The sequence below is a fragment of the Engystomops pustulosus genome, chromosome 3, assembly GCF_040894005.1.
Source record: "Engystomops pustulosus chromosome 3, aEngPut4.maternal, whole genome shotgun sequence".
NCBI classification, from domain to species: domain Eukaryota; kingdom Metazoa; phylum Chordata; class Amphibia; order Anura; family Leptodactylidae; genus Engystomops; species Engystomops pustulosus.
Window position 1 is genome coordinate 171,741,166 of NC_092413.1, and position 286,216 is coordinate 172,027,381.

The 286,216-nt window shown below is 40.2% G+C and overlaps 2 protein-coding genes across 18 annotated transcripts; one reads left to right on the plus strand and one right to left on the minus strand.

Moving 5' to 3' along the window:
• Positions 1-8,262: 8,262 nt before the first annotated feature.
• Positions 8,263-142,936, minus strand: MBNL1 (muscleblind like splicing regulator 1). Of its 15 annotated transcripts, XM_072143013.1 has the most exons (13): positions 142,728-142,934; positions 114,799-114,908; positions 112,836-113,765; positions 39,964-40,134; positions 33,100-33,300; positions 28,081-28,365; positions 25,015-25,272; positions 20,861-20,914; positions 19,658-19,811; positions 17,358-17,393; positions 15,563-15,657; positions 12,927-13,001; positions 8,263-11,208 (listed from the first exon to the last, which is right to left on the minus strand). In XM_072143013.1, the coding sequence occupies exons 3-12, from the start codon at positions 113,007-113,009 to the stop codon at positions 12,945-12,947; spliced, it is 1,485 nt and encodes a 494-aa protein (XP_071999114.1). In that variant the 5' UTR covers positions 113,010-113,765; positions 114,799-114,908; positions 142,728-142,934; the 3' UTR covers positions 8,263-11,208; positions 12,927-12,944. The 15 variants fall into 15 exon arrangements, with proteins under 15 accessions (XP_071999114.1, XP_071999112.1, XP_071999113.1 ...); XM_072143011.1 differs by lacking the exon at positions 114,799-114,908; XM_072143012.1 differs by lacking the exons at positions 114,799-114,908; positions 142,728-142,934 and adding an exon at positions 113,901-114,360.
• A 69,155-nt stretch (positions 142,937-212,091) lies between these two features.
• LOC140122297 (uncharacterized) lies at positions 212,092-220,864 on the plus strand. Of its 3 annotated transcripts, none has more exons than XM_072143008.1 (2): positions 212,092-212,748; positions 214,351-220,864. In XM_072143008.1, exon 2 carries the CDS (start codon positions 217,326-217,328, stop codon positions 219,708-219,710), a length of 2,385 nt encoding a protein of 794 aa, XP_071999109.1. In that variant the 5' UTR covers positions 212,092-212,748; positions 214,351-217,325; the 3' UTR covers positions 219,711-220,864. The 3 variants fall into 3 exon arrangements, with proteins under 3 accessions (XP_071999109.1, XP_071999111.1, XP_071999110.1); XM_072143010.1 differs by having other exon boundaries at positions 212,092-212,298; XM_072143009.1 differs by lacking the exon at positions 212,092-212,748 and having other exon boundaries at positions 214,252-214,442; positions 216,054-220,864.
• The last annotated feature ends 65,352 nt before the right edge of the window (positions 220,865-286,216 follow it).

Consider the following 286,216-nt stretch of genomic DNA (forward strand, 5'->3'; position numbering starts at 1 on the left):
TTGTGGACATACGGGCTCTTTGCTTCATACACCATGGTCATGTAATCGGATCTCACAACTTTGGCAAGCAACCGCTCAAATAATCAACAAACTCACAGGGTCTTCGAATATACTACAACCAAAACTAGCTTTGCTTTTTATTGGTCTGTGTGACTTCCCCCTATCCCACAGATGGATAGTGGCACACCTGTTGATGGCAACGAAACTTGCAATTACCCGTTATTGGAAATCCCACTCCTGCCCTAACATTGAGGAAGTTCTAGAGATTGTCAACTCTACCTGCGCATTTAAGAAAATGTTTGCATATCAATCTCACACATATACATCCTTTAAATAACATTGGTGCACCTGGACGGGCAGCCAATTCTACCGCCCATAAAGGAGGAGGTAGTTAAGGGTCCAACCCTATCCTTTGTTCAAAACTGTCCAATTGTGCCACCTTACCCCTCTCATAAACGACATTTCTAGTCCTCGTGATCTCTTACAGAACAAATAGATATATTGTATTGCTTATGGAAACACTTCACTCTTTGGGCTCATTTACACGGCCGTCGGCGAGGACGTACATGCGGCCGCATGTAAGTCCCCATAGACGGCAATGGCCGCCCGGCAGCGGTACGGATCAGCACCGCACACCAGGAAAAGATAGAACCTCCTCCTCCTCTCCAGCACGGCGGGCATACTGCGTGTGAATGAAGCCTTTGTTAGAACCCAGCTGCGTCCGGGGAATTGTTGTATGTGAATAGAACGTGAAACTCCTACAAATGTTTAACCTGTATTTCTCTTTATATTACAACCCATGTATTATCTTTGTTAAAATTTTATAAAATTCCATGATTTAAAAAAATAAAATAAAGACATTTATTGATTTAATGATTATCGTGGAGGAATGTGTATGTAGCTGGACTTACCTTTTTTAGCCTGTTTGAGCTAAATAGAGAGAGTGAATAGAGAGAGTACAGGGCAGTTACATTACAACTTACCCATTTTTATCTCCTCTATACACATTAGATGATCGGACAAACCTGCAGCATATGTAGAGGGGACACAAGACAATCAATGGCACTACATGTTTAACCCCTTGCCGCACATTCTGTATTCTTTGTGTTATGTCCAGAGGTGCCAAGAAAGATATAAATTAGACTTTGCAATTCTTTTAATTTCTTCATTTCCATAATGATATCAATATTTTTGTAATTTTTGTCCATACAATTAACTGTGCATAAAAATATTTGCCTTATTAAATATTTATTTATGACATTTTTATTTATGCTTTTAAATAATTAGCAGCGGTGCTGGGAATTTCATGTCATTTTCATCTTTCCAGTAACTGATATTCTCTTAGGTCATGATCAATTTTCTGGGCCCAGGTTTCAGTAGGCGCTGGTCGACAGAGCATCAATGGGCCCCTTTGCAGTGAACTCACCTGGCGGCATCTAAAATTCAGAAACTAAAACAGTCTTCTGTTTTCTAAAATATTCCCTAGTTTGTCATCCCAAACAGCCCCCTCATGGTTATTTTATGTACAGCCGCCTTATAGTTATTTTATCTAAAGCCCTCCGCTCCCTATGGATTAATTACACACAACCCCCCTCACTCCATGGATTCCTTATGTACAGTCTTATATGGGCACCCCACCATGATTTGCCTAGGTATGCCTAGGGCTGGTGCGAAGCCCTGTCAATTATGATAGCTTTAAAATGACCTGAGAATCTTAAAATGAAGCCTCACAGGATGCTAACATGAGGATTTTGGTCAATGTGCAGGACCGGAACCTGTAGATTTTTTAGAATGTACAAGAATCTCCTTGCTATAATAATCCCTAATATTAACCATCATTTGTTACAGACAAGACAGCAACTGTTTATTCCACACAATGCTATCCATACAAACTGTGGAAATCATAACAGATTAAGGAAAACGGATAGAACATAATAAAAAATGGATATAAGAATACTGTATTTCTCAGACTATAAGGCGCACGGGATTATAAGGTTTACCATCAATAAATGCCTGCTAAAACATCTAGGTTCATACATAAGGCGCACCGGATTATAAGGCGCACCTGATTATAAGGATGAATGACCAGCAGGTGGCAGACCTGTGCACAGCTCAAGGCAGCTGCAGTTCCAGGCAAACGCATCTCCTGTGCACAGAGCTCGGATCTCAGAGGTATGGGCTGTTAGGGGTTAATGTTGCAAGGGTGATGCTGCAGGGGTTATGCTGTCTCCCTCTGCCCCTTCTCTTTCTCTCCTCAGGCAGGGTGTTAGTCATCTGGGGTTCCCTGTGGAACCCAGTGTGGGGTATTGTGGCCGGGGTACAGTGTGGGCTGGTGCTGGATATTGCTGGTGCGGAGCTCTTAAACACTCTTAAACGTTATACAGTACGTGTTGTCTGTAAGTACGGGTCATATATAAGGCACTGGACTATAAGGCGCACCTTTGATTTCTGAGAAAATCAAAGGATTTTTTGTGCGCCTTATAGTCCGAAAAATATGGTTAGCCCTAACCCATAGCAAAATCTGGTATAGATAAAACACACATCCCCATGTAAGTACATGTACTTCCATACAAATGCACATATGTAGTCCATACTCACACCAAAATGTCACCATATGCTGTATCTATATAGACAAGTGCAAATATATATATATAATATTTGAATATCTATAAATTATCTATCATTATCTACACGAGCTTTTCTTATAAATAAATGCTACAGACACAAAAAAACTCCATAAAGATAAGTTTTATTAGGGCAATTTCACTTTATTTTCAGACAACATGATCAACTATTAGCAGTAAGAATAAAATAAGCATGAAAAAAAAACTGCAGCCGAAGACAGAGTACATAGGTTTCAGCAACTACAAGCATAAAAGTAAGTTTGTGGTTATACAACTGCAAAATCAAGCGCATCTGTCCTTCTAGCAGATGAAGAGTCGAAAGATTTCATTTAAGTGCAACTTAGCTATTTGCCAGTGTGACTTTGGGGTAATAAAATGGTCCAATAATATTAACAATAATAATAATATCAATAATTAAATTTAGCTTTGGTTTACATCAATATACTGTTTGGTGAGTGCAATTTATTAAGTACTTATATACAAATCATCTGCTAAAAGAACAAATTAAAGCAAACTGGAAATAAAATCCCACTACTACTACTACGGCGAATGTGCGCTCTTTGTTTTGTCTGCTAATGAATATAAAGTGGACATGTCATTAAAACACAGTGGAGGCCTCTATTTTCTGCAATGGGCCAATATCTCTAAAAATACAGATCTTAGGGTGAGTTAATCTACACAGTTGCCAGTTTTCTAGCATATAATGGTCATTAAACCTGACAATTTGCACAATTTTATGCAACTTCTACCTCTCTTAGACACTTTTCAATTCTCCTAACTTGTGCCATATTTATTAAGAGAATCCAGTTGTATACATCTAAGTTGGAATATATGGGACAATTTAAACATTTGCAAAGTTTGGCACAAAACAATTTTAGTGCCCTCCTGGCATGGCATAGGAAACAGTTTAGAAGAGGCAACCTAATGATAAATGACCCCCTTAGTGTGCTACTGTGGTAACTTTGTGAAGACAATGGCTATCAATATTCCATACTGTGAAATATAAAAACCATGGAGGTTTAAAGTGCCCTTCTTGGGAACCTTCTACAAAAGCCAAAGCGAAAAAGTAGGCCTGATCATAGATAATTGGTTTATTCTTATGGGAAAACCCTCTAAAAATATGGGGGAATTTATCAAGATGATATACCCTGGTGTAGATATGCACTACAATGTGCACCAGGTTATGAAAGGAGGCATAATGGGGAGAAAACTTGGAATTCCTGACCGGGTGCTACGTAATTGTAGATAATGATCTACATAATAATCAATTCTGATGGTTTTGAATTAAATTATCTTCTATTAAATTGCTTCAATATTTTTTATGCGTAGATATTGGCACAACCCCCCGCGCCCCCCCCCCCCCCAGATCACGGTGACTTTACTAGTCTCTGGCCAGTAGCCCATTGTGGTTTAGATAACTGAAGTATATAGCGCATCATATCTCTGACACTTTTATTAACTATTCTACTAAATATTTTCTCTGTCCACAAAATAGCTTCCTCCACTGTGTTTGGGTGACAGGTGCACTCGAAGGTTTGTGAAACTCAGTAATTTTTTTCCTCTTGTGAACGATAGACTACAAAACTGTCAGAAGTTGAATTGAATAGTTATATACCCTTAATATAGTTCATTGTCTGTGATACTAAACATGCAGTTGTTTGTTGAGTTTGTTGAGTGAGTAATGTAAGGATTACTTGATCCATGACTACCTTTCAATAGCTGGAGTATCAGCACGGCTTGTGTAATGTTGGGCAGACGTGGACCATTGGGTCTGTATCTTTAAGTCATATGATCTCCGAATAATGGGACTGTATATCTGCCCAGCTAAAAAATCCTGGCAAACTACAAGCTGATCACATAAAGCAAAGCAACCTTTTTATGGGGTATGGAGTGCTAACTCTGTGCCACTTTGCAAGCAATTTTGTTCAGCCTGTCATTTTATAAGTCTTAACAAAACTCCTTGTAATTATAGACATTTTTATTCAAAATAAGATCTTACTATAATACACGATTCTCTCTTTATTTTGACTATATACAGAAGTGCAAAAAGTCAACTTCTCCCTATCCTTTCCGACATGCAAAATTGCAGCATAATCAACCTTCAAGAGTTTGCACACTCTTACTCGCTACGTAAACTTTGAATATTTGGATTATCAACAAAAAAAAAAAAAACAAGTCCCTTGATTTATTGATTATGCAGCTTATTTATAACAAGGCCTGATATTCAGGGATTTCCAAAAAATATTAAAACAATATCTTAACATTTGAAATGGATACAGTAGAAAATAAACTTTTACTCTAATATCTAGGAACTATTTTTTTTTTCAGAACTAATTACAAACATAATAACTCATCAAAATATTACTTAATTGTCCGCCAGGATTGTTACCGTAGCAACAACGTAACACCTTACTTTTTATGATTACATAATATATCCATACAAAAGATCTTTGTTCTCTTAGTGAAAACTAACAATGACTGATATTCTTACATTGTAATATTAAGTCAGTAAAATAGAAATCATTTTGTTAACAATAATACAAATACTTATATGACAATACATGTAAAGTCCGAACTGAGTATGGTATGAAGAAAATAAAACAACTTTTTATTCTTTTTTTTTTTTCTCTTTTTGTATTTTGAAAAAGTTTTCAGTAAAACCTATGTCAACGAAAAAACCTACAACCTAAACAGTTTTTAACTTGCGATAAAAATGAAAACATTCTAATAAATCTATGAAATTAAAAATAAACATTTGAGAAAAAAAAGAGAAAAAGTACTATTCAATGATGTAAGTAATTATGATAAAATGCAAAGTCACTTAAACTTTCTGAACACAACTGAAATTACATTGGTTTGGGTTAGAACCCGTAATGTAATCTAAGGCTTTGATAGATGCACAGTACAATCATTAATCTTATCTTCAGTCCTATACCAAAAACTGATTGTTATATCATGATCCCAATCATAAGCATCATAAACATCTGCGTGTCCTACAGCCAGTTCTGTTTCTAAAGATTTTCCCAGCGCACGTTCTCAGCAGTTGGGTGAAATGGATGAACATTTAATAAAATACTTTTCTTCTAAATAGAATTTTGATAACAAAAAAATTATAACAAAATTGTTAACATTATGGCTTTTTGAAATTAGGAAATGCAATGCATTGGCTGGATGATGAAGAAGGAATGCATACTTAGAATTCATGAATGTGTTGACTGTTCATTCAGGCAATAGAAGAGTGAAGAAATCAGGCAATACCTTTTTGAGGTTATTTGATGGGGAGCTTTCGATTATAGTAGTTCTCTTCATCAGATATGACATTATGTTATGACTACGGGAACTAGTATTCTTGAATGCTCACCATCAAATATACTCAGTTAGCCTCAAAAAGGTATTGCCTGATTTCTTCACTCTTACTCTGCTCTCTATGGCTAACACGGTACAAATCAACACTACATTAAGGTAATAAGGCAGTTTCCAAGGTCCAATGGCCAAGTAGAGAACACTGCCCTTGAGTCAAGTTTGGACTTTAAGTCTTCCTTTAATTTAATGGCTGATTGTGGGGCCTTTTTAGAAATGACCATCTCAATTTCTGTGTAAGTTACACATTTATTACGGTTTACATTCACACGAACGTATAGGGGACGTATATACGGCCGGTGTATATACTGCATATATACGCCACCCATACACTTCTATGGCCTCATGGTGCCGTACGGAAGCAGTAACATGTCCTGTCTTTCTATGGTATACAGCATCGTGCGCTGTGTATTCCTAAGGAAAGGGACGGGGGTAAGCAGTGCTCATCCCCTGCTCCTCTCCCCGGCGCCAATTTATGCCCGCCATTCTATGGTACGGCGGGCATACATCATGTGAATGTGGCCTAAAGATGAATGCATCATCCAATATTCACTTTGTAAAAGCTTTGCTGAACTTTTCAAAATAATCTGTTTGGGTCTGAATCTCTTTGATAGAAAGTGAACTTGTTCCAATTACTCAAATTAATCTATTCCTCTAAAACACAGATAATTTTGATAAATAACACTCTCTCGTTTAGTTTACTTGTAACAAACTCTTTAATTTCCCCTCGCCCCTCGTCTCTCACCCTTTCTCTAAGCCCTGTCCAATGCAAATTTGAAAATTAGATTCAGATTGGATTTGATTACTTATAATTGCCATGCTGAAGTTACAAACCAAAAGATAGGTGTATACAAAAATACCAAAGTGTGTATATGCAAAATATATATATATATACAAACTATATTTTATCAACATAGTAAATACACCAGACAATGAATATACAACATTAAAACCACTAAAAATGTACCAAAGTACATATAACCCAAGATCCATGTATGGGACCCTGATAAGCCCATATATTGCACACTTCCCAGCAAGATTTCCAATACCTGTATGTCACAACACTTGTCAAAATTTAAAAAATGGATAAACAATATCATATCACAAAAATGTTGTATAATTGCACATGAGTAAGTAAGATGGCACAGCCAAAGGGAAAATATACTTGGTAACTCCCTTCCTGATTGACATAGTTATGCGTTGCGTCACTTAGTCGCGTGGGGAATGCGTGGGGCTTAACCTCACACTGCCCACAACACCCTGCCTATGGCACTAAAAGCTTACCTTTGGTAACTATGTCAATCAGGAAGGGAGATACCAAGTATATTATCCCTTGTGCCATCTTACTTACTCATGTGCAATTGTACAACATTTTTGTGATATGATATTGCTTATCCATTTTCTGAATTTTGGATCTTGACAAGTGTTGTTATATCTAGGTTACATACAGGTATTAGAAATCTTGCTTGGGCAGTGTGCAATATATGGGCATACATGGATCTTGGGTTATATGTACTTTGGTACATTTTTAGTGGTTTTAATGTTGTATATTCATTGTGTGGTGTATTTACTGTGATGATAAAATAAAGTTTGTATAAATATATTTTTTTCCTATACACACTTTTTTTGGTCTTTATGTATATACTCATTATCTCTTAGTGTGTTTGCTATAATTTACATTAATGCTATATTGTATAGCTGTGCAGGTTCCTCCGGTGTAGATTTGTAAACCAACATATAGGTTCACTCATTTCTAATTTTTATATTAAGTGATTTTTTGATTATCATTTGATTCTAGTGCATCAGAAATGGCTACATGGCCAGTGTCAGGTAAGTATTGATTGGCAGTGAAAAGAAATCTTATTCCAGCTCACCTCCAGCCTCCATGTACTTCGGAAATGGCACGGGCTTCACCTCGTTTGCTGAGGTCACAATAGCTTACAGAAAAAACTCTCGACAGTCCAGCCAATTTCCGGAAAAAACTTTTGAGACTTTTATTTGGTCAGAATACAAACATCCACAGCATTGTTTCTCGATATTCCCTTGCTCTATCCAACGCGTTTCAAACGGATTAACCGTTCTTAATCATGGTGTATCTGATCAGATCAGATACACCATGATTAAGAACGGTTAATCCGTTTGAAACGCGTTGGATAGAGCAAGGGAATATCGAGAAACAATGCTGTGGATGTTTGTATTCTGACCAAATAAAAGTCTCAAAAGTTTTTTCCGGAAATTGGCTGGACTGTCGAGAGTTTTTTCTGTAAGTATTGATTGGCTTCTGATCTTTACAGCATCATTTGAGTTTGTCCCATCTAATTTCTGTACTACGGCCCCTAAAATTATGCAATAGATTGTTTTCCAAGGAAAATCATTAAGTTGGAATACAGTGGTAGTAACACCTCGGGTTCACCATACAGAATATATACTGAACGAGTAGATAAACACAAGGACACAAATCACAGCATCTGCCATAAATCATTCATCATGTCATTATTTTCCTGAAGGAAATTAATAATTTAGTTGCTATATCATGACAATTATTAAGGGTCATTTCACCAGCCAATGCATTGAACATGTATCCAAAAGCAAAATACCATGTTCATTCACGTACAAGCAATGTTATCCATCCAATGTGTAATATGCTGAGAATTGTAGCTTTTCTAATGGGTAAAATCATAGCAATGAGTTCACCAAACCTTTATAAAAATTGGTATCTACCAATCCACTCACAGAATACAGTTTCTACAATAGTTTTCATTCTGACATCACAGAAATAGCTCCTTATCAAATGTACATGTGACCAGTCTTCTAGGTTATATTATATATTTAAAAGACACATATATTTTTGCATATATATGATATATTTGACTATATATTTACACACAATCATAAAAATTCTAAATGTTTCTTTATATTTTAGGTTAGTGCATACTGTATGTCAAGTACATACTACGGGGGAAAAAACTAGTAATCTCCTGTGTTGAATGTGTTTAGATATGGTAGATATATACAGCACTGTCCTAAAAGAATTGGCGTACAAAATGTTGAAGAGTATGAGGGTAGCAGCATTTTATAAGTGCATTATGTGTTGGGAAAACTTTGAATAAATTCCATATTCATTTTGTAAATTAAAGAGTTATTTTCATTTGATAAAGTGTCAGAATTTCACTAGGGCATTCCATCACTTGAGGACATCACCAGTCCTGAGATGCCGTTCTTTGTTTTGTCCCAGCACAGTGCTCCTCAGTGTCCAGTTGTCTAAGTCAATGGGGCTAGCTGTAGTTTGCCAGTGTCTCCAGGAGCACCGTAGTACAGGGAATGAATCACAGAGCTGAATTAGCACTGCAGATCAGTGTGATAGCGTATCCTAGGAGCCTAACCCTTACAATATTCCTGATTTTCTTTTTGGATGTTCATACTATTTCCATTTATCATGATTTTACAATGATAAACTCTAAAGGATAAAATCTGTAATAAATTGTTGCGGTAGAGATCCTTTCCATTGTTCTAGTATGTCTGCTAAGGCAATAAAAAGTGCAAATGGTGACGATTGGGCATAAGAATTGTATTACATAGGACATTAATAGAAAATGTTACTAATCATAGAAATTCCCTTAAAGTGTTCATTCACTTTATAGGAACTCAAATTATAACATTATCAGTAATTTGCTTTTACAATGGTGGTTGTTCATCATTTTTCTATTTGGGTTTCTTGTATTCCCTTACTGTGCCAAACAAAAGTCTTCATGTTCCTCCTAGAATTACTAGGATTTCTCTCCACCATTTCAATCATAGTCCTCTATGTCCCAATGTAGCTCAAGGCAGGGGAATGCAAGTGAGTAGTAAACCTACCGATTTAGGATCAGTCTATAACTGATTAGGGGGCAAATACAGAGATGGGTAAGAGTTAGAATGGAAGAAACCCGTATGTGTTTCTGGCTAGGTCATTGTAAAATACCATTGAAGCCAAAGTATACAAACTTGACTATAACATCCCTTGTGATACAGATAAGGTGTAGGCTCAAATAAGGCAAAACTATGTCTAAACAGACTCATATGCAGCATTTTGGCTTTATAACATTTTGTATGACTCAAAGTTTAGCCTAACAAGCATCAATAGGATCTCTTAAAAAGCTCGGAATATTTTTTTCCATTACGTGCCATATGCCACATTTCCAAGGAAACATACCTGTATAATCAATTGTGAGTCACACAATACATGTGCCATCTTGTCTTTTCTCTGGCTCCTTGTATAACACCACATAAAAGGATGGTATTTCTATGATGTCAACTCTACATGTTTGGTTCAGGTAAACTCATATCTGTAAGAACTTTGGTTGAAAACGCTAACAGTGCCTATGACTGATCCTTTGTAACATAGAAAATGTGTTTTTTTCTGCATACAAAAAATAACACTGTTGAAGTAATACTCTATAATGATGTACAGTCAATGGCACTTCATGGGCACATACAATAAGACCGTACTTAAAGCCTTAATGTGCTTTAAAAACGTACACAGCTGTGGTTTGCTTGGCACATTCATCTGTGTCAGACCTCTTGCCACCTCTTACAATCTAGAACAGGAATTCTCATCCTTATAAAACTAGTTTGCATGCATACTTTCAGCTGCAATGGCAATTGAAAAGACAAGGTGCATCTTTTGTTATTTGTAAACCTCAAAAGAAAAAAAAAAATGAAAAAGAATAATCTTGGTCTAAAGACGTACCAACACGTTGTAGATTACCAAGTACAACATAATCTGAATTTTTTTTTACTTAGAAAGCAAACATACATCAGAAGTCCAAGTCATTAGAACTAAAAGACAGGGCATTGCACCAGGGTGGGTGTCAAGGAGCCAATTTACCGTGTCCTAGGATATTTAGATATAGGGCTAGGGGGTAGTAAATTGAGTCTTTGTCCAAGGTCTAGCTACACCACTACTAAGAGATGTATGAGTGCAAACCTCTGTAAGAAAAAACAGGATATGTTGTATCATGTTTGAATAGGAATTTCACTTTAGCACAAATATCAAGAAAATATACAAATCATAGACTGTAATATATGTAATGGGATCCATATTGATCTTGGCATTGTACAGCATGCAAGATGAAAGTGTGTCACGGTGGACAATGCTGTGTGTCTTGTTTGTACTGTATGCATACTATGGCTAATGGCCTTGGCCTGTACTTTCTTCAAGTTCCTTGTCTCCTGAGCATATGATCTGTAAGGGAAAAAGGCATAACTGGTTAATTTATAGAATGTAATCTTTGAAATCATTCTTATTTTTTGGTTACCAGGTTGCCACAATTCTCTTTATCCATCTGTTACGTAAAGTTGTCTAGTGTAGACACTGAAATATTGTGTTATAGACAATGAGTCACTTGTCAGCACAAAGGTTGCAGCTATGAGGTGTCTGCCTTCAGTTTACTTTGGAACTGAATAAGTACAGGGTGCACCAGGAACTATGACATTTATCCAGGAACTATGACATTTATCCCCAGAGCACACACTGCATACACTCTGTTTTATAGGGATTTAGACTTACTGTATACTCCTGTGTATACTGTTGCCATTATGCCTACTGCATATGTATGTATAATGTCCCTTCTGTCTGATTTATCTGTCAAAGGAGACATTTTGGTGGTTACAATCTGGTCTGTATCCATAGGAATGAAGGATAATTTATCCTAAACCCCATCCACTATGCTGCATTATGATTACACAGTGGCTAACCCATAACCCTGTGTGTTTCCAGCCATAAAGAGGACCTGTCACCCAAAATTTCGGCACTGGGAGCTGCTTACTAAAGTGATAGCATTATCGGAAACTTCTGGTAACACTAACTAACACTGCGGTGGGGGACAATGTAATTGCTAGCTGTCCGACGTATTCATGAGGGGGCGGGGGCGTGGTTAGGAGCGGTGATTGCCAGATGCTGCGCAGCAGTCACCGCCACCCTATGGAGCAAGCGGGGCGGTCCGGGGAAGAGGCAGCACCTCATGAATACATCGGACTGCTCGCAAAGCGATGCACACATTTTACACCGCCGCGTTGTTAGATAGGGTTACCGGAGGTTTCCGGTAACGCTATCACTCTAACACTGCAGCGTTTGTTCAAGCACTAAAGTAAGCAGCGCCTAGTGACGAAATTTTGGGTGACAGGTCCTATTTAAATGGGTTGGTCAGGAATTACTATTATTAGCTGACTCTCCAGATAGGCCCTAATACCAATCACCTATTCAGCACTGTGTAAACACAGCATATGGGGCAGGAAGCAGTGGGCTCCATGTCCATGCAGAAGCCGAGCTCAGTCACTGCAGTTGAGGCTCCCATTGAAACTAAAGCCACAACTGTAGTAAAAGTTGCATTAGTAATCATATAGACTTTTCTATGGAAAATGAACACCAGTAAAATACTATGCAAAATAGCAGACACAAACACACAAATGCAATGAAAAACACTTGAAGCAACAAGCATGTGTGTGAAGGAAGCCTTAAAGGGGAAGACCACTTTTAATTAATCTGCCTGTATGTGTACATATACCTTTGCCTCCTTTGAGACCTGCAGCCTTTCCCTGTTCTCACCGTGCTGCCTGCTGCATATATACACAACTTCCTGTTTCTTATTCCTTCACTCCGTCCTAATGGCTTTACCCACTGTGCCTCTTTCTCTCATTTACAGACACAAGGAGAGGGGAGGAGGAGAGCAAGAGAAGGCATAATCTCCTGTTTCAGCCCCTCCTATTCATTAGTGCTCAGACATGTAAACAAAGATCGATGGAGTATTAAAGTAAGTATCAGGAATGCTGAATCACTTGATGAACATTCAGGAATTATTATTAAGGCAGTAAAGGCACATATGCAACATATGTAAAATTGTGGCCAACCCCCTTAAGTACATATTAATAGCAATGTATAACGGTAGAGATTGTAAAACTTACTGCATCAGGAAATGACCTCTAGAGCTGTGTAACATACTTGTGACTACTCAGATGATCTGCAGATATTATGGGTATCTGTAGATAAAACAGGTTAACAATGTATTGAAAACATTTGCAGCCAACTACCAGCCATTTGTAAAAAAAAAAAATAACACAAAAAAGCCATTGTCTTCTATATACAGAATAATAAGTAAAATATTGTGAAACTAAATGCTACAGTAGCAAATCGATGTTAAGAAATTGCTCAGCAACTCTAAATAAGTGTCAGCAGCTCCACGGGGTGACAAGGGAGCAGAATGTTACAGAAAACGTGTGGTGCAGACCCTTTCTAGTTGGCATACACGAAGCCTTTTATCGAATTTCTCCCAAGTTTGGGTAACCAAATGAAGTGTAACAAGTTATGGAAAACTGGACGGCAAAAATTATTATTATTGGGGTTAGTTCTGTACTTTTCAGTGTTCCGTGTTTTGGTGTTACAGTAACCAGCATAGAATAATTGTCAGCTGGAAATATTTGATCATAAAAATTTTTCCTGTAGTAAAGATCTTGACAAAAGCCTCTTGTATAACGCACCAGTTTGGTGTTTTTAGGCTATGTGCTATCCATTGACTGAATAGGCCCATAAACAGCTGCAGTTTCCACAGGCTCTTGTATAAGTCGACTGGTCAAGTTGCAAATTATAGAGCAGGTCCTATTCCTGTCTGTGTTTGTAGCTCAGAAAGTCTTTTTCTATTGTCATTGGCAATAAGGAACAATACATGTAACCTGAACCATAAATGGGTTTGTATTTCTTCTCTCTGGATAAGTCAAGACAGTCTTCTGCACTATCCTATAAAGTAGAAACATTGACAAGCCAACTCCTACCAAGCAGATAGAGGCCAAAAGAAGACTATTTTGGCCTTCCACAGGTGAACAAGGGCCTTTGGACCCATTATCATCATGCACTTAGTCTAAGGTCCTCTGCTTCAAAGTGACAATATACTCATATAAGAAGACTTTTGAAAACTGTTTTTGTTGCACATAGAAACCAATAACAGGGCAGGTTTAGTTGTTTTAAAATAAAAGAAGAAATTTCAATAAAGCAGTTTTTACCCTAAAATGGGTCCTAAAAATCTCATTATGCCAATCTCATTCCCTAACCTCCTTCAAACCTCCTTTAAACCACCCACCACAGTTTACTCCTTCCTGGTATGTAATCTCTCAGCACTTGGTATCAGCATACAGATTAATCTGCTCTTTAGTTTTGTGATGCCTCATCAAGTATTATTTATCTACAGCAATAGTTCCTGTGTCACCAATTCCTTCTCATATATTGTGACCTCTTATGAGCCCACTGTGAAGAGAGTCCTTTCAGTCTCTGAGAAACAATGACCCCAGAAATCTGCCCTAACCCCAATTCATTAAAAAAGAGGGAGGGGGGGGTCACTTTTTTCCATAGCAGTCAATCTAAGTGGGGAAAAAATGAAATTGGATCGTGGGTATTGTTGACAACAAAGGCATGTTATTCTATGTAAAATGTCTCCTGCCGATTCAGCAAATATGAAGTTAGGATTAATCATTATTGTTCCTGAAAATATCTTTTTAAAGTGTAATTACTGAATTAGCCAATTTGTAGTCATACAGGTTCTGGGCATTTAAAAGGAACCTGTTTTCAACTTTTCACCATTAAACCTAATGACTGGTTCCCATTTAGTTTTTATTACTCACATCTCACATCTTTATTATATCAATTTCTTTCTTTGTTTAAAGTATCTGGCATGAAAGTAACCAATGGCAGATTTTCTCTTCTGTCTCCCTCAGTTGTTTCAATTGCCCTCCCTTAAGAATTCCTCTTCAGTAAGTGACTGTGTGACTCAGCCCATGTCTCCCTCATTCCCCCTCCCTCAGGAATGATTTCTCTTCAGTGAGTGACTGTGTGACTCGGCCCATGTCTCCCTCATTCCCCCTCCCTCAGGAATGATTTCTCTTCAGTGAGTGACTGTGTGACTCGGCCCATGTCTCCCTCATTCCCCCTCCCTCAGGAATGATTTCTCTTCAGTGAGTGACTGTGTGACTCGGCCCATGTCTCCCTCATTCCCCCTCCCTCAGGAATGATTTCTCTTCAGTGAGTCATTGTGTGACTCAGCCCATGTCTCCTTCATCCCCCCTCCCTCAGGAATGATTTCTCTTCAGCCAGTCACTGTGTGACTCAGCCAAGTCTCCCTCAACTCCCTCATTCCTGAGGAAAGGAGGAATGAGAGAGCGGAAGGAGACATTGGAGAAGGTTCCCTTTAAGGCCTTTATCAGAGGTATACATGGGGAATATATGTCTGGATATATTCAGTATCTCATGGCTCTTACAACTGCATACAACTACAGTGGTTTTTATTGACAAAATCACTTCTACTTCCTCTATTCCTGATTCCGTGTACATGGGGAGAATGTGGAGTTTTTATTATCTTCTTATACTCCGCACATATATTATTACATAAAGTTATATTGTACTTCCTATTCTTTGTGATTTCATTAAAAATTGTCATCAGCTGCAAAAGCTGAGAAATAATATGTATGCCAACATGAGGGTCGGTGATCATAGAGAGGAGATAAAGCACTTATTTAGAGTTGTTCTTAAGAATGGAAGCTGTAAATTAGCAAACCTGGTTGGCTGTGGCTGTTGCAGCGAAGGGAACACTTGTGGCAGATGTTGCTGCTGCAGACACAGTAGCCGGCGCTGTACCGTGCACCATGGGAACTTTCGGAGGGAAATCATATAAGCAAACATACAGAAGAGTGTGGCAGAGGGGGAACCATAGCAGCAGGTGGCATGGTATTTATTGCAGCGTGAAGCCACGTGGTGTAACATCATCACCAGCGAGTGGCATGCAATCAAAGTGCAAAAGCAGGTCAGCATTCCGGGGGAAAAGGAGGAAAAAGGTGGGATGAAAGAGAAAAAAAAGGGAAAATGTTTGTTACCATCAAAACAATGTACTCATTACACACAAAGCTTCATTTCTATGACTTAGTTACTATTAATGATAATACTTTTAGGATGTGCACACAGAGGAGGAATACAACATGTGGTCTACCTAACCCTGAAGTAACAAAAATATTATCTTTGTCAGCAGCTGTATATTGGATAACCCCATCAAAGTATTAAAGCATTGGCTTGAGTATTTTCCTTTTCGAAAAATGGCTCATTTGCTGGGCTGCTCCTAGCTTGGCAGTTGTAGATAGTGCTTATTTATCCCCCTCCTAGACCATCGTCTATAGTGTGGGAGCCAGTTTAGCATACTAAGCAGGCTCCTGCACTGGGGATGGTAGCCTATGCAGCAATCTAAAGAAGACCCTTGAACGTATATTTTTTATTGCAAATGATACAGCGCCCAAAATACAGTTTAATCAGCAACTTATTTCTCTGTGCTCTGCCACAGCTTTCAATCATATTGGCCTCCTGAGGACAGCAATACCATTGACAGAAGGAGGGGAAATTCCAATTATCATTGTAGCCTCCACCAAGGATCCCCTTTAACAGGAAGAATCACAGAACTTCTAATGATAATCCAGCCCTGTCCGGATATTCTTGCTCCTCCTGCAATCCCAGGAAGTGTTGCTTTAAAATAACGGTGAATACAGCACATGCAGATCTTTCCAAGGTCGCAAGAGCATAACTTGAGTGACTCAATGGGGCACGTTTACGAAGGGTCCGCAGAGCGCATTTTCATCGGATTTAAGAGGGGTTTTTGGCACACGCGATCGGATTTTGGCGCCAAATTGCATGCGACAGAAATCGGGGGCGTGGCTGACAGACAACCCGACTGATTCGGACTAAGCGCGGGATTTACAATTCAAATTGTGTCGCAAGACATGCACTCACATACACCGGGAAGAAGAAGGTGAACTCCGGCGGACCTGAGCGGGGAAGCAACAGATGCAGGAAAATGGACGCACGATCTTAAAGAATCGTGCCTGACTTCATCCTCGTCGGAGAACGCACATCAGGGATCGCGACAGGACAGGGTAAGTAAATCTGCCCCAATCTGTTTGGCGAGCTCTGTGCTGGGGTGACAGCTCAGTGCCCACAGAGATGGCTCTGTGTGCCACCTCTAAGACCCATGCCATAGGTTCACCACCCCTGATCTAATGTATAAAGTCAACCAATAAGTTAGTTATACCACAAAATGTATACCTCTGCTGTGTGCAGTTGCATTTACATTGTTTTCTATGAAAAAACTTCTCATTAATTTAATTCATTAAATAGCAATAAAATATTAGGATCATTTTTAATTTAAGAAATAAGTACAATCAAAATCCACAGTTTACAAAGTAAATGTAGTAATGCTATAACATTTTCTATCTAGATAAGTAGTACCAGACATGGATTTTGAGTGCAAGATTAAAGGCTTATTATAAGGTATGTAAAAAAAAAAATTAAGAAACAAAGCTGGCACCTACCAACACTTGCAGCGGGTGTCATGCACAAAATTGAGCCTGCTCATCATGCATTGCAACAGGAAGGTGGATTGAGAGGGGAAAGAATTAAAAAAAAAAAACCCATCACACATGTTATTATTAGGAAAAATTATTTGTACAAGAGAGAAATGTGTTATTATGGCAACAGTGGCATACATGGTGAGCATACCAAAATCACAGAGGAGCGTAGTGGGTGATTAGGATATTTGTGGAGCAGAGAAGGTACAAAGGGTAAACTGTGTTACTGATCACCACGATAGTTAGTGTCACAATCACTAAGACAAAATGTACTTAATAATGATGACATTTACACTTCGCACTATGTATGCACCATGTGACAGCTGCAAGTGCTGGCAATACAGTAGCTCTAGTCTTATGTTACAGGTATGACAGGTAATCTCTGCCATTCCTGACCATAACCATTGACATGGATGATCGGTGACCTAGTTTCCTTTCACAATGTCACACAGTTAATAAGTAACATGTATATCATACTGGCCTGCTGGAATTCTATTTTTGGAACTATCGGTAACCAATCTTTTCCATCATCCATTATTTTTTGAAAAATAAATAGATAAAAATTATATATATATATATATATATATATATATATATACATATATATATATATATATATATATATATATATATATAATTTGTTTTTATATATAATAAAGAATACCTTTAAATGCATCATAGTTACAAAGTAACATAACTACTTTATGTAACTAATTATAGGGGTAAATATGCCTCAAAAGGGTTGATAGGATTTTAGAGCAAATACTGTTAACTGGGTTACAGTAAAAAGATCAGGCTCTTTAACAGCATCATGGCTCTCAGACGCCCGGGTCACACAGCGACCTCTGCACCTACATCTGTTGCTGTACAGTAATCTAGCAATGCAAGATTGACCCTCTATTTGCTGCAAAAAGTATACCATGCTCTCATTTAATGCAACAGAAGACATATGAATCTGATTTAATACAGCAAAAGCAATACTAGTACACACATCATCAAAGACTAGATGGATGCACATATCAAAGAGGACCCATCGGTGCTCCTGTCATGTCCATCCTACTAAATACAAGTGCCTTCATGACGTTGCAATTTTAAAGCACCTTTTTTAAAGTGTTGTATTTTGCTATTCCTCTGTTATTCCTAACTGAGTGTTAGGGGAGATGTCTCTTCACCCTCTGATACTATACATTAAGCACCACAGCATGTAGTACCCTGTTATCAATATATGTAATTCCTATTGGAATAACAGATGAACAGCTGACAATAGTTGTTCCAAAATTGATACTTCGTGAATAATACACATATTTAGTTAAGCTAACATGGCAGGAGCGGTGACAAGTCTTCTTTAAATGTTCCTAAGCAAGCAGAAGCAAATGCAAACATCAAAGATCAAGACTAGAGATTAAAGCTGTTGTCATGCTGAATACCATTAACTGTGGGAGTGGGAAAGACAAATCCAATAGTATTTTAGTAATGGGGGGGATCATTAGATCCTTATATTATGTTAAAGAGTAACTAAACCATCAAAGTTAATTTCAGAAATGAATTGAGCAGGTGATAATGGTAAACTTTACTGAAAGCAGATTCACAGTGCTTTTTATGCTTCTTTCTCCTTTACTGAGTAGTGTATCTTAAAGCCTTCTGAGGTCCATCTACTTCAGACAAATAAGGAGACATTATTCAGTTCTGCAAGGATATTAGACTATCAAATGAAAATCTGTAAAGACTCTTTATCTCTCCGCTGTCAGTGGATACAGAACAGAAAGCTGATTTATACAAACTGCTTAAAATAAGGAAGAAAGGCAGAGGAAAAAGAAGGACACAAGCACAGATTTCTATCATCATCTGCACTATTCATTTACACAATTTTGTCAAAAGTTTAGTTATGCTTTAACTGTAAGACTACTGCATGTTTCCACTTTCAGATTTTTAAGAAACTATTAAACTGTATGGATCCTAGTGCAGATTTTATGGCACTTGCTTAGAATAATATACTTCAGTTTTGCCTCTAGCAAATCCTGAACATGTGAACTTGCATCCCATTGACATCTCATCTCTTGTGTGTCTCTCTTTGCTACACTTGTGTATTTTTCGCACCATGCAGTACTTGTCTGCCCTCCGCTACCTTTACTGCAGACATCATACTGTATATCCAATTGTAAAAATACACTTATTTGTTACATTTTTGTATACATATTACATATACTATGACGTACTATTCAAGCTAACATTGTATTCTTCCAACTTGAAGACATGGAACTTACCTGGTGGGAAAAAGGCTGCCTGGTGCTGGAGCTGCATGTTGGCAAGAGCCTGTTGGTACTGGAAAAAACCCGTATTAAACATTCCGGTGGCACCATTGGTTTTTTCAAGTGCAGGCCTCTTTGGTAATGGGGGAAGTACAGTTTGAGGAATTCCCTTCATTCGGAAAGGAGTGTGAAGAGATCATAAAAGAAATTAGGAAAATGAATACAGACAATAAATACAATCAGAAGATGAGATTGTCATTATAAAATCTCTCCGAGCTGGAAAAGGCTGCAGATGAGCACAAGCGCATTCACTGCAGACTTCTCCAGGTCTACAGGCAATGAGTTATAATAAGCAGATAAAGCAGCACGCTAGTCTACTACACTAATGTACCTATAAACCCTACCCCGGGGGCATCATTGACCCCTGACTTAGGGTTGATTGCACCTCTTCATACACGCAGGCGACAGACATTATAGGTGAATAATATCTGTAGCTTCCGGGGACAGAGGGGACTGTACAAGAGTATCACGTTTAAGGATTACATTGATTTTGGAGCTGTATGGCAGGTACAATGTTGTATGGTAATGTGAAGCACTGGCATCATCTGCACTGCTAGCTCCATGAAGGTCAACAATTAAAGCAACAGTTACTCTACAGAATGACTGAAGAAGGTAGGATCATGTTGGAATATACCCAAACCTCCCCAAACCTATCTACATGTAGTCATGCAAACTGTCCCAGTACATGCAAGTATGTTAACACTGACTTACAAATGTTAAAACTACACGTACATAAGAGTAGCAATAGAGCCATGCCAACCACAAACATATAGTACAAACATTTACATACAGTTTGACTGTGGTCTATATTATGGATATACTAGTTCTGCTGTGGCAGCACTGAATGTGGTTATTGTGGCAAATTATATGCATAAGTATAGGGTGATATCCATACTGATATAGCAGAGGCTAAAGGGTGGTCATTTCGTTTTTGGAAGGGGGAAAACTTTTAGTTAATGTTAAGCCTACTATCAAACCACAAACATACCGGTCTGCTCCATCCGTATGTATATACTGTACATGCACATGGTAACCACACTCAGTTTTATACCTCAATAACAGAAAATGTCTATAAAACTAGATAACAATTTGTAAGCTTAACACTGGTTTCTACAGTAAAAGCTACATGCCAAGCTAAAAGGTGAAAGGTCATAGTACCAGGTCAAAGGTTGCCTCGAGGGATCGCTTCAGTGATTTGACAGCCGACTGAGTCTTAATTAGCAGGCAGCGAGCACATGATGGCAATGGGCCAATGGGGTTCAAGCGCATTAACATAAACAGCAAGCAGAGGTGCATCATGGGGGCAGCAGTGCATATTTTGGTAGGTGAGAAAAAAAAAACAAAAAAAACAAATCATCCGAATGCCGTATAATAACAAATAACAAGACTAAGCATGCACAATAAAGGCTCTGGTTTTGTTACTGTCATACTACTATTTTTAATCGAGAATTAGCAAACATTATTAAGGCAATGGCTCATCTAGTATTTGCTGGTGTTTTCACAGGACAAAGAGAAATTTTAAATTTCAACATTTTCGCCAAAATTTCTAGAAAGCAAACCCAGCAAATGACTTAAACTGTCTTTACATATGGAGTAAAGAGTTGCATGCTTCTTTTTGGATTGTTTTGAACCCATGCACTGTTTGAGGGGATTATATATATACACATTTATATATATGTAATATCGGTATATATGGCTAAGCCATCACAATGCCTCTGAGGATAATAGCCCATTTAAAGGTGTGCACTTTATTTCTGCCCTTTAGTGCTGTAGTTTTTTTTATGGAAAGACTTAAGTATAAAGAATTAATAGGCAGCGCTGTGCAAAAGCGAAAATTCGGAAGTACTCGATAGGACCTGCTCTATCACCATCCAAAGTCTTTCTTAAAGGAGTATATAACTCATCTAAAGAGATGGCAAGACACCCGGGATGAAGTGATGCCGCAGTTCACGGCACAGTTAGGGGACAGAGTGTGTCGAGACGAATGTGGGGCTATAACTCTATTTTCCACAACATGTTTCCCTCTTTCTATATCGCAACAGTTTGGAGGAACTGTATGGTGTGAGAAAGCAGGCCTTTTGGAGCTGTTAATAACAGCAGGGCCGAGAAAAAAATGCATTTATATTCCAGGATTGTAGCTAGACATAGAGCATACGGGAGTCTCCTCAAATTTGTATGTAGTGAGATCTCAGCATAACACTGTTATGTCTTCTGTTATATCTAACCAGAGTCCTTGTACTCCTCTTAGAGCAAAAGGGGCTACAAAATAGATCTTCTGGATAGGAACCACTGAAAACTTTTCTCCCACTTTTGTGAGTTGCTCTAACCTTAGATGCCTAAATTTACTGCTTTAGTGGGTTGTACCATTAATATTAATGGAATGGCCAGTGACAGCATGTGCAGTATCTCTATTTATTCTCTACAAAACACTTGTATATCTCCAGCAGTACTATAGAAGTAAAGAGGCTATATATATAAATAGGTGCAAAAGATTTCAAGACTGAGGTACAGTGGGGGGAAACCTGCTCCAATCATTAAATTATCCCTATGTTGTCACTCAGTGGTGGGTGTTTATCAAATCTGGTGTTTTTTACATCCCTTCTTTCCTGCTGAATATTTGACAATGTCCAGCCTTGGCATAAAGTAGATGCACAGCTTAGTACAACTGACTCCATTAGGGGACTGAAGCCAATAGTTGTCAGCTTTCACAGTAGGAACATAGCAAAACCCATGGGAGGAGCCTACCGGCATCGCCTTGTTCCCGCCCTCAACACACCCCTTTTTGGGAACTGGTGAGGATTCAATGAAAATTCAATTTGCACAAAATATTTTGTGCATTTGAAGTAAAAAAAAAAAAGACTACACAATCCATTTAACTATTTTGCAAACTTTCAGCTTGGAAGTCAAGGTAGGAAGGGGGGAGACCGAAAACACTGGATGTGGCCACAGTGGAGGAACCTATTGGAGACTTTGGAGGGGTAACTACTTGGATAATACGAAAGCCTTTCTGCTTTTGCCCAGCGTTGCACTGTAATAGGGTAGAGACCTGTATGTGAGTGCAGGTGTAGACATCAAAGCAACCTTTTTTCCTGGGGTTTTATATGAAGACTGAAGTGTTTGGTAAGCTCCATGCCCAACCAGCCACATAGAGGAGCAGATAATATCTCAGAGTAGGAAAAGATCTTTTGCGCTCTATAATCTACTCATGCTAAAAAGTTATATAAAGGACACTGACAGCTATAAAATGAAGCCACCAAAATTCACAACAGCCATTTTCAGAGTTTATCTAAATTCTGATGACCCGTGTGGAAGTGTTATGGAAGGCAAGAAAGACTGGGATATAATCCATTAGTATTATACAGCATAGGCGCACCGTCTCCTCCTGCAGTGTTATATGGCCCAATAGGTTATCATAATAAAGCTGACAAAGCAAGCTCTCCTATTGTCTTGTGTTATGGCTTTTGCTGCTGAAAATGTTACTAAAAAAGTATAGTGTATAGCACAAAGGACGAAATAAGATATTACCCACATGAGACACGGCCCTATTCACTTTCAATATTACTGCAATGTTATATATTCATATAGATTCGTACTGCAAAACCTTATTACAGGCAGTGAGGTAGATGCTTATATGGGATCTATTCTGCTGGATAGCACTAGGGTCTAATAAGAATACACAGTATATACATTACAGATGTAGCAGAGATGCATTTTCCTCTCTATAATCTGAATTTGTATATATTTCTTTTGAATTAACGAGGCCCCATCACTTCTCCTGAAACTGATTCTAACAAATAGCTCCCAAATTTTTATATAACTTTATTGCCATTTTCTTGGTTATTTTTCCTAGAAAGTCAACATTTGGATGGTGCATATCACTACATAGTCTGACTACGTATGAATACACCCACACAAATGTCTAGTAATTCAAGTATTTACTAGAATAAATGTATAAGGGACGATGACAGGATATCCTTAAAGGATATCTACTATTTGTTTTTATGTATTGTGAACCAAACATACCTTGAAAATGATGTAGCCACACTGATCCAGAAACATATCTTGTTTGATCCCTGAGCTGAGCTTAATAATGAGGCACTGGCCCTCCTGTGGCTGCCCCAGCGTTTCTACTCTTACCTTAATTATGCACTGCTCCAGAGAACATTCTATACACTGAGCTGCGATCCCTGACGAGAATGCACAGCTGCCTCGATTCACTTACAGCGTGCGCCCGATATCCTGCATGTGTCGCTTCCCTGATCAGGTCCGCCGGAGTTCACCATCTTCTTCCCGGTGCATGTGACACAATTTTAAAGTTAAATCCCGCGGTTTGTCCGAATCCGTCGGATCGTCCGACGGCCCGCCCCCATTTTTGTGTTGCGTGAAAGCCAGCGAGATTGAGACATAATCCGATCACGTGCAACAAAAACCCCTGTTAAATGCGGCGCAAAACGGAAATCGTTGGGAAACCCGACGGAAATGCCATCCGCGGACCCTTAGTAAATGTGCCCCACTGTGTTGTCCCTGTCAGGCAGAAGTAATCAATCACTGCACCATCCCTCAGCTGCTGTGTATGAGTCATCCAACTCAGGTTGATTAGTTACGTCTGGACAGTTAAGTAAGCTCGGTGAAATACAGCAGCCAAGCAGCACCCAGCTTTTAATCCTTTCAAGGATTAAACAAGATATGTTTCTGCATTAGTGTAGCTACAACATTCTCAAGGTTCACAATGCATAAAAACATATGTTTTATTTCCTTTAAGATCGCTTAAAGGGGTTGTTTATTCTCAGCAAATAATTGATGCTGTTTGCGTAATGAAAAGCTATACATTTTCCCAATATATTTTCTATATCACATCCTCACTGTTTTCTAGATCTCTGCTTGCTGTTCTTCTATAGGAAGCTTCATTTTTTTACATTGTGTGGATAAAAAATCATGTCACATGCCATGTGATGTCACACAGCTCCATGGAGAGTAATCAGAGCTGTGTATCTGTGTGACATCACATGACCGAGGTTAACAATGGAGCTTCTTATAGAATGACAGCAAGCAGAGATCTAGAAAACCACCAGGAAGTAAAACAGAAAGTATTTTTGAAAATTGTATAGCGGAACAATGTTAATTGTTGATAAAAGTGGACAACCCTTTTTAATAATGTAGAGTTACTTATGCAAAACCACAAATGACCCAATATGACAAATTCAATTTTTCTAAATCCTGCTAATTTAGTGCTGCTATATCTGTATTTTCACTACCTTGCATATATTATTTTACTGTTCTGTACTGGCAAGTAGTGGACAGCGTAAACTTACCATGGCTGCTGCGGTTGCTGCTGCCTGAGCAGCTGCAGCTTGGTTGACCTGGTATTGTGCAGCCTTTATCTTGGCTTGCAAATGTGCAGGCGGGTGGAAGTATTTGCACTTTTCCCGTGAACATCTTCCTTTGATATAATCCATACACACAGTGACGGTGTTATCGTTGGTGTCGATCATTGCACTCTCGGACGGGTGTGCAAACCTGCATTCATTTTCTCCTCTGTTACAGTTGCCGCGTTGATACTCTCGACATACCTAGAGACACAGCAGAAGAGGGCATTACATGGAGGCACACAACTTCTCAAAAGCAGTGGCGTAACTTTAGGGGGTGCAGAGGTGGCGATCGCACCTGGGCCCAAGAGGTTTACGGGGCCCTTATGGTGTCACTTTCCCACATGAGAAGACTATTACTATAAACAATACATAACAAAAAGGGTCCTGGCACAGACTTTGCACTGGGGCCCATCAGCTTCTAGTTACGCCACTGCTCAAAACCAAATTCAAGGACCCGCTGCTCTTAGATTCTCTATCCAATAATGTGAATGTGAGATTTCTACAATGAAATGAAAAAAACACCATCTACTCTCTAAAGTTTAATGTTATAGCCTGCACCTGTATTCTAATCTAAAGATCCCTTAGAAGAGACAACGCAGAAGAGAGATCTACTTTTCAGTTAGCAGGACTGATGTAGAAAAGCTGCAGGTTGTATGGGATACCACTAGAGGGCGCTCATACACTGCAGTAAAAGATTTGGTATGAGAAAAAATAGACCAAAGAAAACCAATAGACAAGTATGAATACAGAATTAAGTTGCGTTTTCTTTAAATTTATTAAGCTTTCCAAAGGCAACCCAACGATTTTTAGATAACTAACAAATGCTGTTGTTGTTTATTTGTACCAAACTCTTAAAGGGGCCGTCCAGTTCCAGTAAATAAATGTTACTGTAAAAACGTATACAGTTTTTTCATGGCTTGTGAAAATCTCTTAATACAAAAAAAAAAATTATAGTATTTCATCATACACAATTACCATTTCTTTCATTTTCTGCAGCTAGATGACCACTTTAAGATTTAATTTCATGTGTTTTAGAAATTCCTGTGACTGCCCCAATTTTTTGTATATGGGTCTCATAGAAATCAAAGGGGCCCATTTATCCAGGGGTGGAGTAAGAGTGCCAAGGTGCCATGGTTTGATTAAATATTATAGCACCTATAAGCCTTCCTACTTATGGTACTGGGATCAAGCTTCTTGGAGAATGGACGGTGCATGCTGCCTGCTTTCAGTCTGCGGTGTCAGGAACTTTGAGGACCTTCTAAGGTCCTGAAATGGCTCTTGTGTAAATGTGTATTGAGAGCAGGAACAGATGTACAAGGATTTCGTGGGTGAAGTATAAAATGTGGCGGTTGGTTTTGGTGGCCATGTGCCCCCTAGAAAGCTTGGGCCCCAGACTACTGCCCAAAACGCCTATTTGTAATCCACTACTTCATTTATCATATTCTTGTCGCAAAGTGCCCCTGCACCCCAGCTCCAGCCTCCTGATAAATGTGCTGAACAGCAGCAGTGTGACGCACCCGGGGGCCACTTTTTACATCAAGTCTAACCTGGTGTTGAATTGCAACATCGCCTACATAGGTAGTGCACAGGCACGGGGCAGGAATCTAAAATAATTTTCTATTATATCTAAAAAATCAGGCCTGCCCTCATTGCACTTCCACAGGATTATTTCTATATTTTCTTCACGCTTCTACATAAATGTTCGTTCGCAGTACTGTTATTGGTTTGGTTTCATCTGGGTCCCAATAGACTTCCTTAACGTTGGTTATATACAATCCTCTTTTCTTCATAGATAAGTGGTGTCATGGTGTTTGTCTGCCTACTGAAAATAAGCTGCTTATGCCTGAGGAAATCTCTTTGACTCAGCATTGACTAAAGTGTCTTGCTGCTATTGTTTAATATTGTCATCCCAATGGATCTTATCAGTAAACATTGAAGTCTCTATATGTTCTATACAGAGATTAATAAAACATCAAAAGAAATGTCAAGGAGAAAGTCGAAAGGAGACATTAAAGGTTTCATTAAGTGACCTTCAAGGACATTTCTAGGGGGTTGCACAATATGGAATAAGGCTAAACTGCAATAATATTCAGAGGCCACAGAGAAGAGTGGAGCTGTTCCTGAAAGAAATTTACCCTGGGTGTCTTTAATTTTGGACAATTGGTTTGTGTGTGTGTTAAACTAGTTGTTCTGCCCTCTATGGGATCCTTTAAAGTTAAAGACTTAGGCTGCATCCACATATTAAGGTTTTCAAATATATATGGGAAGATCGATTGTGAGACAAGTATAGTGACTTTATGTTCTCCAAATATTTCTTTAAAGGGACAATTGTCTATTAACCTTGGTACCACGATATAGTGTACATAATCCCATGCTTTCCTGCGGAAAATCAAATTACGAAAGCATATTTTATATAATTGCAATATGATTGAAGACAAGGAAGTAACACGTTCAGATTGCCATCCGTGTTATAGTTAAGGAAAAAATATATAGTATAATGTAAAGGGAAGCAAGTGAATTTATATTGTTGGGTTTAAGACCAACAGATACAGAGAGCAGAACATCCCCTGGAGAAATAATGGCAGCACTTTACATCGTCAGATAGATATATTGTTATAGGAACAGTCTAAACCATCGGGAGAACAATAACATACAATATAGATAAGGATTAGTACTTTGTATCGCAATAAAGACATTATACAAAAAAATACTTTAATAAATTGCAATATGGAATGTAGAACGTAAAGGAAGAGAAGGATGGAGCAGAGTTGTTAACCATGAGAAATAAGGAAATGACAGTATTGGAAGGGAGGTTTGGTTATGGAAGCATCGGAGAAGAGAAATAATGGGATCAACTGGAATGGAAAGGTGAGTAGAAAGAAGCAGAATGAATACATTGAGTGTTAGAGGAGTCCATGTGGTCACGATGATTGACAAGGACTGAGAGTTTGTACAGAAGGCAGAAAGATAGAAATAGTATGTGTACTAGACATGGTGAGGAACACTCGCCTTTCTCTTCTGAGACCGAGGGTCAAGTCCAGCTTGATGTCCTAAGTGAAATGAGTTTGCAGGTCGCAGCTCACTTCCCAGAGGGCAGGAGTCCACATCACAAAACCACCACACATAATTTGGCACAACTGGCAGTCTCTGCTCTGGAGAGGCCCAGGATTGAGCTGGCATGGAGACTGAACTACCTCTCACCCACAAAGAGGGTGCTCCCTCCAGATCAGGGTTGAGTTCATTGGTTGGGCAACGTGGGGAAGCTCGTAGTGCAGCTGCCTGATTGTAGCTGGCCTGTGAATAAAAAGAGGACTTCAGTTTCCATTCCAGCCAGTCCGTCTACCATTAACATAGTGTAAGTGAGGTCACTACCTAACCTGTGGCCGCAAATGCAGACGCATGTCATGGTGGAAAAAAAGGCAGACAATGACAATAAAGCAAGCAAAGCACAACATTGCAATATAATCCTCTATAATGTTATTATTCAATGTATTCAATAAAGTACAATGCTTCATAAGGGTCTCTGTGACCTTTCACTCATAATCTATCCTTATGACCGGCCGTCATTATATGACTGGTGGGGACATTCACCAACCTCCTGGCGCTGCTTGGGATATATTGGAAGCCACTGCAGCTCCAATATTGAATGAGGGGATCCCCACAGATCACACATTGACAGATAAGGATAGCTCCTCAATTAAAAGGGGCAGGTAAAATATCTCATTGTAGAAGACATTTTAACCTAGATGAAAAGTAAAAGAAAAGCGGTCGCCATGAAAATGCAATGTGTACTGCTCTACAACATGCACAATATGTACAATCTGTTCAGAACCTCCTGCTCTATAACATTCTATAAGCGCATAGGGCACTATGTACAATCTGCTCAGCTCCTCCTGCTCTATAACATACTACCAGCGCATAGGACACTATGTGCAATCTCCTCAGATCCTCCTGCTCTATATCGTACTTCCTGCGTATAGGGCACTATGTACAACCTGTTCAGATCCTCCTACTCTTTAACTTACCTCCAGCACATAGGGCACTATGTACAATCTGCTCAGCTCCTCCTGCTCTATAACATACTTCCAGTGCATAAGGCATTATGTACAATCTGTTCAGCGCCTTCTATTCTATAACATTCTGTCAGCGCATAGGGCACTATGTACAATCTGCACAGATCTTCCTGCTCTATAACATGCTGCCCTCAAATAGACCCCTATATACAAGTTGCTCAGTTCGTCTTGCTTTATTACAACAGATTCTCTTAGTTCCGCCTACTCTATAGCATGCTGCCTGCAGATAGGACTTTACATGCAATCTGCTCAGCTGCTCCTGCTATATAACATACTGTCTGCACAGTACAAGATCCAAGATACAAAAAATTCAGCCTGCAGAGAAGAATGTAAAGGAGTAGCTCTTCAATTCGCTGTCAATGTCATGTAATCTTTTCATCATGGAGGACATCCAAACTTTCTTAGAATAATGTATCCTGTCTTAGGATGTTAAACTTTTTTTTGCAGAAAGAACATTTTCTGCTGCTTTTGGGCTGGTTTCTGTCTAGGGGAGCCACGATCTGGAACATAACTCAATTTGCCTACTGTTACACTGTGGATGATGAAGCTGAATCTGCAAATGTCAGCTGAAAATGTCCTAAATGTCACATACATGCCTGATATGTCTATCATAAGAAGAGAAAACTGGAAGCAGTGAAATGGGGATTGGATGAATAGTTAAGCATTGCTACAATGGAAAGCAGAGAGGATGGTGAGGAAGCATGAAGGTGATCCACACATGTAAGATTGAGCGGCATGAACTACTATGAAAAGAGAAAGCAAAGAGCATATGATAATATTACAAGCCGCTCATGTTATCCCATATAGCGTAACATTATAATAATCAATCTCACAGTATATATCACAGGAAACAAGACATTGAGCAGAAAAAACATTGGATCTGCTTGAAATGATATAAAATTCCATGTATCTGTGGGATCAGTGGAATAAAGAAGTAGAGAGAAGTCACAGATTAGACTTAGGGAACATGTGAACAAATTGTTTTTATATATCGTAGGAGATATCATAACAATTAGGTACATCACATACAGCAAATGTTGATTTGGAAATGATAGACATTATGGTGCAGATTTACTTACCTGGTCCTGTCGCGATCCCGCGGTGCATTGTCCGACGTGGATTCAGGTCTGCCGCTATTCACCAAGATTGTGCGCCCGAGTTTCTGCATCCGTCGCTTCTGCACCGAGGTCTGCTGGAGTTCACCTTTTCCTTTCCAGGGCTTATGAGTGCCAAAATACCGGGGCAATTCACCCCAAAACGGAAATCGAGGAGGAACCCGACAAAAATGCGCTCCGCGGTCCCTTAATAAATGAGCCCCATTGTGTCAGGTGAGCAGAATTGAACTTGTCATATGGCACATGTTCTAGGACAAGCGACTGTCTCCGTAGGAGTTACATCGTTTCGCTCCTAGTTTTAAGTAAAGCTCAGCCTATTATCCAGCAACATTGATCCAGAGAACAAATCAACAGACAAACTAGATGGTTATTGGAAAACTTCCCATTAGCTAAAACTACACATACGTAAGACTTTCTTGAACTATTCTCTCTTTTGGATTTAATTCCTTTAAAAATCTGTCAAGAAAATCCCAATAATGTTTTGGACATTACAGTAGAAGTTGAACGTTTGAAGTTTGGACATCATTGTTTTCTGTTGTTGTACACATCACTGCCTTTTTTTTTCTATCCCCTCTGCTACAATGGAACAGAACTTAAGAAGCCCCAAAAGGAGACCTGAATATACTCTAAGCGTCATGTTGCACAAATTTGTCAGTTTACTTTAAAGCACAAAAATGAATATTGAAGATTATAATAGACTTTGTAATATTCTTTATTTCTGTGAACAGAAATTGACGTAATAAACTACTACCAGTATGTTGTGGAGGATATTAACATCTTCTAGATCATTTTTATTTCATGGCCCTGTGTGGTGGCATCATCCAGAAAATAAACTTTGAAGTGAGATGTAAAATGGTTGCATGAAGTCATAGAGGTGGTGCATTTAGTGCTGAGCTCAGAACACCACTGTCATCACTGTGATTGATGTTATCCCTAGGCTTCTCGAGAGCTGGTTACTGATATCCCTGTACATATGGCTTTTAATTACACTAAAGGTGGCATTATTAGGCCATATTCACACAACAGTTCAGGGGATGTAAATCTTCCCTATAGATGGCTATGGCGCTTTGCTTGGTACGGTGAGCATAATGTGTGCTGTACCTGCAAAAGGATAGTGCATGCTCTATCTTTATTTGTAAGAATGGCCGTGCGGCATTATTTCCTATTCAGAGGGGCTATGGCCTGGCGAGCTTGCATGTGTGTGAATGCAACCTTAGGCAGGGAGAACTTGACTTCAATGTTAAACTCCCTGCCTCCTTGACTATACACAACAAATTAACATCGCACAACAAAGTTGATTTTTCCGAAAGAGACCAACATGCTGGGCCATGAACTAGAAGGTGTTAAGTTGCTTGTCAACATTTTGCTGGTTTAATAGGTCAATTATTACTTATTACTACCTACAGGTACTAAAATGTTCCTGTGCCCTTCTTTTTCCTTCGCCTTTCTTCTATATTTAAGCAGTTTGTGTATATTAGCTTTCTGTCCTGTATCCACTGACAACTGAGAGATAAAGGAACCTGATAAAGTGTCTAATGACTTATCTCTTTATACATAGTCCCTGGATAGTAATATCTCCTGACAGAGATGAATCATCAAGGGAGATATTCTCTACTCATTCATTAGCCTTCGCTTCTTAAAGGGGTATTCTCGTCTGGGCATTCACATTCAGTTTGATTAATCTGCCATAGATAAACATTTCTTCAATTGGATGTTATGAAAAAAAATGTTCCTGTGTGAAGATAATTTCTTATAAATGTAGTCATATGGTCCCTTAGAAATGACTAATGACTAGATGGATTGCACAAAGAAACAAAAAGTTTTTGTATATGAAAAGTCTGGGAGTTACTACATGTCCCAAAGCCGTCCTGTGGCAATAATCACTGAATCCAGGAGGTCAGGCAGGACTCTATAGCGCAAGTCTGGTCACCGTTGCCAGAGTGTGAGGTGGTCGTAACTGAGGAAGCCATCTAGTTTCTAAGGGACAACATGGCTACATTTATGGGAAATTATCTTCACACAGGAACATTTTTTTCAATATATCCAATTGAAGAAATGTTTATATATGGAAGATTAGTGAAACTAAATGTGAGTGCCCAGACGAGAATACCCCTTTAACTCTGTACCATGTACATTGACTTGAGATACAATGCTCACTACATGAGAAAGAAGGAGCAGAAAACAGGCACAGAGAAGCTGCTTTACTTTATGAAGTAAATTACAAAGTTTGCTATTATCATCTGTTTTTTTACTACTGTAATAAAATAATTGGTGTAAAAGTTACACTTTTATGCTAGACAGAGGTGTTTTGTCCTGTCTGAAAAAACAGTTGGAGCTTTAAAATAAAATAAAATAATAATAAATAGTTGAACAGTGAAACAACAAGTTCAGGTCTGCTACATCTGTAACGAAACTGCATATTCAAGACATTTCTGATGAATACACCTTGGTTACTATCCCTTGGCAACCAAGGTAATCTGTTGTCTTCACAGCATGGAATGTATGAGTGCAACTTCAAGCAATTAAAATGTGGCTCAAGCCAGCGTACAAGATAGTAACAGGGTAGAGAATTGGGTCACGGCCACATCAAATCTTCATTCAACTTAATGGCACATGAGGGGTTAATAATCATCAAGATGTCGCAGGTTATGGCTTCTGATGATTCACACGATTCACTGTAAGGAGTATTTGTGGTTATTATATTGCAGGTCAGTTCATTAGTGGCAACATAAGCATTTCATTCATGGAGAGTTCAGAATTTCCACGTTTTAGTCCTAAAAGGCACCCAGCGCTGTGACGTTATTACATATGTGATGTACAGTATGTTACATAATCCATACCTCCAGTCTGTCGGTTCTCATTAGCTTCTGTGCGGCAGCTGCGGCAGCTGATGGCATCGTGACTCCCGGGTTTCCAGCAACAAGTACCGGTGCAGTAGGAAGAATTTCAGCTGGTACGAGGCCCGGAGATACCGGCCCCAGGTATGGATTAAAGGCTGCTGTTGCATTGGTGGCTAGGCTTGGTGCGACTGAGAACATTGGCTGTAAAAGATAAAATACCACAAGGGTAATATTGTCATTTGTTATTTGTGTCCCTTTCATAAACCCTCATGAATCCAGAATGATAGATTCGGAGCGCCAGGATTAGACCTTCTTATGGGAATACATAGAGCACTGCATGATGAATGTAAAGCAACCAGGACCACACAAGCATTAGAAGTCACCAACATGAATGATGGGGCTTAGCAGGAGACAAGAGAGGAAACTATATACAGGTAGTTACAGATAGACGTCTCGGCCCACTGTGACCTCTGGATGCTGGATCTACTGAACCTTAGCTCTGGGCTGCAATAATCACCTGTAAGCATTATCAAAGGTGTCTGCAATGAAGCTTTATTGTGAATCAGTATTCCTACAACCCAAAATTTTGACAATCCAGTTGTCACAGGGACAAGAAGAATGTTTTTGGAGTTACACCTAGAAAATATACCAGTTCCATCATACATACAAATTCAACTTAAAGGGAACCTGTCACCAGGGATCTCATTTTCACTAAAGTCAGATTGTAAAAGCCCATGACATCTGCAGTCCAAAAATGCCTCTCTGCCTTTTCTAAGCATTTGCATTACAATATAATTGTGTGTTATAACTTACCCTTGCACCCTGACAAAATCCTGGGGTAGTCACAGGGGCTAGACTTTGGTTTGGATACATTTCAAAAAACAACATGTGACTTGGCTGAGCTGCAGGCTGTCTCCATGTTTGTGCTCCTGTACAGCTTGTCCCTCCCCCACTGATGTCAGGCTGACCAGGATGTGAATTCTGAGAAGAAACAGGAGGTGGAGCTGTACAGGAGCACAAAGGTGGGGGCTAAGATCTGAGGAGTGAGTAACACAGACAAGCCACATGTTGTTTTTTGAAATGCATCCAAACCAAAGTCCAGCCCCTGGGACTACCCCAGGATTTTGTTAGGATGCCAGAGAAAGTTATGACACACAATTATTTTGTAATGCAAATGCTTAGAAAAGGCAGAGAGGCAGATTTGCACTGCAGGTGTCATGGGCTTTTACAGTCTGTCTTTAGTGAAAATTATGTCCCTGGTGAAAGGTTCCCTTTAAGAACAAACCCAGTAAGCCTATCTTGTCTGCAACCCTGGGACTGCCTGGAGGCATCTAGTTGTCAGTTGACATCTCCCTGTCACAGTTTGTCAGTCTACAAATGTTTGCAAATGATAGATTTTTACAGTGATATGGTCCTTAAAGGAAATCTACCACATTATTTAACCTCTACAAACAACCACCAGTGATCTGTAGGGGTTAAACATCTTAACGCCAGCATACCCTTACATAAGATAGTCACCAGCTTATTGCTCATAAAAATTCCTTGTTTAGATTAGCCTGAAGGTCTTTGTAGTACGTTACCCCCTGCAGCACTTTTAACTCGCCTCCTCATTCGGCACCCTCCACCTGCTGCCTGCTTCAGGAGTCGGCTGATGTTGAGTTAGAAGCGCTGCAGGGTGGTGAGTAGACTCTGCTAAGTCCCCTCAAAGCCCTTCAGGCTAATTTACTTAAGGATTAAAGTCTCTTTTCTTACAAGTAATCTTTTATAAAGGTGATCTGCGTTCAGATTTGTAACCACCAGAGCTTTGTTAAATGATGTGGTAGATTTCCTTTAAAGAAAGCCTACCATCCCAAATCTACCTGATAGGGTTCCTCTAACATATGACAGCCTTAGCCCCTTTTCAGCTAATAATTTAGTGCCCCAGAACATTAGCAATGTTTTTTATGATCAATAGATGTGGAGCGGGAGATACGGCTACTCTACGCCCCAGTAGCCTCTTTGAATCCCTCCTACCCTCCTGTCTTCAGAACCTGCCTGGGTGTAGCTGCACGTACTCGTCTTCGAATCCGGTCCTTGTAGAGCACATGCTTGCAGCTGCAAGGACTCGGCTCCGAAGCGTGACCTACTGTGCATGAACAGAACTTCGGCATTGCAGACTAGTGTGGGCTGATACAATGAGCTGCACGTTGAAACCAGGAGGGTGGGAGGGATTTAAAGAGGGAACTGGGGCACAGAGTAGCCATAGCTCCCGCTCCACAGCGTGGCTACTCCCCACCCCTGAAGCCTCTTAAAAGAATTTGCATATTGATCAGATAAAATATTTCTGATATTCTGGGGCACTAAATTTTTTGCTGGAAAGGGTCTATGGCTGCAATAGGTTAGAGCAGCGATGGCGAACCTATGGCACGCGTGCCACATGCGGCACGCAGAGCTGTTCCTGTGGGCACGCGGGAGCGCTGAATGTTATTGTGGTTCCCATAGAAACCACTGCCGGGAGAAGAGAGCAGCATGATACAGCTGCTCCCACATAATAAAATTGGGCAGGGGCATAAGGATCTGGCCCTTAGATACAGGGGTCCAGCGGCTGCACTGTTCAATGTGCTCTTTTGGGACCCCTGAGCACAGTAATATCGGCAGGAAGGCAGTCATTGCTCTGCCTTCCCCCCTGCTAAAGCCGGGACTCACACAGAGGGCTGGTCACCTGACCCGACCAGCCAATAGGAGAGGAGAGGAGAGGAGGGAAGAGGAATCACCAGAGCCCGGGCTGCATGTAGCTGCAGTATAGAAAGGTAATAAATGACATACAGTGTAGCATCAGCTCATTCTCCCCTTCTCCCCTGCTATCCTGTAAATATAAACTACATCATGCAGCTATTCATATCTTTCCAGCACCCTCATATCTATCTCTCTGTCTCTCTCATATCTATCTATCTGTCTATCTATCTATCTGTCTATCTATCTATCTATTATGTATCATCTATCTATCTATCTATCTATCTATCTATCTATCTATCTATGTATCTATCTATCTATCTATGTATGTATCTATCTATGTATGTATGTATCTATCTATCTATCTATTATGTATCATCTATCTATCTATGTATCTATGTATCTATCTATCTATCTATCTATCTATCTATCTATCTATCTATCTATTATGTATCATCTATGTATCTATGTATCTATGTATCTATGTATCTATCTATCTATCTATCTATCTATCTATCTATCTATGTATCTATCTATCTATTATGTATCATCTATCTATCTATCTATGTATCCATGTATCTATCTATCTATCTATCTATCTATCTATGTATCTATCTATCTATCTATCTATCTATCTATCTATCTCCTATCTATGTATCTATCTATCTATCTATGTATCTATCTATCTATTATGTATCATCTATCTATCTATCTATGTATCTATCTATGTATGTATCTATCTATGTATGTATCTATCTATCTATCTATTATGTATCATCTATCTATCTATGTATCTATCTATCTATGTATCTATCTATCTATCTATGTATCTATCTATGTATCTATGTATCTATCTATCTATCTATCTATCATCTATCTATCTATCTATCTATCTATCTATCTATCTATCTATCTCCTATCTATCTATCTATGTATCTATCTATCTATCTATCTCCTATCTATCTATCTATCTATCTCCTATCTATCTATCTATCTATCTATCTCATATCTATCTATCTATCTCATATCTATCTATCTATCTATCTATCTATCTATCTCCTATCTATCTATCTATCTATCTATCTATCTATCTATCTCATATCTATCTATCTCTCTCTCTCATATCTATCTATCTCCTATCTATCTATCTCATATCTATCTATCTATCTCATATCTATCTATCTCTCTCTCTCATATCTATCTCTCTGTCTCTCTCATATCTATGTATCTAGAAAAATGATCTATTTATCTATCTATCAGGGCCCACTGGTGTCTTGTTACACCACTGGGATTGGGGTCATGTATAAAGGTCAGCAGACCCCTACATGTGACATATGACATAGCTATAAATAAAATACATCAATATTAAAATGGGGCAATTCTCTCTATAATGCTGGTTATCAGCTGCAGGTGTACCTGAGCTCTGCCCCAATCCTTCCCCTTGAACAGTATACAACAGTTTTAGGCGAGCAGCGGACAACAGTACACTGCCAGGATTTTTTTACGTTTATTACAGAAGTCCCTATATTAAACACCTATGTGTTTTTTTTTTTTAATTTTTGTCTTGGCACTTTGCTATAAGTAAGTTGGGTTTGAGTTGCATTTTGGGCACTCGGCCTCTAAAAGGTTCGCCATCACTGGGTTAGAGGAACCGGCCAACGGATCTACCCTATTAACAAGATCTGTGATGAAAGGCTTCCTTGACATTTTTTGACATCTTGCGTGACATCTTATCTATACTATCATATTAAAGTGTTTGTATAGTAAACAGATGTAATTTGCTATTTTTAAAGTAGCTGGATAAACTCTTCAGGAGTAAGCCCATGAAAACCCTCTGTCCCCTTCCCATTAGTCAATAAAGTATACTTTGTTTCTCAACTGAAGAATGGGGCCTTTATGTCTACCTAAACTCCAAGTAATGTTTTACAGTCCAGCCCTATTTCTTGTAGGGGAATTGCTGACATTATTTAAACCCATCCAAAGAAATAGTAACATTTTCAGTAAGGACAGGAAGATGTTCTAGAAGAAGGTGCCTTAGAATATTCCATATTAATAGTGATCATTCAAGAAACTCATCATGAAATGATCTGGCTGTATCCGACACATCACATTCTAGCCTCTCGAATCTGGAACTCCCTGTTCTCTTGGAGCGTCAAGTAGAAATCAGAGATTGTCTTCAGTGCCAGGCAGTGATCCAAGCACTTCCACAGAAGTTTATACTGTCTGTACACAGATAAATAGACTTTCTTGTTTAAAAGTCATCCATATGCAATAAAGTAATCTCCAATTTAACCTCATGTATGAAGTACCAAAGGAATGAAGGAATATTTAACATTCTAGCTGTCAAATGGCAAATATATATATCCAAATAGTGAAAATCTATAAGAATTCCGCTGCGAAACATCAAACTAACTTTTGTATTATTTCCCTTTCTATGTACCTATACACAAATACAAATACATAATTACATTCCAGCATATAACCGGGAATACTCCAAATTGTTTTTGTACAGGAAAACATCACGGTATATAGCTTTTACGTGATCTCATTGTACTATTCAGCATACAGTAAAGTCCACCTCTCCCTGACAGTAATGGTCCACATACATTGTTTGTGTTATGTTACTTTCCGCCTCCGGAGCTGAATTCCTGGTTAGTGCGGTTGTGATCTTTTATAAATTCCATAGTGACACGTTGTGAGTAAACAGAAATACATCGCCTTGCCGTGACCTTTAAGATGCTGCCTGATATAATGCTGGCTCAGATTTAACTCAGAAAAAAAAGCCTACAAAAAATATCCAGTTGCTGTTAAATTCAAAAGAACATTTAACACTTTGCTCCCTCCAGAGGCAGTTACTGGAATTCTAATAGTTTGCCAAAAATAGAGCCTTACCTAGCCATGGGGTGTATCTGGTCTTTCAGGGGAGCTCTTTTAACGTGAAAAGCTACTTTTCATTATCACACATAACCCCTTACAGATAAAGTATTTATTTCCCCGTGCAAACCCCCAAAATGGGCTTTGTGATTAGAGGCGTTTATCCCTACAGAATAATGGATAATGTCTGATCACAGGAGGTTCAACAGCGGAGACCCCCACAATCAGTAGAATAGGGGACTTCATGTTGCCCAATTAGCCTATACAGGCAGTCCTCTACTTAAGGACACCTGACTTACAGACGACTCCTAGTTAAAGACGGGCCCTTCTGCCCACTGTGACCTCTGATGAAGTTCTTGTACGTGACCCGGGACTTCCAGGATGGGATTATCCTGTAAGGGTGTAGGGACATCATGTGCATAATATATATATATATATATATGTCTATTGTATGAAGTCTGAATCTATTCAAACCAAACTGCTTTAATTCTCCTGGAAATTGACATATAACCTCTTCTAGAACTCTAAAACACTTGTTTTTAAAGTATAAATAGGTCTTTTCTTGTTTCGTTAATTAAAAAAAAAGTTTAATTTCAGTGTTCATTGCAATGATAGTAAAGGATTAGACAGAATGCAAGCCTTTCCTTATTATTGTATGTATACACAAGATATATGAAAGTGAATCAACAAATATTCAGATTCTGTGCCTGACAATTTGTAACTAATCTACAAATTGATGAATAGAGTTGTTCATCTATTGTGCCTGTAAAGGGGTTTTAGTAATAGAGGAAGCAGGAGTTTCGAGAGTCTTGTTCCACACAAAGGGGGTTATTTATCTTTATTTTTCTTCCTGTTTTTTTTTTTCTGTCTGCTTTTGAGGTTTTTTTTGGTGCATTGCAATTTTTGCGCCTTTTTGGGGACATTTTGAAATGAAAGACAAATTTATCTTTTATTTCAGATGTGCTTAATGTCACAATTGGCATTTATCATTTCAAATTGCTTAAGATCTGAAAAATGGAAAAAAGTTATTTGAGACATTTGTGCAACATTTTTGAGACATTTGTAACAAATGTCTCAAAAAGAGATCTAAAAAAAAAAAACTATTTAACACATGTGAAAAGTGAGATTGAATTACCAAAGAAGCAGATAAAAAACGACAAAAACAAGCCAAAACAAACATGGATAAGATAAATGACCCTCAAAGAGTCACTGTCACACTGAACGGATAGGGACTTATTGCATTTCCATTTACAAGGTAGATCCAATGATATGACTTACCACAGGTTGGAGCTGAGTACCAGGAATGATTGCATTGGCTAGCTGCATCTGCTGGGCCAGCATCGCCATGTTCTTTTGCTGAATCAGGTTATTCCGTCCATTTATTTCTAGCTGTGTTTTTAAGTGTGGTGGTGGATGAAGGTATTTACAATTCTCTCGTGAACAGCGACCCTAAGAGAAAATAAGACGGAAAAAGATTAATATTCATTTTCTGTCAAAGATAACATACAGCTTAATTATGGAATATTAATAATTTACATTAAAGTTGCCTAAATATGAGGACATATAGATGATATATAGTATAGTACTGTATACGTGTGTATGTGCTGTATGTATATATGGTGTGTATATACCGCATATATGTTTATGCTGTATTTGTGTATGTGGTGTCTATATGCTGTGTGAGGATGCAAATATGTATATTTTTTTAAGGCAGAAGGGGGTCCCATTCAGAAGTCTGCTGTGGGGCCCTGTTTCTCCAAGTTATACCCCTGCCTGGCATACAAGCTCTGAAATAGGTGCAGTTCCCAGTGCGCAGCAAAGAATTAAAGGTATTTGCCTCTATTCCACCTCCACACAAAGTGCATAGCCTGAAACCGTTTCTAGTGCAGGCTAAGGCGCTTTTTTACGCAAGGTCAGAGCTGTTGCAGTAATGGCGGTGGCACAGCCCCAGACTGATTTATCAGGAGACTGGAGCCTTCTGATAAATCCAGCGGATTCTGGAGTTGGGGGGGGGGGAGGTAACTGCATCTTACGCTAATGCACCATGCACCAGCATATGTTAAGTTTTAAATTTTTGCGCAATTTCCAGTGCAGTTGCCATAAATTGTGATTTTTACCATGTATACCAGGTGGGAATGGAGGGGGCGGTATTGCCCCCTGTGTCTGTGCCCAGCCTATGGGCTGCATCTGGTGTAGAAGAGCTCTGGCGGTGCAGCGCATGTGCAGCCGTATTTGTCAGGACAGCGAAGCCTCTTAATAGATCCGGCAAACACCAGGGGCTGCGGCCAGTGTCTTACTCTGGCACAAGTAGTTCCAGTGTATGATAAATATGTTCTGAAGTATATGTAGGGTGCACGCTTTCAGAAGGCTGTGCCAGCCATACCATACAAAACCAGCAATAATGCAGCATTCCACATCCAAGATGAGTTTTAAAGTGCATTACTCTAACTTCAAAATGAAAGAAAAGTTTTCCCGCATATTACCCCTGTGTAGCATGTGCCTATTTTAAAGGACACCTGTCATCAAGTCGCTGCAGCTAATACTGTCACCCCTACATGTTGGAGCAGCTCACAAGGATCCATCCCAGCCTTTATCTAGCCAATTCATACATTAATCATTGTAAAATCATCTTTACTTTATTATGTAAATGAGGCTGGTCACATTATCAGAGGCTGGTTACCCCCCCTCCTCTCCTCCCCCTGCACATGTCTGTGTGTAATGTATAGTAAAGCATTGCTGATGTATGTGCTTTATCTGCTGACATGATCTCCCTCCTAATACACATGTGTGAGACACAGACATCAGCTACACAAGTACCTGACTTGTTCTACTATAACAGCTGTTGTATCTCTCCTATACACACAGGCTGCAGGGGCCGTGACTGCCAACATCAGGAAGCACATAGAGGAGCCATTACACCATTATACCTCACACCTCACACACTGTGCCTCCCACTCATGAATAGGCTGGACAGCTTGAATATGATAATGACTCATTGGACATCTCACAGGTCACAGGATAGAGGCAATGCTTTCTAATGGCAGTTTATGAAAATAGATTTAGTTTAGGGGGTTATGTTTCCCGACGGGTTCTCTTTAAGATGAGTCCCAAACCTGTTAAATGTTAAGCTCCCTACCATTGTCCCTATCCAAGTCTTTCTGACATTAAAGTTATTAAATACAGCAGAGGCAATTGGCTCCTCCACATCTTTACCACGGCGCAAAGAAAGAGGAAATCATAAAACACTCCATCTGCACAAAACAAAAGCAGTGATAAAAAAAAAAATTCAATGCCAAATTGGCATTCATAAATGGTTCTCATAGAGCTAAAGGTGAGTTAGACAAGTCAAGTCACTTTATGTTGTCATCTTGTTGCTTTCATGGAACAATTGGCTATTCATAAGATATAGTGTATCCATTCATAACATTTGGATAAGTAAACATACCATAAATTTTTTGGACTTCTAAATTGTTTAGGGGGAGGGATTATAGGTAGATATGTAGTAGTAAAGAAGGCAGCTCTCCAAAATAAATCCAACCAAGGCGAGGTTCATTAAAGTGGCGACAATTTGATGTGTGCCACACCTTTGTCTAGATAGATAGATATTGTAGATAGATACAATAGATAGATAAATAGACAGAGGGGAATCTCATTGACAGTTTTTATGTCATTGTCACTTTATGATGTACCGGGATTGATTAAGAATAAAAAAACCTGTAAATAATAATAATCGCTTTTAATAATTCTCAGCTTTACTGTCAGCACCTTAATCTCTTCACTACCTGTGCAATGATTCCTGTTTTTTACTATTTAGCCAGGTCCTAGGGATATTACATGGATCCTGATCACCACCCACATAACTCTCTACATTGTCCCTGGAATAGTGTCAGGTGTCCATTGATGTATTTACACCTTAATGTGAACGATTATCCTACACAATGTTCCTGTTATTCCCCTAATAGCAATGGTTTCCAGGCAATTTGTTCTAATATTTTCATATTTCCTTCAGATTTGAAAAGAAAAAGACAACTCTATGCAGGAAGATATTTTCTCTGTCATTTACTGCAATGTTGTTCATATTTTAATACATTCATGCTCCAATCTGCCATTATATTGTCAAAGCCATTAAGTGGTCTGTAAATGGTTTCTTAAAAAGTTCTGAACCTTTATAAGATTTGACAGATAATTCCTTCTCTGCTTCCTTGTGCATATAGAAGGAGCTTCATTATGTACACGAGACAAGTGATTCACATGACAGATACATCAGCCTCAAATGACTAATAAGCTTGTACAAGTGAAGCAACAAACCAAACATTACTGATGAATTGCCATACTCGGAATACGATAAGTAGGCTAATGCATACATCTGTAAGAACTAATTCACACATATGCAAGAGGATGTGCAGTGGTATACAGAGTATCACCTGGTTATATTGTCCTGGGTACAATGGGGCATATTTATTATGTTATTTGCGCCGGATTTTTAGAGTGGGCTGCCATTTTTTTTCTGGTGTTCCTCCTGTGACCTATTTAATATGCGTCGGAGAGCACACATATTCCTTCTTTTTCCGCGGCTCACGACTTTAATTAGTCTCTCAATTCGGGCACAGTTTTCTTATTCTCCCCAATACTTTTCCTGCACTTTAAGTTTACCTACACATTTTTCTGATGCGATTTGTTTCGCACACATAGACCCACAAAAGGAAACTCTACCAAGCAGGGCCGGTGCCAGCACTGGACATACCCGGGCAAGTGCCAGGGCCCAGAGCTCCTGGGGGTCCCACATAAGGCTGTGCATAAGGAAACCATGGGGTTAAGGGGTGCTGTATAAAATGAAACCATAGTGTGTGAGGGGGCTTTATATAAAATAAACATGAGGGGCTGTTTGGGAGCCTACTGAGGATCTGTCACCGAGGGGCCTACTGAGGCTCTGTCACCCAGGGGCCTACTGAGACTCTGTCACTCAGGGGCCTACTGAGGCTCTGTCACCCAGGGGCCTACTGAGACTCTGTCACCCAGGGGCCTACTGAGACTCTGTCACCCAGGGGCCTACTGAGGCTCTGTCACCCAGGGGCCTACTGAGGCTCTGTCACCCAGGGGCCTACTGAGACTCTGTCACCCAGGGGCCTACTGAGGCTCTGTCACCCAGGGGCCTACTGAAACCTGGAGCCGACCCTGCTACCAAGTTCTAGAACACCTCCATGAATACGGAGAGTCATTGCACACACTTTCTGCCATGCGCCAAATTATTAAGCCCTTGCAGCACAATCTAAAATCATAGTTTAAAAAAAACACCAAAAAATGGACCTTGAAACACAAATAATAATAATTGTCGCCTTAATAAGCACAATTCTGCCGTATAAAATAAAAGGCACATGCACAGGGTAAGGTACATTACAAGGTGGGTGCCCTATTACCCTACTCTGAGAATACAAATACAGTCTAACATTTGCATATTCTATCCTAACCAATACCATTTCTAAGGGAATAAAAAGAGAAAAGGCGAGCTTCTTATTTCTGTCATTGATGCCCCCTGGCATCTGTCATCCATTTCCAGAGTAGAGATGTAGTTGTATAATAAATATGATTATGTCCAGAGGTACAGTACTACGTGATGTCATATCTGATAAAAGGAAACGCAGAGACATTTCAATCCAGCTGCCCCCACACTGCGGTCAGGCCCCGGTGGGGGGACATTATGTATTTATGTATGTATTTAGAAAAAGATACCATTGACCCAGTTTTGACCAGACTTTCCCATGACAAACCTATGGAGGTGTCAGATGAGACAACCGATAGCAAGAAGCTTTCAGAATACTTAGAATCATTTTAAGGGAACCTGTCTTCAGAAAAATGGAAACTAGTCTGCCAATATTGTGAAGGAAAGAATCAATATAATGTGTAAATGGTTTGATTAAAGCTCTGCATATGTTGCATTTAGAAGACCAGTGGGTGGTGCTAATGAGTGATTGACAGCTTATATCAGCATTAAAACAGAGAAAGCTGCCAATAACTGCCCATTTGACACTTTAGGGGTTATTTATCAATATTTTATTCATTTTTTTCTGTCTCTTTTAAGATTATTTTGGCGCATTGCATTTTTGCGACTTTTTGGGGACTTTTTTAAAAGTGCTCTGAAGTCTGACAGACATTTGGTTTTTCGTCATTAAGACGCCTTCTAGAATTTGTAAATGTCACGGGTTACATTTATCTTAACATTCTTTGGTGCAAAAAACTTCAGAAGAAACCATACTTAAGGAACACTTATAAAATGGACACTGTTCATTTGTCTTCTAGGTCCAAAGGTCTCAGAATCTCTGTTGGCCTTTTTTCACTGTTGTATAAACAATAAAAATTCAAAAAAAAAAAAAAAAAAAAAATGGGAAGAAGAGACTTGAGACATTTGAGCAACATTTTTGACACATATGTAACACAAGGAAAAAGTGAGATTTATAAATTGCCAAAGAAGCAGATGAAAAAAAAAGACAAAAACAAGACAAAACAAACAGAGATTAGATAAAAGACCCCCCTTTGCAAAGTTCAACAGAAATGTGTTGCATGCCCCATGTTAAAGGTGCATCAAACAAAATTGGTGCACTCTGTTGGGGCAATGCAGGGAGCGCCAGATTCATGATGAGCAGGCGCCAGAAATCCTGAGTCTGGTGCCTTCTGCAGTATACACAGGCAAACTGCACATAGTTTGCACTGCTCTTAGTAAATGTGCCCCATTATCAGGGGTGTAACTTGAGGGGGTGCAGAGGGTGCGGTTGCAACCGGGCCCATAAGGTATAAATTTCCCATATGAGAAGACTAGCACTATATACCATACATTAGATTTTGCACTGGGGCCCATCAGCTTCAAGTTATGCAACTGCCCATTGTGTACAAGCTGCTCAGCTCCTCCTGCTCTATGACATGCTGCCAGCAGACAGGGAACTATCTGATCAGCTTCTCATGCTGAAATACATGCTGCCTGCAGATAGGAAACTATGTGCAATCTGCTGAGCTCCCCCTGCTCTATAACATTCTTCCTGTGCAAATTCTTGAAAAGTAAAGGAATTTTCCAAAACTACAGTAGGTATACGCTAAATATAAAAAAATGCAATTGATAAAAATAACTGTAATTCGCACATTTTGCTCAGGCCCTTATGCTCTACTATGTGCATATAGGACTCCATGTTATTGCTGCTCAACTCCTCCTGTTCTATAACATGCTGCCTGCAGAAAGGACACCATGTACATTCCGCTCAGCTCCTTCTGCTCCATAACATGCAGCCAGCAGATTGGACACTATATACATTCTACAGGCAGTCCCCGGGTTACGTACAAGATAGGGTCTGGAGGTTTGTTCTTAAGTTGAATTTGTATGTAAGTCGAAACTGTATATTTTATCATTGTAGATCCAGACAAAAAACATTTGGCCCCAGTGACAATTGGAGTTTAAACAATTTTTGCTGCAATGGGACCAAGAATTATCAATAAAGCTTCATTACAGGCTGATTATTTCAATCTGGGACTATAGTAAAGCATTCAGAAAGCTTCACCAGAAGTCAGAGGGGTCTGTCTGTAACTATGGGTTGTCTGTAAGTCGGGTGTCCTTAAGTAGGGGACCGCCTGTACTTAGCATCTTCTGCTCTGTAATATGCAGCCTGCAGATAGGACACTGTACATTCTGCTCAGCTCCTTCTTATCTATAGTAGTACATGCAGACTGCAGATAGGACACTATTAGGCATGTAACTTGAGGGGGTGCAGAGGATGCGGTTGCGACCGGGCCAAAGAGGCTTTGGGGACCCATAAGGTCTCACTTCCCCATATGAGAAGACTAGTACTATGAACCATACATTATAGTTGGGGGGGGGGGGGGTTGGCACAGACTTTGCACTGGGGCCCATCAGCGTCAAGTTACGCCACTGGACACTCTGTACAGTCTGCTCCGCAGCTCCTGCTATATAACATGCTGCCTAGCATGTCAGGTTCTCTTTTAAAGGTTCTTTTAGTTGTAATTCTATAATAAGGCTTGAGATACTTACTGAAACTCTCCTAGGAAGCATTTGTTGGCACCTGGGGAGCCACATAACCTTGATACCTCCTCTCATTTATTGAAAAACACTGCCAGGAAATGGGTCATTTTACATGTACAAGTTGTGTATATGGCTTTTGTAATATGTACTACACTTTTGATTAAATCTGTGCTTATCAGTGCCAATTTATAGTTTCTGCATTGATAGACACAGGGATGTTTTTATTTACTATTTTGTGTGTGAAGGGAGTAGATGTATTACCTAATTTATCCTAATTTCCAGTCGAGGATATTGGCAGTTTTCACATTAGCCATTACTCTATGGAGGCATCACATCAAGGCTTTTATTTATGCAGTCATTTGTTTTATTGTTTTTTGTTTGCAATTTGCAAAAAATGCAAACAAATGAATTCCAGGGATGTGCTTATTCACTTCATTCCTGCAGCTGAGCGCTCTATATTTAAAGTGTACGCGCTGCGTGGAGAAGACATTAATGCTTTGTCATGCTGTAGTTGAATCTAGCCAAAAAAGCAATAATTGTGACAAAAAATCCATAACCACCCCCAGAGCAGTAATGTCTTAAACCTGAAAGCAGATCTACATTAACAAAGTGCACATCTATCACACAGCGCAGGAGGTTAACAATGATGAATTGTTATTACTTGCACAGGTTCAGAGATAAAACCATTGAAAATTCCAAAAACAGTTTATAGATTTCATCTCTAGAATGTATTCAGCAAAGATATATACAGATACATACAGCACAGATACACAGTATACTGTACTGATGATATACGACCAGTTACAGGTAGCAGTGGCACATCTTCTCTAGAGAATTTTTAACTGGTTTCTGAACCATTTTTTAAATAAATTCAGCATAAATAAATAAATTCTATAGTAAACATTGCAATACTGCTCTAAGGAAATCAGCCCCTCTGTGACTTTTTATTCTTCCTATGTTATTATGTTGCTTAAAGGAAACCTACCACTTGAAGTGGCAGGTTTCCGATGGCAATACCGAGCACCAGCTCAGGGTGAGCTGGTGCCGGAGCTTATTTTAGTTAGTGTTTTAAACCGCGGTATCGCGGTTTAAAACACTTTTTAAACTTTATAGCCGGCGCAGGCAGGTACGCGCTCGGCGCTTACCATGCACGCGGCTCTCATTCACTTCCTATGTAGCCGCGCGCACGGTAAGCGCCGAGCGCGTACCTGCCTGCGCCGGCTATAAAGTTTAAAAAGTGTTTTAAACCGCGATACCGCGGTTTAAAACACTAACTAAAATAAGCTCCGGCACCAGCTCACCCTGAGCTGGTGCTCGGTATTGCCATCGGAAACCTGCCACTTCAAGTGGTAGGTTTCCTTTAAAGTTTAGTTATGGTTTTAATGGGTGGATGGGGCCTGATAACATAGAAAGAATGGATACCCCCCCCCCCTCAAAAAATTAAGTGCTTAAAGGGTTGAATATTTTCAATGTCTTCCATTAGAAATGTATATGTACCTGTGACTTTGCCTCCTTTGATAGCGTCAGCCTTTCCCTGTTCTCAAATGCTACTGCATATTTACACAACTTCCTCTCTCTCACTGTTCTGGGCCATTTTTATGGCATTGGCCACTCTGCCTCTCTTTTCACTGGTGGGGAGGGGGTGCAGGATGAGTCATAACTCTGCTGCTGCAGCTCCTACTAGTCATCAGTGCTCAAACGTGTAAACAAAGAATCATGTCTGCACACATACCACAAAAATAAGGAGAAGGAGTGCTGAATAACTTGATGAACATTAAAGGATTATTATTAAGGAAGCAAAGTCACATTGGCAACTTATCTAAAAGCATGATACAGAGAAATGGGGCATATGATAAAATCTCCAAATGTAAACTAAGACTTTAAACAAACTTTCACCCAGGCATGAGAATCTGTTGGTTGATGCCTGAAACCATAGGACACTTTATGAGTCCAATAAATTGGCCCAGATATATCAAAACTAGTGCAATCTGCTTTTGTGCAGTATGCCTCACTCAAGTGAATAATCCAATAGTGGTGCACGCTCGTAGTAAATCTGGTCTGTTGTGAGGATGTCTTTTTAGGTCGTGACACCGTTGACCATTTTGGGGCACTTTGGTTTATGCTGTTGTGACAGAATTGTGGTTCAGCGCAGTAATAAATGTGACACAAACTACGACTAAGCACTACCCCAACCTTAAAGGTGCACAGTTTGTGCAACCGCGACACAACTGTGGCGCAAACACATAATAAATACATGTGCAAGCTCCACCTATTTTTTAGTGTAAAGAACTGCCACAGACACAAGGATATATCTGAACTATTGTCTACAGACGCCACATAGTAACCGCAGTAGCAATCATGAAAGGCCTTCCAGTCCATCTTCTAGCAATAGATTTTCTATTGATCCAGTATACAAGTGCGAAGGAAAGATTTCCTACATTTTGTTTCATAATTAAAAAATCTATGTGATTACATCCCTGCCAATTACTTCTCCTGGACAAGTTTAGGTCAAATCAAGTAGAGAAAGAGATGGAAACTCAATACAAGCGCTTGATTATTCGGCATCCTTCACCTTCTCATACTTGGCATACGTGGTACAAGGAGGGTGAGAGAGAAGATCTGCCAGTTTATAGGAGCTCCGAAACTTAATCAGCAGGAATATGAAAGTAAGAGGGAAAGCACAGACGGCTATCATATGATGTTTTTCTTTTCCTATCACATCAACAACATTTAGGCTGAAAGCCCAGGCTCCGCTAAACAAGCAGCCTGTGTGTAATTAAATTACAGCCGCATTATGTGCGCAGCTTTTTAGAGCTTGGCCTTGGCTACTACAAGAAAAGCCACACTTATCTCAAAAGAGCATGTTCACTGCAGCTGGGGCTTGTACACTAGAAGTCCCAAATCTGTCTGTCAAGTGTGCACATATGTTGTGCTGGTAAACAATACGGTCTCAGTTTCATACCTCCCATACGCAGCATAAACATATACATCAAGCGGATAATATCAGACATCACATGCTGTGTAATCTACTTTACCATATGTGTGAAAAGTAAAGAAAATTTCTAAGATTAGAAAACTTTAAAATGATTTTTAGTCCCCAGAGCTGGTGCCTGGTGATATTTGGAGACGCACTCTGACCTGCTACATCACAAGCTGCAGGGCATGATGGGCCTTGTGTTTTTTTTTAAAGGAAACCTACCATCAGGAATCTACCTATTAAGGTAAATCTGACAGTAAGTTGCCATTAATATTGTAAACCCTAAATTATCCTTCCCTAACCCTAGAACAATTTATAACCTAATCTAGTATATCTATCTAATATGCTAATTTTCCGGAGAGACTACTGGGGCGGGGACTCTTCGTTGAGCCTACTCCGGAGTAGTTGGACTATAGCACTGGGGAAGTCTCCTATCACTGCTGTGTTTTTTATATGCATTCAAACTGCTCCTCAGCTCGTTCTTACTGCTGTAATATTCAATCAGAAGCCTGCTACTGCTCTTACTCAGATGAGATCTCACACAGCAGTGCACCAGAGTACTTCAAGTCCAGCTTGTCCAATCCTGAAATATAAATGCATTTTTCACAATCCTGCTGCTACTAACAACAAACACAAAGCTATGGTCACAAAGCTACAGGTCTCTGGGGACAATATCTAACACAGTCTGCAGCTGTAGAGCTAGTAAAAGCACTGTGTCATAGCCCAAAACAGCTGACACTCTTATGGGCTCCCCCCTGCTCCCATCTACCTTGGCTGCCAAAATGTTTTACATGGAATTTCAGCACTGGCTCTTGTGACCTGCAATACAAGATGCCACCTACAATCTTAAATAATAATGTAAAATGGTAGAAAGAACAACTTTTTTTTCTTAAAGTGAATAATGGAAAATGCAAGAAAAAACAACTTTTGTTTTCTTAAAGTGAATAATTAGTATAATCAGCCATCTGTATAGTCAATGTAAATCAGAATCATTGGCTTCTTTTCACATGACAGGCACAAATTTTTATTAGACTCATAGGTTGTAAACCAGCAATCTGCTAAATCCAAGGACCATTAAAAACCAATATAGAGACTCACAGAGGCACATTTACATGTAGATGATATTGTATCCATGTGTATGTGTACGATATAAAAAGTGAATGTATTCAAATATATATATACTGCATATATGAACCTACGAATCTGTCTGCAGTAATAGAAGATCACCTTGTTATAAGCATATACAGTACTGTGAACAGCTGATAATTTGCTCTATGTAAAGGTTAAGTATCTTTATACAGTACATCAAGTAACGGGGCAAAAAGGCCACTCAGCCTTAAGCCTATACAGTCACATACTGAATTCTTAAGCAAGAGCTTCCTTTGTGCGTTGTGCTTCATTGAAGGTTCAAGTAAAGTCAGCGGATGCCCGGCATAGCCATGACAAGTGTGTACTGAGTGCAAGGCTTTCTACTCCCGGAAGTGTGCACTTATTAAATGTGGCTTTCTTTTCTCCTTGGCAGTTAGCTCCATATAGTGTAGAGTCAATAGGTAAAATAAATGTTCATGTGTAATGCAGCAGAGCTGGGATTGTTACTTAGCCTTTAATGGGGCACTGGATGTTGATGTGGTAACTAGTGATGAACAGACTCATTCAGGTTTGGGTCCCCTGAGTTCAGTCTTGAACAAAAGTTCAGGTACCCGAACAACCACCTGCACAATAGCGGGTGATAACCCTTTGATTGCAGGTGATGCGTCTATTTTCCCTGTGATAACATTGGTGGCATTCAAAGGGTTAACACACACCATGAATGGATGTCTGGGTTCACAGTGCTCCCGACCTTAGTGGTAACTAATAAACAGGGTGCTAAGGACCTTGTACCCACCTGAGAATACAAATTTTGTAAAACTTATCCGTTTATGCCAACCCCTTATATCCCTATTACTGGTGTTATTTGTATTAGGACAGATTCATAGTCAAGCTTACACTCTCCAACTCCAACTCCAAAAGTCGCTTTTTCATGAGCATTTAGGTGCTTTTTGCTTCCTCTGTTTAATGCATTAATATGTAGGTGCGTTTTCTACTGCGCTATTTCCTGCCTAACATTACACCTCCAGCACCTTTCAAAGATTCCATTTATAGGTTTTCTTGTGGGCTTGAACACTCTATTCCTGAAATTACTAAATGAACAATATTGCTCTTATATGTAAGCTCTATATGAGTTTCACCAAAGTATACATTTTCATAAAATAGACCAATTTTACATATAAAATGACAGTATGAGTCATTGCCTGCTAACACGATCAGAATATTGCAAGCGCTGCTGCTATTGATGGCTACAGAAAAAGATTGTGCAGGCCAGTCCCTTTAATACATGTTCTGGCTGGCATACATTAGTACTGGTGCCACCACATCTAGGCTGGGTACTCTAATAATAATAATAATTTCTTTATTTATATAGAGCACACAGATTACACAGCGCTGCACAGAGCTTGCTGAATCAGTTTCTGTCCCCAATGGGGCTCACAATCTAATCAACCTAATCATCTAATCTAATCAGTGTGTTTTGAAGTGTGGGAGGAAAGCGGAGGACCCAGAGGAAAGCAATGCAAACACGGAGAGAACATATAAACTATTTCAAATGTTGACCCTGGGAGTTGAACCCAGGTCCCTAGCGCTGCAAGGCTGTAAGGCTGCAACCCTGTAAGAATATATCATGCTGGTGTCTGGTGCATTTCATTGCACTGCCGTCAGTCTTTATACCATATCTAAACACGCGCCTTAGTGCAGGTACAGTACATAGAAACTAGACTTGGTTCTGATGTTGTATCTATATGCTAGGCTTGCTTCTAGTATCTTATCTGTGTACTTGGCTCAGGGAACCTTATCTTCACATTAGTCTTAGTCCTCATGTAATATTTACGTATTTGGATTTCATATAGTAGAAAGATACATACAACACTTGGTTCTTAAAACCATTTTTATTTGAGCCTAAATAGCTATTTACCCATGGTAGCGGAAATGCATGTTAAATACACATATATTTTTATACAATTTACACATATTTTCCCATTGCTATTGAGTCTTTTAATTTATTTATAGATGAGGCATGGCCATGGGGCTATATCCATGAGTAAGGTCATTAAGCCGGCAAATGTGATTTTCCAAACCAAACCTACAACCACTGAACTGAACTCTGCATATCAGCTCAGTTCAGTAGTTCTAAGTTTAGCCTACACATGCACGGACAAGTTTGTCAGAACAAACCCAAAAGGACCCTAAGGCCCCATGCACACGAACAACGTTTATTCGGCTGATAGACGTACCCTTAGACGTCTATGGCACCCAGCCACGGTACGGGGACCACATACATGTCTTATTCGTACTGTCGCTGGGAAAAGGATAGAGAAAGCTTTCCCCGTACATATGGCCAGCGCTCATTCCTCCGCCTCTACAATCGAACATGTGCACAAAGCCTTTGTTTTTGTACCATTTCTACACATTAGGGCTTGTTCTTTCCCATATCTGTCCAGAAGACTTGGTTTGGTATCATATTTCTACTCTGGACCTTAGTTATATCATAGTATGATATCTACACATTGTCCTATACCATATGTGGGTGTAGCCTTGGTTGCGATACAGTATTTATACGCCCATATCTATGCTCTAAGCTTGCTTCTAATACAGTATCTTCCACTTTCACCCAGTGCACACCCTAAATGAATGAGCTGCACCCGCCTAAAGAAGAAATAAAGAGATAACACATAATTCCACGAAATCTCAAACCGCTATGTAGATTTTCCTTATTAAACTCCTAGCACAATAAAGCTTCATAGATATTCAGATTATTATTTAGACAGACTAATGTTTCCCGTTCTATAATATTACAGAGAAAAGAAATTGTGATATTTTATCATCTGAAAGATTAATTGTTTCATAGGAGTTCTCTAACAAAAGAGGAAATATATTGTTCTCACTCTCACTGTAACATTTTAATTGCTATGATCACATTAGGCCAGCAAGTAATTATATTATCTCTACTGAAATCCTAGTTTAATAGCTCAGGGCCAGATTATTACTCCTAGCACTGCTCCACTTCTGGTATAAGGTATAAGGTGCACTCCTCAATGTAATGTTTCATATTGCAATGGATACACCTGCTAAAGTTTCTTAGAGACTGTATTTTACAAGTGACATTTGGTTCTGGCTGTGAAGAGATAAAATAGATAGAATAGTTTATCATTTTTCTTAAATACATAATTGAATTCTGAACACATCATACTCCGGAGACCTTGACTGCCACTGTCTCATGTGATCTGAGCAAAAGACAGGAGGGAAGCAAGATAGAACATCAATATAGATCCATTAACCCCATTAAATAGACAATGAAAAGCAAACACTTTTGACATACTTTAGCTTTTCCTTCAGAGAATTCTCTATTCCTTGGATACATATTATTTATACTGTACGGTAGGATAGCCTGTAAAGGCAAGGTAGATTAGAAAGCCACCAAATACTTTGCTGCTCTCTTCGGCCCTATTTCTTGCAATTCAAATATTGTTTTAACAAAATAATTGGATTGTAGAGGATTTACCTTCTAATAGGTAAAGGCATTAGTAACAACAAGTAAAGATCTGATGTTGGCCTGACCATACAGAGAGACAAACTGACTATATAACATGTATAGGGTCGACCCTATTAGTGGCATTGATCTCATCGGTTCTTAGAATAGAAAAACTGCAGCTAAAGGTTTTTAGCAACAACACTCCTTGAATTTGCTGGGCATGATAGTTATAGTGAAATTTGGGATCAGATGAACAAAAAATATATGTAACCCCACTTAAAACAGTCAATTAGGTATTTTCTGGGCAGACATGGTGGCCAATGTATCATGGCACATGCACCAATTTTTTTTGGCATACAAAGCATGAAAAATGTGCAATTCCTGAGCCAACTCCACTAGTTGTATGTCTCATGCCTACCACAGTCCCGAGGAAGGATATATGATACAAGCAGTCTCTTCTTCCCCACAATACAACAGCACAGACACTTATATCACAAATTTATAGTTCTAAACTCTCCTCTGTAGTTGGTCTGTGAAATCTGTTTTTTTGTGGACCAACTACGTTCACATGCGGCTGACTTTAGAGTAGAGTGGTCCATTTATGCCAATTTTGACCATTGATCTAATCTATAATATATGGGTGATTCATGCACTTCAAAACCGAGTTATTGTGAAAAAAAAAAACCTGTTGGCCTTTTTCGGCTTCAACCTTGAAAGGTGATGAGGGTTGTATGGGGGCTTAATAATTTGCCACCCAATAACAATATGTACATAGAGAGGGGATAAAATGGTGCATGGTGTACCGGCTCTTGATGTAACCGTTGCCACAACCGATATATCTTGATGTCCTGGAGGCTCCTGCTGGCACATTCTTTGGCCAGGAATGGCTTCTTTTATGCCCTAAAGGCCGATATAGTCACAATTCAGGCCATGCATCTTTTTGAAAAATCCCTTCCATAGTCTGCATGTTCTCCGGATATTTGTGTGGCTAATTTAGGACCCTGTGGACTAAATAGGTTGTGACAATCTCTATACGAGAACAGAAATTCCTGTGGGACTATTTATGTGGCAGTGTAGACCGTGGATAGGATACTATATAATATTATACAATATACCTGTACTTTTATTTAGTGACGTATATTTAGATTCTATTTTCAGAGATGAATGTGGTCTGAGAAGATGATAACTTGAGACATTGTGGTTTATTTAGGTAGCGAAGGAGCATGACATACATTTCTTAAAGGTGATTGTGTTGGCACCCAGTCGTTGTATAAGGAGAGTAATATAGTATGTTTATGGGTAAAGTAGTGTCTCTTCTGTAAGGTGTCATTTTGGTGAAAGTGTGGCTTTTGTTAGTCATGCCGCATTATAATGGTTTATGAAATTGTACATCTTTGTACCAACATGTCAATTTCCCTATAGAATTCATGACATGTTTGCAGGACTTAGAGAAAGTGCGGGCTGCTAGCACAAAACCACTTTCCTCACACCTCAGACTTAGGCTGTTGCCATAGCAACAAAGTATTATATGTGCTACTGCATCAAATCAGTATTTTACATTTTGCATAAAATATTAACACCTTCATTGTCCATGTAACAATGAGGACGTGGCAGGCATCTTAGTGCCACTCAGTTAGCATCACCTACTGTAAAACCCCTTAAATAACAGCAATGTTTGTGTTGACGCACCGCGCTTCCTTGCACATGACCGACATCTTGATTATGGCTCTCACAAATTATAGCTTGCTTCAGCCAATATGTGTCCCAAAGCAGCAACTCCTGGTAAAAAAATACAACTTCTGACAGAAAAAGCAGTGCGGGCAGCACACTCCCACAGCTGAAGAGGACAACAAAAGCAAAACAAACAAACTCCCCATTTCTTAGCCAAAATTATATCTTATGTCTCCTGGTAGATGTAGTAAACTAAGACAATAGCGCAGCCTAAAACAACCATCTAGTATGGAATTGTGGGACAAGTTCTATGCTCAGAACCACCAGTTGTGACAGTTGGCTTCATTTTCCAAGGTGGCAGCTGGAATCTCATTGGTTATTATGGTCCAGCAACTTTTCTGTCACTCGTCTTCAATAAAAGCTTTGTTCTTGCCAATTTCCAAACTACAAGTGAACATTTCGTTTTTATCTTCAGATGTGAGATATTTTTCAAGACAAATTATTACTTAGATGGCTAGGCTGGTTTAGGAATATTAGACTTTTTAATTTATTTGGTCAGAGAAAACTTCCCCTCTTGAAGTGTTAGGCCCCCACAAGTGTGAGCAGGACCTAAGAGAGACAGAAGTCCTGCTGCAGCTCACAGTACGTGTTCCTTTTTTGTCGCTCTTTTATTCACAGACTTATATGAACTATAGTCTTCCCCAACTGATTACATAATATAGCAGTGAACTGAGAAATTTTGTGAAAAAGGGTAGAAAAGTATTAAAAACTGAGATGTGAAGAAAGAAACCAGCGGGCACTATAAATAAAATAAACATTCATACTTATTTAGGTTTGGACACATTGGGGGTCGTTTACAAAGGGCCCGATTCGCTTTTTCTTGACGTGTTACCCGAATATTTCCGATTTGCGCCGATTTCCACTGAATTGCCCCGGGATTTTGGCGCACGCTATCGGATTGTGGCGCATCGTCGCTGGCTTGCACACAACGGAAATCGGGGGCGTGGCCGAACGAAAACCCGACGGATTCGGAAGAACCGCCGCATTTTTTTAAAAAAATGTTGCGGAGCTTGCACTTACCTTCACTAGGAATAGGCCGGTGAACTTGAGTGCATTCCGATGCTCTTCAGCGCAGCAGCGCCACCTGGTGGACGTTGGAGGAACTGCCTTAATGAATCCCAGCCGGACCCGAATCCATGGCAGAGAACGCGCCGCTGGATCGCGAATGGACCGCGTAAGTAAATCTGCCCCATTGTATGAACTATATCACTGGTGCTCCCGGTATTTGTGTGATGCTTCAATGATCCCAGTGTAGTACATGCACAGGATCTGTAGCACAGGCACAGTGAAGCTAGGATATCATCCTCTACGCCTAGAGGTGAGCTGGTTCTACCATCACCATAGACGGGGCATGCTCTATGCCTGGAAGAGAGCCGGTTCTAACATTGCCATAGACTTGGGGGCATTTTCTATGCTTAGAAGGGAGCCGGTTCGCCATAGACAGGGATTCCTTACTGTAAGAGCAATGAGAGCCAACTGTCAGACATGGTGATTCTGAGCATAGAACCTGTCCCACAATTCCATACTGGATGGTTGTTCTAGGCTGCGCTTTCGTCTTAGTTTACTACCTCTACCAGAACTGATGATTAAAATTCAGGAGACGTAAGATATAATTTTGGATAAGAAATGGGGAGTTTGTTTGTTTTGCTTTTGTTGTCCTCTTCAGCTATGGGAGTGTGCTGCCCGCACTGCTTTTTCTGTCAGAAGTTGTATTTTTTTGGCAGATGACTGCGCAAGATGGTTGAATAATCAGAGAGCCCTAGCTGCATGGAGAGAAAAATATATCACATCTTATGGGAAAAAAACATTTTTCTAATCTTAAAGGTTGGACTTGATGGACCTACATCTTTTTCCAACCTTATCTACTATGATTATTATGATAACCGGCGGTCCATAAGCATCTGTGGGAAGTTTACTGTATATACAATTTTATACATACTTTGCTGTCACTTATAATATAGCTATAAGGGCTTGTATATATTTCTCCTATTCACAATGCCAGTTCTAGATTTTATCGATAGCCGATCATTCCAACCTAAACTATGTAGCGCACCGCATCCATCTCTTCTTTTGTATGTCCAATACTACTCCATTTTATTAACACCTGCATTGTCTATCAAAACCCATCCACCAAATTCTATGTATATATCAGACATTGCAGCCATGCAACTATGTGGCAACTCTATAAATGATCAGTCATTATCAGAAATTATGCTTAACATTAAAGTACCAGACCAGTTTCAATCACAAAGTTATTATTATGTTACATTAATGTATGGACTAATGTGTTCCTATGAACCTGTACAATGTAGGGGAACTGTACAGACAAGCTATCTGACTCAATTTTAATGACCTTGGCTATAATTTTCTGCATAAATTCCGTTCTTGGTGAGTCAGCTAGTGTGCTTGTGACTGTGTAACCAGGCATCCATCCAAGAGCAACACCCTTTTGGCTCCAGAGTTATAAGATTAAGGCATTTTTGTAGAGAAGCTTAATGTCTTGGTTGGTCCCCTTCAGTAGCATCACGTGTTGCTCATGTGAAAGCTACATGTCACAAGTTTATGTAGCTGATAGCATACTGATGATATACGGACTGCAAAAACGGACCATGGATCGAGTGCCAGTAATGTGCCATTAATGTATTGAAATAATCAGCTAATCTCTGATCGCTTCAGGCTGTTAAAAATGATACAGGAGGCAAATGATAACAGCCCAAATAGGGTTAAAACTACTGTTAAATATAGAAATATTTAGTGACCAGAAATGCCCATGGCCACCCAAACCCCCCGCCATATTTATGATTTATAAGGGCCTTTGCCTATGAAACTATGATACATCTGTGCACATGTACAGATCAATACACATGTACACAAGAGAAATTTCAGGACCTTTAAAGGTCCACTAAAGATCCTGACACCGCAATTTGAAAGCAGGCAGGAAGGACGCATCCTCCATTGCCATAGTTTCCTAGGTCGAATGTGAATTCCAGACTTGTAGAGGCTATAGTATTCATCCGCCCCGGCAAACAGTACATTTCTCTGAAGTTTCTGTCTGTACCTTGGTGAGACTGACAATTTTTATTCCATTACAGTTATAGAAATGACAGACTGACATCTATTCTACGATATTCATTTCTATTTCCGCTTGAGTCAAATGCAAAACTTAAAATTTAGCAACCGTCCCATGATGCATCTGTCTGCCATTAGCAACCCAAGCCCTTGTTTACCCTGTTTTTCCTGGCCTTATGGTATAATACTCTCATATTTTGGTCCTTGCCTAAAAATAAAACTTTTATTGTGTTATGTTCCCAAAACGATTCAGTCTGCTTGAAATCTTAGCTGCCGACAGAATTTTCTGAATCTATTTATCCTGACTTGGGACAGGAGAGATATAGCATTACATAGAAAATAATGAGATGAAAAATGTCCTGCTCTATGCGCCCAGTAAATATAGAATGGTGATTTTCCTTCACCTATAATAGCATCAGTATGATAATCATGTCTGGCAAGGATTTATCACACACTCTGCTGTCCGGTATGTGGACTTCATGTTGTCTGCATCCAAATCCCAGTCTTTGTGGCCTCAGATTTTACACTTCACTGTCAGATACTACCTAAATGCTTGAAATTATGTGGGGATTCATGTATAAGCCTAGTTTGCTTTTGTCTGACCCTGTCTGGAGCATTCTCCATCAGCACATGTCAGGTCTATGATGACAGATGGGATGTGACTGCATTTTAACACTTTACACACCCATCAGGGCCTTGGTTGGGAAACTCTTTTAACTCCTATGTCATCCAGTGTGAGAGTATAGTGTAAGTCTATAGATCTGTATATAAGAGCATATTGTAAGTCTATAGATCTGCATATAAGAGCATATTGTAAGTCTATAGATCTGCATATAAGAGTATATTGTAAGTCTATAGATCTGTATATAAGAGAATATTGTAAGTCTATAGACCTGTATATAAGAGCATATTGTAAGTCTATAGATCTGTATATAAGAGCATATTGTAAGTCTATAGATCTGCATATAAGAGCATATTGTAAGTCTATAGATCTGTATATAAGAGTATATTGTAAGTCTATAGATCTGTATATAAGAGCATACTGTAAGTCTATAGATCTGTATATGAGAGCATATTGTACGTCTATAAATTTGTATATAAGGGCATATTGTAAGTCTATAGATCTGTATATGAGAGCATATTGTAAGTCTATAGATCTGTATATAAGAGTATATTGTAAGTCTATAGATCTGTATATAAGAGCATATTGTAAGTCTATAGATCTTTATATAAGAGCATATTGTAAGTCTATAGATCTGTATATGAGAGCATATTGTAAGTCTATAGATCTGTATATAAGAGCATATTGTAAGTCTATAGATCTGTATATAAGAGCATATTGTAAGTCTATAGATCTGTATATGAGAGCATATTGTAACTCTATAGATCTGTATATGAGAGCATATTGTAAGTCTATAGATCTGTATATGAGAGCATATTGTAAGTCTATAGATCTGTATATGAGTATATTGTACGTCTATAAATCTGTATATAAGAGCATATTGTACGTCTATAAATCTGTATATGAGAGCATATTGTGCTACACAACCAGCAATAGTTGGTAAAACAAGTCTGACACATTCTTAACAGGATCATATACAAAAAAATTAGCTGAAGGAAGCATTAGGCTATTAACAATATTATTATCTAATAATATTATATCAATATTATTTCTTATTAATATTATTTTCCACCAGCAATTTCCCATAGGTATGTACTCAGTTACACTATACTTACCACAAACAATTTACACTACATTAATGTGACAAAATTGTCACAGCAATTGGCCTAATACATTCCTACCAGAATAATGGCAAGCAGTGTAAAATCTTCTATGTTTTTTTTTTGTGTGGCCCAGTGTCATGACATCCTCCAGAAAATCTACTTTGAAGTGAGCTGTAAAATGATTGTATAAAGTCAAGGAGGCGGAGAGTGTAACACTGAAGTCAAGGTGGAGAACTCTGCACGCCTCTTCTTCTGTGATTGACATCATTTATCAGACTTCAGGAGATCTGGTCAATGATGGATACAGGACCATCAAATACAGTGAAGGGGCTTTCTGAGGAAGAGAGAGCTTGACTTCAGAGTTAAAATCTCCGCCTCCTTGACTTTATACAATTTAAATCTCACTCTCAATCTCATTCAGTTGATTTTCTGGATGATGCCACCATACTTGGTCATGAAAGAAACATGATCTGGAAAGTGCTCAGCTGCTTGATAACATACTTGTGGTGGTTTATTAAGTGAATTTCTGCTGGCAGGTTCCCTTTAAGTTTTCTCCTCTCCTGCTGACTTACATTGAACACTACACTATACTACTGGAATCAGTCTTCATAGCACTGGTCTACAGGTGGCAACATCTAAGTTATACATGCTGCAGAAAATGAGGGCACTATATGAATTAGGATTTCATCTTCATATTATTTATTACTATTATTGTTGTTATTATCATCATACAAACTAGATCAATGTTTAGTCCAATCTGTGTTTTTGGCAGAAATGGATGACCATCTATTGCTATTCTGTTGCAAGGCTTTCATTTAATCGTGGGGAAAATGCATTTTCGCCGGGTTCCCGACGATTTTCGTTTTGCGCCAAATTGCTCCAGGATTTTGCCGCATCGGTGCCGGCTTGCACGTGACACAAATCGGGGGCGGGTCGCCGGACAACCCGATGGATTTGGACAAAACGCAAAATTTAAGATTTAGAATTGTGTCACAGGACACACACTTACAAGCACTGGGAAGAAGAAGGTGAACTCCGGCGGACCTCGGCGCAGAAGCGATGGATTCAGGAACTCGGGCGCACAATCTTGGTGAATCGGGGCAGAATCCTTGCGGAAAGTAAATCTGCCCCTATATGTATCTAAATACATGCATGTATATTGTTGGCTTCCACAGTGACAAAAAGCACCTAGGCACATGTCTGCTTAACTCACCCTGCCTGCAAAACAGGTACAAAACATGTCGGCACATTTACCCGGGTGACCATGTTCCTGTGCTACAATCACAGTAGGTAGGTAAGATCAATGATATATTTTCCTGCAGGCTTCCAATGTGGTGTACCTTATTATGTGTGAACAGTGTCCAATTACAGGCTTTCTGGTTAATTTAACAATAGGAAATGAATACTTGTAAATATGTCAAATTTTGGCAATGAAAGACTTTTTCGACTTCTTTACATGAACAGAATTTATTTATTTTTCAGCAAAAACAGGTTGTATCGGGCTGGAAAATGACTTCCCTCAGATATGACAGTGCCGGGCCTCTCTTCAGTATCCTCAACAAATTAAGAGGTCTGCTGTCACTGACTTAAGCAAGCTTAATCTTTGCCCTAACAGCTGAATGCTATTCATAGATAACAGTTACATCCCTTCCCTGCCGAAAGCACATAATACTTCTATATGTATACAAGTATTGAAGTAAATATGGACATAACTTGGAGCTTGTGAAGACTGAAATATTACGTCTCTGGTTGAGCTTAAAGTAAAGCAAGCTTAGGATTATGACACTTATAGAAATATACAAGGCTATGCTATAACTCGACTACACATGGCAAGGGTGGATTATTCTCTATATTACATATAAAATTATAATATTATTATACTTTAAGTGCAGAACATTCCCATAGTAGTACTCTTCATGGTGGCACATAGCCTGCCAATGGGGGCTACAAAGAAGTGACGGATTGTTCCTTCAATTCCATTGAAGGGATTGCATGGGTTTAAAAAATTTGGGGCCAGCAGCAGGGGGCTGGATTTCCTTCTACCCTCCAGGCCAGCATGGCAGCTCCCATTAATTTCAGCCTCTAGACATAAATAGTAAAGCATGTGCCCCTTGAAGGCTATAACTGGCCTCCATGGTGTTAAAGGGAACCTGTCATCAGGAAGGTCATTATTTATATGATGAGAAGTTCCAATAGCCTCTGCAATGTTGATTGCTTGGCTCCTTGCCAGCAGTGTGTTTGATGAGTCCCGGGGCATGAGTCAACAGAAATGGCATGAGTCAACACTCATCGCCCTCCCCTTTCCCCTGCTACCGACTCCCACTTATATTTGCTCAAACAATTCTCATTTGAAATGCCCCCCAGGGCCTCACCCAACACTGAAAACAATTAAAAAGCATTGGAATTATTCAAATAAATGGCATTTTTAAAATCAACCTTCTGGATTTGAACTTGTCCTCATGTAGAAATTACTTTCCTTTAATGTGGTGTTTTAATGCAACAATCCGCAGAAATCAGTCGCTTTCCATTTCAGATATTTTCCATTTCCTTGAATCAAGAATGTCTGCGCATACCCTACCATTCCTCAATGTAGCTGGACCACTGGAAGGCGGTCAGTAACCCTCATTGTCAGGATTCATGTCTCCGCAGTGGGACCTACACCTGTGAAATATTCTGTGGATGTCTCATGAATACTACACTTGAGAATACCTGTCCAAGCTAACACCATTATTAGGCTGCAGTTTTCACATGCCATCAAGGTGGTGTCGCTTCTGCAGCCTCTCTATACAAAAGGGGGGCTACCAACAATGCACTATGCATTTAATATTAACATTATTATTATTATTATTATTATTATTACAAGTTAAAAGTAAAAAAATACCTAACCTAGCAATAGAGATGAAAAATTATTCATTCCGTTTAAATCCATTTCCCTTTTAAGATATTTATTTTACAATCTTTCATCTCAAAAATGTCCTCCTAAGCCCAAAATAGACAGTAAATCTCTAATCAAAACATCATTTTAGCTGCCATAATTAGTCCACATGAACAAAGACGTAGTGTATGTGTACAGTGCCTGAGGGACTTTTTCCTTGTTTATTGTGCATTGATTTTCTCCACCCTCATGAGCACCTGCCTATGTTTTAATTATTATGTTGTGACCGGCTCCATTTTCAGTCCAACTTATTTTCAAGACTGATTGTGAGTGAGAAGATGACCACCACATGATGCTTGCAGAAAGACCGAGAATATTGTGATCATTTTCAGTAGTTTACTTCTGCTTTGTGAAAATGGTCAGGCCATGTACAAAAACCTTACAGAGCACTCAACATAATCCCTGCTGTAATGTTGAATGTTTTCTTCTCTACAGATTCTGTAAAGGAAGAAAACATCTATATCCCTCTGTATTTGGGTTCTTTCATACTGCTATGGATGGTCTGTGAACTCCGGACCGTGCAATGTCCCGTTTCGCAGACCAACTATAGTGCAGAGTATGGGAATCTGTGCATCATATATAAGCCCCATCTTCTGCACTGAGGTCAGTTAGTGAAATGGGACACTGTACGGACGTTAAATCACTGATAAACGGTAGTTTGTGGAGGCACCTTATGTATATCTGTGATAGAGTTCTACTGGTATGAAACCATGTTATAATCCTGTGTATTTCTCTTAGTCCAATGTTAACTGTTGTTCTAGTACTACTGTTCTTATATTCCACAAATCCATCAGGACAAACATGGGAAAGTATAGAGGCATAGCCAGATCTAGCTAGCATTCAACCATACAGCAAAATATATATTTTTTTTTACAAGACAAACGATTTTCCGCTTGAAAAATTGGTCTCATGATGAGATGATATACCTTTGCATTGACCCACATGAAATTTTCTTAGATAATAGTGAAGTAAATGCTATGATCATAGGTATACACATATATCAAGGTTTAAAGTGGGCAGTACAAAAAACATTAAGGTAGTTGAAAACCACAGGATCTGCCTAATGGTAGAGAGCAAATAGTGTTTTTCAATATTAAGCTTACAGCTTGTCTGTATTTCACTATGATGGTAAGATAACGAAAAAATCCATGTAGACATTCCTTCTTTTGATGCTTAGTTTGGCCCCATAAGGCTCGGAACACATGGCAATTCATAGTAAATAAGCTTGGTCCATTAAGTCCCCTCAAGCCATGTTTTCTCCAATAAATTGATGTACCAAATGTATAAATAGTTGAATTGTTACTTTTTTACAAAGCAAAAACATAAGTCATAGTAATAATCATAGAAATGATTAAAATCCATACATATTGTTGAATCTATTTTATATATTAAAATGGTTTTCTCATGTTCGACTTTTAACACCTATCCACCATTGGATTCCCACCACTTACTAAAATAAGGGTATAGAGCATTCTCCATGAATCCTTCATCTTCAGGATACCGACCATAGTAGTAACTGGTGGGACCTTTTATGACCCATCTTGTTCATAGTAATAAATCCTTTTAATTCTTGGCTTCTAGACTAAAAACTAGTTTCTGGAGAACAACAGAAAACTGCATATGTATCAGGGCACTAAAATACTATTATTCTGAAAATAACTTTATTTGTCACACTAATCATTAAATATTAATTAAAAATGGTTAAAGTGTAGCAAAACTGAGAATGTAGAAATAAGTACAATTATGTCAACAATCTAACAAGTAATAATCTCCGTAAATAGTCTTATTCTCACGAAGGCTCAGCGTGTTTTGGCAGTGCCTTTGGGTGGGTGTGGGTGGGAAAAACACAATGGGGTTTAAAGAATGCTACTAGGAAGGAAAGCGAATTTATGTTCATCATGCTCATACCAAGATAAAGGTCTACTCTATTGACAATGTCATGTGCATTTGTTAAATAAATATTGCGATACAATTCACAGCTGAAAAATTAAGAATTGTGGCAACATGTTAGAAAACATGTAAATAAACTCTTAGCTTTTTAAGTTTTTAATTTTTTTTGAGTTACAAAATTTAGCTTTTATAAATATAGCATTTAAATATAGCGTTTTGAAGAGCATGAGAAATATTACGAGATTCCAGCAGGAAGACTAGATCCCTCGCTGCTTGCCCACCTGGCTCCTCTTACAAATAACCTGGTATCGGCAGAAATGAGTGCGGTGAGGTGTAGTCACCCACCAGCTACACCTTATGTCACTAAGTGCCCGCCATATCAAATTTGGATAACAGATTAGTAAATATCATAGAAAACAATACTCAGGGCGTTGTTTCCCTTTAAAAGTACCCAAAGAGAGAAACATGAGTTGTCTTTATAATGTCTACTGGTCAAGAGTCTATTTTTACCATAAATAAATCATAGTCTGCCTTTCCGCTGAACAAGTAAATCTGGCTAGAGCTATGTGAAGGATGACTAAGCGAGGTTATTTACAAGTCCATGGCCATATCAATGATTATTACAGAGCATAAAACTTATTGTGAGCTGTGCAATACATAGGATGGAATACCAGACTCTAATTGCTTCCAGAAGATAACGTACAATAAATACACTACCTATAACATATGATATAAGCACAAGACAGAAGAAGTTACTTGTTTTTAGATTCTAATCTTAAAGTTGGTACTTTAAGGTACTCAAATTTCTTAATGGTAGGGGATGAGAAGCGTAGAACATCCAATTCACAGAATGCTTAAAACAGACCCATTGGGGTACATGTATCTTAAAGGAAATATAGCACATGGGTGCGGTGCTTCTTAACCCAGCACATGTACAAGCTAGGGTATGCCTCCTGAAACAGGATCCAGTCTTCTTTTTACTTATAATAGTTTTTGAAAAATACATCTTTTAAAATTATGAAAATGAGCCTCAGGGAGGAAGGAGGTGGGCAGAACACTCAATGGAGGTGTAAATAATTAGCAGCCATAAGGCGTTTCCGTGATGATGCCACTAGTTCCTGAAGCTCATTTGCATAATTTTACATTTATATTTTTCTCAAAAACTGAGCTATGAGAAGCAAAAAGAAGAATGGATCCTGTTTCAGGAAGTAGACGCCAGCATGTAAGTGAGCTTGATTTAGAAGCACTGAATCCTGTAAGTCTGGCTGTGTGCGCCTGCATTATTTCTGCTTTTCTGATGATCAGATGTTAGTGTTTTTTCCTTTTTAAAGGATATCTACCACCAGATGGGGGGACTGTGTTTTACATGTATTTTGGCTTCTTTATTGCCGAAATAATAACTCTGCAATAGTGCCAGAGGCACTAAGGCTGTTGGCTCCCGAGTGCCTCTTGGATTCCAAGGCTCCTTCTCCCCCCAAAATCAGAGCCAGGGAGCTTGGATCTGGCCAGTTTCATCAGAGCCGGGGCGTGGAGACAGCGGGTGTGTGATCTCTCCTAGGAGCAGGAGGAGGCTTGCAATGGAAATACGTGAATATATTACATTGTGTGGAAACCGAGAGGCGCTCGGGCGCTGTCACCCTGAGCGCCTCCGGCACTTTTACAATGTTATTATTTTTGCAATATAGAAACCAAAATACATGTAAAACATGGTCCCCACATATTTGCATATTTGTAATGCAGATTTCTGGACTTCTGTAACCTGTCTTTAGTGAAAATGAGGTCACTGGTGACAGGTTCCCTTTAAACACATCTTACAGTTTACAACATAAAGATATGGTAAATAGGCTGCTCATTTGGTCCGACTAAAAAACAAATATCAACACCTCTATCTTTGATTCTGAGATTATCTTTAATATGTAAAATAAGCCTGTTTCTAGTCACTATATAACTGTAGATAGGGGAGTCTGAAGTGACATTGACCTACAGTAAGAGCGGCAAAAGGTTTTCCCTCATTCTAAGCAATTATTGAATCGTCATCATAAGAGCTTTGTACTACATTGTGTATTCTGAGATAAGTTTGAGTAAACCATTTCACACACATTTCTGCCCCGACATGCCATGTGCTGTTAATGATGAAATACCCAAACACAAGGATACCCACGCCCTGCTCACGTTTATAGGGCTTATAAGGAATACGCCCTAATAATGCTAAACCGGCTGGAGAGGTTTTCTAGAAAACAACATAGAGTCTAGTTATTAGTGTAACCCATAGGGAAAGAGAAGGCATCAATAGGATGTACCTAGAAATGATGAAGGCGCTTTGTGGATGTGATGTGTCTGGCTAAAGAGTTTTCCACTTCAACAATAATTACAGATAGTGAGATGCAGATAGGAGATAAAAAGATAAAAGACCTGCTCATGGATGATACAAGTGGAATGATCCTTCTAGCATTAGTACATTGCTTTCAAATACTGTACACGTATATAGACCCCAAGTAAAGAGCAGAAAAGCCGACTAATACTTTCTGCGTCTATTCTTAGCACTCACATACCTTTGTTTCTGTTTAGCTGTAACAAGGGATATGACACTCCTTAAACACATTAATCTCTCTTCCACACTGCTGACGAGGTGTCCATTCACTGCTGCTTAAACAGAATTTAGTTTTCCACATATGACTAGTTATTCTTCCAGCTTGGAAAAAGTTATTTATATGTGAATATGTTAAATAATCTTCATATAGGGCCCATACCCAGGCCCTAGATGAGGAATACCAGGTTAAAAAAAAAAACTCTATACTCACCTCCGGATTCTTCTCTCTGCGGCTCTGCCTTCTCCCCTTTCGGCCAATGTGCATACACTATGAAGTGGCAGGGCCCCATCCACGTTACATAATTGTGTTTTGCGAGGAGAAGATGGAGCCATTTTTTTTCCCAAGGGGGCTCAATGTGGACATTTCTGTAAAGGGAAGGGCCCTGCTGTGACCATTTCAATAAAGGGGGGCCTTCTCTTGTGGCCATTTCATCAAAGGGGTCTCTGCTGCGGATATTTCTGGAGAGGGGGGTTCTGCTGTAGATATTTCATTAAAGAGGGGGGCTCTGCTGTGGACATTTTTGTAAAATGGGGCTCCACTGTGGAATCCGTCACTGATGTTGTATGTTGAATATCAGTGGACTGAGCACAGGCAAAATACAAGATTTACCTTTATCCTGCATAAAATCACTACTAACATTGAAATGAAACAAGGGTAATAAAACCCCATATTAATATATTTGTATGGTATATAACAAAATAGGCATTATAACATATAATAGGATGTCACATGTTGAATATATTACTGCTAGTGATAATGATTTGGTTGGTGAAGTGTGCTGCTATTGACCAGCATGAGTGTTTCTCCACTGAAGGGAAACCACCATTATGGTAATACATTAACATATTAGAGTAGTGAGGGCCCTATTACTACATATTCATTAAGTAGGAATTGTAGTCATGCAGAAGGTATGGCACAGACCATGAACTACCCCTTTATGTGGAATGACAGTGGATTTAGGCAATTTCATAATTTGTACATTGGATTTTACAATCTACTTTTCAAGTACCAACTATCTACACATGGGCGGAACAAGACTGCAATGGACCTTGAGCTTTAAAAAAATTGAGGACCACTAACAAAACATACAACTTTAGATTGTGAGCCCCATTGGGGACAGGGACTGATTGGTAAGCTCCGTGCAGCGCTGCGTAATATGTGTGCGCTATATAAATAAAGGAATTATTTTTATCATAACAAGTCTATTTTTTTCTTTTTTTTGTTGACACCGACTTTCTACATACGGTATCAAAAACAAGTTTCTTGGAAAATTAGGAGGGTCTCTTTTATTATTATTTATAGAGCACCATTAAGTCCATGGCACTGTACAAGGGGTTCACATATATTACAATAAGTAAGGGGCTTCAAAGATTCTGCATTACACAACCTACTTTGATGGCTACAAGAAGTTCATGAATCATTTTACCTGGTGGACTCAAGAAACCCTATTCTGCTACTACGTGTGTGCTGAGAGCCAACTGGAGGACCCTCTCTTTATTGCCATGATGGGTTATTTGGGTGGTCAAGGGTCCTCTAGGAGCCTTGGGCCCTAGCAAGCCACCCAAACTACTTATATACAGTAATAATCCACTACTAAATCTGTTTTTCATGAACCCTTTTTTCATCCACCCTTTCCATGGGTCTGACTCATTTCAAGTATTGGGTAAAGTAAGGCATGCTAAGGCTGTTAGGAAAAACAGAAATGAAAATGGTCCGAATGACTTTCAGGGTTCTATTCACACTAAGACACTTGGATAAGAACGTCACATATGTGACTAAAGATGGTTTCAGACAAGCTGGACTAAATATTCTCCCAGAATCATAGTTGAAAGTGTGGTTACAGTCTAGGATCATAGTCCTTTGGTGAGGCACAGTATGACAGATGACTATGATGCAGTGAAAATGGATCCTTGCACAGTCATCAGTCTGAGAAATATTGGCAACATTTGGTCCAAAACAAACGATATCATTGTAATAACATTGTACAAATCATAAATATGGACAATTTATATTCTGCGAGGGGAGAAAAATAGACTATACTATCAGCTCCCAGGAGGGGAAGGAGACTAATAATAACCAGAACCTATCTGCAGCAGACTAGATTTGCAGCATCACCATGTGGGACACAAAATCTGAATTTTGAAACACTACAATTAAAAATTGTTTTTAACAGTCATAGTGGCAATACTTTTAGTATAAAATGACTCATAGGATAACCCCTTTAAGGTGTTTTTTCATTCTGCATAGACCTAATAAAGTCCCTGCCTAATATTCTCTTTCTCTCTTTGACTAACACCGCATATCATGAGTGAAAGCACCATATTACAATGCTAATAGCATACATATAATTCAAGGCTGTTGTAGATTTCTGTCTTAAGATGCCACTATCAAATTCCATCTGGTTGTAGTCACTCATGTCCCGATGCCAGCGCTATTCCATAGCTTTAAATTAGATACATGTAACTGAATCCGTGATCTGGCCTTTGAAGTCACTGTGATTATTTTATAGAAATCATTTTGCCAAGCGACTTTTACTTTTAGATCTAACGCAAGATGCATCCTGCTTCCAAAAACGGAAAACACCCAGTTATCGCAATACAATATGTTACTCTATTTTTTGCCACACCTGGAACCACAGACTGATATCAGATACTGAGTGCCAGCACAGCTGTCAGTGCTAGCCAGGCACAGTTATAAGCCATTCATTACTCTACTCATATTTAGTTCATCTCATATTTCCATGATTATCTCCAAACAATCTCTAAAATATCACTGACAAGTGCTTTACACAATGTTTTAGTCAGTCATACTATGATGGGTTTATTGTGTATTTTTTATATTTTGACCAAAAGAAACACAAATTGAATCATAGACATATGTTAAAGGAAGGAACCACAAGTTAATGTACTCTGTTCATAGTTTTTCATGTTTTTTCCCTGTTTTTTTCTATTTTTTACATAAAAAATGGGTTAGGAAATCTCAAAGTGATGTTGTGCTATGTGCAGTGTGCCTCACAAATGCATTGGGTGCGCCAGAACATTGAGTAGCGGTGCACAATATTCACATATGTGACACACCCTGCACTGATCGGGAAGTGTGCCCCATATTTTTTTAGGTGTATCTTTAATATAGAGCATTCAACACAATTCTGTCGAGTACATGTATCATAGTTTTTCAGCTGCCACTTTTTCAAGTTTCTGAAAGTTGGCCTACTTAATGATTGCAATGTTAAGTTTTTTCCCTTTGTGAAACATGTGATGAGTTGCCTGTTTAGTCTCACTTTTATGACATTTTGTCGTTTGTGACGTTTTAGTCTCAAATACTAATAATAATAATAATTCTGTAGCGTTTTACAAATCAATAATAGCTGCAAAAGTAAGTCTGGGTCTAGCATAATCTGTTTTGCGACTTATTAGGTGCAAGAATGGGACTATTTCAGAGCCCAAAAGTCACACAAGTTGAATAAACATCTGGGCTACAAAGATAAATAAGGCAACTGCATAAAAGACATCTACCACCAGGATGAAGGATTGTAAACCAGGCACACTGACAAATTGGCTTGTGCTCCCTCTGGCAGGATCTTCTCTTCTTTTAGCTTCAAAGGATTTTTTTTTATGAAAAAAAAAATGTTTTAAAATGTATGCAAATTAGCCTGAGGGATTCGGGGCGCCAGAGACATCAATGGAGTCTGAAGCCCCTCAGGTTCATTTTCATAACTTTTAAAACATATGACATAAGAAGCTAAAAGAAGTCCAGATCCTGCCAGAGGGTGCACACACCAGTATGTCACTTTACTTGGTTTACAATTCTTCATCCTGGCGGTAGATGTGCGTTAAATCCTTGAAGCAGCTGACTTTGATAGGCTGCTTGATTCTGCACCTAAAAAGTCACAAACTGTGAAAAGTCGCACAAAAAAAAGAATAGAAAAAAATGCAATAGGAGTGATACATGTCCCCCAATGTGTTGAAAACTCTGAATAAGCACTAATATGCCCCTCTACATGTACATTTTTTTCTGTCTGGGCAGACACAGTGCAGCTGCAACACAAAACTGGCACAAAAACTTCTTAAATACATAAGCTAGCTCCAAATATGTTATTTTCAGTGCAAAGTCAGTGCAAAATTTAATAAATCTGGGCCATTCTATTCACCAGGGAGTGTATCATTCATTGATGGACAGCTCTCCACGGAAAATTGTATCTATTGAAAAAATTGTCCATGTGCCTGCCCTCTACCTCCAGACTTAGTAATCATTCAAATCAATATAAATACACAGAATTTGTTCCTGCAATCTGTATATTGATTTGCTCAGCTTCTCCTGCTCTATATCATGTTTACTGCAGATGAAACTGTATGTTTAATGTGACAGATCAGCTTTTATGCTAAGCATTATGGGCAATCATATAATCAGCAATTCAGCAAAGATCCTACAGAGGAAGCCTTTGGTGGTTATTGTTGTTAGAAGTAGAGGGTGACAACACATTGATCCTTCTGCATGTAATACATGGTTGCACAACAGAACTCCAGAGCTCAAGCCACTGTATGGCAAAAATTGAATCTGTGCCATCTGTAATGTCCAATGGCTGTGCAAGTTTCAAATTCTAAAGGTATTTAAACTTTTAACAAAGTTGCATATATGAATAGTGCATTCAGTTCTTCTTTATCCCTGCCTTTCTTCCTTATTTAAGCAGTTTGTGTAAATCAGCTGTCCCCATACACCACTGACAAAAGCTGACCAATGGCCTAACACGTAACTGTAAAGATTTCTCTTTCCACAAATCATGAGATGTGAAATAACTTTACCTATTATCTATCTTACCTAAATCCAGTACTTTCTTTGCCATATACCTTACAGACTATGTAGGAGCTGCTTCCTCTGCATGTGCTGAAAAGCCCTGGAGTCTGTATTATGAACAACAAACTCTTCGGACTCCTGGGAGGGGAGGGGCTGCTGCTCCCTGCTTACAAAGGAGCAGGTCATGTGACAGAGCTCTCTCTGTTTATGAAGCAGAGCCAGATGTGTTCAAGACTGTAGCTACAAATGTATGCTACATTAGTGAGGTACAAGATCTCCTCTGTTCCCTATCAGTCCCTCCATCCCAGTCTGTGATTCTACAGAACTTTTTCTGTAGCCCTTTCCCCACATTGTACTTTGTCCCCACATTGTACTGTGCATATAAGCTATTAACACTTAGTGCTCACACAGCACAAGCTATACACTTAATCTAGCTGGTTTACCTTTTTTTCTGGTTTAATTTTTTTTTCTACCACTTCTTACATGTTCTCTGCTCCTCCATGTGATGGAAGCTGCCAGGCTGTCACCATATACATTCTGTATGTGCTCTGTGCAGTATTCACTAGATTTACTTGTGGGAAACTAAATGGATTTAATGCTAAATCACTTTAAGAGAGAACACAAGGCATCATGGGATCTGTGGGCATGCTTACTGGCCTCAGCCTGAGGGCATAGACTGACAGACATTAGTCTCTGCCCACTTAACCTCTGGTGAGAAAGATTTATGTCAAATACTTTCAGAACAGAAAATGCCATAACTTTGGAAAGAAAAGGACGAGCAGCACAAAGTAGGCATCGTTCTGTTTGTTTTTACAGGGGAAATCACATATAATAATTTGGTAAAATCATTATAACTTGACAGTTATGCTTTAACTTTTTACAGAAAAGACAGTGGATATTTTCATGCCCTTACAGAGGTGAATCATTAAGTAAAATATTCTCTAGGTAAATATTTAGTCTCCTTTCCTTATCACTATTCTGTGTAAGGGACTTCAGATACACTGCTCACTACAGGAGAAAGAAGCAGTTAAAAGTGCAATAAGGCCCTACTTTAGTTTTTAATTGCTCAGTCATTTGGCTGTATGCTGTTGTAGCACTGTAGACCCAGGGCATATCAGGGATTGTCTTTTAAACAGGATTTAACACCTTGCATGCTATTGAGTTGCATTGCAATAGCTTTATCTTTTTTTCATAGCTTTTTAAAATGTTCTGTTACATCAGGATGTACGCCATTAATTTATAGACATGCATTGCTTTCTATTAGTATTCCGGTGGCAGGATTTTATATCCTGATGAATTATTAAAATGTATTTTATTATGTCAGATACAAAACAGCAGTCTGATGAAGCAAATGCTCCTGCATGTACTTGTGCTGAATGTGCTGTGGTTTGGCTGTCATTACAGAATGCAGAAGTTTTTTTTTAGGAAACCCTAAATTCAATTTGTAATTTGCAATGACAAGGACCCCATTAACTATTATGTGGTACACAGGGCATCAAGCATTTTGAACATTATTTTATACACCAACCTACAATACAATTTTTCACAGAACCCACGCCTTATGGTTCCACTAGAACTTGTGATGTACATCTGCATTTAGCAGGGTATTTTAGTAATTTCAAAAATTAAAATGTACTTATCACAGGATAAGAGCAGCATAAGATAAAGGAAGAGATGTCCGGCAATGTCATATATGTATAATATAACTTTATTAGATATGGAGCAGCTTATATGAGTAAATCATGATTGGATTCTTGGAAAACAGAGCCCCCTGTTTATACCATCACCTTTGATTGACCATCTTCTGTGTACATACACTAATATAGAGAGAAATATCAATCACTGTGTGTGTTGGTGGGATAATCAGGACTCTTCTTGTCAATCGCTGTGTGTGGGAGTAGGGTAACCATGACTCTCACTGTCAATCACTCTGTGTGGGTGGGATAACCATGACTCTCACTGTCAATCACTGTGTGTGGACAAGTAATCCCGATTCTCACTGGCAATCACTGTATGTAGACGGGACAATCAGGACTCTCACTGTCTCTCCAGTTAGAAATGTGCCCCAAATCCCATAAACCTATTTATTGCATAGCTTAGTTCTCTGTATGGCATGGTATCATTTCTTTATTATGTAGAAAACATGTAACGTATAGCATATGCCCTGTCCTAATCTTGGACGCCACCATCTTGATACTCTAGATACTCTTTTACTGTATATTTTCCCAATATACTCAATGCATATTATTTAAACTGTTTGTTTCAAGCTTGTCAGGGAAGCACAAGGATTAATTTACTAATCTATTAACCTCATGATTGAAATTTAATAAAGATTTATATAACGCCAGTAATACCTCCAATGACATTCTAGATTGCTTACGGCTAGAAAGTGATAAAGGTATCATTCAGTACTGTCACCATTAGTCATAGGCTGGGACGTGTCCCATCAAACACTGTGGGCAGCAAACACGGAGAACTACAAGAAGTCATGTGCTGAACGTTAACCTTTATGTTTGTAAGTTTTCACAAGATGCATCTTGCATTGAAACGGTTACCCACTTCCTCCTATAACTGAAAGGAGGATGTGGAATTTCATGATGAAGCTTCCGCTTGATATGTTCTTCTCTAGAACAAGGGCTGTAGTATGTTGCTCTAAAAATATAGGTCATTGTAGTAGCAAGATCAGGTATAAAGCTGGCTGATAGTAGCATTGATAGAGCACAGCCTATGTAAGTCTGCACCACACTCACTACATGACAGAGACCCAACACATTTCGCTTTGTTAAGGCAACAGATGTAAGTGTCAGTTGTCCATGAATGAATCAATTACAGGAAGATATCACTGCATTATCACAAGGGTTACGGTATTATTACTAATTGTCAGCTGAGTACAAGGGCCAACAGAGTGTACCGTACTGTAACCCAAATCCCCAAGCAAGTAAAAAAAACATTTACTACTAATTGACTTAGTTATAAGATTAAGGCTTTGTTAACATGGCTATAATGTAGAAGAACTTCTTTGGGCATGACGCATGTTGTTGTATTGAGAAGCTAGAACGTGTCTATGCTTTTCAAAAAGAAGAGAAGGGCACAGCATCCAATAATGAAAAAGGTGATAGACCTTTATTCACATGGGCATGAAAAAACTGCAACATTTCGATTCACCTTGAATCTTTGTCAAGCATGGTGAATCGAAACGTTGCCGTTTTTTCATGGCCGTGTGAATAAAGGTCTATCACCTTTTTCATTATTGGATGCTGTGGCCTTCTCTTCTCTCTGTTTGGACTTTTGGATCCTGCACACCAGGACCTTGGGCTGCGTCCATCAAACAAAATCAGCGTTTGGTAATTATATAGGTTGCTGTCTTTTTTCTCTTTTTTTGGTGTCTATGCTTTTCAATACTAAGGGATCCCCCAGATATTAATAATTCTCTTTTATTTAATATCTAAGCAATTAACTAAGACTACTCATTGTATACAGCTGGATAGCATGAAGTTCGCATTTGCTGCATATGTCAGGCAGGGCCAGATTAAAGGAGGGGCTCCTGGGGCTCAAGCCCTGGGGCCCCCACCACTTTCACTTTTTATGGGGCCCCCACCACTATCCGACAGTCAGCGACTCAGCACAGCTAAGTCGCTGACTGTCTCTGTGTGTGATGCACAGCGTCCCATGGCTTGAAAGGATTAAGGATGTAATTGAACACATATTTACTCTTAGTATACTTAGGTATACTTAGTGAGTATACCTATATGGTTTGTTTTTTGATAACTAGAGTGGTAGTTTTCCTTAAAGGGGTTGTAAACTTTCAGCAAATACTTGATATTGTGTACTACATTTTCCAACATACTTTTTGTATCAATTCCTCACCGTTTCCTAGATCTCTGCTTGCTGTCTTTCTATAGGAAGCTTCATTGGCTGCTTCCTGTTAAAAATCGATCCCTGGTCATGTGATGTCACACAGGTGCACACAGCTCTGATTACTCTTTGCGATATAACAAACTGTGCACCTGTGTGACATCACATGACCATGGATAGATTTCTATTGAAAAGAAGTAAACAGTAAAGCTTCCAATAGAATGATCTATAAAACAGAGGAATTGATATAGAAAGTATATTAGAAAATTGTATAATTTATTACATTAAATGACTGCACAAACAATATCAGTTATTTGCTGAAAGTAGACAATCCCTTTAATTGTTTTATCTTTGGAGCCAGAACCACCCTACACACCTCCTTATCTCAAACATAGGGGGACATGTATCTTAGTTTTTTTTTTCTTTAGTGTATAATTGAGACATTTGGAAGGTCTTTTTTGTACCTCATGTCTTTTTTCTTGTGATACATGTTCAGTTTTTCTTATGCTGGCAGGCCCAAATTTTGGCTTTTTTTTTTTAGAAAAAAATCATGTCTCAAATCGAGATGGACACAAGAAATGTGAGGGGGTTACATACAGGAGTGAACAGTACTGTAAATTTTGGATTTGAGACCGTGGCCTGCAATTATAAGCACTGTAGTCATACCCCACGGAGGTGCAGACCAAGGTACTTGAAAAACTACAGCAAAAGTCGCAGGGAAAAGTCGCAAAAATGAGACAAATAAACTAGCAGAAATAAAGATACATGTCCCCCATAGAGTAGAGTCATATGTCCGGAGCCTATGGTTCCGTCATATGGATCAGTGGTACTGAATGTCACCATATGGACATATGGACCAGGATTCTACAGCATCATATTAATTATATTTGTGCTATGTTTATGGCATATAATGGTATCCATTTACATGATTTCTCCCATGTATGGCTCATGAGATAAGCAGAACAAATGACATGACATGTAAAATTCATGAGTATTTATTGCTCTCTGTGAATGTTTACATCTTATTAACACATTTTGTTGTGTACCTATAACTCAAGCTGGCACGGATTTATTTCTGGCATGTGAATATGACTTATTATCTAGCTATATATGTTGAAAACAAGCTGATGATGCTGGTTTCATGCCTATGAAAATATATTTGTCTTCAGAGGGTTCATTGACATGGAACTATTTTTCCGAGCAGCAATGATCGATCAATCAATTGAAAAATCATTAATGAGGATCTAATGGATAATATTCACTGTAACTATCCTTATAGTCCTCTGAGGAGTAACCCTGCTGCCTAGCAACATCTCTTTGAGGGCCATGTACTAGAAAGGGATAGGAAGTAGAAAACCTAATAAAACATTTATGTTAAAAATTCTGATTTGATGCCTGAAAAATGCCAGATTCTTACCAAGGAATCGTTTTGCTCATCTCTAAGCAGCGTAGAGGAAAATGCATGCATGGTATGAAGTTATTCTGCATGTTAGTTCAGCATTGTAAAAGCTTCATACACATGAGCTTTGTCTGTGTTACAGTTTCCCTTTAAATAATGGGCACATGGTATGAGCAGGCACACAGAATACTGCCGATCAATAGGCCCATTGTCAATACAAAGCCGTGTAAAGCAGCCATGTAAAGTTCCTTGGTTTTCCACACTCCATCCAGGCAATGCTCCATAAGGCGGTATAGTCGCAGCTGTACACGCTACATTTGTAAAATATTTATATACAGCACAAGTGGTGGTTTTGTGCCAAATATCTCCCTGATGGAACCTGCCTTGTTTCTTGTGCGGCTTGTATTCCCACAGTAATGGCTGATTTACTTTCCCTGAGTTGAGATTTTTTTTTCTCTAAAATAAAAATATTGACTTGTACGTATAATCTGAGGGTGACCTGTCTAATGCGATGCCTTCCAACTATGGCAGATGCTTCTTCCCTGGGTTACAGGATGAGCTCAGTTGTTGACTGGAAGTTGGCACTTAGTTTATCTTGGAATGAATACCCATTCTCCAATAGCTCACATATTTCTGTACTTATATAGTATGTAAAAGAATTTTAGATATTACATTGTCAATACCAATTTCACTAGTTTGCAAGTAACAGAAGGAGAATCTGTAAGAAAATGAAGTAGGTTTTTACAATGTTAGGCTGCATTCACACTACCGTATGGGGGACGTATGTACAACCGCAAGCTTGTGCGAGTACATACCCCCCCCCCCATAAACAACAATGGCCGCACAGAGCGATATGGTGTAGCACACATGTGGCAATGTACCGCTCTGTACACAGGGAAAAGATAGGACATGTCCTATCTTTCCCAGTGTTACGGGGCGTACGCCCTGCATTTCTATGGAGTAGGGATGGGTCACCCCTCTACATGGCACCGGAGAGGATGCCCACTCGGCATACTTTCATGTAACTCCAGCCTAATATTCCAATAAGTTTTAGAAAAAATCTGACCCTTTTAGTATGCAGAATAAATACTTCTAAATTAACTAAAGCATTTTTTAAAATGCCTAATTTTTTGGTATTAAAATAAAAAAATTGTATTAATCCTTTAAGAGTCTTCTTACATATTCCATAACAGTGGGTCTATGTTTAAATGTGGTCCTACAACATTGCTTTCAGTTTAGTATTGGTCCCCTCCTCCATTCATTTCTTTGGGGACGATGAAGACAGCTGAATGCAGCGCTCTGTCAACCCCATAAAGATTGATGGGGCCGTAGTTATGCCATAATAAGGAACTCAGGGACCCCGCTCATGATCAGTGGGGGTCTTGTTACTTGGTAGAATGCCTGTGTCCAGGGAATAGGTGCTGTCAGTAGGAAGCTCTTCATTTATAAGCAGTAACGGTACTGTATATTTAGATATATAAGATAATAGTACAGAGGAAAAGCTTAGTCAGTGATATCATTCTTCTTATTAGTCATATTTGTAATCCAAACCATGTAGTAACACCCATGGTCTCTCCACTAGTTTCCCATTGCATTTACAAGCCTTCTCCAATGTATCCTTCATAATCTGAAACCCTCTACCAAACAAAAGTGTCCCAGAGCTTTCGAAACTTCAAACATAGTTTAGCATTACAGAGGGATTTGTGGAAGCTTGAGAAGGGGGCAGAGAAATGGTTGATGAGGTTTAATGTAGATAAATGTAAAGTTATGCACTTGGGCCATGGAAACAAAAAGTATAATTATGTTCTAAACGGTCAATTACTTAGTAAAACTGGAACTGAAAAGGACTTGGGGGTATTGGTGGATGGTAAACTTAATTTTAGTGACCAGAGCCAGGCGGCTGCTGCTAAAGCAAATAAAATTATGGGATGTATCAAGAGAGGAATAGATTCTCATGATAAAGACATAGTTTTGCCCTTATACAAATCGCTGGTCAGACCACACATGGAATATTGTGTACAGTTTTGGGCACCAGTGTATAAAAAGGATATAGTAGAGCTGGAACGGGTGCAGAGGAGAGCAACCAGGATTATTAGGGGAATGGGGGAACTAGAATACACTGACAGATTAAAAAATTTGGGATTATTCAGTTTAGAAAAAAGACGGCTGAGGGGAGACCTCATTACAATGTACAAATACCTGAACGGACAGTACAAGGATCTCTCCAAAGATCTTTTTATACCTAGGCCTGTGACCAGGACAAGGGGGCATCCTCTACGCCTAGAGGAGAGACAATTCTACCATCAACATAGACAAAGGTTCTTTACTGTAAGAGCAGTGAGACTGTGGAACTCTCTGCCGCAGGAGGTTGTTATGGCGGACTCTATGTACATGTTCAAGAGAGGCCTGGATGCCTTTCTGGAGAGAAAAAATATCACGGGTTATGGGGATAAAACATTTATTTAATTCTTAAAGGTTGGACTTGATGGACTTGCGTCTTTTTCCATCCTTATAAACTATGATAACCCAAAATCCCATATCTAATATTAGCTGAAACACACATTAACTGCACCGCTAAATTCCCTCACCTCGTGTCTCCATCCACCCACCCATATTGATTGTGAGCCCTGACTATATATGGGCTGGCTACTTAAATGTTATTTGTTATCTTTCTGTTGTGTCATGGAATAGGTTAAATCCTCAAGTATCTTTTTAATCAAATCTCCGAGATTAGTAGATTTTTTTATTCACACCCGCTTCTTTTGTTCTATTTTTTTCCTTCTGAACAAGCAGAAGCAGTGTGTAGAAGGCAGCTTTGTTTTTAACGCCCACACATAGTGTCCTTGTTAGAGGCTTTACAGTTCATCAGAACATAGCATTATCTTGTGCACAAAATATAAATACAGTAGGCTTCCCCTTTGGAAATATGAGACATGGCCCCCCTTAATGCAGTCTTATTATAACCCTGGTTGAAGAAAAGCTACTACTCCTCGAAATAAGACAAAAAACAGCAGATGGTATAAAGTGTGCTGAAAGATCTTGACAATTAGCCAACATATAATAATCTAATGTTTGCAAATAGAATACAAAACTTGAGTCTTTCTTTAAGATGCAGGTGCGGCGGCGGCAACGTGTCAGCATCGGAATACAGTATATAAAATGATTGTATCTAAAACATAAGGAACAGTTGGATATTTCTCAGTGGGAGAATGAACACATTCACACTTTACTAATAGTTCGGCTACGGCAGGCGGCTGTAACATTCTCCAGGCATATGTTCTGAAAGGTATGAAGGTTCAACAAGCAATGAGTATGCTGACAGGCTTCCAATAATCCTATTATATGTGTTTATGGAATATCCGGGATCTGTCCTCTATTCTAGTCTTGTTCAAACATAGACAAGCTAAACTTTAAAGCAGTGTGTTCCCGGATAAGTAAGTCTCGGTAAACCAAACCTGTTGCTCAACTGCAAAACTAAAATTTCTAGCATATCAGGTTGTCATGAAACAGCTGGAAAGCCACAGACTGGAGGCCATCACTTTACATTCTTATGTACCATAACAAGTGCCCCTGTCACCCTGCATGTGTGGGGGCATATATCCGGCCACAAGTTTGCAGACGGATATATGTCTTCAGCTATGGCCTCCGGCAGCGGTACGGTGGATACCCATCTTAGACTGACATCTGTCTAGAGAATAGAGGTTCCCTGACCCTACCTGGCTGTGACTCGGGAGGTGTTGACACATACATGACTATCTATTTCTGTGGTAAATCACCCCCAGCATTGGTCCCTCTAGAAGGAGGTTACCCTTCTTAGTCTTAGTCCAAGACCTAAGATGAGAATAGAGGTCCCCTACCTGGCTGAACCTGAATAGATGTCTACACATACATGGCTATCTTCATCTATTTCTATGATAGAGCACAGTGATCAGTGATCAGTGATCAGTCTAGAAGGAGGATACACATCTTAGATAACACCTGTCTTATGGTTAGAGGTCTCCTGGCTCCTGTACTGCTATGATTGGTGAGGTATCTACCCATGTGGTATTTTACTGCTAAGAGACTTCCAGCCCTACATGCCCCCATGGAAGGGAATGAAAAAAGCCTTCATTGTTAGTGCCTGCAATATAGAGGCTTGAGGGACCTCCTTTTCTTGTTGACATATATGTATGACATATACTGTGGAATACAAGTGTTTAGAAGATTAGAAGGTTTATTTTATAAAAGGCAAATCCCATGTCTGAAAAGCACACAAGAAAGTCAAGGGATAAAATGACAGTAAGATTCCTAAAATCAGATGCTGGGATATAACATATTGGGGCTTATTTACTAAGGGTCCGCGCTCGCACTTTCGTCGGACTGTTCATGTGTTTTGGGGATTGTGCAGCTTTGACAGGGTTTTTTTTACTGGGATTGTGTCACCTGTGTTCGGATTTTGGCGCAGCTGCGCTGGCTTTCATGCAACAGAAATCGGGGGGCGTGCTGTTCGAAGATTTGACTGATTCAGACTAAGCGCGGGATTTAACTTTCAAATTGTGTTGCAAAACAATGCACTTACAGGCACCAGGAAGAAAAGGTGAACTCCATCGGACCTGAGCGGGGAAGCGACACAAGCAGGATATCCGGCGCGCGATCTTAGTGAATCGCGGAAGAGTGCATGATTGTTGGACAATGCACTTTTGTGGAACTCAGTGGACCGGGTAAGTAAATGTGCCTCAATGTTTATACAAAGTTCTTATTCTGTAGGTTTAGAGACATTCCAAAAAGGAGTAGAGAGACTGTTACTATCCCTTTTTTATTATAGAATTATTATGATTTCTTTTAAGCTTTTCCTAAAGAAGAAAGAGATGATGCCTCATTTTGCAGCTTTATACTAGAAAGGGCCAGCATTTTAATATATCAGATGCCAGATTTAGGGAATTTTGCAGCTATAAGTAATGTGACAACCTATGAACTCAAGTTTGCATGTTGCAATGTACTAGATAGATGAATTTATTATACTGAACAAACAATCCTTTGTTTGCTCTGAGTTTCGGTTTATTTGCGGAGCCGTAGTATTGTAAGAAGGGAGTTGAGGTGGATCTGACCTGCTTTTTATTCTGTACAGCCCATTCTTAAATATTTTAGTATTAAGTGCTATTTGCCATCAATGAATGAACAGCATCGGCGCAGCAATATCCGCACGTGGGAAGCGGAAGCCGCCACAGATTATAGTTGTTTTTTTTGTATCTGCTATTAAAAACTATGTTACCTTTAAGTGGTTATAGGTAAAGGCGGGATGAATATTAAGATCTCACCATGGGAGTCGGTTAGTCTCGAAACTGTCTTCCAGAAGGTGCCATTATCTGATCACTACAGAGTAATAACCTATTAATGGTTGTGGGTAAATTGATATTCTCAATCATAAGTAATACAAAAGGAAAGTTAGGAAAACTCCACAGGAAGTTGCTGGCAGATTGATGCAGCCTGACAAGAAAAAAATAACTTAAGGGAAAAACTGAGAGCATAGAATAACAGGAAGATTAGTCATTTCTGTATGAAAAAGAAACAAAGAGCGAAGTGTGTGAAGGCAGGCTGCAACAATGAAAGGGAACAAAATGTTTGACAGATACATACAACACTGCAAAGCGGTAATATCCACGGCCCAACCTTATGTATGTCAGAAAGAGACAATCACAGCAAACTCTCTTCATTCCCTTTGTCTCCATTATGAAATAGACATTAGATATGTGAAGAATTGTACTTTTCATATTGCTCTATAACTTTGATCTCATGACCTAGAGTTGCAAATATATAATATTCAATGTGGGCAATTTATGTTATTAGACATACTGGCCAATTGTTAAAGGGATATTTCCGCCTTGGAAATGTATCCATAACCACAGGATATGCTGCGAATGTCTGATAGATGTGGGTCCCACCACTCAGATGTATCTTCAGAACAAAGATGTGTCCGCTCGAAACTTAGCACTTTTTACAGTTCAATGGGATAATGTGACCTGCTAATGAATTTACAAAACAAATAACAGGTGTTGACACATGTGGAAGAATATATTAAAAACTGCGGCAATGTGGCAAAGCTCTGGATGTTTCCTGAGCCGCACATATTGCACAGTATACACTATGAGATTCCAGTCTCTACGTACTTTATATGTGTACATACAGATAAGGTTACATTCACACTAACTACGTGCTACTTTAAGGCAGGCACACGTCGGAGAAACATGGGGCACTGCGCTGTGTTCCGGGGAAAGATAGGACATGTCTTGTCTTTTCACAGGGTACGGAACACTTGCGCTGCACCGTAACGCTCCCATACAGCGCCGTGTGCCCATTACCGTCTATGGCGGACGCATATCCGACGTATATCCGCTGTCCCCCATGCGGCTGTGTGAATGCAGCCTAATTCTACACCAGGTTTTGTCTGAGCTATAACCTGCGCCAGGAAGCTATATCCTGCTCCGTGCCCCTTCACACCCATTTAGTGTGGAGGTGGCGATGGTGTGAAAAACTTTATGTGCGCATCCGTGTTATCAGACATGTGCTATGAGCATGTGGATAGGGAAGGGGTGAACGGATGAGAGTCCATGCCGCAAAACAGGCAGGGATAGGATTTGTTCTATCTTTTTCAGTGCGACTGTCTGGATCAGATGTGCACAATCTATGGCGACAGTGAGCTAGCTGCCATTTTTGAGGGTAGCTCACAGTCGCCATTTGCAGACGTGTGCATGATGCCCAAGTCATAATGCCTGGCCATATGCCAGAACATTGGATAACAGATATGTAAACTGATCCTAAAACAGGACACATATGTAAGTGCTGTCCATAGAAGTGAGACCTATAGGAGTATACACTGTCCTATAAAAGCACAGAAGCGTATGCATCCCACACCGCATATAATATCATGTCATTATCATACTAAATTAGAAAACAATGGGTTAAACTGACACAGACAATAACTTGATATTAGTCAATAGTAAACTGAACTGATCCAACCAGTGCCAGTCAGCTGCTGCCAAAGCAAACAAGATCATAGGATATATCATGTGAGGCATAGGTGCACATGATGAGAGCGCTGCAGCTCTCTATAAATTACTATCTGGAGCAGACATGTAAGAGTGTAGCTAACACCTTTGTAGCTAAAATTCATTAGCCACAAAGTGCCTCCTGTAAGGACATACTGTATATATTAGGGAATTGTCTCACTACATTGCTGAAAGGAATAGAGGAGATTAGATTTAAGGAGCTGCAGTACCAGACACAGACATTTAAGAAAAGAAAGACCAGAAATTGAACCAGGAAGACATTTAAGGAAATCTACCACCCGAATCAAGCCTGATAAACCAGGGGCACTTAGTTATAGATGTATTATCATATTATAGGTATTATTAATGACCTTCTTCCTTCTAAAATCAACTTTTAAAGTGCTTAGGGAGAAGGGAGTAGGGTGAGACAGTGTAGGGGCAGGGTAGGGGTGCAGGGCACGGTAGGCCTTGGGGTCATTAGCATAATTTTAAAGTTGATTTTAGAAAGAAGAGGCATTACATTACAAATATAAGAAGATTAGCACAGCCACAGTTCCTGGATCTACAAGTATGTGCCTCTGGTTTACCATGATGGATTTTCATGGTACATTTCCTTTAAGGTATATTTTTACAGAAAGCTCAGGATCACACTTTGGGTTCCTGCCATCGTTTTCCTGCTGTTTCTGCAAAGTTGCACAATGTTTATAGCTTGAAGATCCCAGAACGATGGGGCCTGAAGTCTTTTTTTTTCATTCCTTATTTTTTAATTAACTTTATGTCATGTTCTGGGGCAATTTATAGAGTAACTTGTATTAATAGCTATTCTGGCATTAGTTATCAACAGTCTACACCCTTGATAAACCATTGCTTTCCAAGCTGTAAACAGAATTATCTATAAATGTAAGTGACTCTGTCAATGTTATGTGATCTAATATCACATCTATGCTCATTTTAAAGGGAATGTGCCCATCAATGACCAAGCTCATTTTTATGAGATAATTTTACAAGTGTTTCTTAGAATTATTATCCCGGATAATTTTATTTCTATATAATTTATGTTATTGAATGGACAGGGAATTTATTTTTTTATGTGGCAAGATTCCTTAACCCTCAGTTGTGGCATAATGAAATTATAACATACATACCAGTAACTAACCTAAAGAGTCTGTACACTGTTAGAGCCATACTCACCACTGAATCAATTTATTCAATGACCAATATTGTCTAAGGCCTCTTAAACATATGATTTTTTTTAGTCATGTATTTCAGTGCCGTATTTGGCCGTATATATACATGTGTTATTTTACCGGTATGTGCACGTGTGTCACTGTATCTGTTCCATATCTGGCAAGTAAAATGAAGGATTGGTGAGTTTTTAACTGCAATTTTAACATGTAATCATAGTTTATAAATGTGTAGGTCTTTTTTTAATGTATTTATTCATTGTACATGTGAGAGTAATATTTGTGTCATTGTTATGCAGATGTCAAGTAATTTCCCCTATGGGGATAATAAAGTATTCTTATCTATTCTATATCTGTATATAATACGGTGCGTTTGCAAATGATGTCATTAGCTTGTTCAACCCCAAAATCTCTGGATACTACATGTATATACGGCAGCATACAGCACACAACCAAATGTCCATACTGTCCCGTTTCCGATAGCTTTATCATACACAGTACATTAGGGTTTGCATGGATGTGCTCATAGTTTTACTGAAATTGGTGCTTCAATGCTTCTGCTTTCCGAAGTTAATGCAAATGTCTAAAACAATGCTCTCATGTAATTTACTCTCCCCGATTCTTTTCAGCTGTTCCATATGCATTAGATGAGAAGCGGCATTGGCAAAATACAAGTCGTAGTTGGCCGGTTTAGGTTCGTTTTCTGAGATATGCTACAAACATCATATTCTCTAGAGTAAAGATGAGCAAATTGGTAAAGATTTGCTTTGTTAATGTTTTGTCAGGTATTTTGTAAGATTCATTTTGGATCCAAGTCTATTTGGTGAAACAATGTAATCGCCTCTAGTCCTATTTTGTTTCATTAATAATATACACATTTTTATTTTTCAGTTTTTAATAAAATGATAAAAATGGAAGCACAACGGATGTGGTGTAAAGGGACAAAATGGAAACCATCAATAGTCCATTGAAATCAATATTATTGTCTATACAATACTAGTCTGAAGCTAATTAGAAAGCATTGGGATTGGATATGGTGACTGAATATTAGCTTATCAATACATGAATGGGGGTCATTTATCTTAGGCTTTTCTTTTTTTCTCTAAAATTTGCAACCTTTTTTGGCGCATTTGCATATTTGTGCTAAAATTTGTGACTTTATCTGTACTGTAAAATGGCACAATTTTGGCGAAAATAAACTCCAGTTCCGAGCAGGCGTAGGCAAAACTTTCGAAGGATTGCAGAAGAATTTGCAACTTTGCAAAAAACAATAGAGTCACATGTCTGATATATCACCCTCGAACAGGGTCGACTACAGGTTTTACTAGGCCCCTGGGAGACAGAGCCACAGTAGGCCCCTTTGCAGTAAACTTACGTGGCGGCATTAAAAATTCAGAAACCAAAATAGTCTCCTATTCCATAAAATATTCCCCATGGATTCCTAATGTACAGCCTTATGTGCCCCAACCCCCAAAAAGCCCAGGGCCCAGGAACTTGCCCAGTGCTGGTGCTGGCCCTGCCCTCTAAGATAATTGAAACAAGTCCAAAACCCAGGATGTGCTGACTGAAGAAAAATGACCCCCAATGAAGTCTAATGTCTGCTGTAGAGTAACTGTAGGAATTTACAGAAACATATTGTATATATTGTATAGGAAAGGGGCAGGGTTTGTTAAGTCTGGCTTTGTTTTATGTTATATATTTTATGATTATTGTTATGGTTTTTTATTTTAATTTTAATAAAAGATCTACAGGTACAGTGCCATGGGCTTTTATTACTGTTAGCTACACCATTGTTTATTTTTATGTTATGGTGGGTAATGTGATCCAGCATATCCATCAGCGGCCTTGTACAGTATTAGTCAATGAAGACAACCTAAAGACAACCCCTGTTACTACAGTATGCACTATTAGACCATACTGATGACATTGAGGAGTCCCCCACTAAGGGAATATCTCTTGTTCAGAAGGATTTGCACCAACAACATATTATATGGTCAGCCATTTATCTGAAGGTCAAACTACAATTTCGCTATGTTGGCGGCTAAAGTGAAAGACCTGGCTGGGTGCATTAACCAGGGCAAACGGATGATCGTGCCAGCTCCTGCATGCTGACAACCTTATTGGACAACCCCTTTAACAAAGAATTACATAACCAAGAAACGGCTACCCAGTCCTTTTTCTTTTTGTGCAAATCAAATAGGTTTTAGGTTGGTATTTTTGATCCAAATACTTTGTACTGATAAAATAACAAAATGTGCCCAAATTTGACAAAGCAATTTACTTATTTACAAGTTAAGAAAATGAAGTGCTGGCAGCTTTTTATCTCTGACATATGAATAGCAATGGAAGTCAGTGCTCCAAGGAAAGAGAACAGCTGGCAGGGAACAGCATACTCTATACACTGGCCATACATTGCTTTGTATTGACAAGTATTGAGCACACACAGCAACATGGAGAGATTCCTATCGGTGACACAACTGATCAAGTGTAATTGAACAGGGCACATCAAATCTACCAGACAAACATGGCGATTAGATTTAGTTAAAAACAACAAGTCAATTTGCCTGCATTCGCTACATCAGTGATCATTCGCCAAAATCCTAAGTACATCCAGATGTCTTATAATTTGGCTTTGGCACTACCATAGGTTTCATTGTAGTCTATAACTTGCTGAAGATGCCAAGGATTATTCAGAAGGGGCTTTTTACTGATATGTACTCTCTGGAACGTCACTGGAAAGAAATAATATTATACCTGTGGTTATAATACTTAATAATCCATTATTCCACAGATGTAGTTCAACTGGAACCTGAACCGCTCAGGACTGAAGAGCTTCTTAAAAAGATGGTTTAGTACTTCCAAAAATGAAAGCCAGCTGCAATGCTAGTGCTCTAAGCCCTGACCAGCCAGTTATTCATGAACCATAAAGCTTATCATTAGGACTAATGACATTGACATACAATACAAAGACATGTTAAATGAAACCTGTCACTATGAAAATCATGTAATACTGAAGAGCTGAGTAGATTTGATCATAGGGTCCTATCTGCAAGAAGCAAGTTATAGGTCAGGATGTGCAGATGGGACATTGATTTATATCTGTATGTTATGGATCAGGAGGATCAGAGGAGATTGTGTCCTATCTGAAGAAAGCATGTTACAAAGCAGGTTGAGCTGAACAGACTGTACATAATGTCCTATCTGCAGACAGCATTTTGAAGAGCAGTGGGATATTAGCAGATTGTACATAGTGTCTTTTCTAAAGAAAGCATGTTATAGAGCAAGATGAGCTGATCAGACTGTACATAATGTCCTATCTGCAGGCAGCATGTGATAGAGTTGTGGAATATTAGCAGATTGTACATAGTGTCCTATCTGAAGAAAGCTATAAAGAAAATATAGAGCAGGTGGAGCTGATCAGATTGTACAGTGTCCTAACTGCAGGCAGCAAGTTATAAAGCAGAGGTGGAGCTGAGCAGATTGCACTTAATGTCCCAAATTTATTTACTTTTATTTACTGGCTAGCACCAGTTTTCTTACACAAGTACATGTGCATTGCACATTTATTTATGATGCGTTTCCATCAGTATTGTGTCACAGGTATGCAATACCATGCACATAAGTGGGCGTCCCGGCGCTCACTTGCACAGTGCACCCCATTTAGTTGGCAGGTCCAAGAGAAATGTGGCGCACGCCCCTTGAACTGAGTGCACCATAAAAAAAAAAAAGACTGCGCTCCGGTCTTCATGAATCCGTCCCGCACTGCACATCAGTGAAGTAGCCTGCACCTAGTGTAGTTTGCCTCACGAAAAGTAAATGTGGACCAATGTCCTTTATGGTGACAGGTCCTCTTTAGGGGAATTCACTGTGAAATTGGGAAAATCAAATAACATTTCATGATACTTTTTATGATATTGATACATATTTGTGATACATACAGAAATTTTGTATTGCTTTATGTTCATTAAGAGGTATTGGAGACTGAACTTCTGTCTATTCACCTTCCTCTATCGAAATAAACATAAATGCTCAGCCAGGAGTGCATTGTGTGAGGGGGAGTGGGGAAGATATCTACAGGTACACAAAGCTTTTGGCTATTACCCTCACAATGTACTCACTTCAGTGTCATTTATTTTTCATATAAAGAATTGATGGTTAATATGACTAATCTCGTGACATATTCACATAATAAATCTAAATGTAGGTCCCTTTTGTTCCATCCTGGCATGATGTGCTCTCTCCACAAGACCTGGATTGTGTTGCCAGTCACGGTAAACATGACTTCATACAATTTCCATGTCAATTGAGCCGTGTGCAGTCTGCTGCCTGTATGAAAACAATTTCAATAAGGACATTCAGACCTTCTCTTTCCATGTAGCTCTCCATTCTCTGCACTACAACATAGTACACTCTATGCCGCTATAATGAAGCTATTTCACAGCTTGATCTTACTGTAATGTGCAGCCATATCTACTGTATACATCGAAATCTGACTTCCATCTAAATATTTCTATATGGTAGACAAGCCTGTGAATCCTAGTGCCATGGCCGGATGTCATAAAAATAGATAGATTTTTATATCTACTGTATGTGAAGAGGAACGTCATTTACAGCATGAGGAAGTAACAGAAGATAACAGAGGATGAAACTGATTGATTCACATGATTTATTTAATATTTGTTGAGAATTGAAGGAATAAAAGAAGGAACACAATCCAGTTATACAACCAATGATTTACCTAGTTATAATAATGTTGCCTTTACTACCATTTAAAGTGTCTTTCAGCTTATTCCTCTGTTTAGTAGTTAGACCAGGTTACTACAGATCAGAATCCATTAATATCAATGGGACCTGTCATTACCCATTGTGGTCACTTTACCGATGACTGCACCATGATTCCTGTTCAGTCACAACGGCCTCTGTCTGTATACAGAGACTCATTGAGGACATCACATCAACAGATGCGCACAGACTACACCCTGCAACTGCTGCTGTAGCAAGAGTGATAGCTGCTGCGGCGGCCCTGAGCCTCTGTATACAAATGGAAGCCGGCAATGATTAAAAACACACAGAGCTGAATTGAGCACAACCATTTAAAGGTTTAACAGACGATCACAAGTGTTTGAAGACTGCTCAACAGCCCATCAACTCAGCAGCCCATCAACCAGCTTTTACCAAGTTGAGCCAGAATGCAGAACCCGAACTTGTGGCTGAAGTAGCTGTTCAGGGACCCAAAAAGTCTGACGGAGAAGTACTGGACCCCTCTATAGAGATACAAAATCATTCTAAAAAAATAAACACAAGTCCCTCCACCTGGATTCAACAATCCAAAGCAATAAAACATGCCTTAACTGTCTTAACTTAGAAAAATGTCTTAAGTCTTTCTAGGTTGGGCATCATGACTTCATGACAACCCTAGTAATTGCTTTACAGGCTGAGTAAACATTTTGTAGAGTAGCAGTAAGACTTCATATATATTGCATTGTATTTTCTGTCGACAAATACTATGTCACTCCACAACTAATAAGGTTTTATCTAAGATCAATAAAGTCATTAGAATGCTGCACACTATACAATACTGCACCGATTACACACAGGCCACCTACACAATGAATTGCTACATCAACTCTAATAGCTCTGCTAAATAGAAATTCTGTTTGTATCTTGAATCCCGAGGAACACACACAATGTTTTTTCTTTCCTGTCAATAGTTACACCAACTATTTTTGAACACAGTTGATATAGTTAAGATAAGATCTTCAAATTCTATATGGAATCCTTGTATCATAAGCCAATGGCTTGATGTGTCACACATTCTGATGGACAATATAATGATAATAATTCAAAGGCCGAACATGCATTTTAACTATTGCAAGTCTACATAGAGTAAAAATTGGCAAAACATTTTTTTAGTTCTATAGGTTTGTTCTTAAATTGAATTTGTATGCAAGTTAGAATTGGCATATTTAATACTTGTAACTTGAGACAAATTATTTAATCCCTTTGACAATTGGATTTTAAAAATTTGGTTTGACAATGAACAGGGATTGACAATGAAGCTGTATTGCAGACACTTTACAGCTGATCTTTGCGGCCTGGGATTAAATTAAAGCACCCAGAGAGTTTCACCAGAGGTCACAGTGGGCAGACAATGTAGGGATCCGTCTGTAACTAGGGGACTGTTTGCATATATAATCTGGCAGTGGATAACACATATTCACATGTAATATCTTACAACCTGATATTAAGTTTATGGTAAAAACCTAGATATGTCAAAAATGTATGGCACAATAAAAAGAATATACAAAAACACTTGTCAAGTGTGACAACCTTCTTCTTTACGACATGCAGTATGACAGACACCAGTAAGATGGACTGACTTCTTATGAAAATGATGATTTAAGGAAAGTCAATGTATAGGCCACATCTGTTTCATTATACTGCTAGCTAAATGAACAGTGACTCTATTCATGGCCATAGGCTTATGGTGCACGGCACAGCGACTGCTCCTCTATGAATGAAGTCCATTGTAAGGCATTTATAAGTCTTTACTTAACCAAACTGTTTTTCTCGCGGTAACTTTTTTGGTTAAATATTTGACGTCTTTTTATAATTTTCATGGGCATCCAAATATGTACATAATCTAACAAAGTCATGTTTTAAGAAGCATCATGTCTCATGTCTCAAGTATCATGGAATTTCAAATCATATATTAATATATGTTTTGGTTACTTTGAAATCTGGCATGACATCTCTAAATTAAAGTTATTAAAGTAGAAAAAAAGGCAATACAAAAGTATTGGTATGCAATTCTGTCAGATAATACTCGTTTTCTTCCAGAAAATGATTTCAATTACAAATTATTTGGTACTAATATCTTCATTTATTTTGCTAGGTCTCCAAAACTCCAAAAATGGGCCAGACAAAAGTATTTTCACCCTCAGCCTAATACTTGGTAGCACAACCTTAAGACAAAATAACTGCGAACAACTGTTTTCAGTAACCATCAATGAGTTTCTTACAATGCTCTGCTGGAGTTTTAGACCATTCTTCTTTTTTGGCAAACTGCTCCAAGTCCCTGAGATTTGAAGGCGCCTTCTCCAAGCTGCCATTGTGAGATCTCTCCAAGGTGTCCTATGGGATTCTAGTCTGGACTCATTGCTGGCCACTTTACATGTCTCCAGTGCTTTCTTTCACCCATGACCTTTGAGGGAGACCCAGCTTTCTCACACTGGGCCCTACATTATGCTTCAAAATTTGTTGGTAGTCTTCAGACTTAATGCCATGCACAAGGTCAAGCAGTCCAGTCCAGCATAGCAACCCCAAAACCTCGGGGAACCTCCGCCATGTTTGACTGTATGGACCATGTTCTTTTCTTTAAAGGCTTCTTTTTTTTTCTGTAAACTCTATGTTGATGCTTTTTCCCAAAAAGCTCTACTTTTGTCTCATCTGACCAGAGAACATTCTCCCAAAACAATTTAGGCTTTCTCAGGGAAGATTTGGCAAATTCCAACCTGGCTTTTTTATGTTTCTGTGGTAGACACTGGATCATTCAGGTCTTTGGAGATGGACTTGTAGCCTTAAGATTGTTCATGCTTCCTCACAATTTTGATTCTCAAGTCCTCAGACAGTTATTTGGTCTTCTTTCTTTTCTCCATGTTCAATGTGGTGCACACAAGGACACAGGACAGAGGTTGAGTCAACTTTAATCCATTCTTTTTGTGGTTTTCCATTGAATACAAATTAAATGAAGATAATACCAAAGAATTTCTCATGAGAGAGAGAGAGAGAGAGAGAGAGAGAAGAGAGAGAGAAGAGAGAGAGAAGAGAGAGAGAAGAGAGAGAGAAGAGAGAGAGAAGAGAGAGAGAGAGAGAGAGAGAGAGAGAGAGATATTCAACATCTCTTATGGCAGTTTCTCTTCACTGAGACAATAGGGTTCGTGTGAGTTAACCTGTATACATACTGTAGGCTGTAGTGTGTGTATATATCACACACTGGAATTTTTTTAAAACTCCAGTTCTTAACCTTGCTCAAAAATATGACCATTAAAATTTTTAGTTTTTACCATTTTTTTCCATTTCCGGTATGATATCAATCTCATGAAGCCTCAGCATAATTTCACATCTCCAGTTGAGACAAAGCTGCTACTGTTCTGTGTTCATCGGTACCTTCTATATCCTCCTAAATAAGCTGAGATACCATAAGTATACAGTCGTGGAGGCTGAGACATGAATTTATTTATAACTGTGTTACAAGAATCTGTCTTATTATTGTAACTTTTACATGGGTTTCAGTCCCCCTGTGGAAGATCTTCACATACCTTTCATTAGACTCAAAAAGTGGGGATATTTATCATCAATCTCTTAAAGCAGAACTGTTCTAGTTGCCCATGGCAACCAATTAGAACTCAGCTTTCATTTTTCCACAACTATGTATACAATTAAAGCTGAGCTCTGATTGGTTTCCATGGGCAATGAATACATCTCCCCAAAATATTCAAAACTTATAACTAGAGACACTCCTGATTTACATTGCTCCTAAGCAACCATTTCCATGTGATACATATATACATAAAAACTTATAGGAAGAGCCATTAAGAGACTCATGGATGGAATACAATTAAGGAGGACATTGGTAAAGTGGCTATATACATGTGTTACGCCATTGAAAATGTGTGAGGCATTGCTACAGTTCAGGTTGAGATGTTTGGAAGTCTCTACGTAGGCCACAGTCCCATTCCCAGGTTCCATGTATGACGTTCCATCCTCAGATTTGCACTTCAGTGCGATGTAAATAGAGAAGATCTATCATTTCTCAAAGTGCGAATGATGTATTTGTATTTTTAGACTTTCTCACTCTTCCCATGAAATTCTACATTTGTTATGGAGAAGAATTTAATAAACTCTCAAGAGTCATCTTATTTCCTGCAGTTACGATGGTTCTCCGATGCGGCCTCATCTACGAGAGGAGGGCAGGTCTGCTCACATCACCGTGAGCTTGTAGCTTTGGGGTTAATTATAAAATGATCATGGAAATGAGACACGTAATTTAGAGGATTTTGTTCTCATTTACATATAAAAGTTACATCCTAAAGAGATTTACTGTTGATCAGTGTAACAACAGCAGAACAGTATGCAAATGTAAGCTATGTATCTCTCCCTGATGACACAACAATCTCACTCTTTCAGAGGTCACTATGACAATCTGCCTAACATTGAGACATCTGTTACTTATTTTTTCTTAAAGTGCCAGTCCAGAAAACTTTTTAAATCCTGTTCTACTCAGTAATATGCATAGGAAACCTAATAATACTGTGTGGTGTGAGCATCTTAGTGTTGACTATTCATGTCTTTGAGAATCACTCATGGACCTTAAAGAGAACCCGTCATGCAAAATAACCCCCCTAAACTAAATATATTTTCATAAACTGCCATTAGAGAGCATTGCCTCTATCCCTTCATTGTCCCTCTACATGCCTGTAAACCTAAGCAATGAGGTCCTAAAGCTGTATGCAAATGACCTGTGAAATGTCCAATGAAGCATTAGCATATTCAAGCTGTCCACTCTATTCATGAGTGGGAGGCACAGCCACACCCCCAGTGCATGACTGACAGCCTGTATAATGATGTGAGGCTGTATAATGATGTGCTTCCTGGTGCTGGTGGCCACGCCCCCCTGCAGCCTGTGTGTGTGTGTATAGGAGAGATACAGCAGCTCCATGCAGCCATGTCACAGCAGAACATGTCAGATTCATGTGTAGCTGATGTCTGTGTCTCTGTGTATTAGGAGGATGCAGCATGTCAACAGGTACAGCACTCACACTAGCCATGCTTTACTATACATTACACACAGACATGAGCAGGGGGAGGAGAGGGGAGGGGTAACAGGGGTGACATCACTGCCTCTGACCATGTGACCAGCCTCATTTACATGATAAAGAATAGATGATTTTACAATGATTAATGTATGAAATAACTAGATAAAGGCTGGGATGGGATCCTTGTGAGCTGCTCCAACAGGTAGTAGTGACAGGACTAGTGACACAGACCTGATGACAGGTGTCCTTTAATGCTTTTCAGCTGATCAAAAATGTTCAGAATCAGACCTGGCGGGACTGAGAAGGAAAGCTTTCCCGTCTCTAGGGATTCTGGGTAAAGAATATGCAATTCATTACAGCCGCCCCCTACTTAAAAACACCCGACTCACAGACGACCCCTAGTTAAAGACAGACCCCTCTGCCCCCTATGACCTCTGGTGAAGCTCTCTGGATGCTTTACTATGGCCCCAGGCTACAATGATCAGCTGTAAGGTGTCTGTAATGAAGCTTTATTGATAATCCTTGGTCCCATTACAGCAAAAAAATGTGAAACTCCAATTTTAACTGGGGCAAAAAAAACATTTGTCTAGAACTACAATTATAAAATATACAGTTTCGACTTACATACAAGTCTATCGGTCCCGACCAAGCCATGACTATCCCGACCAAGGCCATGCTCCTACTACAGCCTGAAGTATAAGATGTTTATTATTTTTACAGTCCTGCCTCTAGCCATATTTCATTTTATTTCTGTTCCTGGACAACCCCTTTAAGGTGGCACTGGAAGAAGTGATGGGAATTACGGCTCTTCTTAGTGAGCTGGCTCAATAGGCTACGCTCACTAAGAAGAGCCGGCTCTTCTGGCTCCTGAACGGTTCCCTATTAAATATATAATAGGGAGCCGCAGGCCAGTCAATCACCCCACGCCACTCCACTTTTAACCCGATTGTATGCCATTGCCATTGGCTCACTTAACCCCACTAACAAAAGCCGGCTATTCGAGCTGGTTCGTTCACGAACGACACATCACTAACTGGAACAATAGATTTCAAATTACTTGACCTTGACATATGTAATATAATAAAACAAGCTTATGTGTTCTATTTGGGACTGGTCTTAGAAGATATTCTGAAAATGACAGCAACGCATGACAAATACAACAAATTCAGCATACGATAGCATTATAGACCCCACTTTTCATGGACTAGATCTCTACCATGCATGTTAGGTAGAATCATTTAAAAAGCCAGGAAAAGTAATAATACCAATGCTCAAAATATCATATTACAACATGAAACAATAATAATAAAAAATTCAATATAAACTCATATATCTAAGCTTGCAGTTCAGTACAGCATCAGTGGAGTCACTTAGGACGGGAAACCACAAGATAATCATTAGCAGTAGTTTCACCAGCGCTGTTATAATTGCTAAATGCTATTTTATACTCATATCCATGAAATACATTTCAGATGGGGATTATTTTGCCTCGATTGTTCTAGTTTAGCAGAGTATTTTTTCTGGTACTGGAGAGATGTACATTCATTAGGCATTATACTCCATGCTTCACAGGGAGCCTGTAATCCCTGTACAATTATATTTATACATATATATGTCAGACAGTTTAGTATATTGAGGTCATAGGTTCTTTTGGAATTTGAACCTTAAATACTTATAAAGGGATTATCAACTTGCTGAGCTACAGCTGTTGGTGGTGTGTGAGAAGATTTGCATTGCAGCGTAAGCCAGGAGGGTTGTAGGTACTAACAATGAAGCTGAGCTTCTCAATAAACTATTCTACTGTAATTTATACAGGGGTACGGCTTAGACCCCAAAGAGGATAAACCTGGACTATTATAAGCAGCTTAGCTATGATATACTTTTCAGTATTTGATTTTCAGTAGCATACACCCGCCATATACAGTATATGTAGGGGGCGTAAAATGATGGTTTTGCATGCAATGTTTATCTACATTATATCTGTATGATCTATTATATCTATAAGAAAAAGAGCCATATTAAGTAGTGCCATAAAAATGATTGGTGCGGAAGGACAGACAATGCTGTATTCAATTGTGAGTGCACCAGATTCCTGTCTTTATGATATGTAGAGGCTCCAAATGTGGGACTTCCTGTGCTCAGACGCTTATGACCTATCCTTTGTATAATGGAAAAATGTTAAAAACATTTTAAATTACTGTTAGTATATGTGCGTCTTATGTTCCCATCATCCACAGCTAAGATGTCTACATAGGGGTAGATTGGACATAGAAGATAAAAATCTGTAAATTCTCATGATCTATAGCTCTGACAGCACTGTAAAATGTAGAATAAATGCAGTTGTTGGGTCAGTACCCTAAAGAACCAAATGAAGAATAAATGCACAATGAACCATTAACAGTAATGCTGGTCTGTAATAACATCTTTATCTGAATGGTACATATGCAACACAATGATATTGTACATTTTCTATAAATCATATAATATGTAATGTAATAGCCTAATATATTCATAAACTGCCTGAAATGACTTCCCCAAAGTGATCAGAGTCAGAAAACAGAAGTGGGAATAAAAAAATCCAAGATGAGATGAGCAGAAAAAGTGGAAAGGTAAAATAGAAAAATGGAAAAGAGGAGTGGAAGCAAAGCAACATAACAAGAGTGGAGATGGGGCAGAAAAGCAGGGTGCTAGAGAAGTAAAAAAGGGGGGAAGAGAAGAAAAGAGAAGAGGTATGAATTAAGAGCAAAGGACAGTTGGCAAAGAGGACAGGAGGACAGACAGAAAAGAGTGAAAGAGGAAAGGAAGAAAGAAGAGCAGAGGAGAGGCATGAACAGATGAAAAAATGCACTTCCTGGTACTGAGTATGATCATATGATTTCTCTCAACCAATCACAAAATCTAAAAAAGATCATGTGACCAACACAGCACAGTTCCTAAAAAGAAGATAGCATGATAAATGTAATAACCATATAATGCTGGAGACCAAATAAAGAAATATATGTGCAAGACAAAGGCAAAAACCTTAATTTTTAAACAATATGATAAACAATACTTCATAAAACATGTTAAACAGACTTACACAAATATTAAATTCCTCTTCTTTTACAAAAATTTTATATACATATATATATATATATATATATATATATATATATATATATATATATATATTCCTTATATGTATACAACACAAGTTTTGAGGTAATTAAAGATAGAAATATACGCTTACAATCTAGAATGGAGTAATTAGCTGAGAATGACCTTTATATTACTAAAATAGGTCAGAAGGCAAGTCAAGGATTTATCGTATCTCATCCATTTGAATCTGAAATTATACTGAAACATTAAAGGGAACCTGTCAGCTCATCCCCATAAGTATTAAACAGTGATGTGCATGTGTCCATTTGCTGCTCTACAAGTCAACTTTGCTGAAGAAATGACATTTATTCTCCCCTATATGCTTAGTTATGCAGTCAAGCTACTCCTCTCCTCCTGGCCGCTCAGACCATTGCTCCTGCTATCCTCCGCAATGACAGCTCATGCACGGTGCATGTTAAGTGTTACCCTGTGTGACCCCAGACGGTTTCACAGACACATGCGCCACTACTATGTTCATCGCGAGGCAGAGTTTGAGCTAGCCAGCTGTACCAGCGAAGCCAGCCAGGGACACACAGGGCGCCAGTGAACTGACAGGCGCATCATGGTGGTCTGAGGCTGAGCCACCTGCAGAAGGAGGGGTAGCTTGACTGGATATCTGAGCTCCCCTACCTCCTTGACTCAATTTTTGCTTCCAAGAGGAATAAAAGTAATTTTTTCAGTAAAGTTGACACATGGAGCACTCAGCCTAGTAACAATTGGACACATGTACCTCAATGAATAAGGGACTGTTTAAGGTTTATGGAGCTTTACAGAGGGGACAGGTTCCCTTTAACAAAGAAACTCACATTTTCTTTGTATTTCTTGTACATGCTGCATGTTATAGGCTTATACAAGTCGATAACTGTTCTGTTGCACAAAGGGAAAAGAACAGAAATAATACAAAGGGACTTGTTCTATTGTCTGATAAAAGGTTATTGCTTTACTGCCATAAAAAAAATTATCAAAAAGAACACTAAGGGCTTCGATGTAATAAAATCATTATCCAATAAAAAGAACTGTGATGCCGAACTCACACTCAAGACAAAAAATGTGAAGTCAACATCAAGAATGCCATTTTTTATATATCATAATACAAGTGACATAATAAAGCCCCATGGGCCGTGCAGTAACTTCATGTGCCATACAGTGTGCCTATAGGTGTTCATATGCAATAAATTACTTCTCTCCTCTGATGGCAGATGTCAGAGCAAAGAAGGATTGGGCAATGGTAATTCAGCAGGGTCTGGCAATGGCTTACATCCCAATTCCCACTGAAAAGATGTAAGCTGAGACAAGTACTCTATCAAGGTTTATGCCCCCGGGACTAGAGTTCAACAGATTGGGGACAAATTTGCTGATTTTCAGGTGTCTAATTCAATTCAGATATTTTCGGATTTGCTTCATGTATATACTATAATAATGTAAAACTAACGGATCTGTTAAATTGTCTATTGGATTAAAGGGGCTTTTGGTGGTTTCCGTTATTGTCCATTTGCACAACATCCTTTAGATTTTCGGTATTGTTGAAGAGAAAACTTAAAATTCTAAGTTTGGTGAAAACTTAGAAAACAGGATAGGACCAAGGTTATACACTAATTTTCAGGACAGTTAAACCAACATTGGTGTAGACCCTTATTTAATAGTACAAACATTTTGGCAAAGCGTCAGAAATGCAAATCTCCGATGATTCGCTTATCTCTACCCTGACATTTGTCCCAATAGACTGTTATTTTCTAAAACACCATGTATATGCCATAAAACACCACTCCAGTTGGAAACATTCATACTAGTAAATCACTAAAAGCTGGTCAAAATAAACTAAGCATTGTACTGGGCACAGCATGTACAGTGCCACAGCATGACCAAGAGATGGGCGCACTGTAAAGAATGAACATTTCAGGTTAGGAATGTGCTGAACAGCCACTTCTCTGGTTTGAGTTTGCTGCCAAAATATAGTTATTATTGACATTTTAATGCAGGGAACATCAGGCACCATGCTTGGTAGGTGGCATGGGTCACCAGAGGAGCTGCAATAAATAGAGCAGATGAATGTGCACTGGAGCGACTTTTTAGTGTGCACGGGAGTGTTAAAACATCTCCAGCAAATAGTAAGGTGGATTTTAAGCGTCCCAGATTCAGAGTTAAGGGCTTAACAACAGGTTATAGTCATGGCACCATGTGTAATGTTACACAGTACAGATAGACTAAATTCCATGAGGGAAATACTTGAGTTCAGATTGACACCAACCTGCTAGTCTAAAAGTAACATCTCCTTAACAAATACTTCAGGCACTGCCTTGTAAATCAAATACCCAAACTGAAACCATGAGATGTAACTGCAATGTCTGAGCTGATGAAAATGATATCCATCTTCTGGTCATGTCATGTGGACAGTCATGAGAACGTTCATCATCTTCCAAAATGAGAATTGTGTGATCATTCTATCTTTTGAAATAAAGATCACGAGAACTAAAATGAAAAACAAGTATGTCAATATATCCATATACTAACATGTCAGCAGATGACAACACTATGCCTTATCACTGAAGTGACCTACAATTCTATTCCAAACACCCCTTACACTGGAGACAATTCCCTCTTTCCCAGCAGATAGAGACTGCCACGGGCCCTGGGCTGTATGAATATTATGGCCCCTAAAAGTCTGGAATCACTTCCTACATCTGGAACTAGGATCGGCTTCTTTTGAGGACCTTCAAAGGACTTTCACAGCTAACTAAAACGGCTTTTGTGTACATGTGTATTGAGAGCAGGAACAGATGTAAAAGTTTCATGGGTGAAGGTCCTTCTGCATATAAAAATTTGGTTGGTGGTTTGTGTGGCCATCTGCCTCCTAAAAAGCTTTGGCCCAAGTCTACAACCCAAACCGCGTATATAATAAGCCACTACTGTGCCCCAGAACATGACTCTTGGGTCACAGAAGGAAGACTCCATCATAGACGACTTGATCAAAGAAGACATTAAAGAGCAAGTACACAGTTTTGGTCATCACTAGACACTGTTGATATCTCCACTATCCAAGTATCTTTGAGCTGCTGGGAGTTATGAACTTGTATAATCGACTTGGGTCTAGCTTACTGCTATGGTACCCTTGCTCGATTTAATAAGCAATGGATCTCCTGGCTCCAAAACCTTCGTAGATTTACCTTATATATTTGTCTGTGAGCCAGATGCAGCCATCAAAAGAGCCACATCTGGCTCCCAAGCCATAGTTTCCCTACCCCTGCTCTATTGCTTTGTTTTTTTCTGTATCACTTTGTAGGCGTATTTTTAGTTTTGTACATGGTTTGATGGCTCCCCTTTACCTGGTGCCATTGACAACTTTTGCCTTTTAGATATAACATTAGATATAACATTTTTGCACTCTGGCCCTTTATTTTAAATGGTAACTCGTTGTCACTAGGAGCACTATGGATTACACTGGAGTCACTGAAGTTAGCACCTCAGTTGGAACTCCTGAGTCGGCTCCATAGGACCTAAGCAATTTGTTACGGCACATCCACATGTCTACTAGAGGCTGTGATTTGCCATTGTTTGCTGAAGTCCTATTAAAATTTTTGGGGAGCCTTGGATTGCGATGATGTAATCGCAGTTTAGATTATGTAAATGTAGAAACAATAATCCTCCAATAAAACTGTAAATATATCGATTTTGAAGTTTAGAAACATTTCAAAGACAATGCAATGTAATGAAGGTATAATAAATATAATATATACATAATGGACCAATACGAAGCCTAGGGCATTACCTTTTAATTATAGCAAATGATCACTTCAATTAGCATTTAGTGTATAAGCTAATAAACAATTTAGACCCTATACAACATTGATGTGTGGTGCTGTAATATTCCATATGCAGTAATGTTACAGCGCACATTTATGGGGAGCACGATTACTCTGTGAATAATCCTGGCTTTCTATTACACTCATTGCGCTGTAATTCCCCTATCTGACTCACTCACGCACATAAAAGTGGCTATTACCGCATCACACTTACACAACATGCTACAACAGCATTAAAAATCTCCACGGAAAATAAATCTCTTTCAGATTTCCGTCTATCTGCCCACTGCAGTGACAACAGATAAGCTAAATATAGTTGATTGTATTGATTTATTTATGACCTATATTTTGTGCCTTCTATCCAGTCAGCAAAGAAGAAGGAGATATATCCAGTGACTGCCGAGAGTTCAAAGAGCTGCAGCATCATGACGAAGGTAAAATTCACAATGTCACCATCAATGCGGACGTTAGGATCAGGCTACAATCTGCAATGGTGAAATCGCTGAGGGTTTCTACGGAACAGAGACTTTATGGGTTAAAAGAAATGTAACCCAAGTACAATGCAGAATTGGTGATGCTCATATCTTACTGTGGCCTAATTTACTAGGAATACTGCGTGCTATCACCACTCTTATTCTAATTTCCCCAATGGATTAAGTAATTGATGTTACAAAGTCACTTCTATATGAGTGATGGAAAGATCATTAGGTTTTTCCACTTCCTTTTTGAGATTTGTCCTTTTCATTTCTTACTTATGACATTAAGCATTCCACTCAGTTTGTAACCATAACTAGCCAACAATGTAATAAGAATTCCTTTTTTTTATCTTAGTGGTTATTAGTATTTTATTTCACTTATTCTATCTACAATATTCTACTCCATCTCTAGGCAGGTTCGTAACTTCAGTGGGTCTAGAAGGTATGGCTGCAGACGAGCCTAGGAGCCTCAGGTTTCTCTTCGGCTTACGAATACCCGCATTCACATAGTATCAACATTACTAGTGTTGGACTGCGGTAACATGGGCCCATCTGAGGTTGTGATCTTGAGATCCTCCTTCCATCCATACAATCACCATGAAGGATGCATCATCAAAAAGATCTAATAACCCATATTATATGTGAATCATCCTATAAGAAACATTAGTCATCTTCAAAGGGTTTTTTTCTTCTGTTGGATCCTGGGGCCTATTATAAAGTGTTTTATCTTCGGCCCACCGGAGGATTATCGGATTCTCTGGTGGGCCAGTCCGACCTTGTGTATGGGCTCCTCTTTCTCAAGGCAAAGAAGGATCATTAAATCAGCACATTGAATTTCAACACCCAATCTTCTGTTCTCAAGAGGTGACTTGCCATGATTTAGTTTATTCTTGCCATTGAAAACACTTATACTCTTGAGAGAATTTAGCATGAATGTGTTTGGGGGAGTCAGAAGGAAAAGATGTCAACATAATTAAGGTTCAGCTAACTATTAAGGCCATTAAGGGGAAATCATACAACCAAAATTACAACCCATCCGCAAGCACGAGGAGAGGGTGTACCGGTTACCAACCAACCATAACGCATATACATACAACCAAAATTGTCAGGCCATTGTAGTTTTTTGAAGACCAGGCATCCCGATAATATTATTAAAAGCTGGGTGGTTGGTATGCTTTTAAATGGCAAAGGTAAGCCTTAGATCACTGCCTCAAGCCAACTCCTATCTCCAAGCATTAAGTGTCCTGTATTTGTGCGTGTTCACATTTATTACAGGTTATTTGAACAAGAGGGGTACTGCATACTTTTACCTATAATGCACACTGTTGTGGATCCTGCTAAGAAAGCTGACCCCTGTTCATAAGTATGAAAATCACATGTGAATGAGGACCTTATTCTGGTAAGGTTTTCTGGAGCTATTTCACTTTTTTTTCCATCGCACATTTACAGGGCACGCTTTGCAAGCTGACTCCAGCGTCACAGTCCAAAGCCATGAATCGACCTTCAGTACGCTGAAAAAGCCTTAAAGGGAGAAACAAGTGTCTGTTGATGATTCACAAGCAATTCATATCCAAGCCAGGACTCAACAGTTCAAAAACAGCGATAGAAAATGCCGAACACAGAAGTAAACACTCGTGACAAGTAAAGCCATGGCATGCCTCACAGGGGATATACAGAGAGAATACTAGTGTCTGTTTATCTATCAAGCTTTTTATGCAAAATGATCCAACAATTACAACTTGAAATTAATTTTATTAAATCTATAGCCTACATTTGGAAGTCACATATGTTTAGAGAGTTAAGCAGTGCAAAATAGAGTCGGAAAGGAAAAATTTCTGTGTATAGCCATTTTTGTGTTAATGGATATATGCATTTTCCTATAGTGGTTATAGAGTATCATTTCAGTTTGGTTATAACCCTTCTGATTAATGGTGTTAAGTAAACATGACCCCAGTTACCTTTATAGGTAGTTGTCCCTAGAGCATTGGGACATACAAGCATAGGGAAATCTAGCTACTTGCATGGCAGTTTTTATATAGAGGTCAGTAGCAACAGTGAACACAGTCAATATATCTTCCATATGTCTTACCATGATAGGTGTTAAAAGTAGGAGGCAGGATCTTTCCTACACAGCAACACAAAGACTGTAAGACCCTTTTCCCCTGGAAATAAGACCTACCCTGACAGTAAGACCTAGCATGGTTTTCCAACCTTTTTTAGACAAATATAAGACCTACTCTGAAAAAAGCTTAAAACTTCTACATCTTCTGATTTGTGACACAGTTTTGGTATCATTTTAAAGCAGAGAAATGCTCCTTAAATTACACAAAGATTGTGTTTCAAAGTGCCACTGAAACAGAGATCTACAGTTTAAAGTGGATAGTGGAAGTGAAAGTGTCTGTGGCACCTTGAAACACAATCCTTGAGAAATATTTAAAATGAACTGTGTTTCACCGTGTCAGGGTACAGAATTAGTTTGAAATGTGTTCCCTTTAGCTTGTAGACAGCATGGGAAATGAGGGAAGCAGGAGCTGCAGGAAAGAGGGAGCTGACAGATGCAATGGCTACACGCTGCTACTTGTACATGTAGAGCTATGAGGAAAGTGCCATTGAGAAATTGGAACCAATGAGGCAATACAGGCAATACAGCCCCAAGAAATTCACAATGGAATTCAGCGTTTGGAAGTCATGATTATGTTCCAGAAGAATAAATGTGGATATCTGTTCATGGTAAAAATAAGACATTCCTTATCCCAAATTTTTGACCAAACAATAATATTCCTGTACTATGAAGGATTGTCAATTACAGCTCTACAAGAGAGAGACATAATCACTATTTGTAAGGGTGACTTTAATGGGCAAAAATCATGAGAAATAATTGCAAGTTGTAGATTTACACAATATACATTGTGTAAGAATCTAAAAGTCTCCTGTGTAATGCGTTTCTGCTCATAAGAAACATCAAGGGTAAAATTAATTTGCCAGGTTATGAAGTTCCAACCATTCAAAATGCTTCACATTTTGGAGAGTAGAATAGAACATTGTAAGCACATCACACTATGGTGTGGCATGTGTGGTGTATGTATGTAGCACCAACCAACTGAGTGACATTATGGTGATGTAATGTTATTTCAGGATAACTAAGGGCTTACCATTATATGAAATCAGAGAACATGTGTAAAAGTAGCCTACAGATACGGGAATTGTATTGGTGCTTTATCTAACACTCTAATTTCTAGATAATTCTCAACTAGCTTACATCGTAACATCTAGGAATAATCTACATGGCCACGATTTTTGTTCCATGTTGCTGAGAGGCACAGACAGGTCTCCAGTATAATATTCTGAGTAGGGTTTCCCAAGATGAATATAAGGCTTTAAACTGTTGTCCAAACTTTGACACTTATCTATAAGATAGAAAATGTCTGATTACAGTTGGGACTCTGACCGATGCCTAAAATGTCCTGAGCCTTCCACTTTTCCAGAAGATCATTGACGGAGAGAGGTGAATATGCTATATCTGTGTCTGGATGAATTTCCTCCTATACTCCAAACACATACAGTACTGATAGGTTTACCGTCTTCCCAATAACCATACCCTAATTTTTGTGAATGTCCCCTATTGGTAAAATAAGGCTGCAGATAGGGTTGATGTGAATATTGTACCAAAAAAACGTTAAGAGCTACGGTATACAGAATACAAGACATTAAGGCTATACAGGCAGTCCCTGGGTTACGTACAAGATAGATTCTGTAGGTTTGTTCTGAAATTGAATTTGTATGTAAGTTGGAACTGTATACCTTATTATTGTAACCTCAGTCAAAAAATTTTTGGTCAATTGGATAATTGGATTTTAATGTTGGGTTGGGCTGTCATAAGAACCTGGATTAATAATAAGGCTTAATGGCAGAAACCTTTGATAACTGTTATAGCTGTTTAATGTAGCCTAGGGTTAAAGTACAGTAAATTACCAACCTCCAGTTTGTGACTAGGGGTCGTCTGTAAGTCAGGTGTCCTTAAGTAGGAGACCGCCTGTATAAGCCCAGGAAATAACAGGCAATAACAGACAATATTATAGAAGTACAGCATTTATCGTTCCCTCCAGACTGGAGCTGTCTAAACTGTATAAAAAAAGGCCTGTGATTTGATAGATGTGCGTAGATTGTACTCATAAATACTGTACTGACTATTTTGAATGGTTGCCCTTTACCGTCATCCAGCAGTAGAAACTCTGCACTACTTCGTTTAAGACTCCTGGGACTTTAGCCAAAAACTGAAATGCACAGCTGAAGGGTAATGCCATTCTATGGGGTCTCCTTTGACTATAATGCGGAGGCCATCCTTCTCTTCTAAATATAGAATGGAACCCCCCCTAACGTCCAAAAATCGAGACCAGGCGCAAGCATTAGCCTTCGCTGAACCTGTAGAGACCTCATATACATCATGACTACACCAGTATCTCGATTGTTCTCAGCCTTTAATGTAAAATGGAACAGATCATTCCACAAGTAATTTTCTGAGTAAAAAAGTCAGTATGAAAGTGAAGCTCTTTATACTCCAAAGAACAAGACACAAAAACGATTATAATGAACCATTATGATAAATGTGAAGACATCTTCTTTTAACATAATAGGAAATGTCTTTCCACGTGCAGTGCATAACTATGGGAGGCACATTTTCATCACTGTGTATAGTGTACGCTCTTAAGGATTGTGCTTTTCACTGCGCTGAATAGCTTTTGCCATAATTGCCAATACTAACCGAACTTACCGAAGATCCCTATTTCAGACGGCAAATGCTGGCAAGTATTGGCCCGACTCTACTCACTTTGGACATTTTTCCACTGCAAACCAGTAGTGGAAAGTACCTTCAAGTAGGTACTTTTTAAAGTACCTCCTAGACTAGATCCTAAGTGAGCTAAAGCACTACTAGAATATCGCATTATCACTAAGTGTTATAACAAGAAGCCACATACTGAAATTTCTGCAGTGAAAACAAAAACTGAATCAAGGTTTGAGTTGAGTTCAATCTAGATACATTTAGCCAAACCTGCTTGGAAAAGTAACTATTCAGGTGGTAAGTTATCTCCCCTAAATACAAAATGATTCTTCATGTTAGGCTCAGTTCACACCTGTGTTCCAGGTTCCATTCCCCCTTCTGTTATCAAATAGCAAAAAAATGTATTATAACAGAATTATAACGCAACCTTCCATACATTGAAGACAATGGGATAGACTTTCTGTTGACCTTCCATTCTTGGTTTCTGTTAAGCTCTGCTAAAATATGGAGCATAACGGAATACCCCTGCTGCAGGTGTGAACTGAACCTTAACGCCTAACTGTCTGGCCCCCAACAAATAAGATGGTCAGCTGACCTTAGAAAATATATAGGTTTGGCAAACATAAAAGATAATAATATCGTTTAAAAGTTCTGAAAACTTTGGGGCAAATTAATGCAAAAAATACATTTGGATCATATTTATAGATTTGCCAAGGGGGCGTGGTAATAGCTCACAATAACTATGCAATTTATTATACATTTGATGTGAACTAAACCAATGGAAAGGAGTTGTGAATAATAATAATTCTTTATTTATATAGCGCCTACAGATTACACAGCGCTGCACAAAGCTTGGCACATTGGTCCCTATCCCCATGGGGCTCACAATCTAAACAACCTACCAGTATGTTTCGAAGCATGGGGGGAAACCAGAGTACCTGGAGGAAACCCACGCAAACACGGAGAGAACATACAAACTCTTTGCAGATGAACCGCTGAGCCACCATGCTTCACTATTTCTCAAAAATAGCCAGATTTATTACGTTTATGACACTTTTATTAATTCTGCCACAGGAACTAGCTTTGGGCTCCCCCATTACTGCAGAAAAAGCATCAGGTTGTAGATTCCCACTAGAAATATTGCGCACCTGTTGATGTGGCCATCCCTGTTGTGATATTTGTTCCTAGATCCTGTACTCTATGTGCAGACAAAAGTACATGTAGTACCATAGCAAAGAACCAAACACTGATAACTGAGCTAAAATAATTCTGCTGGTTCAGTGTCTGCATAGTGGTGCAGTTGTGTTTATATACAATCCTGCCCTGTACTTTAATATAGATCCCACTACATGCAATGCAGGAGAAAGCTGATGTCTCAAAATACATGAGCAGCTGGGTCACTGGAGATGAATTCCAGGCGGCTATTGCAGAATTGTGGAAGCAGCTTTGGTTGTGAGAGGAGAAGAGCTCATAAAGAAGTAACCAGCAATGTATTTCCATGTTTAGGAAAATAGAACCTTACCAATTCTCTAATGAAGGAAGGGTTTTTTATTATTTAGACATTGTTGCTTGTTTTATTGCGGTGGGGCGGCTTTCAGTTTTGAATTTAAGCCAGAAAATAATCATGACTAAAGATGGCCATACACACAAGATAAATGTCAGCGGGTACAGTCAACATGTCAGTATTGGTAAATCTCCCCATCCTCGCCAGGTCAGAGTCTTCTCTGCTCCAAAACCTCTAGAGCGCATGGGGTGCTGGCTGAAGCGTGAATACCCCGGCCGGTCTCTTTTTCTGCCAGGTCAGATCTGGTCTAAATGGGGCAACCTGGCACAGAGTACGTCCAAATCTACTAACTCTGAGTGGATCCCGGCAGTGGAGCGCAGCTGGGGTAATTTTAATAATTCTTAATAAGTCCACCCAATATGTATAGCACTCTGCAAGTCTTTACCCTGGCGATAACAATGATCAGACATATTGAATTCACCAGCCTACCCATTCTGTTCCTAGAAGAGATAATCCACCAAAAGAGGTGTCTGGAAGCATCTTCCTCTTCTCTTCCCATTATAAGCACTTGGCTGCAGGCGTATGGGATAGGAGGGATAGATGTCAGTAAAAGGATCCTGTGACCAAGAAAGAATATGGCCACAAGAATGGTGATACCCAGTAATGCCCAAATGCTACATGTACCTTCATTAATATCTTATTATAGAAAGCATGAAAACATAGCACCCAAGGTGCCTTAAAAGATAGTTGAAATTATATCTGTTGATGTTCCAAGAAAACCTTCTAGATGGACCAAAAAATTCAAAAGTGTTATCTTGTGATATAGCCAAGGTAGCTTCAAGATTGAATGGCTTACTGAACAGATACAATCATCACCTATATAAATGCTACACATATGGGGGTCATTACCAATAGAAAATTCACATAACTTGGAAATATGAACTTTGTGAGTGATAGGAAGTGAGAGGTCGGACAGTAGAAAAATAGTCAGTAGAAAAATAGCGCACAGGCAATGAGAGCAAACCATGCAAGTGATTAAAGGAAGACAGATGCCAGCATACAATATCCCTTGAGGTCATTTTTGGAATATGACCAGCTCTGTGGTTTACCTAAGCCTAGGTCACAACTGAAGATATCATATACTGCGCAAAGATCTGTTATCCTTTAGTTTGAGTTAAGTAGTTATCAATCCTCCTACCATATCTCTTTATATGAGAGACTATCTACATATATCTATCTACAATATCTATCTATCCATCTATCTATCCATCTATATAAATAAAGTAAAAAGCGGGCAGCACTCTGTGGTTCAAATTTCAAAATAAAAGGTGAACCTTTTGGGGGCGCTGCACCCCTCCTTATTAGGAGTCTACAAGATTGTGCTGACTTTACTTCATCTATACATCCATCTATCTATCTATCTACAGTATCTATCATCTATTTATCCATATACTATCTATAATTGACATAAATTATACTCTCTTCTATAATCTCATGCTCTCTCTTCACAGCCGTTTCTAGATCATGATAATTATCACATCATTCAGTAAATTACTGACATAAGGGACCCTATAATAACACATTTATCAGTAATTTATAACGACAGACATGCCCCTACTCATTCTGTTTCATTCTCTGTCATGTCACTATCAATGTCCTACCAAGAATATGTCAACAAGAAACTTTGATCCTTCAGATATAGCATTGCCCTTGAGGGCAAGATCCTTACACTCTAATAGAAGGTGTCAGAGACAAAGCTTGACATTTTAATTTATACTTGATTTGTACTAGATTTCTTATTACCACACGACTACTGTAATACATGAACAAAATGATAGAATACAGTTGCAGTCCCTAAAACAAAGTCACTTTCATGCATCAGAAAAGTAAGTAGGATAGACCAAGGCCACCATTCTTTGAAGTTTACTTGCTGATGTATCAGCCACTTAGACCACACAAGCAAGTTTTATGAGATCCAATAAATGCAGGATGGACATGGCCTTAATTTTAAAATGCAAACTCTACAAATTTTTTTGGTCATCGTGTCATTTTACACAAGGCCCATAAACCATGAGTGATAAACCACAAAATATATCAGTTGTTATTCAGCCTAATGCCTTTAAAGGATGCAGATACTTTTTCATTACTGAAATCAAAGCAATAAATAATGTAGGCAAATACTGAATACTGGTCTCTAGTGACACAATATACAGTACATAGCAGAGGTAAAAGCACAATCCTGCGATAAAACAGTTATGGAAATTGATGCAAATCATTGGAACACAGTGATATCCAATATGAACAGAATCAATAAAGAACATCTATGGTAACAAATATGGTGAATATTTATTGCATCTCTCACTCTTTTTCTCTATGTATATATTTATATACTCTGAATATACTATGTATGCAGTAATAGATAAACACATAAACACAAATATATATCTACTTGTCCACAAATATATACAACATATTGACAGATTCTGGAATCTACAGTAAATTCTGATTAACATATATATATATATATATATATATATATATATATATATATATACAGTAATAGATAAATAGTAAACACAGAAAACACATAAACACAAATATCTATCTATGTATCTGTCCACAAAAATTTGCAGCATATTGACACATTCTGGGATCTACAGTACATTCTGATTAACGACATATATACCATTGATATTTTGTTTCATTGTACTGATTATCACAGTATATCACAGTGCAGTAATGAAATAGTTAAATGTCGGAATTCAGCTCTGCTATACGTATCTTTGTGCCTTATTCCACTCTTGCAGATAATACAAGCAGTAATAGAATGAGTATCTGTTTACCCTTAAAATAGAAAGTTATGTTTACTCACTTTCAATGAATCAAAGCAGGCGATTACTCGACCATTTTCGACTTGGCAGCTTTTTGATGGGTGTGCAAATTTACATTCTGTGTCTGGACGTGAGCAAGTCCCTCGCTGGAACTCCCGACACACTTCCAACGTTAGCCATTTAGTGTCCCGAATGGGTGCCACGCTAACAGCCATATTTAAAACTTATAGGTAGTTATAAAAAGAGAAAAAAATAATAAAAAATAAAAAAATGTCTCCGAAGTAGAGAAATTAAGCCAAACTCCTGTCGTCCTCTTTTTTTTCCGTGTGGTTTTTAATTTGTAAACCTGGGCTGTATGTATCTGCATACAGATGTCCCACTCTCGCTCTTCACAGACAAGCTTAGAAATAAGAGGGAATACGTGACTTGTAACGTTAGAATCATTCGAGTGCGGAGGCCTTCTGGAACTTCTCTGTACTCTCAGTTACCCATTTCGGAGTTCCGATATTCAGCCCAAAATGCAAGCATGAAAACGTGGCAGCCCCTGCGCTTGGCATAAATTTTCCAAATTGTTCCGAAAGTTTTCTGAAAGGTAATCTCCACCCAGCTGCACGGGCAATTCGCTTGGGTTCTGCGGTGTGATTGGTATCGATTAGCTTGGCATATATAGATGCAGCACTGTAGGATAATAATAGAGGTTTTGGCTCCCCCTTTCTCCCCCTGGCTCTATCCCCTGTGTCTGTCTGTCCTGGATTTCGTCTTACAGAAGCAGATACCTACTATATAAGACACTGCCTTATGCACAAGGACTTTTCTTGATTAGGAGCAGAATTAGGGGGTTGTCTAGATGAGGCGGGTGTCTGGGCTCTCGTTGCAGTGTAGCTGGCAGCAAGCAAGGCAAAAAGCAGAAACTGCTCTACAAGCGGGTCCAAGCAGCAGAGACGTCAGGAAAGGCACTTCTTAGTACCAACCTGTAGAAAAAACAAACACGTTATCATTGTAACCGAGCAGCACTTTACTTTCTCTCGCACACTTTCATCCCCCTTCCCTTGTGGCTCCAGCGTGGAGTCTAAGCTCGCTTGTTTCTCCCCATGCACAATACTTACAGAGCAGCATATTGCAGCCAGCCATCGTAGATTTATTAAAAAAAGGGGCAGCTTCCCTTGTGAAGCAATGCATGATAGGAAGATAACCAATCACAGATAATGTTGCAGCAATATTCTGGGCAGGAAGCCAATAATGTGGGCTGTCTTATGAAAGGTCGCGCCTGTCAGAAGCTCATTACTATGCAATAAGCAGAGAAAATATCCATCAGATGTAAATAATTCTTCTGCATCAGCTTTTTGCATGGAGGTTTTTTCAATCTGTACAACATGCAGCATGCAGTTAGTGGGCTGGACTAGGTTATTTTCCAATAAAATAAGCCCCCCCTTTGTGAAAAGGAGGGGTAAGGGGGCGAAAAGAGAAGCAGAAGCGCTTTGGAAAATCACTAGATGCAAAGCCCTAGAACTGCAGACGACTTCCAGGCTGAGTCGTCTCTCCTGCGCAGCCTGCTCTGCCTTGTTCACTCTGCTACATCTCGCACACGAGTATAAAAGGAAAGCAGGGGTGTTTATAAATGGTACATTCTTCCAACCTATCACATTCACTTCCTTCTAAACTATAAGCACTTCTTGCCTATGCAGAAGCTTGTACTGTAAAGCTACGCTGCTCACCAAACTGGAGAAGATACGAACAAAAGCTCTCTATATACCGCACTAAGTATTACAAAAACTTTCTACCGAGAAGAAGTAAAAAAAGACGAGTCCTTCTCTTTACCTCCAGGGATCGCTGCAGCTAAATCGTAAATAGTTTATTTGATTCCAGAAATACAATAAACTGTAACACGCTGTTCCCCTGCCAAAAAGTAGCTGTATAAGCCTATAACATGCTGAAGCTGGCCCCGTCATATGCAAACCAGTCTCGCTACACCTCTGGGCTTCTGCTTTTAAAATGGCATCTTACTTTTAGCATTTTCCATTGCTTCACCACAAAATGGTGACATGTTGCCAGAAGTAGAACCACGTGGGAGCATCCGCCCTAATTCGATGACACTTTATATGTTTTTTTCAATTCTAGGAGATGGATTAGACAAAAGAAGAGTTGAGGAAATAAGACTAGACCCAAAAACGGCTGCAACGCCTTATTTGTACAAGGAATGACACGTTATAATAAATGGAAGAGTAAGACAACATGAATAGAAATAACAGTACATATCTCTGCTAGTATTATGGCACAAATGAGTCCGAAATTGCTCTAAAAATGACAAGTTGCTAGATGTAAATGCAGATAGTCCACAGATGGCTAGAGCTAGATAAATGACTGCTACTCCTGGCCGCTTATCTGTCGCTATCAGGAAGAAAATGTCTCTACTACACACTAACATGAGAATATAAATATGACTTAGGGGTTCTCATATGAAGATCTATCACCCATGACTAAATGTATACCTTGGGCCACTTTTTTATGCCTAAGTGTAGTAGTTGCACTTAAATTCTGGTGTTTTTTTTGCCAGAATTATCACGAGCTACAACCATCACTTTACTTTAACACAGTTTAGGCACAATTTTGGTGCAGTTAAGGCGCAGTGTTAGATTCGGGCACTTACATATAATCCTGCTACAAGCTCATCTCTGCTTCTCCCACAGCCCAGAATGAAGATAACACTCACAGCAGCACCCAGGTGTGTGACACCCTGCACCCAGTGACCTCCTCGGCAGGGGCTTCTCCTGGAGGGGATCCCCCAATGCTGGTCTCCTGCTGCACCCCTGTAATTCTGCACAGTATCCCCCTCAGACACACTGATGTCTGAGGGGGATACTGTTCAGAATTACACGGGGGACACTTGTCTGTACTATCTGCAACATTCTGCAAAGTTCTCAGCTATTGCACTGAGCTGAATATTTTGCAGAATGTTTAGTAAATAGAATGTGATGACCTGTAAATGGAGGCTGCAGCTCCTGTCTGTAGTGTATGTAATGTCTGTACTGGGTGTCTGCAGTGTCTGCTGAGCTCTGCTGCTGGGAATGAGCTGCTCTGCAAAGGGGCTCAGTGTTACTTCTCAGTTTACACCACCTTCGGGCTGGAGTGTTTTTGCGCCCGTTTTTGCGTCTAAATAAAAAGTCGGAAGTGATGAATATCATTAGGCGCAACAAAACATCTGGATTTGTAGGCTAGGTGAGGGAAACCTGGTTATTTTTGCTGCACGGCTAGTTTGGCGTTTAATCGCAAAAATTGTGCGCTAGTGTGAAAAGGCGCAAAAACAACAGAAAAAACGAGTGATACATATGGCCCCAAGTTTTTAGTTTTAGACAGATTTTATAATATTTTTCTGAAATTATCAAATGCTTTAGCTCATAGGATCATAATTTAAGTATAGATAGTTAAAAATGGACAATATTTTCAATGTCATCTGTCATTACAAAGATATTGGTCCACTTGATGATAAACAATGGATTAACATTATGAACAATATGGAAACTATATCAGCGTCTGAAACTTTTAAGATAATTCAATTCAAGATAATATATAGATTGTACTTCTCTCCCCAAATGGTTAGTAATTTTACGAAATCTTAAAGATGACCAGTCACCTGAATAAACCCTCTAGGAGCACTTACTAAAGTAAGCAGCTCCCTAGCCCTACACTAGTAATAGCAGTGTTAAACTGCTAGCTTTATCAGAACATACCGATAAAGCTGGTGAACCCTACAGTACATAAACCTCAGAACGCTCGAGCAAGCTTACAGTGGTCCGACGTATTCATAAGGAGGTGGTCCGAGGAGGCGATGACTGCTGCTTGAAACCTGGCAGTCACCGCCAGCATATGGTGTGGAAGCTCTGTGGGAGAAGCAGAGGAGAAGGGAGCGCCTCGGACCGCCCCGTCATAACATGCAGTGTAGTGTTCACTAGCTTTATCGGTATGCTCCGATAATGCTAGCAATTTAATACTGCTGTAACTGGGCTATGGAGCTGCTTACTTTAGTAAGTGCTCCTAGAGGGTTTATTTGGGGTGACATGTCCTCTTTAAATGTAATGAAATAAATTTTGATTTTCTGCACATGATATGGAGTTGTAGGACAATATCAAAATATTGGGAACAGATCCATGTAGAAATTTGTAAAGGAATATAGTTGGATTTTATTCCATCTCCAGATGTCATGTTACTGGGTAATCCTCCTTGTATAAGAAGTACTATAAATCAAAAGAATTGGATAATCAGGGCATTGTTTATCACTAGATATATCATTATTTGAAAATGGAAATCTACTTTTCAACCTAATGTGAAAGAATGGGAAGACCAAATGGAGAGGGTGAAAAATTATGAAAAAAATAAATATATGGACCTAGGTAAAGAAATTAAATGGAAGAAAAGACGGTTGCTCCAGCAAGTAAGAAGAGATGGTAGGTTACTAAACACTGGCCGAGATGGGTGGGGGTGGGAGACCTTGTGAGGGGATACTATTATCTGTGATATATAATATAATGTATATTTAATGAAGAACAAATGATTTAAAAAAAGGAAGTCATCTGGTGGAGAGTTATAACATTTACTTATATAGTATGGCACCACCTGGTGTTTAAAATGCATGACAATATGTAACTCCTCCCCCTGAGCACTACTGATCAGCCAATGTAAACTGTTTTCTGTCCTTCTTGTCAGGAAAGGAGCAGAGTCTCTGCAGTAACATGGTAGTATAGCTGTGACAAATCCTTCAACAAACAGTGCAAACAGGGACAAGGGAAAGGGACAAAGATCATAACCTGCCGCCAGCTGCACAGATTAACGGCAGCAGAAATGATGAAACAGGCGTCATTCACACTGCAAACACAGCCTTGTAAACTGTTATGAAAATGCAGTGTAATCTACAGGCAGCACATTATAGAGCAGGATGAGTGGTGCTCACTGTACATAGTCTCTTACCTGAGGCAGATTTTTATAGAGCATGAGGAACTCTACAGTTTGTATGTATTGTCCTATCTACAAGAATCATGTTATACAGTGGCAGAAGCTGGGCAGATTGCATATGGTGTACATAATGTATGCAGCATGTTATTGAGCAGGATGAGCTGTTTGAGATTTTGCATAGAGTCCTATTAGCATTCTTTGCATATTAGATCAAGAGGACCTGAGTAGATAAATGTACACTTTCTACTATATTATACCACACTACAACTTGTCATCAATTCACATATAAATCTGTTTATGGGGGTAGGTCCAATGTATTATTGTGTAATAGTCACTGATTGGACCCCTCCCCTCCATTTCCTTCTCAACATATAAAGAACAAAGCTATAAATTAATAAATTACAAGTTATACTGCAACTTACCCAAAGCAATATACATTCTGCTCTGGTCCTTCTGCACTATAACAATCTATATTTTATCAGCCACGCCTGCTCTATAACATGCTGCCTGCAGATAGGATACTACTATACTATATAATATTTTATCAGCTCCTCCTGCTCTATAACATGCTGCCTAGACTCAGCTGTTCCTGCTCTATAACATACGACTTAGTGATGGGAAGTCCGGCTCTTCTTAGTGAGTTGGATCATTAGGATCCGCTCACTAAGAAGAGTCGGCATTTCTGGCTCCTGAATGGCTCCCTATTAAATATATAATAGGGAGCCTCAGTCCAGTCAGTCACCCCCTCTACTCCACTTTTAACCCAATTTCATTTCATATTTTAGAGCTATCTGCTCACTAAAGGGTTTTTTGTCTTTGTGCTGGCTTGTTCGCAACAACCCATCACTAATACCACTGCAGATAGGATACCATGCACAATCTGCTCAGCTCTGCCTCCTCTATAACATGCTGCTTGCAGATTTGACTGCATACATGGTACATGCACATGATCAGCTTTCATGCAGTCTTTCACGTCTATGAACCACCTGCCACCAAGTGCTTAGGGTCTCTGCAGCGCCACCACAGGACAAATAAAGGATTACACTGTGATTAAAAATAGCATAGCCAATGATCAACGGCCAATCTGGCAACCCAGGCCAATCACAGCCATGGCTTGTTTCCAGGGGCGTAAATTTTCCGGATTGGCTACTCACCCGCCAACCCAGCAATATGTCCAGGTCATGCTGATCATTAAAATCAGTGGACACAGATATGATAGGTCCTGATAAGTGAGAAGAATATTATTTGCAATATCTCTTGCTCAGTACCGATACAGTCTGCTATATACTGAAGTTAACCTTGAAGGTGTTGAAAATATCATATATTCAGAGAGTGATAGTAGCTTATGATATCATACCATGCGGCTATATAACATTATAACTCATACCATCAAGATTATTCTCCACAGTGCATTGTTCTCTATACTCTAGACTGAGCATATAATTGATCCAATTACCCAATAGTCTTTGCTGTCTTATCATTTAGAGATCATTTTAGTAACTGCATACTGGAAAAATAATGCAAAATCATTCTCTGAGATGTGCTCTGATGCACAAGACTGGGACAGCGATGGCAGTCCTGAAAGCTGATATGTGTCATTAACTTTCTAAGTACTGTTTGTGTAAAACCATACTGTTCAGAAAGTCACAAAAACCTCTGCAGTGTTCCCAGCACAAGACCACTACTGTGTAGCACCCTGCAATTAGCTATTTACTAAGCTGCGGCGGTCACATCTGACCCCATGTATGCTTAACCTAGGGATTTTAGTTAATGACACCCAGATGTGCAAAATGCACCCATTCTATACAAGCATATTCCTCTCTATTTCTAGACTTTCAGTAGACATAATTTTGACAGCAGCCATGCATATGATTGATGGTCGGAGCACGCTGGATGGAAAGGATGTAGTCATGGAGGTGTGAAATTAAAATAAACAAATGACCCATAGAAATGTTTTATCACCTCTTGAAGTTGTCCCTCAGCACCCTTGCACTGTTGCCTAATTCACCTGTGCTGAAGAAGTTAAATGGTAAAGATCAGAGTTGTCTCTCATCTCCCTCTCTAGAGAAGGTGAAATTCTCTGTTCACATCAATAGGGGATTAGCAAAGGTGATCTCCACAAGGAGAATTAATCCTTTCCTGACCAATGTCCACGGCCTCTAACCTAGCTATACCATTTCCCTATACTGTGCTGATGAGATATAATAACAGTGTTTACTACAGTTGTGTGTCTATTTCTTTTGGAAGAGATTAACTGGTTTGGCTTACTATCCTACATCTTGTCACTAGGCTTCTTGAAAATCGGAAATTGATGTAGAGGGATCTGCCTTATTTAGAGAGAACCCACCTTCTATCATTAAGCCCCTATAAAACCACCCACAGTGGCTTATTGGAGCCTTTGTAAGTCATCCTGAATGCTTTTATCGCTTACCAGAGTATGGTTTAAAAAAGTACTTTTATTTCTGGCTAAAGAAGCAGTCAAGGATGTGGGGCAGCTTGGCCACACAGTCCAGCTACCCCACCTCCTAACTGCTGTGTGCTCTGCCCACTCCACCTCCTGCCGGCAACTGGCACTTTCCAGCACATGCAAGGTGTGACAGTTTACCCTTTAAAGGACACCAGCAGGATGAAAGATTGTAAACCAAGTACACTGACAGACAAGTGTGTGCCCCCTCTAACAGGATCTGCTGTTCTTATTCCCTGGTTTTTAAGAAAAAAAAAGCTTTAAAAATTATGCAAATGAGTGGTAGGCTCATGTAGCTCTACAGGCATTGTTTTTCTTTGCTCACCCTGGAAAATGTATATTGTTATATACACTCACCGGCCACTTTATTAGGTACCCCTGTCCAACTGCTCGTTAACACTTAATTTCTAATCAGCCAATCACATGGCGGCAACTTAGTGCATTTAGGTATGTAGACATGGTCAAGACAATCTCCTGCAGTTTAAACAGAGCATCAGTATGGGGAAGAAAGGTGATTTGAGTGCCTTTGAACGTGGCATGGTTGTTGGTGCCAGAAGGGCTGGTCTGAGTATTTCAGAAACTGCTGATCTACTGGGATTTTCACGCACAACCATCTCTAGGGTTTACAGAGAATGGTCCGAAAAAGAAAAAACATCTAGTGAGCAGCAGTTCTGTGGGCGGAAATGCCTTATTGATGCCAGAGGTCAGAGGAGAATGGGCAGACTGGTTCGAGCTGATAGAAAGGCAACAGTGACTCAAATCGCCACCCGTTACAACCAAGGTAGGCAGAAGAGCATCTCTGAACGCACAGTACGTCGAACTTTGAGGCAGATGGGCTACAGCAGCAGAAGACCAGACCGGGTGCCACTCCTTTCAGCTAAGAACAGGAAACTGAGGCTACAATTTGCACAAGCTCATCGAAATTGGACAGTAGAAGATTGGAAAAACGTTGCCTGGTCTGATGAGTCTCGATTTCTGCTGCGACATTCGGATGGTAGGGTCAGAATTTGGCGTCAACAACATGAAAGCATAGATCCATCCTTCCTTGTATCAATGGTTCAGGCTGGTGGTGGTGGTGTCATGGTGTGGGGAATATTTTCTTGGCACTCTTTGGGCCCCTTGGTACCAATTGAGCATCGTTGCAACGCCACAGCCTACCTGAGTATTGTTGCTGACCATGTCCATCCCTTTATGACCACAATGTACCCAACATCTGATGGCTACTTTCAGCAGGATAATGCGCCATGTCATAAAGCTGGAATCATCTCAGACTGGTTTCTTGAACATGACAATGAGTTCACTGTACTCAAATGGCCCCCACAGTCACCAGATCTCAATCCAATAGAGCATCTTTGGGATGTGGTGGAACGGGAGATTCTCATCATGGATGTGCAGCCGACAAATCTGCGGCAACTGTGTGATGCCATCATGTCAATATGGACCAAAATCTCTGAGGAATGCTTCCAGCACCTTGTTGAATCTATGCCACGAAGAATTGAGGCAGTCCTAAAGGCAAAAGGGGGTCCAACCCGTTACTAGCATGGTGTACCTAATAAAGTGGCCGGTGAGTGTATATTATTGCTTACCCAGAATCCCCAGCACAAATATTTGGAGTTTGTATGCATAAAGATGAGGAGAATTAATTCTTTCCTGACCCAAGATTGGTAGACAAACTCTTGGTCATGATTGTGTGGACACAACTGCAATGTTATGGTGATGTGCTATCTAAGAGGAATGATGTATTAATAAAAAAAAGGTTACTTGTTATTTTGGTTCTTTAGGCTAAAGGACACACATGGTGAAAACACTGCTAGATTTCCATGTGAAGAACTTAGCAGCTTGTTTCCCTTAAAGCCAATGCATCAAAAACACCACAATCATCTCTGTTGGCTTTCCACAGCTTCCAGCATTGGAAAACCTACAGTGTGCATGTGCATGTGCTGTGCCAGTAGTGTACATGAAAGCGGGTTAGCCACAAGCTAGTTCATAACAGCTAACCCCCACCAGATTGTCCCATATGCCCCAGCCTTCCAAAGTTTTAGGTAGCTCTGCTACAAGCAGATTTCTATAAATAACCTTATTTGTAGTACAGTTTTCCAGAAATACAGCAAATGTTGATAAATCTAAAAAAAAGGGAATATTTATTAACTTATAACGCTCCAATTAAGAAAAATTGAGTTCTCAAGCTGTGAGAAAAATTAAAAAATACAACACAAAGCTATAACATAATGGCAGAGGGAAAATCGGCTTTCGACTACAAATTAAAAATTGTAATTAATATTTAATTTAAAAGCCTACATTTTGTCTTTGAGCTCTGTAATTACTTGATTAGAATATCATGAATATCAATCCGACATTTGCCGCTTTACTCATAGAACAATGGCGCATTCCAAACTTCTATTTATGAGATGGGTGATTTGTGATCATTGTTAGATATTAGCATCAGACAGTGGATTCCATTTATTTAGGACTCTGATGTGAATTAGTAACTGTTAGTCACATGTACTATTAGCGCTATTCCTCTCTCCTATTTATTATGTACTCTATCAATTTACAATAATTGTATAACCCCTTCCATTCCAGTCACTTTTATTTATTTCAGACTCTTCTTCCTACACAAGCAGATGGATATAATGGAAAAGGCTCAATGCACAGATTAATATTCTATAGGGAAAGAACAGGAGATAAGTAGCTGTCAAATATTGGAGCCTCTTATATAAGAAGATTGGATAGGATAAATCCAATCAGCCGATGCCCTGATAAAGGCCATTGCTTCAGAGTGTAGTAACCTAAATAGACAATACACTGGGGGGTTATCTATATAGTACAGGAGGCATATAAATAAGATGAGGGGTTAGTTTATTGGCAACTAGTTGCTATTAAATATGTATGTGCTGCTTTTGATACATTCACATCACTATATATATATATATATATATATATATATATATATATATATATACACAGTGTATAAGTTAGGAAGCTCCCAGCGTATATGCTGACTTATACTGGTAGACGGAGGCACAGTATACTGTGGAAAACAGAGGTCGGAAAGATGCAACAAGTTATATCTTTCCATCCTGCTCCCTCTTGCTGAGAGATGTACTTTAACGCTCAGCAGAGGCCTTGGAAGCAATGGGAATGGATGCAAAGTATTGCATCCATCCTTGGCCTCCACTGAGCGTACTCTCTATATAAGGACAGTGACACCAATAGGGGAAACATGGTGTACATAGGTAGAAGCCAATCAGTGGCTGCAGTCGATGTTCACTACTTCATTTGCTTTCAGGGGATATGTTTTGGCTTACTGTGGTAAGGGTAGTCAGGGATTCCCCCTGATGTATTGTTACAACAAAGGGCTGGGATATAAACCCAGCATGAGACATATCTATGTGATAAAATAGGTTGAAAGGTTCTGTTCACAGTCATCCAGTTACAAGATCCAAGTATCCATATTATTCTAGTAGTCAGATGCAGCATTCATACACAGTTCTTTTCTAACTTTTATGACCATTAAAGTTCCCAACAAGGACAAAGATTTTGGTAATCTACCAAGCGGTGCAGAAATAAAATGGCAAGGAAAGTATTATGTAACCAGGCAGATTTATCCTTCCAGGAGTCGTGGGAAAACACAGACAACAACATGTAGAGGTGCTATAATAGCCGCCACTTCCTGCTGTTACTTATGGATAAGGTAGAAAATATGCAGCAACCCTCAGATGGATAAATTATAGATACTGTCAGTCATCCCTAACCTTGTGGAGGGGGGTTGGCCAAGGGAAAATTTAAAAAAATTCTAGGACAATCAGTGCAACATTGGTTCCGACCCAAGTTTGGATCCAAACCAAAGAAATATAGACCTATAGTTAGTAAGCGTTATTAAAAAAAAGTTAAATTAGAATTAAGTATTAATATCTGGTGTTGGGTGGGAATAGAGTTTGGATTCCCCACTTGTCAGTAGTCGTTTTGGACAGCCGCTTTTTCCTCTGTCACAATGAATAGGAGTGTGTTATATAAGAGTGACTGCATTTCACATAATATAGTGGCATTTGCAATATGATTTCCTTCATTTCATAACAAGAATGTGGGGAAATGGGCAATGATTACATATATAAGGCTAAACAGCAGGTGTCTGGTAATATATTAGGGGAAGTTGGCTATTTGACATAACAATATATTGGGGCAGATTTACTTACCCGGTCCATTTGCGATCCAGCGGCGCGTTCTCTGCGCTGGATTCGGGTCCGACCGGGATTTATTAAGGCAGTTCCTCCAGTTCCACCAGGTGGCGCTGCTGCGCTGAAAAGCATCGGAACGCGCTGGAGTTCACCGGCTCGGGCTGAGTGAAGGTAAGTGCAAGTTCCGCGACCGATTTTTTGTTTTAAATGCGGCGGTTTTTCCGAATCCACCGTGTTTTCGTTCGGCCACGCCCACTCCACAGTCCGATCGCGTGCGCCAAAATCCCGGGGCAATTCAGGGGAAATCAGCGCAAATCAGAAATATTTGGGTAACACGTCGGGAAAATTGGGCCCTTAGTAAATGACCCCCATTGTGTTTTAGGTAAGTAAGGTGTTCATTTAGGATATTTCCTGAACTATGGAAATATTAAATGCAATCTACCTTCAAAATCAAACATGATAAACCATGGTTCAAGTATGTCTTCTTCTCCCCTCATGATCCATCAAAACTTCCCCCCTCCCTCTATATGCACAACAGCAGGGAAAGTTTCAGCAGCGCTCCTGCTTTGTGTAATAGCTGGAAGGGGCTACATCCAGAAGCTACAGCATATAGGGGTTCTGGTAACACCCCCTAGAGCCCTTTAGACTCATTAGCATACTTTCAAAAGTTGATTTAAGTTCCTTGATTTAAGAAGGAAGGAGGCCATTGATAACAAATATAACAAGATTATATCTATGGTGCTTGCTTTATGGTATAACCTATCATAGATCGGTCTGGCTAAGGCATCCCTGCCCTCCTCCGCTATATTCCCAGTTTTACTCTCAGTGGTAAGGTGCAAAAAGCAAAAAAAAGTTTTCCATGCTGTTTACCAGAAAATTCAGCTGGCATGCAACACATGATATATATCAGCTCACATTTTCCCTCTTCTAAATATTCATAATCCTGGTGTTTTCCAACGGCATAAAAAATTGGTGGCAGGGAGCGGGCTGGTTAAAAAAAATAAACATTTACTTACCTCCGTGGTCCCTCCTGACATCCTGTGTTGCCATCTCTCCGGTCAGTAGCCCCTGTAATCAAACAGAGGTGTGGAAGCCGTACTGCGTTTAGCTTACGTCCGGCAGCTTACGCCCAACTGTACCTGTTCCTAGCATTGCATCAGGTGGGACAGATGGGCGTGGCCGTCCACCCTGGCTGGCCGAAGGCTGAACACAGCGTGGCTTCCGTGCCCCTGTTTGTTTACATGGGGCACAGACTGGAGAGATTACAGATGGAAGGTAAGTAAATGTTTATTTTTTTTACCAGCCCCCTCCTGGATAACCCCTTTAAAGAAGTTAAGAAGTAAACCAGGTAATAAATAAAATGCAAAAGTTCTATAAACTAACAAAACGAAAACAAGCATTGCACAGATCCTGTGTCTTCATGATTCAGTACCGCTGCCCCCCTGTGTCCTTCCAGTCTCAGCATATAGACAGGAACATGTGACCCCTACAGCCAATAAGTGGGTTCAAATGTATTACTGGAATCACAAGTGATGGGAACCAATGATGCCAGATGTTGTGTGAGCAGTGTGGCCACTTATTCAGTGCAATGGCCACACTGATACAGCGCGAGCACCAGTCATGGATGCAGAAGAGAAATAAAAAGATTATTGATTTTTTCTGTCCATTATTTTTAACCTGAAAGACCATTTTAACTTTTTAGCTAATGTTGTTAAGGTTAGGGATTAGGGAATCCCTATTAAATTAATAGAGGCAGTCAGCATAGACAAATCCCTTTCTTTCTAAAGCATTATAAGGAGACTTGGATGTTCTCTTCTACCCCATGGTCCTTGTATACGACCTTGGTGCACATCTTACTGTAATTAATTTAATAAGAACAAAATAAGGTCACAAAATTAAAGGGGGTTGATCAGTTACAACAAGTAATAATCTATCAACTTGCTGATCGTTGGGGTCCCATAGGTGAGGTTACACCCCAAATATGTGGAGTTGCAGGTTGGACAGTCATGCAGTCACTGTCTATCGAACTGATGGAGATATCTGAGTCATGTGCTTGGTTACCTCCATCCACGCCATAGAGATGAATAAAAGAGTAGGGCACATGTGCCACCAGCCTCTCTCTTTATTTTGGGAACAACGGATCCCTACCGATCAGCAAAATTTTCTTTTTTATTTGAGCCGCTGGACAACCCCTATAAATATGACTTCAGGATTATATCTGTTGTGGAATGGAGTTCCCCGCCATCCACAACTGTATTTCTTCATAATTATGTTCCATTTCCTCCCATAATATCATTTTTATTTAAGTTTGTCCTAAAATGGCTCAGATTTATGTCTGCTAATATTCACCTATAATGTAATATCCTGGAATATCTGTCCAGATGAAGAAAACTAATTTTATTTAACCTTATGGTAGAGATTGAACTGTCTGGCTGAGTAGGTGCTTCATTAACTAATCTGCTCTTTAGATCCGAAATTAAATTAAGTCAGAGGACAAGTCCCGCTATCACACTACGCCTGAGTGGCTCTCGAGACTAGACCATTCCTTGCCTTCCATTTTCACCATTAATTTTTGGATGTGAAGGTCACCCATAAGTTTGAAGAAGAAATTGATGCTTCAAAGCAATCAATTACATGCTAAAAATGAAATGTTACTGCTCAGTGACCAATTTTTTACCAAATAAATTTAGAACTTAAACATTTTTATGTGAGTAAGTTCCACTAAAGTATCAGATATGATATCAGATATTCCTAAAGTTATCTTACAGAAGAAAGGGTGTCATAATTTTGGAAGCATTTTTCATTAATCTGGACTGTGGTAATTACCAGGTGAATCTCCTCCAAAAAAATAAATACTCCCCCATTTAAATATTCACAATTTTTAACTTGCGACGTTCTGAGTAATTTCTTATTATCTAATTTTCTTAATTTTATTGTCAATAGAGTGCATTTTATTCAGTTTACCGTACTTTAAATATTATTATTAATATTCCAAAATATTTATTAATTGTTAACCCCTTGACACCACAGCCCTTTTCTATTTTTGTTTTTCCATTTTTTTTATCTCCCTTGTTATCTGCAGGACAACGTTTCAGTATGATTTTCCCTGCAATTTACTGGGAAGCTGAAAAGAATTCCAAATGCAATCCAACTGACAAAAAAACACAGTTGTCTCATTTTTTATGGGCGTTGTTTTTTAGGTTTTTTACTATGCAGACTGAATGATTCATCATATTCTTTGGGTCACTATTATAATGACTGGTCAGTCTTTTGATTCTTTTTTATTCAAATATTTTTGAGCAGAAAAATGGCGATAACAAATTTATTTGGGACATTCAGCCTTTTTTTCATTACAGGTTCACCACATGGGATAATCATTTTTATATTTTGATAGATTGGACAATTTGGGACCCATGGATAACATGTGTATCATTAATGTTTATTTATTGACATATGAACTTTGCTTCTAGTGATTTTTTTTTACCTTTTTATTAATTTTTTTTACTATTTTGTCAGGCTCCTCGGGTGCTTGAACCCTAGGAGGTCTAATTGCTGATATTGTATTTGACTTGTATCTGTTAGGGTCTATTTTGGGTCTGAAATGCTCCCATCTAACATGACAATAGATTCATAGATGACAAGCATAATGGTGCTGCATCATACTATCACTGTATGCATCATTAAAGGGGTATTCCCATCTGAGAATTCAGATTTAATCCACTATAACTATTAATTGCATGTTATTAAACTTATTGTACTTAAGGGAAGGTAATTTCCTATAAATGTAGCCATGTTGTCCTTCGGAAACAAGATTGCTGCCCTTGGCTACGACCACCAACACACTCTTCCAGCAGTGGCAAGACATGCACTATTGAGCTATGCCCAACCACCACGATTCAGTGTTCATTTCCACAGGACAACTGCAGGGCATCCAGTAAATCCTGGACACGTCATATGCAAAAACAATTTGTTTCTATGTGCAATTTCTCCAGCAGTGGACAACTGGGAGTACATGGTTACTTTTGAGAGAAATTATCTTCACACAGATGCATATTTTTTTGATAACATCCAATTGAAGAAATGTATGTATATGGCAGAATAATTAAATGTCAAATCCCAGATGAGAATGCCCATTTAAGTTTTTATAAAGCTGAGTCATTAATCAGTTACATATTATATTTGTGTCTTATAATACGAATGCATTTAAAGAAGAGAAGGGTTTTCTAGTAAAACAAAGAATATGAAGTGATGAGCTGACCCTTTAAGATTTAAACTTTGATGAATTTTATAAGCCTGTTCAGTACCCGGGACCCCAACCTGGCACTGACAGTGGGAGTTAATGGTAAATTACTGTGGCACTGATTCAGGAAGCAAACATCCTCCACAAAATGGTGCACATGCGCACTGCGATCCTAAAGCCATCCTAAAGCTACTATTCACGTGTATGTGTATAGTAGAACATGTTAGGTAGTGGTGTAGCTGATGTCTGTGTCTCACACATGTTATAGCGGAACATGTCAGGTACTTGTGTATGCAGCATGTCAGACACTAGCAATGCTTTACTATACATTACACACAGACAGACAGGATGGGGAACAGGGGTGACATCACTTTCTCTCTCCATGTGACCATCCTCATTTACATAATAAAGAAAATATAATTTTACAATGATTAATATATGAATTGACTAGATAAAGGCTGGGATGGATCCCTGTGAGCTGCTCCAACAAGTAGTGGTGATAGGATTAGTTACAGTGATTTGATATTAATGAGCAATACCAAGGATAGGTAATCAATATCTGTAGCCAAGAAAACCCTTTTAACCTGCAGTATTAGCCGCTTACCACCACCCCTCTCCATAGAGAAATGTGGGGCACGGCGCTGTATTCCGGGGAAAGGTAGGATGTGCGCCCATTGCCAGCCTATGGAGGACAGATATCTGACGTATATACGTCGGCCGTATATACATCCCCCAATGGCTGTGTGAATGAGGCCCTATATAGTATAACTGCTGGAGTTGGATTTTCTTGAACCTATCTTCTTTTGGAATATTTTCTGTAAGCTATATGCATTATAAGAATCATTCTGTTACTTTCCAATTTTGCAATGCAGATCATGTACCATGTAAAAGCCCTTCCCTGTACAGTCTTTAATTTATTAATGCCCTTCAGGAGACGTGATCTGAACTGATCTGCACAGACTAGCAACGTGAATCCTTAGCAGTGATCTATACAGCGATGTCCCCACCTCTTCTTCAGTTGAAAGGATACCACCAGGAGGTATTGCAACAATCCCACGTTACAACACTCTGCACTTAGGAAAATAAACCAACAGCAAAAGGGTTCTGTCCTTGCCCTGCCTGCAAGCCTTTCAGGATGATAAAATATTGGAGATGATAAAACATGTCTAGAACAGTTACAAGCTCAAAGAACATTCTGTGAATCAGATTTAATGGGCAGCGCTTTTTAATGTACATATTTGCATTGCTGGCAGAGGTTTCAAGCTGCAGACATTAAAGTGGAAGTAAACATCTTTTAAGGCTAATACCTGGAGTGTGTGTGGCTATAGGTGTACAGGCAGCCCCTATGTTACGTACAAGATAGGTTCTATAGATTTGCTTTTAAGTTGAATTTGTATGTAAGTTGGAATTGGTATATTTTGTATATGTATTCCAGACCAATTATTTTATTTGGTCCCTGTAACAATTGGATTTAAAAAATTTTGGTTTGACTAGGGAACAAGGATTAACTATAAAGCTCCATTGCAGACGCCTTACAGTTGATAATTGCAGCCTGGGACTAACGTTTAGTAAATCACCATCATCCAGAGACCTTTACCATAAGCCACAGTGGACAGAGGCCTGTTTGTAACTAGGGGTCATCTGTAAGGCGGGTGTTCTTAAGTCGGGGACTGTCTGTATTGTGTCCTATTTTAATTCCAGTGGGGGGTAAGAAGGATTGATTTGTGAAAGTCTATATACCAAATTATATAGCAAGGTTTCTGCTGATTAGTGGGAGGGTGGCTGTCAGACCCCTTCAGATGTGAAACTGTCCTTCTATGGATAGGTAGTGAATCAAAAAAAATCGCAGAATTCCACTTAAACTACAAATATCCACATTCCCCATTTTAATTGTAAAAAAAATACTCTTTTAGATGTGTTATTTAGATTATTTAGATGCACTAAAAAGAAAACCTTGCTTTGTTCAATTTGGTAAAAAAAGACAATCTGAACTCCTCTCATTGTTCACATGTGCAAAGGACTTATATTGCAGATTACGTATAGTATATTGAAAAATTATATAATGTTTAATGATACAAAAAATAATATTTATGTACTGAAAGGGCAACACCCCTTTTAAACCTGGAATCATATAAACAGTCACAATAGGTCTATTGGAGTATTCTGCTACATTATATAGGAGTTGGACACTTTTGGAAGTAAAAAGTCCATCCATTGATTGAAAGGGTTTTCCCCCAAAAATTGTGGAATTGGTGACTGTCCATAACCTTAGAATATATAATATAAAGATGTGCCAGACTTCACAGCCAGTAAAATCCACTGTGATAAATGTGATACATTCAAGGCTGTCTGGTCTAAGTTTACACTGTCTATACAATACAGAGTGAATATGTGTTAATGGAGCTCAAGATTCTTTTATTGCTTAAAGCCTACGTCCATCTCCACTCACCTCTGGTGTTTAGTTCAGTTTCATCCACAGGAATAGTTTGCGACTTCTAGATCCAGGTGCACAAACAGTAGGGCCTACCCCTAATCACCAATCTGTCATGTGTCACTGATTATAGATGTTATTAAAATGAAGAAGTATTTTGTAGAAAACGTCTATTAAAACATTGCTGTCTTCAGTTGGGAATCTGTTCCTTACGGAATAGATATACTGGTTTGGTTTGTAAGCCTGCATTGTGCTATTAGGCAGGGGCGTAACAACATGGGTAGCAGCCATAGCAGCTGCTATGGGGTCCACGGTGTCAGGGGGCCCTGCCACCTGACCGACCCTAATAAAGAATGGAGGAAGTGCACTATTTCATACAGTTTGTTTATACTGTATTAGTGTGTTAATACTGTATATATGTGTATATATGGTATGTATATGCTGTATGTGCAATAATATGATGTACATTTACTTTATTTGTTTATTTGATGTGTATACTGTATATTGTATGTATAAGTGTATACATGTATATATTGGTGCATACATGTGTGTGCATGAGTGTATAAAGGTGTATTAATGCATATGATTGCAAAAACATGTGTGGATGAACAGATACCTATATTTTTTAAGGGATAAGGGGGCCCCATTCAGAAGTCTGCTTAGGGTCCCAGCCTATTAGGCTTCCTGTAACTCATGTTTGATGTTAAGGGGGCTGCATTACAAGGTAGCTAAGAGCCAATGTTTTACTAATCCCATCCTGGTGGGAGCATCAATAGCTCTAAGTCTCCACACGCCTACAATGCAGCCCTAAATGGCAAGTCACCGGAAGAAGAGCTCTAATTTGCTGACCCTTAATGTCTATTAAGGATTTGCCGTAGGTCATTGCCCAGCAATGCCCATTTATAGTATTACTGTTCTCTTAAGGGGAGAGGGATTTTGAGTACATGGGGTCTAATTACATATGCAACCTATGTAAACATTATTGGTAAACACTATGGGGCTTATTTACTAAGGGTCCCGCAGATTGCACTTTTGTCGGCTTTTAGAAATTTTCAGGATTTGGGCCACTGTGACAGCTATTTAGAAGGGGAGTGTTTTGCACGCCATCGGATTTTGGCGCAATTCTGCCAACTTTCAGTCCAATGGATTCGGACTGAGTGCGGGATTTAACTTTAAAATTGTGTCGCAAGACAATGTACTTACATACACCAGGAACAAGAAGGTGAAATCCAGTGAACCTGAGCAGGAAACCGGGCGCATGATCTATGTGAATCGCGCCAAAGTTCATTCTCGTTGGACAACGCAGAGTGGGGATTGCGCAGGACCGGGTAAGTAAATGAACCCCTAAGTACAAAAATGAACCTGGAGGGACATTCTGTGGGACTGACAGCTGTCAACTGCTGCAGACCAAAGAATGGGAAATCCACCAATGTCAATAACACAAATGAGTCATCCATCTTAGATTCCATAATATGTACAGCACTGCAGACCACTAAGGGTTAAAGACCCTGCCATTGTTGGGGTTTCCTGAATTTAGCTCTTAATTAATAGCTGTTAATTTGCTGAATAAGTTCATTGGGGGTTATTTATTATACGCCAGTGCTGCAGCTGTCCCCTTGCCAGCCCACTGCTCCAGCTTCCAGGCCAGCCACACCCTGCAGTGAACCTAGATGGCCACTATACTCAGGGTGGCGCTGTCTGCTTCTAGCTCCTTCCATTGTCTTTAATCCGCTGTAGCATCCCCTCAATCACCTGGTAATGACTGATCATATGGATACATAAATAATAAAGTATATAAAACCCTTTCACTATACAAGAAACTACCCAGTAAGGACTTATTTTGCATGAAAATGTAAATAGAATAAAGTACAAAAGGGAATGAACTATAATCTTTGACTACAGCGAAGCAAAATAGAAATACTTGTCCATGCGTCCCTCCCATGTATTACATCAATAAGTAAACACAGGGTCCATTCTGGTGTCAGAAGTCTGCAGATTTCTGTGGAAACAATTCATACTTGTAGCTGAAGGTCACATCTCATTGTACATCTTGTTCCCCGCATAGTGCACATGGGAATGCATGGGCCATTTAAGCTTACCAAAATAGATTTTATTATATTATGCAAGTAAAATTATGAAGAGAAAATGGACTGCATTATAATCAGCATCACAGAGGTCAGGAGAAACAATACACGTTTAGGAGGGGGTCTCACCTTTACAAGTGTAAATGAAGGCGGAAGGTAATAACGCTGCACATAATGCATGATATTATTTATAATGATAACGCTGGGACATCAGATATATAGTATTACCAGAATGAACACGGTAGAATTCATTCTATGGTCTTAATGAAAATCTAACATCAAAATCCATCACTTACTTATAGATATATGTTATCCATGGCCTCCTTCTTTCTAAAATCAATTTTTCAAATTATGTTAATGAGCCAGCGAGGCTCTGGTGGGTGTTTCCAGAGCCTGCCAGTGATGTCTTTTCACTGGTTGTTACAATGAGCAGAGCAGGTCTCTCCTCCCCCTGCACTTCCAGCTAAAGCTAGATTACACAGACAGAGGGGATATTTGTTCTGCTCATTGTAACAGCCTGTGAATATACAGCACTGAGGGGAACATCCACCACAGCCCCTCAGACTTTACTTTAGAAGGAGGGAGGCCATGAATAACAAATATAAGATTACCACAGTCACGGTGCCTGGATCTATAAGTAAGTGTCACTGGTTTATCAGGATGGATATTGACGGTAGTTTTCTTTTAAAGGACACCTGTCATCAGGTCTCTGCCACTAGTCCTGTCACTACTACCTGTTGGAGCAGCTCACAAGGATCCCATCCCAGCCTTTATCTAGTTATTTCATACATTAATCATTGTAAAATCATCTTTTCTTTATTATGTAAATTAGGCTGGTCACATGGTCAGAGGCAGTGATGTCACCCCTGTTACCCTCCCCTCTCCTCCCCCTGCTCATGTCTGTGTGTAATGTATAGTAAAGCATGACTAGTGTGTGTGCCGCATCTGCTGACATGCTGCATCCTCCTAATATACAGAGACACAGACATCAGCTACACATGTACCTGACATGTTCTGCTGTAACATGGCTGCATGGAGCTGCTGTATCTCTCCTAAACACACACACACATGCACACACAGGCTGCAGGGGGCGTGGCCACCAGCACCAGGAAGCACATCATTATACAGCCTCACATCATTATACAGGCTGTCAGTCATGCACTGGGGGTGTGGCTGTGCCTCCCACTCATGAATAAGCTGGACAGCTTGAATATGCTAATGCTTCATTGGACATTTCACAGGTCATTTGCATACAGCTTTAGGATCTCATTGCTTTGGTTTACAGGCATGTAGAGGGACAATGAAGGGATAGAGGCAATGCTCTCTAATGGCAGTTTATGAAAATATATTTAGTTTAGGGGGGTTATTTTGCATGACGGGTTCTCTTTAAGTAGAACTTACTATTAGATCATGGCACTGTGACTGTGGTAATTTTCTTATATTTGTTATCCATGGCCTCCTGCCTTCTAAAATCACCTTTTGCATTTATGCTGCTATGAGGTTACATCAGTCAGAGGGAGGGAGTTAGTGCTGTGGGAGCACAGGAGGAGGGTAAGGCAGTGTGATATCCTGTGAAAGTGCAGCACAAAGGAGTTCTGGCAACATCCCCAGGTGCCCTCTAGGCTCATAAACATAATTTTAAAAGTTGATTTTTGGAAGGACCCGTGGATAAAAATGTAAGAAGATTACCACGGTCACAGTGTCTGGATCTATGAGTAAGTGTCCTTGGGTTATATTGCTTGATTTTGGTGGTAGATTTGTTTAAAATTCATCAGCATAATACACATGCGCTATTAACCCAGTGAATAACAATAGGCAGAAGGGGGAATAGGCAGCAAGCATGGTTAAAGAGCTCCGGGGAGCCTGGCTCTGGTAACGCTGCCCCAAACTCTTCAGCCTAATTTACGTAAACGTAAAAGTGTTTTTTAATTGGTTTAGTAGTTTTTCGTTTTTAGTAGTAGTGCATGGAGAGGGCTCACGGGCTGAGCCCTCTCCATAGCCGGTAAGTCTTTGCTGCATATTTCGTTTTAACCCCATCATTACAATGTGCTGATAGCACATTGTAATGAATGAGGAAGAAAATCCCCATATACTGCCATACTGTAGTATGGCAGTATATGATAGGATAGATCAGACAACCTAGGGTTAAAGTACCCTAGGGAGTCTGAAAAATAGTATAAATAAAAATAAAAAAAAGTTAAAAAAAAAAAAATTATAATAAAAAACCCTAAAATTTCAAATCACCCCCCTTTCCCTAGAACTGACATAAATATAAATAAACAGTAAAAATCATAAACACATCAGGTATCGACGCGTCTGAAAATGCCCGATCTATCAAAATATGATAACGGTTTTTCAATGCGTTTAACCCCGTAACGGAAAATAGCGCCCAAAGTCGAAAATGGCACTTTTTTGCCATTTTGAAAAATCTAAAAAAATCTATAAAAAGTGATCAAAAGGTCGTACAGTCCTAAAAATGATATCATTGAACATATTATCAAATTTCGCAAAAAATGACATCACCCACAGCTCCGTACACCAAAGTATAAAAAAGTTATTAGCGCCAGAAGTTGGCAAAATCAAAAAAATTATTTTTGTACAGGAGGTTTTAATTTTTGTAAATGTATGAAAACATTATAAAACCTATACAAATTTGGTATCCCCTTAATCGTACCGACCCAAAGAATAAAGTAGACATGTCATTTGAGGCGCTCAGTGAAAGACGTAATATCCAAGCCCACAAGAAAATGGCGCAAATGCGTTTTTTCACCATTTTCTTTGCATTTGGAATTTTTTTCCCGCTTCCGAGTACATGGCATGGAATATTTAATACCATCACTATGAAGTGCAATTTGTTACGCAGAAACAAGCTGTCATACAGCTCTTTACGTGTAAAAATAAAAAAGTTATAGATTTTTGAAGGTGGGGAGTGAAAAATGGACATGAAATAACAGGAAAGGGCCCGGTCCTTAACCGTTTAAGACTGTCTGGTCCAACTTTGCACTTGTTCCATTTGCATAATTTTGGTACAATTTAAGCCACATACCTTTAAGTGTCTACAGACAATGAAAACCGTGTTGCAAGTGAATTAGGACAAGCACTGCATTAGGCCAGAGAGAGAAGGGTAGGTCTGCAGCAAGCTACAAATTGTCTGCGGCCAACCCGCAGTGGTTTATTCTAGCAGCAGAGTGGACAGGCATTCATACATGCATTCATCCATATGTTTCAGAAAGAAAGTATAGCAGAAATATATTTACACTGCTATTTTCTAATCTGCAGAATATTTTTACTGCTGCAGATTCAGGAAAGGTAAATGTAGTTTCTGGATATTTCACCGATTGTGAAATATGCCCCTTTGTATGTACAAAGTGTCGGACTGGCCCACCAAGGTACCAGAGAATCCTCCGGTGAGGTTCTAACTCAATTTAAGAACAAAAATGTGCAACAGGAGGCAACCCTATTTTAGACATCTAAAGTCCTTTTCCTTGGGATCGATGGAGGATTGGCCCCCAGAATAATATTATCTGATGGCCCCAAGAAGCCCCTGTCCTGCACTGACTGTACAATATACGATATATATGTGCGTGTGTAGAGGGCCCTGAAGGCATTCCAGGTTTGCTATTAGCCTTAATGATGATTTGCTCCAGTGCTGACCCTAACCCTTCTTATCTTATTAGTATTGTGTTTTATGAATAATAGTAAAGAAGAAGTGAATGTAGCCTCCCCCTCCCCGATGTGTATGTGAACACTTGTACCATACAGGGGGGTTTCCAGCTGCATCTCTACAGTTTCCTGTTAAAACGTCCTTCAGTTGAGGTAAAAATATCTACATGTGAATGGTAAGAAAGTAGATTCTTCTCACTTGTAATTAGTGTTAAAAAAACAGGCTGCAGGCTACTCGGCCCGGTGCGAGGTTCACGTAGATATTTCTTAACAATGCAGTGACATTAGATAGAGACATGAGCAGCCTCAATCCATACGCTTCTCTGTGGTAATGACTTATGACAGTAAACTAGTATATAGACAGACCGTCAACTAGCAAGAGCAATAGGAGGCTAGAACATAAAATGAAAATATAGATTTTCCAGGTTCAGTTGAGTTTGGTTTATTGGCTTGAACATGCTACCCTGTAACTTTTATGTTTTATTTTTTTGTTCTTTTGTGGGTTTCTTCTGTGATTGCTCACAGTGGATAAATGTCATCTTGCTGAGATACTTATTGCTGTCTTGGGATACAACACAGGCCTGCTGTGCAGTTGTGTCTGAAGAAGACCATTGTGTCATAACCCAGTACAAGAACAAAGAAAAAAGGAAGCAAACAAAGCAATATACAAGTAAAAGTCGCAGGATGATTCTAACATAACACCAACTCAATTTAAATGTGGGGACGTTCTTTAGGTTAAACTGTTATCAGTTATGACAACAATAAACTGTAGACAGTACAGGTAGAGTCCCTGGAGAGGTGTGTAACCATACCTTTGTATGTGTAGTAAGTAGCAGCAGGACTGTGAAATATGAACTTTAATCCAGGTTTGCAGCTCAGTGTTCTGGGCAGGTCTTTCAATCTGAAGAGCTTTTGCTCTTAGCAATGAACTCTTTCAGAAACCCTTCCATCTGCTCTGCCTGACTGATTTAGTATACATCAAAATCCTGATACAGCTGCCACTCCTAGCAGAGGGGCTGTGGAGCCGGGCAGTGCCAAGAGAAAAAAAGCTCTTCAGGCTAAAAGACTCACCCAGAGCTCTTGCAAGAGCTGCAGCACTGGATTATGGCTTCACTTTTCAGAGTCTTGCTGTTACTAACATTATACACAAAGGTATGGTTACACAGATCTCCAGTCTGCTAGCTTTTTATATGGGCTGCCTGATCTCCCATATACTTACCTCCCTCCTGTTCAGCGCAGTGAAGGCTGTCGGTGCCAGCAACGGTTAAGGCTCAGTGGTGAGATCACACAGGCACATAACAGAGGCCACACCATAAATTGTGCCTTTTCTCATGATTACAGTGTCAGTTCTGCTGTTCAACACATCAAATATCACTGTGATACACAAAGTCCCATCATCTGCACTGTGGTCAGTCTGGTCAGTGCGCAATCCGTTTTTCAGACCAGTTATAGCCCTAGAGTATTCTTTCATCTCTTGCCATAGTGGTGAAATAGGATATCACTTTTTGTTGCCACTCTACACCAGAACCTGCAGTGTAAAACACTGGCAGGTCCATGAATTTGCCTTAAAGGGAACCTGTCACCAGGGATCTCATTTTCATTAAAGACAGGTCGCAGAAGCCCATCACACCTGCAGTGCAAAAAATGCCTCTCTGCCTTTTATAAGCATTTGCATTACAATATAATTGTGTGTTATAATTTACTCTTGCACCCTGACAAAATCCTGGGGTAGTCACAGAGGCTGGGCTTTGGTTTGGATGCATTTCAAAAAATAACATGTTCCTTGTCTGGGTTACTCACTCCTTAGGTCTTAGCCCCCACCTTTGTGCTCCTGTACAGCTCCACCTCCAGCTCCTTCTCAGAGGTCACAGCCTGGTGAGATGACATCAGTGGGAGAGGGAAAATGAGGTCCCTGGTGACAGGTTCCCTTTAATTTGCATTAATACCACCTGCACAGGCTTTATAATATAGTTGGCCATCACTGAGCATTATTAAGCACTTTAGCCTCACAATCCATCATGCATATTGACTGTGACTTCTAGCGGTGTTTAATAATACAAGTGCCAGAGACAAGGCAAAATTGCTTGTATTCCCCAGCACCAGAAAGGGGAAAGCTACTAAATAATTTTTTCAATAATGTGCCATGGGGACTTCATGTTTTCCTGCTTGAGCTCTTTTTCAATTAGCATTCATCACAGTTTAAGCAGAATAAGATAGGAGAAAATACTTGTTAGACGATGGATACCATTGTGTGTTCTAAGCTGAGCAATGAGGGCCAAGTAATATATAAAGTAGCAAGGGAAATCTGCAGATCTGAGAGGCCAGATGGTCCCTGTGCTGCCACCAGCTAGTGTTTTCAGTGTTAAGAATTTTGGGCATGACATCATTTACCGCTCTGACAGCTCAACTTTCCCAAGTAGTGTTCATGAGCTATTTTGGAGAAGTGTTAAAACAATCACACAAAATTGTAGGTCTGGATACGTTTCACCAAACCCTTTTTTTTTTCTAAGTCTCCTTAAATAAACATTCAGAATAACTCAGGAGCTGTTGTTTTAGTCTAGCACATTATACATTGCATAAATGGGCTGTCGGGTCACTTTAAGGTTTTCTCCCAGACATAAAAGACAAAATATTAAACCAAAATTATCTAAAGAAATGTTTGTGCAATATGCTGTGAATGCAATATTCACCAGAACATCAAAGGTTGAAGACTAAAGATATCCTCCAGCTGGCCCAGCATACAAGATCAAGAATTATGGCCATTTTGGGCAACTATCCGCAATATTTGCATCGGCTGATAGCAGGCTATGTGACAACAAAGTGATGTTTGTATGTGATCTGTAAACATGGAAATGGTCGGAGATAACCCCTTTAATAATATTGGGTATGGTTAAAAACACAAAAACCATCAGAGCTACCATAATTTATTTTGGGTAGTTTCTTAAAAGTCCTTTTTTACTAATCCCAAACAAATAGGTCGGCAAGAATAAATATGAAGGATACATTTGAACGTGGCAAAAGAAGTAAAATGGCATTTTGGGGAAAAAAAAATCCAAAATTTGATTTGCTTGATTTGTTTACATAAAATAATCATTAAAGTGAACCTGTAAGGGAGAGATTTGGGACACTAAACCAACTTCAAGTCCTTATTGACAGGGGGTTTAGTGTCCCAAATCACCCTGTTACATGTTGTTCCATTGCCGCAGTAATAAAAAAAACTCTTTATATTTTCCTAGATATAAGTTTGATAAGGTGCTTTGGACTCTTGATGCTTGTACGTAGCTTTAATGAAGCCCACATAGTACACCCCAGCTTCATGGTGTATAGACCATCCCAATGTCACATGCACCGTGAAGGCGAGAGCTCCAGCCTGAGGTAAGTGTACATTTTTTTTCTTGTTGTGGGCATAGAAAAAAACAATATAGGTCGCTCTGTGACACTAAACTTCCAATCCATAAAGAGGTATTGGTGGTTTAGTGTCCAATATCAGCCTGACAGGTTCCCTTTAAATGATGACTACCATCAATTTTACTGATGATAGATGTGTCCTACTAAAACGTATCTGAGAAAGGATGCACCTCAAGACTTCTTTTACTATAACTCTATATACGCCAAGATTGCGGCAACATAGAGTTATAACAATTATGCTAATTAGACTGGGGTGCCAGACCCAAGAGCACCTTGTTATAGTTTATTCACCTGGTACCCGATGTCACCTGTTCTATGCACTATGGATGGGACCAGGTGGGACTTGTCTTGTAGGGACATAAATTGTCTTGTAGGGACATGAATAAATTATAAGACAAGCCGCTCTGAGGTGCTCCGGGTGACGGAGCGCTCCAGTCTAATAAGCATAATTGTTATAATCTATTTTGCTGCAATTGCAGTGTATAGACTTATAATAAAAGAAACATACTTCCTCTAGGAACTATTTAGTAGGACACGTCTACCATCAGTAAGGCTGATGGAAGATTCCTTTAAGCAGACACTTGAGCTGCTGGCAGTGAATATTCTATATTGGACTGTTGCACAACGTCAGGATTGGGAATCAGTTGTGATTGGTTACTGGCACAGTGCTATATGTTTACATCCACAGACTTGCCATGTGGACATACTGTACAGTTTTATGTATGCCTCTCGATTCATTTGTGTAGTCTCTGCCCCTAGGACCGCAATGAATTTTCTAATGTCCTGGAGACAAGTGCAGTCTCATAACATATGCTGAGGGAGATGCAGGTAAGATTATTGATTACATAACTAACTCCATGTAAGCCATACTTAAGCCATACACACCTATCAGTCTTTAATATGGTCCTAGATTAATTGTCATATTTTACATTAAGTCTCTATTTCAATAAATACCTATTTTTTGTACCCAGTTAGATGTGAAGAAGAGGGGGTATATAATGACTATTATGGTTCTCCTGATGTAAACATGATTTTCTTGCTTAGATCCTTCTGCATTATCCTGCATCTACTTCTCTTTGAAAGCAATCTCCTAATAGACAAGCCAGAGAAGGATCTGTCATTTCATCTACATCAGGCCGCCTGCAAGGGACAGCATCAAAGTTACAAAGTCTCAGGCCCAGATCTGCAGTCCATAATTACACAGGGTATTGATGGTGACATGAAAACCTCGCGTTCTTTGATGCTGTATGACATATGCTTTTTATTGCTGCTTGGCAGATGTAAACAAGCAGGGTGAGATGAATTTTTTTTTCATACAAAGTGCTCAGTGACAACTTTAAAGTCATCTTTGTAGAAGTTGAGGTGTGACCACGATAACACCCATTATCTGGTAACATTGACATATGGGACCCTCAAACTGTCACAATTGTCCCTCCACGTGTCTACAGTTACATGAAGTTGTATCTCCCAAACCCAATTTAACCCTACAGAGATTATAGTGAAAAGGAGCAGCTTAATCCTCATTATAAAGGCCATCAAACAGATCATCATATAGAAGAGCTAGGTTCTTAATACAGTAAAACCTCTCTGAGAAGACCACTACTTTATCAAAACCACTCTTCTTGAAAAAGATGTTTAATTCCTTCAAATCCTAATTGAATGGTTAAAATCCTTCAAGTGGACCATTTTTTAATTGCAATTTTGGGTGGTCATCTCATAGGAGTCTGACTGTTACTAAATCCTTTATTTCATTTGCCCTTTAAATATTGCGACATCACAAAACAGTAAAAGAGGTCATAACATCATCACAAACTTCTAACTCACTAAATATCACCCGAAAAAAACCAACAATGACAGTAAAAATGCATTTCCATGAAAGGTAAAATATTCTCAAAATATAATATCTGTCTAGAGGGACCAGCTGTTTCCTTATCTGCTGACATATGTTATACAGAATAACAATGGTCACAGTCGCTTGCTATTTGTTGTCATTGCGACACCCAGTACAACATTACAGTCCTCACGTGGGGCGTTTCTACCTTTAAAACTTGGCAAGAAGCACCCTCCACTAAAATATATTGCGAGCCATATAAGGAGACCCAGTTCCACATGTCATGCATAATTTATAGGCAGTAGCAGTCCATTTAACCTTTTCTAGAGGAGATTTGAACCTTAGATAGAAGAAACACATTCTGCAACATACAGTCAACACAGTGGGCTTTAAACGCCCTTCCCCTTTAAAAAGACAGAGCATGTTCCTATATATCATTTAACCCCTCCTGTGCGCCTGCACCTGCTTCTCTCCATGCTAAGGTTTTCTAGTATTATACAGAGGTTGAAGTGTTATACAGCTGCAGGAAAGCTGGTACTTTTTTCGGTAGCAGATGTGGAGGTGATCAATCTGCGTCCATATCAGAGCCCTCGGTGGCGGTATTATATATGTCCATACTGGGCACGCCACTCTGCTACAATGTTACAATCTATCATACAGTTGTGTAAATACAAAGATGCAACTTACCTCTCACATTTTTCAGAGACTTGCAGACTGTGAATAGACCACCCAAGGCATTGTGTCAATGATTTATTAGATGCAGAATAAAAGGGCGTATAGATCCGTAAGTCAGTGCAGCATGATAGTGGACACTGATCAGTCAGCTACTGAGAGGAACAGTCTGTTGAACATACTGTAGCAGTACAGCCTCTTATCTGTAATGTCTAGCTCGCCTTGCTTAATGCACTGCCCCTCCCCCTCAGTCAGAAAACCTACCAGGAAGCATTGGGCGTTCATGTCTGGGGCCTGAGGAATGCGAGAGAAGAAAAAATATCTTTCACTGCCCTTACAGTGTATAATGTGTTCCAAGTAGCATTATGACAGATGAATTTCACAGCCCGATGAATGTTCTGCTGCAGTTTTATCCTGCAACCGCAGACGTACAGTAAGAAAATGTCATTTTGTAGCAAACCCCCTGTAATGCCTACTAATGGTATGTCCCATTTTATATGCATAACATCATAACCTCAGAGCAGTATTACATTGCAAATGTCGTACAAAGTCACAAGCGTTCTATTAAGGATTCACAGAGGCGGCTTGTCAGAAGAAAACGCACACTGCAAGTCTATTCAGCAAGGAGGTCACACGAAAAGTCTTCCCGGAGAAGCTTCAATGTGAATAGCACTGGGTGATCCGTCAAAAGTGGATGAAAAAGTCACAACAACATACGGTGTTAACCGGCCATACACAATGCTGATATTTTGACCCGAAATATTAACACAAATAACAAACTTTACACTAACGTTCTACTGTGTTCATCTATTTCCCAAAATTAGAAATAAGCAAATCATTCAACATTCATTTCTCTAAAGCTTAACTGAATATGATTCGTGTCCGAAACAATGTCGCTTTTATTATCCTGGAAATTGGTATATAACCCCCTCTAGTCCTCTAAAAATCAGGGGAAAAAATGTAAAAAGAAAAAATGTCCTATCTTGTTTTGATAATTTATTACAAATATTTTTCATTTTCAGTTTTCACTAAAACAATAATAACAGAAGCCTAATGAAAGTGATGCAAAGGGACACTAAGGGAAACCATCCAAAGTCCATGGAGATAAATTTCCATTTTTACAGATCCATTAGACTTCTTTATAATCATATAAAAGATACATCCAAAGCTAATCTGAAAATATTCACATTCGACTCAGTGCCTGAAAATATCCAGATTTGTACTGAATCAGTAAAGCAAATTTTTTATTGTTAAGACAATAAACTAGAATGTTTCTATAAAGTAGAACAATATTACAAGATGTAAACACACCAGAAGAAAATCATTTAAAAAAAGAATATTAGTCAAATAAACTACTGTAACAAAATACAGAATAAAAGACTTAAAGAGAACCAGTCACCACATTTTCATTTAAACAGCTAATGACAGGTTCCTATAGAGCCCCATTAACTAACTGACACCCTTCCTTTAGCTAAAAATAGTTTTCTTCAAATCCCCATGTACAGTATCTATTTTATCTTATATTACCAGGAATCAGAGGGGGCGTGTCTTGTGTGGCAGGCCCCTCCCATCTTTTCCTCTCTTTGCCTTACTCCTCTTTACTACTCTGCAGTTCATGTCATGTGACCAGGGTGAATGTATGTATGTAAGTATGTACCTTATGACATGATATAACAGCAGCCTCCAAGGATTTCTTCACTTCTCCATGCACCATGTGATCACATACATCAGATACATACAGTATAGTACAGTGCAGAAACAGTTTGCTAATGTTAGGAGGCTAAAGGACCTCAGATGATGTCACTCTGGTCACATGACGTTAATGTAACGGAAAGTAGAGCTGTCAAAATAAGGGGGGCGTGATTCACTGGCAGCCCAGGAGAGAGAAGAGTCAAAGCCTGAGGACATAAGTCAGAAAAGCTCATTTGCATACCAGAAAATGCCTGTTAAGGTACAGTGCCCCACTGCTAGCTAATTATAGGTGTTATGGGGAGGACTTGTAACCCTTTATCAGAAGGCATTGTTAGTCAGGGTGGTAAAATCCTGGTTACAGGTCTTCTTTAAAGGTAAGAAGGAAAGATATTTTTGGACGGTCATGTAATAAAGTTTTAATGGATTATGGGATTAATAGCAAAGCTGAGAGGAAGAAAAAGCAGGGGAAGTCTAACCATAAATATGGAGTATGGAAGAATAGGAATGAGGGTTCTGTCCACAAGAGCTTACAATCTATGAGGAGGAAGAGGTGACAGATGAGGTAAAAGTGCTTGTATAATGGTCCTAAAATTCTTTATAAGGTTTTGTGGGTTGTTAACTCGCAGACTAGAAAGTAGCCCATTTGTGAATTAGACTTTAAAGAAGACTTCACGGGCTACTAATAATGAACACTTCCTGGGATACTGAAAGAACCACTTCTCTATTTCGTCAGTCAGCTATAGAAAGTTTCCCTCCATTTTACTTTACAATGTGCTGACCTGGGCTCCATTATTCATTCACAAAAACAAGAGATTCCAGAAAATTGTTCACCTCCATTTGTTGGTTTATGACACCTGTAATGTGACTTGAGTATTGAGGCAGATACATTATAAAGATGAATATTTCTGTCTATCCTGTACCTACCTTACATTCTCTGCTGATTACCATCTCACTGTAACACCCAGACTCCAAATACTTGTCATTAAAGGTCACCGACAATTTAGTGTCAGTGGCATAGGCCGGGAGAACAGAGATGAGTAATTTGTCATCTGTGGATCTCAATGGGGAGAGAAATGACTGCTGCTCCACTTATCTCATTATCAGAAGGACTTGTCAACATTACTACACTCTGTAACTCGAAATGTTGGGAAAGCAAATGGTTAATTGTTATCAGTCCTGACAAAGAACTTCCTTACCTGAAGGCTTAAAGAGATAGCTCTCAGTAATGATTTCAGCTTTCACTTCCCTTTTACAACCAGTGCAGCTTGTTGGCAGATAAGGGCTGTACATGTGCATCAGCTATTGTAATTGTTCTCCTATGCTCTACAAGTAGCCTTAAAGGGGTATCCCCATCGCAGCTATGTTCAGAATGCCCATCCGTCTGAGGCCCCATTTGTAGTCCATAATATGGGAATATCCAAGGAGGCTGTTATTCACTGTTTCCATAGCTCCATAATTATGTAGGGTACTATTTCTTTAAGAACCACACACCTCTATGGGATTTGTGGAACTACATAAAACAACCTACTACTGTACTATATTTTTGGACGCCTGTGCAGTGTTGGCTTCCACAGACAGATAGCCATGAAAGGATGGAAGAATACCATGATCAGTCACCTCTACTGACATGTCTTTATAGTTTTACCAATAAAAATTCTTGAAATTTATATCTGAGGGGATACAGTATATCTATACACATTTTTACTATTAGTCTTCCAATACTGAGGGTCTCAGAAAGCTTAAAAAAGGCTATTTTTTTTAAAAAAAGCTGTAATTTATTTATACAGTATATGCAGACAACACATTTCGGGAATGTTACATTCCCTTCTTTGGTTCTACAGATGGAATGTTACATTCCCAAAATGCATTTTTCTGAGACAAGCACAACTTTCTGAGGCCCCCAGTTCCGGGACACTAATTGTACTTTCACTTTGCCCAAAGTGGAATCTGAAAAAGGTGAGGAATCCTACAGCAACCTGATAGAGGACGAGATATCCAACACACAAGTTCATTTGTTATAACAGCATCAGGCGAGAGCATCACACTCTTGCCCTCAGTAATAACAACTCAGTCCAATCCCTTTGAAAAGGGAAATGGTAAAACTTAGTAGAGGAATAGAAGAAGAACCTTTCACCAACTCCATCAACTGCAACTTTTGATAACTTTTAAAAGATGCCACCCTCTGGGCCACTTTGCATTTTCTCCACAGCACCTTTGGTTCCCAATTAATCATTCTAAATATTTTTGAATCTCCACTGTCAGAGTTGAAAGGACAGTATGGGGCACATTTACTCGCGCCAGTTTTCCATCAGACTATGCAGGTTCTTTCTGCCTGCCTAAGTATTTAAGAAGTTCCTGCGCCACATTTGTATTGCATGTGACCGTTTGGTGGCGCAGCTGCACCAGTCACTGCAACACAAATTACACTGCTCCAGTGCGCCCGATTTATCATGTAAAGTCCGACAAAATTGTGTTGCACGCCCTATGTTAAAGGTGCACTGTCCGGTCAGTGCAAGGGGAACCAGATTCATGCAGGATGGTGCCCTCTGCACACTATACAGGGAAAACTGCATTAAGTGTAATTTGTAAATGTCTGAGAACTATCCATCTGTTAATTATCATATAGGCTACTGAAACAATGTTATTCAGGCTCTATAGTCTATACTGTTGGATGGGTGGTCCAGGACTGAACCAGAGAGAACCTAGCTTTGCCCATCTAGAGAGCTAAAAATTATTGAATGGATTACTTGGATTGGAAAGAAATTTCCAACTATACCAGAATAAGCATCACAATGACTATAACACCCTTTACATATGACCATAATTGAGACCAGATCACGTCTCCCATAAAGGTCTATGACACACAGTTTATTATCATCACATTGGGGCTCATTTACAATGGGTTGCGAATCGCACTTACGTTGGACTGTTCACCGTTTCGGGGATTACATGGCTTGGACAGGTATTTAACAGGTGTCTGTGCTGGGATTGTGTCACATGCGATCAGTTTTTGGTGCAGCTGCACTGGTTTCCATGCAACGCAAATCGAGAGGTGGGTCGTCGGTCAATCGGGCTGATTTGAACTGATTTGGGGGTTTAACATTCAAAGTGTGTCACAAGACAATGCACTTACATGCACCATGATGAAGAAGGTGAACTCCATCGGACCTGAGCGGGGAAGTGACACATCCAGGAAGTGCCACAGTGCATTATCGTAGGACAATGCACTTTCTGTGAACTCAGTCAGACATGTAAGTAAATGTGCCCCATTGTGTGAGCCAGGTGGCTGCTTTGCAGTAAATAAAGCAGGTCCTATCTTTGGACTGAAGTTTCCTATGGAGAGGGGAGGGGCGATCACCTCCCTTTTTCACCTGGCCATGTGCTTTGCCTTAAATACGACCCAGGTAAGCACATGTGAACAGTTGGGTTTGGTGATGAAGGTGAAAGGTCCTTTTGAATAGCATCCAGTCAAAATAGCAACTACTGTGATTAATCACAAAAAAGACGCAGTAGTTTTCATGATTAAGTGGAATTTATAACAATAGGACTCATGTAAATCTCTGTGTATTAGACAAAACTTGTACAAAATCATTGCCAGTATACATCAAAATAAGCTAGCCAAGACTTATATATTGTATTTTTTGTGCCTCTTTGTGACACGTAAGAATATTTTTCCTGACAGTCAAATGTAGGTAACTTACATACAGTAGCTGGAGTGTCTATGAATACAAATCTATAGGCATGGCCGAATAATAAAGAGTGGTTTGTACTATTTTACTTAAAGGGAACCTACCAACACAAATCTACCTATAAAGGTAGATTGGGTGGTAGGTGGATCAATGGGATGTGAGGATAGCCCTTTTAAGGGCTAATCCTCTCGTCCCCGCACTTTTTTAGTAACTTTTATCAAACTTTTATGCTAATTTTATTATGCGGCTACTGGGGCGTGGAGTAGCCGCATCTGATTTTACACGAGGTGGCTACTCCATGCCCCGGTAGCCTCTTTTCTCCTCCTACTCACCATCTTCGGCGTGCAGCTGCTCGTAGCTGCGCGCCCTCGTCCGACGATCCTGCAGTCTGCGCATGCGCAGAACAGCAGGCCCGCGCAGAACAGCAGGCCCGCGCCTGTGCAGCCCCGGCTTCGGAGCAGTGACCGCGCAGGCGTCGGACGAGGGCGCGCAGCTACGAGCAGCTGCGCGCCGAAGATGGTGAGTAGGGGGATAAAAGAGGCTACAGGGGCGTGGAGTAGCCTCCTCGTGTAACCTCAGATGCGGCAACTCCACGACCCAGTAGCCGCATAATAAAATTAGCATAAAAGTTTGATAAAAGTTACTAAAAAAGGTGCGGCCTACCGCCTACCACCCGATCTACCTTTATAGGTAGATTTGTGGTGGTAGGTTTCCTTTAAGACATTATTATTTTGTGAGATTTTACATAAAGGGCTCAGGTTTATAAAACCATTGCTGAAAACATAGCTTATTTCTGAAATGATGGCTAAATGGTGTCGGGCACTGTCCCTGACACTGTATATAACTTGTACATTGTGCCCTCTAAACAAAGTCCTCTCCTATATAATAAGGGAGTAAAACTGTTAGTTGTTGTCTGTAAGTAGCAGTTCCACTTTTCACTGTTGTCAGATATAAATATATTATGCAAACTGTTGGCCGTTTTCTGCTTCTGTAATTACTTCAGTTACACATATTTACATAACAGGAAATTATGTCTGATTATATCTGAGAAAACCCTATGCTGTCTGCAGACGTGAAATATTATTATATATCACAACCTTTACATGAATATTACACACTGCACACTGCTACCTATGTGTGATTATAACATATACATATATTTATAAGATCCAAATGTGTTTGGGTAGACACAGCTATAATAACATCCAGATCATCCTAAGGCCTCATGCCACAAACACCGGTCTCATAGTGTCACCGGAGCAAGAGGTCCGCTCATGTGCAAATGGCAGTAGAAAGACTTCCAAGAGAGCGGATCACACTTAGAGTAGTGGAATCCACTACTCTGAGTGGGATCTGCCGATGACACCATGGGACCGGTGTTTGTGTGATATGATTCACGTGTATGAGGCCTGTACTAGGAGTCCAAAATGCCTTCTCAACCAATAAAAGTTTAATGTATAGTCTAGGCCTTGCACTAAAAACGAAATCATCATTGTCATTTAATCTGCACTTATGCCGCATGATGAGGGGAAATAGAATTGTGAAAAGTTACTAAGAAAGAAAATCCAAATTTCCCAAAGACATAAGTATTCAGGTTATTAGCTGAGCACAGAGACACAAGATATATTGCTCTGGGGGCCTCCTGTTTCTTGTGTTCACTGTTGAGAAGTTTCTACACAATGATTGGATTCTGTAAATTTAGTTTATTGAGCACAGTTCTGTAATGTCCTAAAGTTTGACCTTAAGAAATTAAGGAGCTAGTTGCGCTGATCAACCCATTAGGCTTCAGCTCAAGGTAAAACAAGTTATTTAAGGGCCTCATACGCACTCTGGATCCTTTTGTTTGCGTACTTCTTCCTCAGGTTAAGATTTATTCTCGCAGTTAAGGGTGTCTACACAGACCAAACCTATAAATATAGAGTCTGTCTAAAGTTCTTGATCATACTTCTGAGACTTCCTTAGTCTTACGACTTGGTCTTTGTGATTTTTGTGTCTCTACTACAGAGACTGCTGTCATGCTGCTGATGCCGCAAAGCCCACTTGGCTCCTTAGGAGATTCTCCCCAGCAAAGCTAACCTAATGTAATCGCTGACATTCCTGCAAGCCAATGGCACTCAATATCACTATACAGCCAGCCAGTGTGCAGCCCGACTAGCCTCCAGGTGGCTTTTTTTTTATATAACATTCTAGTTGCCAAGGTGGCTGCTGCTATAGAACATGCTTGTTGCCTAGGGGCTACTGCTATCATAGTCACATGTAAGTGTTCTTGTTTTTGGCTTGGGAGACATTTTGATCCTAATTTTCACCCTAATGTTCTGGGCAAACTGCTTAGACCTCAGGCAAAGTTGCATAGGAATAATAGTTATTACATTTATAGAAGCTTATATTCCATTCATATCTATCATTAAATGTCAAAAATTCTGACTTATAGGCCTCCATTGATACTGAAAAGCACCATTCCCTGGCTGGACATCTGACAGGCATTATACGCTAGCAATGAGGACTACACTCAATGGTTTTTCTTAAACTGACAAGATGACAGCTACAGAAGATGATCAGTAAGTAGATCAGATCCCCCATATAATCCCCCGAGTGCCCAGACTGTGGTAATGCAATCCTCTATGAACTTGGCTATGGGGAAATTTAGTGTGGATATTAAACAGCATCATTTATATGATTCGTCACATATTGTATCTGGATGGAGGAATTTTCATTTTCTATCCTCATATATATTCATGCACCTTGAGCCATTCAGAGCATTGTAATTATACATAGAGTATAATGATCATATTACAGGTGTCAGAGAGTACAGTATCTTATTAAATTCCTATACTTATCCTACTCATCAAGTAACAGAGCACCTACCCATTAAATACAGCTTTAAAGGAAACCTACCACCAGATCTACCTATTAAGGTAGATCCGGTGGTAGTTGCATCTAATGAATGTAAGGATAGCACTTTTTAGGGCTAATCCTTTAGTCCCCACAATCTTTTAATGGCTTGATATGCTAATTTTCTAAAGAGGCTATTGGAGCATGGAGTAGCCGGAGCTGAGGCTATGCGGCGCAGCTACTCCATGCCTCAGTAGCAACTTTGATCCTTCTACCAGGTATCCTTAGCACGCAGCTACAAGGAGCTGCATGCACTCGTCCCCGAAGCCGGAGTTCTGCGCATGCGCTGTACCTCCGGCTTTGGAGCTGAGATCACGCAGCCGTTGGCCTGTGTTCTGCTTGTTGTGAAATTGTGGTGACAGGTTCCCTGTCAAATGCATTTATCATGTGCCAGTGTTTGATAAAACCCATCCCCTCAAGTGTGTTGATATATAAGGAGCCACCAGTCTTCAGATATCTCAGTCAGCTGCATTTATGTAGAATTGCACTATGAGCTGTGCCGGAAAGGGAGCTGGCTATAGCAAGTGCGCATACATAGCCACCTTTATGCCCCTTCTACGCCTTCATGGCATGTAGGTGGATTGAGGGGAAAAATAAACTACATTTTTGGTGGTTTACATGGAATTGTGATTATTTCAGGGCTTGTATGCCAAAAAACTGCTGTACAAGGCCTGGTAAATCTCCCCATAGAGTCTCATAAGCTATACATAGACTACAGTATATGAGCCCCATTGCCTTGTTAGCCTCTTTTCACACTACATCTGCAATGTCAGTTTATTGGGTGTGCATTGAAAACTCCTACTGCATCACCCATAAGGACCCATGTTAATACAGATGCATGTGCCGTATGATATCCAGTTTAATGCTGTTTGTTTCTGTAAAAGTGACGTCTGCTGCTCTGCATTTGCAAAAATTAAATCCCCATTGTATACCGGAAACCAAAAATAGCTCCTTTGTCTTTTGTTGTTATAAAACGGCCCATAGGTCTATGTGCTTATTATTACAGGAACAAAAAAAATAGGCAAAACCTCTCATCAGGGTTACAGGAAAGCTGGGTGATGCCTCAGTACAAACAAGATTAGTTACAGTTTTTACAAAAAAAGGCGTACATATAACTGATGCAAATGGATAATGTACATTCGGAGCCGACACTTGAGCTGAAAACATCCTGATGTGTAGATTACAGAATTAGTAAGCAGAAGTAAGAGACTGCACACACTTCAGCGCTTCTCTGAAGAGGAAGGAAATGGTGAAGACACCATCTGTGGATAGTGTCCCTATATTAACCATTTCATATGTTGTATATAAGAGTAATCATTGTCTTACTGAGTGGTAAAGTATAGAGTGAGTTCCCCTCATCTGTAGTAGTGTTGTCTATAAGGATAAAAACTTAAAGTGGTTGGGCACTTATACAAAACTTTACCAGGGTAAATATAAGTCATGCATTTCATATAAGCCACCCATTTCATACTTGCCCCGTAAAGTTTGTAGTGACCCCTGGGATCTGCAGGCCATGGGACTCTCGGGCAGCAGGACTCAGTACTTCCTGTGACATCATGTGTCATGCTGGCTTCCGTTGGATGAAGTGGGCTGTTCAGTCATTATAACCGCTCACATGGCAGTGGTTGGAGGGGTTTGGCACACCCCTCGAAGCACTGTTGTGGGTGTGGTGATCACAGATGGGGCATACTGTAATCAGGGTACAGCTCCCTTAATTTACTGGAAGCCAGCAGGACACAAGATGTCACAGGTCTGAGTCCTGCTGCCGGGTTTCATATGATTTGATTTATGGCTTCTGGCAGCCACCGAGAAACTTTACCTTGGTAAGTATGATATGATACCCTTTAGGGTCCAGTTAAAGTGGCCAACCTCTTAAACAATTATAAAAACTCTAAACACTTCACTTCATTTGCAAATAATTGAATGCATTATCTCTACTAGAACTGCTACTAGAACTGCTTATCATCATGAGGAACTCCATTAATAGCTTTGGGCAAGACTGTATTTAGTTGAAACTATGAACAGGGTATGTCCATTCAAGCACAGTGGGGTTCTTAATAAGAATCACTGGGTGCACAATGCTGAGAATTGTAGTTGGGGTAGTATTCAGTCTTGGTGGCATATGAGGGCTTGTTTTTTACAGAAAGATTTGGATTTTCCAATGGGTTAATATTTATGGTAAAAGTAGCATGAGGATTCCAATTTATTAACTCTTTCCTGCAGCGGAACAGGATAAAACAGCAATTTTGCCACTTAGTTTGATTAAAACTTTTACACAGTTCGGTACAGTATAATAAACAGAATATAGTTATTCTATAGGTTAGTGCAATGTACATGTTTTCTTATGTTTTACTACTTTAGCAAATAAAACACTTTTTTAAGGAAACCGCATTTGCCTATGTGTCGCCATGTTAACAGTTAGATTGGTTTTATTATAGGATACATCAGACTTTTTGATTGCTTTCTATTACATTTTTCTGGGAGGTAGGAAGCACTAAAATAGCAATTTTTAATGAGTTTTTAATTTTTATTTTGTATACCTTTCACAATATGGGTATAATATTATATCTGCTTGGCCAAAGTCGCTACAGACGCGGCAGTACCATTTTTCTAGGGTGGGTTTTATTTTTATATATATATATATATATTTTGCAAGGACCCTAAAGCCTAAATGGCTCCAGGATCCTTTAACACCTATGAAGCCCAGAGCCCGTCAGGCTCATTTGCATAATTTAAAAGCCTTTTTTGTAAAAACATGGACATAAGAAGCTAAAAGTAGAGGGGGCACACACCAGTATGTCAGTGTGCTTGATATACAATCCTTCATCCTGGTGGTAGATGTCCTTTTTGGGATCATTTGTACTGTAACTTCACTATATGGGAATAATAAGCACAAGTGATATCAACCACTTCAGTACCGAACCCATAACTTTTTTTTATTATTTATAGAGCCATAGAGGCATCATTTAACATTCTGTGCAATGTCTGATTCCTCCAGCATCTGTAGTCACGGGAGAGTTGACATCTAATGTGTATGACCAGCTTAGATGGGATCTAGTATAGAAAGCTTAAAATACATAAATCCATCTGAACAGCTTGAAACCAATCCAAAGCATTGTGTATTTTTTTACCAACTTCCCATAATTACATTCCCTGTTACTGAGTGCTGCAGGGAGGCTGCCTTTCTGGAACAGTGTAGGAAAAACTGTAAAATAAAAATCATTACGGTAGTTAAAACATGTGGAAGCCTCATTTCTCTGTAGTTTTCATTTAAGAATAGTATATATCATGTCTGCCCGGAGCCACAGCAACAGATCGCGTTGCGTATTGCGCACAGACATTTCTTTCCTTCATTTGAAGGACAAGGCCACAGCAAAAGAGGAAGCCATGAAAAACCAAAGTAATTATGATATTGAAAACCCTTTAGCTCTAAAAATATACTATTCATTGAAACTTACATGAGGTTCCATGGCAACAGGCTGTAACCATGCATATAACTATAAGTACAGTGCATACAGTATATGTGATCACAGCAATATTGCTCTTTGGAAATCACACTTTTATGTTTTATTCATGCAGGATTTATTTTATATAATTACATTTCTTAAAAGTTCAGAAACTTCCTTTTCCCATCTGTTTGGAGAAATATTAGTTAAAGGGGTTTGCCCATGAAAGAAAGTCCTCAAATCTTAATCCAGTAGTGATGGTGACATGATAAAGATAATTTATAATCTGTTACTTTGCAATTTAACTCACTTTACTGCTTTCGCTCCTACCGCTGTATAAGCTCCTTAATGTAAAATTAATCCTTCCTGGTTCCTCGTGCTATGCTCATGTACAGGGTCAGTGCCACCACTGGGCATACCTGGGCAAGTGCTGGGGCCTAGAGCTGCTGGGGGGTCCCACATAAGGCTGAAGATAAGAAATCCATGGGGGTGAGGGGACTTTATATAAAATAACCATGAGGGCGCTGTTTGGTATGATCAATTAGGGAATATTTTAGGGAAAACAAGAATGTTTTAGTTTCTGAATTTTTAATGCTGCCACAAAAGTTCACTGCAAAGGGACCCTATGAGGATCTATCACCGAGGGGCCTACTGAAACCTGAAGCCAACCCTGCTCATGTACATCCTTCTATTCTATTGTCTGCAGTGTGTGGACAATGGAAGAAATGTATCAATCCGTCTCACAAAAAAGGGGCATGTCCTTGGAAAAAGGGGGTGTGTCTGCACCAGAAATAAGCCGTGCACCAGAAAATTTAAAACTGTTGTGCAATAAACTAGACCAACTAAATGGAGGTGCAAAGTATGACTCACCAATCTTATATGGCACCAGATTAATCATCCAGCATCAGACACAGGGATCAATCTGGTGCACCAGAGAACTGTTCAGTCTTACTCCACACTGGTCTAGAGACTGACACATTAATAAATCTCCCCCGATGTGCTTAGTTTATCATAGTGCTTAGATTATCATTTAACATCTAATGATTCTACTAATATCTGACATATAGAAAAAGAGGGATGAGACAGATCATGATGGAGTCACATAGAGTCATGAGATGGATGTAAGATCCCTAATAACAAACTCCACTCTGCTGCCTCACCTAATCAATCAAACACGCACTCAGCACCGCTATGTCTTGCTTGTAGAGCAGCTCCCCTCTTCATGTTGCTAGCCAGGAATTGCCTCTAGCTCTAATGATCTCTGCCTCCTCCTCCCCCTGCTCCTGCAGTACAGTGGTCATGTCAGAGGAATCTGATCAGACAGGAAGACCTGCCCGACCATAGTCAGGACTGAATTTATGGTCGTATCCCATGCCAACCAAAACATGCAATAGCAGCACTGATAGAAAAAAAGGCTAGAATTATATCTGTGAAATTCTGTATTTTTGTTAATAACATTGAATGAGAGAAGAAAAATGTATTTTGTCATCCTGAGTACTGTTAAGATTGTTTTCTTCCTTTAACCCCTTAACGCTCTGCGCCGTAGCTCTACGGCACAGAGGTATAAGGGATGTATGAAGAGGGCTCACGGGCTGAGTCCTCTTCATACAGAGGTGGGGGTTTTTGCATAATGCATAAAACCCCCACCGCTAATAACCGCGGTCGGTGCTAGCACCGATCGCGGCTATTAACCCCCCCGTTGCCGCCGGCAAAGTCGCCGGCGGCATTAAAAAGACGGCGGCGCATGGGCGCCGCCATCTTTTTTTCGATCGCCACGCCCCCGAACGTCATCGGGGGGCGGCGATCGGTTGGCATGGTAGCCTCGTGTCTTCTTTTGACACGAGGCTATCTTGCAGCTGCAGATTCGTTACAATGAGCCAGTGGCTCATTGTAATGAATGTGCTGCAAAAATGCCATATATTGCAATACAGAAGTATTGCAGTATATGGTAGGAACGATCTGACCATCTAGGGTTAATGTACCCTAGATGGTCTAAAAGATAGTGAAAAAAAAAAGAAAAAAAAAAGTTTAAAAAATAAAAAAAATTAATAAAATATTAAAAATTCAAATCACCCCCCTTTCCCTAGAACTGATATAAAACATAATAAACAGTACAAATCACAAACATATTAGGTATCGCCGCGTCCCAAAATGCCCGATCTATCAAAATATAAAAACGGTTACGGCCGGCGGTGACCTCCGAGGCGGGAAATGGCGCCCAAATGTCCGAAATGCGACTTTTACACCTTTTTATATAACATAAAAAATAAAATAAAAAATGATCAAAATGTCGCACAGACCTCAAAATGGTAGCAATGAAAACGTCGCTTCATTTTGCAAAAAATGACCCCTAACACATTTCCGTGCGCCAAAGTATGAAAAAGTTATTAGCGTCAGAAGATGGCAAAAAAATGTTTTTCTTTTTTGTACACATTCGTTTAATTTTTGAAAATGTATTAAAACACAATAAAACCTATATAAATTTGGTATCACCGGGATCATACCGAACCAAAGAATAAAGTAGGCATGTTATTTGGAGCGAAGAGTGAAAGTCGTAAAAACTGAGCCCACAAGAACGTGACGCACGTGCGTTTTTTTTTCAATTTTTCCACATTTGGAATTTTTTTTCAGCTTCGCAGTACACAGCATGTTAAAATAAATAACATTACGGGAAAGTAAAATTTGTTACGCACAAAATAAGCCCTCACACAAGTCTGTACACGGAAAAATGAAAAAGTTATGGATTTTTGAAGTTGGAGAGCGAGAAATGAGCCGAAAAACCCTCCGTCCTTAAGGGGTTAATAGAACAGAAGAGGGTGAGGCAGTTGCAGCTTTTCCATGTGGGTGTCTGTGATACTAAAGGCTGAACGCAGAGAGAAAGAAGCATGGAGACATCTGATTGGCTCAGAGTGATAGTGTAGTTATGGTATGAGATCAGAAATAGGAAAAGAAAATAGAGAAAAAGTGTATTTACAGTGAAAAGCTACATATCCCTGTATATTGTACATTTTCAATATGTACCGTTCCTAAAGTCCATATTACAAAATATCTTCTAGCCTTCTATTACTACCAATCACTTAAATGGAGTCTACAACCTTCTCCACCACTTGCTAATATAATCAATCACATGTTTTAACACTATTACATTTAAAATATTAACCACACAGGCTGTAGCTAATATGCTGGTGCAGTTTGCCCCGGGCCCAGTTAGGGCCACTCTGTGCCCCTCCCCGCCCCAGTCTGACCAACTCCATGACCCTCCCCACCCCCGTCTGGCCCACTCCACCCCTTCCCCGTCCCAGCCTGGTCCACTCTGTGCCCCTCCCCACCCCAGTCTGGCCCACTCCATGCCCCTTTAACTTTCAGTACAGTTGGGTGAACCAAGATCACTGCTCCCAGCCTGGATGAATAAATGTAGGACTTTAGACTGTCTCTTGAGTCTCCCTGAGCTATGCTTCCAGATCTGTCAGCAATGGTGGTTTCCAGGTGACAGGGTCAGTTACACCCTCTATCTTTTTTTCTATGGAAATTGATCAATAAAAAAACGCATTTGCATTAAACTTGCATGTGTCTCAGAGTGCAATGCGTTTTTGATGCACCATCCATTGTATGGTGCGTTTTATATGCACATGACTTGCATGCAAGTAGAGTATGCTGGGATTTTCATGCATGTAAAAAAAAAAAAAACATGCATGTGTGTGTGTGTGTGAAAAAAGTCTGACAAAACCCACTGAATACAATGGGGCACATTTACTTACCCAGTCCAGTAGCGATCCAGCGGCGGGTTCTCCGGCAAGGATTCGGGTCTATCGGGATTCACTGAGGTCCGTGCGCCCGATATCCACCAGGTGTCACTGCTGCGCCGAGGACTACCGGAGTTCACCTGCTTCTTCCTGGTGCATGTGAGTGCTGATCTTGTGACACAAATAATTTTTTAAATTTCGCGGTTTTCCCGAATCTGTCGGGTTGTCCAGCGGCCACACTCCCGATTTCTGTCGCGTGAAAGCCAGTGCCGATGCACCAAAATCCGATTGCATGCATCAAAATCCTGGGGCAGTTCAGGGCAAATCGGAAATCGACGGGAAACCCGATAAAAGTTCGCCATTCGGACCCTTAGTAAATGAGCCCCAATGGGTCAGAGTGTGATGCTAGTTGTCCATGTCAAAAACATGCACAGAGATGTGCAAAACGTAAGTGCGAAAAGGGGCTTATGTCTGTGTTTTGTTTTTGTTTGTTTTTTATCCAGAAGCAAATCCAGCTAAGGTTACATTCAGCTGGCCCATTACCTGAACATATACAGGTACACTTGTGACACATTTCTTTTGAGTCTAGTTTTTCAACACATTTTTGGGCCCAACTTTTGACTCACACATAGAGCTACAAAAAGCTTGTCTAGGGAGTTCTATTTCACCTTCCTGAATGTGGAGACAGTTCTAACCCTTTTTGGCCCTGTGCCACTTCATTAACCCCTTGTGCCACAATGTTACATCCCAGAGAAAAATATAGCACGAATAGTGCGCCAGAAACATGGCCCCTGCGCCAAAATTGATAAATGCCCCACTACATCTTTTTTTTTTTTTTAAACTTGGCTTTTGAAGACCTGTACAATGTGGCTGCAGGATTCTGACACCCTTATATTTGTCTTTTTTCTATGGCCATGTCAACATTTCTGGTCAAAATCCTGAAAGTTTACCATGGATGTGATTGAATTCAGTCTTCAAAGTCACTGGTGCCAATTCAAGCAAATGTATTTATTTTTATGAACAGTAAATATACATAATATTGAATATGAAAATTCCTTCTGAATGTTACAAGGGTTGGTCCAGGAATAATATTTGCAAAAATCTGTTGCAAAAACAAAAAGAATAAAACAGCTTAATAACTAATAGGATCAAACACATTAGTCATATAAATAGAGAAGAAAGTAACATGTCAGTGAATAAGTGTTCCTGGAATCTGGGTAGTGGTTTCTGTCCTCAGGTCTACTGCTTCCTTCCTTACCCTGAGCTGCTGCCTGTTAGATTGTGATAACAACTTGCAAAACTGAGAAATGCTGCTCAATATCAGCTATGTTTTGCTCAACTTCTGCTATTAGAGTGTCACTGCAGGTGCAATGCCTTGTGCTAGACTTGTTAAGACTACAGGCAGGTAGCATGCTGGGAAAAGACTGCGTACAAAAGTTTTCATTACTTGGGTAAAACATTGGTGACAAACAGCTACACAAAACGGCATGACCTGGAGTATACCGTACTTACGCTCCCTTCTTGTCTCTATCTCTCCTACACAGGCCTGTTTGCAATATTGCCTGCTCTGCCCCTGTATGATCTGTATGTTCATAACTAAAGGATTGCAACCTTAAGCTGAGTAACCTTAACCTGCTTCAAGGAAATTTGTCAGCTTAATTGACCTAATAAACCACTACCGGTATGTTGTTAAACAGATAACACCTTCTAGTTCATGTCGATTTTACAGTCTAACATGTCTTACAGTCAAAATTAAAGAGAGATGTAAATTGGTTTTAAAAAGCTACAAAGTGGAGAGCTCAACACTGAAGTCCAGCTCTCCCTCCAACTGGTTGCCCCCTTTACTGTAACGGAAGTCCTGCATCCAAGGACATGAGTAACTGACTTTTCTGAAGTCTGGTGAATGATGTTTATCACAGCAGATGGGGGTGGTATGAGACCATGGGGGTCATTTATCTTATCTATATTTGTTTTGGCTTTTTTCCTCTCCTTCTTTGGTAATTTATCTAAATTTTTTCCTCTGTTAAATGTTTTTATTTAGATTTCTTTTTGAGACATTTGTTTCTATTTTCTAAGTTTTCCTTAAGTATGGTTTTGTCTGGAGTTTTTTTGCTCCAAAAATGTATGTATGTTTGTATGCATGTTTTAGACAATTTGACATTTAGCACATCTGGAATAGAAGATAAATGTGTCTTACTGGTGATAAACAAATGGCCGGTGGACATTTCAAAATGTCCCTAAAAAGACACAAAAATTACAATGCACCAATAAATGTCTCAAAACAGAGAGAAAAAACAGTAAGAAAAATAAAGATATATGACCCCTCATGACGTCAGTGCTAAACTCTCCCTCTCTGTGACTTTATACAAGTAGTTTACATTTCACTTCAAAGTAGTAGAATGAAGCCATCTTGCTGGACCATGGAAGAAACATGATGTGAAAGGTGTGTAACTGTTTTACAACTTTCTGGTAGTGGAAAAATACTAGAAAATAGTAATGCTAGCTTAAAAATAAAAAAAGATATACCGGTATATATATTTTTTTAAATTGGGGAGCGTAAAATGAAAAAGGGCATTGGCGGAAAGGGGTTAATATAACCTCATGTGTTTCTATGTTTCAAAGAACCGGAGATATCCCCTGTTAAAGTTGCAATTAAAAATCTGATTTATGTTTACCGCTCACCATTTCCTACTGTAAATTCTACGGTAAATATCTGCAATTCTGTGAAACCTAGAAATATAATCCTGATATTATTTTAAAGGGGAGATTCTCTTGTGCCATGGGTCAGAAGATATAGACATTTACAGTCTGCCCCCTTCTCCCCCCACAGAATGGAGGAGGACCTGCAGGAAAGATTTTGGTAAATTCAGTATTACAACATTTTAAATAAAATTCTGGGAAAAATGACAATTACAATTTATTCACATTTGTAGTCATTTATCTACTAACTCTATAAAGAAAAAAACATTTAACAATAAAACTTTCCTATCAAGTTAACTCCTTGACCTTTGTGGCCTTCACCTTTGTGACCAGGCCATTTTTTAGAATCTGACATATGTCACAATAATTGGTTATAACTGAGGCTGTGGGTTACTTTATTTACTGGGGTGGTGGGGACATTACTGTGGGAAGATTACTGAGGGGCTATAATGATATTAAGGGGGGGGTTTAGGGGGCTGTGGGGACATTAATGGGGCTATGAGGACATTACAGGGGGGCTGGGGATGGCATTACAGGGGGACTGAGGGGACATTACTGGGGCTGTGATGTCATGCAGTAACTTATTGAGGGATAGATAGAAAGCCTCGAATTGTAACAAAAATATACACTCATCAGCCACTTTATTAGGTACTCCGGTCCAACTGCTCGTTAACACTTAATTTCTAATCAGCCAATCACATGGCGGCAACTTGGTGCATTTAGGCATGTAGACATGGTCAAGACAATCTCCTGCAGTTCAAACCGAGCATCAGTATGGGGAAGAAAGGTGATTTGAGTGCCTTTGAACGTGGCATGGTTGTTGGTGCCAGAAGGGCTGGTCTGAGTATTTCAGAAACTGTTGATCTACTGGGATTTTCACGCACAACCATCTCTAGGGTTTACAGAGAATGGTCCGAAAAAGAAAAAACATCCAGTGAGCGGCAGTTCTGTGGGCGGAAATGCCTTGTTGATGCCAGAGGTCAGAGGAGAATGGGCAGACTGGTTCGAGCTGATAGAAAGGCAACAGTGACTCAAATCGCCACCCGTTACAACCAAGGTAGGCAGAAGAGCATCTCTGAATGCACAGTATGTCGAACTTTGAGGCAGATGGGCTAAAGCAGCAGAAGACCACACCGGGTGCCACTCCTTTCAGCTAAGAACAGGAAACTGAGGCTACAATTTGCACAAGCTCATCGAAATTGGACAGTAGAAGATTGGAAAAACGTTGCCTGGTCTGATGAGTCTCGATTTCTGCTGCGACATTCGGATGGTAGGGTCAGAATTTGGCGTCAACAACATGAAAGCATGGATCCATCCTGCCTTGTATCAACGGTTCAGGCTGGTGGTGGTGGTGTCATGGTGTGGGGAATATTTTCTTGGCACTCTTTGGGCCCCTTGGTACCAATTGAGCATCGTTGCAACGCCACAGCCTACCTGAGTATTGTTGCTGACCATGTCCATCCCTTTATGACCACAATGTACCCAACATCTGATGGCTACTTTCAGCAGGATAATGCGCCATGTCATAAAGCTGGAATCATCTCAGACTGGTTTCTTGAACATGACAATGAGTTCACTGTACTCAAATGGCCTCCACAGTCACCAGATCTCAATCCAATAGAGCATCTTTGGGATGTGGTGGAACGGTAGATTCGCATCATGGATGTGCAGCCGACAAATCTGCGGCAACTGTGTGATGCCATGTCAATATGGACCAAAATCTCTGAGGAATGCTTCCAGCACCTTGTTGAATCTATGCCACAAAGAATTGAGGCAGTTCTGAAGGCAAAAGGGGGTCCAATCCGTTACTAGCTTGGTGTACCTAATAAAGTGGCCGGTGAGTGTACTTTCTAATGGCACAAGAGATATTGAGATCAAAATCTGTATATAATGTAGCCAATGGAATAGCTATGACAAAGAGAAGGCGACATCACACATGTAAAGGATAAAAAAAGGGTTTTACCTAATGCATAGAGGAGCTCCATTCCCCCTTGCACTGACACACTTATTGTGTACTGCTTTTTCAGGAGGCTTCCGGATTCAAAAGTTTCATAAATGTTTTATTGCCTATATTTTTATTAACCCTATTATTTTTTTTATGTTTTTCATACCCATGAATACCAAGGACTCAGCTAAGGGGTGGACTTCCCCAACATTATATGTGCCAGCTTATGATAGCCCCGCCACCCATAAGGTGCAGGCGGATAAATTAAGAGACTCCAGCCTCTTGACGTATCTGATAGGACCCTGTACAGCATTTATTTTTTACGCCAGGTAGGGCCTGGCATAGAAATAAGCGCAGCCGGCGACTCTACAGGCAGTGCGTCGGTGTGGGGACAAGAACACCCTGCACCACCCCACTGCCTGGCTGGCCACGCTCTTTCACAGCCAGCTGCGCCCTCTTTCACACCCATTTACGCCCCCCTGGCATTGAGGTATTGCAAAGGGAAAAATAAGCCTGAAAAATTCGATTTCATGTGTCAATCCACACCAATGCTTTCCTTACAGATACTTTATGGGGTGCTTATAGCATAAAATACATTCATTTTCATATTTCCTCTGTATATGTAGAAAAAAATAACTATCCCTCATGATACATATTTCCCATGTATAGATTAAAAATGCCGAGACCAGACAGTCTGAAGATGCAGCTGGTTTTTATCCAGCTTCAGCCACCAGAATAAATTGGACGCATTCTCAGACTGTCTAAGTTTATACTGTCTATTGTGAGACATTCAGGCACATTTACTAAGAACTGTGCAGTTTATACTATGTGTAGTTTGCCAGTGCAGTATGCAGGGGGAGCCAGATTCAGGATTTTTTGGCGCACGGTCTTCATGAATCTGATGCTCCTTGCACTGCTCATAATTTTTTGGTGCACCTTTAACATAGGGCATGCAACACACTTCTGTCGGACTTTGCATGATAAAACTGGCGCACGGTCCGACTAAGCACCAGAACACCCAAGAAGATTGCGTGAAGAATAGAGCAGCCGTGACACAAAAGGGTCAAGTGCAACACATTTGTGGTGCAGACACTTAAAAACCTGTGCAAGCTGTTTGTACTGAAAAGAACATGCAGAGTCCACAGAAAACTAAGATTCTTCTCACTTCTTCTCTACTCTCCTGTTCCATTAATGGTGGTCACTGCAGCCTGTTATTAGTCTCAGTCCTCAGACCAGTGATGTTCTGCAGCAGTCACATGCCATGTGACATCACCACTGCAGTAACAGTATTGGTAGAGGGAAGATAGGAGGCAAGTGTCAGGCTCCAGGGGTAGTGAACCCACTGGACCACCGCAGACGATGACGTAAGGCGGCACCTGGGAGCGAAATCTTAGTAGTACCCTTAGGAGTCCGCTGCAAAGCGGGGTGGACTTGTTGTGGTGTGGTGTCCAGGTCGTTCCACAGTTTTGACTTGTCCACAGTGGTAACCAAGGCGAGATACAAAAATGGAAGGCAGATTTGTTGTGGGGGACAGGCACATGGTCAGGGCAGGTGGCACGGAATCAACATCAGAGGCAGAGCACAAGGCCAGGGCTGGCAGCGGAGCAGGGTAAACAGGAACAGGTCCAGGGTCACAAAGGGAAATCAATAAACAATACAAGGTTTCTCAGAGGCATATAGCATAAAGATCTGGCAGGGTGTGCAGGGAGGTGCCATGACTAAGGGTGTACGTTAAATCCGAAACGTGTAGGCCTGTATACCACAAAAAATACAAGGTATTGCTATATAGCAGTGGTGGCGAACCTATGGCACGGGTGCCAGAGGTGGCACTCAGCCATTTCTGTGGGCACTCAGAATATCGCCCCAGGGCAGAATTCACAAAATAGGACCAAATCCACCAAAACTTCCTGCAGTCCCAGGAACTTAAGAGATGCTGCTCTCAGCACTATTTTAAAGCGACACTTCATTGGCTGTTTGGAACGGCAGGAAAAGTGAGCAGGTGCTGACAGAAGTGCAATGTCTTCTCATTCTGGACCCACCATTCTTCACCTACATAGAGACCCTCGAGGGAAGCTATTATGATAGTCTGAATGTGACCTTCTTTCAACTCTATTGGTTGCCTCAGGGGGTCGATCCGATTTAAAGATGCCGAAGAACAGGTAGCAATAAGTTACTGTTTCAAATGCCATGTTGACACTTCACGGCAAATAAGTGGATTTTGGTTGTAGTTTGGGCACTCTCTCACCAAAAGGTTCACCATCACTGCTATATAGGATGCTTTTACCATGTAACATTGAAATTTGGATTAAATAAAGAAATGTAAATTTGGATATTCTTCGGTGCTGGAGTGAACTCCTTTTTTCCTGCATATGTGCAATTGTCTGGGTCCGGACGCACTCCTGGAGCACGAATTGGGACAAAGGTGAGCCGTTGACCATTTTTTCTTCTGTGTGTAGGGAGAGGCAGGCTTAAATGGTATTCTGGGAAATGGCTAGTGCCAATTAACAGCGTGCTGTCCCTTTAAATCTTTTGAAGCCGGCACGTGCGCCCTAATAGTCGGGAATGCACGGTCGATGGAGCGGAGATAGGAAAGGGGACAGGTAAGGGGACGCCACGGGGCGCTAGGGCACACGGAGGACCAAGGGTGGGACCACGAACCGAGACATGGGTCACAGGAGCACCCGTGACAGCAAGCTTTACATCAATGCTTATCTAACAACTGCCTCTACCATTGGCCACACATCATTTTCAATGGACAAACCCATTAATGTAAGGAGAACTGTAACTATAACAGAAAATTAACCCTAATTGAACTGATCCTTTTTCTTTTTTGCTTACTGTTTTTTCCCAATATTCTTTAGGACTTCATATTTATGGCTTTCACTGCATGGTTCAAATGACACATCCCTTTTATCCAATCATGTAAATGCAAATTTTATATAGTTTTTGTTATGTTTTAATATCTTTACAAAAATGATTACTCTTTTGAATATTTTTTTTTTTTGCTGTGTCAGCATATTCTAACTTTTCCATACTTCTTTGTATAGAGCTGTGTAAGGTATCATTTTCTGTGGGACAAGCTGATGTTCAACCTTTTTAGTGGCCCTATGACCTTTTGATCAGTTTTTATTAAAATTTTTATCTGGGGTGAAATGGCGATTCAGACATTTTTTCTGTAATGGGGTTATCTGCACAGGATAAGTACTTTCGGCATACCCACATCCCAAAATTGGATACCAAACAAGTTTATGATAATGTTTATTTTCATTTAATTAATGAAAAACTTTACTTACGACCATGTAATATTTTAGTTTTTCTTGTTTAATAAATTAGCAAAAATATCTACAATTTTTTCTGTCCATATCGGCTGCGGAGTGTACATTAATGAGCAAAAAAAAAGACATTTTTTGATCTTACCATTTGGCTGAAATGAAACAAAGAGGACAAAATGTAAAGGGATCTGAATACTTTCTGTTCCCAATGTAGATCCCATGTGAGAGGAGCTGCCCAGCTGTCATGTTGGATTGCTGAATAAGGCAGGTTTGTAAACTTCTGTGCCCAATACAAACTGTATGGAGGTGACTTGCACTTTTCACTAATTAGAGCCATGGCAAATATTTACCCTTAGCTGATAGAGTGACATGAAAGGCATATGCTGTAAACTTTCGATTGCCATTCATTCATTATGAACACACAATGCTCTTTGCCCCCAGGGTTATTTCCGAACCACTACAGCATTGCAGAAGAGAAGTGGCAGGACAATGGTATGTACCATGTGTTGAAAGCTGTCTATCTAGAGGAATTATAGAAACATCAACACGGGAGGAAGTGAACAATTGTAAGACATCAATAGAATATAAAGCCCTCTCACAATGATAAATGATGGTAATATGAGCAGCCATGCACTCCCAGCCAGTCATTCCTATCTCCTGACCATTAGTTAACAATCCTGCTATCACACAGGGAACATTCCACTTCAGCAGACTGTGGCTGGGGTCAAGCAGCTCATTTACTACACCAGGGTTTATAAGAAGCAATGAAACCACTGATCTCCTTCTCTTATTAGCTGAGCAAACATAACAGGTGCACAAGTGTGAGATCATAAGGGCTTTATAACGCTGCAACCACTTCTAAGCTGCAAGTAATACATGGCAGCTCTGTCTGTCCCTTACTAAGGGCTCTTTTACATTACAGTCTGGAAGCTGCAACCAGGCCTTGCCGGATTTACTAATGAGAGTTTCCCTTATAGCTTTGTGTGATTCAAAGTCCTGTGTGAGAAACTATGGGGGGATTTATTAACGCACTTGTGCTACAATTCTGGTGGTTTAGCCAAAATGCATCAAAAATGCCTTGCACCACAGTTATGAAGGCTTTTAGACCTTTTTTGGCAGTTTCCCTGGCTTGGCCGATTAAGGGGTGTGGCCTTATGATAAAGGGGCGTGGCATGTGGAAAATCGTCCATGCGCCCAAAATTCTGCCGCACAGTTTAGACCAACTAAAAGTAGGTGTAAAGTAGCAGCCGACAGTCTTATACTGCACCAGAATTCATCATCACAGTGATAAATCTGTATCAGCAAAAGACAAGTGTTTTCCTCCTAGAGACTGGCGGAACCTGAGACACATTGTTACCCCCCCCCCCTTTCCTATGTGTCACTAAAAATACCACATTTGCTTACAGTGCAGCATAAACTGGATAACAACACTGTGCTCCTAAATAATATACACCCCCTACAACACACCAGAACACTCAGTGCAATTAAATATACCACAGTCACCTGGATAACAGTTTAATGTCACCTGGATAACACTGTGTTCCTAAATAATATATATATACCTTTTACAACCACACTGTGAAACTAAAAATACCACAGTCACTTACAGTTAAATGTCACCTGGATAACAGCTATGTCACTATACTGTATATACACACACTGATACATTGTGCCTCCTACATATATAAGGCAGGCAGCACTCAAATTTTCAGTGTCAAAGGTGAGGTTTATTCAAGTCAGCAACGTTTTGGTGTTTTAATTTACATATATAAACAATTTAAATTAAAAAAAAAAATCTCAATTTTATATAGCTTGTGTAACATGTGCCAATGTATTCATACATATAAGTGCATTAATTGCGTAAATATTATTAAAAAAAAAAGGGCTATACTTATGCTGACTATTTTTTCACTCCTGCTGAGCTTACTTTAGTAAGGTTCTGGTGGGAAACTGACGTTACCCGTATTTTACTCCCATGGGTAAGATAGTACTGTGCATATCTGTTATCATATTAATTAGGCTAATAATGCTGGGGTGCGCTGGGTTCCTAATTGAATAAGCTGTTACCATCATATATGGTTTAGTGGACCGAATAGTGTAACCCAATAGGGGGTATAGTGGTTACTGTTTGCCATAATCTTCTATCTATTTTCTAGCCCCCACAAAGCAAAGCACATGTCTGACATGATGCCATTCAGGTTACACACCCAGACGTGGGAGATATATGTACACTACCTCCTCCGTTATATATGACCGGACTAAGGAGGACACATGTAACCTTCTGTTATTCCACCGGTCTCGGTCAGCTATCTATATTTATAATAATTACCGTGTTTCCCCGAAAGTAAGACAGTGTCTTACATTCTTTTTACCCTCAAAAGTCCCACTATATCTTACTTTCGGGCTATGTCTTATATTGGAAAAAATGTCGATTTTTGTTTTAACCATAAAAACCATAGTATCCCACACATCTCCCATAGGGTTACAGCCCCATACAGTATCCCACACATCTCCCATAGGGTTACAGCCCCATACAGTATCCCACACATCTCCCATAGGGTTACAGTACCTGGAACCGTCATGCACATGCACGCTGCACGTGCCGGCATCAAGCTCCCGCCGACCCTTTGGCTGGCTCCAACCCGCCCCTCACATACAGTACCGTACCTCCGTTTCCACCCCTCTGCTCCCGGAACCTGCATCGCGCTCCCGCCCCCGCCAGCCGATATCAGACTGCCCCCAGCATCCACCAATACCCCCTCCGCTCCCGGAACCTGCATAATGCTCCCGCCCCCGCCGACACGTTCACTACCACCATCATCATCCACATAAGACTGTAATCTTCCGATGGAGCTGCTGCGGGGAGAGGTGCATCTGCTGGTCTGGGTTACTGCAGGTACCTCTATGTCTAACTTTCGGGGTACGTCTTACATTTGACGTTCCCCCTTGCACCCCCGCTACGTCCTACTTTCGGGGGTGTCTTATAATCGGGGAAACACGGTAGTACTTTTGGTTAAATTTAGGGAAATATATCTATTGACTATAATATATTTAGTTTTCCAGTAAAGGTGCTGCTGTCATCTCTTCATGTAGCATTTGCTTTATTGTGTACTGCCGGAAAGTGCAAGGTTTTCCCTTTGGTTTGCCCATAGCAGATAGCAGATTTGGGCTTCCACTGCTCGTGTTTCAACTTTGGAGTAGGCATACTGGAGTCAGCAGCATACTAAGCCCTTGCTCATGGTTGAAAGCTGTAATGTCTGCCTATTTCTCTATAGGGAGGTACCGTATAGTATAAGCTGGCCCGAATATAAGCCGAGGCACATAATTTTAACAACCAAAACTGGAAAAACCTATTGAATCAAGTATAAGCTGGGTAATGCATTGGTTACAGCCTCCCAGTATATAGCCAACAAGCTCCCTGTAGTATATAGCCTGCCAGCCCCCAGTAGTATATCACCAGCCAGCCCCCAGTAGTATATAGCCAGCCCTCCAGCCTCCCGTAATATATATTGCCAGCTCCCAATAGTATATAGCTAGCGTCCTGTAGTATTAAGTCAACCCCCTGAACTATATAGCCAGTCCCCTGTAGTATATACTGTAGCTAGCCCCCTGTAGTATATAGCCAGCCATTCCCCTGTAGTATATAGCTAGCCCCCTGTAGTATATAGCCAGCCAGCCCCCTGTAGTATATAGCTAGCCCCCTGTTGCATATAGCAAGCCAGCCCCTTGTATTATATAGCCAGCCCCCTGTAGTATATAGCCAGCCAGCCCCCTGGAGAATATAGCCTGCCAGCCCCCAGTATGGCCAGCACATTAAAAACATAAACTAAGTACTCACCATTGTGACCAGGTAGCTCCTCTTCTTTCTTCATTTGCACTGGCTCCTGCTCCAGGTCAACGGCAGGTTCGTGAGCACAGCCTGGCCGGAAGAGGTGAGGACTCATTTTTTTTTTATATACCCAAGTTATGGTGTTTTTTATGCTCATGGGGGCAGTTACAACATATGTATCAATGGGACATGTTCACACCTGAGGGCATAGATGCTTTTTACTTGTTCATCTGCAATTTTCATTAATGTTTACGCAATCAATGCACTTTATATGTATGAATTCACTGGCACATGATACAAAAAAATGAGATCTTATTATTCAAATTGTTTATATATGCAAATTGATTATTATGCACGTTCAGTATGTATGCAAATATGCTACGATATATGTCCTATAAAAACCTAATAGGGTTCACTTGTAAATTGTTTTACAAAGGTCAAATCTCACCTTTGATGCTGAAAAGTGAGGTACTGCCTTTCTAGATATCATTTATATCATTTAGCAGGGAAAAGTTGCAAAAAACCTTAATGCAACTTTTTTGAGACTTTTTGTCTGCTGAGAAAGCCCAGCAAAACCAATGATAAACAACCCCCTAAGGCAGTGGTGGTGAACCTATGGCACTGGTGCCAGAGGTGGCACTCAGAGCCCTTTCTGTGGGCACCCGGGCCATCGCCCCAGCACACCAGACAAGACTCAAAGAATCTTCCTGCAGTTCCAAGCAACTTAAAAGATGCTGCTGTCAGTGATATTTTGATACTTGGGACTGTAGGAAGAGGGAGAATGAATAGACAGGGCAGAATTATCTTTGCAGGACCTCCTGCTGGCCCCTACAGGTCTACAGAGGGACACTGGAAAGAAGCTAAAATGATGCAAATTTTCCACCTTTCTACTGTGTTGCTGTCCTCAGGAGGCCAATATGATTGTTGAAGAACAGAGAGCAGTAAGGTACTGCTTCAATTTGTGGTTGGCACCTCGCGATAAATAAGTGGGGGTTTGGGTGTCTTTTTGGGCACTCGGCCGCTAAAAGGTTCGCCATCACTGCCCTAAGGCATTGAAAACTGACCCTGCTGCGATATATGTGGACCGCTTACCTTAGATTGATGTAGAACGCTGTCTATTTCACTGAAGTCTTCAGTCTTGTAAGATTATAAATATTCCATTACTTTATAACAGTGACTGGAACACCATCGATTTTTAATCCATCCTGCTGCAGCACTAATTGACAATATAAGCTCACACCATGAATTGTTCATTACACAGAATGGATTGCATGAACTGGGCATTCATTCACATTAGGCAGTACTGTAGTTTAACATCAAGCGCTTATTCTGATCCATTTTGATTATCCTGCGGCGTTGACTGAAAGCTTAATTTGTACTAACGTGCCATACTGATTGGAAGACAAGCAGCTCATTTGTGTTACCAGTGTATTAGGAAAATGGACATTATGTGCAAAGCACACGAACCACTGCAGGGGCTGATACATTATATCCCTTTAATTTACAATATTTTTACATGTATATCCTTACATGTTCTCTTATTGTGTTTTATAGTTATATAATGTTAGTATAGATAAGAAAGTCAATATATGATAATAAACATTCTGTAATTGTATGTGTCTTGTTCGGTCTTCTTCTGGTGTTACCCTTAAACTGGAATTAATGTAATTTTATGTCATACTAGCTACTAGTAATATACAGGCAGTCCCCTGCTTATAGGGAACCTACCACCACAAATCTACCTAGAAAGGTAGATCGGGTGGTAGATGGATCAACAGGACGTGAGGATAGCCCTTTTAAGGGCTAATTCTCACGTCCCCGCACTGTTTTGATAACTTTTATTATCTTCATATGTAAAGATACACGTCGCGGCTACTCCACGCCCCAGTAGCCTCTTTACCCTTCCTGTCCACAATCTTCGGCGTGCAGCTCCTCGTAGCTGCGCGCATTTGTCCAACGAACCTGCCGCCTGTGCATGCGCAGAACAGCAGGCCCGTGTCTGTGCAGTTCTGGCGAAGCTGTGACCACATGGTCATGCACAGATGGCAGGTTCGTCGGACGAGGGACAAGCTACAAGGAGCTGCACGCCAAAGATTGTGGGTAGGAGGGGTAAAGAGGCTTCTGGGGTGTTGGAGTAGTCGCGCCGTGTAGCCTAAGCTGCGGCCACTCCACGCCCCAGTAGCCGCATAACAAAATTTACATATAAAGATAATAAAAGTTATTGAAACAGTGCGGGGACATGAGGATTAGCCCTTAAAAAGGCTATCCTCACATCCTATTGATCGACCTACCACTCGATCTACTTTTATAGGTAGATTCGTGGTGGTAGGTTCCCTTTAAGAACACCCAACTTACAGACGACCCCTAGTTACAAACAAACCCCTATATGTTAAAAATTTACTCTATTTAAGCTCCAGGCTACAATGCTCAACTGCAAAAGTTGTCTGCAATTAAGCTTTAGTGTTAATCCTGGTTCTGATGACAATCCCACATTATTAAAATACAATTGTCACAGCGACCAAAAAAAATTTGGCTAGGGTTATAATTATAAAATATACAGTTCTGACTTGCATAAAAATTCAACTTCAGAACAAACCTATGGAGTCTATCTTGTACGTAACTCAGGTCTTTACATGGCCTGGGACAGTATATTACTGTTCTTAGCTATAACAAAATAGAATGGGTTAACATTGGGTTAATATTTAATATTTATCTATGTATATATGTATCTATCTCTATATCCAATATCTATATGTCTCATTGTTTGTCTCTTCATCTCTGTCTCTTTCCTCTCAGAGCTCCTATTAATCATCTGTTGCAAAATAGAAACTGAGCTGTGATTGGTTGCTGACTGCCACAGCAGCAGACAATGGCCCAGGCATATGGTGGTCAATAACTGTATTTTGGAAAGCACGGGGTGAAAATTTCAGCTCCAAACCTAGTCTATGACCCGGGCATAACTAGGAGAGACAGGGCTCCATAGCAGGCTTCTGCATGTGGCCTAATTCCCAATTAAAAATATACATATTTGAATACTTACACATACAAGTTACAATCACAGATTTATACACTTACGTGCACGCATACAGAGCATATATACACACATACAGCACACATACAGTATATATACAAAGGGTCGACTCCAGGTTTCAGTAGGCCCCTGGCTGAAAGAGCCTCAGTAGACCCCTTTGCAGTGAACTCACATTGCAGCATTAAAAATTTTTAAACTACAAACTACCTGTTCCCCAAAATATTCCCTAGTTTATCATCCAAAACAGCCCCCTCATGGGTATTTTATATAAAGCCCCGTCATACCCTATAGATTCAATAGATACAGCTCCCCCTGAGCTCCATAGATTCCTTATGTACAGCCTTATGTGGGCCACCCAGCACCTCTGGCCCACGCACTTGCCCGGGCATGCCCAGAGCTGGCGCCAGCCCTGTATATACACACCATACACTGTATACACATACAGCATATATACATCCCAGATACAGCATAGACACATTACACAAGCTGCAGCTGCCTTCCCTGGGACTCACCACACACTGCTGGCAGGGATCCAGGTAATGTAAATTAAAATGATACAAACTACTGAAAACATTCAGAATTACGACAAGGGCATTTTTAAAATCCACATAGCATAGGCTATTGGAACCTGTCACCAGCTATAAATCACATTCCTGGTGACAGGTTCCTGTTAAGAGACTTTCACTTCTGATCTTTTTCCTGGTGTAGTCATCATGTGGCTCATGTGATGACCCTCAGTATTTTAACACTGCAATAAAAAATACATTTTGGAAAATCTGTATTTGTAAATATTTACAATAATGACATTAGGTAAAAAAGCTAGATTGAGTATCAGGTATCTGCTGCATATATTGCCACATGTCACCTCATCATGCTAATAGCAACATTTCTCCTCTGTTTACTCCACTGGACAGAGCACAGCCCACCTTGGCCAGCGGGCTTCTGGTTAAATATTACAGAAGAGGGGAGGGGCTGCAGTTCCTTGATCTCGCTTTGAATGCAAAAATCAAAGAACACATCACAGAGGCACCCCAAGTGCTCTAGGTTCAGCTACAATCCTAGAATATAAATGCAGTTTTCACAGTCCTGATGTTGCTAACAACACACAGAAGGGTATGGTTACATAGATCTTTGATATATATCTTTGTATGGTCAAAACGACTGATACAATTAATTTAAATGAATTCCTTTTTTTCACAGAAACATACATCCAGATTGTGTATTCTTACATATGAAATGGGTTTCCACTGTACCTTTTATAGATAGTTACAGGAGTACATGACTCAACAAAAGCTTCATTCCAGATTGTAGGTATTTTACATCCAATAAATCATAGAGAAATCAGGAAATAACTGAGCAGAGTAGGAAAGGTCAGAATATAGATATTCCTGTGGCCACTTAATTATCTCACAGCTGCAAGCAACAGACAGCGGTCCCCACCCTGCACACAAGTGCATGGATGTTCCAGGCAGGTGAAGCTGCAAAGAAAATGGTGATATTTATCTGCCATAAATAACAAAATAATTTATCCGCCAAACAAATTAAAATTACTCATTTCTGTTGCATAAAAATTATGATTTAAAAGTCATCAGTAAAACCTTAGATCTCTCATCTACTTGGTTAGTTTGCACACAGGGTCAGACTGCAATCACCACAGGCCCTGGACTGTGTAATAATTGTTGTAATTTGTTTTAATGATATGACATTTACTTCCTACATACAGTATCAGAACCAAATTTCTTTGGAAAGGATGATGGGTCACTGGCGGTGGGCTTTCAGTTCAGCAGTTTAAGGACCATTGGAGGCAAAGGCGTAGCTAGGGGTTCAGCATAGGTAGGGGTGCCAAAACTCACCCAAGTGGGCCCCCAGCACAGGTGTCCCAATATTTTACCATCCCTGGGGTTACCAAAAAGGGGGAAAAGGGCTGTGTTATCTTTTCAAACCCGACCTTAGGCAGAAGAATAGTGACAAACATGGAGACTTTCCATGCTTGTAGCCAACTATACTGCTATGTCCCCAAAGTTTTGGGTCCTGCAAACACTACATCAGGGTTACAAGATAGAATTTCTTCATATTGCCACACAAAAATTTCTCATTTCCTGTCAGCCAACCTATTCACTAATTATCCAGCTCTGGACCAACATCCAACAAATGCTTCAGATGGATGTGATTAATCCAGTAATTGAGAGAACAAAAAAACGGATATTATTCACCTTTTATTTTAGTTAGAAAAACCCAAGAGGTCTTTTCGTTTGATTATAAAAGTGAAAAAACTGAACCATAAAACCAGCCACCCACCTGATAGGGCAAAATTATGTTATTTGCACATTAGACCTGAAGGATGCATATTACCATTCACCATTCACATAGAAAATATCTCAGGTTTGCAGTAGAATCCCCGGGAGGAAACACCCTTGTTCCCAATACAAAGCCCTCCCTTTCAGGATTTCTTCAGCCCCACATATTTTCACGATAATTATGGCAGAAGAAGTAGCTCATCTAAGACTCAAGAATATCACCATAGTTCCCTAGCTGGATGATCTGCTCCTGGTAGCCTTGGCAAAATTGGAGCTCCAGACCCATCAACTTTTCCTTCAGAGGTTAGGCTGGATTATGAACCAGGAAACAGAAACAGAGAGACAGAAAAATTATTTGTTGGGATCTTACTAAATTCAAGGAAACAGAGCAACTTTCTACCCCCAGACAAATTATAAAAGGTAACAAAATTTATAAGTTTATATCAGAGTAATAGCTCTTGCAGTATCCGGTCAGCCACAAGCCTCCTGGGACTTCTCATGTCTTGTATCCAGTGCGTGGCCTGGGCCCAAAACCAACCACCCAAGGACCTTCCAGATCCGGGCAGTCTCAAACTGGGCCAAAAATGTGCTGCATCTGGATCTCAAGGTAAAAAATTCCACATAACATCAAACTGTCTCTCAATTGGTGGAGGAACACAAAACACATAAGGAAAGGAGTTTGGTGGAATCCAAATTCTGTCCTTACTATAGAGATAGATCCTATTATAATCGGTTAGGACGCTGTTCTCTTGGGTCATCACATTCAGGGCACATGAGACAGACACATCCAGTCAAAATCCTCGAATTTCAGGGAATTGAGAGCAGTTTTGGAGGCCTGTCAGACTGCTCAATCTCTTCAGAAGAGTCATCATCTAAAAATATTGTCCAACACTACAACTAAGGTTGCATACCTATGTAGACAAGGTGGGAACAGATCTGAAGACCTGGTAACCCTATCTAAAAAAATATTCAAGTGGATGGAATTAAACCTACTGTCTCTGACAGCCACTTACTTGAGGGGGGTAGAGAATGAACAGGGAGGGCAGACTGTCAAGCAGAGTCAGAGTCTGCCCTGCGGTCAGAGTCTGCAGCTATGCACAGCACAGTTAATAATACCCCAACTGCTGCAGCTGCTACAATGATTGTGCCTCCAACCCTCTCCTCATGCAAACCATCTTTGTGGTAGTCAGGATGTGCCGTGAGTAGTGTTATTTTATCGCAACATGTGCTAGTTGCCTTCAATGCTGATTTGAAAGATGCCGCCCCGCCTTGTTCTGCAGGGGGCGCTGCCAAAGGTGAGAATCTTAACTTGCCTCATGGCAGATGCACCTCTGGGGCACAGCTAGTCCCTGCATTCAACTCTGTGTACTACGGACTAAGACAGAGCTGAAGGCTCTTCAGTGGGCCCCTGAATGTCCCTGAATCCCACATCCAAAAAAAGACGAGTGGTAATTGTGGTAGCCACTTTTCACTGTAGCTAATGGGTGGAAAAATAAAACAGACATTTCCCATAGAATTGGGTATTTGAAACTTACAATCAAAGGTGATAAAATCTGTAATATAAAGTTAGAAGATATCACAGATCCCTCATTGACAAATAGTGATGGGAACAGTTCATCACTTAAATGACCACCTTTAGGTAACATCTAAACGATGGTCAGCTGGAAAACATCATATCCTATTTGACCCAATGGTTGACATTTTTACCCCTCCCCGTCCCCCTTTGCTGGTTAAATTATTATGACCTGATTTTGACTCATTGCTTCTTCGGGTAGGAGGTAGAACAGACTGACAATGACATGTGTTGAGAAACTGGATCAGACTACTCCCAGTTTACATATCTTTGGCGAGTTTTCAAACCAAGGATATGTTATCCAATTTCAACCAAGATAAATTGTGTAGTTTTGAAGAGCATAACTTCTACAACATAAATCCACAAGTAGCAGTTATCTTGTCTACCTTATGTGGAAATAACCAAGGAACTTCTTAACCCATTAAGAGCATGCACATTACAGAGGAGAGTCATGAGTAGAAAAAATAGATGTGTGCCTCTAAAAGACTCCAGGACACTACCATGTGTAGGATTTTCTTGAAAGAGCTGTGATGTTAAATGTGAAGGAAGGTATATGAATACCAGGGATGAAGAACAACTTGGAGGAGAAGCACAACTTTGAAGAGATGGGGGGCGGACCAGTTATAACTAGCAATGTTCCAATCACTTTTCCTGATATTCCTGATATTTTCCTGAAGCAGCTTTCCCTGAAAAGGATGTTCAGTAGGTGTCAGCTATACACAGTACTAATGCCTCCTTTTTATAGAAGTACAGTTATAGGAGGAGGATAATCCATTTTCCATACCCCCATTCTCAGACTCACCAGAAGTGGGAAAGGTCTGTAATCCAGGACATGTGTAATCCATTATGATCACCAATTTCTAAGAAATTATAATATTTGATGATTGTTAACAAAGAAATATAATACTTTTTCTTTTAACTATCATGATCCCATAGTTCCCTATCACCCCAAGACCACTTTGCAAACCGGTGCCTGATTCGACTGCATCCTTGGAAGCCCTGCAACCTACTTTCCCCGTCGGCCGTAAGCTCAACTACCGCTTCCACTTCTCTCCTTCAGAGCCCCTGATGTGAAGGCTCTCACACAGCCTTCCTGACTAAAAGGTCCCTTTAGATAGGGGTAAACAATAAGACTTGTCACCACCCCTTTAACTGTGAATAGGGTTTGGCCAGAAATTTGAGAAAAAAAGATTAGAGAGGAGGTTGTCCGCCACCTGCTTGTCTCATGGAAAAAAGTAAAGGTACCCATGGACAAATGAGTCATACAGTTCTTTCCTACAAAATTACATATAAATCTGTTAAGCTCCTCCTGCCTGCCGGTTACACTGTATTCTCATTATCACAGTTTTCCTTTTCATGACTTCATTTATTGTCCCATGGACCCAGTAGTCTCATACAACCAATAACTGGAAAGGTAAATGAATATTCAATTGAGTTTAAAAATAGTTGAAGTTATTCTGAGCAGTTTTTGCAAACAGTACAAGGGAGGGGTTAAAAGAATAACATGGCAGATGATAGGTTTGTGATATTTGGGCATACAGAGGGTATTAGGAAACATACAAAAATAACCTCAATGAGACATCCAAGTCAATGAAATTCAGAAGCTCAAACATTTCTCCTATTGGTTAACAATTTTGCTTTTCCCTTTTAAGGGCTGCTTGAAAAGGGAATTCAGCACAGCCATATTTTAGGTATTTTCTTCTTTCATAAACAGATCATGAAAATTCCATCCAAGATTCCACAGGACATCAGAAAAAAAAAGACAGATGCATCTATTTCTGTTTAATACACAGCGAAACATTGTACAGCTCAGCCCATGTACAGAAGTGCCAGCAAAAACAAACAGAGGAGCATTTGGTTATTCACTCGGTAGCGAGCCTAAAAATCTCCACAGTATTAGGCTTGTTTCAGCAAGTTGCAAGCCGAGTGCACGTTGCAAACTGTAACATATACCTCTCTTAGTGATTTATTGATACATTAATGTTTTATTGCACAAGAAAAGTAGTTTTCTGATGATGAAACTGAATCATTTATCAGCAGCAGTCGTTGCTCGGGATAATGCGCACACTGTTGTATCACAACCTATGCAATCTCTCCAAAGTAAGAAAAGCTGCCAAATGACTCATAGCAATTGTGTGAAAGCTATACAATGTGGGAAACAAAATAACGCTCATGTAACATGATGGAAACAGCCATTACATTTAGGTAATGCGTCTCCAGTTAACACTGCTCCCCGTACGTTACACAATGGCAGCAGAGGGGCTAACAATCTCATAATTTGCCATACTTTTCAGCAATCCCACTCTTCTTCAATTTTCACAGCACGGAAAAAACTATTTAATGGCTTTTTATGCAGCTGTTTGGAAATTGCCTATTGTTTAACAGACATGAAAAATATTATTGTGCATCCATTCTTCCGTGTTTCTAGGTAAAAGAGCCCTCCCAGGAGCAGGGTAGCAAAAAAGCTCTTGAAAACAATTTAGTAAGCGCCGCAATGAAAGGCGCAGTAAAATCATCAGCTGTTCTAAATAACTCACATCCACGGTAAATAGAGATTGTTTTATTTGATCCAAAATCAATGGCGTTCCCAGGAACCTGAAGATTTTAAAGGTCAACACTGAAATGAGTCTCAAGGTGCCAAATAATGAGCAAGCCATTATACACATATTATTGTACTGGAAATGTCACTTATTCACTTTAAAACCAGTTAATCCACCCTCTGTTTACTTTGGAAGTTACATCTTAATAGCTTAACGTTGTGTTTGTTTCTCTACCTGAAGGGATGCCAATAAAAGCTTCTATCATGATATAAACATAATAACCAACCAGTTCTTACTGCATTGTAAGGAGCCATGGAAAATCAGGAACTGAAGGAGAAGAAAACCAATTGCTGATGATCATTTAGTATTTGGTAGCATAATGTTTGGTTTCCAACTCCTTTGCTCCAGCGCACAGGACACATTTTTATGGCAACAAAACTGGTGATCACGAGACACTGGAAATCAATAGAAGCCCCACATATTAATGAGGTTATAACGCAGATTAACACCACCTGTGCCTACGAGAAAATCCTGGCCTACCAGCTCTCAACTACATAAAAATTTACCAAAAACTGGGACACCTGGATGACTAGTACTTTCTACCACCAATAGCTTTATCATCAGCCATAGCCAACTATGAGTCCAATTATAACACCCAACAAAATCAGATCCAACAAGATAACTATCTGTTGCCAGAACAACCCCCCCCCCCCCAACTTTTGTGCAGGCTCCATCCCCTAAGTTGTTAGTTTTCTCTCTTATTATTATTACTGTATCTATGTTCTGTTTGATTAAAGTTAATGGAAAAAGTGGATCCATTTCTAACTACGCATTAGAGACTCTGACAAAGAAGGATAACTGGATGGACCCATTCCAGATAACCCAAATTTAGCGGAACATTAATAAAGATTTACCTAATGGACGACTAAGTGATCAACTCATTTGTAATGTTCAAAATATATGTCCATTGATCACTATGCAATCAAGTATGTTGTTAGGTTGCAACACAAATTACTGTATGTAACTTTATTGTTTTGTTAAAATAAATAAAAAAATACTTAAAAAAAATGCTTGGTTTCCTATATTATGAAAAGACTCAAAGTATTCTCTGCAGCAGCAATGTTCTGCAGCATCAAGATAAAAGCAAACGTATGTTACTTGCTTATCTTTGAAAAATGCTTGTTGTTGGAGATTAAAACTGTTTTTATATAAACCAAAATGCCTGATGGTCCTATATGATCCTGGTAAGAGAAATCGAGTTATGGAACAGGATTTCCTCTAGTCTGTATGTGCAGTATATGGGAGACAATACAGCGGCTGGTCTCCCCAGTTCAGGGAAAACTGAAAAATAAAGACTTATGAGAAACTAAGAGAAATCAAGTCATGGAACAGGGTTTCCTCTTGTGTTTATGTGCAGTTTGGTCCCTCCAGCACAGGCTGTAATTTCTTCAAATGTCTGTTCATATATTTATTTGTGTTTCAACAAAACTATGAGTTTTTTTTAAATATCAATTGTGGAATTCTGGCTTTTTCTTAAAGGAAATCTACCACCAGGATCTATGAAGGATTGTAAACTAAGCACACCGACATACTGGTGTGCATCCCCTCTGCCAGGATCTGCTGTTCTTTTAGCGTATTATCTTGTTTTTTTAAAAAAATAAGGCTTTTACAACTAGGCAAATGAGCCTGAGGTGCTCCATAGATGTTAATGGTGCCTGGAGCCCCTCAAGGTCATTTGCATAATTCTCAAAGCCTTTTTTTCTTAAAAACAATGGCATAGGAATCTAGATCCTGCCAGAGGGGGCATACTCCAGTATGTCAGTGTGCTTGGTTTACAATCCTTCATCCTGGTGGTAGATGTCCTTTAAATAGGTTTTTTATGTCAATTAATGCCAGCAATGTAAAACAGTCTCATACAGAGGATCACTGAGATGTTACTCAATCTCCTCTAATATATAAATGTTCTACTATTGTCATCTGTATGTGCAGTGCATGGTGGACAATACAGCAGCTGGTCTCCCCACACTAGTTCAGGAAAAACTGAAAAATAAAGACATAACAGCAGGCAGTCTAATATGTCCACTGCCACGCCCCTGTTTGTTTGGCCACTCCAACAACGTCGCCCACCTGAGTGTGAGAGAGGTAAGTGTAGGTTTATTTTTTTCCACGGTTCCCTGGTCCACCAGTGAAGTTATTTAAAATAATGTCAGACAACCCCATGTGTCATTAGACTTCCTTAAAGTCATGCTTGACGTAAAGGCGGCTGCTTTACAACATAGGGAAGAGGAAATATTTTCCTTATCCCATCCTGGGAAACATATTTGCATATCCCCCATTCCGTTGTATGTTGGTAGTAGTAGCAGATCGTGAAATATACATTTATATTCAAAAATTATAGCCCCTTTAGGTGTGCCCTCAAAATGCTCTCTGAACTCAACACAGTGCCTTCCCTCTGCTCTGAATTGTAGGCTTCTGGTTGAATAATGCTGAGCTGTCACTCATGTTACCCCTTATCTCAGTACGGTTTTCCATGTTAATGTCCAGGCCATTTTTCATCAATTCCTTCTACAACCTATAACTTTTATAATTTTTGCAAGCAGTATGGGGTCTTGTTTTTTGGGGAAACAAAACATAGTTTTTAATAGCACAATTTTGGGTTTCATATGCCCTACTGGTGAACTTTTATTAACTCTTTTTGTGTAGTATAGGTAAAAAAGAACTCAAATCTGATTCAGTGTTTTTTTAAGGGAAACCTACCATTAGGAATATACCATCAGAAGTAGATCTGATGGTAGGTTCCTCCTGCCTGCCTGTGCCCTAATCGGTAATTGAATAATCCTGGAACCTAATCTAACTTGTCAAAAACGTTAGTAATATGTAAATGAACTGCAGAGGCTACTGGGGTGTGTACTAGCCTTAGCTCCCAGTGCCCGGCCAGGCTAGTACACGCCCCAGTAGCCTCTGCAGTTAATTTACATATTACTAAAATAAAGTTTTTGACAAGTTAGGTTAGTTTTCAGGAATATTCAATTACAGATTAGGGCAGAGGCAGGCAGGAGGAATATACTATCAGGTCTACTTCCAATAGATAAATTCCTCATGGTAGGTTTACTTTAAGGTGTTAAAGGAAACCTACCACTTGTAGTGGCAGGTTTCTGATGGAAATACCGGCCACCAGCTCAGGCTGAGCTGGTGCCGGTGCGTAGGTTTCCTTTAAATGGAAAGGGTTATAAAGCAGCTCAATGCAGAAAGCACAGCAGGACATCCCCACACTGTGGTTGAAGGAGTTGTATATAATAGAATTAAATAAGTTATGTGGTTTTATAATACTAGACACACATGGATAACAATTTAAAACACTAAACTCCCTTGTATCCAGTACATACACATCTAGCGCATATACTTTGCAGTTTATATTGGTGCTCATTCCTGTAGATAGACATTACAATGTCAAGAAGATATCCGCCACACTTAGTAGCTGATTTCCCATACTGAATACATCCTGAAGTTTAAGCCTTTTTTTTCTACAATTTATTTCCCATTACAGATATAAAGCTCACATAATGCATTTTAAATAATAAATAAATGCAAAGATTAATCTGGCTAATGGAAACTAATGGGATTGCCACAATTCTTATTTTTTAGGGATAAGAAGCATTAGTTTCATGTCATAGCCTGTGCTAAGGATTAGGATTTCTTGAGCTCATTTAATATGACAACATCAAGTAGTTCTGGTTCCCAGGAACTCCCACTGACACCCATTACTGAGGCTGGCATCCAAAGCAGTTTTAACCCTGTTATAGCTAGTTGTCTGCTATGGGTGCTGGAGGTATAACCGTCCTTGCAGCCTGCTTGTCTTACACTATATATAATGTACAGTATACCGCAGACTTGATGAAAATTGACCATGCTTTGGAAAAATCCTCGCTGTCTCTTGTATAGCTTTGTATGAAGATGTGAAATCCGCAGATTTATTTTGCATTTAACTCTTGAAGGTTGCTATAGGTTGAGGCTTCTGCATGACATCACTTGCCTTGCTTGTTGCATACTACGAGAATCAAAGTCCACGTCTAATGGGATCTTTCCATTATAACTTCTTCTACAGGTACAGTAGGCCCATTGTTTATAGGTTTATAATGTAGCAGGTGTCAAGGACCGGAAACAGAGTGTTAAATAATCGAAGAAGATATTTATGGCATAAAACTTTGTCATAGAACTGGAATAGAGAGTAGGTTCCTCACATCATTAATAGAGGGCACAAAATTTAGCAACATCCCTACAGACAACTCCTAGTTACTAAGGGACTTCCCTGCTCACCTCTCTTACCTCTGATGAAGCTCTCTGCATGGTGGTAATATACTGTATATACTTTAGCCCCAGTAGGCAATATAAGAGTTATCAAATTTGTCTGCAATGAAGCTTTTCTGTTAATCCTTGTTCCCATCACAACCCAACATAATGAAAATCCTATTGTCACAGGCACAAAAAAATTATATTTTGTCTGCAATTATACTTACATACAAATTCAACTTAACCCCTTAAGGACGCAGCCATTTTACAGCTTAAGGCTCAGCCCGATTTTTTGGATTCTGACTTGCTTCGCTTTATATGGTTATAACTTTTGAACACTGTTACTTATCAAAACGATTCTGAGATTGTTTTTTCCCCACATGTTGTACTTCATTTTAGTGGTAAATTTTGGCAGATAAGTTTTGCGTTTATTTACAAAAAAAAGAAAATATGATAAATTTTTTGAAAAATTTGCCATTTTCGAAATTCTAAATCATTGCGTTTTCAGGCAGATAGATGTACCACCTAAATAAGTTGCTGAATAACATTTCCCATTTGTCTACTTTACATTTTCATAATTTCTGAAATGTCTGGATAATTTATTTTGACGTCACGCGGCTTACAAATAGAATATCGCTTTTCCGGATTTTCAGAATTGACTATTTTGGGGATAAATACAGTTTTGAATGAAATTTTACATATTTAGCATCAAAACCCCCTATATAATCTACCCATTTTCAAATCTGCACCCCTCAAGCTATCAGAAACAGCTTTTACGAAGATTGTTAACCCCTTGAGATCTTCATAGTAATTGAATCAAAATGGAGGTGAAATTTAGAATGGTCATACTGTTCCCTTATACGTTCATTTAGCACTAAAATTTACACATTTCCAAAATATAAAAAGAGAAAACCCACCATACAATTTGTTCTGCAATTTCTCCTGAGTACAAAGACCCCCCACATGTGGCTGTGACTTGTTTTATGGGCGCACAGCGAGACGCAGAAGGGAAGGAGCGCCCTGCAGCTGCCAGGATTTTAGTTTCCTCATTGGCCCCTTTTGAAGGCTATAAAATTTTCGCTTTTCCGTTATTGGGGCCATGTGACGGCATTTTTTTTGCGGGATGAGATGCTTTTTCCATTGTTACCATTTTGGGGTTGGTATCACCTATTGTTGAAAATTTAGGAACTTTTTTTGAGGGCAGGAGTAGAAAAGCATCAATTCTGTACTGGATTTTTGACTTTTTTTTTTTTTGGTGTTCACCGTATAGACTAATAATCCTGTTATCTTTATTCTATGGGTTGATACGATTACGGGGATACCAGACATGAATATATTTTCTTACGTTTTACTAAATTTGTCAAACAAAACCCTAATGTGGGGAAAAATCTATAATTTTTGTATTGCCATCTTCCAAGTGGCATAACTTTGTTACGTTTTTGGCTACGGAGCTGGTTGATGGCTTGTTTTTTGCGGGACATGTTGTACTTTGCACCAGTATCATGTCTAAGTACATATGGTTTTTTGGTCGCATTTTATAGCATTTTTTGTGGGATTGAAAAGGTAAAAATCATAATTTTTGGAGGGTTTATAACAGTTTTTTTTTACGGCGTTTATCGTGGGGGTTCAATAATGATTTACTTTTATTCTACGGGTTGTTACGGACGCGGTGATACTATATATGTGGGGTTTGTGTTATGATTTAGACTTTTTTTTTGAGTTATATGTCTCTTTATATGTTTTGGGGGTTTTGGGCATTTTTAGTGATTTATGACTTTATTTTTTTATTGAATAACTTTTTTTTTTACTTTTTTACTTTTATACCATGGGATATGAACAAGCAATCTTCTGATTGCTTCTTCATGATAATATTCTGCAATACTGATGTATTGCAGAGTATTATCAGTGTCAGCCTATGCACTTGCATAGGCTGGCACTTTGCCAGTAAGATGACGTCACAGACGCCATCTTACTGGCAATTCTTGCTAGTAACTCTGGGGTCCAGATCGGACCCCAGAGTTACTATAGCAACGATCGGCGCCCCCCGAAAACGGTTCGGGGGGGCCGATCGTGGGGGAAAGACACCCCAGATGCTTGTTAGATGCCGCGGTCTCCGATCGCGGGTGTTACACTGGGGTGCCGGCTATTAGTTACAGCCGGCACCCCGTGTTTCCCGATGCCGGTTCGGCTCTGATCCAGAGCCGAGCCGGCATAGGCGCCGTGGCGGATATATCCGCCACTGAGCGCTAAGTCACTGCGCTCCGTGGCGGATATATCCGCCGCGGAGCGTGAAGGGGTTAAAGAAGACCTGTCACCAAATGTTTGCACCCTAACTAACAATGCCTGCTGATAAAGGGTTACAAGTAGAGATGAGCGAGCACTAAAATGCTCGAGTGCTCGTTATTCGAGACGAACTTTTCCAGATGCTCGAGTGCTCGTCTCGAATAACGAGCCCCATTGAAGTCAATGGGAGACTCGAGCATTTTTCAAAGGGACCATGGTTCGGGAATAAAATGTGTTATTTAATTGAAAAAGAATGTCTTCTGATAAGTTAGCAGATGTATGCAAACATCTGCAATCTATTCTTCACTGTTCCGCGCGTATATTATCTCCCGACAAGTTAGCAGATGTGAAGAACAGTGAAGAATAGGATCATTTAAGTGAAAAACACAGTGAAGAATAGATTGCAGATGTTCGGCACATCTGCTTACTTGTCGGGAGATACGCTGTCTCCGTGCCCCGCTGTCTCCGTGCCCCGCTGTCTCTGTGCCCCGCTGTCTCCGTGCCCCGCTGTCTCCGTGCCCCGCTGTCTCTGTGCCCCGCTGTCTCCGTGCCCCGCTGTCTCCGTGCCCCGCTGTCTCCGTGCCCCGCTGTCTCCGTGCCCCGCTGTCTCCGTGCCCCGATGTCTCCGTGCCCAGCTGTCTCCGTGCCCCGCTGTCTCCGTGCCCCGATGTCTCCGTGCCCCGATGTCTCCGTGCCCCGCTGTCTCTGTGCCCCGCTGTCTCCGTGCCCAGCTGTCTCCGTGCCCCGCTCTCTCCGTGCCCCGCTCTCTCCGTGCCCCGCTCTCTCCGTGCCCCGCTCTCTCCGTGCCCCGCTCTCTCCGTGCCCCGATGTCTCCGTGCCCCGCTGTCTCCGTGCCCCGATGTCTCCGTGCCGCTGCCTGATGTCTCCGTGCCACTCCGTGCCGCTGCCTGATGTCTCCGTGCTGCTGCCCCATGTCTTCGTGCTGCTCCCCGGTGTCTCTGTGCTGCTCCCCGGTGTCTCTGTGCTGCTCCTCGTTGTCTCTGTCCTGCTCACCGTGTTCTGCAATGTGTTCTTCACACATATATATTGTTCTTCACATACTATTTTGTTCGCACCGTTCCGCGCGTATCTTCCGACAAGTAAGCAGATGTGCCGAACATCTGTAATCTATTCTTCACTGTGTTCTTTACTGTGTTTTTCACTTAAATGATCCTGTGTTCACTGTTTTTATTCTATTCTTCATTGTTCTTCACTGTGTTTTTTTAATTAAATGCTCGATCTCGAGCAGGGGAAATACTCGTCCGAGCAACGAGCCGTCTCGAGTACCTTAATGCTCGAACGAGCATCAAGCTCGGACGAGCATGTTCGCTCATCTCTAGTTACAAGTCCTTTCTATATCACCTAAAATTAGCTGCCAATACCTTAATTATAGCCATTTTTCTGATATGCAAATTAGCTTTCCTGACTCATGTCTCCTGGCTCTGACTCTTCTCCTCTCCCAGGTTGGCAGTGAACCACACACACCCCATTAATATGACTAACTGCTCGGTGTCTCTTCAAATCCCTGTTCTGCCTCCTTGTACATTGTCTGCCAATAGTCAACTATAGAGATATAAATCGCTCTACTTAGTTATAGGAAATATTGTGTACATGTTTATGCCTTGTGTTACATTCATGTCATGTGACCAGTCTCAGGTCCTTTAGCCTCTTCACATTAGCAAACTGTACCCGTACTGTACTTTATGTATGTGATTACATGAAATCACAGCGGCCTCCATCGAGGATGGAGAGGAGTAGAAGTTCATGGAGGCTGCTGTGACTTTATGTGGTCAGATACATACATGGGGTACAGTTTGTTATTTTTAAGAGGCTAAATGACCTGGTCACATGACATGGACTGATGAAAAGTAAGGAGGCATAAGGCATGGAGAGGAGTAGATGGATGGGGCCTGTCAGGCAAGACACGCCCCCTTTGATGCCAGGTAATATAAGATAAAAGGTGATTAATGGGGATGTAAGCAAAACAATTTTTAGCTAAAATAAGGGTGTTAGTTAGTTAATAAGGCTCTACAGGAACCGTCACTGGCTATATATGTGCAAATATGTTGACAGATGAATACAAGATTTTAAAATATACTTAGGATAACAAAAAACACATTCTCTAATTCACTGTTACTAACAAAAATACAGCATTTCATAGATATAATTCCAAGCTGTCACTATCAGTCTTGGTGTTTACATACGGTTGTCGCTGGATATGAATGGATATCTTATGAATAGCTTCTCTTGTCTTCACACTGCAGAGCTCTCTGCCTCCTGCCCTCCTGCATGAACAAAATGCACCAAAAAAATGGTGCAGAATTCCCGAGCAGTGCGGGGGGCACCAGATTAATGAAGTCTGTGCACTAGCTTTGAGTAATCTGTTGCTCTCTGCACACTCCAAAGGCACTAGTGGCACATTGTCATTTCTGGGGTTTTTTTTTGGATTCTGTCTCTCACAGATGAAGTGACCTACAATAAAAATTACAGACCTTCCAATTTCATGCAGTTGGGAAAACTTGCAAAATCTGCAGTGTATGAAATATTTATTTTCCTCACTATGTATACTACACCTCATTTAAGCCAAAAAGACACAAAGATTCTTTACTAGTTCTGATTCTATGGCAAATTAAAGTGATAAAAGAATATAGAGGTAGGTGACAAGTTCACTGTAAATGGGTTGTGCCGATGATAAAAAGAATGTGAGAGCTTTCGTTTTCATCTGCTATTCCAGTCATTATCTCAGTTCACTGTAAGAAATGGACAACTATATGATACATTCATCAGGGCAGGGACTTCACAGAGGGGAATCCACAGCAATTTTCTCTCATAGGGTATTATTATAACAAGAGATATTAACATAAGATAACTTGCAACTTCGATGAAAGAATCAAAAACTCAACTCAAAAACTCCACATTTTTCTATGTTTATTACATGGACAAATTCTTTCATTATCCTGTAAGGCCAAATTTAGAAACTCAAATCACATGATATTTCAAGTCTTTGTTTGTTCTAGAATTTACATTAGTTCTACACAATTTGCTGAAGACAAAGTAGTGGATGTTGCAGATAATGTGGAATCCCCTAAACAAAATGAACGGTCTTGTGTGCAGAGGCTGTCCCACCTTCACCCCTAGTAGACAGAGCATCAGGCTCAGGCACAACTACAGCTACACCAAAAATAAAGAGAAGATTTCTCATTTGTCCTTCTTCCTTTTTTTGCAACTTTGTTGCCTAAACTTTTTTGCTATATTTTTGCGCCTTATTTGTGATTTTGCGGCAAACTTGTTGTGCATAAGATTTCCCCATTTGCCTACAATGTATCCTTTTCCCACAGATGTTTCCCTGCATCTAGAGGTGATTCAACGACTGTGTCTTGGGTTTTTGTCGTAATTTGTACCGTGAAAGCTGAAGTCTGCATTTTTGGACTCCATAGATGCCTGAATGCTGGCAGCAGCTTGCGGGACTACGTGTCTCTACATGTCCCGGGAAGAGGGAGGTGCAGATGGATCTTTGGGTGTGTGTGTCCTGAGCCCAGAGGGGCTCTGTTTATGCCCTGGGAGCCACTTGTGCTTTACCTAAATAAATATAAAAGTTAATTTTATGAGTAAACTACTGAAATAAATATGCAAATACGATTTCCAGGATGTGGCCTCCACACACCTGCAAAACAGTGTTAATTGGCAAAGTCTCTGTAAGGAGAGCTCTTACTTCCTGATCCTAGTCAAAAGTCTCTTGTTCAGCCAAACCAGTTCCCTACAGTGTAACCACGAGATATACTGGTTTGGTTTAAATCCCACATCATGTCATTAGGCTTCCTGAAAGTCATGCTTGATGTTGAGGGGATGACCTTACAAGGTAGCTAAAAAGGCAATGTTTCCCATCCTAGAAAATATATTTGCATATTTCCCAGAATCCCCTAGTGGAGCATCAATGGTTGTAAGTCTCCACACGCCTTCAAGGTGGCCTTAAAATCTTCATAAAGAGAACTCTTACTCCCCGAACCTGGTCTAATAAACTTATCCTGGGACTACCATTAGATAAATGTAAACAGTGTGTGTGCTTTTTAGTCACATCTAGAAACTGGAAGGTCTAGTTCTTATCAGTAGAAACCTTATTAGGATAGAATGTTCCTCCATTAAAATTTCTAACAAAATAATACTTGTTGAAATGGAGAATTCTCTGGTACAAACCATATACTGTAGAGATCGGTCACATACAACATGTATCCCCAAGGCATGACATAATGTGTATGTAATAATGTCAGGTGATTTACAGAAGAGCGACTGTAGCTGTTGTTATCTTGTATTAGACTTTATTTCCCATATTAAGATTTCCCTTTGTTGTGCCAGCAGCAGATAATGTTCTGCTCTCCTTTTATGGCTGTTTGCTAAATTCTGTTGTACGCTAAGCAGACTAGGTAATATGTTAATAATACGAATATAAGCAAACGCTAAACTGATTATGTATTACTAACTGCACTCAGCTAAACAAAGTATTTATCACTTAATCCCATCAGCAACAGTATTAATGGGAAAGGAGCAGCTTTTTTCAATTTACAAAAACATACCGTACCTCTATTTACTGTAAGCGAAACGTCAATTAATGTGTTATAATATGAAATCCTACATGGGCTTGGAGAGATTTCAGAAAACTTTGTCATGCAGAACGCATTAGGGATTTTTCAGACCCTTTTTGTCCTAATTAGTTTGAAGAATCAAACGCTGTCCACTTGTATCTGCCAAAACAACTGAGATCTTGGCAGATTTAAAGCAACACTAAAATATGAATAAAGCACGTGTGTAAAATAAATTAAACTACAGGAACATACTGTAGAGATGCATCACATAGAAACAATACTAAAAGCATATATATATATATATATATATATATATATATATATATATATATATATATAAAATTATTTTCTCTCTTTCACAGTTGTTTTGTCAAAGCTCTTATGAAGAATACCAAGCTCTTATGCACAAGGCTGTATAATGGCTTTTTACAAGTTCTACGGAGCCTATGAATCATACAACTGCCACTCCCCTAGGCACAAAGCCTGATTCTGCCCCCATTCATTTGCTCATATGTGAATAATCAGAATGATATTTGGTCAATGACTCTAAATCCAGCAAACTTCTGCTGAATAAATAAAAGCAAATTAAAAAATACTATGGATATTGTAAAGTTACTTCCACACTGTAGAAGAATGTAACAGCATAGCGTTCCTATATACTTTAACCCAGCCTACCGTTTAACATAGATTATTACCATCTTTATACCACTACCACATACCCCTATTCTCCATTCTCCATTGCACTCCATGCCTATAAACTACTAATTTTGTATCCTTTCTCTTGTGTATAAACCCAAATGCATCCACTCCTACAGATGTAGTAAAGCTTAAAACTATACCTTTGAATTAGAAATGCAGGTGATAACTGCAAAATTTGTAATATATATATCTTCTCTGTCTCTTTTTTGCTGCTTTTTTTCTCTTTTAGTGAGCAGTGTATGCCCTTATCGACATGGCCATGTGTCATTATAAGTGGTTATAACTTTGGGACACTTTAACATATCCAGATGATTTTGAGATTTTTTTCTCGTGACACACTGTACTTCATATTAGATGAAAAGTTTTGGTAATGAGTTTTGCATTTCTGTAAAAAAAATGGTAATTTAGCTAAAATTTATTAAGTTTGTTACTCAACTTGTCCATGTGTGTGAACCCCATATGAGGTATAACTTCTGTGTTTTTAAATGAATAGCTTCTCTTGTCTGCACACTGCAGTGCTCTCTGCCTCCTACCCCTCCCCCTGCATTACAAGAACAAATCAGACACAGGCACTTCCTGCCAACAAGCAGCAGTGTGCAGAGACTTACTCTACATGCTACAGGTAAGATATGGTCTTTATCCAGGAAGGAGGGATATAGCAGTGCTGTCTGTGTGTGTGCTGATCTGTCTCTATTTCTTTTTGTGTCAGATACTAGTAGAATGTTCAAAATCTAAATAAAATATAAACCTGTACCTTGATCTAAGCACATTGTCAGCACACAGCATCTCATAGCACAGAAGTTTGTTACCCAATTTGTCCTGTGTGTGCCAGAACCCCATATGAGGTATGACTTCTGTGTTTTTCAATTGACAGAGTTAAGGACTTATTTGTTGTTCTATTCCGTTGTATGATTATGGGCTAGATAACTTTTTGATCCTTTTTTAGAACATTTTTTGTGAAGAGACGTTTTTCGTGGTTTTTCTTACGATTTTCTTTGTGTGGGTCCAATTATAGTTTATATTTACTGTTACAGACGCGGTGATATAAATATGTGTTTTTGCATTTTTGTTTTTTTTATTCTTTATTACATATGTATATGGAAGGGAAGTGTTTAGGAACTTAATATTTATTTTTCACAGTTTTTTTAACTTTTTAATATTTTCAAAAATTTGGACTTGAACAACCGATGTTCTGATCACTTGTTCAATTCCAAATCACTACGCTGAAATAGTAATGTATTGATAAGTTTCAGTCGGGTCCTTCCATGTGAAAGGGTCTGACGTACACATATATCAGGCAGCCCTGGGGCACTCTTGGACCCCAGGACTGCCACAGCATGGATCAGATCCCCCTGGTAAGCGGCACAGTGGGTTCCGACCCTGATGGGAATCCGCTTACACAATGCATCATGTGTAAGGGGTTAACACCTGTGATCCAAGTAATCTCCAACCCTTACAGTCTATTACAGCTGAAAGCTGCTGCTTCTGGTACGGGCTTCGCTTATGAGATGGTGCCAGAGGTATGACATAATGCTACGGTGCGAGTCTGTAAGTTCCTGCCGCCCGTGAAGTACTATTACTTCATGCACTGGGAAGGGTTTAAAGCCTTTTGAGATCATCCAAAGTGGCTAAAGATTAACTCTTTTTATACCTAGAGCACATTTCCCTTCATGATTGAAGTCTATGAGGAGATTAGACTATCAGGGACTGTCTGTAAAGAGTTAATTCATTAGAGACTATCAGATTCCTGACATCTGTCAGCTGTCAGTGTATACAGGACAGAAACCTGATTTACATAAACTGCTACAATAAGGAAAAAAGGCATAGGAAAAAGAAGTGATTAATCTGCCCCATTGTCTTTGCCTAATCTAACAAGCAAATGTAAAATTAATTCAACAACAGGATGAGAAAAAAATTCTGGGGAACCCATGTAAGTGATGGGACCTCCAGTATAGGGATATAAGGTATTCCCAATATAGTATTTAGGTCTATATATATATCCACAATATCTATTGTGGAAATGAAAGTAATGATTGTTCATAAATTTCACAGAACCAGGACATTCCATGGGGGTATTTATCAGGGCTTCTACGCCATGCAAAGCTTATTGCTAGCACTTGCGATTATTTCCCCCTTATGGCCTAGCGCGTTGCTGTCCCTGCATCTGTGCACTGTGCACTAATATGGGAAAATTTGCCGGCTGCATTTATTTCTACACAAAACAGAGCCTGGCATAGAGATAAATGCTGCCGCATACACCACGAGGGCAGGCGTATGATAAATAACCCCTCCATACGTGTGAGTATTTTCAAGGCTACTAATAACTATTTCCAGTGCTTGAGCTAATACATGTGTTGGTTCAGTGTCGGACTGTAAGATGCTCTGGTGCTCTGGTGGACCAGTCTGACACTGTTTTTCACTAATAAAGGTAGAAGTCTTGAAGCAGATAAAATATGGTTTCATATTCACAATTAAACTAAACTACACCTATTGTCCCTTTCATCTTGATCCCGATGTTCATCTTCTTTTATCTTAACCTTCCCGATCGTCTGAAAATAAGACTTAAAAATTAAACCCAGGGCACCTGGATGCAATGTCCGGAGCTTCGGGCTGCTAATTATTCATGTCTCTCAACAGCTCCCTCCCCCATGCTAATGAGGGAGGTGACATCATGTGGGACATAAATAATTAGCAGCCCGGAGCACTTTTTTTCAGGTGGTCAGGTGTAATTGCACTAATTTTTTGGTGCTAAATTAGCCCAGTTACGAGCATACTACTTTTTAGGCCCGAAAACAAACACAACAAGCCTGTCAAAGTTGTTATAAATCCATCCTTATCTTCAAATTGATGCATCCCTTTTAAATGTCAGAAATTCAGTAAACTTGGGATGTTGTACAAGTGATGCAACACAGGGTAGACTGGCTGTCCACTTTGCCCGGGTTTCATCAAAGCCTAAATTGTTCCTTGAAAAAGAATAAGGTCGCCTTGTTCATGAGACAGGATAAACTAAAATGTGGATTTGTAAGAATTCCTCCCAAGACCAAGTTGTGTGTGTCCTCTCATTACCAGTCCTTGTATCGCCTCCTCCCTAGGGATAAATACAATATTCCTTGCTCTACATGGAGACATTCTGAGTGCTCGTACAGTATGTTTTTCACTGCACTAATCCAAACATGAAAAGTGTATTGTGGTTCAGAATAAATATTTACATAGTGTTTCAGCTTAATACTGAGGGCTCTCAACTTAAGACCTTGTTTTGACTGGACCTGCTCTTAGTCAAGTCCGCAGTACAGTAGGTTAAATGTACTTCACTTTGATTTCAACAGCGAGAAAAAAAGATAAACTTTCGAGATGCTGTTGATTTCCCCAATTCTTTTGATCTAAACAGAAAAAAAATCATACCTTATGGCAATAGACATTATAAAAATATGAGCAGAGCTATAAAGGCGATATCTGTTCTCCGTTGATGGTGAGCTGTGTATTACTAAAACATTATAGTCTAAAGCTATGAACAATGGAAAGATGTTGAATCTGATAAATACTTAAAGGGGTTGTCCACTTTCAGCAAATAATTGATGTTGTTTGTGTAATGAAAAGTTGTACAATTTTCCAATATACTTTCTGAATCAATTCTTCACTGTTCTTTAGATCTCTGCTTGCTGTCCCTCTATAGAAAGCTTCTATGTTTACTTTTGTAGACATAAATCTGCCCATGGTTATGTGATGGACACACAGGTCCACGAGCCGTTATTATCATACAGATTAATCAGAGCCATGTGATACTAACGGCTCGTGCATCAAAGATCATGGACAGATTCGTATCTACTGGAAGTAAACTTTCTATAGCAGGAAAGCAATCAGAGATCTTGATAATGGCAAGAAATTGATACAGACAGTATTTCGGAAAACTCTATAACTTTTCATTACACAAATAATATCAATTAAATGCTCAAAGTAGAAAACCCCTCTAACTGCAACAAAGTACAGCATTCCAGAAAACTGACTTTCAGGCAGCTTTATAATTACACAGAGATCTATTCCAGTTTTTTATTTTTTTTTTGGGGGGGGGGCTCTTTTGGTGTCTTTTGCTTATCAGATTTATTATGCTTGCTAAGACATGTTAATGATTGTGCTAAAATAAGGTGTTTATGCCTGGAGTGTGTTTGTGACTTTTTTTTTACTAAAGCCCATTGCCCGTGAGCTAGTTTAGTCTGACAAACTTGCACCGTGTGCTAGCGGGATTAACCGGATGGAACCAAGAACCACTTAACTGAAGAGACATGCTGAGCTCACTTCAATGATTCTGGTATATACTGCATCCAGTATATCCTGATGCACATGGAGCACATATGTTGTGGGCAACAGGCTTTAAAGATAGCAAGAAAATTGCAAACTTTATTTAGGTTTTATTATGAAACTGGGGCATGAAGTGGATTTGTGCCTAAATTGTGCCCTTATAATTATATCAATAAAATTATCAAGTTGAAACGTTAAACTTAAAACATTGCATCTATACAGTGCCCTTGTGGAGAAAAATTGTACTTTATTTTCCTGTTGGATTCGGCATACATAAAGGGGTTGTCCAGGTTGATTACACAATTGGCCCAAGGTGGTGTAAGATGAATAAAGAAAATTAAACAATTAAACATACCTTAGTCCTTACCTCCATTTCACTCTGTTACACTTTAGCCCCAATTTTAATTACAGGGGCTCAGTGGTGACCTTATGTTCATAGCAGGCACCCACTCCAGCCTAATACAAGGCACAGGCTGTAACAGAAACGCTCTGTCGATATCAGTGCTGCCAGAAGCTTAATATTTTAACACCCTCTCGGCCATTAGTAAAGAAACTCATGTACCCCAAAAACTCCTTTAAGGAAACCTACCATTTGGTTTGATGCATTATGAAGCGAACATACCATGAGAATGCTGTAGCTACACTGATGCAGGATCATATCTTGGTTAATTCCTGAGATGAGTGGTTATTTAAAAAAAAAGACAATTATAATATTCAGGACCTTGGGAAAGCTGGGACAGCATGGCTGTCTAGATAAACACATTACACGTGGGAGCTTAGAATTACAAATGGCTGCTAAGTAAAGCATGACTAAGCATGACTAGTCAAGCACTTATCAACCTGAGCTGGATCACTCATATACACAGCAGCTGGGGGTTGGTGCATCAATTGATTATTCTGTCTGGCAGAGAGAAAACTGATTGCATCATCTTCTCCTGCAGAGAGAAATTCTCCTGCTATGAGAAGCGGGAAAGCAAGCTCTGGAGCACCCATAGAAGCGACAGAACTTCATTATCATACTGTTATATCTGTTTTATTAGCAAAACCACTCAGCTCAGGGAATATCCAAGATATGCAGGATCCATTAGTGTAGCTACAGCATTTTTAAGGATATTTGCTTCATAATGCATCAAATCAAATGGTAGGTTTCCTTTAAATGTCCGAAAACTGTAGTATGTTCTTTTTACATCACATTGCATTGGTGGTCTACTCTGGTGGTATACCTCCATGATACAACACAATGGGGCTTATTTACTTAGGGTCCACGGATCACACTTTTGTCAAATTTTCAAAGTTTTCGGGATTTGCGCCACCATGACTGGTATTTAACTGGGGATTGAGTCACACAATATTGGATTGTGGCGCAGCTTTGCTGGCTTTCATGCAGCAGAAATCGGGGGGCGGGCAATCTGACGATCCAACTGATTTGGACTGAGCGCGGGATTTAAGATTCAAATTGTGTCGCAAGACTATGCACTTACATACACCGGGAAGAAGAAGGTGAACTCCAGCGGACCTGAGTGGGGAAGTGACACATGCAGAAAATCGGGCGCACGATCTTAGTGAATCGCGCCTGAGTGTATTATCTTCGGACACTCTGTACTTTGTGAACTCCTCCGGACGGGTAAGTAAATGTGCCCCACTGTGTCTTAAACACCTCAACAACAATACACTCTACAGTATAAATAAATACAGTTTCTTGTTGTAGCTGGAAATAAAGGGAATAATAAAAAGTGGATTTTTTTGTATTAAATGTATTTTATTTTTAATATTTTTCTTATTTTGCAATACATGTAAGCTCTTGTGAGCAGGGCCCTCACTCCTATTGTTCTATATGACTGTTTATTCTGTGTAATGTAATATTATATTTGTATATGTCCCCTATAATTTGTAAAGCGCTACGGAATATGATGGCCTTATATAAATAACGATTATCATTATTATTACTAATGATGCTATTTTTATACACTATTTTTATATATCTTAACATTTATATTAATAATATTGGCTATAATTGTAGAATTAAATACTAAAACTTTTCCTTTGCTGAATGAATACAAGTAAGGAGAAGGGTACGACAGACAGAGGCCATTGTCCATCATGCTACAGAACAGTTAAGTCCACACCTGTTTCCTAAGCTTTATTGACTATGTCTGTCTTAAGACTAGTGACATTCTCTATTAAGTAAACACCCCTATAAAATCTGGGTCTGCACCTATCAGCACATTACTTGTTGGAGCCTGACTACATAAAGACGTAGCAATTATATTACTCATTTCTTTATTATGATCTGAGTCACTGTTTCAATTTGTTGCTTGTAGATGATATTTCATTAATACTAACACTAGCATTATTAATAGCTTATACAGAAACGTATATGGAAATGCTGCAATAATGCAGAAACTTTTTAAGGAACACAACCAGATTTTGTATAAGTTGAATTTTCCCTGGACCTACCCTGCTGTGCTATTCACCAAGTGGATACTATTTAACTATCGTTCATGGAAATTGGCAGATATATACAATATACCGGATCTATATACAGTATAATCTCTATGGAGCAACCAGGGTAATGGCCCTAAATTTACAGAATACCTATAATTCCTGTTCCACTGAAGTGCACCGTCTCTTGCTAGGTGACACAACCATTTACTTAAGATGCAATAACTTGTAGATGCAGAACATGTCTCAGAATATAGACAACAACTCTAACTAGAAACAAAAACAATTCCAACTAGGAAAATCCAGCATATGGCGAAATTGGGATAAAACATACACTTTATTATTGTTTTTTAGTGAAAAATAGATTTCTTACGTGTTTAGAACCATTATGGTTCTTAATCATAACATGACATGTCATCATTAAGAACTACAAATGGTTAGAAATGCATAAGGAAATATTTTACACTGAAATTCTTTTTTAATTATGTGTGTTTTATATCAATTTTACCACATGCAGAATTTTCCTCATTGGAATATTTTTTGTATTAATACCTGACCATTTTTTGTTCTGCAAACCATTGAGGTACAACAATGTTTATCTATGATAGTATGTTAAACCAATACATATACCAACAACAACAAAGGGCTTGAGGTAATTATAAAACATACTCATAAAAACGTACATAGAATATGTGAAAAGACAATCACTGTAAAAAACAAACTACTATGGATACCAGAAAACCTGTATACAGAGCAAGAGTAAAGTGCATTTCATTTAAACTCTTGACTGGAATCACAGTATCCGGGCTTTACCCGTAAAAGCCAGTGTGCTCCACACCGGCTTCGGTAGACGCAACACACAGGTGCTGAGGGCTCTGGAAATTTTTCTTTCTTGTCGGGTACACCGGACTGTATAAAGAAGGTACCTCTAGACTAGGTGCTGACATTATTAGATGCAAAAGGGTTAAACGTTTGGGTACTGTTGCACTTTAATAGGGTTGGTGATCTGTGCCTATAGGAGGTGAGCTGCTTTGACTTTAAGATTTTGTCTAACTCTTCCTTGAAACAGGAGGAACACTGGTATTAGGGAAAAGTTTTGGAAATGCACATGACCTTGTGTAAACAGGGGAAATTGATCACTGCTCACCCCACCCATGTCCTCAGGAAATGAGTGACCACAGCACAAATTGGGGCAGGAACAAGACTTGTTCTATCATTTGCAGCATGTCTGCTTGGCTTGCATACAGTGTGCTGAGGCCCAGGGCATGCACCATGTACTGTGACCATGCCCAATAGACCTCAATGGGGGCTGGGAACTAGCTGCTGTTTTTACAGTTAGCTCACAGCCCCCAAAAAAGGTGTGCATGAGGCCTTACTTTAAGTACCCAAGAAGACCTCACCATTTGCAATTCACAGATTAGGAGATTCTTTTTATTTTCCCAGGCAGATGTAGTTCGTGTCCCCCATTTCACAGTGGTTGAGTCTAGCCTGCTGCTGTAACAGCATTCATTCTGTCCTTATGTCGGCACACATGGTAAGAACCAAACTCCCCTAAGTTTCTTTTACTGAACTAAACTCCCAGAGGTCTTTATGAATCGGTGGTTTATTGTCCCAAATCGTCCTTTACCAGGTCTCTCTGTGGCCCCTATAAATAAAACCCTTATACGTACCTACAGATGCGTCTGTAAAGTGGGGGTGTATGCATCTGTGCAGGTCTAGGGAGGAGTGGAATAAGGTAAGTATAAACATTTTTTATTTTAATTCCTGGCACAAAGAAAATTGCTAAAGGGCAATTTGAAACAATAAACCACTGGTAGATAGGGACAGGCCCTCTTTAAATGTTTCTCACAACGGCGCAAAGCTCAACATAGCAACAATTAGTGACTTAAAGGGGTATTCCGGGAATATGAACATCTGACACATAAACCCATGATGATATAAATAAATGAATACAACAATACTCAATGTCATTAGTCACAAAACGGAGCTTAAATAGTTTAATTTTATGATTTACAAAATTTATGGCCTCTCTAAAGTAGGTGGAGTTATCACTAAGATGGCCACCATCGGAAACTACAAGTTCCATGATTCTTTAGTTCTCAGTAACTCCTCCTCCCTCTTATGCTCTGCTCCCAGTGATGATGTAACAGACTTTCTTGTAACTGCCATCACCAAAACACTGGCCATACTGGATGCAATGCAACCAACCCACTACAGCCAAACATAGCAGTGATCACATGACCTGCCAGGCAGGTGCGGGACATGTGATGTAGACATGTGACCAGCGGCCATCTTCTGTCCTGTGTCTTCTCCACAACGGACCGCGTGGAGGAAATTAACGGATTGATTAAAGGGCCAGTAGCATTTTATTCCCCATCACAGTCTTTGTCACCAGCATTTTCTGCTAAGGGGAGCAAAATTTTAAATAATAACTAATTACACATTAGCTTATATTTTGAGTACCCATTTGTTTATGAATTATGCTTATTCCTGGAATACCATTTTAATGTTGACCATGTGGGAGGCCCATCCTGGCCATGTGATGGAACTGGGATACTCCTTCTTAGAAGTGGAAGCCATGAAACACTGCAGGTTTTGGCAGAGGTTTGTAGCAGCCCATTGAACACAATTTGCATTGGTGTTGCATTACTTTCATTCATTTTCCTTACTTTTTTAAAATCTGGTTTTGGTCATAACACTTCAGTAAAAAGTGAGTACCTTCAAAGTTAGTTGCAAATGTTTTTTTTTTCTTTTGATTAAACTTTCTTAATGACACTGCAACAGGTTTTTTCATAATTCTCACCTGAAATCTTCCAGACATAATAGGGTTCCTAATAAGCTCGTTTACGTGTTTTTGTGATTCAAAATGGAGGACATGGCCACAGCTAAGAAAAATATAGTAGATTGTAGAAGGTTTAAGAAAATCCATTTGTTCTCCATATTTTAAGTGACTGATGAACATCAAAGGCTGTAGTCAATCTAAAGTTAGAGAAAAACATGGGTCAGAGAAAAGTCAAATAATATTTAGTTACTAAAGTTTTTATTTCGGCACAAGGCTTCAAAACACCTTCTTCCACACATAATAAAATGATCTTCATTAATCAGGTACAATAACATGACTAATTGTACTGAGCCACATCCTAATTTACATCGGAATCCTTGGTGGAAAGTAAAGTGGTAGAAAAAAAAACATATTTTATGGTTTAATTTCTTGCATTGCCTTATTTCTTAATAAAACTTGCAAAACGTATTTGCTATACAGCAGAGACTCCATCGTTCTCATAAACGTGCGTCTATTGCATCTTAAATCTTACATTTCATTTCTGGAAGGTGCAGGTTGCTGTTAAATTCTTTGTACCTCTAGAGATTAAAATAAAGATTAGATTTAAAATCCTTATCACGTATAAATGCAGCAGCAGGTTGCTGCAGGAAGAAAGAGAATAGTTACATGTGAGGAGAAGTAAGGCTTCCATCTGTCCAGCTGACGGCAAACAACAATACGCTCTTATGACGCAACTTATGCAATTCAAAAATTCAAAACAAGTCAAAAACTTACTTTCATCTGGAAAGTGTAGCCCTGTCATAAGATGTAACATGTAATGACCACTTTTTATCAAAAAGCAGCTGCAGTAATGTGTAGGTCTATTGAATATAATTGTGGGAGATTTATGTACACCCACCCCTCCCATTGCGCTGGATATAGCTAAATGCTCCGGCCTCCTGATATAGCCTCCGGATGTGCGGCCAGTCAATTCTATGCCGAGTCCTGTCTTTTAGATGGATTCAAGAAGGTCTGGCATAAGTGAGTCCCAAACTTCTAAGAACTCACAGCACGCTTCTGACAGGGAGAAAGGTAATGTGAAGTAACGTAGTGGCAGTAATAAGAATGTTAACAAACACATTTTTAAAATCTGCGTAGCATATGCTTTTGGAACCTGTCACCAACTTAAAATTACATTACTGTGATTGAGAAAAGAGCACCCTTTATTTTGGTGTAGCATTAATAATAATAATAATTCTTTATTTTATATAGCACCTACAGATTACGCAGCTCTGCACAAAGCATAACAAATTGGTCCCTGTCCCCATGGGGCTCACAATCTAAACAACCTACTAGTATGTTTTGGAGTGTGGGAGGAAACCCACGCAAACACGGAGAGAGCCCATCTTCTGTAGAGAATACTCCCTTGTTATTGTTATCGTCCTGATTGTGGGAGACATCTCCGAATTGACCTTTCTATTTGTTATCTGCCTCTATACACACTGAGCATTTACTGTAATTTGTAATAGATCTTGTTATGTTTTTGTTGCTCTTTTCCAAATCTGTCATAACATTATTCACCTTTGCATTACACAATGTATTGTAAAACCCATGGTCCTGTTGTTGGCTTACAAATGAGGATGAGCAGATCTATTTAGGTTCGGGTTTGGTACCAAACCTAAAGCCAAATTCTCACCCCTGCAGGTAAAATATGGTAAGTGATGAGCAAACTATTCAGGTCCATATTGAATATGGCAGGTTTGGCACCCACAAACCCATGGAACAAAGAAGCACTGCTGTTTGAGATTTGGGTCTGAATTAGGGAAAAAGCAACAAGGTGGTTGATTGACTGCTGAAGAAGCCAATCAAGCAGCTTACAGCTCCTTAGCAACCACAGACTCTGTGGGTATGCCTATAATTGGCCATGATGGACATGTGATTCTGCAGTACAAGAGCAAGTTTGCATGTCAAGATGCCATTAAACATAGCAGAAAAAGCTTACTGCTCATCATAGGGTCTGTCAGCAGGGACTTCCGAAAAACAGCATTTTTTTCAGGGCCCATAGGTGTATAGAAGATGTATAGTAGTCAGCACCAAAAAAAATCATACCTTCATTGTAAAGTTACTCCTGTGAGTGATTATCGTGCATTAATAAGTGGATGAAAAAAGTGCTCATTATAGGGATTAGTGTGCATTAATACATGGATAGTAGAACTACTCATCATAGTGATTAGCGTGCCTTAATACATGGATAATAGGGTTGCTCATCATTGTGATTAGCACGCATTAATACATGGATAACAGAAGTGCTCATCATAGTGTTTTGTGCTCATTAATAAGTTAATAATAGATGTGCTCATCATGGTAATTAGAGTGCATTAATACGTGAATAATAGGCATGCTCATCTTAGTGTTTAGCATGGATATTTGCTGTGCAAGCATTAATATCTGGATAACAGAAGTGCATACAATAATAATTCCTTTATTTATATAGTGTACACAGATTATGCAGCTTGGCAAGTCAGTCCCTGTCCCCAATGAGGCTCTAATCAACCTACCAGTAGCTACCAGTAGCTGCAAGGCTATAATGCTAACCACTAAACCACCATGCTTCCCTTAGATAAACGCGCATCAATACGTGGATAATAGTAGTGCTCATCCTATTAGTGCACATTAATACATGGAAAATATGTATGATTAAAAGTCCTCAACGAAGTAAATAGTACACATTAATGTGGATGACAGAAGTCCTCATCATAGTAATTAGCCTGTGCAAATCAGTAGATCATAGAAGTCCTAATCATACTTAGTGCATTAGTGCACATTAATACATGGATATTAGAAGTGCTCATCATAGTGATTAGCGTATATTAATAAATGGATAATAGAAGTGCTCATCATTAAGATTAGCTCACATTAATACATGGATAATAAGAGAGCTCATCATAATGAATAGTGCGCTTTAATATGTGGATAATAGAAGTGCTCATCTTGGTGATTAGCGCATATTAATACATGGATAATAGAAGTGCTCATCATAGGGATTATCGCACATAAATATGTGGATCATAGAAGTATTTATCATAGTGATTGGTATGCATTAATATGTAGAAAATAGAAGTGCTCATCAAAGAGATTAGTATGCATTAATAAATGGATAATAGAAGTGCTCATCACAGTGAATAATGCACATTAATATGTAGGTAATAGAAGTGCTCATCATAGTGAATAATGCACATTAATATGTGGATAATAGAACTGCTCATCTTAGTGATTAGCACATAATGCATGGAATAATATGGGGATCATAGAAGTACTCATCAAAGAAATGAGCATGCATTTATACATGAATAATAAAAGGGCTCATCATAATTATTATCACACATTATTAAATGGATAAAAAAAGTGCTCATCATAGTAATTATTGGGGATTAATATGTTCTATTGTCCTTGAACAACACACACTTATATGTAGATCATAAAAGTTCTGTTGTCCGTGAATAACATGCACTGATACCTTGATCATAAAAGTTCTGTTGACCTCGAATAGAGTGCACTGATACATCGATCATAAAAGTTCTGTTGCCTGTGAATAACGCACACTGATTAGCATGCAGTAATACCTAGGTCAAATGTTTTCATGCCACTTCCTGGACTGGAAATTTATTCATTGGTGACCAATAATATTAATTCAGTTCTGCAGTAAGTTTATCATACAGATGTTTTTTTCTTACTGTATGGCCAAACAATGCAGCTGCATCCACAATACAGAAACACAGAAGTGTTATATACTGATTCCTCTCAGGTACTCCACTGTGGGTTAATAAGATGGTGATGAGGACAAACATAAATTTCTTGGTTACAGTATTCAAAGGTTTCCAAAGAAATGGATAAAGCTCCTCATTCTCTTTCATAATTTCCAAGGCCTGCAACAACCCCTGAGCTATAGCGATGAGTTTAGGGCTCAAACTTTTCAGTACATCAATGGCACATTAACAGATTTGGCCGTTGAATAGTGGTCATCCTGTATTGAAATCTTATCAAATCTACACTGAATATAAGTCATCAAAGAAAATAGACAAAGAATCATCTGTAAATGCTACTGAGATATTAATGTTAGATGAGAAATCCACCAATAGCGTTTTCATCATTAGCTCCAGTGGTGGAATCAAAGATATTATTTTATACCATAGTGAGGATCTAGCACCTGTAAGCACCAGTAGTGGCCTTTACTTTTACTGCCTTTTAAGACACAATGGGGAATACTGGGCCCTTCCTCTCACTGCCAAAAAAGATGCAATGAGTATCCAGACACATTTTTGGTCCTCTCATCACTAAACAGGGCAATTCTCCTGCAAAAAGTGGGTTGTGCAGTCTATGTTGTTGTGAATAGTTTAGGATTTTGTTAAAAAAGTTATGTTTTCAAAAAAGTTGATGTTTTCCAAAAAGTTAGAATTTTTTTTTTACATTTTTTTTCAAAAAGTTTTAGTTGAACCAGGAGGTTACTCTAGGGGTTGGGAGGGAATCTTTTCTTTGTGTGGTTTGTTGGCTTTTGGCCATAGATAGATAGATAGCCTCATAAAGATGACACTTCCATCTTACTCTGGTTATAGTTGTGTTTTAATCTTGGAGGCTGCACTTTTAGTCGCATTACATTTGTATCTGTAAATCTGTAAAGGGAAATAAAGATTTGAGCGTCCGGATAACCCCACGGCTGGGTGACAGATCTGCCCCATAACCTGCCAAATGTTACGTGTGGCTCCATGCATGTGCCTGCTAAAGTTAATAAAGTGTAAACTGACAACTCTGCTCAAATTCCCTGGTAGATGTCGTTTTTCAGAGTTACTCCTTTGGAAAGTGGTAATGCTCTTAAAAGGATTTTCCTAGAAAAGACATAAGGGGCCTATATACATCTGGGTTTGAAGCTGTGAGAAATTACACTAGAACTTTGTTTTTGGTTCCACAAGTTTCAGCACAGCTTGCTGTGTGTGCTCAGTGTTGGGGAATTTGTGGTGACGGTTAATGCAGAGAATAGGAAGCAGAGTAGGAGGTAAAGAGTGAAATTCGAACTAACCCACTGGGCCCGAGTTTCAAAGAGTTTTCATCTGTGATTGGTGTCGGCACCAAATGAAGGTGTTACCAGCGGGGAGGGTGGAAGTCAGCTGAGCGCTGAACCCAGACTTCTGTGCTGATACTACAATGTTTGGCATGGACCCGAACATTGTGGGTTATGTCCGCTCATCACTCCAAGTCATCCTTCTGTTAACACTTTTGGTAAGTAACCAGTGCAAGAACATCTGAAGCAAGTCTGTCATTTTAGAGTTGTTCTAAACTATACCAAACTTATTTTTTACCAAATTCATGTGCATGATTTATAGTAGTCTTTATGTTATAATGACTGTTGTACAAGTATTCAAGTATTAGCATAAGACATGAGGTTACTAATTATTTCTCTTCATAACATTTGGGCAATAGTTAGCTTTTCCAAGCAGTAATAAGAGTCAAGTCCCCATATTCTTCTTTACCACAGATAGTATTTAGCTACATAGTTCATGGGATGCACATTAATAAATTCTATAGAGCAAATTAATTAATTAGTTGAATTCCTGGTTAAATGGGTTTAAATTACGCAAGACTGCAACTAGAAGAACTGAAGAACTTTTATAGAGTCATGTGGCTGGCAGAACTTACTGTGTTTTATATTGTACAACTGGTAATATTTCATTCTTTGCTTCTTATGAAAGACTTTGGTTTTAGAAGTTTAACTCATATTTTCCTTGGAGAAGAAAAATAACATCATTAAGGTGTGCTAGCTCGCCTACTGGGTCCAGGGTAATGACAGCCTTGTAAGGAATAAAGGAGGATAAATAGACCTTTCACATACTGTACATTTCTGCAAGTGGCCATCTGCCCACTGCCTGGAATAAATCTACGGAAGATGCCACTTATTTTCCATCCAGCAATGTGTGATAAACACATCTCATTAAACATCCAAAAACTGAAACAACCCAGAGCTCACACGTGAACATGCCTTCAGTGGTAATATAAACAGCGGATACGCTTCTTTTCTCATTGAGTAATTGCGGTGTTGTGTTTAGAAATGTAATTTGCATGATGGTAAAAATAAAAGAATATGACAGTATAAATCACTTAACAAGGGGAAACAACTCCAAAGCTTAGTAGTTTTCAGTGTTGGTGATGTTCAAGTGTCTGTTACACTTAGAATTTAACAAAGATGAGATTGAACTTGTAAAATGCATTTTTCTATTATAATCACAAGACTGGGTAAGACATTCCCACTACCTTTGTCCGTGCCTACTTACCCAAACTGCGCTGACTACCAGGTGGCAACTGGATGATGATACTTGCCCTGGTTATGTATGCAGAACAGGTAAACGGACTGAGAGATAGACAAAAGAGAGGTCAGGCTAATCGGGTCAAAACCAAGATGGAGATGAGGTATAAAATTAGGAAGCAAATAGAATCAGCAAAGATCCTTGCAAGGGTCAGAAAAAAAAAGTATAATAAAGTATGTAGGACTACATGAGCCTGAAGATAAGTCTAACCAGCACCGAATGGAGTGAGCAGTGAGTTAAAATGGTGTTTCTGGGCGCCACTCCAGCCATCTGTTACTTTCACTGCACCTAATCCTCAATCTGATGAGACATTCTGACGAGACTGGGAGCTAGAACCCGGTCTTCTGGTATCCAAGAAATCAGAAATCTCTTGCTCCTGTTCACCTTGAATGAGAATAGGTTCCAGCGGACTATGTGGAGGTACAATCGGCGAGACATACTTTTTAACAATGGCTTAACACCTTTCTGACCAGGCCTTAAAAAGTTTTACTGACCAGAGCATTTCTAACTAATTTTCACTAATTGTGTTTAAGGGACATAACTTCCTTTTTTTGTGCAATTCCGTAAAATTTTTGCTGCATTTTTTTCGTGACTCATAGGGATAGTTAAAAAAAACGGTTAGGGAACTTTTTTCATTTTAGTTTTTTGGGGGGTTAAAGTTATAAAAACTGGAGAGAAATATATATATTTTTTGCAATGCATAGTATATATTTTTATCAGTTTTCAAATTAACTCAAAATGACCATTATAAGTTAATTCCTAGCGTGTGACGCTTTTTTTTAATATTAAATGGGGCAGATTTATCAAGCTTTCTAAAAGTCTAAATATTCCTAGTTGCCCAAACCAATTACTACTCAGCTTTCATTTTACCAGTGCCCATGAATATTTTAAAGGGGAGCTGTGATTTCCATGGGCAACTAGGAACATGCTGACTTTCAGAAAGCTTGATAAATCTGCCCCAATATAGTGTATAGGGGCAAATGGGCAGTAGAAAACTGAAGCAACATCTAAAGACGTCGCTGCAGACTCCAGACATGTGCCCGCTGTTTCCCGTCTAAAGTTATTTTCCGGTCAGGGAGGAGTTAATAAATGAATAAATGATTCTGAATATCTGAGGGAGAAGTAAATAGAAGGTGCCAGGATTGATTATCGACAAGCACTTGTTACAATAGAAACTCTGTAACAGAAAATTGCCCCTAAGTGTTCGAGAACTATTTTGCCTCCAATACAAATTTAAAATAAGTGATCAAAGTTGTATAAATAGCATCAATGAAAATGTTCTAAACTTACTAAACTATATAAATTTGGTATTTCTGCGATCATTGTAACCCAAAGAATAAAGGACAGGTGTCATCTTGACCGCACTTTGAAAGATTTAAAAATAAACTGCATTTTTTTTACAAATTCCACCTCATTTAGAATTTTTTGCAGCTTTCCAGTTCATGCCATGGACCATTAAATGATGCCACTGGAAATATTAGATGACAAACCCTCATATATATTTGTAAACAGAAGATATGGCTTGTGGAAGAACTGGAGAGAAAAATGGAAATGCAAAAACCTGAAAAAACCTGGCCATGAAGGGGTAAAATAGGTACTCACATCTCCAACACACTTACAATCTGAATGTGTGGATAAAGGGGTTGACTAGGCCTTATAAATGTATATCAACAAATGGGAACTATAAAAACAAAAAATAATCTTATCCTTACCTCCTTGGGGATCACATTCTCCAGTTGCCCATCCCAATCATGCCCCTTTTGTTTACAGAGGCATGAGCTCCAGCCCAACTACCTCCACATGCCTGATATACACAGTGCTGTATCAAGCGTGCTGCAGTGGATGGGAGCGGGATGGGGTCATTATTGGGGGCAACAATGGCTACTGGAGGCAGCACCTTGACTAGGTGGCAGAGCAGCCTTGTGACTACTGTGGGCAGCTCTGTGACTATTAAGGACATCAGTGTGGCTACTGGTGGCAGCTCTGTGACTGCTGACTACTAGGGACAGCAATATAATTACTGGGGGCAACCCTGTGGCTACTGGAGGCAGCCCTGCGGCTACTGGGGGCAGCCCTCTGGCTATTGGGGGCGGGCACTGTGACCAATGGCTACTGTGGGGTATAACTGCGATTTCTAGGGTAACAACAGAACAATATTAAATTTGTCATAAGAAGGTGGATGAGTTGATGATAAAATGAGGAACCTAAATATCTGTGTTTCTAAATCTTCAGAGCTTAGTTCTAGCGGGAAGAAGCTGACATATCCTCTAGATAGAAGAAGAAGATGAAAGCGAATTTGGCCAAAGATGTCATATGTGTGTTACACATTTCTGCTCACAATTCTGCACTCAATACACTGATCTTGGTTTTTATTCCGTTTTCATGTACTTATGTGTGTGTATATATATATATATACTGCTCAAAAAAATAAAGGGAACATTCAAATGACATCCTATTTCTGAATGAATGAAATGTTTTCATTAAATACTTTGCTCTTTACAAATATGAATGTGCTGAATACAGGGCCGGCGCTATGGGTAGGCAAAGGTGGCAATTGCCCAGGGCCCCCTGAAAGGGGAGAATCTCTTCTTTCAAATGAATCTTGAATTTTGTTTCTAGACGCCATGGATCCAGAGATATTCAGGTTTAAAGTGAGAATATCAGGTGCCATTTTTATATATAAATATCACTTCCGACGGCAGTTTAACAGTTAATATCTCCATTTTCCTGGCACTTAGAAACACATATTTAGATTCATTTAAAGAGGAGACTCTTCTTTCACAGGAAAAAACATGTGAGGTTCTATGTGTCACAGAGCCAGAGATACAGCCCCTTCAATGTACCCCCCTCCAGATTCTTAGCCATCAGGCTACAGGGAGAATTTGCTGCACACAGGAGCTGCTGCACTTTATATATTACTACATTTTAAGAAGGGATAATATCAACTAATGTTCATGTTTTTAACCCTTCTCTATGCAGAACTATCTGAGAACACACTTTCTCTCTTACTGCCTTTTATTTTGTGATAGTTTTTTTTATTGGTAAAATTGACTGATACAATGAACATTCAATCCTCTACGCCTAATGTGACTACACCGTGACCAGAACATGTCCATAAAGTTCTATGTAACACCAAAAACACACATGTTCTGGAATAAAGTTTTTATTTCACACCATCCTCCATTATTTACACCTATGTTATGGCGTCTCACTCAAATGCTTATTAAGCGCGGAGGGTTCTGTTATTGTGCGGATAATAAAATGGTGCACATATAAAAGTGACTTTATTATCTCATTAGCTTGGTTTATGGATATATAGTTATTTATTTGGGTGACCATTGTGTAAGGGATCATACAGTGATAGATCTGTGTGACGCTCAGTGCAATTTTCTGCAGTTCCCTTTGCTGCATATTTTGGTGAATATACACATGTGGGGTATGTACGATCTCCTCACATCTTGCTGTTTTAGGAAAGTAGATATTCTTTATATAAGTATCTGGATTTGTACATATTTTAGAGGAAATTTGGAATGTTAATTGCCAAATGCATCGCCTGGTTGTCTGATTTCAAAATTCTATAGGTTTTATGGCACCTTTACTTTTCATTCTGTTTTATTGATATATTTTGCAGGTTGTGACTGTCTAAAAATTTCTAGCTGAAAAGCAGATATAGATTTTCTGTTTGGAACAAATTTTTTGCCATCAAAGTCAAATTTTAAGTATTTTTTATAAAATGTTTCAGTTTGAATCAAAATTGCATGAAGGTGCCTATGTCTGTAAACTCTTTGATGCAATTTTGAAAACGGGGCAAGTGTCTGCTTTCAGAAAATATCGGTCCCTGTCCCCAATGGGCCTCACAGTCTAATCCACCTACCAGTAATTTTTTGGAGTGTGGGAGGAAACTGGAGGAACCAGTAGAAACCCACGCAGACACAGAGAGAAGATACAAACTCTTTGCAGATGTTATCCAGCGCTGCAAGGCTGTAGTGCTAACCACTGAGCTACCTTGCTGCCCATCAATCTCCCTATCATCTATCTCCTATAAAATTCTCCAAAATTACATTTTATTTTACCTTATTAAAGGGAGCCTCTTGCTGACTGTGACTGCTCATAAAATAGTTTTATTTTGGGGCCCCACTTTTAGTTTTGCCCAGGGCCCCACTTTGTCTAGAACCGGCCCTGGCTGAATACAAAATCCCCCAAATGGGTGCTTTATACATAGTTTATACTATAATTTGTACATTTTTGATACTGCCATGTATCTACATTATGCTTTATCACATTTAGCTTTCTGTTCCCTGCTCGTAGTCGGGTTCCGTAGTGTATTTGCAACATTGTGAACTTACACAGGTGGTGCCGTGACATTGGCTCATAATTTATGGTGACAAAATAATATTGTTAAACTAGTAGGCAATTTGATCATGTAAAGAAAATCTCTTCTAACTTGGAATAGTAACATTTGCTTCTTAGGAAAATGAAGTTGTGATGACAACTCTGCAATGGGGCATGAAATGTTTTATTTTACGCCGCATCAGATTTTCTTCTGCCTCCACATTTCGGCTGTAAGTCTATTTATAATGTAAAATGAAGAAATACAGTACAATGTGTAAACACAAGTATGGAAGCAAGCCTTGATTTATAGCGTAAGATTTAGCGCTCGGATATAAATACAGCTCTCGCATTTGTAAACTGCAGAGCAATGAGGTCAATGATAGCCAAACTTCCTTACAAGGAAAAAATGTGTTTCTTGTGTATTAAAAACTTGGAAATAATACATGTTCAAAAGTTATTCATTTAAGCTGTTATACAATCATTTTATGTTTTTCATACAGGATGCACTTTGCATATGTATCAAACTGGACTGGATGGAAGCATTTACTGGTTGCTGCAATAGTGACTACTGTGCTTAGGCGTCCCAATACTCATGCTGGGTGTCCGTATCGTCTGGTCTTTAGCAATCAGTATATAATAGTATAATAATAAATATATGTAACAGCCACACACGCCAGACCACGATGCATAGCTCCCAACTGTCCCGCTTTTAGCGGGACTGTCACGTTTTTTAACCCCTGTCCCGCCTCCCCGGTCAATTGATGATTTGTCACGGATTTCCCCGCTGGGTTCCGCTCTGGCTTGGCATGTCCCGCCTCCATGTCCCGCCTCCGTCTGTGTTCCGCCCCCCGACACCTACTTCCTTCTCTGAATGGCTGCAGTGAAGCCAGGAGGCGTGGTAAGCATCTTCCCGCTGCTGTGACAGAGATCAGGTCTTCGGCAGAGTCACACCTCCCCCTCATCATGATGGCTGCCCCTCTCCCGAGTTTGGCCCCGCCCCCCGTGTTACGATGTGCCTGCTTGATGGGGCTCTGTGTATGAGCACAGCCCAGCACCTCCCCTCAGTCCGAATTTGGCCCCGCCCCCTCCTCTGAGCATATACCTGCTCTGTGATGGGGCTGTGAGTGAGCACAGCCCAGCACCTCCCCTCAGTCCGAATTTGGCCCCGCCCCCTCCTCTGAGCATATGCCTGCTCTGTGATGGAGCTGTGTCTGTGTGTGAGCACAGCCCAGCACCTCCCCCTCAGTCCGAGTTCGGTCCCGCCCCCCTGAGAAAGCATGTGTCTGCATACAGAAGAAGATGTGGGCACAGAGCCAGACAGACTGAGGAGTGCGGGCAGCCAAAGAAGGTAGGCACATTTTAAAAAAGTTTCTCTGAATAATTAGTTTGGTCAACTTAAAGATGCATTCAGTCGCGCGCACTGGTGCACAGGAGAGGAGAAGTGGGTGAGCACTGCTCGCTCCTGCCCCTCTCCATAGAGATACATGGCGCACGGCGCCATAACATGGGGGAATATGGGACATGTCCTTTTTTTCCCCGGGTGCAGTGCGGTGCCGCACGGCTTCTGCACTGCTCCGTGCGCCCATTGCTGGTCAATAGGGGACATATATACGCCAGCCGTATATATGTCCCCCAACAGCAGTGTGAATATAGCCTAAGTTTAGGTTATGAGAAATCAGGGGTTTTTTTTATTCTTGATCAGGGTTTTTCGGATTCTTTGAAAAACCCTTATTAACCCCCTTGCTGTTCTGCGTCCAATATATCGGACGCAGAGCCGATGCCGGTTCAGCTCAAGATCTGAGCCGAACCGGCATCGGGACACACGGGGTGCCGGCTATAACTAATACCCGACACCCCAGTGTAACACGCGTTTAAAAAAACTAAAATCCTGGCAGCTGCAGGGCGCTTCTTGAACATAAATGAACATATAACCGACAAAGTTTTACCTTTCTAAATTTCATCTCCATTTTGATGTAATTGCTATGAAGATCTCAAGGGGTTAATAATCTTCCTAAAAGTTGTTTCTGATAGTTTGTGGGGTGCAGATTTGAAAATGGTTTGATATATAGGGGATTTTGATGTTGAATATGTAAAATTTCATTCAAAACTGTATTTATCCCTAAAATGGTCAATTCTGAAAATCCGGAAAATCTATGTTCGATTTGTAGCCGCGTGACATCTGAATAAATTATCCAGACATTTCAAAAATTATGAAAATGTTAAGTAGACATACGGAAAATGTTATTCAGCAACTTATTTAGGTGGTAAAACTATCTACCTGAAAATGCGATGATCATTTCGAATTTCCAATGATAAATTTCCACTGTATTGCTAACAATCCCTCTAAAACTCCTTGCACCACATTTGTCAAGAGTTTTATACTGCTTTAGACCCTTTTGAACTAGTATGACAAAGGGGACATGGTATAAAGTAATGGACAAAATCTGGCATACATTAAGCCAATTAAAGGGGTTTTCCTACAAAGAGAAGTAAGACCCTATGCACGGGATAGGGCCCAACTTGCTGATCAGTGAGGGTCTCAGAGCTGAGACCCCCGCAGATCGCGAGAATGAGGGGTCCAACCGACCCCTTGCTGCTCCGTCAGATTAATGGAGCAGACAGCCGCGATTGACCGTTCTGCTCCATTAATTTCTATGAAGCTGATGGAGATCAGTGAGCGCCGCGCTCGGCGATCTCCGGCAGCTTCATAGAAATTAATGGAGCAGAATGGTCAATCGCGGCTGTCTGCTCCATTAATCTGACGGAGCAGCAAGGGGTCGGTTGGACCCCTCATTCTCGCGATCTGCGGGGGTCTCAGCTCTGAGACCCTCACTGATCAGCAAGATGGGCCCTATCCCGTGCATAGGGTCTTACTTCTCTTCGTGGGAAAACCCTATTAACAGGAGGTGTTAAGTGAAGAGCAAATTAGTAAGAGTAATTTATTTTTCAGACCAAGCTCAAAGATCTACAACTGCCAACTTGACATTTTTTAGACTGACCATCAACCTTGACTTCTCCAAAGAAATCCAGATCGTGTTGGGGGTAAGTAGGCTACAATCTGCAGTAACTGAATTAAAATGTAAGTGTTATGCCAAGGGAGTGATATTAAAATTGTCCAATATACAGTACTTTATTTTGTTAAGGAATTCTGCTTAGTTTGTAAAACTAAGAAAAGCTTTTATCTCTTTGTTGACAGTCAAATCCTTATTTTAGCCTGATAGTGTTTTTTAGTGAGGTTGAATACAGGTAAGATCTTATCTCCTGTTCTTTGTCTATACAGCTCTGAGTAATTATATTAACTCTCCCTGCTCTCTCCCTGACATTATTCTATAAGTGGTATTTTTTTAATAGATTGTTTTTTTTCTTTATCTCTGTCTTTTACTATAAGCTGATAAGGAAAGGCTGCTAATCAGGGAGACATAAATAATCAGCTCAGTTATAAAATAGAATGGGAGAGAACAGGAAGGGTTAAAACTCATGACTCAGAGCCATATGGGCAAAAACAGGGAGATTAGATATAACCTATAATCCTCATCCATAGACACACACTATATGGAATACAGGTAAACAGGTAGTACATATCTGAGTACACACCCGCTAGCTCTCCTACATAGCATTGCTTTGTGCAGGAAGACGCTGAAAAAGAGGATTTTTTTGCAGCAGGTAAGTACTGTTCTTTTTATTTTTTCATGCCCCCCACTACCCCCTTGGCAATGAGCATGTACCCCCCCCCCCCCCCCCATGGAAACAAGCATGTCTCCACCTACCTACTTGGCAACGAGCATGTTCCTCTACGACCCCTTAGCAACAAGCATGTTGCACTATACCCCTTGGCAATTGGCATTTTTTTGTTTGTTTCTTTTTTTTTTATCTTCCAGGACCATGCATGCAGTAATAATAATAGGTGAACTGTATATAGCTATTATTGTGGGGTGCATATAGTTATTATGGGTGGTATGTAGTTCTAATAGGGGACTGTATATAGTTAGTTATTATAGGGGGTGTTTGTAGTTATTATAGGGGTCTGTATATAGTTGTCATAGGGGGACTGTATGTAGTTAATACTGGGGGTGCATATAGTGATTACTGGAAGCTCTATATAGTTATTGTTAGGGGGCTGTATATAGTGATTACTGGGGGAGCCTTATATACTGATTGCTGGGGGGCTGCATACAGTAGTTACTGGAGGAGCTGTATATAGTGATTGCTGGGGGAGCTGTATATAGTGATTGCTGGGGGAGCTGTATATAGTGATTGCTGGGGGAGCTGTATATAGTGATTGCTGGGGGAGCTGTATATAGTGATTGCTGGGAGAGCTGTATATAGTGGTTGCTGGGGGAGCTGTGTATAGCTATTGCTGGGAGAGCTGTATATAGTGGTTGTGGGGGAGCTGTGTATAGCTATTGCTGGGGGGCCTGTGTATAGCGATTTCTGTTCTTTGTCTGGGCTACATTCAATGGGGGCCCCCACAAGATTTTGCGCCCGGGGCCCCCACCAATCTTAATCCAGCCCTGCATTTAGTACAACTGTGTGCCGTCTTTTCAAAAACAGATAGGATATGTTTTAACCTTGGTGGAAAGTAATTTCAATGACACTCAATTTTTTTATATTTTAAGTCATTAATAGAGGTTAATAATATTTACATATTTCCAGGTTTTTGATGATCTTTGTGAATAAACGGAGGAATTGTTTGGTGAGTCAAAAGTTTGACTGTTCAGTTTGCTTTGTTTAGGCTAAATAAAGTTGATTTTGAAAAAATTTTATGTCGTCTGTCAGTTATTTTGAATGTTCCAGTATGCAAGTTTTTTTTTATAAACAAAGATTTCCTTTCCAGGGTATTTTTCCTGTTTCTATTTTTTTATCCACAAATTATTGTCCTGTTGCAGAATGCAGCTAGAAACCACTATAGAAAAAATACAAAGTTTTTTTTCACTACATTTTTGATTCTTTATACTACCCTACTGGGAGATGCTGACAATTCTGCATGCTAAATTTCCATGCTGCAATATAAAAAAAAGTGTGCACAAGATTAAGGGCTTATTCACACAAATGTGCTAGATCCCTGAATACTAGATTGTGAGGTGGGCACATTTCAAGGATTGAACGTTGAAATTTAATACTTCTTTGCAGAACAATTGCTCTGTAATCATGTTCTTAGCACTATGCTGTTTTTCTGCAGGGAAGCAGGGTCTCCTTGTATTATATATAACTATGACGCGTGTCACTCCTGTTCACAGAATAGCATACAGTTCATGAAATGCGATCACCACAAAGTCTTGTTTCACGGATCATACATATTTAAGTGAATAATATCTCTTTCACTGTGTTGGTAACGTAAAAGGCACTTTTTTTAAATTTCTGAGGTACCTCCATTTGTTGAGAAGGTAGACATATACAGGAATTATTGCTGTAAATAAAATCTTTGTTTTTATGATGGTGCAATATAACCTCAATAATCACTTATCTATTTGAACACAATCACATTTAGATTTTATTATCATAGCTTACACACCCTGACCACAAGTGGACAGATATGGTTGGCCTGTAAATCACTTCAACTCTGTGGAACAGCAGCGTTCATCCAGACAATAGAGTGGTGCTTCTGTTCAGCGTGGCAAAAGCTACTACCTGCATTGTATGTAACTATTATGTACAAAACCTCATCCCTAGCATACATCTTTAGAAGACCTCCTTAATGCAACATAGAAACAATTAGGTCTGAAGTCATACATTATTTTTGTTTCCTGATTATGAGACAATTTTAAATCATAGTTGGCACAAAAGTGTTTTTTGCTTCAAATGCGCTAACTTGCTTGTCTGTTGGGGTTATGTTTGCCATCTTAAACAGTTTCCAGTTTCCATAAAGTTATATCTGCCATAAGAGTAATTAATTGTAAATTTATCAAAGGTCTATAAGAAAACAACATGGCCGAAAAATCCTGTGAAACTCCAAAGAAAAAGGCAAAAAGGCTCTCCCATTTTAAGGATGCATGGATGAAGGAGCATCCATTTCTTAAGAAATCACGGCGAGGAAACTCATTTGCTTTTTGTGAACTTTGTGCAGCAGATTTTTCAGTGGGTCATGGTGGTTATAATGATATAACCAGACATATAGCTACAGATAAGCATGGCGGTTCAGCCAAAGCCATGGCACAGTCCAAAACAGTGTCTTCCTTCTTTCCTGCTTCTGATTCCAAATTAGCTGAAAATGTCATCAGAGCAGAAGTATTATTTACTGGTTTTTTGGTTGAGCATAACATTTCTATTGCAACAAGTGACCATGTAAGACCCTTAGTTAAGAAAATGTTTACAGACTCTAAGATTTCTGAAAGCTATGCATGTGCAGCAACCAAAACCACACACATTATTCAGGGGGCCATAGCACCAGAGGCTCTCTGCAACGTAAGGGATTGTATTCAAAGCCAGAAACAATACTTTGGCATCTCATTGGATGCTAGTTCTGATCAGTTTGAAAAATATTTTCCTGTTTTGGTCACATACGAACATCCTGATACAGGGCTTATTGTTATAGAATTTTTGGACATGGTTGCATGTCCATCTGGAAGAGCCCAAGACCTTTTTATTGCGGTGGACACCATGTTAAAAAAACATAATGTGTCCTGGAATATGTGTGCTACGTACTCAGCAGATAATGCTGCCAATATGCAGGGAAAGCACAACAGTGTGGTGTCCAGAATCAGAAGTGCCCAAAGTTCAAAACAAAAAATTTATGCTGTGGGCTGTCCCTGTCACTTAGTCCATCTAATGGCTGAACACGCAGCTAAACCACTATCTGTTTGTGTGGAAGATCTCATTATAGACATTTACTTCCACTTCCAAAAAAGTGCAAAAAGAGTAAGCACCTTGCAGGAGTATATGGCCTTCTGCAACACAGGCGTGCGAAAGCTTGTGAAGCATGTAAAGACCCGCTGGTTGTCTCTGGAGAAATCTATTGAAAGAACATTATTTAATTGGGATGCCCTCACCTCTTATTTCATTAGTACATTTGAGGAGGATAGCAGCGGTCTTGGTGCAAGGGAAAAGCGTATTCTGTCCAGCATCCAGAATCCAATGACAAAAGTCTATCTTTTATTTTTGCATTCTGTGCTACCGGTCTTTAATTCTTTTAACATACTTCTTCAAACAGAAGCTCCAATGGTACACCAATTGTTTCCAGCAATGGTCACTCTTTACAAAGACATTTTGGTTAGATTTATCCAGCCAACGATTATTGCTAGAGCTGAAAATATTATGGATATTGATTATAGTGACCCATCTGTACAACTGCCCCTGGAGGATGTTCTGATTGGCTTCGAAACAAGAAACCATTCAAGGAGGGAGAACCTGATCGACACCTCCGGGTTTCAGAAATTTGCCAGAGAAACCGTCTCTTTTTATTGCACAGCCCTGGATTACATGAAGAAGGCTATGCCTCTAGAAGACCCAGTACTTCGAAGTCTCTCATTTGTCAATCCAGATTTGCGATTATCCGCAAACATTGAGGATATTCGCACAATAACGGAAAGATTTCCAAATGTTATTGATCAGCAGGACATGGACAAACTTTTGAATCAATTCAGAGACTACCAAAGTTGTGATCTTCCAGTGAAAAAATATCTCAGAATTGACGAATTTTGGCATCAGCTATCCCTAATCAAAGATCCAGTTACTGGACATTATACATATGGTGTCCTTTGCAGGCTTGTCAAGTTTGTTCTGCTTATTCCCCACAGCAATGCCTCGTGTGAGAGACTGTTTAGCATTATTCGAAAGATCCTTACAGATCAACGGAGCAGCCTGGGAAAAAATCCTGTTACACAACAGCCAGGTCCAAATGTGTATGAGTCGGTAACATCAGTAAAAAACACCCTATGTGCAATCCTGGCCAGCAAAATTAATATATTTTCATCAACACCATGTTATAAGTGGCAGCCTTCCCCACAGCTACTGAAAAAAGCTAAATCGGCTACTTTCCTGGCTTTATCCCACAGAAGAGAAGAAAGAGCTGGTGGTGCAACTGGCCATAGGGAAGAAAGCCTTTTACCGAGCACTGAGCCCAGCGATGCACCTACAGCAAGTTCAAGTATCATAACAGAAGCACCATCTGCTCCTGCCAAGAGACCAGCATCTTTGATAACAACATTTGGACTTCCAGCATCAAAAAAAATTACAAGCAGTTCTGCTTCAAAGAAAAAGTCAACAGGAGGACAGAAAAAAGGACAAGTTGGCTCTGCTCAAACATCCGCTTCTGTTGAAAGTAGTCCACCAGGAGCTGCTGCTGAGGACGATGATGTTGTGATCCTTGATTAATAACCTATTGTTCCACAAAGTTACTGTAGTTACCTACAGTACAGTATAGTTATTTATTTATTGTTATTTATTCGTTAAATATTGTTTAAAATTTGTTGGTCGCCTACAATTGCACTTTGCGTAATGGTTGCTACTATATATTAGAGTGATCATGTTGTTTGCAGTAATATACTGCTCTTGTTTAGGTTTTCTAGTGAGACATTGAAATCAAAATAATATTTTGTAGCACTTTATAATGTAAAAAATACTGACTTAAAAAGGATTCTGCCAAAGCTACTTTAATGTTCTATTGCACCTTACCTTTTGAAAATAAATGTTTTTGTTATTTTCCCTTATTATCTCTTTAAATTGAAATACTTGAGGGGGGGGGGGCAGCAAGTGTTATCCAAGTTTTGAAAAGTAATGTAACCAATAGACCTGATTGATAAGGCTGTGTTCAAACAAATATTTTCTGTTGAAGATTTGGAACCCGTCAGCAGAAATTGACATAATATACCACTACCAGAATATTGTCAAGCAGAAAATCTGAAAATCAACTTTGAGATTTAAATTGGTTGTATAAAGTCAGAGGCTGAGAATTTTGCATTAAGCCAAGATTCAAGGCCTTGCATCAAGCCACATCACCAACTGGGCCTCTTGAAGCCTGGTTCATGATGTTAATTAAAACAGAGGAGGAGTCCTGAGGCAGGGTGAGCTTGACTTTAGTGTTAAACTCTCCCCTTTCCTGACTTTATACAACTAAAGTGAATATTCTGCATGATGCCACCACCCTGGGTCATGGAAGGAACACAATCTAGAGGACAACACACTGCAAGTGGTTTACTAGGCCAATTTCTGCTGACAAGTTCCATTAAGGCTACGTTCACATGTTGCATTTTGTAACGCCAAGGTTGCATATCAGTTTCTACTGTGGTAACAAGGACATGTTTAGCTTTGTTTACAATGGGTAAACATAGGGTCAGTGATTCCAAAATTATATTATTTACCAACGTAATATATAAATATGAAGGAAAAGATTATGTGTGAATTTCTGTAATTGATAAGGGGCGTGGCAAGGGGCGTGGCAAGTGGGTGTGGCTTACATGGGAAAAATCGCCGCGGCGCGCTTCGCGCGCCGCCCTCTTGTCCCTCTTTCCCTCCCTTGAAAGTTGGGAGGTATGCACGATGGGCTAGCAGGGGCGAGTTCTTTAGGATTCTGAGGGTGTGTAGTTTAGGGGATATTAGGCCCAGATAGATAAGCACATGTTCCACAGTCTCTTTGAACAGTTTATTCTCAGCAGTCTGAACACTTCAGTCAGCAATCACAGTAATAATAATCCAAGACAAGTTCTAGGGGCAGTGACTTCAGTACCTGATGTATGAGGCTGAGGTGTCTCTGTGCTCCAGTGTCCTCCCTCTGCACATGTCTCTGGACCCTCTGTAGCTTCTGCAGTTACTTATATTCATTCTCTCTGTCCTGTACAGAAATATCTTGTGCTTCCGGCTTTTTCTAATGTGCAACTAATGTGCAATCTCTTCCCAGCTTTGCTGAGGTGTTTCTTCTGCAGGTTCTTGCACTACAACCCAGACACAGAACCTTCTCTGCACTACAACTCAGACACTGGGCTTGGTCTGCACTTGTCTCTGCAAAATGTAACAATATTGTGTGATGTCACTACAGCAGCTTTGTTTTGTTAACTCTATAGTTGCTGTGTAGTAGTGTGATACACATGTGTATGTGCACAGTTTAGCTGTGTTTGTGAGGCAGGGATCTAGAGATGATGATACCTCTGTTTTCACTGGGCTACACTCTTCCCCTCTGAATTTAATGTCGTCCTCGACATCAGTGAGTTACACTGGTGAAGACAGGGTTGGTTGGAACTAGTCCTCCCAGTTTTGTTCCTGGTATAGGGTTGTTACCCCTTGTAAGGCTTCCTCTGGGTAGTGGACGTCTACACTTCCAGTGGTCCAGTTGGTAAACTGGTTTAAGGCATGTGACCCAGGTTTCCACCGTGGTAGGTGTATATTGCTTGACCTGTCCTTTTTGTGAGGTGACAAGGAAGGTGATGACCTGACATATTAACAGACGTAGGTTTAAACAGGTTACAGCAAAAACAATAACATCCTATTTTATAAATTCTAACTAACATTCTCAAAGAATTTCCTGCTTAAAGGAGAAAAAGAATGTTAAAGATGAATTAAACATTGCATGAATATATATAAACAGTTTCTTGAGATCTTGTTGGGTTGATCTGTTGTTCCTTGAAGCTTGAAACCTAAGCTAACACTAACTAAGTGATAGAACATTTGTATGTCCTTAGTTCATCAAAAAAATATGAGAAAAAGGATTCAAAAATCAGTGCTCAAAAAGGTTCGGAAAAACAATTGGTTGGTAGGTACCACTCAGGTTGTAATTCCTGGGTAACAGGTAATGAAACTTGTTTTAATTGAACAGTTCTTGGTACGGCACTTGGCTCACCCAATGTGTCATAGGTTAAAGTAAGAGGTCTTCTTCTTTCTCTTGTAGAAGATCTGGTGACAGTCTCAGGTATTGGATCATCAGCATCAACTTCTGGAATTGGTTCAAGTTCAGGTTCCTGATCTGTTTCAGCTTCTGGTTCAACTGTAGTTGGCTCTAGTATGATTTCAGTACTTCCAGGAGTTTCTTCACAAGATGTTTGTGGTGTAAACTCGGAGGCTTCAGGGTTTAATGTATTTCTGTTTTGAGGATAACTGCTCCTAGTAGGCATTCTCAAGATGTAAGTATTATCTTCTTCATCTGAGCTGTCTAAGTAATTTTCTTCAGGTTCTTCAAGTGGTTCTTCAAGTTGAGGTCTTCTTGAAGGTTTAGAAGGTTTAGGTTGATTCCTTAATTCAAGATTGAATTTATCTGGTGGTAGGTAGTCACAAGGCAATAACAAGTTTCGGTGTAGGACTCTTGTTTTATTGTTGTTTCCCGCTTCTTGCTTCACTTCATATACAGGACTATCTTTACTCCTTCTTCTGACAACAACGTAGATTTTGTCTTCCCAGTAAGAACGAAGTTTACCAGGTCCACCTTTTTCAAGTAGATTTCTCACTAACACTCTGTTTCCAGGTAACAATTCAGCTCCATGACATTTCCTATCATAGTGGTCTTTGTTTTTGTATTGTCCTTCAGTGGCAACTTTAGAAGCTATTTTATAGGCTTCAGTCATGCGTTGTTTCCAAGCACGAACATAGTCAGGGTAAGTTTTGTAAGTGTCTGAAACTGGTGTATCAAACATTATGTCTATTGGAAGACGGGGTGATCTGCCAAATAGAAGATAAAAGGGTGAATATCCTGTGGCTTCACTTTTGGTACAATTGTAGGCATGCACCATCTTAGACAGTGAATTTTTCCAATCTCTTTTCTCTTCTAAGGTAAGAGTTCTCAACATGGATAGTAGAGTTCTGTTGAATCTTTCCACTTGGCCATTTCCTTCTGGATGATATGGGGTGGTATGTGATTTCTGAATTCTACAGTATCTTCCGAGGTGACGAAAGAGCTGATTTTCAAACTCTCTACCTTGATCATGGTGGAGCTTGGTTGGAAAGCCAAACTTGAGGGAAAAATCATTGAAGATTTTCTCAGCAGCTGTTCTCCCAGACTTATTGGTAGTTGCATAAGCCTGTGCAAACTTAGTGAAATGATCCATGACAACAAGGATGTATTCATAACCTCCTTTACATTGTTCTAGATGTAAGAAGTCAATGGACACCATCTCAAACGGGTAAGTTGTTGTGATGTTTCCCATGGGTGCTCTGATAGGTTTATGAGGGCGTTTGTCTTTTAAACAACCACATTCCTTGGTCACATATCTTTCAATGTCTTTCTGCATATAAGGCCAAAAGAATCTTTCTCGAATTAGGTTAGTTGTTCTTTCAACTCCTAAATGACCCATGTCTTCATGGAGTTCTCTAAACACTGTATGGTGGTAGACTCTTGGTAACACAAGTTGTGAATTGGGTCCTCTCTTTCGATGTAGAATCCCATCTGAAGTCAAATAGAGCTTAGGCCACTCCTTCAGTAAAGTATTGATAGCAGGTGACTCAGCTTCTCTCTCTCTTTTGCTTGGAAGTCTATCTTGACTTAGATAGTGAAGTACTCTCCCAATAACTCTGTCTTCTTTCTGAGCCTTTCTGATTGTCTCTTTGGACAACTGACGAATAGAAACAGTAGAGTCCAATTCCTGATCCTTTACAGTTATTTCCACGGCAAGAGGACACCAGGTGGGCATGTATTCCTCTTGTTGTATTTGAATGGCTTGAACAGTACTCACAATGTCTTCCATTCCCACTTCTTCTGAACATTGTTGCATGTAGTCATCTGGTTCAAGTGGCATTCTTGACAAGGCGTCTGCATCTGTGTTAGACTTGCCTGGACGATATTTAATACTGAAATTAAAGTCTGCTAGTTCCGCGACCCATCTTTGACCAGTTGCATTTAGTTTTGCTGTGGTTAGGACATAAGTCAAAGGATTGTTGTCTGTGTAGACCACAAATTCTGGACTGTAGTATAAGTAGTCTCTGAATCTGTCACAGATGGCCCACTTCATAGCTAGGAATTCTAACTTCCCAGAATGTAAATGGTAGTTTTTCTCAGCTGGTGTTAAAGTTCTTGACCCATAACCAATAACTCTTAGTTTTCCATCTTGTCTTTGGTACAGGACGGCTCCAAGTCCTACTTGAGAAGCATCACAATGTAGGATGAATGAAGTGTTAAAGTCAGGGTATCCCATAACTGGTGGTTGGATCAAACAGTCAACTAATTCCTCTAGCACTTCTTGGTGATGAGAAGTCCAGTTGATAGGTTGTTGGGCAGAAGCAGATATTCTTCCTTTGGTTTTAGGTCTGCTTTGTTTCTTCTTTTTGTCCTCTGGTGTCACAGCACTAGAGGTGGAGTTTCCTGACAAGAGAGCATATAAAGGAGATGCAATCTTGGAAAAGTTCTGAATGTAAGTTCGGTAGTAGGAAAGGAAACCTAGAACTTTTCTTAGTTCTCCTACTGTAGATGGAGGTTTGTCTTTCAATGCTTTCACTGGAGCAATTTCTTTTGAATCCATTGTATAGCCTTCTCCGGATACAATCTTTCCAAGATATCTGACCTTTCTCTTGAAGAGCTCACATTTTTTGGGTGTCAGCTTCACTCCATGTTGTTGATAACGTTGTAGAACAGTTCTTATGTGTTCGACATGATCAGCGAAGGTCTTACTGTGGACGAGGTTATCATCCAAATAAGGCTGGCAGATATCATCTCTCAATCCTTCCATACAGGCTTCCATGCTTCTTTGAAACTCGGCGGGTGCATTGCTGAGTCCAAAGGGAATGCGAATCCACTCATAGAGACCCCAAGGAGTAATGAAGGCGGTCAATGGTCTACTGGCTTTTTCAATAAAACCTTGATGATAGGCCTTGCCTTGGTCTAGGACAGAGAACCAAGTGCTTCCGGACAAGCTGTCTAGCATATCTTGTATTCTGGGTAGAGGATGACGATCTGGTATAGTCTTTGAATTTAACTCTCTGTAGTCACAGCAAAGTCTAAGAGTTCCATCCTTCTTCCTAACACACACAATGGGAGAGGAATAAGATGATTTTGACTTCTGGATCCATCCTCTGTTGATAAGGTCTTGTAGGTATTCTTTAACTTCTTTGTGTAGCGGTTTTGGTACTCCTGTATACCCCTTAGTCACTGGAGTATTATCTTTAAGGTTGATCCTCATTTTCAGTGAAGGAATACATCCAACATCAAAGTCATCTTTAGCAAAGGCATGACATTCTTCTCTCAACATCCGTCTTACCATCTGTTGTTCTTCTGCTCCCAAATGCTCTAGGGAAACCAGTGGATCCCAATGTTCTCTCGATGAAGGTGTCTGTTTCTCTTGTTGACAGGTGTTCACTCTAGGAGATGATGATGCACTCTCAGGTGGTGAATAGATTGGTTTCACATTGGCTGGGTAAACAGTCTTGATATCTTCAAGATGTCCCAATGAAGTTCTAGGATCCAATTTCACTTCATGCTTGGTGGAATTCATAACTAGCACAGTCACTTTGGCAAAACCACTATAAGGAACGCTCACCACAGTCTCACCTGTGATGACTCCTTCAGGCAGCTGAGCAGGATCTTGAGGAACAAACAGCATCTTCTGTGGCTTTGGTCTTGGTCCCACTCTGACACCACATTTCACTCCCACCGCTGTATGAGCAGAAATGGTAGTTGAGCGTAGGCCTATCCTTACCTCTCGGACTGACACAGTTGTTTCGGCCTTCTTGAGAGCTTGCACCACTCTCTCTGCTGCCCTGTTAGGTAATGCAAAGGATGTAGACACTGAGTCCACTAGTGGAGTGTGACTCTTGGTTTGGTGAACCACTTCAGCAATCACATTGTAACCAATAATAGGTTCTTCTGCGACTCGCTGGTCACTAGTAACCAGGAAAGGTACTGACAGTTCACAAGAATTGTTCTGCTTGGTACACAATTGAAAGGTAACTTCAACCCATCCTAAGAAAGGTATTATAGTCTGATTTGCAGCTCTTCCACTGAATGGGCCAGAACCTACCAGTTCTTGTACTGACCGGAGTCTGGTGTGAGGTAGGTATTGTCGCCTCCACTCTTCATTCAGGATACTGACTTGAGCTCCTGTGTCCCACAGAGCTTTAAAAGGAAATCCATCTAGTGTGCACTGGATGATGCATTTTTCTCCAACCAGGTTAATGAGTTTAGGCTGGTCTTTTGACATGCTTTTCTCTGATGGCGTATAGCCTGGAGAAGTGTCGCTATCAATACTGGTGACTGAGTAGTTTCTTCTTGCTTGGAGTTGTTGAAGACGGTCACACACTTGGGGATAATATTGGCGCAACCTCTCTCCATTCTGAGTAGCTTCAAAAAACATAGCATGGTTTGTGTGATTAGTTTGGGACCTCTTTGGGGTTGAGGTTACTGGTTGTCCCTCACCAGCAACCCTCTGCCTTTTAACTGCTTGAAACGAGGTACTCTACAGTTTTTAGAAAAATGTCCTTCTTCACCACATTTAAGGCAATGGCAACAGGCTCTAGCTTGATTGGAGTTTATGCAATCTTCACAAGCTGGAGGTGGTCTGTCCACCGGGGGTGGTTTGTGTTGAAAGACTCGACGTGTTCTCCTGAATCTCTGTTCTGGTTCTGCTCTTAAGGCTCTTTTCACTTCAGCCAATTCTGCTCGAAGATCACTCACTACTGCTTCCCAATCAGTTGGTGTTACTGTCGCTTTAAGTAGTGGTTTGGGGGTGATTGGTGCTTGGTTAGGCACAAGATCAGTTTCTCTGACTTCTCCTTGTGGCACACCCACCATTTCTGTTTTAGGAGGAGTCACCTTGGGGATTTTGCTTGCAGAGTGCTTCTTTAACTTTTGTTCTCTTTCTGATTCAAGGCTGACAGCATCATTCAGTTTCTCAATTAATTCCTCATCTGTTATGTGGGGCACTTCCAGATACCGCTTCAACTGGAACTTGATGTTTTCACTTAATAAACCTGTCCAAACAGATCTGAGAAACTTCTTCTGGATTAAACCTGGATCAAATCTTTCTTCTGCTTCATCTTCTCTGGATGCAAACAAAAGCCTCTCTTTAAGCACAATAGCTCTGAACAAGAAGTTTTGAGGGGATTCTGTGATGTCTTGAGAGATATTGATCAGTGTATGGTAAAGGTCAGATGTGCTGTCTTCTTTGTAATGTCCCTTTAAGATAATTCTGAGTTGGGGTAAAGTCAGATTATTTTTCATTTCCAGCATATTTCTGAGGTGCAGTCCTGGACTGATGGCTTTCACTACTGCTTCAATAATTTCTTCATCACGGTATCCTTTCTGGACTCCCAAATCTATCTGATGAATGAGATTAGTATAGGACAGTCTTTCTCTTTCCTCTCTCTCCCCAATCTTGCCATTTATTTTAAATTCTTTCCTGATGGTGATCTCAGGAGTAGGACTGGTTCTCTTTGCAGGCCTAGACTTGCTTGGAGATGGACCAGTGCTGAATACTCCTTCCAGTGTAGTAGCTGACTCTAACACAGTCTGTTGTAGGGCTTGAACCTGTTCTTTTAATCCTTGCAGTACCTTTTGTGGGGATGACAGGTCATCTTCAGGCACCAAACAATCATCTGAGTTACTAGTTCCCAGGCTTGCAATAAATTGGGCTAGTCTCTGCAAGAACACAATCACAGTCTCTGATTCTTCACTCTCCTCAACTTCATCTAGGGTCCTATTAATGGCTGTGATTAGATGTCTGCGGGTGCGGGCTTGATTAATTCTGTCCTCTGGCACCTTGGCTTGTTTGGCCACTGACACCAGTTCTGCATGGGTTAATGGCAGAAGAGACCCACTAATGGCATCTAACTGTTGCTGTATATCCATGGCTATTGTTAGGACAGCAAGGCACTTTCTCTTTATACACAGTTCTGAGATTCACTAGCGATGTACTGTCTCTTTAAGAGACTCTGGGGCATCCCAAATCCACTCAAAATCCCCGTACGGGCCACCAATGTAACAGCCACACACGCCAGACCACGATGGGCTAGCAGGGGCGAGTTCTTTAGGATTCTGAGGGTGTGTAGTTTAGGGGATATTAGGCCCAGATAGGTAAGCACATGTTCCACAGTCTCTTTGAACAGTTTATTCTCAGCAGTATGAACACTTCAGTCAGCAATCACAGTAATAATAATCCAAGACAAGTTCTAGGGGCAGTGACTTCAGTACCTGATGTATGAGGCTGAGGTGTCTCTGTGCTCCAGTGTCCTCCCTCTGCACATGTCTCTGGATCCTCTGTAGCTTCTGCAGTTACATATATTCATTCTCTCTGTCCTGTACAGAAATATCTTGTGCTTCCGGCTTTTTCTAATGTGCAACTAATGTGCAATCTCTTCCCAGCTCTGCTGAGGTGCTTCTGCTGCTACAGGTTGCTGCACTACAACCCAGACACAGGACCTTCTCTGCACTACAACTCAGACACTAGGCCTGGTCTGCCCTGGTCTCTGCAAAATGTAACAATATTGTGTGATGTCACTACAGCAGCTTTGTTTTGTTAACTCTATAGTTGCTGTGTAGTAGTGTGATACACATGTGTATGTGCACAGTTTAGCTGTGTTTGTGAGGCAGGGATCTAGAGATGATGATACCTCTGTTTTCACTGGGCTACATATAGCACACATTTTTTAAGGTTTATACCACAATCATACTCATCCCGACACCAATTGCAAAATGTTTAAAGGCAACCTGTCATCAGGATTTCACATTTTCTCCTAATGACAGTTTCCCATAGAATTTTAGTACTAATTCTCAATCTGTTTGTATAATTTACACTAGTGGTTCCACTTATTTTTCATAAAAGTATACCTGGTTGCCCTTACGCAGACTGGATCATTTGCTTCAGTATGCCTATGCGGTGCACTGGCCTTTCGTCTGCCATATTGAGCTTTTTTGGTGGCTGTTCACCTAGCATCCTTAAGCTGCTGGTGCTGGGCTCTATAAAGATAGCCCAGCCCTGGTGCTAACATCTGTGATCAGCAAAAGCTCAGATTCAGGGTTTTTAACCCCATAGACACCAAGGTCAAACATTGACCGCAGTATCTATGCGGGTGGATACTTCCGTCACCCCAGAGCTGCAATCGCAGGATATCAATGGCGTCTCATGGCAGCCTGAGGTTCACTGAATTACATTGTTAGTGCTTAATAGTATCCCAAAATTAATTTAATGATACAGTTGTTGGAATGTATTAACCCATTGCTGCATTTGGATGTTCCAGTAGGTCCTGTAGGGGAGGAGGAAGTATGAAGCTTATCCATCTCCATACTCAGCGGGTGTTTGCTGCACAATGCGTGCTGTCACTAATCGCAGGTATTAACCCCATTGATCGCCGCCGGCAAAGTTGCCAACGGCATTAACTAGCCGGCAGCATGTGGGCGCCACCATCTTGGTTCAGATGGTCGCTCCCCGTGACGTCATTGGGAGCGGCAATCCATTGCCATGACAGCCTCGTGTCACACAAAGACCCGAGGCTGTCATGTTTTAGGCTATCTATTACAATGTGGGGTTTGCACATTGTAATAGATGATGTGCAAAATCCCCATATACTGCAATACTGTAGCATGGAAGTATATGGTAGGATCAATCAGACAGCCTAGGGTTAAAGTACCCTAGGGGATTTGAAAAAATAATAAAAAAATAAATAAATAAAACATGCTAAAAAATTTAATTCAATTAAAAAACCTAAAAATTCTAGTTACCCCCCTTTCCCTAGAACCGATATAATTATAAATTAACAGTAAAAATTATAAACATGTTATGTATCGACACGCCCCAAAATGTCCGATCTATCAAAATATAATAATGTTTTTTTCCTGCGTTTTTTGCCATTTTGCAAAATATAAAATATTTTATAAAAAGTGATCAAAAGGCCATACAGTCCTCAAAATGGTAGCATTGAAAACTTAATCAAAAGTCGCAAAAAATAACACCACCCACAGCTCCGTACACCAAAGTATTAAAAAGTTATTAGCTTCAGAAGACGGCAAAATGAAGATTTTTTTTTTGTACAGGAGCTATGGTGAGATTGTACTGACCCAAAGAATAAAGTACACATGCCATTTGGGGCACTCAGTGAAAGCTATAAAATTCAAGCCCACAAGAAAATGTTTTTTTCATCATTTTCACTGCATTCAGAATTTTTTTCCCGCTTCCCAGTACCCGGCATGGAATATTAAATACTGTGACTATGAATTGCAATTTGTTACACAGAAATCAAGCCCATATACAGCTCTTACATGGAAAAATAGAAAAGTTATATATTTATGAAGGTGGGGAGTGAAAAATGAAAACGCAAAAATGAAAAAAGGGCCCGGTTGTTAACTAGGGCCTAGTGTGGCTCTCCAGATCGGCACACAAACGTTGGAATAACCAAGAGGCTTTGGCGTGAATGAAATCTAAGCCAGATTGCCATAGATATATATGCCAGGCTATAGTAAATAAATGTTATGAGATGTCATGAGAGTGGCAAGAGGGGGAGAAATTACAATTGCTTGACAGTCCGCTGGGAATTGTGACTTTTTCATTCCTTGTACACCAGACAAATGGCAAACAAGTGACTCTTCACTTGCTGAACTTTATACAGGGGAAGCAATTCAGAAAAATGGGACATGGGGAATTCCAAGGGGTTGGTGCTTACTTATTATAACAACATACATTAGAAAACTAGTCACTATAATAGTGTGAGATAACCTATGAGTGATTATGGAGCTGTTTTCTCTCTTCACACAAGCTTCTCAGATACTATTTCTGTCTCCCATCAGAGAGTGGCCCAGGGAGATGTAGTCTGCTCCGACAGGACCGCCAGCTGCTCAGACAGGATCATGAAGCTCCACGTCTTGTAGGGTCAACTACATACATTCAGACACTAAAAGAGTATTAAATCATACATGATACATAATCATAATTAGACTTTAGATGAGGAATCTGCCATACATCTGATACTTATGGTGCAGTTACATCAATGTTGACCAACAAATCACCACCAATGTCTACTTTCTGCCAGGTTTTCCCCACAAAGACAGCTGAAGTCTTTAACACTCTGTGAAATTGCAAACAATCTATGTGTTAAATTGTTGTGATATAAAGCGATTTGTATCAGGTATTAAGTATACAGTAAAGTAAATAGGATACAAAGTATCACAACGTAGATATGCCACATATATACTTGATCTAGCCCTGACGCTAATATACTATAATATACAGAACTCATCACTCATCAGCCATTCATATACCGTATATCTAATGTATATTAATCACGTTCATATTACATAACAAACTATAACAATGATCCTACCATGAAATCTACCATGAAATTAATATTTCTGGATAAAGTATATCACTTGAGGTTTGTTCAGCATCGTCCCCCCTCCAGTTCTGTCTGGAAGTTTTATTCTGGTTTCATTATCTCAGAAGGAACAAAATCCATCAGCTGGGAAATCAATCAGAGGATCTGTAGTACAGCACAGGGGTCAGATCCAGAAATATTCTCTATGAAGTCATTGATACTGGCATTAAGATCAAATAGCAGGGGTTGGCTGCAGATGTACATGGCATTTTTATATCATGGAAATGGCTTTATGCATAGACACAAATTTTAATGTAAGTTGTTTGGTTTTCTGTTTTTTCTTTGAAAATAAATAGTCATTATCAAGATAAATAAAGTGCAGGGACAATGTAGTTTTTAAGGACTTGGATTGTAGCCACTGGAGTAATGCAGTAAGTATTTACTGATCCTTGTGGCCATTAAATACTAAAGCAGGCTTATAATGTGCCTTATACTATCAAAGGGTAAAGTTCAGCAACATTACAGCCTCCAACTCTTATGCATTTTATTTCAGACGTTGTTGATATCCGCACTGAGCATCAGGATGCATCAAGAGGCTCTGGCCTGCACAGCATTTATTGCTATCTGGCACTACCTGGCATTGCTGGTGGAGAATTTTCATAGTACCGCGCATGTGCAAGTGCTGCTATAGGAACTCCCCGCGTCAGACCACTCTCTACTGACCACGCCCCTACGACATTGGTTGCTAAAAGGAAAAAGGAATCAAACTGTTCCTCTCTGAGACCAGGGAACAGCAAAAGACCTTCATACAGAATATTTGTACTTAGTATACAGTGTTATGCTGCAGTCTACCTTATTTTTAAATCATCCACCTCTATTGGATTCAGATAACTCTCCGTAACATGTCCTAGTCCAGTGATGGCAAACCTTTTAGATACAGAGTGCCCAAACTACAACCAAACCCACTTTTAATGGTGCAAAGTGCCAACATGACAATTTAAGCAGTAACCTATTGATTTCTGCTGTACCACAAGTTTCAATCGTATTGGTATCCTGAGGACACCAATACAATAGAATGCAGGAGACATTTGGATTGTAGATTCCCTCCAGGGTCCCCTGAAGTGGAAGAATCAGGGGGCCCAAAGCAAGGGCTCCAATGATTATCCATCTCTTTCATACCCTCTCACTCCTCCTGTAGTCCGGGCAGCCAAGTAGGTGTTGCTTTAAAAGAGCACTGATCATAGCATGTCTTAGGACTCAAGGCTTCCTCCTGCAGTCCATCTGGTAAATTCTGTGCTGGGTGCCCACAGAAAGGGCTCTGAGTGCCACCTCTGGCCTAGTCTATACAGAAAAACCAACATGTAAGATATAAAAAATAAGAGACATCAAGGTATTTATATTGATTGAATATTTACATTTTTTTGCATTGTCACTAAACTTTTTTGGAATATATTAGCATTCTATGAATAAAGAGTATTAAGTGTCAAAACTGAAATAATTCAGAATACTTCATATTTTAAAAATATTAGAAAAAAACACTATAGTTAATAAACGTATTTATGATAAAACCAAGCAACATTAATGAGATACATGTAGGCCCCAGGTTACTTACAATAGAGGTTATTCAGGTTTGTTCTTACATTTAATTTGTATGCAAGTTGGAACTGCTATCTTTGTGTAACTTCTGGCACTGTATTTTTTTCGTCCCTGTGACATCAGGATTTTTTTTTTCCAATGACACTTCCCGATCAGTTGTCTGGTTGAGCTACAAAAATTTTCCACAATGGGTATGTATTATTCTCAGAATATGGCTGACTACACAGAAAAGTGCCTGGGGCCTAAAAATGGATCCATGTACTGGTCAGACCCCACAGGCTGAGCACAGAGCAGTGGACAGGAGTCCCTTCTGCTGGGCACTTTCGTGTAGGCACCCTAAGGGAGATATCTGATCACTGGATGCCCCCACTGAAGAAACTCACAATGATTTTTAAAATGGGGGAACTAGGGGCCTCCATTATTTCTAACTGCACTGCAGCACTTTGTTTGGTGTAGTAATGCTAAAGATAAAGCAATTAAAAAAGTATGACTGTACCAGACAAATTTTATCCAATTCCCCAAATCATGTGTATTATTTTTAAATGGACAATTAGAACAGTAATAGGATATGCAAATAGAACTGTTTTCCATGTCAATTTATTTATGCTAAGAATAATCGCTTTCCTGAAAATCACCCAGACCTGGCAAAATAACTTTTTTTTTGGTCTGGGAACAGACTATTTTCTTCTGCATGCATGACATACAGTACTGTGAGCTGGTAGTGAATTTTGTCAGTCTAGGCAACATTTTTCCAGTCCTCTGTCATCCATTCAGAATGTTCTGGTGGCCACATCTTCTTTCAAACAGCTGAACATATTGTGCTGGATTTTAGCATAGTCCAGTCTGTGACGAGGTGCTAGGAAGGGTTACGTCAGCAGGGTATTTCTGGCTTATATGCTGCTATAGTTGACTATAACCTAAATTATAGCACTAATCTTTCTGTTCTCTATTATTGCACTTATGTCTATAAGTTTGTGATTCTAAAAAAAACCTCTACCTAAAATGGAAACTTGGAAATGTAATTTCTGGCACCAGAACTTGAGTATTATTTTTGCCAATCTGCTCTTGTTCAACCATCTGCAGACCAGTTTATAATAACTTAACCCTCTGTTGCCTTTATATAAAGGACCCTTGGTAGAGCAGTTTGTATATTTGTATATTTACAGCTTGACTTCCCTAATCTCATGCTGAAATAATCCTTTAAAAAATACACTGTAATTGTGTCAAATAAATATGTACTGCATCTGATCACTGCACATGGTACTTTACAGATCTGTATTTTGTACATGAAAAACATACAGTATATTCTGTGTGACCTAAATACAATTTATTGTTTTAATATATGTGTAATATGTGTTTCATCTTCGGTCTATGGTGCGCAACTGGGAAGACCCTGATTTGATTTGTACTCTACAGACAGACTTAGATTGCAGGTTGGAATTGATTGCATCAGACACTTTTCCTCCCGCAGTTGACAGAGTTCTGCTCCAGGTTCTGGTTTACAATAAGTGTTTTGATCACTCTCATTCTGGTATTTTGATCTTGGCTCTCTTCAGACTACTCTTTCCTATCTGTGATTTTGAACTTCATGATATCTCTGTTGTTACTTGGCTTTTTTTGACTATTCTTCCCTGTTTGTGTTGTTTGTCCTTGTTACTTGTTTTCGGGTATGAGAAGCAAGTATGTAGGGCTTTTTTGGGGGCTTGAATTTTGGGCTCACTGTTTGATTTTCCTTTATCTTTTCCCTTTATTACTAATTTGTCTGGGGAGATATCAGAAAAAAATAGGAATACTATATAATAAACAATTTATATTTATTGCAAATAAACAATTTATACAATGTCAGATAAGCCTCATCTTTTTGTTTTATAAAAACAATCTCCTATAAAATAGAGCGACCCATGAAATGGTTCCTAAAACATAATATAAAGAAAATACATTAACCTCTTCTTCCAATATATTGGACATAGAGCTGATGCATCGGTGTACACAGGGTGTCAGCTGTAACTAACAGCTGACACCCCAGTGTAATACCTGCGGTCATAGTAAGCTCTGATTGTGGATGTTAAACCTGTTAAATAATTTTATAGCCTACAAAAGATGCCAATGGGGAAACTAAAATCCTGGCTGCTCGCTCCTGGCTCCTTCCCTTCTGCGCCTCGCTGTGGGCATAAAACAAGTAACGGCCACATGTCGGAAGTCTCTGTACTCAGGAGAAATTGCACAACAAGTTTTAAGATGGGTTTTCTTATTTTAGCTTTTGAAAATGTGTAAATTTTAGGGCTAAATGAATGTATTACGGATAATATCAGACCATTCTAAATTTCACCTCCATGTTGATTTAATTACGATGAAGATCTCGAGGGGTTAACAATCTTCATGAAAGCTGTTTCTGATAGTTTGAGGGGTGCAGATTTGAAAATGGGTTGATATATAGGGGGTTTCTAATGTTATATATTTAAAATTTCATTAAAAACAATTATTATCCCCAAAATCGTAAATTCTAAAATATATTTGAATACAGAAAATCGATGTTTTATTTGTAAGATGCGTGACATAAAAATAAGTTATCCAGACATTTAAAAATTAGGAAAACATAAACAGATATATGGAAAATGTTATTTAGCAATTCATTTAGGTAGTAAAACTATCTGCCAGAAAACAAGGTGATTTTGAATTTTGAGAATGGCAAATTTTCCAAAAAATTCAACAGTTTTTATTATTTTTTATAAATAAACGCAAAACTTATCAGCCATAATTTACTACTCAATTGAAGTACAACATGTGAAGAAAAAACATTCACATAATCGCTTTAATAAGTAGCAGTGTTCAAAAGTTATAACCATTTCAAGCAACGCATGTCAGAATCCAAAAATGGGGTTGAGCCTAAAGCTATAAACGTAAGGGGTTAAATATAGAGATGAGCGAGCACTAAAATGCTCGGGTACTCGTTATTCGAGACAAACTTTTCCCGATGCTCGAGTGCTCGTCTCGAATAACGAGCCCCATTGAAGTCAACGGGAGACTCGAGCATTTTTCAAGGGGACCAAGGCACTGCACAGGGAAGCTTGGCCAAACACCTGGAAACCTCAGAAAAGGATGGAAACACCACGGAAATGGACAGGAAACAGCAGGGGCAGCATGCATGGATGCCTCTGAGGCTGCTTAAACGCACCATTATGCCAAAATTATGGGCAACAGCATGGCCATGACAGAGTGACAGAATGAAGCTAGATAGCATCTAAAACATCCAATAATTGACCCTGACACTATAGGGGAAGGCATGCAGAGGCAGCGGCAGGCTAGAGAGTGTCTTGGCAACATACCCCAAATGGACTCAGGCTTAAAACCAATGGGTGGCAGAGAGGAACCAAAGGAGGTGAGCAAGAAGCGCTCAAATAATATCGGTAAATGATAAAAGTTTGCCAGTATATTTTGTGGATTACACAGCAGGGTGGCGACAAAGTTAAAAAGTTTGATGTGGAAGCCATGAAAACAACCCAAAATTCTGCCTGACACAGCTCGTTTGATAAGGGGACGATGTATGGAGGCAGTGAACTAGTAGTAGATTAAAGGTGCTGCAGTTAAAACTATGTTAGTTGGATCTTGGGATGGAGCTGGCGCTCCGCTGTCAGGGGAGCTTTCGCCAATCCAAAGCCCCTGTCTCTAGGCTACTCCCCAAACAGCACTTCTAAGAACCTTTTGTATAAGATCAAGTGTAGTAGCGTTCTTATAAGTTTAGGATATGGCGGGTGAGGGGAATGTAAACAGATGCGCAAGAAGCGCTGAAATAATATTGGTAAATGATAAAAGTTTGCCAGTATATTTTGTGGATTACACAGCAGGGTGGCGACAAAGTTAACAAGTTTGTTGTGGAAGCCATGAAAACAACCCAAAATTCTGCCTGACACAGCTCGTTTGATAAGGGGACCATGTATGCCTACAGTTCATGCCAGTCGCTGCACTGTCTGCCAGTCTCCTTTCGAATACAGTTTAAAATAATAACCCTCATCCATAAAGCTCTTTATAATGCTGCACCCCCCTACCTCTCCTCTCTTATCTCAGTCTATCGCCCAACCCGTGCTCTTAGATCCGCCAGTGATCTTAGATTAACCTCTACCCTAGTGCGGACCTCCCACTTGCGTCTCCAAGACTTCTCTAGAGCTGCACCAATTCTATGGAATGCTCTGCCTCGGACTATCAGACTAATACCTAACCTCCAAAGTTTCAAACGTGCTCTTAAAACCCATTTCTTTAGGCAAGCCTATAACACTCATTAACTGCATGAAGTTTTAACTCTTCTACTAACCCGTCCTGTGTCGTCCTCCCATCTGTTATCCAGCAACCAACAGGCACCAGACTTCTCTGCAGTCCCATTCACCCTGGACCTGGTATATAAGATGACGGCTGAGTGGTTCAAGCAACAGCAATTCCATTTATTATATTTTGTTCTATTCCCTAAGAAGAATGGCTTGACCATTAAATATTCTTTTACCTCGTGTTACCCCATCATCTTCATAAACCGTAAGCTCTGGCGAGCAGGGACCTCACTCCTGTTGTTCCATACAAATGTTGTGCTCTGTTACATTACATTTGTATTTGTTTCCTATGATTTGTAAAGCACTAAGGAATATGATGGCGCTATATAAATAAAGATTATTATTATTATTATTATTATGGAGGCAGTGAACTAGTAGTAGATTAAAGGTGCTGCAGTTAAAACTATGTTAGTTGGATCTTGGGATGGAGCTGGCACTCCGCTTCCAGGCGAGCTTTCGCCAATCCAAGCCCCTGTCTCTAGGCTACTCCCCAAACAGCACTTCTAAGAACCTTTTGTATAAGATCAAGTGTAGTAGCGTTTTTATAAGTTTGGGATATGGCGGGTGAGGGGAATGTAAACAGATGCGCAAGAAGCGCTGAAATAATATCGGTAAATGATAAAAGTTTTCCAGTATATTTTGTGGATTACACAGCAGGGTGGCGACAAAGTTAACAAGTTTGATGTGGAATGCCCTGTAATAGCTCTTGGGCGGTGTGCCTTTTATCACCTAGGCTCAGCAGTTTGAGCACCGCCTGCTGTCGCTTAGCGACGGCACTGCTGCTGTGCCTAGAGCTACCGACTGATGGCGCCATGGCCACGGATGGTAATTCGGAGGAGGAGGAGGTGGAGGAGGGGTGGGAGGAGGAGGAGGTATAGTAGGCCTTTGAGACCTGGACCGAGGTAGGCCCCGCAATCCTCGGCGTCGGCAGTATATGACCAGCCCCAGGGTCAGACTCGGTCCCAGCCTCCACCAAGTTAAGTGTAGTAGCGTTCTTATAACTTTGGGATATGGCGGGTGAGGGGAATGTAAACAGATGCGCAAGAAGCGCTGAAATAATATCCGTAAATGGTAAAAGTTTGCCAGTATATTTTGTGGATAACACAGCAGGGTGGCGACAAAGTTAACAACTTTGATGTGGAATCCATGAAAACAACCCAAATTTCTGCCTGACACACCTCGTTTGATAAGGGGACGATGTATGGAGGCAGCTATATGGACGACTTTTGGAGGTAGCAATGGAGACAACGTGTGGAGGCTGCTATGGAGACAATTTAATTTGGATAGTGCCTGTATGTGGCAGTCCAAAAAAGTTTTCAAACCAGAGGAGCAGGTAGGTGGCCCTCCAGAAAAATGAAATAGATTGAGTGCCTGTATGTGGCAGTCCAAAAAAGTTTTCAAACCAGAGGAGCAGGTAGGTGGCCCTCCAGAAAAATTAAATAGATTGAGTGCCTGTATGTGGCAGTCCAAAAAAGTTTTCAAACCAGAGGAGCAGGTAGGTGGCCCTCCAGAAAAATTGAATAGATTGAGTGCCTGTATGTGGCAGTCCAAAAAAGTTTTCAAACCAGAGGAGCAGGTAGGTGGCCCTCCAGAAAAATGAAATAGATTGAGTGCCTGTATGTGGCAGTCCAAAAAAGTTTTCAAACCAGAGGAGCAGGTAGGTGGACCTCCAGAAAAATTGAATAGATTGAGTGCCTGTATGTGGCACTCCCAAAAATTGTTTAAAACAGAGGACCGGGTTGGTGGCCCTCCAGAAAAATTAAATGCATAAAGTACTATAGCTAGAGCCAGTAAGCCCTGTCAAAAAATAGCCAGTTTCCTCTGCTTTAGTGTACAAAGAGGAGGAGAAGGAGGAAAATGAGGAGGAGGAGTGCATAAATTATTCAGGTTGAGCTTCCTTCACCTGGTGGAGATTGGAAATTATGAGAAATCCAGGCTTTATTCATCTTAATAAGCGTCAGCCTGTCAGCGCTGTCAGTCGACAGGCGTGTACGCTTATCGGTGATGATGCCACCAGCTGCACTGAAAACCTGCTCGGACAACACACTAGCGGCAGGGCAGGCAAGAACCTCCAAGGCGTACAGCGCCAATTCGTGCCACATGTCCAGCTTTGAAACCCAGTAGTTGTAGGGAGCTGTGTGATCATTTAGGACGATGGTATGGTCAGCTACGTACTCCCTCACCATCTTTCTGTAAAGATCAGCCCTACTCTGCCGAGACTGGGGACAGGTGACAGTGTCTTGCTGGGGTGACATAAAGCTGGCAAAAGCCTTGTAAAGCGTACCCTTGCCAGTGCTGGACAAGCTGCCTGCTCGCCTACTCTCCCTCGCTACTTGTCCCGCAGAACTACGCACTCTGCCGCTAGCGCTGTCAGAAGGGAAATAGTGTTTCAGCTTGTGCACCAGGGCCTGCTGGTATTCATGCATTCTCACACTCCTTTCCTCTCCAGGGATGAGAGTGGAAAGATTTTGCTTGTACCGTGGGTCCAGGAGAGTGAATACCCAGTAATCGGTGCTGGAATAAATTCTTTGAACGCGAGGGTCACGGGATAGGCAGCCTAGCATGAAATCTGCCATATGCACCAGAGTCCCAACGCGCAAGAATTCACTCCCCTCACTGGCCTGACTGCCCATTTCCTCCTCCTCCAACTCCTCCAACTCCTCTTCTTCTGCCCATGCACGCTGAACAGTGAAGGACTGAACAATGGTCCCCTCTTGTGTCTCGCCAACATTCTCCTCCTCTTCCTCCTCATCCTCCTCCACCTCCTCCGATATGCGCTGGGAAACAAACCTGAGGGTGCTTTGGCTATCAACAAGGGAATCTTCTTCCCCCGTCTCTTGTGACGAGCGCAAAGCTTCCGACTTCATGCTGATCAGAGAGTTTTTCAACAGGCCAAGCAGCGGGATGGTGAGGCTGATGATGGCGGCATCGCCACTGACCATCTGTGTTGACTCCTCGAAGTTACTCAGCACCTGACAGATATCAGACATCCACGTCCACTCCTCATTGTAGACTTGAGGAAGCTGACTGACCTGACTACCAGTTCTGGTGGAAGTTGACATCTGGCAGTCTACAATCGCTCTGCGCTGCTGGTAAACTCTGGATAACATGGTTAATGTTGAATTCCACCTCGTGGGCACGTCGCACAACAGTCGGTGAGTGGGCAGTTGGAGGCGGCGCTGCGCTGCCCTGAGAGTGGCAGCATCTGTGCTGGACTTCCTGAAATGCGCACAGATGCGGCGCACATTCGTGAGCAAATCAGACAGATTAGGGTATGTCTTGAGGAAACACTGAACTATCAGATTTAACACATGGGCCAGGCATGGCACATGTGTCAGTCTGCCGAGTTGCAGAGCCGCCACCAGGTTACGGCCGTTGTCACACACAACCATACCTGGCTTCAGGTTCAGTGGTGCCAGCCACAGATCAGTCTGCGCCGTGATGCCCTGTAATAGTTCTTGGGCGGTGTGCCTTTTATCACCTAGGCTCAGCAGTTTGAGCACCGCCTGCTGTCGCTTAGCGACGGCACTGCTGCTGTGCCTAGAGCTACCGACTGATGGCGCCATGCCCACGGATGGTAGTTCGGAGGAGGAGGGGTGGGAGGAGGAGGAGGCATAGTAGGCCTGAAAGACCTGGACCGAGGTAGGCCCCGAAATTCTCGGCGTCGGCAGTATATGACCAGCCGCAGGGTCAGACTCGGTCCCAGCCTCCACCAAGTTAACCCAATGTGCCGTCAGCGATATATAGTGGCCCTGCCCGGCAGCACTCGTCCACGTGTCCGTGGTCAGGTGGACCTTGTCAGAAACGGCGTTGGTTAGGGCACGGATAATGTTGTCTGACACGTGCTGGTGCAGGGCTGGGACGGCACATCGGGAAAAGTAGTGGCGGCTGGGGACCGAATACCGAGGGGCGGCCGCCGCCATGAGGTTGCGAAAGGCCTCGGTCTCTACTAGCCTATAGGGCAGCATCTCCAGGCTAAGCAATCTGGAGATGTGGACATTAAGGGCTTGGGCATGCGGGTGGGTTGCACTATATTTCCTTTTCCGCTCCAGCGTCTGGGGTATGGAGAGCTGAACGCTGGTGGATGCTGTGGAGGATCGTGGAGGCGACGATTGGGTTTTTGTGCCAGGGTCCTGGGCAGGGGGCTGACACAGGGGAAGGAGCAGTGGTGTGCACGGCCGGAGGTGAACGGGCTTGGTGCCACTGAGTGGGGTGTTTAGCATTCATATGCCTGCGCATACTGGTGGTAGTTAAGATAGTAGTGGTGGAACCCCTGCTGATCCTGGTTTGGCAAAGGTTGCACACCACAGTCCGTCGGTCATCCGGTGTTTCCTTAAAGAACCTCCAGACTTCTGAAAATCTAGCCCTCGCCGCGGGAGCCCTCGCCACGGGAGCTTCACTACGTGACACATTTGGCGCTGATGCACCTGCTCTGGCCATCACCTGTTCGCACTGTTCTGGCCTCAACAGTGCTCTACCACGAGTCCCAGTAACTTCAGACATGGGAGTGTAGCTCTGCGGCGTTCCCCTGCTCCCTCATCAGCAGGTGGTGTCTCACCCCGCCCAGGACCACGGCCTCTGACCCCTGCAGTAGTTGGACGCCCACGTCTCCGCCCTCGTCCTCTAGCCCTCGGGTTAAACATTTTAAAAATGAAAGTTATAACTTTAATTTTTTTTTAACTTTTTTTTGTGTTTTTTTGTGTTTTTTTTTTTTTTTGTGTTTTTTAGTTTTTAAAACCAAACGATGCTATATGAAAAAATAAACGTAAAATAAAAAGTAAATGGCAGACTGTGCCTAATTGAAATCAAACCCCTAATAAATTTTCCCACTTTGGTGTTTGAGGTGGATATGTGTGTCACTAAGAGCTAAACACAACGGTAGCAAGTCCCCCTGCAAATTCCTCACAATATGGTGCTAGCTGCAAATAAAAAAAAAAAATGTATAACGTTATTGTAGCCCTAAGAAGGGCTGTTGGGTTCTTGTAGAATCACTTCTGTCTAACACTATTCTAATAGAACAGCCTAACGCTTTCCCTGACCAGCAGCAGCTCTCTCCCTAGCGGCATCCAGACACAGAATGATCCGAGCAGCGCGGGCAGGGGCTAGTCTATTCCAGGGTCACCTGATCTGGCCAGCCAACCACTGCTATCGACGTGTAAGGGTACCACGTCATGCTGGGTGGAGTGCAGAGTCTCCTGGCTTGTGATTGGCTCTGTTTCTGGCCGCCAAAAAGCAAAACGGCGGGAGATGCCATTTTCTCGAGCGGGCGAAGTATTCGTCCGAGCAACGAGCAGTTTCGAGTACGCTAATGCTCGAACGAGCATCAAGCTTGGACGAGTATGTTCGCTCATCTCTAGTTAAATATAACCACCATCTACATTTAGAAATAACATTGAAAAATATTTATAAATACTCAGTCTATTAAATCCATTTTCTCAAAATTAAAATATATCCAAGATGGTCAATAAAGTCACTGCGTCATACTAAGGCTAAATTAAAACCTCAACTCGGGGTGTTTGTTACTCTATTCCATTATGGAACATTATAACAGACACCTAGAACTGATTGTAAGCAGAAAACCTGCTGTTTACCATTAGTTCCAATTGACTTGAATGTAAGTAAGTTTCTCTAATGCATCCATTATTTAGAACGGCAAAAATAGGTCTAATATGGTAATTGTAAGCTTGTATTTGTCTTGTACAGAAATTAATTGAGTTCTCTGGGATCACTATTCTTTCTGTGTACGGGAAAATAGCACACAACCTATCTCCAATCCTTCTCTGGACCAGCATGGCGCCCTTTTCAGTGCTGGTCTCTGTTTGTATATAGAGGCTAAGTGGTGATGCTGTATCGGCACACCCACCTCAGCCGATCCCGTGTGCAGAAGCGGGTCTGTGCTGTTGCTGTGACTTTACTGCCAAGCCTCGGTATACAAACAGAGACCAGTGGTGATGGGAGGTGGCAAAGACTACACGAAAGTTAAGCCACGTGATTAATTTGGTGGAATGTTATATTACTGTTTACAAGAAATTCCACTTGTCATGAGGTCAGTTCATGGTACGTCACCAAGATTATTTTTATACATTTAGAAGACAGATGTAATAGCTTTCAAACTTCATTACTTTTTTTTGCTAAGGATTACAGACATTTCTAGACAATGACTAATTGGTCAGAAACAGATGAATTCTTCTCTGCGCTCCATTCTCTGCAGTCCAAGTCACACCAAAGTTATTACACAAAACTGTGCTGGTATCCTCTTCCAGAGTATAAAACTCTAACTAACTGAACTAATGTAAAATTATATTTTTTAACAGAGTATGGCTGATATTACTCTTCTAGTGATTTCTGCAAAGTTTATTAACAGAGGACGTACGCTTTAAAGAACATCTACCACCAGAATCAAGGATTGCAAGACAAACACACTTACATACAGGTGTGTAGCCCCTCTGGTAGGATCTGCTCTTCTTTAAGCTTCCTATGCCCTTGTTTTAAGGAAAAAAATGTTTAAAATTATGCAAATTAGCCTGAGGGGCTCAAGGCTCCATTAACATCTATGTAGTCTGGAGGCCCTCAGGCTCATTTGCATGATTTTAAAAGCCTTTTTTTGCAAAAACCAGTGCATAAGATGCTAAGAGAAGAGCAGATACTTCCAGAGGGGGTACACACCAGTATGTCATTGCTTGGTTTACAATCCTTTATCCTGGTGGTAGATGTCCTTTAAGTCTGAATATATCAAATGTCAACAAATATCATACAGTTTTTGCCCTTGAGCAGATTAAATCATGTTGGAATAAAAGTGTAAAGATGGGTTGAAATATGATGTCTGAATGTGGAATGATCGTTACTTGCAATGATTGGCCACCTAAATGTGTCATGGAACATTATACATCTGAATAAACAAACATAAATGGCAATTCTATTGTTTATAAATGTTTGTTTAAAACTCTCCTATATTATTTATGGAAACATTAACGGACATAACATGACGGACTACCTTACGTTTCTATCTTGGTCTTGATCACAGAATTGTGATTCATTGCGTTGTTGGAGAAGATGCACAGAAATAGGGACATATATCCATGATTGTCTTATTATTTAATATTTCTGGTTCACCTTATATTTTTATAATATTTCCCCCATTGATGGTGTACCAATATTTCCAGACCAGGTTTGGGTTCTTTGTTCTCCACCAGCAGCAAGTAGCCTTTGGCAAAATATTTTGGCTGCCAGATAAATGATCTCTTACTGTGACTAAGCACAATGCAATATCAAAATGTGCAATACTGTTCCAGTTACTTACACTCTTGAAAAATCATTCACTTATAATTGGGCACTGTGGGAGTCACATTCATTCCAAACTTATTAAACTGCTTGAGATGAACTTACCCTCTCTGGAAATGTAGTGGCATGGTATTGAACATAGTCTATTGGAAAAATAAGACTTCTAGTTCAGACTGATATAGATTACCTTAGACAGTTACTGTCATAGAATAGAATTAAAATAATTTTTTTCCCACTTGGAAATTATGTGAACATTATTATACAAAAAAGTATACACAAAACAATGCACATTGGTACAACAATAATTAATGTAAATACAGGAGGTGTTGGCGGGGTGGTAGGGTGGGTTCTACTAGATCAGCACTTTGTTTTGGCTATCTTGTTGTCCAATTCAATTGTTTTAGGAATGAAAGACTTGTGGTATCTTGAAGTCCGATGGCACATCTGCCGATATCGATAGCATCTGTTGCTCTATTGATGTCGAATAGTGATATACAACAGGCGTCCAGTGTTTGCAGCTATGGACTTAAATTATTTGAAGCATCTGAGGAAGCTGGGTACTGCTAAATTTTTTTTTTTATAAAATGTACCTTGGCTTTTCATTTTGTTCAGTATTAAACTGAAGTTCAGGGCATAAGATTTTGTCACTCTTGGCCCAGGAGCATTGGGGACACATTGTGTTTTAATCCCATTTCAAGACACCAGAACTATAAATTATGATATTTTATAATTAATGGGGGGATCTGGCTTTTGATCAACAACTTCCTGTTATGCTGGGGATCCTTTGTTCTGAGAAAAGTCATTGTACTGAGGGCATTATAGTACCCTCAATGCACACAGAGCATGTGCACATCCATTCCCATGTTAATTGCAACCTTTGTTGTTCTTATTTCACATACATCAATGCAATGGAGCATCATAACTTCTTTTTCGTTGGGTGATTCCACCAACCTTTTAGACAAATTTCATATTTTTGCTTATATTTTACTAAATTATTGTTTATGATTATATCAGAAGTTTATATTTGCCAACCAGAGATTATAAAAATTGATATGATATTTTGTTCTGAAAGCTGGAACTAAAAGTTCTGCACTATGAGCTCAATGCAAGGTTATTTCTAAGATGTAATTGTGTCCCTACTGAGAACAGATATCCTATAAAAATGAGTAAATATATAGGCTGGCATTTCTGTTTTGCTACAAGCTATATATTCATTGCTAAGATACATTATGTTGTAATGAAAAACTTAGCTCCAGTCGTCTATATACCTCGTAGTATTACTCATATATTTTTCAGTTTTAAGTTGGAAGCAAACTTGTTACTATACTGGGTGGAATTTGAAATGTAATTTATTTGCTTTGCATGTAACCTGGTGGGATTTGGGTTAATGGACAGTCGGACAAATATAGCATACAGCTACATTGTGAGACTAGCACAACACCAACAATTAATACAAGATCTTGGATTTCGAAACATTGGTGAGTCTAAAATATTGATAAAACCAAAGTCTGTACCATCAGGAATTTTTTGTGCCCCATGCAGGCAAATGTTGTGCCCCCCAACACATTTTAAAGTTTAACATCTCACACCATATCCCATACATAGCTTTAGAGTTTTTTTGCTGAAAAACAGACCTCCTAAACTAAACTAGGACCACTAGGTTTCCATACTATGTCATTGTATGTTATTCAGTATGATTTACACTTAATTTACTACGAAAATCTTTAAAAAAAAGTTTCCACTGAATAAAAGAAGTACTAACACCTAAAGTGCAACACCTCACTGGATTTGGAAGGCGGCCTCACTGACACTCTGCAAATGATACAACACATGCGGAAAGCAGTCTCATAAGTTTGTCAGTAACTCATAGAGATTTCACAAAGTTGTTACTTATTGCGGAAGCATTTCCCACCCAGTTGTCTTCAGCTCCTTGCATTACATCTCCATACTGCGCCCCTAAAGGTACCACAGTTATTTACAGTATAGTAATAGCAAAACTGTGCTCCTAAATAATTTATACCCCTCAATTTAAATCTGAGTTCATGGTGGCCGTATATTTAATATTGTATTTTTAAAATATCTTTTTTTATTACACATATTCACAAATATATGGATATTCTGATTTGCATGGTAGGACACATCCATATCAGGAGAATGAAGAGTATCCCCTCATTTTTTGATGAGTTTTGATGAATCCTTTTATGGGGGTGTTATTGGGGAAAACTGCAATTCAGCAATTTTTTAAAAATTCTAAATTAATGTTGTTTAGCATGTGATATACATTAAATAGTCTACTAACTTCACTATTTGGCTGAGAAAATATTTGGAGACAGCAAATTTGTAAAGGTTTGTTATAAAGTAAAGTTAAGGGAAGCTGGTAGGATAGGATACATCCTGGGATGGTGTAAATCCTACAATGCTTTGGCTAGCCAAGCAGTTAATATATATTCATGTGCAAGTGCCAGGGCACAGGGCTGCTAGGGGGGCCCACAGAAGGTTGTTTATAAGGAAACATTGGGGTTGAGGGGGGCTGTATCTAATGAATCCATAGAGAGTGAGGGGGGCTTATATAAAATAACCATGAGGGGGCTGTTTGGGATGATAAACTAAGGAATATTTTAGGGAACAGGAGACTGAATGTTGAATGTTGCTGCGTGAGTTCCCTGCAAAGGGGCCCACTGAGGCTCTGTCGCCCAGAGGCCTACTGAAAGCCTGTATATATACCTTCACTTTCTCTTTTCTTTTTGGGAATGCGGCTTACTTTTTTACACAAAGAGGCCACTGAATCCTATATATTAAAATGTGGGACACATTCTCTATTTTTGCTGTATTTTATTGGATATTAAATTTCATTACTATATTCAATATTTAGAGACATGATATGCACATTAAGTAGTCTTTTTGTAGCTGTCGCAGACTACAAAAAATACAAGGTGCACCAGATCACAATACAACACTTACAATATCTGTATGGGAATGATAAGCAGTGAAGTATGCAACATATACAGACTACGTATGAAGGGGTGAGCCACATGTGTAAATCAAAATGACAATAATAAGGTTAAAAGGTGATCACCCTGTTGAGTTGTGTAGTCGGTAAAACTCCAATTAGCTTTGGTAGTTGTCACGGTTACACCCGCGATCCTCGGTACGGATTGAGGGTGTACCCATGCCTGCTGCCACGGTCCCCGCTCCCCCAGCTCTCACTTACCTCTCCTGGCTCTGGCCTGCACTCTTGCTCCCAGCGTGTAGGCCGCATGATGTTTCCATGCAGTCGCGTGCTCCTGCCAAAAGAGGGGGCGCGCGCAGACTTCTCCCAGCCTTAAAGGGCCAGTGTCCTCCTTATTGGCTTTGGCATTCCTGGCTCGGCTATATAGCCTGACGACTCCCAGCATCCCCTGCCGGATCTTCAAGTCCTGTTACTGAAGAGAAAGCCCTCCGTGTTCCCGAGCGTTTCCAGACGCCTCTGTGGATTCTGTGATTCCTGTGTTCCTGGTTTCCTGTGTTCCCTTGTCCTGCCTTCCTGTGGCAGCCCTGCATTCCTGTGGCGGCCCTGCATTCCTGTGGCGGTCCTGCATTCCTGTGGCGGTCCTGCATTCCTGTGGCGGTCCTGTAATCCTGTGGTGGTCCTGCATTCCTGTGGCGGTCCTGCAATCCTGTGGCGGTCTTGCAATCCTGTGGCGGTCCTGCAATCCTGTGGCGGTCCTGCAATCCTGTGGAGGTCCTGCAATCCTGTGGCGGTCCAGTATCCTAGTGTCCTTCAGAGGTCCTGCCTGCCGTCCTTCAGGGGTCCTGCCTGCCGTCCTTCAGGGGTCCTGCCTGCCATCCTTCAGGGGTCCTGCCTGCCTGCCGTCCTTCAGGGGTCCTGCCTGCCGTCCTTTAGGGGTCCTGCCTGCCTGCCGTCCTTCATGGGTCCTGCCTGCCTGCCGTCCTTCAGGGGTCCTGCCTGCTTGCCGTCCTTCAGGGGTCCTGCCTGCCGTCCTTCAGGGGTCCTGCCTGCCTGCCGTCCTTCAGGGGTCCTGCCTGCCTGCCATCCTTCAGGGGTCCTGTCTGCCTGCCTTCCTTCCCGTGGTACTGCCTGCCTTCCCGTGGTCCTGCCTGCCTGCCTTCCCGTGGTCCTGCCTGCCTGCCATCCGTGGTCCCCGTGTTCCTACCTTGGCTGCCACCGTGGGCCTAGTCGCATCCGTGGAGCGACCTGGTGACTCCCCGCCGCAGCAAGACCATCCCGCTTTGCGGCGGGCTCTGGCGAAGACCAGGAGTTCACTTAGACTCCGCTCCTGGGTGTGGCTAAGGTTTTTATCTCCCGCGGTGGTCCAGGAAGTCCACTTACTTAGTCCTAAGGGACTAATCCCCATAGACTGTGACAGTAGTATTATAGAGGGCTGGTGGCTCTCAGCGTGCAATGCAGAGAATCGGATATATGAAGAATGTTTTTCTGGCTCCAAACAAATAGATATCCAAGGAAAGTGTTCAGATGTAAAATACTTCTTTATTTCATCAAATCCCTCTTACATAGAATGGGCAGCACGGTGGCTTAGTGGGTAGCACTACAGCCTGGGGACCTGGCTTCATGTCCCAGGGTCAACATCCCCAAAGAGTTTGTATGTTCTCTTCGTGTTTGCGTTGGTTTCCTCTGGGTCCCCCAGTTTCCTCCCACACTTCAAAACATACTGGTAGGCTGATTAGATTGTGAGCCCCATTGGGGACAGGGACTGATTTGGCAACTCTGTGTGCTCTGTATTTATAAAGAAATTATTATTATAGAATAGAACATCTGAGAATATTATTAATATACCTGTATATGTCATCAGAATATGCCATTAAAGCTAAGACTAATGCCATAAAGAACAACATAAACATAAATGTGTTAATTGAGTAAAATATAGTTAAAACCCACAAATGAGCTAACATTTCTACATGATTTACTATATTTAGCATGCTGTCTTTGCATAGGGAAAACTTCTGAGCTATTAAGTGCACTATTCACACAGTTAATATCCCTGAGGTTTTGTGTATAACACTGATATGGTGTAACAGGATAGTGCCTGTTTTTACTGGCTGCTCCAAGCACTGGAAAAATTAAAGAACTATTGTACGTGTTCACAAGGAGGATTTCCTGTACTAAAATTGCCAACTTAAAACAATCACTGTTGTTAATTACCGTATTGTATGCTGGGGAGGAGTGTGGATTTTACTAAAGATAATTCCTGACAGTCCTGTATCCTCTGCTAGTGGGCATGATAGAAAACAAGTTTATGTTTGCTAGGAAAATCTACTTTCCAAGAGGTTGATGTTCCGATATTCCTTGGCTTGTAAATAGGTAGAAAAAATGCTTTTATGTTTCTGAATATCCCTGTCACATGCCTAGAGAAAGGGAGAGAAAGAACTTTTATTGTGTGCCCCGGTAAATGGTGCTATCTAGTCTCTCCTAAATAATGGTCCATGGTTACCTTTCGTTGGCAACTCTTACATTTGTATTATGCCTAATATAGATATTATCCTAGCACTATGATCTATTCTATGATCTCTTATCTGACCAATTTTACCAATTGTGCACCTTTTCTTCCGCTGAGGTGAGGCTTATCTCTACAAAATCATTCCGAATAGCAATGAGTGTCATAGTAGAATTGACACCTTACGGCTGATCATTGCAGCCTGGGACTAAAAGTAAAGCATCCAGAGAGCGTCACCATTTGTCTTCGCTAAACTTGACACACCAGCATCTCCTAGAAAAGAAACTCAGAATTAGTAGCATGGATGTCCGGCGCTCTGGGCTGCTAATTATGCAGACCCTCGCCACCTCCTTCTCCCATGCTCCCAGGTTATGTCATGCGAGAGGCGTGAATTCATGTCTCTCGCGGGATGTCATCTCCCACTCCCAGCATGGGAAAGGGAGGTGGCGAGGGTGTGCATAATTACAGCCCGAGGTGCCGAACATCTTGTCCCCGCTCTCTGTGCTGCTAATTATAAGTTTCTTTTCTAGGAGATCCTGGCATGTTAAGCTTAGCAATGGACAGTATCTTGGTTAAAGTGGTTGATTTCCTTTAAGTCAGGAACCACCTGTAGGGGTAGTCTAGTGTAAAGTATTTATGACATATCTTGTGGAGATGTCTTAAATACCTGATAGATGGGTCCTACCATAGGACCTGCCCTTCCTCAAAAAAGAAGGGTTGCTAACCCACTTTTCATGGCTAGGCCAAATGAGGAATAGGAAATAGATTTGTCAATTTTCTCCCATAGTTGGAACTGAATGAAAAGTGGACGTGCATGCAAGATAGTTGCAATCAAATATAGATAGAAATCAAATATATAACAAATTATGAAAGGGTATAAGGCAAACATGTATTTGAAAATGTTTCAGCCCTACCAGATTTTTATCAATGCTGGCCTATTTGCCATATGCATGTGGCATTTTGGCGAGCACTTTGCATACAATGACCAGACTAAAACATCCTCAAAGAAGAGTCTGAGTCTGCAAATCATCACTCCACTACATTTTTAGTTTGCAAGCACCAGCATCTGGAGTGCCCTTCTTATTATTACTGAATGCTGTGATAGACATAGCAATGTAGTGTTGCCTGATATTGTCACTTCAGTTGGAGGGAGCCTCAGTAACAGGCACTATAGCTACCAAAGTACTTTGCCTATTAAGCAGGGAAGCTGTTGTGTTGTCCCATTGACCCTATCAGCAATTCCTAAGGTTGGGACATAAATGTACTCAAAACCTCTTTAAGTTTTAACATTCTAATCCTAATTACTCATGATCACATTTTACAGTAGTTGCTGTCACTTTAACCATCATTGGTGAAGACTACATTTTCAATTAGAATAATTATAGAATCATAAGATAAAACTCTTAAAATTGAAAATATGAATCATCTATTGATTTCTATTGTTTTAACTACTTATGGAGAAAGTCTACTCAATATTATGTAAACCCATAAAAATCTATGGATCAATGTCTAAATGGTAAGTGAAACCCTTCACAAGATAACACTATGTTGAATGTAGCAGAATTTTGTTTGGGCCCTTTGCATATGGCTTTTTCAGTGGTTTTGTGGCCTTCTTTTGTTGCTCTAGCTTTCACCATTAGACAGAATCCAAGATGGCGCGATGGTAGGTGGCTACCTGTATGCCATGCTCAGGCATTTTCTACACCCCCCTTTTTCCCTATTTTACACCAATTTCAACTGATGTGGCTAGCTGCTGGTCCGCCACTCACCAACTGCACCAACAGCAAGGATCAAAGGAGGGAGCAGTATGGAGGAAGGAGACAAGGCAGCTTATGTCATCCCAGTAGCGGCCCCTGCACTGCTGATCAGCAGTGCAGCAATCCAGAGAGAGCGGCTTAGCGAGGAGGTAGATGGCAAGGAGAATTTCATTGCCCGGTAGTGCCCTCATTGTAACACACTGTCTGCTCCGTAACCCGTTGGTAACAACGTGGATTGCTGGAGAGAGCAGCACTGGAAGGGGAGGCTTCTTGCACTATGTGGACCATCGTCTGAGCAGAGGCATTGATGATGAGAAGAGACTACAGACCAGTCCGAAGGAGGAGATGGGGAGATCTCCCTGTTCACAGTGCCTGGACCAAGGCAAGACATGCAAGTTACTGCCCCCCCCCTTACTCATTATACCATCTTGTCCCACTTCCACAGCAAGATCAGTGTATCAGTGCTGTATATGAGGGGTTTCACTGTATGCTGCGACTCAGGTTTTTCTGCCAGACACCTTTATTCGCCATCACCATGTTGTCTCAGAAGCAATGGACAGTATACCTCCAGCCAACGCTGGTCTAACCGTTACTTCCTTGAACACTTTAAAGTATGTCTATATTGTATGTATGTATGCAACTAGGACAGTTAAGCAAGTGAACAACAAGGAAACACTGTAGTCTTGTTGTCATCCGGTTGTAACGTGTATGTAACCAAATTTTTATCCTTATCTGTGACAGTATGCCTGAGCACAAAAGAATTCCCCCCTCATATGGGATCAATTTATATCATATTTATTGGTCACTAGACTTTAAACTGAAGGATGATAGTAAGCTATGTAAAGTAATTTATACTGAGGTCGATAGTTTACTATTACAAAGGGATTTGTGGAAGCTTGAGGAGTTGGCAGAGAAATTTCTGATGAGGTTTAATGTAGATAAATGTAAAGTTATGCACTTGCGCCTTGGAAACAAACAGTACAATTATGTTCTAAACAGTCAATTGGTGGATGGTAAACTTTATTTTTGTGACCGCATGTCAGGCCACACATGAAACATTGTGTATAGTTTTGGGCACCAGTGTATAAAAAGGACATAGTAGAACTGGAGTGATGCAGAGGAGACCAACCAAGATTATTAGGGGAATTTGGGGACTAAAATACAAGACAGATTACAAAACGGATTATTCAGTTTAGAAAAAAGACGAATGATGGGAGACCTCATTACAATGTACAAATACCTGAACGGATAGTACAAGGATCTCTCCAAAGATCTTTTTATATCTCGGTCTGTGACCAAGACAAGGGGGCATCCTCTGTGCCTAGAGGAGAGGAGGTTCTACCATCACCATAGACAAAGGTTCTTTACTGTACGAGCAGTGAGACTATGGAACTCTCTGCCGCAGGAGGTTGTTATGGGGGACTCTATGTACATGTTCAAGAGAGGCCTGGATGACTTTCTGGAGAGGAAAAATATCACGGGTTATGGGGAAAAAACATTTGTTTAATTCTTAAAGGTTGGACTTCACGGATTTGTGTATTTTTCCAGCCGTGTAGTATATATGAAATCTAATCCTGTTTAGAAAAACTTACAAATGAAATGTATTTGAGTCAAGAAACTGGTTCCACATGAAAATATAAAATCATATTACTACATGAATTTTACCATAATTTACTGTTATCACCATTAATGTGATGTTGGAGAATCCCCTGAATTTACAGAGAATGATAAAATAAATGGTACAACAATAGATTACCAAAATGTCTAGGAGAATTGACATTTATGTGTTCAATTCCCTCAGTGAAATCCTTCATTTCCTCTAGAAGGACATATAGTGGGACCAGATGCCTGTGTTCGTTTCTACTTTTAGTCATTTGCTTTCAGTTCCATTATTCCCCCGATAGCTCTTTTCCATCGATTGGAATCAGTCCAGGACAACATATGAGTAAACAGACCATGCAGATTGGATCGAGGATTCCCTGTTGGCTGACCAATCTGTATTGTAGCTGAAAGCATTAGAGTGAAAATATTTCTGCACTGACTTGTCTCCTTTTGGCAAACACAACTGTCACGTAGCTGGTACAGAAGTTGTCTGCCTAAACAAGTTGTCTCCTCTCTCACAGTCTATATTATCTGTCTAAGGATACATTCACATGGATGTCAGAGCACTGGAGAGGAGGAGGGATGAGTGCTGCTCACCCCTCTCCATAGAGGAGCGCAGGGTTGGTGCTGTAACACAGCAAAAGCCGCAAATCTGGCCAGCCGGATATCAGTCCCCATTATGTTTGTGTGTATGAACCCTAAAACACATTAAAAGAAAACTTCCAGTATAGATAAGCCAAAATAGACAGAAAATACTCACCTACCCTCCTCTTTATGTTGATCCCAGCGGTGGTCTTTGGTAAGCTTGACACACTGGGATCACCTGAAAAAGAAATGTTTAATTAGCACCCCAGAGTGTGAGGACAAGATGTCCGGCGCTCCGGAAGACTTCAAGTGCGTATTTTCAGTCTGTTTGGGCTTATCTATACTGGTAGATTTCCTTTAATTTTTATTTTCATAAGAAATCTGTTATCTTATCACTAAGATATTTGGTTTGGAAGTAAAAATCTATGTAATTGCGAGTAACTATGCAAACATGGTAAGAAAATACCAATTACACTGGGTATAGAAAGTTTTCAGACACCTTAAAATTTTTCAATCTTTGTTTCATTGCAGCCAATTGGTAAGATCAAAGAAGTTCTTTTTTGCTCAATAATGTACACTCTGCCCCCCATCTTGACAGAGAAAAACAGAAATGTAGATATTTTTGCTCAGAGGATTCCCAACTCCAGGTGTGCAAAAACTCCATCATTTGCAAGATGACTCATGGCTGTACTCGCTCAAAAGCTGCTTTACCTAAATATGGAGCAAAGAGTCTGAATACTTATGACCATGTGATATTTCATATTTTCTTGTTTCATAAATTATTGGTTGCAACTAGAGATGAGCGAGCATTAAATGCTCGAGTGCTCGTTACTCGGACCGAACTTTTCCCGATGCTCGAGTGCTCGTATCGAATAACGAACCCCATTGAAGTCAATGGGAGACTCGAGCATTTTTCACTGAAAGAACACAGTGAAAGAAGAACACTGAAGAACACATTGCAGATGTTTGCAGATGTTTTCACTGAAAGAACACATCAAAAGAACACAGTGAAGAACACATTGCAGACGTTTCCAATCACACATCAGAGAGCATATTACCCAATATTTGTGGAGCACAGTAGTGTTTGTAAGTTCCAACCCAGATTGGTTTTGTTCCTCCTACATGATACTGCCCTTACAGACCACTGTGCTACTGTCCTTAAAGGGTTAGTCCCAAGTTTATAAGTTATCCCATATCATCAGTTTAGAGGATAACAAGGTATTTGTTGAGGTTCCAAATGCTGGGACCTTTAGCAATTATGATAATACGATCTGCTGTTCTCCAGAGAATGGGAATCCTTTTCTAACCTGCTCCTCCATTCACTGACTGCGTGAGTGCCGGAGATAGCCTAGAACAGCACTATCCCCAGCATTGTAATAGAATATCAGTTAGAAAAGGATTTCCATTCTGTGGAGAACAGTGGATCCCGTTCTCTTGATTGTTGGGGGACCCCCACTGTGTTATCCACTATCCTGGGGATAGGGGATAATTTATAAATTAGAGATTACAGGTGATAATAGTAATTTTTGGAATTTACTTCATTAAGTAAATCAGCTTCTCTGTGGCTACCAGGTTCCTTAATGTCACAGCTGTCAGTGGATACAGGACAGAAATGTGATTTACACAGACTGCTTAAATAAGGAAAAAAGACAGAGGGAAAGAATGACAAGGGAACAGATGTCTTTAATGAAGTATATTACAAAGTTTACTATTATCATCTGTGCTATTTATTTATGAAATTTTGTCAAAAGTTGAGTTACACTTCAAATAAAACATCAAACTGGACTCAGCATGACATGGAAGGCTGAACTTTGTCAGTTCTATACCTGAATGACTTGATCACAAACACCTTTAAGTCAGAAGGAACGACGCCCTAAACACTAGTTATCAATATGAACTAGGAATATAAAGTATTGTGGACCTGCATACAGACTTGTACAGCTCTGACCCAAGCTCCTGTGCATTCTACGACAAAACCCCACCATAGGACATAATGCAGTTCGGCCACATGATGGCAGTATAGCAATGTAAATCTACACTATATACCTCCAACATAACAACTATTAGAAAGTCATGACTCAGATCTACGAAAAACCTTTTACACAGTCCACACATTGTGCAAAAGTCACATTCAAGAATATTATAAAAGCAAATGCTTCTGCAATTTGTGAAGAATTCTATGCACACTTTACCCTTTGAGCACAGCAATGCACTTATACAGCTACACACAAAAGAGTAATAATTTATTAATGAAACTTTCCTCAACATGAGCATTTATAAAACATATTGGGGCACATTTGGAGCGCCAGTTTTCTGTTGGACTTTACATGTTCTGTCTAGTGCAAACTGCTTGCACAGGTATTTAAGAAGGGTCCGCGCCAAATATGTGTTGCACAAGACCCTTTTGTGACGCGGATGCACTATTCTTTATGTAACACAATTTTCTGCACAGAAGGTGGCGTTCCAGTGCTCAGTCGACCGTGTGCCAGATTTAACAAGCAAACTCCAACAGAATTGTGTCACACGCTCCATGTTAAAGGTGCGCCAAAAAAAGTGGTGCTCCAGTCGGAGCAGTGCAGGCGGTACAAGATTCATGAAGAACGGGCATCAGAAATCCAGAATCTTGTGCCCCCTGCACACTACACACAACTGCATAAAGTGTATTTTGCACTGTTCTAAGTAAATGTGCCCAATGTCCCTGAAGGCCCAAATTCATATGTTTTAATTGTTCAGAAACACCTCGTCTAGGTCTTGCTGCCCGGTAGATGTCAGTAGTGTACAAATAATAGGGATTCTACTAATCAGACCTTAGTAATATACAAATAATAGGGAGTCTACAAATAAAACCAGTTTTGATAACATTATATTTGGATAGTATTAGTAACAGTTTGTTTTTCAGAATTCTGTATATCTGCAAAAGTGGTTAAAAACTGAAGTCTTACTACCAACACTAATGTATAACCGCCATCTAGTGGGGAAAACATAAATCTGCACCATAAGATTGACATATCCTAACAGTAAAGTAAGTTTATCTTTCTCACAGTGTATTGTATCAGGGCCGATTCTAGCCATTTTGCTGCCTGAGGCGAAAATTGAAAATGCTGCCCCCCGGCCCCCATTTTAAAAATGTTGGGTTGTCATAAGAACCAGGAGTAACAATAAAGCTTCATTGTTGACACCAGTGATAACTGTTATAGCTGATTATTGTAGCCTAAGGCTAAAGTAGAGTAAGTTACCAACATCCAGAGGTCCGTTTGTAACTAGGGGTCGTCTGTAAGTCGGGTGTTAAGTAGGGGACCGCCTGTAGTTGATAAGAAGATCTTATGCAGATGAAGCATACTGCTATACCGATAGAATATACAGTAGACACCAGATTAGTTCAGTCGCTACAAATGAAAAATACTATTCGGAGCTGATAAAGGCTTAGCTTAGTCTATGCAGGCGGAATCTACAGTAGTTGGTAGAGAATTAGATCACTTTATGCACAGGGGGTATAATATAGTTGCTATACAGCTGGAATATACAATAGCGGATACCAGATTAGTTCAGTATATGAAGAATACCATTTGCAGCTGAATTATTTCAGTCTGTGCAGGTGACATAAGCAGTAGCGGATGGAGGACTAGGTGATGCAAGTGAAGTATATACAGGCAGTCCCTGGGTTACGTACAAGATAGGGTCTGTAGGTTTGTTCTCAAGTTGAGTTTGTATGCAAGTCGGAACTGTATATTTTATTATTGTAACCCCAGTCAAACTTTTTTTGGTCTTTGTGACAGTTGGGTTGTCATAAGAATCAGGATTAACAATAAAGCTTCATTACAGACGCCTGTGATAACTGTTACAGCTGATCATTGTAGCCTAGGACTAAAGTACAGTAAATTACCAACATCCAGAGGTGCGTTTGTAACTAGGGGTTGTATGTAAGTCAGGTGTTCTTAAGTAGGGGACCGCCTGTAGTAGTTACTAGTATCCTCAGCCTATCTATACAAAGCTGAGCAAAAATCAGTAGGTAAACAAAGAGTTGAGGTAAAGAGTTTATAAAATCTTTGGGGAAGTTTTGCCTCCATGCACACACCAAGGGTTAACAACCTATTGGAGAACATCCAGCCCCTCTGCTTCTGGTCAGTACCTGAGCTCTGTTCTTTACTGCTCTCTGGCACAGCAGGGGTTACAGCCAGCATTTCAGAGGCTCCTGCCTGCAAACCTGTGACACCCGACACCCGGTCTGCACTTGTGTAGCTGTGATCCAGTGACTCTTAGGCCCCTTCTCCACTGGCGTTTTTCACGCGCGAGTTCTGCGCGTGCATTTGACGCTCAGAACTCGCATTGCACTCTGTCCCATTGTATTCAATGGGTCTTTCTTCATTTGCGTTGTTTTGCACGCGCGTGCTTGCGTTCGTTTGCACGCGCGTCAAAATCGCAGCATGCTCTATTTTTGCGAGTCACGCGCAATTTTCACGCCCCATTCAAGTCTATGGAGATGCATCAAGAACGCATTGCACTCGCAATCATTGCAAGTGCAATGCGAGTGCAATGCGTTTTGTACGTAAGGGTTGCTAGGTGACCAGAATAACATTATTTCCCCTGCTCGCGAACGATCATTTAATTAAAAAAACACAATGAAGAACAGTGAAGAATAGAATAAAACCAGTGAACACAGTGAAAACAGTGACCACAGGATCATTTAAGATAAAAACACAGTGCAGAACACAGTGCAGAATAGATTACAGATGTTCGGCACATCTGCTTACTTGTCGGGAGATACGCGCGGAACGGCGCGAACAAAATAGCATGTGAAGAACAATATATATGTGTGTGAAGAACAAATTGCAGATGTTTAAATACATCTGCAATGTGTTCTTCACACATATATATTGTTCTTCACATGCTATTTTGTTCGCGCCGTTCCGCGCGTATCTCCCGACAAGTAAGCAGATGTGCCGAACATCTGTAATCTATTCTGCACTGTGTTCTGCACTGTGTTTTTATCTTAAATGATCCTGTGGTCACTGTTTTCACTGTGTTCACTGGTTTTATTCTATTCTTCACTGTTCTTCACATCTGCTAACTTGTCGGGAGATAATATACGCGCGGAACAGTGAAGAATAGATCGCAGATGTTTGCAACTTATCAGAAGACATTATTTTTTAATTAAATAACCCATTTTAATCCCAATCCATGGTCCCTTTGAAAAATGCTCGATTCTCCCATTGACTCGCGCGTGAAAAATGCGCCGAAAACGCAAAAAACCGCTAACAAAACGCGCGTGAAAAACGCAAAAACGCTAATTACTCCAAGGAAAAATGGAACAAAAACGCAGCCAAAAACGTCAGTTTTTCACGCATTGCACCCTGACGTGAAACGCAACGCTAGTGTGCAAGAGGCCTTATTCCTGAGACTCGGCCATTCCTGGGCTCCTCCACCTGCAGTCTCCTGCTGCTCCTCCTGTCCTCCGGTCTCCCTGCACAAGGTCCAGAGAGCGGGAGCATCAATCATTGCTCCTCACTAATGTTATCTACACATGGAGGCCGGAAGGACAGGAGAACCTGTCAGCAGGCTGGAGATGCTTGCAGTGCACACTGTTCACAGCCTGCATACACACCACGCCCCCCCCCGTCCCATCGCCGCTCTGTATAGTAATCGTGTCTGTGTTCTTAAAGAAACAGACGCGATTAATTTCATGGTGGGTGATTCAGGCGGCACTTGTCGCCCGAATCACCCACATTACAGACGCCCAGGGTGCCGCTCTAATCAAGGCTCGGGCATCTGCCGCCTGAAGCGAGATTTTCATCTCGCCTCATGGCAGATGCGGCCCTGTATTGTATAGTAACATTTCTAAAGATGAGTCGTAAGTTGTTATAATCAGGATTTAGTACAATTACTTATCGCATTATTGTGAGTAAGGGCTTGTCATATTGCTGCAGCCAATCAATGACTTTAGTGGATCGATGTTATAGTCAATTAATGGCTGCTGAAATCACAAATAAAACTGAAATCCATTAGATATGTCATCAATAGGTGATTGGTTAGTGTGTAACAACCTCATAGAAGTGGTGCCTATGGCAGAGCCACACTAGGAAATGAGCTGGAAGCTTTGCAGCCATCCATAGCTCTAACAAAGGGATATTCCGGGAATATGAACATCAGATACAAAAACCCATAATGCTATAAATTAATATTACAAAACTTAATGTCATTAGTCAGAAAATGAAGCTTAAATTGTTTGATTTTATGATTCACAAAATGTTATGAGCTTTCTAAATTAGGTGGAGCTATCACCAAGATGGCCGCCACTGGAAACTACAAGTCCCAAGATCCTTTAGTATCAGTAACTCCTCCTCCCTCTTATGCTCTGCACCCAGTGATGATGTAACACACTGGCCTGCTTTGATACCATAGCAATGATGTGTAACCGCCATCACTGCACATTACATCACTGAGATGATGTCTCACCACAACACTGGTCATACTGGATGCACTGCAACCAACCGACTACAGCCAAACATAGTGATGATCACATGACCTGCCCAGGCATGTGCAGGACATGTGATGTGGACATGTGACCAGTCGCCATCTTCTTTCCTGTGTATGCCCCGCGCCAAGGAAATCAACGGACTGATTAAAGGGCCAGTAGCATTTTAATTCTTCATTACATTTGTAACCACAGCATTACTTAGGTAAGTGGAGGAAAATTTTAAATAACAAATAATTACATCTTAGCTCATATTTTCTTTTGTATATATGCACAAGGAAAAAAGCAGCGCTCCAATGCAAGATGCTAGATGCAAGGTGAAAAGGTGGTGTCTTTATTCCATAATGATAAGTGGCGACTAGAGATGGGCGAATTTGTTGAAATTCAGTTCGACCCGATTCGCCAAATTTTTCAAAACATTTGATTTGACCCGAATTGAATCATGACTAATCACGTTAAAAATCAGGTATTTCCTGGCTGCAGAGAGCCTGTAGGGTGTTATAAAACGTTGTGCCATGCTTAAATATGCATAGGGAGCGTGGTTTGGTCTTCAAACAATGCTGTGTTTTAGTATGACACGCACATGACAGACACGGCTCTTAGAATTGCTTCACTCTTCACTTCCATGTGCACTTACATAGGCCAACTTCCCCAAATAAGCGAAGCGGGAACGCAGCCTGACAAGGTAACGTCTGTGCCATCTCCAGCTGAGGGCCAAGATCCCACTACAACATCAAAGAGTGCACTTTTTTTACACTGACATCAGATGATTCCATAGATTACGACAGAACCTGTTCTGTTAAACGCGGATACATGTAAAAACCCCCCCTAAAGAGTGCAGAGGGTGTCAGCCAGGGCCGCATCTGCCATGAGGCGAGATGAAAATCTCGCCTCAGGCGGCAGAATGCGGGTCCCTGTAAAGGGCGGCGAAATTTGCCGCTCTAAAGTGGGCGATTCGGGCGTCCATTCACGCCCGAATCGCCCACCAGCTATAATAAATCGCGCCTGTCTCTTTAAGACACAGGCGCGATTTATATGCGGAGTAACGCAGCGCCTTTCCGGCAGCTGCGTCGCTCCGTTCTAAGCAGTGACACAGGCGCCATGACGTCACGCGCCTGTGTCACTGTGCGGAGCCGCGGCTCACAGGAGAGCCGCGTGAACACCGGAGCCGCGCCGAGGGAGCAGCTGCCTGCAGGTGAGTATGATTTTATTATTTTTCATGTACTTTCACTAAATGTTAGGAAGTTTTCATGTTATACAGGGAGGGAGGGAGGAGGGGGTACTATATAGGGCTTGAAAACGTTTGATACTGGGGGGGGGGGGCTATAGATATCATATGGGGCCATAATTATTTTATACTGGGGGATGGGGGCTATATATATTATTTGGGGCCATAATTATTTTATGCTGGGGGGGGTGCTATATGTATTATTTGGGGCCATAATTATTTTATACTAGGGGAGGGGGATGCTATATGTATTATTTGGGGACATAATTATTTTATGCTAGGGGGGGGGATGCTATATGTATTATTTGGGGCCATAATTATTTTATACTAGGGGGGGGGGTGCTATATGTATTATTTGGGGCCATAATTATTTTATACTAGGGGGGTGCCATATATATTATTTGGGGCCATAATTATTTTATACTGGGGGGATGCTATATATCACTACATCACTAAGCTGGGGGGGCTGTATATGGGATACAGTATATTACTAAGCTGGGGGGCTGTATATGGGATACAGTATATTACTAAGCTGGGGGCTGTATATGGGATACAGTATATTACTAAGCTGGGGGATGTATATGGGGTACAGTATGTTACTAAGCTGGGGGGCTGTATATGGGATACAGTATATTACTAAGCTGGGGGGATGTATATGGGATACAGTAAATTACTAAGCTGGGGGTCTGTATATGGGATACAGTATATTACTAAGCTGGGGGTCTGTATATGGGATACAGTATATTACTAAGCTGGGGGGCTGTATATGGGGTACAGTATATTACTAAGCTGGGGGATGTATATGGGATACAGAATATTACTAAGCTGGGAGGGGGCTGTATATGTGGGGCAAGATTTTATTTAAGCTGTAGGGGATCTGTATATAATTTAATTGGGTGGTGAATAACGAGGCCTTTAAATATATGAGAGCAGGGATATATAAAAATAAATGTATTATATATATATATATATATATATATATATATATATATATATATATATATATATTCATTAGGGGGTGCTATATATTTATTAGTTATAGGATACAGATTACTTTGCATCATGTAAACCAAATGTTGGGGGGGGGGGTCTGTATTAATAAATTGGGGGTGTTGTATATTGATGTGCTGTGCCTGCTATAATTCCAGTAGAATATATATATATAATGAAGGGATGTGTTATATGTGGGGAGAGTGCGGTCAGTTGTGTTGTGAGGGGTATATATTATTTAGGAGCACAGTGTTGTTTTCCAGGAGACTTTATACTGTAAGTGACTGTGGTATTTTTAGGGACGCCGGGTGGAGATGCTGCACGGAGCTGAAGATATCCGGCCGTGAACTCAGCCGCGATACGTCATGGATTGGAGAACCCGGAATAAAGTTCTACTGATGGAAGAGATTGTCATCTATAAGGTACTAGATGTCACTAATGCCTCTCAGATCCTGTAGTCAGTCACACAGTGTCAGGGAGCTGTCTGTAGGATTGTTAATTGTTAGTAAAGTTTAAGGATTTACTTAACAGGGAGCGGGGGGGGGGGGGCAGCATTTTAATATTCGCCTCAGGCAGCAAATATGCTAGAATCGGCCCTGGTGTCAGCAGTAATTTTACATTGATGTCACTGTTCATTTTGCCCTTCATTTCATCCGTCAGTGTCCGCTTTCAATCGGTCAATAATCCATCATCAGTATTGCGCGAAGCCAAAAAACAAACAGGATCTAAAACAGAGATGACCAGTAAATGGGATATTTGCATGTCCTCTCTGTTCTGTATCCACTCCTACTTTTGGCTCTCAATCCTCTGGCTTTTCATTCCTTCTGACAGATAAAATGAAGGAAAAAGGCATTGGTGAGTTGAAATCCGAGCCGATCCAAGCCTGATTCATCTTGACAAAGGTCAGTCTCTCCACATTACGGGTGGACAAGCGGATTCTCCTTGGGGTAACACCTTTTTACATAACATAAAAAAAGAAATAAAAAATGATCAAAATGTCGCACAGACCACAAAATGGTAGCTATGAAAATGTCGCTTCATTTCGCAAAAAATGACCCCTCACACATTTCTGTGCGTCAAAGTATGAAAAAGTTATTAGCGTCAGAAGATGGCAAAAATTTTTTTTTCTTTTTTGTACACATTCGTTTAATTTTTGAAAATGTATTAAAACACAATAAAACCTATATACATTTGGTATCACCGCGATCGCAATGAACCAAAGAATAAAGTAGGCATGTTATTTGGAGCAAAGAGTGAAAGTCGTAAAAACTGAGCCCACAAGAACGTGACGCACGTGTGGTTTTTTTTTCAATTTTTCCACATTTGGAATTTTTTTTCAGCTTCGCAGTACACGGCATGTTAAAATAAATAACATTACAGGAAAGTAAAATTTGTTACGCACAAAATAAGCCCTCACTCAGGTCTGTACACGGAAAAATGAAAAAGTTATGGATTTTTGAAGTTGGAGAGCGAGAAATGAGCCGAAAAACCCTCCGTCCTTAAGGGGTTAAGGACTCCAGACTTAAGCTGCTGCTGATGAAGCTGCTACTGCTCCTACCCCCCATCTCCCCAAAGCAGCTGTGGCAGTAGTACGTGAGCAATGACTGCCAGGAATCCCTCGGTCAGACCTGATAGAGGATGGACAATGGCGCACGAAGGCAGCGGCCAACTGTGTGCTCAGTATTTCTCTATAGTATGCCAGTTGTTCCTCCCTCTGTGCAGCTGGAAAAAAAGTTTCTCATTTTTGACCGATAGCGAGGGTTCAAGAGGATGGAGAGACTAAACTCATCCCTATGCCATCACTTGTGCCATCTGCACAAGTGACTCTGAGGGACTCCCGGCCTCCATCTCCACTGTATACTGCCAGGGTGCTTCTTGGTCATCTGCCTCGTCTTCTACCTCCTCCGGATGCTCCTGCTCCTCCTCTCTTGTCACCTGAGTGGAAAAACCTCTAGTTTCACCAGACTCTGCTTGTGCTCGAATTTCCCCCTCCTCCTCCAGTTCAGCCCAGTTCATACAGGCGGTCTAACATATGGAGGCTTGAATTCCAACGGGTGACGCTGCAACTCAAGGAGGGGCTTTGTTAGAATGGCATGCACAGTTTCCTGGACATTTTTAGAATTTCTTGCAGATGGGTGGAAGACTTGAGGAACCTGATGACAACCAGATTGAACATGTGCACCATGCAGGGAGCATGGCTCATCCCTCCTCGTTGCAGCGCGGACACTATGCTCCTCTCATTGTCTGTCACCATGGTTCCGATTTTCAGTTGTCGCAGAGAAAGCCACAGATTAAGTTCTTGTTGCATGACGCGGAGCAGTTCCTCCCCTGTGTGACTTTGTTCGCCCAGGCAAACCAGGCGCAAATCTGCGTGACACCGCTGTGCCCTACACATGTGGTATGATGGAGCAGCACTTAGACTTGTGGAGGCTGAGCTGTTGGGGTAGTGGGAGGTGGAGGTGGCGGGCACTGGCTGTAACGATCTGGGTCTGGTTTTGGAGTCTAAGTGTTGTAACTTACTTGAGTTATTGCAGGCAGGAATCGTAGTCAGCAAGGCCAGAGGTCGGAACACAGGAGAGGCTTAGCAGTACAGAGGAGCAGGCAGGTATCGTAGTCAGGTGGAAGCCGGAGGTCGTAGCACAGGAGATCAGCGTCAGTATTGAGGGAGCAGGCAGGTATCGTAGTCAGGTGGAAGCCAGTGGTCGTTGCACAATAGAGGAGTCAATCGCAGGAGAGTAGGATACAAGCTAGACTACAGGCTGGAAGCACAATAATCTTTCAAAGATGTATAGGCAAGGCTGGGTTTAAATAGGAAGTCCAATATAGGAAGGGGTGGAGCAAGGTCAGGGAAACAGGAACTAGGAACTGGAAAGTCACAAACTAGGCCAAGGATCAGCACTGGAGCTGTCCAGCTTGTTGCTTAGCTCAGTTGGTAGAGCTGCAGCCTGGGACAGCGGAGTCCGCCGGTTCAAGTCCTGACAGTAGTCCCCTCCTTTCAGGATGGCCTCTGGACATCCTAGGGGCTGGTTTTTCTGGATGTCTCTGATGAAAAGCTTTTGTTAGTCTAGGGGCATGAACATTATTTTCTGGCTCCCAAGAATTTTCTTCTGGTCCATACCCCTTCCATTGCACTAGATACTGCAAACGACCTCTTGAAATTTTAGAGTCCAGGATTTTATCCACAACATATTCCTCTTCCCCTTGGATCTTTACTGGTGCAGGAGGTGGTTGATTTCGTCCTGGAAAGGGGTTTTCAATGAATGGTTTAAGCAATGATACATGGAACACAGGATGTATTTTCAAACTGTTGGGAAGTTTCAAACGGAAGGCAACTTGGTTAATTTGAGCAGAAACCTGGAAAGGTCCAATGAATTTTTGGCCCAATTTGGGAGAAGGAACATGTGTTTTCAGATTTTTAGTAGATAACCAAACCTTATCACCAACATTTAGGGTAGGAGGAGTCTTGCGATGTTTATCTGCCGCCTTTTTGTAGTTTTCTTGGGCTTCTTGTAACATTTCAATTAGTTTTTTCTGAGTTTCATGTAATGCTGTTAGTCTGTCAGTAACTGCAGGAGTAGATGTAGACGATGGAAGGTTAGGAATAAACACAGGATGGAAGCCAAAGTTTGCATAAAATGGGCTTTCAGATGTAGAACTATGTTTGGAATTGTTGTAAGCAAATTCTGCTGTTGGTAAATAGTCCACCCAATCATCTTGAAGATAAGAAATAAAGCAGCGGAGATATTGTTCAAGAGTTTGGTTAGTCCTTTCAGTCTGGCCGTTTGACTGAGGATGAAAAGCAGAAGATAAATTAATTTTGATTCCTAAGGCTGTACAAAAATTCTTCCAAAATTTGGATGTGAATTGCACACCTCTATCTGAGATGACATTGTCAGGTGCCCCGTGCAGCCTAAAAATCTCTTTTATCATTAATTCTGCAGTTTGTTCAGCAGTAGGGATTCGTTTGGTTGGTATAAAATGGGCCATTTTTGTGAGTCGGTCCACAACAACAAGAATGGTGGTCATTTCTTTAGAAGGAGGAAGATCCACAATAAAATCCATGGAAATTGATCCCCAAGGCCTGGATGGAACTTGCAGTGTTTGAAGAAGACCTAGAGGGGGAGAACGTGGAGTCTTGTTTCGTGCACATGTTAAACAGGATGAAACATACTTCTTAACATCATTTTTACAATTGGGCCACCAAAATGAGCGAAGCAACAGTTCATAAGTTTTCATAACTCCTAGATGCCCTGCAAGTTTTGAATCATGGATCAGCTTTAAGACTTCAAGGCGAGCAGATTCAGGGATATATAGTCTGTTGTCCTGCTTCCAGAACCCCTCTGTGAAGGAAAGATTCACATCCTGAGAAGGGTGATTGAGAAATGAGTCATTCTGATATCCATCTTTGATCATGGTTAAAAGTTCTTTGGAATCAAGTATTCCTACAAAATTTTTGGAAGGTAAGATGGTTGACTCTGTCTTAGACCCCTCCTTAGGTTCATCAAGAATCCTGGATAAGGCATCAGCCTTGCCATTCCTTGAGCCTGGTCGATAAGAAATTATGAAATTAAATCTAGAGAAAAATAAGGCCCACCGTGCTTGTCTTGCAGATAATCTCCTGGCAGTACGGATAAATTCTAAATTCCTGTGGTCTGTTAGGACAGTTACAGGATGATTTGCGCCTTCCAAAAGATGTCTCCATTCAGAGAAGGCAATTTTAATGGCCAACAGTTCTTTATTTCCGATGTCATAGTTCCTTTCTGCAGATGACATGGTATGGGAAAGAAAGGCACATGGATGAAGTTGCATCTTGTCACCAACTCGTTGAGACAGAACAGCTCCCACAGCAGCGTCTGAGGCATCTACCTCCACAACAAATGGCAATTCAAGATTTGGATGTACCAGTATGGGTGCAGAAGTAAAAAGCGTTTTTAATTTATCAAAAGCCTCCTGTGCCTCTGGGGACCACAAAAATGCTTGGGTTCTCTTTGTGAGTGAAGTGATTGGAAAAATTACCTTAGAAAAGTCCTTAATGAATCTCCTGTAAAAATTTGCAAAGCCAACAAACCTCTGAATATCTTTAACATTTTTGGGGGTAGGCCAATCCACAACGGCTTTGATTTTACCAGGATCCATACATAGGCCTTCTGGAGATATGATATGTCCCAGAAATTGGATTCTGGTTTGTTCAAATTCACACTTCTCTAATTTAATATAAAGATGATTCTCCCGTAAACGTTCCAAGACTAACATAACATGTCTGCGGTGTTCCTGCAAGGTGTCTGAAAATATTAGAATGTCATCAAGATATATCACGACAAATTGATCCAAGAAGTCTCGAAACACATCATTTATAAAATGCTGGAAGGTGGCTGGGGCATTGCATAAGCCAAATGGCATAACCAGGTATTCAAAATGTCCATATCTTGTTCTGAAAGCTGTCTTCCACTCATCCCCTGGACGAACACGTATGAGATTGTATGCCCCTCTTAAATCAAGTTTGGTAAATATCTTGGCACAGCGCAGTCTTTCCAGTAACTCAGGAATCAGGGGGAGAGGGTAACGATTTTTAATAGTAATCTTATTTAGTTCTCTGTAGTCGATACATGGCCGCAAGGATGAGTCTTTCTTTTCTACAAAGAACAAGGGTGCACCAGCTGGGGAGGAAGATGGACGAATAAAGCCTTTCTTTAAATTTTCATCAATGTATTCTCTGAGTACTTTTAATTCTGGTTCAGAGAGACTGTAAATTCGCCCAAAAGGAATAGCCGCTCCAGAAAGCAACTCAATAGGACAATCATATGGGCGATGAGGAGGTAGCTGATCAGCTTTTTTCTTGCTGCAGACATCATTGAATTGTTGGTACTGAGGTGGCAACATGTCCTTTTGAAGAGAAATCTCAGAGACTTGCATTTGCTTTTGGATAAACAGATTCATATGACAGTTGTCCTTGCAGTATTTAGATGGAAAGGTAACCGACCTTGATTCCCAGTTGATAAAAGGATTATGTATAGCAAACCATGGAATTCCTAGAATGACTGGAAACTTGGGAGAAGAAATCAGATGAAAAGTCATAGTTTCATGATGATCAGGTTCAATACAAATTCCAAGATGAATTGTCTCCTCAGTTACAGGCCCAGATGATAAAGGTGATCCATCAACTGTTTCCATTTCGATTGGAATGGATTTAGGCCTACGTGCAATGTTATGGTCAAGTGCAAACTGTAAGTCCATAAAATTACCCCCTGCACCAGAATCCAACATAGCAGAACATTGTAACGTATGGCTCCCAATGGTGATTTGTATAGGAATGACAAAATGAGATGAATTAACTTTGTCTTGAGTTACAGAGGAGATAGACTGAGAAACAGAATCTGGTAGTGTAGAAAGTCCTTTGGAACTTATTTGGACAGTGGATGGCATAATGTCCCGATTCTCCACAATAAAGACAAAGATTTTCAGTACGGCGCCTTTCTTTCTCAACCGCAGTAAGAGGTTTGCGGATTACATCAATCTGCATAGGTTCAGGTGTTGTTTCAGTCTTTTGTTGTGTAGATTGGCTGAAAGAGTAGGTCGGATTGTTTCCAAAGATTCTCAACTTTTCATTCCTACGTTCTGTAAGTCTCTGATCAATTCGGATACACAGTTTAACAAAGTCCTCAAAACTATCAGGGGCCTCCACTCTGGCAAGCTCATCTTTCACTTGTTCTGATAACCCTCGTCGAAATTGACTCTTCTGGGCTGGTAAATCGCATTTGGTGTCAGCTACCCAGCGACGAAATTCTGCCATATATTCAGCAACAGAGCGTCGCCCCTTGACGCAGATTATGTAATTTGTTTTCAGCAGTGGCACAACGATTAGGGTCATCAAAAACCTGATCCATAGCTTTGGTGAAAGTTTCCAAATCATTGAGGAGGTCACTGTTCTTTTCCACATAAGGCGAGGCCCATGCAAGAGCTTCATCTGTCAGGAGATTGATTATAAACAATACTTTTTTCTTATCTGTGATGAAAGGTGCAGGTTGCATTTGAAAAAATATGCGGCATTGATTTAAGAAACCTCTGTAATGGCGACGTTCTCCATTGAACTTTGATGGCAGGGGCATGCGGCATGAATCTGCGCCTTGGTTGTGCATAGCCAGAATTTGCCTTTGTAATTCAATTATTTCTTTTTGTTGATCCATTACCACAGTTTGCAACTTAGAGAATTTTTCCTGATAAGTAGCACCAAAATCTTGTAGCTCAGCCACCTGTTGTCTCAGAGTGGTCACAACAGACTCCATGGTAGGCAAGATTATTCTGTAACCATCTGGGTCTGGTTTTGGAGTCTAAGTGTTGTAACTTACTTGAGTTATTGCAGGCAGGAATCGTAGTCAGCAAGGCCAGAGGTCGGAACACAGGAGAGGCTTAGCAGTACAGAGGAGCAGGCAGGTATCGTAGTCAGGTGGAAGCCGGAGGTCGTAGCACAGGAGATCAGCGTCAGTATTGAGGGAGCAGGCAGGTATCGTAGTCAGGTGGAAGCCAGTGGTCGTTGCACAATAGAGGAGTCAATCGCAGGAGAGTAGGATACAAGCTAGACTACAGGCTGGAAGCACAATAATCTTGCAAAGATGTATAGGCAAGGCTGGGTTTAAATAGGAAGTCCAATATAGGAAGGGGTGGAGCAAGGTCAGGGAAACAGGAACTAGGAACTGGAAAGTCACAAACTAGGCCAAGGATCAGCACTGGAGCTGTCCAGCTTGTTGCTTAGCTCAGTTGGTAGAGCTGCAGCCTGGGACAGCGGAGTCCGCCGGTTCAAGTCCTGACACTGGCGCAAGAGCAGCAGTTTGACAATGTGGAGGAAAAAGCGGCATCTCTTTTTCAAGTTGTTGGTGTAGTTAGGCGGGAAACACATTCACCCAGTGGGCCACAGAGGACATGTACTGGCCCTGACCGTAGTTACATTTTCACACGTCTGCGTTTGGAAGAAACTGATAAGCTCAAGGACTGGCCCACCTTCTGTTCTACATATTTGTGAAGGGCTGGCACTGTCTTTTTGGAAAAAAAGTTTCAGCTTCGAACTCTCCACCTTGGTTCCACACAAGCCATTAGTTCTCTGAAGAGTACAGAGTCCACGACTTAGAAAGGGAGGGACTGCAGTACCATCAACTTGGACAACAGCACAAGAGAACAAGAGAACTGGACACATACAGTTGCCTCTTTGTAATCGCCTCTTTCAACGACTGCTGGTGCCATGCATAGTGAGTTGCAGGAGCATCTGGACCGGAAGAAGATGTCAAAGACAAACAGCTCCTTTCAGCAGAGGTGCTTGAGCCTTGACTGGCTGAATTGGCATGTGTGCCACTAGGTGCTGCGGCGGCAGGATGTACCTTCACATCTATTCCATGTTTCTCCCAGGCCATTGAATGGTGATGCTGCATGTGTTGACGCAGGGCCATGGTGCAAGCGTTTTTTCCTGGCCTCGCTTCACTTTTCTGCCTGCAGATTCTACATATACACATACTCTGCTCCACTGGTGTCTTAACAAAAACCTGCCACACCACCGATGTGGTGATTTTACTGCCACCACTCTGCACTGAGTGACTACTAAAGCTTCTGCCTAACTGACCCCTTGTACCACTGGTTACTTGGACCTCCGAAGTGCGGTTTGTACCCTGCGGCCATTTGGTTCCTGTCCTTGCACTGCTGCCACCCTGCTGACTCACGGCCACAGTAGCGACTTGCTGCCTGCTCCGCTGCCTGATGCGCAAGCTAACACACTTCGCCCAAGGATGATGAATCCCTTGTTACACCCAGCTCCCAAGTGCGATCAGCTACATCATCATCAATTTGCGTTTCCCTGTCACTGCTATTCTCCTCAATGGTGTCAGTATGCACAGCCTGCCTTCTGCACAAAGCAGTGGATGTCTGTCCCACATCTTCACTGCCAAGCTGCTGCTGACTGTCCTCAAACACTTCGTCCTCGCTGTATAGTGGCATTATGGGCGCTGAGCCTAGACCACCTGGTAGCTCTCTGGATGAGGGAATTGAACAGGACAGAGGCTGCTTGAGGACAGGTGAGGGCCACTGACCTGCTCCTGGGCCATGCCAACTAATTGTTGTATCTGATGAACCCACAGACTCTTGGCTGGGTTTGTCAGATGTTGTATTTGAGGAATTGGATGACCAATGTGTTGTTGATCAACACTTTGCCACTAGTTGATAACGGCAGTTCTGGCCTCACAAATTCACCCCTGCTGCGACATCCCCTTACCGTGCTGCGACCTCTGCCTGCTCCACCTGCCACATTTCTGTCTGACATAGTGGTTAATCAACTATGTGGATTTTGACACATATTTCTTTCTCTCAACTTTAGCAACAAAAAGTATGGGAATAAGCGTTATACCGATACCCCACAACAGACACCCTGTAATTGGAGCAAAAATCACTCTATAAACTATGTGCATTTGACACATATTTCTTGCTCTCAACTTAAGCAACAAAAACTATGGGAATTAGCGTTATACAGATACCCCACAACAGACACCCTGTAATTGGAGCAAAAATCACTCTATAAACTATGTGGATTGACATGCATTTCTTGCTCTCAACTTTAGCAACAAAAAAGTATGGGAATTTGCGTTATACAGATGCCCCAAAACGCACACCCTTGAGGGGCAGAAATCACTACAGCAGCTGTGCAGATATGAAACAGATTTCTTCGTAGTTGCTTCAGTAACAAAAAAGAACTGCTATTTGGGTTATACAGATCCCCTTAAACGCACATCCTGGGAGTGGAGCAGCAAATAATGCAATAGGAGTGATATATCTCCCCCATGGGCATACTCTAGACTTCCTTGATAACCCCTAGAAGTAAAATTGTGCTGCCAGTTCCATTCTAAAAACCGATTAGTCTCCAATTAGCCAGAAGATACACCTCTTTATCTTACGCCAGTCACACAGTTAGCGCTGTGCTCTATGTTTAAGTTGTTACAACTGAGTCTCATGGATACTATCTGCTTTTCTGTCGCTTCAGTCAATCCACACTGACATGTCTGCAAGCAGGATTACATTTTCAAATAAAACACAAGAAAATATTTTTTCTTTTTTTTTTTCTAGTGTGGTGGGGGGCATTGGGTACATATCACATGCTTGGTACATAATGTACAGCTAAACAATAGGAAATCCTCTGGTACAGATACACCCATAGGGAAACAAAGCACAGTGAGAGCGTGGCACAGGCGTAACAAAGCTATTCTCAATTCATGAACAATGCAGAGCAATGTACATACTAAAAACTAGAGAGTGACAGTAAAACGTCATCATAAACAGTGTTTACGTATGTTATTGTTAAATGGATTAACCCATTGGTGGTCAGGTTAGATTTCAAGTAAAGAAAAAGGCATACTCAGCTCCCTCTATGTTCCATTTTACCAGCACAGACCACTTTTCTAAGATGTACGTGGCCATGAATTAGGACATCACTGGTGATAACTCTCTGGAGAAGATTTATCAGAAGTATTGCAAAGTAAAACAGTGCGGAGTGAGACCAAGTCGATAGGAGCTCTCCCGATGGAAACTTTGCAAATAAAAGCTGTGTGAAGACTTACAGACATTGTACCTCCACTGGTGATTTCTGAGAAATATGGAAATATGTTTTCAAGGCCGGGATAAGGAAATAATTGCATCTTCCCCAAAGTTATTAGTTTTCTCTCTTGTTATTACTGTATCTATGTTCTGTTTGATTAAAGTTAATGGAACTTAGCAGACTAAAAGGAAAAAAAGTGGATCCATTTCTAACTACGCATTAGAGACTCTGACAAAGAAGGATAACTGGACGACCCATTCCAGATAACCCAAATTTAGCTGAACATTAATAAAGATCTACCTAATGTACGACTAAGTGATCAACTCAGTTGTAATGTTCAAAATATATGTCCATTGATCACTATGCAATCAAGTATGTTGTTAGGTTGCAACACAAATTACTGTATGTAACTTTATTGTTTTGTTAAAATAAATAAAAAAATACTTAAAAAAAATAAAAGGAAATAATAGCATCTTAGCTACTTTGTAAGGCAGCCCCCCATTACATCAAACATGAATTCTGTTAAGAAAACTTAATTACACGATGTGGGATGAAAGCCAAACCAGAATATCTATTAAATATTCTATTAAAAGGAACAGATTCCCACCTGTAGATATTTTGATGTATTTGAATCATGGCAGTATAGTGTAGCAAACTGGTTAAGCTGAGTGAGAGGTTTTTCACAGTTAGATTAGACAGTCATATGATGCAACAAATGTATTACTGTCTCTCAGATCAACGAAGTTTGAGATCTCTGGACTCCACAAAAAGATTATCTTGTTGTACAGCAGAGAAATGGGGACATTTGGGAACTACAAATGTATTACTGTGTCTGATGTTGGATAAAGACTGTCTGATGCTACTTTACACCTCATATTAGCTGGTCTATTTTACATCAGAAAAGTACACCAAAATATTTGTAATATTGGTATTGGCATTTGCATGATTTTTGGGACAAAAACTTTTGACTGAAATCATGCCACTTTTCCTTCTAGTGACACTTACAGCAAACTAACAAACAGCTGTGTGGTATAGATCTATTCACACAGTATATTTAAAGTTACTACAAAAGATGTAGACTGCAGTTAAACCCTGTTGAACACCGTGGTGACATTTAAATTTAACTCACATGCCATCCATTTTTTTCTGATCCTCCTTAAAATGGTTCTACTCCTCCATTGGAGTCCAGCTGTGTTCAATTAAGCTGATTGTCCTTGATTAGGAAAGGCACATAACTCTCTATATAAGACCTCACAGCTAACAGTGCAAGTCAGAGCACATGAGAATCATGAGGTCTAAGGAACTATCATAGGAGCCCATATTTACGGGCCGTATATACGTGACGTTTTTCATCCATATGCAGCACGTATGTAACCCATATTTTAAACGTCCCCATAGACTTCTAGGGCATACGGAACTGAAATACCGGGGAAAATAGGACATGTTCTATATTTTTATATGGCTAGTATATGGTAATGTACGGAATGGAGTTAACAACGGCAATATAAATGGTCAGACGTATTGTCCATTGAAATGAATGTGGCTGTATGTAACCCGTAAAAAAACGGTACGGATACGGCCGTTTTCATACGTCCGTGTGAATGTAGCCAAAGTCAGCTATCACTGCAGCGGGACTTTATTGCAGAGTCTGCCTATGGAAGCTTCTCCTCAGTGCAAGACATATGAAAGCCACATACAGTTCGCAAAAAAACACATGAAGGACTCTCAGACTATGAGAAATAAGATTCTCTGGTCTGATGAGACAAAGATTGAATGTTTTAATTCTAAGCAGTATGTGTGGAGAAAACCAGGCCCTGCTCATCACCTGCCAAATACAATCCCAACAGTGACACGTGGTGGCGGCAGCATGTTGGTACTCAATACTGAGCAAAGGGCCTGAATACTTATGACAATGTGACATTTCAGTTTTTCTTGTCTAATAAATTAGCAAAATATCTACATTTCAGTTTTTTTCTGACAAGTTGGGGAGCAGCGTGTACATTACTGATCAAAGAAAAGAACTTTTTGATATTAACAATTGGCTGCAATGAAACAAAGAGTAAACCATTTAAAGGGATTTGAATGCCTTCCCTACCCACAGTATACTATACCCCTCTGAAAAAGTATTATACAGTGCCTCCTGAATATGTATATACTTTATTACTCCGATTATATAATATACAGAACAGCCGTAAATAAAATACATACACGGCCCAAACACCAAATTATTATGTGCATCATCTCACCAAACTATGTTTTATATAGCAAACTGTTGTCCCTTAATTATTATTAAAGATGAGCAAGCACTAAAATGCTCTAATGCTCGTTACTCGGGCCGAACTTTTCCCGATGCTCGAGTGCTCGTATCGAATAACAAACCCCATTGAAGTCAATGGGAGACGCGAGCATTTTTCAAGGGGACCAAGGCTCTGCAATAAAATGTGTCATTTTATTGACAAAATAAGGGAGTCAGTCCAGTTTCTTTGGTTTTTTTATTCAATGGAATATTTGTGAAACTTCAAAAAGGAGAATCACCCGTGTTAAACATCTGCAATGTGTTCTTCACACATATTGTTCTTCACATACTATTGTGAAGAACACCGTTCTGCACGCATGTCTTCTGATACGTTAGCAGATGTACGGAAACATCTGCAATGTGTTCTTCACTGTGTTCTTCACTTGTGATCCTGTGTTCACTGTTTTCACTGTGTTCTTTACTGTTCTTCACTGTGTTTCCTTAAGTGAAAGCTCATTATCAAGTAGGCGAAATACTCGTCCGAGCAACAAGCCGTTTCGAGTACGCTAATACGCGAACGAGCATCAAGCGCGGACGAGTATACTCGCTCATCTCTAATTATTATCCATGAGTGATCTGACAGTGATCTGCACTGACACAACCTCTTCATTTGGGCCCCTTCTGTCCAGGTTCTGTGGAAAGATATTGATATGTAATGTAATGTTATTTTCCGCACGGTTGCAATGTACAAAATGTATAGTCACATAAAAAAGATTGATGCACCGCTTAAAGGGATCGTGCACTTTAAAGGGGTTGTCTGAGATTTATGAAAAAAACAAAAGGTTGGCGGGAGGGGGCTGCTTAAAAAGATAAAGATGTACTTACCTTCCGACGCCCTCCGGGTGTCCCACGCTGCATTTGCTCTGGTCTGCGCACCATGTAAACGAACATGGCCGCCGGAGCAGCGCTGGATTCAGCTTCTGGCCGGCCGTGGCCGCCCACGCCCACCTGTCCCTATTCACAGCACTGAGAAGTTATAAAATCTTCTGTACTTTTATACTTTCTGTGTCAATTCTTCATGGTTTTCTAGATCTCGGCTTGATGTCTTCCTGCTCGCATTCAATAGGAAGCTTTGTTGTTTACTTCCATAGCCATTCATCATGAAAGGCGAGTGTATGTATGGTTGACCTATAAGTGTATATTATGTGTGTAACTTGTGTTGATAGTATATGTATATGTGGATGTTTATGTGAACTATGAGGTATAGAGATGAGTGAGCACTAAAATGCTCGAGTGCTCATTACTCGGGTCGAACTTTTCCCGATGCTCAAGTGCTCGTATCGAATAATGAACCACATTGAAGTCAATGGGAGACTCGAGCATTTTTCACTGAAAAAACACATTGAAAGAGCAGTGAAAAACACAGTGCAGATGGTCCGAACATCTGCTAACTTATCGGAAGACGCGTGCCGAACGGTGTGCTTCACAATAGAATATGAAGAACAATATGTGTGCAGATGTTTCCATAAGTTAGCATGCCTGATCCAGCCTCCACTCCATGATGCTCGGCGCTCGTGTCTTCGGCTAAGTTAACAAATGTTCGGAACATCTGCAATGTGCAGATGCAATGTGTTCTTCACTGTGTTCTTCACTGTCTTAATTAAATGCTCGATCTCGAGCAGGGGAAATACTCGTCCGAGCAACGAGCATCAAGCTCGGACGAGTATACTCGCTCATCTCTAATGAGGTACATTTATAATACGCTAGTGCTAAGTGCGCCAGCTTATGATGGTGCCCCTGCTCCTTAGCACTGGACAGATTTATAAGGAGGCTCCAGCCTAATGATAAATACACCGGGTGGGAGTGCTGCACTGCGCTTGCGGCCATTTCTACACCAGGTCTGACCTAGCATAGAATTGTGACATAGCATGTGAATGTACAGGTGCAGGCCATGGCCCACTGAGCCAGGAAGTGTGCTTATTTCAGGGCTTGAATGCCACAAGACTGGCACACAAGCCCTGATAAATGTGCTCCTGTATGTGCATGATGTGTATGTGTGTGTGTGTGTATATAGATAGCTGTGAGTTTGTATGTATGTGTTGGGGTAAGGTCACACTGCAAGTTCAATTCCTATTCCAATTCCTCAAATCTTTTTTATTGATTTTTTTACCATTTTTTACAGAACCACAAATCCCCACCTCCCCCTCCCGCCCTCAAACACAAACACCCTCCCCCTTTACCCGTAACATTCTGCTTCAGATGCATAGTAACATTAGCATTACAGGATTTCAATGTGACATGGATACATAGAACATATGCTTAGATGACAGCAGTAAGTACAAAGTTGCACAAACATTTCAATGTTACAAATATGTTACATAAAAACCGAAAAAGTCTTATGATGTTGTTGAATTTATTAACATATGCATCTAGCCCTGGTGCACAGGAGCGAAGCCAGTACATAACATTGTATAGCTTTCAGAAAAATATTGCATACATCTATTTTCAGGTATTGGATCTGATGTGTATTTATCGAAATTTAACCTTTTTTTTTTACCTTTTTACACACATTTACACATTTTTGCTGATTTTGTCATCTGTCATCAAAATTAAGAGCTAGGTCAAATCAATGTAATTTTTTGGGGGAATCTGAATCTGCATAAAAAAATGTGGGTTCCCATTTAAGATTTTTTAAGCCAGGGAGTTGGGGTAGGGGACCGAGTTTGGTATCATGGGATAGATTTTTGAAAATTATTTGATAAGCATATATTAAGAGTTTTTCCATCCAATGTGTATTTTGCAAGATATTCCAACATCCTTAAAGATGGTGTAGGAGGAGCATTTGGACATTTGAATATTTCCCTTATACAATGTCAGCACTTCTTACCTTATTTTAAATCAAGGGTTAAGTTGCATTTATCTGTAGTGTTTTGTTATATACATTATTTTTATTAGTACAGTATCTATATGAACACTGAGAGACATTTCTGGCATAGAAGTCTATGGGAGACTGCTTTGTCATTATTTGTACTGAAATAGAAAGTATAAAGAGAACAGCATGAAACTCAGAAAAAGAAAAAGCTCAGCAGGCAATATCCACACAGAACCGTCATCCCCAGGACAGGTATGACTGGAGGGCTGTAGATTGCTCAGCAGGAAAAATACAGTTGTGGATTAATAAAAGAAGAGAGTTGCTGCACTCATCAGCTATAAAAAACTTCTTTGTTGATCGCTACATACACAGGAGGGGTGCAATCTGCGTCAACTGGACTGTTTTGCACTCACAGGTGCTTTCTCTAGTCGATGAGAACAGTCCCAGTCCTTGGTGTCTTTCAGTTAGGGAAAAGAGGTTGGAGGAGAAGACTGGAAGTCTACCTGAGCAACCAGAAGAAGAAGCTTAGACGGGGATACTTTGCCATAGACTCTGGGCTCCAAGCCTTCGACCAAGGTACCAACCTAGCCCAGGCCTTTCCTCAGTGGAGAACGCTTCTTCTGCCAGGGTGTAGATTGGAGAAGCCATCCCTATGCTTTACTTGTATTGCTTTGTACCACATTTCTTCAGTAAGAAGATAATTGTGGTGACACGTGGTGACATCTTGAAGGTGCCCGGCGGACCCAACATAGTAGGGGGGCCACCTCTATCCTGGGCACTGCATAAGGAGTGCTCATAGCTCATCATTCTGGCTGTGAACTATGCCTGGGTTCTAGCCAGGAAGCACAAGGCCATCTGAATTTGGCCTTACACACACAGCACACACGCTGCTACTTATTGATGATCAATTTTGTCCAATGCGTTTCCAAACGCAAATATTCATGGCCAGAGGCGATAGCTTGTCAACACCAATAAGGGGTGCAAACACAGTGGGTGTCTGGGACAGCATCAGCACTAAATACAGCACTTCTAAAGATACCTGAATCTTGAGAAGGTAGGTATGATTGTGGGTGGCGGGCACTCTGGCGTACTTTTTCTATGTACTGGATCACTGGTGTAGCTATAGGAAATTCCCAAGTAGTAGTCATATCTGGAACCTGCTGCCTGAAATGACTGAGATGTATTTAACTATACTCACTGTAAGAGGACATCAGTAGTATGGTACATGGGAGGTGTGGGGAGCACTATAGATTGTCCAGTGGTGCACTCATATTTATACACAGGCTGAATTATCACATTAGTACCTGGCTTGGTATGGAAACATTGGTGGAGATCTATCAATACTCTTTATCAAGCCTAAAACACTGTGCTTAGTTGGCAACCAATTACAGCTCCCCTTTAAAATATTCATGAGCACTGGTAAAATGAAAGCTGAGCTGTGATTGGTTGTTGTAGGCAACCAAGCACATTTTTACTCTTAGGCAACTTGATAAATCTCTGGCCATTGTGGTAAGAGATATAGCAAAGCCCTGTAGAAAGTGCAATCAGATCTGGCAGGTTTATGTGAGAAGTCTCTTTATAACCCACTGATTCATCATTATAATACTAAAGTGAGCAATAAAACATCAGAAACTTTATGCCACTCGGTTAAAATTGGGCTAAGAGTGGTTGACCTAGCTTATCTATGGGGAAAAATAAGCAGCCGTTAAAATATTCCTTGCAGTAAACATGATCGTGTCAATAAAATGAAAGTTTTAATGATTGAAAGATGAGAGTGAGAGTAAACACAGCACGGAGCGGGGCTTGTTTGCACTGATATGACAGGTGCCCTTTTGGTGCAAATTAATGGATCTGAGCTTGTGCTTATAAACCACTGCTGTGAGATAATGAGAGCCCGAATAGCCGTAGCGGCGCACGCGGGTTTGTTGCTCACACAAACATGAAACCGGCAAACCTAGCAACACTAGACTTATATATATCAGGTCTACCAACACAAATGTAAAGCCTATGTTTTATAACTATAATATGTCTTTACTTTATATCAAATTTCCATAAGCATTTACAACTTAAATGCCAATGAATAGTAAGTGACCCCCATGGAGTTACCTTAATTTCTGTATTGATCACTAATAAAATGTGGTCTAGTACTAGCGCTTAATCCTGCCGGCGCTAGTACAGCGCGAAATGGACCGTCGCTCGTGGTTAGTCTCCCACAGTCTCGTTCCCTCCCGCAACGATGTATTTTAAAGTTTTGGAATAAAGAATCTACTTTTATTGGTGAGTGCCAGCTCTTTTCTTTCTATACGAACTGTTCACTTTGGAGACGTAGCGGCATTTTCATGCGCATGCTCTGACTGCCATTACTGATAGGCGGAATACCAACACCTTGCTCCTAATGGACCATGCGTGGGGTAAGTTTGACACGCACAGATATGGGTGAGACTTTGTAGGTGCAGCTGCGACCTATTACGATAATGAATGCATGTATTTGATAGACATATGTAGATACCAAGAAGGTTAGAATGGACAACTATTAGAAAACAATTGTTTGGTTAAGCGACCAGCCCATGTTTGGTTTAAGATATGAGTGAGGCCACTTCCTTTTGTACAAACAGACCAGTTGAAGCACAGAGAAGCAGAAATGGCCATCATGTTTTTGTATTTGTGATGTCCTGCACTTCACTCCTCCCTCCCATATAACAACATTATTCCAGATGTTGTAAGTATTTTCCTATGAAATGAAGTAATAGGAAAACATCATTGGTGAGTCGACATTCATTTTTTTTTCTTTTTTGGATCATTTCAAGTGCACAAGGCCTGAAAAAGTAGCACAGTCCTGCCGCAAGACCAGGAATTGCAACTGTTTGAGGGTTTACTGCCCTGCATGCCCCTTTTTGGAAAAGTTGCCATGACGGGGAGTGGGGTAGCATGGATGTGGAATCTATAGCTATACTCTCTGCCAGGACTGTCTTTGTGGAGATGTAATTACAGCCACAGGTGCTGAACCAGTGTAGCAGGTCAGAATAATTTGGCCTAGGCTAGAATATACCCGAGGGTATAAAGTAGCCTAAGATAGAGTATACCCCCCAGGCCAGAATATACCCTTCTAACATGGAGCACTGATATAGTCTGGCTTAGACCACAGTATGGGATAAACTCTATACCATAAAATCTAAAAACATAACATAAAAAATAAAACCTAGGGCATTATGTTATTACTTCACTGGTTTTCCCAACTTCCCGACACAGGATTTGCATATGTGTCTCACCACACGATTACCGAGTCACAATGTCATGGTTCCCTATTGAGGTGAAATGCGTGAGGAGCACTCACCCCTTTCCATCTCTACCCTCCCAGAAACTTCCCCTGGTCATGTAGACAAGATATTTTACCCCATCATGCCCCATGTATGGAGAGAGTTCACGAAAAAAACTTTGCTGCCGATCGTTGCCACCATCTTGTATAGACAATCGACGCGACTGTGACGTCATCGGAGGGTTAAGTCTTATGTGTATGGATTCTTGTTTAACCAATAACAGATTTATGAGAGGACTTCCACTTATGTATAATCATTACAGAGGCTATATAAATACTACAATGTTACTCCATCTATAAATAGTGTTATGGGAAGCAGGCCACATGGTTCTGCGTGCCCAGTGTACATGCTGATGGCTTGCCAAGTATAGACTCACTACCGTAAATAAAAGTAAAGCCACAGTGTTAGATACAATATTGACTGGATTTGCTAACTTATACATAAAAGTGCCCTACAATTGACTCCAGTCTCCTAATGGATCCAATTGCAGCCAGGTCTGTGTCTTGTCATATAATCAGCACATGCTGCATTGGGGAAGGTAGGTATCAATACTATCATGATAAACGCCGATCTTGATATATTCCCCCCAGTATATAACCACTGTACATACATGATGTAAGCATAATGGGGCACAATAGATAAACTACATACATAGATACACATGAACATATACTACCACATACATACACACATCATGCACTTACATACACATATACTAACACATGCAAGTGCATATACATACATACACATCTCGCACACTCATATTACACACATCATACACATACTTACACATATGCATACACTTACACAAATGCACACATCATTGCCTACCCTAGACGGTAGGTGACAACTTAGCGACATTCCCTTCTTGTGCCAAAATAAAACACAGAGAGAAAAAGAGGTCAAAATAAGAAATGAGAGGAAGGTAGTTCAAATATGGGTGAAATAAAACATACTACTCAGGACAAGAAAAGAGTCAAACGTAAGGTAAAACAGTTACCAGCAGATTGAGAGAGGGCGTTATCATGTGAAACCACACGTTTTCTTCTTGTGGCTGGCGCCCCCCCCCCCTTCCGCATTGACATAATAAAGGCGTTTATACCAGACTATCGTTGGTGAGTGTAGAGGATGGTAATGAATGAAGCCCGGACCGGCACAGATGTTACAGTCTACTTCATCATGATGTTAGATTCCCCAATAAAAGCATGTTTATCTTTCATTGGATCTAATGTCTATTTGAGACATTTCTTAAGCCACACCATTCTATTCCTAGGTTTTATTTACTCGATGTTCAAGTTTGTTATGTCCTTGCATCTACATGTGAAGTGTGAACTGTCGGGGATGGTTGTAGGCCTTGAATTTATTTATCTGTCGGGACTAGCAAAACAGATTAACCAGACTAAATGTTAGTGTGTGGTTGGCATGGAAAGGACCTTCTATGTGGATAAAGAATGAAGAATGAAATAAATGGTGAATGTAAGGGCAGACATTAGCAGTCCTTTCTGCTCTCATTCTTGTATGTCCTGTAGTGAGACCAAACCAGCAAGTGAATGCAGTTCTGTGGCTATTCATTCACAGCAGTATAGGAGGGGAAGTCAGAGAAAATGGAGTTGTTGCATCTTCCAAAGTCAGCAGCATAAATTTCAGAATCATTAGCCCCTATAAGGACACAAAACACATGAATACCACAAACTTTAATTCTTCTCAAATTTCCTCTTGACAAGTGAATCGGGGAATACATCATTGAGGTTTCAAACGTTGTTGTTTTGGCATTTGGCACTAGTCTGAGGACAATACTATTCAGCTACATAATATCTGAGAATCCTAATATGAACCACATTATCTGATGAAGCTTTATTCATACATACATACTGTATAACAGCTTTATAGTACACTGTAAAAACTCAGTCTACCATTGGTACTTTTTTTCTTGCTTCGCCTTATAATCACCTACATAACAACTTATATTACAGTGGGGGTGGTTTCATACGACCAAAGTGAAAACATAATTTTTAATTTTTTTATTAAAAAATAAAAGTTGTCAGTAGTGGATTTAATAAATAGATAATAAGGCAAAGTGTATGAACGGTATTTTCATTTCTTTTGATATAACTATGTGCATTACTTGCTCATATGACATTGCCTTGAGTATATGGGCTATGGGATAGTGACCCATAGCCTATAGTCACCCCTATAGTCACCCTACACATACAAATGGCTGTCTGCCATTACATTCAAGCAGCCACATTAGTGCAGCAGAGTTACATAGCGAGACACTGAAGTTCCTTTCTAAGAGACTCCAGTGCCATCTAACCAAGTACAGTTTTGTACGGCGTCTCAACACGTTTTTAAGTCCTCTATTCATGAGGCGAGTCATCAGGAGACAATGGGGGTCATTTACTAAAGGCCCGATTCGCGTTTTCCCGACGTGTTACGCGAATATTTCCGATTTGCGCCGATTGTACCTGAATTGCCCCGGGATTGTGGCGCACGCGATCGGATTGTGGCGCATCGACGCCGGCATGCGCGCGACGGAAATCGGGGGGCGTGGCCGAACGAAAACCCGACGTATTCGGAAAAACCGCCGCATTTAAAAACCGAAAAAGTGTCGCTTGGGGAGCGCTTACCTTCACTTGGTCCGAGGTGGTGAATTCCGGCGCGATGAGATGACTTTCAGCGCAGCAGCGCCACCTGGTGGATGGCGGAAGAACTACATTCATAAATCCCGGCCGGACCCGAATGCAGAGCAGAGAACGCGCCGCTGGATCGCGACTGGACCGGGTAAGTAAATGTGCCCCAATGTGTGGGATAATAATGAGTAATGCTGACTATCTGTGTCTGTCACCTAGATCATTCACTGCATATACCTACCTACATATGTTCCATATATAAAGGGCTAACTTTGCTCCTTTCTATATCTCTTCACTTCATTTAATCCTTTATTGTCGCATGTAAATGTAAAAATTTAAAAAATGCCTTTGTCATCAATTTTGAATCATTGAGGTACTTCATAATAGTTTCACATTACCTGGCTCCCTGCCAACAGCATGTTCGGAGTCCTGGGGGGAGGGGTAGCTGCATCCTGTGTGTGCCTGTGTTAGTCTCCTCTCCCCCACAGTCATCCAACTCCCTCAACCGTCCCCACTTCCTGTCATGTGCATTGGAAGAATGCATGAGGAGACACAGGGACACACAGACTGCAGCTTTTCTCCCCTGGGACCTACCACACACTTCTAGCAGGGAGTTAGGTAATGTAAAATAAACTATTATAAATGTACTGAATTATTCAGAAGGCATTTTTAAAATTAACAGAGCTTAGGCTATTGGAACCTGTTACCAGCTAAAGATTTTCCTGGTGACAGGTTCACTTTAATATAGATTTTAGGAAAGATTAATAAAGTTTGAGAATGCTAACATTTTATAGGGTATCACACTAGACAAAGCAGCAGTAGCACAAGTCCTCTATAGTTAAAAGAGACAATTTATTAACCCCTTAACAGAGGTACAGGGAATGTATGAAGAGGGATCACGGGCTGAGTCCTCTTCATACAAGGGTGGGGGCTGTTGTATATTGCAGCAAACCCCCACCGCTAATAACCACGGTCGGTGCTGCCGCCACCTTCGCTTGAACCGTCGCTCCCCATAACGTCATCGTGGAGTGGAGATTGGTTGCCATGACAGCATTGAGTCACATAAAGATCCGAGGCTGTCATGCTGAATCCCCATGGTAGCATAATGATTGCATAGAAAATGTCTGTATATGGTAGGGTCAATCAGACCCCAAATAAAAATTTTCGAAAAGTAAAAACAAAAAATTATGTTAAAAAAACCTAAAAATTATAATCACGCCCTTTTCCCTAGAAGTCATATAAATATAAATAAACAGTGAAAATAAACACATTAGGTATTGCCGCGTCCAAAAATGCCCAATATATCAAAAAATATAATAACGTCTTTTCACTGCGTCTAATACCGTAACGGAAAATAGCACAGTCGAAAATGGCACTTTTTTGCCATTTTGAAAATTAAATTCAAAAATTAAATAAAAAGTGATCAAAAGAACGTACAGTCCTAAAAATTATAGCATTGAAAACTTCATCAAAAGTCACATAAATTTCACCACACACAGCTCCATACATCAAAGTATGAAAAAGTTATTAGCACCAGAAGAAGGCAAAATGAAGAATTTATTCTGTACAGGAGGTTGTAATTCTTGTAAATGTATGAAAATATTATAAAACCTATACAAATATTGTATCTCCGTGACCATACTGACCCAAAGAATAAAGTAGACCTGTCATTTGGGGCGCTCAGTGAAAGCCATAGAATCAAGAGCCACAAGAAAATGGTGCAATTGCATTTTTTCATCAGTTTCACTTCAGAATTTTTTCCC

What these genes read in the sequence shown, in the direction of transcription:
- MBNL1 (XM_072143011.1), bottom strand. Translation starts at nt 113,009, where the DNA reads ATGGCTGTTAGCGTGGCACCCATTCGGGACACTAAATGGCTAACGTTG. An exon ending in GTACTCAGCTCCAACCTGTG is followed by an intron (nt 33,301 to 39,963) that starts GTAAGTCATATC and finishes TATCTTTTACAG; the next exon opens with CCAATGTTCTCAGTCGCACC. An exon ending in GGCAGCCTTTTTCCCACCAG is followed by an intron (nt 17,394 to 19,657) that starts GTAAGTTCCATG and finishes CATGATGAGCAG; the next exon opens with GCTCAATTTTGTGCATGACA.
- LOC140122297 (XM_072143008.1), top strand. Translation starts at nt 217,326, where the DNA reads ATGGCCGAAAAATCCTGTGAAACTCCAAAGAAAAAGGCAAAAAGGCTC.